At 42.0% G+C, this 288,358-nt stretch overlaps 4 protein-coding genes across 10 annotated transcripts in view; 2 read left to right on the forward strand and 2 right to left on the reverse strand.

Annotated features, from left to right (window-relative positions):
* Positions 1 to 19,726: 19,726 nt before the first annotated feature.
* On the reverse strand, positions 19,727 to 64,255 carry rbm5 (RNA binding motif protein 5). Of its 2 annotated transcripts, none has more exons than XM_063067691.1 (25): positions 64,130 to 64,255; positions 59,897 to 59,973; positions 59,220 to 59,403; positions 51,365 to 51,517; positions 50,262 to 50,334; positions 49,440 to 49,513; positions 45,519 to 45,605; positions 45,128 to 45,188; positions 44,076 to 44,141; positions 43,579 to 43,739; positions 40,720 to 40,817; positions 39,851 to 39,938; positions 39,114 to 39,200; positions 35,993 to 36,083; positions 33,997 to 34,085; positions 33,380 to 33,455; positions 33,143 to 33,234; positions 31,823 to 31,987; positions 23,884 to 24,033; positions 23,700 to 23,783; positions 21,978 to 22,172; positions 21,807 to 21,881; positions 21,620 to 21,717; positions 21,067 to 21,196; positions 19,727 to 20,268 (listed from the first exon to the last, which is right to left on the reverse strand). In XM_063067691.1, the coding sequence occupies exons 2-25, from the start codon at positions 59,911 to 59,913 to the stop codon at positions 20,143 to 20,145; spliced, it is 2,520 nt and encodes an 839-aa protein (XP_062923761.1). In that variant the 5' UTR covers positions 59,914 to 59,973; positions 64,130 to 64,255; the 3' UTR covers positions 19,727 to 20,142. The 2 variants fall into 2 exon arrangements, with proteins under 2 accessions (XP_062923761.1, XP_062923762.1); XM_063067692.1 differs by having other exon boundaries at positions 64,135 to 64,227.
* An 8,760-nt stretch (positions 64,256 to 73,015) lies between these two features.
* LOC134356675 (RNA-binding protein 5-like) lies at positions 73,016 to 122,923 on the reverse strand. 2 transcript variants are annotated; one of them, XM_063067694.1, is made up of 25 exons: positions 122,721 to 122,923; positions 111,730 to 111,807; positions 107,818 to 108,031; positions 106,143 to 106,298; positions 105,278 to 105,350; positions 101,026 to 101,099; positions 99,582 to 99,659; positions 95,178 to 95,238; positions 94,632 to 94,694; positions 93,191 to 93,351; positions 92,475 to 92,572; positions 91,792 to 91,879; positions 91,297 to 91,377; positions 90,227 to 90,317; positions 85,895 to 85,968; positions 85,695 to 85,773; positions 85,510 to 85,601; positions 82,386 to 82,553; positions 82,022 to 82,168; positions 79,903 to 79,989; positions 78,484 to 78,675; positions 77,780 to 77,854; positions 75,358 to 75,455; positions 74,220 to 74,349; positions 73,016 to 73,360 (listed from the first exon to the last, which is right to left on the reverse strand). In XM_063067694.1, exons 2-25 carry the CDS (start codon positions 111,753 to 111,755, stop codon positions 73,235 to 73,237), a joined length of 2,532 nt encoding a protein of 843 aa, XP_062923764.1. In that variant the 5' UTR covers positions 111,756 to 111,807; positions 122,721 to 122,923; the 3' UTR covers positions 73,016 to 73,234. The 2 variants fall into 2 exon arrangements, with proteins under 2 accessions (XP_062923764.1, XP_062923763.1); XM_063067693.1 differs by having other exon boundaries at positions 99,582 to 99,662; positions 122,721 to 122,922.
* On the forward strand, positions 118,994 to 221,513 carry mon1a (MON1 secretory trafficking family member A). Of its 5 annotated transcripts, none has more exons than XM_063067699.1 (7): positions 118,994 to 122,512; positions 144,106 to 144,306; positions 186,810 to 186,955; positions 188,726 to 189,178; positions 198,612 to 199,377; positions 210,172 to 210,319; positions 212,186 to 221,513. In XM_063067699.1, the coding sequence occupies exons 3-7, from the start codon at positions 186,829 to 186,831 to the stop codon at positions 212,324 to 212,326; spliced, it is 1,635 nt and encodes a 544-aa protein (XP_062923769.1). In that variant the 5' UTR covers positions 118,994 to 122,512; positions 144,106 to 144,306; positions 186,810 to 186,828; the 3' UTR covers positions 212,327 to 221,513. The 5 variants fall into 5 exon arrangements, with proteins under 5 accessions (XP_062923769.1, XP_062923768.1, XP_062923766.1 ...); XM_063067696.1 differs by lacking the exons at positions 118,994 to 122,512; positions 144,106 to 144,306 and adding exons at positions 149,019 to 149,294; positions 170,955 to 171,063; XM_063067697.1 differs by lacking the exons at positions 118,994 to 122,512; positions 144,106 to 144,306 and adding exons at positions 168,994 to 169,008; positions 170,955 to 171,063.
* A 36,483-nt stretch (positions 221,514 to 257,996) lies between these two features.
* Positions 257,997 to 288,358, forward strand: part of mst1rb (macrophage stimulating 1 receptor b) — a 289,557-nt gene continuing 259,195 nt past the window's right edge. The window contains exon 1 of the mRNA XM_063067700.1: positions 257,997 to 258,488. The gene's annotated coding sequence lies outside the window, so the exon portion shown is untranslated. The remainder of the gene's footprint in view (positions 258,489 to 288,358) is intronic.

Genomic DNA, 288,358 nt, shown 5'->3' on the forward strand with positions numbered 1-288,358 from the left:
AGATCGCTGGACAAAGATGAGCTCATTAAAGCATTCTCAGCACTCAAGCACAGGAGGGTGGTGAAGTTCTAGTGGTAAGTCTTTTAACACATTTTTAGCAGAAATAAAGTTTATAATTAAAATAATAAAATAAACCACGTATTTCACTCAAAATGTGTACAGGCGATTAGGCGGCGTTTCCACAAATCGTAATTTCTCTCTCCCGCTTGCATCCCCTCTCTCCCTCTCTCTCTTACTCTCCTCCAGTTCGCTCTCCAGGCCTTACGCGAGCTGACCGTGGTGCTGAAAGAGAGCAAGATGCAGTTTGTTGTAAACTTCCAGTAGTTAACTTTCAGACACTGTTCGTTGAATAAATAAAGTGTGAATTTTCATTAAATATGATATTGCTTTTGTTATTAATTTAATTAGAGGGAAATTGTTTAAGCTGTTCTTATGTCAGCTGATACCTAACACATAATGCCAAACCAACTTCCCCCAGGATCAATAAGGTATGACTATGACTATGACAATGACTATTCAATGCAGACTAGTTGCTGAAAAGGGCAAGGCTTCTCACTCCAAAGCAAAAAATGTCATTGTTTCAGTTTTTAATTAAGAGAATTGTTTGGATCATGTTGAGCTGTCTGTTCATTATGCTGAAAGTGCATATAATGCATCAACGTTTAAGTCCAAAATTATACCATTATTGATGCAAACCAAATTGAATATTCGTTTTTATTCTTTCTTTTTTTTGGGAAGCGGGAGTAGGGCCCCACATTAACTCTTGAAAATGGCCCCCAGATGCTTAAGGCCACCTATGAATCCACCAATTTAACCCTTAGCCGATTCATGGGAGAATTTAAAATAACCAGCTAACCCACTAATCAGTGCGTTTTTTAGACCTGCGGTTGAACTCCAAACTCCAACACTCTGAGCTGTAACAGCATCAAGCTGTAATATCCCAAAGATAAAGTGTAATGATAAAAGTTACATATTTTTAAAACTGCTGAGGCTGAGGCCTCCATCGGTCAGAGATCACCATGGATATTGCATCCCATCTGTCTAGATACGCAAGCCTGGGCAGTACGATATGGAAAGCAAGCTCCCCCTCTCCACACAACTGATGAACCCTAAGGAATGGCAGAGACTGATACATTTGGTACTGGCCGCATAGCAGGAGTTGCCAGTCAGCATTGAACTCAATGCAGGACTGCTTTAGAGACTCCAGCTCTGGATTTTTCCATCGGGCTTTACACCCAAAGCCTTCCCGTGATTGGGTACAGCCACAAGGCAGCAGGGGTTTGAGATCTGAGATTTCCTTCTCCTAGGTGAGCTGCCAACCACGGCTGATGAGCCCCGTCTGCCCAAAGCAATTGGTTTTAAGGCATCACTAACCCACCTTTGCCTTTTCTCCTGTTAGTAGAGACAGTTCCGACGGGCTTAGCCACTAAGCCACACATGAAGGCCGGGTGTTGGACGTCGTTGTCAGAGGTTACTTGAAGCATACACCATTGGGAGCATTTAATAGATAGTGGGAGCTTGTCCTCATTACCACCCCCAGCTATAACAACCATAGCAAACTTTGAAAATTATTCTCAGAGATATTCAAGAATATTTGTCCTGCTGAGAACATGTATTTTATGGGACAATTGGCTGATTCTGATCATACTGTCAGCTTTCTGATTTACCTTACATATTACCTTCCTGCCATCCACACCACACATTCTCAAACCCCACCTCAGAGAACTTCAACTGCAAGTCCCTGTTAGCCTTGGAAGCAGCGACAACCCAGCCACATCAACGGGTTTCTTAGATGTTGCAAATGCTATTATGTAGACTAGGCACAGCTACCTAAAGAACATCCTAGATATAAGCAACACACAAAATGCTTGAGGAACTCAGCAGGCCAGGTAGCATCTATGAGAAAGAGTATGGTTGACGTTTCAGGCCGAGACCCTTCAGCAAGATTGAGAAGGAAGAGGGCAAAGGTGACTGAATAAAAAGGTGGGGGGAGGGAAAAGAGGCTAGCTGGAAGGTGATAGGTGAAACCAGGTGGGTGAGGAAGTCAAGGGCTGTAGAAGGAAGAATTTGATAGAAGAAGGGAGTTGGCAAGAGGAGGCCATTGACTGACATGTTGAAATGGGAATGGGAGTTGGAAACCAAATGCCTGGCCACCGGGAAGTCCCACTTGTGGCAGATGGAGTAGAGGTGCTCGATGAAGCAGTCCCTACAATTTACGAGGGGTCTCACCAATGTAGAGGAGGCTGCATTGGGAGCATCAGACACAATAGATGACCCCAGCAGATTCGCAGGTGAAGTGAAGCTTCAACTGGAAGGACTGTTTGGGGCCCTGAATGGAGGTGAGGGAGGAGGTGAATGAGCAGGTGTAGCACTAAAGTGCCAGGAGGGAGATTAGCAGGGAGGGGTAGATGGACAAAGGAATAGCAAAGGCAGCAATCCTCGTGGAAAGTGGAAGGGTGGGTGGAAATAAAGAATATTTAGTGGTGGAATCTCTTTGGAAATGGCAGAAGTTGTGTAAGATAATGTGTTGGATGTGGAAGCTAATGGGGTGGTAGGTAACGACAAGAGGGACTCTATCACTATTACAGCAGTGAGAAGATAAGGTGAGCACGAATGTACAGGAAATAGAGAAGATGCAGGGAGGGCAGCTTCAATAGTAGAGAGAGAGAAACCCCATTCTTTGAAGGAGGAGGACTCCTCTAATATCCTGGAATGGAAAGCTGGATCCTGGGAATAGATGTGGCAGAGGCAAGGAAACTGAGAAAAGGGAATAGTATTTTTACGCGAGTTGAGTGGGATAGGGAAGAGTACACCTCTTCCCACCCTATCTCCTGTATAAGTACAATTCCTTTTTCTGAGAGAATGGGCACTTGTCCCTGCAAGTGTCCTGGGTGAGGCACCGCCGCTCCATCCGCAACAAGTGGGGCTTCCTGGTGGCCAGGCATTTTGGTTCCAATTCTTGTCATTTCTAATGAAGTTATGAGTTGAATTGAGAAAAGAACTTGTTTCCACAACCAAAAGAATTCTGGCTAGTATTTAACAACTCACTACCTCTTTTATTTCTCTTTTGAATTTGATACATACAAATTGTCACTATCAGAATGAAATGGAAGAGTTTTGTGGCAGTAGTTTCCCAAAATATTAGATGGCACTGCAGCTGCAGTCAGATCTTTGTGAAAATTACTGTAAGCACACTATATTAAGCTCACCAACCTTTGAAATCAAACACTGAATTTAAATGGAATGCCTGCTGTTTTGTGGGTGATGAAAGCTGCGGCTGATATCCACTGCCAGAGGTACAAATTTGCGCCACATCTTCATTAGTATCGTATCCATATCACAGATCTATACAATCTTCTCTATTATCATTCCATTTAATTATAAGTTCCAAAGGTTATTTTGCAATATTGACAATTTCCTTTCCAAAGATGCTACTTGACCCGATGATAATTGTAGCTTTATTTTTGAATTGCTTGTGTATCAAATGCTCCGCAATTCCCCAGCTGAAGGTCATTTAACTTCAAATTAAAATGGTCAGTCTATTGAAGTTCTACCTTTCAGCAGAAAACAGTTCCTTTTAGCCTTCTGCTGATTGACCTGAAATTACTGAAAAGTAAGACCACAGCAGCCATGGGGATGAGAATTAGTTGAACATGTGAATGAAAGGAGCCTTCGACCTGAGCTCACAGGGAAAAGGAATAAAGGATTCAAGTGCTGATTTGAAACACTTGCCACATCTGTCAAGTCATTAAGGTCTTGAGTTGCATTTCCAAGTCTGAAGTTGATATTAAGGGCTTCCTTTAATCAAGTTCAAGTTTCATGTTTAGTTATCATTCAGCCATACAGTACATTAATACAGCCAAACAAAGCAGTGTTCCTCCAGGGCTAATAACACATTACCAACAGCACATTGCACACTGCAAATAACACATACAGCAGGATTAGAATTTTAACAAATGTAGTCACAAAGAGAAAACAATATATAGCCTAAGTCCCTGTATGTCCTGGTCCAGCTTGTACTTCCCCTGAGCGAACACAGGAGAACAGCACCAAGTGGACACCGGAAGGCAACACTGACAAGAGTGGCCAGCCCACAACCCAGTACGAAATCCAGCAGTATACAGCCTTCCTTCTTTGACAGCTCATCCAATAACAATATGTTCCCACTCCAGTTCTGAGCGATTAGGAATTCTTCCACTGAAGTGGGTATTAGTCATAGTAGGCAGCCATCGATCCCAGGGTATCATGGGTTTGCACCTCTGCTGGACTGTGGGCAGGAAGATTTGAAGAACCGCCTGTTGCCCATGCAGCGGGATCCCCCTCTCCAAAGGAAGGGCAAATGCCAATACAGCTTGGCACCAGTGTCGTCGCAGAGATTGCCAGAGTGAAGTTGTAAACAACATCAAACTGCCTTAGGGACCCTGGCTCTGGATTTCTTCCTCAGGGTTTACTCTGGAAGCCTTTTCCATGGGTGGGAATGGCCGCAAGGCAGTGGAGGTTTAAAATCAGAGTTTTCCTTCTCCTAGGCAGGCTGCCGTCCAAGGCTGACAAGGCCCACTTGCCCGGAGCAACAGGGTTTGAGGGGCCAGTGGTCCGCCTTTGGCCCTTCTCTTGTCAGTAGAAACAGTTCCACCGGGCCTAGTAGCTAAGCCACACGTGAAGGCCAAGAGTTGGACTTTGTTGTCAGAGGCTGTTATTCACACGCCGTTTGGAGCACCTCATAGGTAGCGGGAGCTTATCCCCACTACCAACCCCGTCTATAACAACCTTACGAACCAAAGTGGGTATTGCACATTGCTTATCACATAGTCTTGGAACAGCAAAAGCTTGGTCCAATGGCAAATTTCCATTTGAGCAGCATAAAACACATCCTTTATAATTGCCTCCTGCAGCAGTTCTTCCACTCATGAATTCAAGTCTGAGGTACTTGCATGAACTCAAACATGAATAGTAAAGACAGCAATATGTGTTAATACTATTTTGTGACTGTACGTACTGGATTGTAACTATGCTGTTATGATATGATGATATGTACTGTGTTTTGCACCTTGGCCCCAGAGGAACACTGTTTTGTTTAACTATACACATGTGTAGTTGAATGCCAATAAACTTGAACATTTAAAATCATACATTTTAAATCCAAGTAATTATGGTGAGATTGAGGCTTTGAAGCTAATTCATTTTATACTGTCCAGATATTCAGTGGACATCCTTTCCACTTCACTTGTACATTCTATACCAGTTCTGCCTTGATCATTACACAATTCATATTCAATGCTTCAGAAAAGCATTAGGACAGCTAAGTCCACAGGACCAGACAGAATATATCTGAAGTTATTACAGGAAGCAAGAGAAGAGATTCACAAAGTCCTGACAAAGGGTTTCAGCTTGAAACATCAACTGTTTATTCATTTTCATAGATGCTGCCTGACCTGCTGAGTTTTATGTGTGTTGCTTTGGATTTCCAGCATCTAAAGAATCTCGTGCGTTTACAAAGGATTGCTGGGGTGTTGATGAAGATCTTTGTATTCTCTCTAGCCACAGTAGTACCAGAGAATTGGAAGATGGCAAATGTTCTGTTGTTCAAGAAAAGTAATAGGTGGTCATCCTGGGAGTTATATATAAGTGAATCGTCAGTGGTGGGGCACCTGTAGTAGGGATTCATAGGAAGAGGATTTACAAGCATTTGTAAAAGCATAATGTTGTTGAGGATAATCAGCATTGCTTTGTGAGTGGTGAGTCAAACCTCTAGAGTCTCACTGAGTTTTTCATAAAGATAGAGCAGTGGATGGTGTGTATATGGATTTAGTAAGGCTAAATTATATGGATATGGATTTACAAGGTTCAGTAGGCTCATCTAGAGAGCCAGGAAGCATGGAGCCAATGGAAACCTGGCTGCATGGATTCAAAATTGGCTTGTCACAGAAGTCAGAGGGTGTGGTTAGATGGAGCATATTCTCCCTGAAAGTCAGTGATTAGTGGTGCAGCACTGGGACCCTTGGTCTTTGTGGTGTTTGTGTGATTTAGTGCAGAGGTGGGTTAGTAAGTTTGCAGATGACGTGAAGCTTAGAGGTGTTGTGGATAGTGTAGAAATTTACCATCAGTTATAATGGGACATAGAGTTAGGCTGAGAAGTGGCAGATGGAGTAAATCTGAGACAGTGTGAAGTAATTCACTTTGGACGATTGAACTTGAAGATAGAGTACAAGGTTACGGGCAGGATTCTTAGCTGTGTGGCAGAACAAAGGGATTTGAGGATCCCTAGATCCCTTAAAGTTGGCACTCAGGTTGAAAGGATGGTGAAGGAGGAATACACTGTGATAGCCTTCATTAGTCATGCGACTGAGTTCAAGAGATGCAAAGCAATTTTGGATCTCTTTAAAACTCTGTTTAAACCACTCTTAGAATATTGTGTTCAGTTCTGGTCACTCAGTTATAGGAAGAATGTGGAAGTTTCAGAAAGGGTGCAGAGGTTTACCAGGATTACAAAACATGTCTTATCAAGAAAGGTTGAGTGAGCTAGGGATTTACTCTTAGGAGCAGTTGAGGATGAGGGGCAACTTGATAAAGGCTCATTGTGAAAGCAATAGTGGACAGCCCGCACCTTTTTCCCAGGCCACTGCCAGAGGGCATCCATTTAAGGTTAGTGGTGGAAACTTAAGGGGAGATGTCAAAGGTAGTTTTTTTTCTAAAATAAAAGTTGTGGATAGCAGAAACACACTGCCAGGGATGATGGTAGAGGCTAATTCAACAGGGACATTTAAGAGATTCTTAAATAGACACATCGATGAAAGAAAAATGGACATTCATGGGCTGTGCAGGAGGTGTTAAGACTGATCATGGAGTAGATTTATATGGGTGAGCACAATATTGTGTGTGAAAGGACTTATACTGAGCTTTACTGTTCTATTTTCTTTAAGAATGAACATAATTCAGTTTAGCTCTTCTTTCTGCAATACTTCAGATTGTACTAACTATGCACCATTATTCTGTACTTTGCATCATTCTGTTGTATTGAGCTCACTGTATTTTTACCATGTGAGCTTCAAATAATCAAGGAATATATTTGCAAATTGGTGCATTGGATAATAAATTATTCTGATCAAGAAAGCTCACTTGTTCCAACTAGGAACAGAAAAACAGATAATTGCAAACTCCAAAATGCTCGTGTGTGTTCCAGAAACACAGTTGTGTTACAATTCTGCATCAGCAGATCTTTCAGCCACATTGGCCATTTGGGGAACCACAGTAGTGTAGCAGTTAGCCCAGTGATATTACAGCTTGGGGCATTGGAGTTCGGAGTTCAATTCTAGTGTGCTCTATAATCATTTTGTATGTTTCTTTCCATGTGTGCAAGGGATTCCTTACACAGTACAAACACATACCATTGAGTAGGTTAATTAGTCTTTGTAATTGATCCATGATTAGGCTAGGATTAAATCAGCAGGTTGCAGGGCAATGCAGTTCAAAGGGCGAAAGGGCCTATTCCCCATTATATTTATAATAAAATAGAATCAGAGGTCACGTCCTATATTCTGCAAAGTGGACTGCAGCAAAGTAAGACACTTAACATCAATCTATACTTTGAGAAATGTGAATAATTCTTAAGTTTCTCCTTCCTTCTGTATTGCCACCAGAAAATTCACATCCTATAAACAAATCAGTAACAATACTTTTTTATACTACAGTGAAAAGCAAAACCAACGGAATTACAGAGGTGATATCAAGGAATCTCAAGACTAGATGCTGGAAATCTGCAGCAACATTCAGAAATGCTGGATATTACATACATGTTACGTTGTTATGTTTAGGTTGTGACTTTGCAAATATTTTCAAGTGCACTCTGCATGAAGCTCAGTGCAAGAACTGATTAACTTAGCAATTCTAATGCCTTTTTTTCACATTATATGCACCTTTTAAAACTGAAATCAACTTGCTTTCTCTTTCATCTCTTCTAACAAATTATATTAAAAGTCCAATGTTGTTTAACTCTCCTGACAATGATCAACTTTCAGATTTGTCAGATGCCCGTTCATTTACCCTCTTCAGTTCTCGGCATCCCTCACCCAACACAGCCCAAAACTGCTCAAGTTATATCAATGTTGAATTACGCAAATGCAAATTTTTCATATTTCCTTACAAAACAGGAACCACTGAGTCCAGCTCTCAAACATCCCATGAATCCCACCCCTTCATCCGTTTCACAGAAAATCTTTTTCGTACACATGCCCATACAACAACCCAAACTCAAATTACAGGAATTCTGCAGATGCTGGAAATTCAAGCAACACACATCAAAGTTGCTGGTGAACGCTTGCATGCTGCTTGGCCTGCTGCGTTCACCAGCAACTTTGATGTGTGTTGCCCAAACTCAAATTGTCCTTTTTAGCACCTAACAACTCAAGGGACAATTTATAGAAGCCATTTTATCTACCAAATTGTATAACTTGGTGATGTGGTAGGAAAATGGACCAGGTAAAATCCTTGCAATATGTAAACTTGAAATATCGTAGGAAATGTGGATAAACTCAGGGTATAGATCAACACCTGGAGTTATGATATTGTAGCCATTTGGTTGCAGGTGGAGCAGGACTGGCAGCTCAATATTCCAGGGTTCCATTGTTTTAGACTGATGGAGTGGGAGGCGGGGTGGAGTTACTAGTCAGAGAAAATGAAACAGTGCTCCATCAGGACAGACTGGAGAACTTGTCTAGTGAGAGATTAAGGGTGGAACAGAGAAATAAGGAAGGTTAATAAGACTATATTACAGACTACCCACCTGTCCTAGGGATTTAGAGAAACAAAATTGTAAAAAGATCACAGCCTGTTGCAAGAAAAGGTTATTGTAGTAGATGATTTTAACTTTCCACATATTGACTGGGAATCCCATACTGTAAAAGGACTAGTTGGGATAGAGTTTGTCAAATGTGTTCAGAAAAGTTTCCTTCATCAGTACATAGAAGGCCCAATGAGAGAGTGTGTGATACTTGATCTGCTATAAGGGGAAGAGACAGGACAGGTGACAGAACTTTGTGCAGGGAACGCTGCATCCAGTGAGCACAATGCCATTTGCTTCCAAGAAAATAGGCAAAAAGATAGGTTTGGTTTTCAGGTTGGGGTTCTAAATTGGAGAAAGGCCCATTTTAATGGTATCAGAAATTATCTGGCAAGTGTGGATTGGGACAGGCTGTTTTCAGGCAAAGGTGTACTTGGTAAATGGGAGACCTTCAAAAGTGAAAAATTGAGAGTATCATATATGTATGGCAGAATAAAAATCCTAGATTAGGTAAAAGGTACTTACAGAAGTCCAAAAAGTAGGGTGGTTTGGCATTGCCCAACTTTAGATTTTACTATTGGGCAATCAATGTTCAATATTTAAAATTTTGGACCTGGAACTGGATACAATTTCTCATCCACATTGGGTAAATCTTGAATGTAAATCTGTACAAAGGTTTTCATTGGGTTCTATTTTAGGGACCTCGCTTCCTTTTGCTCTTTCAAAATTGAATAAACAAATGAATAATCCAATAGTTAAATATACTCTTCGAATATGGTTTCAATATCGGAAATTTTTGGGGTTGAATCAATTTCTTTTAGTAAGACCTACTATATCTAATTTTTTTTTCAACCCTCTGTTACGGATCAAGCCTATCTGGTCTGGAAAGCCAAAGGTATAACACGATTTTGTGATCTATTTTTAGATAATTGTTTCATGTCTTTCATAGAAACATAGAAAATAGGTGCAGGAGTAGGCCATTCGGCCCTACGAGCCTGCACCGCCATTTATTATGATCATGGCTGATCATCCAACTCAGAACCCCACCCCAGCCTTCCCTCCATACCCCCTGACCCCCGTAGCCACAAGGGCCATATCTAACTTCCTCTTAAATATAGCCAATGAACTGGCCTCAACAGTTTCCTGTGGTAGAGAATTCCACAGATTCACCACTCTCTGTGTGAAGAAGTTTTTCCTAATCTCGGTCCTAAAAGGCTTCCCCTCTATCCTCAAACTGTGACCCCTCGTTCTGGACTTCCCCAACATCGGGAACAATCTTCCTGCATCTAGCCTGTCCAATCCCTTTAGGATCTTATACGTTTCAATCAGATCCCCCCTCAATCTTCTAAATTCCAACGAGTACAAGCCCAATTCATCCAGTCTTTCTTCAAATGAAAGTCCCGCCATCCCAGGAATCAATCTGGTGAACCTCCTTTGTACTCCCTCTATGGCAAAGATGTCTTTCCTCAGATTAGGGGACCAAAACTGCACACAATACTCCAGGTGTGGTCTCACCAAGGCCTTGTACAACTGCAGTAGTACCTCCCTGCTCCTGTACTCGAATCCTCTCGCTATAAATGCCAGCATACCATTCGCCTTTTTCACCGCCTGCTGTACCTGCATGCCCACTTTCAATGACTGGTGTATAATGACACCCAGGTCTCGTTGCACCTCCCCTTTTCCTAATCGGCCACCATTCAGATAATAATCTGTTTTCCTATTTTTGCCACCAAAGTGGATAACTTCACATTTATCCACATTAAATTGCATCTGCCATGAATTTGCCCACTCACCCAACCTATCCAAGTCACCCTGCATCCTCTTAGCATCCTCCTCACTGCTAACACTGCCACCCAGCTTCGTGTCATCCGCAAACTTGGAGATGCTGCATTTAATTCCCTCATCCAAGTCATTAATATATATTGTAAACAACTGGGGTCCCAGCACTGAGCCTTGCGGTACCCCACTAGTCACCGCCTGCCATTCTGAAAAGGTCCCGTTTATTCCCACTCTTAGCTTCCTGTCTGCTAACCAATTCTCCACCCACACCAATACCTTACCCCCAATACTGTGTGCTTTAAGTTTGCACACTAATCTCCTGTGTGGGACCTTGTCAAAAGCCTTTTGAAAATCCAAATATACCACATCCACTGGTTCTCCCCTATCCACTCTACTAGTTACATCCTCAAAAAATTCTATGAGATTCATCAGACATGATTTTCCTTTCAGAAATCCATGCTGACTTTGTCCGATCATTTCACCGCTTTCCAAATGTGCTGTTATCACATCCTTGATAACTGACTCCAGCAGTTTCCCCACCACCGACATTTGGCTAACCGGTCTATAATTCCCCGGTTTCTCTCTCCCTCCTTTTTTAAAAAGTGGGGTTACATTAGCCACCCTCCAATCCTCAGGAACTAGTCCAGAATCTAATGAGTTTTGAAAAATTATCACTAATGCATCCACTATTTCTTGGGCTACTTCTTTAAGCACTCTAGGATGCAGACCATCTGGCCCTGGGGATTTATCTGCCTTCAATCCCTTCAATTTACCTAACACTACTTCCCTACTAACATGTGTTTCGCTCAGTTCCTCCATCCCACTGGACCCTCTGTCCCTTACTATTTCTGGAAGATTATTTATGTCCTCCTTAGTGAAGACAGAACCAAAGTAATTATTCAATTGGTCTGCCATGTCCTTGCTCCCCATAATCAATTCACCTGTTTCTGTCTGCAGGGGACCTACATTTGTCTTTACCAGTCTTTTCCTTTTGACATATCTATAAAAGCTTTTACAGTCCGTTTTTATGTTCCCTGCCAGTTTTCTCTTATAATCTTTCTCCCCCTTCCTAATTAAGCCCTTTGTCCTCCTCTGCTGAACTCTGAATTTCTCCCAGTCCTCAGGTGAGCCACTTTCTCTGGCTAATTTGTATGCTTCTTCTTTGGAATTGATACTATCCCTAATTTCTCTTGTCAGCCACGGGTGCACTACCTTCCTTGATTTATTCTTTTGCCAAACTGGGATGAACAATTGTTGTAGTTCATCCATGCAACCTTTAAATGCTTGCCATTGCATATCCACCGTCAATCCTTTAAGTGTCATTTGCCAGTCTATCTTAGCTAATTCACGTCTCATACCTTCAAAGTTATCCCTCTTTAAGTTCAGAACCTTTGTTTCTGAATTAACTATGTCACTCTCCATCTTAATGAAGAATTCCACCATATTATGGTCACTCTTACCCAAGGGGCCTCTCACGACAAGATCACTAATTAACCCTTCCTCATTGCTCAAAACCCAGTCCAGAATAGCCTGCTCTCTAGTTGGTTCCTCGACATGTTGGTTCAAAAAACCATCCCGCATACATTCCAAGAAATCCTCTTCCTCAGCACCTTTACCGATTTGGTTCACCCAGTCTACATGTAGATTGAAGTCACCCATTATAACTGCTGTTCCTTTATTGCACACATTTCTAATTTCCTGTTTAATACCATCTCTGACCTCACCACTACTGTTAGGTGGCCTGTACACAACTCCCACCAGCGTCTTCTGCCCCTTGGTGTTACGCAGCTCTACCCATATCGATTCCACATCTTCCCGGCTTATGTCCTTCCTTTCTATTGTGTTAATCTCTTCTTTAACCAGCAACGCCACCCCACCTCCCCTTCCTTCATGTCTATCCCTCCTGAATATTGAATATCCCTGAATGTTGAGCTCCCATCCCTGGTCACCCTGGAGCCATGTCTCTGTGATCCCAACTATATCATAATCATTAATAACAATCTGCACTTTCAATTCATCCACCTTATTACGAATGCTCCTTGCATTGACACATAAAGCCTTCAGGCGCTCTTTTACAACTCTCTTAGCCCTTATACAATTATGTTGAAAAGTGGCCCTTTTTAATGCTTGCCCTGGATTTGTCGGCCTGCCACTTTTACTTTTCTCCTTCGTACTTTTTGCTTCTACCCTCACTTTACACCCCTCTGTCTCTCTGCACTGGTTCCCATCCCTCTGTTGTGAACTAACCTCCTCACGCCTAGCCTCTTTAATTTGATTCCCACCCCCCAACCAATCTAGTTTAAAGTCACCTCAGTAGCCCCCGCTAATCTCCCTGCCAGGATATTGGTCCCCCTAGGATTCAAGTGTAACCCGTCCTTTTTGTGCAGGTCACGCCTGCACCAAAAGAGGTCCCAATGATCCAAAAACTTGAATCCCTGCCCCCTGCTCCAATCCCTCAGCCACGCATTTATCCTCCACCTCATCGCATTCCTACTCTCACTGTCGCGTGGCACAGGCAATAATCCTGAGATTACTACCTTTGCGGTCCTTTTTCTCAACTCCCTTCCTAGCTCTCTATATTCTCCTTTCAGGACCTCATCCCTTTTCCTACCTATGTCATTGGTACCTATATGTACCACGACCTCTGGCTCCTCACCCTCCCACTTCAGGATATCTTGGACACGATCAGAAATATCCCGGACCCTGGCACCAGGGAGGCAAACTACCATCCGGGTCTCTGGACTGCGTCCACAGAATCGCCTATCTGACCCCCTTACTATCGAGTCCCCTATCACAACTGCCCTCCTCTTCCTTGCCCTACCCTTCTGAGCTACAGGGCCAGACTCTGTGTCGGAGGCACGGCCACTGTCGCTTCCCCCGGGTAAGCTGTCCCCGCCCAACAGTACTCAAACAGGAGTACCTGTTGTTAAGGGGCACAGCCACCGGGGTACTCCCCATCACCTGAATTTTCCCCTTCCCCCTCCTAACCGTGACCCACTTGTCTGCCTCCCGTGGCCCCGGCGTGACCACCTGCCTTCCACTCCTCCCTATCAGCTCCTCACTCTCCCTGACCAGACGAAGGTCATCGAGCTGCAGCTCCAGTTCCGTAACGCGGTCCCTTAGGAGCTGCATCTCGATGCACTTGGCGCAGATGTAGACGTCCGGGAGGCTTGGAGACTCCAGGGCCTCCCACATCCAACACCGAGAACAGCAAACTGCCCTCTCACTCATAATGCCCCTCTCCTCAAATAACAACAGAAAATGAATGTCAAACCTTCCTCGCCTCGCCCGCTTCCGCCTAAGCCCGGTGAGCCGAAGCCCTTAGGTCTTCACTCTGCTCCCAGCTCACTCCGCCGCCCGCAAACTACGCTGCCCGCTCTATGAGGCTTTGTTCCTTTTAAATCTGCCGCGCCGCACAGCCCGACGTCACACGCCTGCGCAGTCCCGCCTCTCTGAACGCCGTTGGAGAAAAAAAATAACGAAAATTTCAAAAATGTCTTTCTCGGCACTCCCACTCAGACTCTCAGACTCCTTCTTTGAATCAAACCCGAAGCAGGATGTCTGCCCTTTTAAATCTGCCGCGCTGCACTGCCCGACGTCACACGCCTGCGCAGTCCCGCCTCTCAGAAAGCCGTTGGAGAAAAATTTCGAACAATTATCTAATAAATATAATTTACCTAGATCTCACTTCTTTAGATATTTACAGATTAGAAACTTTTTAAATACTGTTCTTACCACCTTTCCGAATCTATATCCAATGGATATTATGGAAAAAAATTTAGATTTAAATCCCTCTCAAAAAGGTTTAATAGCAATTATTTATATTATGAATTTATGAAAATTAATCCAGATATATCTAATAAAATTAAAAACAATTGGGAAAGGGAACTTAACCTCATGTTACCTATAGAGAAATGGGAAAAAAAAATTTCAATTTGTTAATTCTTCCTCTATGTGTGCTAAACATGCATTGATACAGTTTAAAGTAGTACATGGGGCTCATATATCTAAGGATAAATTAGTTTGTTCTTATTCTAAAGTAAATCCTATATGTGACAGATGTCATTCTGAGACAGCTTCCTTAACTCATATGTTTTGGTCATGTTCTTTGTTGAAGAAATATTGGAAAGATATCTTTGATATTACTACAACTGTTTTGGATATTGATTTACAACCTCACCCTATTACTGCAATTTTTGGTTTACCAATAATAGAACAAACTCATTTGACCTCTTCATCTTGACAGATGATCGCATTCGTTAGAAGATCCATACTATTAAATTGAAAACAGATTAATCTTCCTACTATATTTCAATGGTTCTCTCAAACTATGTCATGTTTAAAATTAGAAAAAATTATTAGTCTCATTTATGTTCCTTCTATTAAATTCGAAGAGACTTGGAGGCCATTTATTCAATACTTTCATATGATGTAGTTTGAGCCTCTCCAAATCTATTCTGCTACTTTTAAATATGTGGAGAGAGGAGGGGAGTTAATGGCACCATTCGTTTTATCTGATGTAAGATAATAGCCCATTTCTTCTTTTTCTTTTTTTTTAGGTTAGTTGACTAGTTTGATTTAGATTAGGGGTTTTTTTTCTTATTGGGGCATTTTTTTTCTCTTTTCTTTTCCAGGATATTTTTGTACTTTTTTTTTCTACATACTACTATATTTGTACTCTGTAAGATTTTGGGAGGTTACTATTCATGTATTAACTCTGTTTATATCCTTGTATACTAATTATTAACAATGTAATCCCAATAGCTTTGTATCAATTTCTTGTAATGTTTGAGATTTTGATATTAATAAGAAGATTGAAAAAAGAGAGTACAAAGCTTTTACATGCCTGTCAGAATACAAGGTAAATATAACAAGTGTAGGGAGCCTTGGTTTCCAAGAGATATTGAGGCCTTGTTAAGAGGGAAAAAAGGTGCATAGCAGGTATAGGCAGGTTGGAACAAATCAGGTACTTATGAAGTATAAAAATGCAAGAGATCACTTAAGAAAGAAATGATGAGGGTTAAAAGAAGGCATGAAGTTTCTCTAGCAGACAAATTGAAGGAGAATCCCAAGGAATTCTACATAGATGTTAAGAGAAAAGGGATTGCAAAGGACAAAACTGGTCCTCTGGAAAACCAGAAGAGTAATCCATGTGTGGAACCAGAAAAGATGGGTGAGATCTTAATTTTTTGCATCTGTATTTACTCAGGAGACAAACACAGAGTCTATAGAAGTGAGGCAAAACAGCATTTTCATGGACCCTGTTCAGATCACAGAGGAGGTGTTTACTATCCTGGGGCAAAGGAGAATGGATAAAACTCCAGGGCCTGAAAAGGTGCTCCCTTGAACCCTGTGAGAGGCAAGTGCCGAAATTGCCAGGGCCCTAGCAGAGGTACTTAAAATTGGAGGAAAGTCAATGTTGTTCTGCTGTTAAAAAAGTCTTTAAACATAAACTAGGTTTATGGTTTATAGACACAAACACGAGGAAATCTGCAGATGCTGGAAATTCAAGCAACACACACAAAATGCTGGTGGAACGCAACAGGTCAGACAGCATCCATAGGAAGAAGCACAGTCGACGTTTCGGGCCAAGACCCTTCATCAGGACTAACTGAAAGAAGAGATAGTAAGAGATTTGAAAGGGGGAGCGGGAAATCTGAAATGCTAGGAGAAGACAGGAGGGGGAGGGATAGAGCTAAGAGCTGGAACGTTGATTGGCAAAAGGGATTCAAGGCTGGAGAAGGGAGAGGATCATGGGACAGGAGGCCTAGGGAGAAAGAAGGGGGAGGGGAATGCCAGAGGAAGATGGAGTTATTGTGAGAGGGACAGAGAGAGGAAAAAAAATTTTAAAATAAAAATAATAGATAAATAAGGGATGGGGTAAGAATGGGAGGAGGGGCATTAATGTAAGTTAGAGAAGTCAATGTTCATGCCATCAGGTTGGAGGCTACCCAGACGGAATATAAAGTGTTGATCCTCCAACCTGGGTGTGGCTTCATCTTGACAGTAGAGGAGGCCATGAAAAGACATATCAGAATGGGAATGGGACGTGGAATTAAAATATGTGGCCCTTCTCGCAATTCCTCTGTCTCCGCTGCATCTGCTCTCAGGATGAGGCCTTTCATTCAGGATGAAGGAGATGTCTTCTTTTTTAAAGAAAGGGGCTTCCCTTCCTCCACCATCAACTCTGCCCTCAAACGCATCTCCCCTATTTCATGCACATCTGCTCTCACCCATTCTCCTGCCACCCCACTAGGGATAGGGTTCCCCTTGTCCTCACTTACCACCCCACCAGCCTCTGGGTCCAACATATAATTCTCCATAACTTCCGCCACCTCCAACGGGATCCCACCACTAAGCACATCTTTCCCCCCTGCCCGCCCCCACTGCTTTCTGCAGGGATCGCTCCCTATGCGATTCCCGTGTCCATTCGTCCCCCCCATCCCTCCCCACTGATCTCCCTCCTGGCACTTACCCTTGTAAGCGGAACACATGCTACACCTGCCCTTACACTTCCTCCCTCACCACCATTCTGGGCCCCAGACAGTCCTTCCAGGTGAGGCAACACTTCACCTGTGAGTCAGCTGGTATGATATATTGCATTTGGTGCTCCTGGTGCGGCCTTCTATATATTGTTGAGACCCAACACAGACTGGGAGACTGTTTCACTGAACACCTACGCTCTGTCCACCAGAGAAAGCAGGATCTCCCAGTGGCCACACATTTTAATTTCACGTCCCATTCCCATTCTGAGATGTCTACCCATGGCCTCCTCTACTGTCAAGTTGAAGCCACACTCAGGTTGGAGGATCAACACCTTATATTCCGTCTGAGTAGCCTCCAACCTGATGGCATGAACATTGACTTCCTCTAACTTCTGTTAATGGCCTTCCACCCATTCTTACCCCATCTCTTCTTAAAAATTTTTTGTTTTTTCCTTTTTTTTCTCTCTCTCCCTCTCACAATAACTCATTGCCTGCTTTCCATTTTCCTCTGGCGCTCCCCTCCCCCTTTCTTTCTCCCTAGGCCTCCCATCCCATGATCTTCTCCCTTCTCCAGCCTTGTATCCCTTTTGCCAATCAACTTTCCAGCTCTTAGCTCTATCCCTCCCCCTCCCCCTTTCAAATCTCTTAGTATCTATCTCTTCTTGGTTCGTCCTGACAAAGGGTCTCGGCCCAAAACGTCGACTGTACTTCTTCCTATGGATGCTATCTGGCCCACTGTGTTCCACCAGCATTTTGTGTGTTTATGGTTTATAAGTCAGTGAGTCTGGCATCAGTTGTGGGAAGATTATTGGAGGGTATTCTGTATATATAAGTGTTTGGATATACATTGTCATGTGTGACACCAAGCAGAGGTACCGGACGGATGATGCTAATGAGAGAGAGAAGAAAAACAATGGAGAAACATTCAAAATGCTAATAAAAGAGAAGAGAGGGATTAAAGGGAAAGAAACACAATTCAGATATTGACAGACCAGTTGCTTTGAACCTTAACTGTTTGAAGTTTGATGAACAGGTGATACCCCAGCAGGGGGATAAAAGGAGCAGGTTTGCTAAGGCACGAGACACACGAGACCTATGAGACCCTGGAAAGAGCAGTGTGCCCCCACAAGTTGGTGGGAGTTTGGAGGACTGGTTTGCAGGAACCGACCAGAGGCTCACAGGGTGTAACGGTACGATCGGTGGGAACCTGGGGTGTGTGTCCACCCTTGCCTGGATGCCAGGTTCACCGCGGAAGAACGATCATACCTGGAACAGAGGGGTCACAGTCAGTGACTACAGTGGAATTAGAAGACATCAAAACGAGCGTTCCATTTCTGCTGGTTTGACAACCCAGTTACGGGGTACGTAACAACATGGACTAATTAAGGATAGTCAGCATGGCTTTGTGTGTGGTAGGTCACATTTAACCAATCTCGGTTTATCAAAGAAGTTACCTGGAAAATGAATGAAGGCAATACCACGGAAGTTACCTACATCAGCGGTCCCCAACCACCAGGCCGTGAGGAAACGATACGAGTCCACTGCACCTTTCCTCAGTCCCTGTTACGCACTGTTGAACTTGAACATAGGGTTGCCAACTGTCCTGTACTAGCCGGGACATCCCGTATATTGGGCTAAAATGGTTTGTCCTATATGGGACCGCCCTTGTCCTGTATTTCCCCCGCTAAGATAGAGCGTTCCTATGAAACCTTTCGTGCTGAAATGGCGTAAAGTGAAGAAGCAATTACCATTAATTTATATGGGAAAAACTTTTGAGTGTTCCCAGACCCAAAAAATAACCTAACAAATCGTACCAAATAACACATAAAACCAAAAATAAGTAACACTAACATATAGTAAAAGCAGGAATGGTATAAATACACAGCTTATATAAAGTAGAAATATTGTACGTACAGTACATTCAGGAAGATGAAGGCAAAACCAATTTGTCGAGAAAAACCCTGCTAGTATTTTTATAACTACTTATATACATGTACATTTCTAAGTGACCACTCTATGTATGTGTGTGTGTTTGAGTGTCTTCTAGTGGTTACAGTACTTTTTGGTGTGTGCCTGCGTGCGTGCGAGTCTGTGCGTGGTGATGTCTTTTTCATGGCTTTTTACAAGGCATGAAGCGAGGGAGAGACCATGTGGTGCGCCACTCCTCACACATTTTCGCAGTACTTTTCCCTTTATTTTACGTGGTCGAGTTGCGATCTCGACACTCAACCCGGCACGGATGGAAAGTGTACTTGGGAGTGGACCCCACTGGTTTCGAACCTGGGAATCTCCGCTCCCAGGTCCACCAGCCTGCCAATGGTCATAGTACTTTCTATCATCTAGGAAAGCTCTGAAAGGTTCTCTGGGTATTGCATTATTTAAATAGGGGCTACCCAATAGGTTAACTCGTATCTACAAATGTGAATGGAATGTTTCTTATCTGTGGGTATACAAAAAAGCTGACCACGTGGCATTGCCTCCGTTTGTTTCTTCCCTCCCTTCTGCTTATTATAGCCTGCTTCCAATTTTCTTTGTTCTATTAGTACTTAGTACAGCGATGGCAAAGCAACAAGTTTTGTGCCTCTTTCCTGACTTTCCGAAACGACGTTGGATTAAAACTTCAGAATCCAACACTTCTTTACTATCCCTTTACTCAAATACCCTGAGTTTCAAAATCAGTCCTGCAGTTTGAGACTCTTTATTGACTTCCAAATAAACAAATAACTTATTAGCACCGAGGAATTTATTTAAGGAACAAGAGAAAAGAAAGGAAGTAGAAAGAAACAATTATTCAAAATAATCAGGTTTACAGCTATCGCCAAATCTGTACAAAGGCCGCTGTGACTATATTACAGAATGTACAGCATGCTGGTTTAATATCAAAATCCACATGAAACAAATATTCTCCAAGTATGTCATGTCTACCAGCATTTTATAACCTCCAGTTTTACAAGGTCATAATTAAAAAGGCTAAATTGTTTTTTTTTTGTTAGAAGTCAAAAATATAACGAAAGCAGGAAGTGAAAAAGATGACACACAAATATGCTTCCTTGGCACAACAGAACAGTTATAATATTTACATATTAACACATAAAGAAAATGTTATTCCATTTCTGAGAATCGGGCAAACATGGCTTTTCGAACTGCATCTTTATAGGTATCGGCAGTGTTGACACCATAAGTGCTTCCGCGTGTCCCAAGTCCAGCTCCTTTCATTCGCAACTGTGCCTGTTCCAAGAAGATTCAAAGCTTTTTTTAATACCATGCAGTTCAAAATGAACAAAACCATATTCTCAAGTAGTTGGAATATGTTAAGCCACAAACAGTTAACTTTTAATTTTCAATAATATTCATGCTGCCATTGATTCTGTTTTCTGTCCCTGCCATTGGGATAATTGCTCTTCCATGCTGATTTGCTTATTGTGCAGCTGAACCTGGGATGGTTAACGTGACAGTGTTACAGCTTGGGACGATGGAGATCGGAGTTCAATTCCGACGTTATCTGTAAGGCATCTGTACGTCCTCCCCATGAATCTGTGGGTTTCCTCCAAGTACTCTGGTTTCCTCCCACAGTTCAACCTGTACCAGTTAGTAGGTTAATGCGCCACTGTAAACTGTCTGGTGATTAGGCTCGGGTTAAATCGGTGGGCTGCTGGCAGCGCAGCTCGAAGGACCTATTCCATGCTATATCTCTAAACTAAATAAGCAAATCTATTTTCCTCTGGCTGCATAGTATTCTAAATAAGTTTGCAAGTGTAACTTGGATAGAAATGATCTTGTAATCCCTTACATCTGTTCTCCACTTCCTTCTCTACAATCATATTCAATATTACCTGCCACCTGAGAATGCCCACCAGCTCCACAATAATCCTATTGAGGAGAAGTTAATGAATTCTGCTACCATTTTGAATTCTGAAATCAAAATGTGGTCTCCTAACAAACTCAACCAGTGCCCAAGTAACACAATCTCTTGCAAATGAAGTATCTACCTATGTATTTATATTCCTTAATAGTAAAAAAACAAACCTCAATTGGTGCAGTAATGCCTTGTTGGTTTCGCCCAAGTCCTGAACCTTCCTTCCAGCCCATAGCTTGCAACATCCGGCTTCCAATATTATCACTACCAATGCCATCCTTGGTTGGTTGTTCAAAATCACTGCTCAAAGAAAAGTAAGAATTTGTAATGGAAGAGAATTTTGTTATACCCTTCACACTGCCATTTATACAGAGAAAGCTTTTTCAAGTATAAAATACATTTAAATTTGACACACGGACAATTTAGGAAACAAGGTGCCAAGGTCAGTGATGTGCAAGAAATTGAAGATTCCTCGTTGCAGAGTAAGAATGATCAAAGACAACAGAGTAGTTGCACGCAGGTGATACACAAAACAAATACCCCCAGTAGTGAAGATACAGGCTTTATACACATTGCATCAAGTATCCATTTCAGATGACACAGCAGAGGCATGAAATGTATTGATACTGTTTATTGTGGATGGCTGGAGAAATCAATTAACAGATTATCAGTAAACTGGGAATGATACACACGAAGGAACCAAAAAGGAACAAAATCACTCACACAACTTGTGGTGCAAAGAACTTCTTTCTCTTGGGTTCTGGAGGCTCTGGAATCCCATATTTCTCTCTCCTCTCTGCTGCTCTGTCTCTGTACTTCATCTGTGAAGAGAGAAAATATAGAGATATACTAAATTACTCTGAAACACAAGCACTACAGACTTTACTCTACATGATATAAGTGATCATACCTCTCTCTCCGTTTTCTCTAAAGCTTCAAGTTCTAAATCAGTCATTTTTGCTCTTCTGTAAATCTCTAAATTTTGCTTTGTGGCAAAAGAAAACAAAGAAACATATAAATTAAGGGTTCTTTTAAAGTACTTCAAACCTACCTAAAAATGTGTGTTGTGAGATCTACGTACCTTGTGCAGTTCAGAGAGCTGCTGGTGTCTGATGAGTGTCTCTTTACTTGGAAACTGCCGTCTACACAAAAGGCAGGCTAATTTCTTCCAATCTGTTAGCTTCTCCTCTCCTTCCTCAGCCTTTTCCTGCTCTTCTTCAGTGTCACTTTCTCCACTGTAGGCTGCCACAAGCCCTTGCTGAGGACTTGCTTTACTCTGAATTAACGTACAAACAAAAGTCTATTCACACACCTCAAGTACAAAAGTAAATGCAAAATACAAAAGATCTTAGTAAATGCGAACACTTTTTAAACTGGTAATTCAGTGTACAAATAATTCCTGGCAGTTTTGCATCTGTTGTTTCTTTCTTTCTTTTCTTTTTAAATCTTTTTATTGAGTAAGTATACAAAAAAGGTAAGCCATATAAACATTAATACAATGTTAAAGTATAATAAAATTCCAAAAGATATCAATACCAAAAAAAATACTACAAACAATGTAATTTAAACATAAGAAACCAAGATAACATAATAGTATACTAAGTTTTATATATATCAATGGAAAAAAAAAGAAAAAAAAACCCCAAAAAAAAACCCACCGTGCAACTAACTAAAAGCAAGGCAAAGCAATGGGCTAACTTGAAACCAAACAGAGTTAAACTTAAAATCACGTCCTCAATCCCGACCTCCATTAAAAACAGTGAAAAAAAACAAGAAGGGTAAATATTACATTAAATGAAAATATCGAATAAAAGGTCCCCAAATCTGTTCAAATTTAATGTTGTTTCTTTTACAGTGGATACAAACATTCAGCAATAAAGACTAAAATCATATGTATCAGATTGGACTATAAACTGTTTAATAGTTATCTACAAAAGCACTAAGTATGCTATGTGACAAACACAGATGAAACAACCAAAAAAAAATTGCTCCCTCATATATCTGCATCCTCAAAAGTTACTTTGATACTCAAACAAGAGAAAGTCTGCAGATGCTGGAAATTCAAGCAACATACACAAAATGCTGGAGGAACTCAGCAGGCCAGGCAGCATCTATGGGAAAAAGTACAGTCAACTTTTCTAGCAGAAAGCCTTCGGCAGGACTGGAGAAAAAAAGCTGAGTAGTAGATTTGAAAGGTGGGGGGAGTGGAGAGAGAAACACAAGGCGATAAGTGAAACTTGGAGGGGGGGGATGAAGCAAAGAGCTAGGAAGTTGATTGATGAAAGAGTTGAAGGTTATGGAAGAAAGAAGAAATGGAGGTAGGAGTACCAGAGGGAGGCGATGGGCAGGCAAGAAGATAACATGAGAGAGGGACAAGGAGATGGGAAATGAATGGTGGTGGGGTGTGTGGAGGCGGAGGCATTACTGGAAGTTTGAGAAATCAATGTTCATGCCATCAAGTTGGAGGCTACCCAGACGGCATACAAGGTGTTATTCACTCAACCTAAGTGTGGCCTTATCCTGACAGTGAAGGAGATCATGGGTGGACACATTGGAATGGGAAATTAAATTAAAATGGGTGATCCATCAAATCTACTCAGCTTTTTTTCTCTCCAATCCTATCGAAGGGTTTTGGCCTGAAACGTCGACTGTACTTTTTTCTATAGATGCTGCCTGGCCTGCTGAGTTCCTCCAGCATTTTGTGTTACTTTGATACACAATTCATTTTAACTTGTTACAGTAATCTGTTCTAGAATGCAGTCACAAGTAGCAAACTACAATAATTCACACAAGCATAATTTACCTTTAGCAGGTAGTCATCATCGTCGGGAGCAGATCTCTTCAGGAGCTCGACTGTGGTTGGTGACCTCTCTGTTGACATACCCTGCTGTAAGAGTCACACAAAAATATTTAAAATGATATATATGCTCCTACGCAAGACCATCAGAACTGTAAGCTCACACTCTAAAAGTCAATGAAATTTTCACCTTTTTCTCAAACAAAGCAAAACCTGCATCTGCTGCTGCAGACTCCCTCTTCTCATCTTCTCTTTGTGCACCAATAGGCTGAAAGCTGGCTTTGTTATTTTCCTTCTGTTTGTTCATACTTTTGGCCCATCGCTCCATATCTTTGGCAATCTAAAAAGCCATCAAAGTGCCATTTATTTGGGAGTAACGTAAGCAACAACTTAATTTTAACCATATATATACTAACCAGAGTGTGATAGAAAAATGGATTGAACACACTTGTACATTTATTTTGACACTTCTGGAAATTTTCAAGCAACACACATCAAAGTTGCTGGTGAACGCAGCAGGCCAGGCAGCATCTCTAGGAAGAGGTACAGTCGACATTTCAGGCCGAGACCCTTCGTCAGGTCTAACTGAAGGAAGAGTTACTACGGCATCTCTAGGAAGAGGTACAGTCGATGTGTTGCTCCTGCTGCGTTCACCAGCAACTTTGATGTGTGTTGCTTGAATTTCCAGCATCTGCAGAATTCCTGTTGTTGTTTGGAAATTTTCAACCAATTTTTGCAATATTTCAAACTTCTCGAAACTTTTCTGCTCAAAGTTTCTCTTAATTTCACAGAAAGGCAATGGAAGTTTAAAGAAAACCAATGGTGAGCCTGTCAATGTGAAGTTGAAGTTCAGAAATGGGGAAGGACTGTGTCTATTGTACGACGTACCTGCTAAGCTACATCTAAAATACTGTGCACAATTACTTAAAAAGACATACTGGCATTAGAGGTCAGTTCCTCGATAAAAGTCTACTTCTGTCACAGGCAGGAAAAGAAAACAGTTTCATACATTTTGGAGATTGAAGAATGTAGATGATTAAACTGAAACAAACTCCAAAAGACATGCGGGCGCAGCTAATGGGGTTGATATTGACATGCAGGTGTGACTGACTGAATAATGTTACCATTAGAGAGATAATTTCAAGCATGGAAATGCCATAGGCCCTGTATCTGTGCTGTATTGCCCTTCGACACAACAATTCTATGCTAGCCATGGTGTCCACCCATCTAGATCCAATTTTCTGCATTTGTCCCATATTCCTCCAAACCCATTACATATACGTATCCAACTGCTTCTTAAATTACAGTATTGTACCCGCCTCGCCCAGTTTCTCTAGTAGCTTGCTTCATATGCTGACCACCTCTGTGTAAAAAAGTTGCCTGTTGGGTCCCTTTTAAATCTTTCCCCTCTCACCTTAAACCCCTAGTTTCGGGCACCCGTACTCTTGCAAAAAGACTGCAAACATCCACATTATCCATGCCTCTCAAGATTTCATAATCCTCTATAAAAGGATTTTCGAGGATCTCACCTGGTCCCTGAACTCCTCCATCCTGATCAAAAAGGCGCAACAACGCCTTTATTTCCTGCTGAGCATCAAGAAAGCTCACCTCTGTCCCAGGATACTGATGGACTTTTACCGCTGTACCATTGAGAGCATACTCACCAACTGCATCGCAGTGTGGTATGGCAATAGTCTCGTATCGGACCGCAAAGCACTCCAGCGTGCGGTGAAAACTGCCCAGCGGTTTATCAGCACCCAATTGCCCACCATTGAGAACACCTACCATAAACGCTGCCCGGGCAGGGCGAAAAGCATTATCAAGGATGCATCTCACCCTAACCATCGACTTTTTACTCTCCTCCCACCCGGTAGGCACTACAGGAGCCTCCACTCCCGCACCAGCAGGCACAGCAGTGACACTGCTGAACCTCTCATCACAGCGCTAAGCAGTATTGCATCCGTATTGTACTCTCAGTACTTCTATATTTGTGTGCTGTAGCACTTTTTTTATTCGCAGTTATTTTGTAAATAACACTATTCTTTGCATTCAAGATTCTTTGAATCTTGTCAGATGCTAAATGCATTTCATTGGCTTTGTATCTGTACTCAGCACAATGACAATAAAGGTGAATCTAATCTAATCTAATAAAGCCACCTGTCGTTCTCCTACACTGTAAGGAATAAAATTCTAATCTAGACAATCTCTCCCTACAACCTAGGGCCTTTAGGCCTGGCAATACCCCAGTAAATCCCTTCTGCACTCCCTCCAGTTTAACCATGTCTTTCTTATAACAAGGTGACCAAGACAGTACACAGTATCCAAGTGCTGCATCACCAGCTTAAACAGCTGCATATGCTAATTGCTATACATAATGCCCTAGATGATAAACGCCAGCTTGTTAAACCTTTTTTCACCATCCCATCTATCTGTGATGCCAGTTTCAACAAACTATGCACGTATACTCATGTGAAGGCATTTCTTAAGAGTGGCAAATCCCTGGAATTCTTTATCCAGCATGTTTGTGGAAGTTAGGCCATAAGCTTTGAACGACTAGAGAAGAGGACAGAAATTGATTATATGAACAGCAGGGTAGGGTTGGGGAGAAAAGAGTGGCTTACTTGCATTTATTAAGCATTTATGCCAGACAACCCCAATAGGCGGACCGCGGGCCAGGTCTGGACAGTGAGAACCAAATGTCTGGACTGCATTGACCCATTGGCACCTGTCATAACATGTAAATAAAGCACGCGCTGCTCTGATTTATTTTAACCTCATCCCACACCGTACAGTTGACCTACGCCCCCATAGAGCGCACTCTCTACGGTCCTCCACTAGACAGCAGCATGCACCAGCTACCTGCCTGACATCTAAGCGAATTGTTACCAGCAGTAAGTCACGGACCCAAGACCATGAACATGGCCTGTGTGAAAAAGCACAAAGTCGACCAGGGAAACTGTCAGTTCAAATCTGACTGGACTGATCAGTTGTATTTTACTGGACCATGCCAATACTAAACTGACATGCTTACTATGCATGCAGTCCGTAGCTGTCTGCAAATCAGAACATCTATAGCGGCACTTCAACACTATGCATGTTGCCAGTTTTAATGCCAACTACCCTGCAAAATCAGATCAACGCAAACAAAAAATTGCAAATATGTTAACATCATACAAACACTCCGTTTCTACTATCTGTAAGTCAACATCTGCACAAGACAGCGTAACAGCTGCATCATTGCATGTGTCATGGAATCTTGCCAAAGCTAAGAAGCCATTCGCTGATGCCGAGTTGTTTAAAACGTGTGCAATTGATATGGTTGGCGAAGTTTTACGTGATGATGAGAAAGCCAAGAAAACAGTTGTGGAGCTATTAAAGACGGTGCCATTGCAGAAAACTTCAGGGAACGATTTGAAAGCTCCCCTAAACTCTCAGGTGACATCCTCTTCTTCCTGAGACAGCTGTTCTCCGTTTTGGCTGACGGCCAGTGGAATGCAGAGGCCAAAAGACTGGTGCCTTCCATAAATGAGGCAACTCTTCAGAAGGAGGTCTTGGAAATGGGAACATCTGATTTGCTCAAAGCACAACACAAGGATGTTAAGGTGAGTGACTTTTGAATCAATGTGGTTCCCCAAGCTCAGTTCAAAAACACGAGAACTACTGCAATGCTCCTACTCATACTGTTCCCCTCCACGTACATATGTGAACCATTGCTTTCTTCAATAAACTCTATTAAGAACCAGGACAGAAACAAGACTTTCCAACGCAAATCTTGGCCAGTGCCTCAGGATTGCCACAACAAAATACAGGCCCACATCAGAAGGATTGCCTCATCCCGTCGCTGTCACTTCTCTCACTGATTGGTGAGTGAATCAAGCAACACATATCAAAGTTGCAGGTGAACGCAGCAGGCCAGGCAGCATCTCTAGGAAGAGGTACAGTCGACGTTTCAGGCCGAGACCCTTCGTCAGGACTAACTGAAGGAAGAGTTAGTAAGAGATTTGAAAGTGGGAGGGGGAGGGGGGAGATCCAAAATGATAGGAGAAGACAGGAGGGGGAGGGATGGAGCCAAGAGCTGGACAGGTGATTGACAAAGGGGATATGAGAGGATCATGGGACAGGAGGTCCAGGGAGAAAGACGGGCGGGGGGGAACCAGAGGATGGGCAAGGGGTATAGTCAGAGGGACAGAGGGAGAAAAAGGAGAGTGAGAGAAAGAATGTGTGTATAAAAATAAATAACAGATGGGGTACGAGGGCGAGGTAGGGCATTAGCGGAAGTTAGAGAAGTCAATGTTCACGCCATCAGGTTGGAGGCTACCCAGACGGAATATAAGGTGTTGTTCCTCCAACCTGAGTGTGGCTTCATCTTTACAGCAGTGGAGGCTGTGGATAGACATGTCAGAATGGGAATGGGATGTGGAGTTAAAATGTGTGGCTACTGGGAGATCCTGCTTTCTCTGGCGGACAGAGCGTAGGTGTTCAGCAAAGCAGTCTCCCAGTCTGCGTCGGGTCTCGCCAATATATAGAAGGCCACATCGGGAGCACCGGATGCAGTATATCACCCCAGGCAACTCACAGGTGAAGTGTCGCCTCACCTGGAAGGACTGTCTGGGGCCCTGAATGGTGGTGAGGGAGGAAGTGTAAGGGCATGTGTAGCACTTGTTCCGCTTACAAGGATAAGTGCCAGGAGGGAGATCAGTGGGGAGGGATGGGGGGGACAAATGGACAAAGGAGTCGTGTAGGGAGCGATCCCTGCGGAAAGCGGGGGTGGGGGGGAGGAAAAGATGTGCTTAGTGGTGGGATCCCATTGGAGGTGGCGGAAGTTACGGAGAATAATATGCTGGACCCGGAGGCTGGTGGGGTGGTAGGTGAGGACCAGGGGGTCCCTATTCCTAGTGGGGTGGCGGGAGGATGGAGTGAGAGCAGGTGTGCATGAAATGGGGGAGATGCGTTTGAGAGCAGAGTTGATAGTGGAGGAAGGAAAGCCCCTTTCTTTAAAAAAGGAGGACATCTCCCTCGTCCTGGAATGAAAAGCCTCATCCTGAGAGCAGATGTGGCGGAGACGGAGGAATTGCGAGAAGGGGATGGCAGTTTTGCAAGAGACAGGGTGAGAAGAGGAATAGTCTCCGTAATTATTCTCTGTAACTTCCGCCACCTCCAACGGGATCCCACCACTAAGCACATCTTTCCCTCCACCTCTGCTTTTCGCAGGGATCGCTCCCTACGCGACTCCCTTGTCCATTCGTCCCCCCCATCCCTCCCCACTGATCTTCCTCCTGGCACTTATCCTTGTAAACGGAACAAGTGCTACACATGCCCTTACACTTCCTCCCTTACCACCATTCAGGGCCCCAGACAGTCCTTCCAGGTGAGGCGACACTTCACCTGTGAGTCGGCTGGGGTGATATACTGTGTCCGGTGCTCCCGATGTGGCCTTCTATATATTGGTGAGACCCGACGCAGACTGGGAGACCGCTTTGCTGAACACCTACGCTCTGTCCGCCAGAGAAAGCAGGATCTCCCAGTGGCCACACATTTTAATTCCACATCCCATTCCCATTCTGACATGTCTATCCACGGCCACACTCAGGTTGGAGGAACAACACCTTATATTCCGTCTGGGTAGCCTCCAACCTGATGGCATGAACATTGACTTCTCTAACTTCCACTAGGCCCCACTTCCCCCTCGTACCCCATCTGTTACTCATTTTTATGCACACATTCTTTCTCTCACTCTCCTTTTTCTCCCTCTGTCCCTCTGAATATACCTCTTGCCCATCCTCTGGGTCACCCTCCCACCCCTGTCTTTCTTCCCGGACCTCCTGTCCCATGATCCTCTCGTATCCCCTTTTGCCTATCACCTGTCCAGCTCTCGGCTCTATCCCTCCCCCTCCTGTCTTCTCCTATCATTTTGCATCTCCCCCTCCCCCTCCAGCTTTCAAATCCCTTACTCACTTTTCCTTCAGTTAGTCCTGACGAAGGGTCTCGGCCTGAAACGTCGACTGCGCCTCTTCCTATAGATGCTGCTTGGCCTGCTGCGTTCACCAGCAACTTTGATGTGTGTCCCTCTGACTATATCCCTTGCCCCCCCCCCGTGTCTTTCTCCCCGGACCTCCTGTCCCATGATCCTCTCATATCCCCTTTGCCAATCACCTGCCCAGCTCTTGGCTCCATCCCTCCCCCTCCTGTCTTCTCCTATCATTTTGGATCTCCCCCTCCCCGTTTAAAATCTCTTACTAACTCTTCCTTCGGTTAGTCCTGACGAAGGGTGTCGGCCTGAAACGTCGACTGTACCTCTTCCTAGAGATGCTGCCTGGCCTGCTGCGTTCACCAGCAACTTTGATGTGTGTTGCTTGAATTTCCAGCATCTGCAGAATTCCTGTTGTTTGTGGTGAGTGAATCAATTTATTTCTGTCTATTTGCCAATCTTATTGTGGTATAATAATATTACAACAACAATACTGATAATTTCATTTATACCTACACTTCATACTTCAAATGCTACATAGCTTAATTAAAAAGAACAAATAAATTAAATGAGAGAACAGAAACAGTGGAAAAGGCAGTACTACTAAAACCCTTTGAGTGGAAGAGAAGTGGTGAAGACTACCATGTTTGTGTGTGTGTGTGTATTTTAAGTCCCAGATGAGTTTTTAATGTGACAGCTAACAGTTGTGATAGCTAGAGTCACAATTAAATGGTTGGTTTTGGACTTACTTTGTTTCAAGAGTGCATTTTTTTTCCTTGGCTTCGAGAATCCCAGGTCTAAATTATTACTACTACTACTAATAATAATAAAAATGGTAATAGCAGCAACAACATCTGGCCATAAAACAACTTACTAGCGCAATGAAAAAAAAACCCTGGACGTTTTGGCCCTTGGCTTGGCATGCTTGACATAATTTGGCCCTTGTGGAAAACTAATTGGGGAACCCTAATTTATGCCTTTATATTCATTCATAGGGATCATAATGCTCTCAGTTTGAGAGAAAAGAAACAAGGTTGTTGTAATATGTTGAAATCTCTGGCCAATTGAGAAATATTTATTCTGTTTGTTTCTGGTAGGAAGTTACATTCAGGAATTTGAGAGATTAATATACAAAGACATAGCCTTGAATAGCCTTTCCAATAAAAGAAAATATTGAATTTTACAGGGCAGAAGGAACTAGCATAATGATTAGCTGGCTGTTGGTATGATTATCCTCATAGGGACAATGGGTAACTTTGTTACTGTATGTCAGGTTTAGGAAGTTCCCTAATTGGTTTTGATGAATCAGAATCAGTTTAGTATCACTGTCATGTCATGAAATTTGTTGTTTTGTGGCAGCAGTACATTGCAATACATAATAATAAGTGTATATATAAAACAAATATATAAAAATAAGTAAGGTAAAAATAGCGAGGTAGTGTTCATTGGTTCACTGTCCAATCAGAAATCTGATGGTGGAGGGGAAGAAACTTCCTGAAATGTTGAGTGTGTCTTCAGACTCCTGTACCTCCTCCTTCATGGTAGCAATGACGGCATGGCCTAGGTGGTGGGGTTCCTTAATGATGGATGTCACCTTTCTGAGGCATCACCGTTTGAAGGTGTCCTCAATACTAGGGATTCTAGTGGCTGGGTTTACAACTTTCTGCAGGTTTTCCCAATCCGGTGCAGTGGCCCCTCCATAACAGATGGTGATACTGCCAATTAGAATCAAGAACCAACTTTCAAGTGAATAGGTGGTCAGCAAGGTCCAAGGCAGATAATATTAAAAACAGACCTGAGTACGTGTTGGTTTGTGTCGAACAAAAAGAAATCCCAAATGTATAGTTGCTCGGTCCAGTACAGACAGGGTAAAATAATTATTTTTTCCTCTTTCACAAGATGGAAAGCAGCAGAAATGGGAGTTTATTTTAAAACATACTGAAGACTGGAGAAATATACATTCTTTTTCACAAGGTTTCAATGCTACTGATATATATAGTACTCGTATATTCAGATACTGAGCATCACCAGAAATACCTTCCTCCCACTCCCAACTGCAGATAACATGAGCCCATTTATGCATGGGTAACAACACTGGGTAAAAATACTGATCTGTTTATAAAAATACTTTTTAAATTGTGGGTGGGCATATTTTTTTTACCTGCTGTGCTGTTTTGTTCTTTGGTTTCTCTTTCTTCTCTTTACCATCTTTGTTCGTTCCCCCAGCAGTAGTATTCTGCAGTGCACTAAATTCTGATGCAGGTAAGTACTTCTGTTTTTCTCCATCCCAATACAAATACTGTTGAGTTTGTGCATTGTAGTAGTACTAAAAAAAAGTTATAAAAAGGTCTTCAATACACTTTTGATTTTAAAGCTATTGAAAAGATAACAGTAAAAGGTGAATGAACATTGGGATACCACAGTAGCATAGCAGAAGGCCAAGAGCTGGACTTGATTGTCAGAGGGTATTTGAGTAGCATGCCATTTGGGATCATTTAATTGGTAGTGGAAGCTTGTCCCTACTGCCACTCTTAACCTTCACACGTGGCTTAGCTACTAAGCCCGGCGGAACAGTTTCTTCTGACAGGAGAAGGGGCAAAGGCAGGTTACTGGCAGCTTAAAGCCAGTCGTTTTGAGGAGATGGGGCTTGTCAGCTGCCATTGGCAGCTCGTCCAGAAGAAAACTTTGATCTCAAACTTTCGCTGTCTCACAGCTATACTCATTCATGGAGAAAGCTTCAGGAGTAAACAATAGGGAAAAATTCAGAGCTGGAGTCCCTAAGGCAGTCTACATTGAGTTTAACACTGGCAACTTCTGTGACACTGCTAGTGCCCAACTACCAGTCTCTGCCATTCCTTTGGGTTCATCAGATGTGTGGAGAGGCGGTGCTTTCTACATGGGTAACAGCTTACTCTCCATATTGTACTGCTCTGGCTTGCATAGCTAGACAGCTAGGACAGAACATCCAAGGTCAACCCTGAAAGATGGAGGCCTCATCAAATTGGTGGGTGGCTTGGAGGCACTGTATCTCTACTAAATGACAATCTAAACATTCTTCTAACCATAACTTGACTACTATACTTTGAGAAGCAGACGTGGTTCTAACCTCAACTCTGGAAGCAACGTAACACGTTGCTGCATTTCACTATAAACCAGTGGGGTGGTGTATTATTGGAAACTGGTTGTTCAGATGATGCCAGACTAATTATTAGAAAGAGATGAAGTGCTAAGCCATTAACCATAGCAATTAAACGCTAATGGAGGAATTAATATGGTCATTTATCTCACTAATATGTAGGACCTTGCTCTGTTAAAGTAGGATTCTGTGCTTACATCACTAAATGTTGCTACTATACTTTTGGGGTAATTTTTATGAACTGCTTTTGAATAACCTAATGGTTTGATAAGTATATACAGTATTAAATTATCTTTCTAATGAAACAGACATATTTGCAAAGCTAACAAATTTAAGTGCTTTTACCTGAGAGTTTGGATCATAGTAAAGTCCAGACTGCTGATCATAGTAAAAACCAGAAGATTCATCATACTGGTAATTGGAAACATCAGGTACAGCTATAAACAAGCATAATAAAATTATTTCAAAAGAACCATCATTCTTATTAAATTGTGAAAAACAAACAGCTGGCTGGATTTCAAAATATAACTTCCGAAAAGATTTGTAGAAGGTATGCATATTATGTAAAACTAAACCACTTACAGAATTTAGAGTCTGTAGGTGCAGTATTTGAAACTGTACTCTGTTGACTAGTCGAGCTTTGCTGCCCAGCATCTACCTGATATACGCAAAAACAAAATCACTTTTAATATGCACCCAATTTAAATATAGGTACAAAAGGCTTCAACAACCAACAATCACACAAATAGCCTCAGGCTCTAGGCATCCAAGCATATTGGGAGGTACCTGTGACCAGATCCATCACCCTTGAAAGCCAATAAATTATTTTAGTCATAAGGACCTAAAATGGTGAAAAGCTAACAATGCTTTTGAAAACCTAAACGTAAATTGCTTTATATACCTCTGCCAAAATCCAAGAATGGAATGACAAGATTACTGCTTTGTAACTATCCAAGAAAGCCATAAAATGTAGAAAATGCTAAAGGTTTATATTCATAGTAGTGGCTGTGGAGATAACTACTTTCCAGCAGCACATCAAGAATGAGTAGCTTTCTAAATACCAGAAAAACACCAAGTATGTAGTTGAAACAGCCAATGCTCTGAAGGTACTTAATGCTAATGCATAATTAAATCTGAAGATGGGACAAACAGAGGAGCGAAAAAAACTTGAAAGATCAATTACTGATAAGTAACCTTACCTGAGCATTTTGCAGGTAGGGTTGAGCATGACTTGAATATATCTGAACCTGTGATACAGGTGTATTTGCTGAAGTGCTGACAGGAGTACCTGCAAAAAAACAAAATTTTTGGTTTTGAACACACCAATTAATACAGGTGAAGCACCAGGTCTAAAAGATTGATATTTAAAACAACATATTTTAATATTTTAAAAAGACTATCATGACTTCACATTATGCCACTTTATAACTTAGATTCTTTATCCCACCAAACATTCCACCTGCTGTTCACTGAATGACCGTGTAAAGCAAGCATAAGACTGATACCTATTGGCAAGTCAAATCTTTGAAATTCCTACACAGGAGAACAATGATTCCAGATGGCAGCTCACCAGCATCTTGTTTTGTATGATCAGGGTCAGAAAGTAAAATTCTATCCTTTCCAGCAATAAGCATATTCCATAAATGGAAAAAATTGTTTTAACTGGAATTTTAACTATATAACCCAAGCAGGCAATTCTGAGTTAAGGAAGCACATCACAATCTACACTGAATTCAATCCAGTACATTGGCTAATATAAATGAAATTCCAACCATTTCCTATCTTGAGATTTTTTAATGCTCAGGAGAGTGGAACTGCAGTTTCTGCATTGCATAGTACTGAACTTCTAAAAATGATAAAACAAGCCATTGCCTGTTCTTTTTACATAACCTTTACAAAAATTAATTTAATCCTAAACTTGATTTAGGGAATAATTTAAACGTGTGATTCAAAATTAAAATTACTAAATTAAGAATCCAGTGATTAAAATATGTCAAAGTATAGCTGAGCTGAATACTCGAGTTCTCATCTAAAGGTTATCAGTTCAAAATTATCTATTCAGACAAAACCTCTATTTCCCCTACTGAGTATTTTTCTAAAGAACAAGTAGACAGTGTGAAATACAAGTGTAAACTTAAACAAAGGCTTCCTGAACTCCAGATGCTACTGCCGGTATCTATAACAGAAAAACAAATAAAATAAAATAAAACAAACACACACACACACACATCCTTGAATGTGTGGTGACCACAGAGTGCCATTGGAATGCACTTAAATGCTCCGTTAGCATCAGTCAGTGACCACCGCATTATGACCATTGAGGCTGTATACATTTGTCCATACTGAATTCACAAATCACTACCCAAGAACTGGAGACATGGAATAAAATTTGCTCTTGCAGAATTATGTCAGAAACAGTAAACACAATTTGCAAAAATAATTACAAAATTTGTCAATTGTTTTATTTTTAGTGGGTCATATATTTGGATATGATGTTACCACAATGACTGGATTGGTGATTCCTCTTTTGCCACACCCTTTCCAGACTGAGGACGTGAACATACGTCTCAGAGCAAATGCCACGCAGATGAATAGAGCAAATCACTGCACTGTTCTCGTTCTCAGACCAGAGAGGACACAGGACAGGAACTCAGCCGTGACTGCCATTAACATTGACATGGTGATGTCAAATCTTATTATCCCACAGCAGAGTGAGGAAAAATAAAGTTTCAAAATTTATTGCTATTTCATACATGCCTTGTCCATCCCTCCAGTCTAATAGTGAACTAACAGATAAAATTGGCTTAAAATGAGAGAAAAACATGTTGAAAGAATGGGAAATATCACCAATGGGAAAGGGGGGCTTGCATTACAAAAAATTGCAATGCAGATTATTTTCTAAGAAAGCACACCCTGAGTAACGCGGGACTCGACATAACGGAAGAACTAAGATAAAGTTTAAGTATTCTTGAGCCATCATTTAAGTAGACTGAATTGCTGTAGGTGAACAAAGATTGGCAAGCTGAAAGGTTTTAAGCTGATTTATACAAGAGAAAAAAATTGTGCATTTGTCAGGATTTAAAGTATTGACATGTGTAATTTCTTCTTCAGCTAAACCTGATTTAGTAAAGGAATAACATTGCACCAACCTCTCAATTCAGTCTTTCTTTCTGAAAGAGAACGCTGACACCCTACCTGTGAGAGTAGCTGCTGCCTGGTATGTGACTGGAGGCTGTTGACTGGGGTCCACAGAGCCTTGTTGAAAGTACTGGTATTCCTGCGAGTACTGTGCCGATTGCACATATTTCATGGTTAGTGTGGTGCACACAGAAGAACTAATTAAGACTGTACTTTAGAATATCCGTACATAAAATACATACAAGGCACCACCCTGGGTTTCCCAGTGAAGTAAAACTCAATGCTGTGGCAGAGACTGGAATTTGTAGTTTTATTTTCTCCTCTTCAGAGGTACGTTTGCCAACTGCCAATCCTTAGACAAGGCAAGTAGATAAAACCCATTTCCAAGTTTTTGTCAGTGCTGCTGGCAGCAAAGCCCACAACGGTAGACGTGATGCAACTTCCACTTTCATTTTCCATTCTTTTACTATTGCAAGGAATCACCTTGATTCTGCAACTGCTCCAACACCCCGGCACTGCTTTTCACTGCTCTCCCCACCTCAACTATTAGAAAAATATCAGAGTTGTTGACCTGTTGGTACCTTCAGAAAATTCATGCATCTGGTAAAACTGCATATATGACAAAGATCCTAAAATATCCAAGGTAACACACTGAGGACTTGAGCATTCACAAACTATTCAAGTACTGCATTTACAGATCAAGACTCTGGATCCTTAGAATAGTTAATCACACTGGTCTAATATTTGCAGACTTTCATTAGCTCTGGAGAACAAGCAATGTTTATGTTGCATCAATTTATGAAACAAGTGGTGCCTTTAATATGCACGTGGACTCACAGAATATGAATTTTAATTGCCATGCTGTGAAGTTGGACATTTCACAAGCTAGGTACATACAAGTCAAAAGCATTAAACTCTAAGGTGAGTTGATGTAGCCATATATTATGTTACAATTAAAACTTTGACTCATTTGGGAAAGCAACTAAGTTGGCACTGGGAAAGAATGAAAAAAATTGTGCTTGAACACCACAGTCCTGTTGGGTGGGAGCCCAAAAATCCTAGACATGTGGGGATCTGATTCATAGGCTGTACTTAAAGAGTATTGTCAACAACTTTGGGCTACATATCTCAGAATGGATGTGTTGTCATTGGAGAGAACACAGAGGAGTTTCACGAGGATGATTCCAGGAATGAAGAGGAGTGTTTGGCATCTTTGGGCCTAAACTCACTGGAATTTAGAACAATGCAGGGGGATCTCATTGAAACACACTGAATGTTGAAAGGATTAGATAGGGTGGATGTGGAGAGGATGTCTCCGATAGTGGGGTATCCAGAACTAGAGGGTACAGCCTCAAAATTGAGGGGCGACCTTTTAGAACACAGGTAAGAAGAAATTTTTTTAGCCAGACAGTAGTGAATCTGTGGAATGCTCTGCCACAGACTGTGGTGGAGGCCAAGTCTGCAGGAATAATTAAGGTGGAAGTTAATTTGTTTCCTGATTGGTCAGGGCATCAAAGCATATGGCAAAAAGACAGGTGTATCGGGTTGAGTGAGATCCGGGATCAGCCATAATGGAGTAGTAGAGCAGACTCGATGGGCTGAATGGCCTTATTCTGCTCCTATGTCTAATGATTTTATATTCTACAACTACTCAGCATAATCTGGAAGGCTAGGTATTAATAAAAACCCCAAAGGCACTTCCACATCACTATCCTCACTCTAAACAAAGAAAATGCGTTTTTTAAGAAAAATTTCTGTCAGGGATCGCTGCTGCAGAATTTATACATAAGGGCTCCAGTTCAAGAATGCCTTGTTCAAAAATATAATGGTGCTGTACAAATCATGGACATTATAATAGGAAATAGTGCAGTTGGGCATAGGCCTCTGGGCATATTGAAATATTATTGAGAAATTATATGAAAATAAATAACATAACAACCCATCTGGGATCATGTGTGATCAGGAAAGGAACTTGGAAACTTTTGCTAAAACATAATTAGCAGTACACCTTTTGGGTAATACAATATCACACGATCACTTCCCATTCTTGCTTTCATGACATGATAGGATAGTAACAGCCCTCAATCCCTACAACACTACCCTTCATATCCAACCAAAACACCTCCAGAAAGCTGTTCCAATGTTGCCATTGTAATAATGTTCATATTTTAGAGCATTGCTGGCTGATAAAGACCCCTGGGAGTAGGCAGTGATATGGAACATACAAAAAATCTTGGACATCTGTGCTATTTTACCAAAAGAATTGCACTCCCAAGTTTAGCAATGCTCTTGGTAAATAGTTGTATGTTGGAGACAACTCTTATAACATTTCTCCACCTAACACCTTAATCTGAAGCTTCACTTAAGTAAGAACATATGCTGTGAAGATGACAAGCTAAGTAAGTGGTGAGAACTGAAACTAGTCTCAGGATAATTATTACAGTTTGGGGAGTTCTAGAGTTTGGAGCTCAATTCTGGTGTCGTTCTGTAAGGAGTCTCGGTACCCCATGGAATGTGCGTGTCTTCTCCAAGTCCTCTGATTTTCTTCCACAGTCCAATGATGTACCAGGTAGGTTAAATGGTCATTGTAAATTGTCCTGTGATTAAGCTAGAGTTAAATCAGGGGTTGTTGGGTGTTGTGGCTTGAAGGACCGGGAGAACCTACTTCGCACTGTATTGCTAAAAAAAAAAATACTGTACAATAAGCTATTAGATTCTGCTTTACTTTTAAGAAAGTAAACACTTTTGTTGTCATAAATAGTGCATCCTTTCCAGATAACAACTTTAACAATATTGATTCATTAGAGGCAGGCAGCAGGAATGATTCCACAGCAAGAATTGATTATCCAATGCTATATGCAAAGTATTTTAAAAATGTGTTACTATTCATAAGGCTACTTAACAGGAAAATTAATTGCCAGGTCTACAACAAACTTTAAACATTTCACAGAAATAATCAACTTTACATGGATTCTATCACTATAGTTAATATATGCCATCACACATATCAACTTGATCCTCGAAAGAGCATTTAACATATTAACTTTCTGGCATTCGACTTCAGAGTGTACAAATTTAACACCTGACTTAATGCTGTAGTGATTGATATACTTGACTCTCAAAGCTGCTACAAAATTTCAAAATGTGCATTTATATTGTCCCTCGATTAATTACCAACCTGTGCATAATGCTGACCGTAGTTGTCTGGGCCAGACTGTGGGAGGTAGCTGTAATCCTGATTCACTGGATCAGAATTTTGTTGAGACTTTACAAAAAGGAAGCAGAAAAGATTTAAAATAACGAAAAAGTAAGAATTACCTACAGTACAAATGAACATTTACAGCCATGTTAAGCCACCATGCAATGATCAGTTCAATAGTAGAAAATTAAACCAAAATATATTATAAAAAGGTCAAAGGTTTTGGAATGCTTCCCTTCAATCCACAAACAGGATTCTGTAAAGAAATTCAAGCACCCTCTAGGGAAGAGAATTACTTAATGCCGTTTTAGACTGTACATTATCAGCAATAAATATACTAAAGTGCTCCAACTTTAGCCATCAGGATGAACAAAAATAGCTTAGTGTGATGTACTCCCTGACTTCCCTTTCAAGGGACAGCAAGTCTAAAGCTCACTTGGGTATGCAAAGTTCAATAACTAACCTCTTTCACTTAAAAATTTTTTTTAAAATTTCAGATACTTGGTCGGAACTTGAGTACTTTACATACTTTGTCATTATTACATAACAACATTAATATGAAAATTAATTTATTCTCAAATGAATTGTCACTTTCCGATTTCACTGTATTAATTTGTCCTTTTCATTGTTTCCCAGATTTTTAGTAATTAAACTGGAGAAAATCCCTAAAGAATTAAGTTTACAGAATATGTCTACATAAAATCATATGGTTTTACCTGACTTGATGACCACTGAGCTGCAGCAATAGCTGTACTTGCAACAGTCATAGCATTGATCCGATTTCCATCGCCAAGAAAGAGATCTCTGAATAGAAAAGCAAACTGACCATTAACAATTCAAATTAAACTACACTGTCATTAAATTTTAACCCAAATCAAATCCAAGTCCATAATTGACTGAACATGAACTAATTAGCCATCTTTTTGACAGCGTTTTATAATTTACATACAAAGTGTGCGAAATCAGAGTGACCAAGTGACCTTGGAATGGAACGGAAAGCTTCATCTGAATGACACAGTAACTGAGTTCAGCTAGATTGTTGGATGAGGCCAACATGCAATGTTCTGACAATAAAAATGAGAGAAAGGAAGAAAGACAAATTAAATCAAGTTCTGCTGCTGTGCCCTTGTCCCAACTGCTGGTTAAGGGTACACACAAATCTTAAAAATCAAATCTCAGACTGTAGCTCCACACAGCGGCAGGCTGAGAAACTGAGCTGGGAATTTCCTAGGATTTCAAATGTCAATGTACACCGAAGTCCTATATAGGAGAGCATGGAGTGACTATTAAGGAGGTAAGAAGGATCACAGCGACTGCTACCCTAAAACTTGGCAAATAGTTACAACCTAAGCTCTCAGTCAATGATTTCAGTTGGTGGCACAAAGATATGGAAACAAGATTGGATTTAAAAATTATTTCAAGCCTCCCCAGAATCCTCGATCCTCAAACAAAATGATCCAAAGCAGCACAGGCAGAAACCTGGGATCAGATTTCCCAACTCACAATCTCTAGCTGAAGCAATTGTGTGCTGCAATGGTGTCAATGCCAGTTAGAAAGCAAGTTTAGCTTTAGTTCAGTTACTTACTTCCTAGCACTCTTCGCAAAATCAACGCCAATAGTTTTGCCATCAACGCTCAGAGGTGGCTGCAAGGACTGCAAGATTTGAAGAAGCTGAGATGCCTCCTGTGAATGTTGTAAAGAAAGGAAGACAGTGAGTGTTCAACTTAATGCCGTTATAAATGCTTTCTCCTGATGTCCACTACAGCTCATTAAATGAAAACGTTGCTCATTTTAGTTTCAATAGTAGTAATATCCCTTAGCATGTATGCAGTACCCTTCCTGTATAAGTACCATTTTGGGCTAATTCTAGAACACTTTCATCAGTTAGCTTCAAACTGTTTTACAAATTAATTCTAGTCTAAATTTAATCAAAAAGATAAAAAAAAAGTAGTCAAAAACATTATTTGCTCAAAGAAATAGGTATATAAAATCATTCTGTTCATAACAGTTCCAGTCCATTTTCACACATGCAATGAAAGTGGTATCCATTTGCATAGCTTCTAGTAGCTATAAGTGCTTTACAGATCCATAAGACATAGGAGCAGAATTAGGCCATTCAACTTATCGAGTCCACTCTGCCATTTTATTATAGCTAATCTCGGATCCCATTCAGCTCCATACACCTGCCCTCTCACCATATCCTTCATACCCAGAATCACCATTGTGAATCTCCTCGGGACTCTCTCCAATTTCAGCACATCTGTTGGCAATACTCCAACTGCAGCATGACTAGTGTCTTTTAAAGCTTCAACATTACCTCCTTTTCTCTTATATTCTATTCCCCTTAGAATAAATGCCAACATTGTATTCGCCTTCTTTACCACAGACTCAATCTGTGAATTAACCTTCTGGGAGTCTTGCACGAGGATTCCTGAATCCTTTTGCATCTGATGTTTGAATTTTCTCACCATTTAGATAAGTCTGCACTATTGTTCTTTTTACCAAATTGCATTATCATACATTTCCCAACACTGTATTCCACCTGCCAAATTTTTGCCCATTCTTCTAATTTGTCCTACTGCAATCACATTGCTTCCTTAGCACTACCTACTCCTCCAACTATCTTCATGTCATCAGCAAATTTTGCACAAAGCCATCAATTCCACTATCTAACTCACTGACAAACAATGTGAAAAGTAGTGGTCCCCTGAAGAACATCACTAGCCACTGACAGCCAACCAGAAATGCACCCCCCCCATTCCTATTCACTGTCTCCTGTCAGCCATTTCTCTATCCATGCCAGTAAATTTCTTGTAACACAGTAAGATTTTATCTGTTAAGCAGCCTCACGTGAGGCACTTTGTCAAATGGTGAAAATCTAAGTAAATGACATCCACTGCCTCTCCTTTGTCTACCCTGTTTGTTACTTCCTCAAAGAAATCTAATAGGTTTATCAGGCAAGATTTTCATTTACAGAAATTATTCTGGTCCAGGTGACTTATCCACCTTAAGATCTTTTAGTTTGTCCTGCACTTCTTTGTTTGTAATAGCAACGACATTTACTCCTGCTCCCTGACATTCACCAATTCTGGCACACTAGTGTCTTCCACAGTAAAAACTGAAGCAAGGTACTTAAGATAATTTGCCATTTCTTGGTCCCCCATTACGACCTCACAGGCATCATTTTCTAGTGGTCCATTATAAATTCTAACCTCCTTTTTTTCTTTATAGAAAAAACTTGTAGTATCCTGCTTTCTTATTGACTAGTTAGCCCTCATATTTCATTTTTTTCTGTTCTAGCTTTTTTAGTTGCCTTTTGTTGGATTTTAAAAGCTTCCCAATCATCCAACTTTCCACTCGCTTTCGCTAACATATGCCCTTTCCTTGGCTTTTTGCAGTCCTTAGCTCATTTGTTAGCCATGGTGGCCTGGCCTTGCCATTTGAGAACTTCTTCTGTGGGACATAGTTATCCTGAGCCTTGTGAACTATTTCCAGAAACTTCAGCTACCTCTGTTTTGCCATCATCCCTGCTAGTATCCCCCTCCAGTCCACCTGGGTAAGCTGCTCTCTCGTGCCTCCGCAATTCCTTTTATTCCATTGCGACATGTGACTTGTGCTTCTCCCTCTCAAACTGCAGAATGAATTCAATCATATTATGATCACTGACTCCTAAGGGTTCCTTTATGTTAAGCTAATAAAATTTGGGCTATACACAACACCCAATCTAAGATAGCCTTTTCACTAGAAGGCTCAAGCACAAGGCATTCAACAAACTCCCTCTCTTGTGATCCAACACCAAGCTGCATATCACCTTGCATACTGAAGTCCCCCATTACAATTGTGACATTACCCTTATTACATGCCCTTTCCAGCTCCCTTTGCAATCTCAACCCCACAGCTTGGCTATCTGGACACCTATATATGATTCCCTTACAGTTTCTTAACTTCACCCACAAAGATTTGACATCGTCTGACCCTACGTCACCTCTTTCTAAAGATGTAATTCCATCTCTTACCAACCAAGTTCAGGAAACATTATGAACTGTGATTATTGCATGAAAATTACACATTCACTGGAAAGAAAAAAGCTTCTTCAGTTCCTGCTGTGCAAATGCCCAAAGCTGTTATTTAATATTAGAGACAGTTTGTAAATTTGCAACTGGTAAGCAAAATGGAAAATTGAGTACAGTGTAATTATTATATTACCTGACATTAGCATTAATTTCTCCATTTAAATACTCAGTTAAATAATAACATACAGAAAAATGTCTTCAAAGATAAATCGTCACTTTGTCCCAAACATTATCAATTATGTTTTAATAGTTTTCTTTGAGCCTATCTCCCGACTAGTGTAAAATTATACCAGGTTTAAAATGACCAAAAAAAATTCAGTACTAGATGTTCTTTATAACAAACATAACAATAAGTACTGACTAAAACTCACCACAATAGAAGCTAGCTGCACAAATGCAAAGCCCCTGTTTAATTGGGTCTGCTTGTCCTTAATCAGCCGGATATTGGAGAGAGCCAATGTAGCATATGGTGATAGAGCACTTAAGATGGACTCCACGGAGGTGTGGGAACCGATATTTCTTAAGATGACAGCTGTTTCAAAGGAAATGATGGTTTATGTAAATCTGATGGACATTTACACAACATAAAAAAAACAATTTCCAAAAAGACAATTTATCATGATGTTACTCAAGATTGTAAAACTTCCATTAATTGAGGGAAACAGATAGACTAGACTTTTCTCCCTCTAACTGGCTCTCAGTAATTCCAACATATCACCTTATCTCTTAACAATGTAACAGGAAAACTATTCTAAAAGCAAATTGCAAATTTTAAACTTCAGCATTTACCATAAAACTAATTGTTGTGCCTTTTGGAAATATTCTTTAACAAACCACAGACAGTGGACAGAAAACTACTTTAACTTACTATCACTGTAGTAATCAGGTGTCTGTTGAACTTCCAGAGATGAAGGCTGCTGATCCTGTTCAGACTCTGAGCAAAAGAAAAAAAAGGTATTTTACATTATTTAAAATTTGCACATAAATTTGTGAACTCAGTGTCAATCACTTATACCAGTGGGGTAAACTCTACATGGGCCAAATGCAACCTCTCAGGTAATCATTTTTTTTTTAACTACTACAAAAAAGGAAGTCTTCACATCGGAAATATGTTTGGATATAGCTGTCATTCATGTAAAGTAAGCTAAAGTCAACACTAATTGGACCAATATGTTCTTTGTCTACACTTCTTATGAATTGTCTAGGAAAAGGTCAGAATATCAAAAATGAACAAATACAAGGAATGGGAGAAAGGAGACAGTGGAGACATTAACTTTAAGATAATCAAAGTGCAGATGGGATACCACTAGAAATTGTGTGTCAAAGGCAGAAGACTTGACAAATCAAAAACACAAGAGATCCTGCAGATGCTGGAAATCCAGAGTTACACAAATACTGGAGGAACTCAGCATCTATAGAAAGTAGATGTTTCAGGCCAAGACCCTGAATGTGCTTCCAGAAATAACCTAAAGGGAAAAATCAACAACACAGAAGGCATGGGAGTCAGAAGCTTTGTTGTTGCTAAGTCGAGCATATGACTAAAAATTAGGTGTGCAAAGGATTTACAAATTTTATATTAAAACACAAGTTTTGAGTCCGACTCTTTGTGACCCCATGGGCCCCTGCACACCAAGCCTTCTTGTTGAAAACTGCCTATCTGAGATCCCCCAAGATCATACGCATTGTCTAAGTAATATTATCCATCCATTATTTTTGAAGCTGAGTCACAGCAAATTTCACTTCAAATATGAAATCAGAGGGACATTAACAGCATGCGAGAAAACTGGTTAATAACTGGAGATTCAGCCCTGTGCCATAACAAACGCATAATTGGACCACTCCAAAAAGCACCATCTCTTTAAATGAAATAAAATTAGAGCTTAACAACAGTGAAGAGGTCAACCTATAGTATATCCTTACCCGACTTTGAAGCACCGCACTTGAAACATTTTTCTCGCCTCTTGAAGTTATAAATGCCACACTGCAATTGAGTTTATAAAACGTAGTCAGTAAAATAAGAGAAGTTTATCTTAGTCAACATTTTATTATGATACTAAGTTGTCAAAGTACATAGTCTTTCACACTTTCCATTTACAATTATTTACTGGGGTTAAAAGAAAAGTTAAATAACAGTAGAAAGAACTTGACAATAATGATGGGTTTTATATAAAAAATAAATATTTGAAAAATAATTAAGACATAACTTGTAGATCTAATGATATATTCCAAATAAACACATTTTCAAATGTTGTTCATAAAATTCCCCACCACACTAAACCTTTTACACCCTTGTAGTGTGAATTCAGAATACCTTGCCACAAAGCCAATCTTCATAAGCCTTTGGACGTGGATTACTGTAATGCATGGTGACATACTTGTCCTGTATAGTCAGTTGTTTCTGTAAAAAATAAATCATCATTTAGTATTATTTCAAGACAAAATATCAATTATTCCCATGGCAGTGCACACGAGTAGGAAGGGAGCATATTCTCCCGAATTAGTGCATGAAAGTATGCATATTCATTTATAACGCATTGGGAACAGGGATATCAGGGGACTAGGTTACCTACGCTTAGTCCATCCTAGTCTTCAGTAAGATGGAAGCAGGCCAAGTCACAAATGGTCCAATAAGTAGTAGTCTTGAGTAAGACACACCCTAATGCGTTAATGCTTGCAGAGAAAAAATTTAAGGCTTCAAGATTGAAGAGATTTCTTTTAAGAAATGGTTTAGCAATAGGAAAATCCTCTTTCTCCATTTTTAGAATGTACTGATTTTAACTGAATCTGCTATTAGATCTGGTATCAGTAATGGATATAGAATTTTCTAACTTATGAAGTTGAACAAAGTCAGGAGGCATTATATGATGGAGATGGATTTCACTCAAATCTGCAACTAGTTTTTCTGGTCCAGATATTTCTTCCTTTATATTAGCAAGTTTTTTGTATTTATAAATCATGCACCCCCATGTTTTTGGAAATTTATCTGTACTTTGAAGCTTATATATGGACTACAATAAAAGTGGTATTTGCATGTTTTGTTCTTGGCAGTAAAACGGAAGGAAAACAAGCCCTAGATTTAGTAAAAGTTTGTTGCCTTTACTGAAAAGCTGATGTTACTGAACAGAAACACCACGAGCATATGACTAAAAATAAGATGTGCAAAGGATTTACAAATTTTATATTAAAACACAAGTTTTGAAATGTGAACTTAAGAGTATATAACATTGCATTTTCAGAATATGTCCTAGTTATTTTTGATCAGAGTCAGGAACAGCAAGTACTCTCAACAATTCTTAAAACTGGACTATCATAAGATAATGCATGTCAGGAACCTAGTGGATAAGATGTTTCTCCACAAGCCAACATACCATAGCAACTGAAAAGTCAACAATAAATGAGCTAATTAAATTTAATACCATCAAAAATCCTGTGCTATCCAATTTCCACTTAAACTTGTACACCTCTCTGTACTTTCAAAATCAGTGTCTGCAAAGCTCTTTAACAGTTTTGGTTAGTTGAACAACGTAACGTCACCTGAAAACAAGTCGTAATTTCTGAAACATTTCAAAGTGTCAAGGCAACAGCAAATTTCACGAATCAGATTATAAAATTCAAGTATAAACAAGGGATTTTAAAAAAATTCAGATCTATTATTTATCTCTGCCTCAAATGGCACCAATGAAACACTAATTTTATAAGAAACCCAAAAACTTTTTCAAATCATATACATGTAGAGCAAACACCCTCATCAATCCATCCTTGGACTTCAATTAGGTCAGGAAATTCCAACAAAAACTAAAATATTTGCAAGTTTGAGAGGCAAACACACATGGGGTAAACACGTTATCTTTTCACCTTCGATAAATGTTTCCTCACTGCAGATCTCAATCCTGAACAAAATGACTTCATTGGCTAAATTTAGTTAAACAAAATGAAGTTTTCTAAAACAGTAAATGTCACTTTCAAGCTTTGAATTTTTAATGATTATTCAGGATGATATTTAATTCTCCATTACTGTAGATGGCATAAGTTCCAGTGCAAGACAAAGTGCTTGCTGTCAATTCTTTACATAGCAGCTGCAAAATATGAATTAAAAGGCAGAAAGTAATCATTTGTGGCAAATTCAAGCTGAGCAAAGTGGATACAAGAATATTCTTGCAATCAGAGGGTGGGTGTCCACAAACACCATCCTCTTACGTTTCCTCAAAAATCCTTCGAAAGCCAATTCAGAGACATCTTCTTAATCATACTACAGGAAGGGAAGATTTTGGGGCTGCAAATGCAGGTCTGCATTCCACCAAGACTGCATGTTATTCTCTGAAAACCGACTAATCTTAGCCAACTACCAACATCCCTTCTGATAAACCGAACAATGTCAACAGACTTGTCCCACAAGAATAAGAGCACCTGAACAGCATGAATAACAATTACCTAAATTCCGACAACAAATTAAAACCCAACAATGGGATACAGCAGTACATCACCACCTGAAGTGTCACTGAAACAGACAACAGGCTACCTATAGACAAAGTTTTACAATGCACAGTTCATCACCTTTGCAGTGCTCCACGATAGTGCACCTGGAAGACACAAGGCGGTGACAAAGCGAAAGCCAAAACTATTTTCAGTGCATTGTTGTTTAAAATGCAGTATTTCTGCACTCCTCTCACTTGACATTGAAAGCGTACTTCTAAGCATCGTAATATATTTAAATCCAAAAACTAAAGTGCCAATTTTAAATTTCTAACAATGTTCCCTTTTGTGTCATTTCAAACAACTCTAAATTATGAGAAATCTACTGTTGCAAATGCACATCCATTTAGTGCCAGATTCAAAGAGGCAAAATGTACTTGATTACTAATGCTATTTGGAGACACTCATTCAAAAAGATAGCCTTATCTTAAAGCCAATACATAAATGTGAAAGGACAGCTCTAAAATAAGAACTACACATCCAACCAAGACAAAGGACAACCTCAGACAACAAATAAGATGTATTAATTTCTCACACACACACACAATGAGGACTGATTTTAAAGTAGGTAAGTGAGGCCAGAGAGTGAATCACTCAGTTGCCCCCAGCAGCGGTACAACGTGCACGTCAAATAAAACAAAACTGAGAAAGTCGTCAGGTAATTTCAGGTTTACCAACAAAGCTTGTTCCTGACACTCTGATGCTCACTGTAATTTTCTTGGTAATTGTACTGTTTAGGCTGTTCACGTGCATCTGAAAAGCAACTTGTATTTTAATAAAAAAACCTTTGACACATTTATTCTGCATAAAGCACAAATACACAGAACTGATAACAAGCACAAAATGTAGTAACTTAGAAATGAACAATCACTTCAGGTTTTAAAATAATTACTAAAGGGCTTAAGCTTCTATTGCCCATTACCAGGAAACTTTACCAATTTTGTTAGAAAATGTAATGGTATGTTAGTGATACTGACATTGGGATGAGAATTTGATTTTCCCTGTTTGGTCCTTAAAAATCCATGGGCAAAAGTACACTTACGCCTCACTATCCAGCAAATGACACCAGGCATCTTGGATCAAGTCATTTGATTTCCTGGCTCCTTGGTAGGGAATTTATGAATTTAAAATTATTGCTACTCTCACAAGAATCATACTTCTTTTACAATGCTCAACCCTCACTATATAGCAAAAAGTAATTGTTTATTTACATTGCTGGATTTAAGAAATCATAACATGAATAAGCCAATGGGCCCCACAAGCAACTTCCAAGATTAAACAGAATTATGACTCAGCATATCATCTGAGACATTTTCCAAAAGTAACCCCAATAAAATCCAAAAATCTTTGTCATTAAAAAAGTAACCTGTTCTCTGTTCACCCAAGAATATCACACTATATTAAGACATTATGCTTATTAAGAAAATGTCTTATTAAACTGAATTTTAAAATCCTCGAAGTGAATAAATAAGTTTTCTATCAACTGAAGGGAAATACATTTAATTACTACTCTATTCCCTTAACTTCTTTGATGCTCTTTGCCATTTGAAACATTGCAATAGCTGCTGTTTCTATTTATAAACGGGTTGTACTTGTTATCAATCCTTAGCATTTAGTATTTTATACAGAAGTCTCCAAAAAAAAATCATATGTTTTGGGGAAAGCAGTTGTGTCTCTTTACATCAGTTTTCAATACAGACAATTTGATCCTTCTTATTTTTTTCTCTCTCCAAGAAATCTAGACTTGTGATGAAGCAACCTGATTGGCTTCCATCCATCTTGTTGCGTCCTGCAAGTGATTAAACTCCACGAAGGCGAAACCACGGCTTTGACCTAGAGACAGCATTCAGATATAGACGGGATTGTGTTAGTCAATGGGTTTTAAAGCAGCCATTCTCAGATGAATCTCTCATGTCACCCTCCTGCTTCAAAGCGTCTCCATTTACAATTTTGTGAAGCAGTGACCGTGTGACCTTACTTTGTCCTTTTCTTTGCCATGACAAGGAACTGAACAGTGCAAAATGCCTAGAAGTAACAATACCTCTATAAAAATAACAAAAGTTGCAACAAAAGGGATTTTTCATACAGACTGTGACAAATTGGAAACAGATTTAATTTTCAGTACCCACCTGCAACCCTGTTTACAGTATTTTATTTTTATAAATTACATAACACCACCACTTTTGTGCATAACACATGAAGAAAATGCAGTGGAAGTTTGTTAAAATGTTAAAGGAAAAGAAAAAATAACAAATAAATTTTGAAATTATGTTTTGGCAAATGCAACTTTGCTTCCATCAGCTTTGAACTGATGAGACTATATTTTAATTCTGGGCTTTTATATTTAATCCATGACACTGAATATGAAAAAAAAAATACAGTGTCTGCTACTATCACTGCAGAGTCGAGGAGTTACATTTTGCTTTCAATTATATTAACAATCCTACTTTTCACATTCCTCAGCCATGGCAAATTCCTGTGTTCTAAGTCTGACTGTTCAGCTACTGGGTAAACCAAAGTGCACGTTCTTTGTTTCAGGGGAAGCAGGATGGACACCTGGTGCAGGAAACCCAAATCTCACCTGACATTTTGCTCCTCATTAGTCGCACATCTCTTGGCTGAACTCCATCATAAGGTTCTAAAGCAGCCCGGATCTAGACAAAAAAATTATGATTACAATTCTAAGTTGAATCCTAGTTACCAATTCAAAACTTCTTCAAAACGTAACAGTGTGGAACTGCGACTGTACAGAGAATGGAAGACACGGGAAGTGATGGCACCCCAACATACTGTACCAAATGCAGCAGAAAACGCAATGGGTTCTCGGGATCAATAAAAAATGCATTACGCAGTTCAAGACAAATAAATAACCAAATCTGTGACAAAAAATGTTTGTGTAAAGCAGCTTGAAACTCCAATTAGTCTTACTTTGTTCCATAATGCTCAGCAAATGTCAGGAAAGTAAAATATCAGACTGCAATAATGCTATCACCCCAATTCTCTTTCACACACCACTCCTCATTTATAACCAGATGCAAAATACTTCCCAGTATTGATAAAACTACAACCATCTAATATATATCATCACCTCACTAAATATCTTCCAGTATACAGTAACAAATACAAAGTATGCCATAAACCCTTTAGACCAAAGAATTCCAAATATAAATTTACGATGTTTAATACTCAAGAAATATGATCTGAAGAGCTTCATGAAGAAAATGAACAATACAGAATTAATCTTAACTAGCTAACAAAGCTGCACAATTGGTAGATAATCTGGGAAAGAATTTTTTTACGATGAACAGAAGTACAGTAAGGGAAAATAAAGTAGAGATCTCTTTATTGACACTGATTGTTGAAAAGACTTGCTGTGTGGATTTCAGGACATTCAGATTGGCCTACACTCAAAATTCAGTATCTGGCACTAATTACAAAGCTGTTTTCTGTTTCTGTGTACAATATAGACAATGCAGCTTGTTAAAAGAATTTCTAATGTACTTTTGATTTGAGCAAATTAGTTGTAAAAAAAAACTCAAAGCATTCACAACTTAAAACTTTGCAAATCCCATGCTTTTATCTACTTACCAAACTCCCTTTTTAAAAAATTCCTGCTCCTTTTTTTTAAGGCAAGAATCATAATCACAGCCACAACACAAGCATTAAGAGAATAAAAAGACTTACATCATCCTCTGTTATAGATAATGGAAGTCCTCGTAACATAATAGTTTTACTTTCTCTCTCATTATTTAGGTCATTCCGATCAGTATCCCTGTAGTCGCCATCAGAATGGTAACCACCATCAGATCTGTCACTACTTCTTCTTTCCTGATATCTCTAAGGGAAAAATTCATACTAGTTACTTTAAACGCAAACAACAGGAATTCTGCAGATGCTGGAAATTCAAGCAACACACATCAAAGTTGCTGGTGAACGCAGCAGGCCAAGCAGCATCTATAGGAAGAGGCGCAGTCAACGTTTGGGTCTCGGCCTGAAACGTCGACTGCGCCTCTTCCTATAGATGCTGCTTGGCCTGCTGCGTTCACCAGCAACTTTGATGTGTGATACTAGTTACTTGATAGCTCAAAAACCAAAGAAAACTTAAAAGTATGAAACATGGGCTACAAAACTGACGAAAATGTTCCATGGAGGAGATTCAGTTTTCAGGTTTGAACAGTTGACCCTGCTAAGCAAATCATAACTTCCAAATAAAGGAAAAAATGGATTATTATCCTTCAACCTATTTAAGCACTTAATGGGAGAGAAATTTCACATCCCTTTGATCCTAAAGGTTACAACAGTGCATGATCACTGAAGACAACATTTAAATTCAATAGGAAAAAGCAGACACAAGCCACTTGCTCACTTCATTGGCAAATTAATATTCTAGGCAAACCGTCAGGTGACTGAGTTTAATGGTAAATGTAAGCTGAAAGCAAGACAGTATGTTTAAGACAAAATAGGATGACCCACACTGAAACAATGGATAAATATGTATAAGCACCACAAAGTAAATAAATCGTCAAGCCTAGATGGTGCGCCCCAGGCTGTTAAAAGCAGCAAGTGTACAAACAGCGAAGGCTCTGGTTATTAAATTTCAAGAGTGGCAAATTGCTACACAGTATTATTACGAAGAACTAGATATAACAAGTACAGAGCTAAACAATGATGGCAAATCACGAGAAGATAAAGGAACAAATAATTCAGCATTTAGAAAACATAGGTAATTGTATCACAATAACATGAAATTTTTCATGGGATAGCTTTACCTGATTTGCTGAATGCTTTCAGTATTGTTCTGACAGCAACAGCATTCCCAAATGTATTTTAAGATTATTTGCCCTAACCCATACTGGGTGCCAGATCAACAATTTTACAATGCAGAGGAAGCGGAACTGACTTGGATATGTTGCCATATGGACAGGAAAAGGACTGCTGCCAAGAATAGAATCTGGAGTGGATAATGGTAATGTCAAGTGTCCTTGAGCAAGGCACTTAACCACACACTGCTCTAGTGTCTGTGCAAGGAGTGGTGCCCCACACAGACTTCCAATCTGCACCTTGTAAGGCATGAAAATGCCCGACGCAAGCCTCTCATGGTCTGAGTCGACGGTCTCCCCCGCCCCCAGTGGATAATGGTAATGGCAAGTAACTACAACGTTACTTGCCACATATTAGCCCCTGGCTTAATAACATCCAGGCATGCTATATGCAGGTGTTGATCACTAAAGGTGTAGCCTGAGATCATGCTGCTCATTTTTTAAAAATTTTATCATACTTTCCCAATGCTATTCTAGACCAAAGGAAAACAAGCTCACACAGCTCTAGAGCTCAGCACTTCGTTCCATGTTTATTCTATTAAGGCTACAAGAAGATTGGAACAGAATGCTCCTGATGAAACTGAAACAGGCACTGACAACTGACTACTGGCAAGTTCAATGGAATTTGGTACTATTGTCAACAATACCTTCCATTATTTTGCCAATGATTCAGGGGAAACTAAAAGCTAATCTTCAAAACCTGTACCTTCCCCCTCAGACGGTAGTAACAAAAAAAAGTTCTTAAATGATGGTTTCTGCCTTCCTGAGGCACAACCTTTTGAAGATGCCCTCAATGGTAAGAAGGACTGTGCCATGATGTAGTCTATAATCCTCCACAGTTCGTGCATTGCAGCTTTCAGACCAGATGGTGACACAACCTGTCAGAATACTCTCCACTGTATAGAAATTTGAGATTCTTTGGTGATATGCCAAATTGCCTCAAACTCCTAATGCAATAGAGCACCCTTCTTTGTGATTACGTCAATGTGTAGCCCCAATATAGATCCTAAAAGATGTTGATAACCAGGAACTTGAAGTTGCTCACCTTTTCCACGGCTGACCCCTCCATTAAGAATGGCATGTATTCTCCTGAACTTCCACTTCCTGAATTTCACAATCGAATCCCCTGATTTTCCTGACATTGAGTTATGACAACCATCATAGAACCATAGAACCATAGAAACTACAGCACAGAAACAGGCCCTTTGGCCCTTCTTGGCTGTGCCGAACCATTTTCTGCCTAGTCCCACTGACCTGCACACCGACCATATCCCTCCATACACCTCCCATCCATGTATCTGTCCAATTTATTCTTAAATGTTAAAAAAGAACCCGCATTTACCACCTCGTCTGGCAGCTCATTCCATACTCCCACCACTCTCTGTGTGAAGAAGCCCCCCCAATGTTCCCTTTAAACTTTCCCCCCCCTCACCCTTAACCCATGTCCTCTGGTTTTTTTTCTCCCCTTGCCTCAGTGGAAAAAGCCTGCTTGCATTCACTCTATCTATACCCATCATAATTTTATATACCTCTATCAAATTTCCCCTCATTCTTCTACGCTCCAGGGAATAAAGTCCTAACCTATTCAACCTTTCTCTGTAACTGAGTTTCTCAAGTCCCGGCAACATCCTTGTAAACCTTCTCTGCACTCTTTCAACCTTATTTATATCCTTCCTGTAATTTGGTGACCAAAACTGAGCACAATACTCCAGATTCTGCCTCACCAATGCCTTATACAACCTCATCATAACATTCCAGCTCGTATACTCAATACTGTGATTAATAAAGGCCAATGTACCAAAAGCTCTCTTTATGACCCTATCTACCTGTAACGACACTTTTAGGGAATTTTGTATCTGTATTCCCAGATCCCTCTGTTCCACTGCACTCCTCAGTGCCTTACCATTAACCCCGTATGTTCTACGTTGGTTTGTCCTTCCAACGTGCAATACCTCACACTTGTCAGTATTAAACTCCATCTGCCATTTTTCAGCCCATTTTTCCAGCTGGTCCAAGTCCCTCTGCAGGCTCTGAAAACCTTCCTCACTGTCTACTACACCTCCAATCTTTGTGTCATCAGCAAATTTGCTGATCCAATTTACCACATTATCATCCAGATCATTGATATAGATGAGAAATAACAATGGACCCAGCACTGATCCCTGTGGCACACCACGAGTCACAGGCCTCCAGTCAGAGAAGCAATTCTCTACCACCACTCTCTGGCTTCTTCCATCAAGCCAATGTCTAATCCAATTTACCACCTCTCCATGTATACCTAGCGACTGAATTTTCCTAACTAACCTCCCATGCGGGACCTTGTCAAAGGCCTTACTGAAGTCCATGTAGACAATATCCACTGCCTTCCCTTCATCCACTTTCCTGGTATCCTCCTCGAAAAACTCCAACAGATTGGTCAAACATGACCTACCACACACAAAGCCATGTTGACTCTCCCTAATAAGCCCCTGTCTATCCAAATGCTTGTAGATTCTGTCTCTTAGTACTCCCTCCAATAACTTACCTACCACTGATGTTAAACTCACCGGCCTATAATTTCCCGGATTACTTTTCGATCCTTTTTTAAACAACGGAACAACATGAGCCACTCTCCAATCCTCCGGCACTTCACCCGTAGACAGCGACATTTTAAATATTTCTGCCAGGGCCCCCGCAATTTCAACACTAGTCTCCTTCAAGGTCCGAGGGAACACTCTGTCAGGTCCTGGGGATTTATCCACTTTAATTTTCCTCAAGACAGCAAGCACCTCCTCCTTTTCAATCTGTACAGTTTCCATGGTCTCACTACTTGATTCCCTCAATTCCATAGATTTCATGCCAGCTTCCTTAGTAAATACAGACGCAAAAAACCTATTTAAGATCTCCCCCATTTCCTTTGGTTCCGCACAAAGCCGACCACTCTGATCTTCAAGAGGACCAATTTTATCCCTTACAATCCTTTTGGTCTTAATATACTTGTAAAAGCTCTTTGGATTATCCTTCACTTTGACTGCCAAGGCAACCTCATGTCTTCTTTTTGCCCTCCTGATTTCTTTCTTAAGTATTTTCTTGCACTTCTTATACTCCTCAAGCACCTGATTTACCCCCCGTTTCCTATACATTTCATACAACTCCCTCTTCTTCTTTATCAGAGTTGCAATATCCCTTGAGAACCAAGGTTCCTTATTCCTATTCAATTTGCCTTTAATCCTGACAGGAACATACAAACTCTGCACTCTCAAAATTTCCCCTTTGAAGGCTTCCCACCTACCAATCACACCTTTGCCAGAGAACAACCTGTCCCAATCCACGCTTTTTAGATCCTTTCTCATTTCTTCAAATTTGGCCTTCTTCCAGTTCAGAACCTCAACCCTAGGGCCAGATCTACCCTTGTCCATGATCAAATTGAAACTAATGGTGTTATGATCACTGGAACCAAAGTGCTCCCCTACACAGACTTCTGTCACTTGCCCTAATTTGTTTCCTAACAGGAGATCCAATATTGCATCCCCTCTAGTTGGTCCCTCTATATACTGATTTAGAAAACTTTCCTGAACACACTTTACAAACTCTAAACCATCTAGACCCCTAACAGTATGGGAGTCCCAATGTATGGAAAATTAAAATCCCCTACCACCACAACTTTATGTTTCCTGCAGTTGCCTGCTATCTCTCTGCAGATTTGCTCTTCCAAGTCTCGTTGACTATTGGGTGGTCTGCAATACAATCCCACTAATGTGGCCATACCTTTCCTGTTTCTCAGCTCCACCCATAAGGACTCAGTAGACAAGCCCTCTAATCTGTCCTGCCTGAGCACTGCTGTAATATTTTCCCTAACAAGCAATGCTACTCCCCCACCTTTCATTCCTCTGCCTCGATCACATCTGAAACATCGGAACCCTGGAATATTAAGCTGCCAGTCCGGCCCCTCCTGCAGCCAAGTTTCACTAATTGCTACAACATCATAATTCCACGTGTCAATCCACACCCTCAACTCATCCGCCTTCCCCGCAATACTCCTAGCATTGAAATATATACACCTCAGAAGATTTTTACCACCACTCACAACCTTTCTATCAGCGGATTTGCTTAACCTTTCAACATCATTTATTTTCACCCCAGCCACACTGTCAGCTCTGGCACTCTGGTTCCCATCCCCCTGCAAATCTAGTTTAAAGCCTCCCCAATAGCACTAACAAACCTCCCTGAAAGGATATTGGTCCCCCTGTGGTTCAAGTGTAACCCATCTCTCTTGTACAGGTCCCACCTGCCCCAGAAGAGGTCCCAATGATCCTGAAATCTGAAACCCTGCCCCCTACACCAGTTCCTCAGCCACTTGTTCCTCCTCCAGAGCATCCTATTCCTACCCTCACTGGCACCTAGCACAGGTAGCGATCCTGAGATTACCACCCTTGAGGTCCTGCTTTTCAACTTCTTACCAAGCTCTCTGTACTCACTGTCCAGGACCTCTTCACTCTTCCTTGCTATGTCATTGGTACCGATGTGCACCATGACATCTGGCTGGTCACCCTCCCACTTCAGAATGTCATGCAATCGATCAGAGACATCCTTGACCCTGGCACCTGGGAGGCAACAAACCATCCTGGATTCTCTGTCACGACCACAGAATCTTCTATCTGCACCTCTAACTATCGAGTCCCCTATCACTACCACTCTCCTCTTTCTCCCCCCTCCCTTCTGCACTGCAGAGCCAGACTCAGTGCCAGAGATCCGGCTACTGCAGCTAGCCCCAGGTAAGTCATCCCCCTCCCCAACAGTATCTAATGCGGTATACTTGTTGTTGAGGGGAATGGTCACAGGGGAACCCTGCTCTGCCTGCCCTTTCCTCTTCCCATGCCTGACAGTGACCCAATTTCCTGTCCTCTGCTCCTTTGGCGTAACTACCTCCCTGTAGCTATGATCTATAATCTCCTCATTCTCCTGAATGATCCGCAGGTCATCCAGCTCTGCTCCAGTTCCCTAACGCCGTTTGTCAAGAGCTGCAGCTGGATGCACTTCCTGCAGGTGTCGTTGTCAGGGACACAGGAGGGCTCCCTGACTTCCCACATCCTGCAAGAGGAGCATTCCAACATCCTGCCTGGCATTCTCTCTACGCTAGACAATCTGAACAAAAAACTTACCGGAACCTACCCTGGCCTCTGCCTGTTCGCGCCGAAGCCTGTTTGAGCCAAAGCCGCCCTACTCTGACTCAGTCCACTCCGACGATGGCCACTACAACGATGGCCGCTGTATATGGTGGTCTGCTTTTTAAACCTTGGCGCGCTACGTCACGCGCCTGCGCAGTGCAGACCATTCTCCCCGAGCAGTTTTTTAAAACTCACTCCTGTACATCACCTCATTGTATATGCAATTGTGCCAACAACAGCAATGTCACTGGCAAATTTATAAATGGCATTTGAGCTGTCCCTAGCTACCCAGTCATGTGTAAAGTAGAACAGAGGGCTAAGCCTACACAGTTAGGTGTGCTGGTGTCAACTGTCAGCAAGGAGATGTTACACACTGACTGTGGTCTCCAGATAAGGAAGTTAAGGATCCAGTTGTAGAGGTAGGTACACAGGCCCAGGTTTTGAAGGTTGTTGACTGACGTAATTGATAAACAACACTCTAGCATATGATTTGCTGTTGTCTAGGTGTGCCAAAGCTAAGTGGAGAGCTAGTGAGATTGTGTCTCTTGTAGACCAGTTGTGCTAGCAAGCAAAATTGCAAGCAGTCAGATCCTTGCCCAGGTAAGGAATTAGTTCTACCCATGATCAACCTCTCAAAGCATATCTTCAAAGCAGATGTGAGTGTACCGGGCGACAGCCGTTGAAACAGTCTACCCTGTACTTGGTATGATTGCTGCCCTTTTGAAACAAGTGGGAACCTCCGTCTACAGTAGAGGTTCCCAATCTGGAGTCCATGGCATCAAAAACACAAACAACCCGGTGGTCTACAACAATTAGAGGTAGAAGATGTCCACAAATATTCTTTTCAATTAGTCAGCATAGATTTGCTGATGATACATCCATTGTTGGTAGAATCTCAGATGGTGACGAGAGTATATAATAGAGTTTCCGTTTTTTGCACGATTTTTAATCTATTCAATATACAGATACCGTAATTGATACTTATTTATTTTTTGTCTTCTATATTATGTATTGCATTGAACTGCACATGCCAGTGATAATAAAACTGATTCTGATTTTCTATATCCTTCAGGACCTAACATTAATCTGATCTCTTATCAGCTAGATACTCTGTTCATTTGAGGGAAAGAGGCCAATATTGGCAGGAATGGGCCCTGCTTTAAAAACATTATGTACATGAAAATCAAAAGAAAATATGTGGCGTGTCATCAGCTAAATCAGAACACTTAGTTTGCTACCCAATTATATTATTTTATTGAGAGTACTTTCACAAAACATCCAGAAAAAAACTAGATGTTTAATTAATTCAAATCATTATGTTTCAAAATCAACCACATTTTATCAGAAGATATTTATTTATATTTCTGATTTTTGGCATTAGCAACAATTAACCTTGAGTTCACCAGTGCATTACATGATTCATTAATAAGGCATGGCTCAAAATGTTAAGTTTTCAAAAATCAAAAATACATTTGATGAATTTCAAAAGCACCACCAAGTCATTGATTTGACGATGGCTAACACCATCTTCAATATAGCCTGAAAATCAAAATCCACTAAAGTTATACTTACACCAATTTCAGAATTTTCTGAAGTCCAGTAGTCTTGATGTCGCCGCCTACGATCATCCCTGGAACTTCGGTGATCATAGTCCTGATCAGTGCCTCTTGAGCTCCGTTCTCTCCGATCCCTCAGATCAACTCTATCTTTAATCTGATCGGAACCATATCTGCCATTCCGTTCTGTTCTGCTTACTCTGCAAAAATAGAAAACACATTTGTGCATGACGAACCATTGCTAACTATGCTCTGATAACAGAAGAAATAGTAACAATGAAGCAATGGTACAATGTCTTTCATAAAAAGAACGAGTGAGTTATACACATAGGCCAACTAAATTAACTGAAGACAGTATAACTCATCTGAGCTAAACAAATCCAAGACGTTCCAAGGCTTATTTTCTACCTCTCGATTTATTTAATCCCAAACTGACAGAATGGACGTTTAGAGGGGTCAGTTTAGACAGCAAAGTTGACATTTGTGAAACAGAAAGAAACCTGAAAATCACCATAGCTCATCATGCTTATGCTCTTTTGGGAAAATAACAATTCCATGTAGTTACATAAAAGTCACACGGGTAAAATTCTGTAAATCCATGGAGATGTTCTTTGAATACTCTTAATAAACATTAGAATATTCAATACTACTGCAACGTTCTATTTGACACAAAAAGTACAAAATCTGACTCACCTTCTATTAGAACCCATGCTTCAAAAGGATTCACTTGTGAAGAAAATTTCAAAATGCTGACCTTTTATTTATAGCACCTGGTAAAAACAGACCAAGCATAAAAATATTGTGTTACAATAGAAACCATACTTTGATAACCACCTTCCTTCCTTTCTCTAATAATTTGAAAAGTTGTGCTTTTTTAATATCCCTAGGAAGTTTCTTTCTATTCTGATTTCATAGGTAAAACTATCCATATAGTTCTTTTACTAATCTATTTTAAAATTCCATCCATTTGGAAAAATCTATTCTAATTCATGCCAGTGTGCAAACTCCAACTTTTAATTTTATTCTTTTTTTTTGGCAATTAGAACTCCTAGTCTATTTGGAATATAATTTTTTTAATCTAATTTTTTTGAGTTTGCCCAAATATCCTTCCATTTTAAATTACCTTGGATATCCCATAATTCCATCAGCCAATTAAAATTGGCCTAGAATTAGAGGGAGGAATCTCATTCATGCAGCATTGCTCTTATTTTAATAGTGTAATCTATTCCAAGCTTCCAAGTTGAAAAAAACAGTATAATAAATTGAAAACAACTAGCTCAAAGCTTGTAGTGCTACATAATAACTTGGAAGCCAAATATGACCTTCATAACTACACACTAGACATTCCTGAAACAATTTTCTGTACAACTTAAATTTATTCCCCTCCAAAGTGGCAGTTTGATATACTCAGCCGCACAAAAAATGATCAAAAGGATTTGATTATGCCAGATTCTTCTGTGGTATTATACAAGCCAAAAGGAATTTATTCCTCTAACTTTGAAATAGGTGTATATTATTTTGTCTGCATAGACAGTTCATTTAGGGATACAACCTCATTTAAAAAAAAATCATTAAAATATGGGACCTTGTCACCACAACTGCTGTTGACCACAGGCATTACTCCCCCACCCCCCAGGATAAAAGTATTATAGAAAGCCTGAGTTTAGGAAAAGAGGAGATAAATGCACAAGGAATACTGAGAAAAAAATCAAATTGTTAGCGAGGTTTTATTTCAGGATAAGTATGATCAGCTGACACCCATAATCCTACACTCAAGAAACTTGTTTCCATAAGACAAAGAACTAGCATTAAAGAACTTGCATTTATAAAGTGCTTGCATCTCAGGATAATCTAAAATCCTTCATTTTTGGTAATAATTTTTAAAAATGCATGTGATAAATTCAGTCCTAGAAACAATAAGATGATTACTTTAATCAGTATAGGGAGAAACACTGATATGGGCAACTGATAAATTCTTACATTTTGCCGTAAGTCTTTTGTAATATTTCAAATTCACCAAAAAGTAGACAAAAAGCACCCAACTTAGCACTTAATTTGTAAGAGAGGAACACTGATAAAAACTTTCTGACTGAGAAGCAGGAGTTCTAAAAGAGATATCAAGAAATAATATTCCTCAAAACATTATATAATGTAGGAAAATTCAGCTCCATTCAACTATTAAAGTTCAAAATAAATTTATTATCAAAGTACATATATCACCATGTACAACCCTGAGATTCATTTGCTTGCAGGCATATTAATAAATGACCACACCAACAGTGCAGACAACTAGTGTGCAAAAGACAATAAAAGATACAAATATAACAAAAAATGTTAAAATACGTAATAAATATTAAGAACATGAGGCAAAAAGTCCTAGAAAGTGAGTCCATAGGTTGGAGGAACAGTACAGTGATGGGGCAATTGAAGTTATCTACTCTGGTTAAAGAGCGGTCAGAGGTCACTGTAATGCTTCTAATTGATCAACATTAATACTAAAAGAACTGTTAAGAGACAAAACTGTATAAAAAATACTCAAATCTTACTAATATAGCTGTAAATAAGAGACTGGTTTGTGAACATAACAAAAATTAAAATTCAGCTATGCAATCTGTTACAAATCCTTAGACCACACAAGTTGGACAAGAATCAGGTTGGCCCTAGACTACAATACCTATGATAGGTTCCACCAGGAAAGAGCCCAATTTAAAACAATGAATTCCTTAAATAAGAAACTATATTAAGAGTTTCTGTATTTATATTTTGCAAACTTGTGCATAAATTCAAATCATTCCACAGCCTTATTGTAACATTACCTTCTTACACAGTGACTCAAGATCAAAAGGATTCATTCATGCAACCGCTTAAATATCTTAATAGTCATAGTCATACTTTATTGATCCCAGGGGTTAAATAATTGCACTCATCCAAGTGTTTTTCCTGCAACTGCCAAATCACTGCAAAATCTACCATCCTCCAACCCTTCAAAAAATTTAAAGCCCAGGTAAAAGCACATTATTTGGTGTAAGATTTCATTTAATCTAATCCTCTAGAGGATGGATACAACTTGCTGCATCTGTGTTTAAAAAAACAGTTGCTCACTTCAGAGAGCTATGAAACATTGAATATACATTTTAATTGCCTAACAAATGTTTTAAAGTGAATATAAATCTGAAACTGATACAGCATTGCTTTATCAAGCACACAAAGATCAAGCAAATGCCACTGGACTGTGCCTAAACTGGTAGGGTTATCAATAAGAAAACTTTGGAGAAGTCCACAAAAGAACTCAAGGCTGATGTTCCAAAAAAAAGTACAGCACTAAAGAAGTTTTACAAAGAATAGCCAACCCTGGTATGGAGATACCACAAAGAAAAGAATTGTCCAATGCAGGTTTCCCAGCACCCAGCCCGCTACCACCACAGGATCAGCTCAATCCTCTCAGTTCCTGTAAAAGCACTGCACAGGAATGGAAAAAACTAAATTGTTGTACACAGCCAGCTCCATCATGGGCACGAACCTCCCCAGCATCCAGGACATCTTCAAAAGATGATGCCTCAAAAAGGCAGCACGCATCATTAAGGATCCCCCATCGGAACATGCCCTCTTCTCATTGCTACCATCTAGGAGGTGGCACAGGAGCCTGAGCTTCTTCACCTCCATCAACCAATTTCTGAATGGGCAATGAACCCATGAACACAACCTCGCCATTTGTCCTCTGTTTTTGCATTACTTAATTTTATATATTTATTGTAATTTATAGTTTTATTATGTATTGCAATATACTGCTGCAACAAAATTCACAACATATGCCAGTGATATTAAACCTGTTTCTGAGAAATTGTTTGATGCTTCAGATTCCAACATCTGTCTCCCTCTCATAAGGGAAGTTTTAAAGAAATTATTAGAAATAATTCAGTAGTCAGTGTCATACTAGATATCCATCAACTAACATTTCCTCCAAGAAAATTCAACAAAAAAGTAGTGATTACTACCCAGACCATCACGGGCAAGGCCTACCCCATTTCTGAGCACAACTACACAGAGCACCATCGCAGAAAAGCAGCATCCATCAGCAAGGACCCTACCACCCAGGCTATGCTCTCTTCTTGCTGCTGCCATCAGGAAGGTACAGGAGCCTCAGGATCCACACCACCAGGTTCAGGAACAGTTATTCCCTCAACCATCAGGCTCTTGAACCAGTGGTGATAAATTCACTCAACTTCACTCACCCCATCACTGAACTGTTCCCACAACCTATGGGCTCACTTTGAAGGGCTCTTCATCTCAAACTCTCGATATTTATCGCTTATTTTTTTCCCATTTGTATTTTCTCAGTTTGTTGTCTTTTGCAAACTGGTTGTCCACCCTGTTGGGTGCAGTCTTTTATTGATTCTATTACGGTAATTGGATTTACTGAATATGCCCGCAAGAAAATGAATCTCAGGTTTATATATGGTGACGAATATTTACTTTGATCATTAATTTACTTTGTAAATGTTCCCCGGGCGTGGTTCTTTGAGGTATTTTACTATGTATAAATTATATCTTATTACACCAGTGACTATACGTCAAAAAGTACTTTATTGGAATGCGGAAAGCTTCGAAGTGCCCCCGTGAAATAAATAAACAAACAATAAATATCGAGAACAGGGGTATGAAGAGCCCATAGTCTGTGGCCGACTAACTTGTTTACTTAAAGGCGATCAGAAAGGGACTATAAGGGGAAATTGCCGCAATAAGGCGAGCATCCAAGTATAAATATGTCGACTTGAAGGACGACAGCTGTAGCCGATGCCCATCCTTCTCCGGCTGCTGCCCTAATCTATTGCCCAACTCCCGACCCATTGGAAATAACACCAAATCCTTACCCACTCCCCTTTCTCCGTCAGTGGGATACCGGACCAGTTGCAATGGCGCACTTACCTTACCGTTAGGTGGGCAGATACCCTGCTGTCCGGCCCGTGCCTCTCCAACTGTCAGCAGCCTGCCGCCATTACAGATAGCGCGTACACACATACACAAGATGGCGCCGACCCCAACTGTACCCAGGGGGCAGCGCGCCGTCGTTTCCGATTGGCTCAAAGTACATTTTCTCCGTTTGCGTGCCGGGTTTTCCTTCTTTCTCCCAGTTCAGCGCAAAGATGGTGCTCAGGTTACACAGTGCTATTGTGGTAAAATCTCACCTAAAAGACGTCTTCACAGCATGAAAGTTGCTACATTTTAACCTTTGCCTTTGAATATTATGGTAAATATCACACAGAAGCTCAAAAATCCAAGCTGGGGTATTCCAAAATTTAGATTGATAATTATGTGAGGATATTTTACAATACAAAAGATGTTGTTTATTTGGACGTGTACAGACTTTACATTTCAGACTTACTATCCATATTCTTGCTTTTCATTTACCTGTATTGTAATAAACGATAGAATGAGTCACTGAGGAGTTATGAGAAAAAAACATTTCTAAATTTCCTATACAATCAAACATGTTTTCCCTTTTCTAAAATAATTTTATGATTACTAACTAATTCAGGGAAAAAGAAGAATCTTAATGGGCTGTAACCATGCAAGAATCTGGGAGAAATTCACTGGGCAGGAAGATTTTTTCCCAGTATTCTTCATTGCTTAAAGAATTCCTTAAAGCAAAAACAAAGTTTGAGAGATAGTGAATAGGATTACTACTGGATTAGATGAATGGAGAGCAGGGGAGACAAATATAAGATTTTGGCTAATGGAAATATGGGAATGTGAGGAAATATAGCTAATAGCTACCCCTGCTTGTATTTCTGAAATGGTGGTGAGTGGCTCTGGAGCGCCACAAGAAACTGTCCTGTCTGTGTTTCTGTTCACAATGCACACCTCAGACTTTCAGTACAAATCTGAATCTTGTCATTTGCAGAAATTTTCTAATGACTCTGGTGATTGGGTGTATCAGAATTGGGCGGGAGTCAGAGTAGAGAGGAGTAGTGGACAAGTTTGTGGAGTGGTTCACCTGCTCTTGAATGTGGCCAAAACCAGAGAGATGGTGATTGATTTTAGGAGGAAGAGGACTGTGACAAGTCCTGTGTACATTCTGGGAGAAGAAGAAGTGGTGGTGGAGGAGTACAAATACTTCAACAACAGACTTGACTGGAAAACCAACTCCAAGGCTGTTTACAAGGGGATGAGCAGACTCAATTTTCTAAGGAAGCTGAGATCCTTCAATGTGTGCAGCAAGATGTTGGGAGATCTTTTACCAGCCTGTTGTTGTGAATGCAGTCTTCTTTGTGGCTTTTATGTTGGGGGAGCAGCATCGGCGCTGGTGATACAAAAAGACCAAATAAACTCATCGAAAAGGCTGGATCTGTCTTTGGCTGCAACCCGGACTCTTTTGATTCAGTGGAGGCTAGTAAACTGTCCATCCTTTCCATGACCTACTGAATAAGCAGCAGAGCAGCCTTTCGAACAGGCTATTCACTTCTGTTGTCACAAGGATTGCTGCAGAAAATCTTTCCAGAAAATGCAATAAGCATATACAACAGTTCATCTCTGTGTGACAGGAGAACACACATCATTGTACAATTGCCTCTGTTTTATTATTTTGTACATTATTGTAAATTATTGTGTATATTATTCTGTACTTTATTATTAGTTAATAATATATTTATTATTGTGGCTAAGTGCGTTTTTAAATGTTGCTGCTGTAGTGAAACAATTTCCTGCTTGGGATCAATAAAGTACTTATTATTATTATTAGTCTCCTGTTTTGAACTTAAAATACTCTATTCTACAAATCTATCATTCCCTACATAAGGAGACAAACACTTTACAATGATATCAGAATCAGAATCAGGCTTATTATCACTGGTATGCGATGTGAAAATTGTTAACCTAGCAGCAGCAGTACAATGCAATACATAATATAGAAGGAAAAGAAATGGTATTTCAGGTATGGCCTCATCAAACATGTTTATTTTTATACTCCAACCTCCTGTAATATAACAAGCAAACTAATCATTCATACAAAAAGATGAATGGATTTCTATGCAATGAAACCATAGCCTTTCAGTAATATTTCAGAAGTTGTGATTCTTACAAACAAAAATCCTCTGCTATTCCACTTATATTCTAACTTTTCTTGCCTACTGATATAATATGTAAAAACCCTCTCTAGTCTCCTTGTTTTCTTTCAAACTAATTTTCTCCACTTGGCACTGTGTGGTCAGCAAACTTGAATACATTATAGTTGATCCCCATCTATAATCCACAGACCATAAAACATTCAAAGTTCAAAGTACATTCATTATCAAAGCATGTATATTATATACAACTTTGATACTCTTCTTCTTATAGGCAGCCATAAAACAAAGAAACCCAACAGAGCCTTCAAACACACGATGTACAAAAAAACAGAAGAACAAGATGACCAAAGAATGAAAAGCAAATAGCATTCAGAACTAAAATTCACATGAGTTCATAGCTCTGAAGCCATTCACAGCTGTTCCAAGTTAGTTGCAGGCTGCAGCCTCAGTTTAGCACAGAGATGAGTAAATCTTGCTGAGTAACATGCTGAACTTCAGCTCATCCCTCACCTCCGGCCCCAATACCCTGACTTTTTCAATCTGACCTTGGCTTGATCCTCACTCTTGGACTCAGGCCCTGCCACTTTGATATGCTCGTGGGCCTGGGCCCCACCACCTCAATTCAACCAGTACCCAACCTTTCCAATCTGGCTTGGTGTTTAAATTGGTTAAACATAGGCTTGATCCTTGCTCTTAGGCATAGGCCCCGCCAAATCAACTCTGCCTTGCCTCGGATCTGCCACTTCAATCAGTTCCATGTCCATCCCATTGGCTCGTTCCCCACTTTCAGGCCCATGCCCCACTGCCTCAATTCGGCCTATACACACCACACCTTCAGTTCACACCAAAAAAAATGCAGTCGTACAGGCGGTTCAAAAGCTCAGCTCCAAAAGGGAAATTGCAGGCTATTGATTGCAATGATTGTTTTACAGAATGTGTGATTAATAAAGTAATTAGTAGTTGTGTTTGCTGCCAGTAAGTTGTCGCTGTTAGCAGAAATAGGCCATCTTGACTTGATTTATGGTCCCTCCCAAACTCAATCTGCTGCCTTCTCCCTGTAACCTCAGACACTCTTTACCAAGAACCTGTCAATGTCCTCTTTAAATATATCCAATGACTTCACTCCACATTGTCCACGGCTCCAGAGGATGTCTATTGTGAGGCTGTGCCCTCAGGTCCTAGACTCCTTCACTATTAGAAATATTCTCTCCACACCCATTATATCTAGGTCGTTCAAGATTCGGTGGATTTCAATGAGATTCCCCCACCTCCACTCATTCTTCTAAATACCAGTGAGTAGAGGCCCAGAATCATCAAACTCACCTCATACTTCAACCCTTTCGTTCCCAGGATAATTCTTGTTAACCTCCAAATCATGAACATATTTGGCACATTGGTCATTCAGTACAATTCAGTGGGAAAATCTCTCACCAGCTCTAGGCACACCTTACCTTGCAAGCTACCTGGCACATCAAGTGTATTTCCAGGTATTTTTAAGCAAGAGTAATAATAAATCCCTTTGTAAGACAATGGAAACTTTACATGGGTCCTCTTCAGGCATTGAGTTCATAACTTTTACCCCTCTAAGTTTTTTCTTAATATCCCTCTAATTCTTACTACTTTGCTCAGTTCCTTTATTTTCAAATTCAAGTTTATTGTCGTCTGATTGTACATATATACAACCAAACAAAACGTTCCTCCGGGCCATGGTGCACCCACACAATATACATCACATAGTGCAGAAAACAAGGTACTGTATTATACTATGTTAATAAAATGTAAATTCAAATGCATGTATTGAAGTGCAGCACAGGTATACAGTAAAGAGCTCATTGTCCTAGTGAGAAGACCTCAGTGGTAGCAGGGTATTCACTGTCTCACAGCCTGAGGAGAGAAGTTGTTACCCATTCTAACAGTCTTAGTCCAATGCTTCTGTACCTCTTCCCTGAAGGTAGTAGGTTCTAAATTTTCCTCTAGCCTGCTCTGTTCAAAAGAAAATAAACTCCGTTTCACCACTCACCTAAACTTTTGCAGCCCTAAAAAAAATCTCTTCTGAAGTGCCATCAAACCTTTCTTGTTTTGTAGTGATAACAAATACGGTATATTAGTTGTAGCCTAAAAAGCATTTACGTATAAAAGTAAATGGCAGAACCCCAAGCACTTATCCCATGGAATTTTAAAACACATTTAACAAGATCTCACGCCAGGTTTCTATCCCAGAAAACAGTCCCTCTGCACTGTCAAGAGTTTCAATGATGAAGACATCATAATACACAATGATGTCATAAAGCATTTGTAACTTATTTTTCCGATAGAGTAAAAACTGACAGCTTGAAGGTTCCAGTGAAATATTTATTAAAATAATTATATCTTGAATTTTGGAAAGTTTTTGTGAAGTTTTGAGAAGTGTGAGAACCTAGACTTTTGTAGTGATCTAAAAAAAATTGCAGTTGACTATGACTTGAATGCACTTGCACAGTACACCAAGGGAATCCTGCAATGACTTTTAAGTGCTGCATTTCAAATACGCAATTGATCAATGGTAGGAAAACCATTAGAGTCAGTTTTGAGGGACTAAGGACAATATTGAAAGAATGAATTAATTAGAGATACAGCATGGAATAGACCCTTCTGACACTTCAGACTACACCGTCCAGACACCCCTGATTTAACCCTACCCTAATCACAGGACATTTTATAATGTCCAATAAACTTACTAACCAGTACTTTGTTGGACTGTGGGAGGAAACCAGAGCACCCAGAGAAAACCCACACATACCAATGGGAAGGACTTCTTACAAATGACGCTGGGATAGAACACCTTGATCTGTAATAGTATCATCCTAACTGCTACGCTACCATGGCACCAATTAATAAGAGAAGAATACATCTGACCCTGAACTTTGAAGAAGTAACAATGAGGTCAGTGTATATTATATCGAGATGTTTGACAAAGGAATACACACTGCTGGGAAAACATGGAGGGTCGTGAACAGAGGAACATTGGAGGATGTCTTCAAAAAGTCTTAAAAGCAGTGGAACAATCTGCCATACAGAATACAAGTGAGATTATGCCCTAACTATACGGTAGTTGTACTGCAGCTAGAGTACAGTTACATCTCTGTTCACTGAATTACAGGAACATGAAGGACATTATAGAAACTATACTAAGGAGGGTGCTGAAGGTATTCATCTGATGGGCGCTAAAGTAAATAGTGGTTAGTAGGAGTTTGGAGTTCAATTTTAGTGGCGTTCCATATGGAGTCTCTGTACAGCCTTGCCACGGAATGTGTGGGTTTTCCAAGAGTGCTCTGGTTTCCTCCTACAGTCCAGAAATAATGGGTAGGTTAATTGATCATTGTAACTTGTCCCATGATTAGGTTAGGTTAATCAGGGTTGTGGAGTAGCTGGGGCAGCACAACTTGAAGGGGCAGAAGGGCCTACTCTGTGCTTTTTTCAGTTAAATAAATAATGCCAGGAAATCTTGAGGCACGAGAATACTTCTAAAATCAACCACCAGATTATTACCGGCTCTCAGGCTTATTGGTGAAATCTCTTGCATTGGATGCCAAGGGTCACTATAATTGCCGTAGGTAGTTCCCTCCATGGAACCAATCATCTATGAGAATGCTTATTAGTAGATTATGATGTAGAAATAGAAACAGCAAAGAGTAGCATAATAGGACAACTCCAGTGACCTGGGCCAAATCCTGACCACTGTACAAGAGTAATTTGCACATTCTCCCTGTGACTGTTTCTTATGGTGGCTTGTTTCCTCCAACAAACAAGGAAATATGGATTGGTATATTATTTGGCCAGGTGAAACTGATGGAATCTGTGTTGAGTGAAACTTAACAGGGAAAATAAGATTGGATCAACAAACACAAAATGCTGGTGAAACTCAGGTCAGATAAGATTGGATCAGTGTAAATGGATACTTAACAGTTGATATTTTCATGTTGTCTCTCTTTATGGCAGATAAACATTGGCAGGTTATATAGTAACATTGTAACATTGAAATTGTAACATTGGGGTATATCAAACAGAAGAGATGTTGTTTAGAATGATATTGCAGTATCATGGGAGAAACCAATCTTTCCAGAGCAAACAGGAAACTCGACAAGGGTCTCTTAATGTTTGTGAGTTACAGTCCCACGGCTCAGTCTGCATTCAGTAAAGACCTCCATGATGTCTGGGTGGAGCTTCGCTTATTTTCCTTGGGTGTACCAGGCTCACTCCCCTCATCTCAAACTTCTGCAGGTTTGTAGGCTAATTGGCCACCATAAATAGAATCTTGTGTGCAGCTCAGTGGTGAGAATCTGGAGTGGACAGGATTGAGGGAAGAATAAAATAGAAATGGGTGTTTTCTGATTTTCATTTAGTAAGCCACCAGTAGGCCTTAAGGGCCTGCATCCATTGTGTAACTCGATGACCAAGTACAATTAGCGATAATGAAGTGGAGCATGATTTCTTGATAAGTATTTTTATTTAGAAGTACAGTGCAGAACTGGCCCTTCCAGCACAACGAGCCACACAACCCAGCAACCCACCTATTTAACACTAGCCTCCTCACAAGACAACTTACAATGACCAATTAACCTACTAAGCAGTGTGTCTTTGGAATGTGGGAGGAAACCGGAGCACCCAAAGGAATCCCATGTGGTCATGGGGAGAACATACAAACTCCTTACAGACAGTGCCCGAATTGAACTCCAAACTCCAGAATGCCAGCTGTAATAGCATTGTACTAACCACTATGCTACTGTAGCGTACTGAACATGCAACTGTTTTCTAGATAGAGGAACCAACTTGAAAAAAGCTATTTTACATTGTATTGTGCAATGTGTGACAAGAATACACATAGATTAAGATGTTAGCTGTCCTGTGTGATCAGCAGTTGGTCTGCCACCTGTCTTTAGGAGAGAGAGAGATAAGGAAAACAATGGAGCAGCATTTGGAGATGTGTAATGAAGGGACGGGGGAGAGAGAGTAACAGAAGGCGGGAGCTGTCAAGAGCGGCTCCCCCTTTGAACCCTGAACTGTTTGAAGTGATGGACAGGCGATACCCCAGCAGGGGGATAAAAAGGGACAGGTTCGCTAAGGCAGAACACACACGACACCCGAGGTAACGAGACCCTGGAAGCGGTGCGCCTCTCACAAGTCGGTGGGAAGCTTTTGGACGGCTGATCGCGAGATCAAGCCTTAGACGCTCAGGGTGGAAAGGCACGATCGGCGGGAACCTGGTGGGTGCCAGGTTCAGCGCAGAGAAATGGTCCTATCTGGAAACGGAGGGGTCACAGTCGGTGACCTCAGATGACATCACAAAGGACTCGCCCGAAAGCTGACTGCGAAGGTCTGTGTGTGGAAGCTGTTTTGAATATTCATTCGTTTTGCTCTCTCCTTCCTCCCCCCCACTGTCCATCACCACGGCAGCAATTACTGCGAAATGAACTAAATTGAACTGAACTTTGTGTCACTTTGAAACTGGTCATTTGCTCCTAGACAACGATAGAGCTTGATTGATCCTGTTATCTTAATTCTGTGCACATGTGTGTTTATCATTGCTGAACTGTTGCATTCATTATCCTTTTGATTAGAGTACTGTGTTGCTTGTTTCTTTAATAAAACTTTTAGTTCTAGTAATCCAGACTCCAACTGAGTGATCCATTTCTGCTGGTTTGGCAACCCAGTTACGGGGTACGTAACATATGGAAAACTTCAAATTAATATTATGAAGGAAGTTTTAGGGAATTGGGACAAGAACATGACAGAATTTTATAGGAGGCTCGAAAACATTTGATTCAGTCCTCAACTATTGTCACATCTACAAAGGGAAACAATAAAAACGAAAGCTCATGGTGAAAAAGCAGCTGTCTAAGCTTGACACAAGAAATTAAAGATTGTATTAAATCAAAGGAAGAGGACTATGAAGTTGTTGGAAATACTAATTGGTCCAAGGGTTAGGAGCATGGAAGACAAAAAAAATCCTGACACAGCAAAGCTATGGGACTGAAAGGAATTAGTTAAAACAAGTTGGTTGGACTGGACGTGGATAAATCTCAGACCAGCTTGTGATAGGGAAGGCTAATGGAATGTTAGACATTATTTCAAGGGGGTAAGAGCATTAAAAATAGGAAGGGCTTACTGCAACTATACAAAGTAACAGACTAGATCTCAAGCACTGAACAATTCTGGTCCCTTATTTAGTGATATTTTATTGGAGGCAATTCAAAGGTTCATATTCAAGTATCGATGAGTTGTCCTGCAAGTAAAAGTTAAACAAATTGTGACTATATTCAAAGTTTATAAAACATTTCTAGCAAACTACAAAAGATAAATGACAGAATGGGGGAGAGCCTAGAATAAAAAGGCATGGTCTCAGAATGAGGGATGCACATTTAAAACTGGAATAAAGCAAGAAATTCGTGAAAGTTGAGCATCTCTGGAATTCACTACCATGGAGTTGCAGGAGCAAAGTCGTAAACTAGAGTTTTCTCGTCAATAATGCAATCTAAGGTTATGGTGAATGTCATATGCTAGCCATGATCTTATTAAATGGCCATGGCTAAAAAGACTGATTCCTATATACATGACCTATAATATTCTTGTAGGGTTCAACAGGCAGGATCATGGAAGATGTTTTCTCTGGAGGAGGCTTTTCTGTAATCATATGCATCTGAAAACTTTTGGTACCTAATCTTGATTATGTAGATTATAATTTTAAACAAACAGACTTACAAAGAAATACACATTCTTTTCAAAATTTATTCTGAAAAAGAAAACAGTAGATACATTATTGTACACTTGATAGACAATACAAAATGTACATTGTACATTCAACATAAATAAGATTTAAACAAATCGTCAAAAATTACATTTCCTACAGACAAATTACACTGTTTACTCAAGTATATACCCGGTAGCAAAAATTAGGAAAAATATTTACATATTTACAATAATTCTTATGTTAGTCCAATTCATTAAACCTCGTAAACATTGCCTTTTTAACAGCATCTTTGTAGGAATCAGAAGTAGTAACACCATACGAACTTCCTCGTGCTCCCAAACCTGCACCCTTCATCCTTGTTTGAGCCTAAAATTAAAAATCATACAGTACTGAATCATGTTGTACTTATATCTGTTCAAGAGAGCACAAATAGCTTTTACACACTCTGTTTCTCCTCCAGAATAATCTCCAAAAGGTACAAATGCTAAATGAAGCAATAACCAATGTAACTCCCAGATTCAGAACACCGACTTAAGCAGAGCAGAAATTTTTGAATCTTGGTTTTTTCTACTTGAGGGCTGAGGATGCTGAATCACTGAATTAGTTTTATCATCGAGGGATATTGGAGACAGAAAAGCAAAATGGAGTTGAACCCAATATCCACCAGTGAATTAAGACCAATTTCACATTCAATATTGGTACTCCCACCAGATTTTATTCTTACATTTTTAGCTTCAGAAATACCAAGTGTAATAGATTTAACCAAGTATTCCCAAAAAGTACCAAATATGTAGAAAATCCTAGGACACAGCTCCAGCTCATCAAAGCTAAACCGTGATTAGGTCACAGATGTCTAAGAAATGCATGCTTTGAAGGAACTTCATGATATGGGAGGAGTACTTAAATATGGTACTTTCAGTTTCCCTTTTGCGAAGTAACAATTTTTAAAAGTTACTTCCCCATCAGTTAAGGCCAGAAATTATCTAGAATTTAGAAGAGGTTCCCAAACTGACTCTCTCTACTTGATTTAATCAAGATCTAGCTAAGATTAAAAGCAGTGTTCAATCAGGTGTCAATCTATTGTAGCTTTAACAGTTAAAATAGGATACTTTTTCAACGAGGAAGCAGATATTTTAGACATCAAGTGATAAAATTTAAATCCTTGTATTAATTGTGAAATGCATCAAGTGGCAGCACAGTTAGGAAAATGTATTGAACACCTTACCTGTATAGGCGCTGTAATGCCTTGACGATTTCTACCCAACCCTGAGCCTTCTTTCCAGCCCATAGCCTGCAGCATTCTACTCCCAATATTGTCACTGTTAATACCATTTTTTGTTGGCTGCTCAAAATCACTGTCACAAGAAAATATATATACATTTTAATCACAATATTTAGAAATGCCTAACACTTTTCTGGCATAACAGGGCAATCAGATATCAAATTCAATAATTTGTCCAAAATAAAACTAAACTGATGAAAGTTTATGATGGTAGTGTCCACTCTTAAGGATGTTCCGGGTCCAGAATAACCTTTCCTCCTGCATCTCTTATAATGTGATTTTAGAACAAAATTGATCTGTTTGCTGACAGTGTTACAATCCCACTATATACATCAAGAAGAAAACATTTCATTACAGCAGAAAATTAGCAATGGAACAAAAGGAGGTTCAATCTGTGGATCAAATTCAATCTTCTCACATCATAATCTGTGTTATTAATTTGATGGATCTAACCAGTCTTGCAGTTCTCCATAGTGATTTTCCAATCAGTATGAAACTTACTGAGGACTTGCTGTAACTTAGATTGATTTTTTAAAAAAAGAAAAGCTTCTGAAATTATTCTACATTTAGTTCCCAAGTATACAAGGAACAAAACTGAACTGACCACTCAACTCAAATGAGTATGAAAAAGATGACGACTAATCATTTATTTCACCACGATCGTCTACTTCATTATTTCTTGGTAAGAAATAATCTAAGACACAAGAGCATCCAAGGCTGTTTGGCGGAGTAGTTTTCACAGATTGATCATTTCAGTGAATTAATTTCTCAATTCCAAATGACCAACTTCTTATTTCAGAACTATGGCCCCAGCTTCTCTGTACAGAAGCTAGGATGATTCCAATATCCATTTTGCCACACCACACAAAAGAAAAATTATGTTCTAGGGAGCATAATTGAATTACTGTTTCACAGACTCAACTGAACAACTTAACTTTAACAGAGAGCGATCAATACATTATTAGTTAAAGATACTAAAGGAGCGAAGAAAGGGTATGCAATTAGTTATCAGACTAATGTTAAAAGTCTTTGAGGGATGGAATGGCCTTATCAAGTTCTTTTCATTATGTATTGCACTTACATTACTGCAGCATTATTAAATCTTTTCCTCTTAGGTTCTGGAGGCTCTGGGATTCCATATTTTTCTCTTCTTTCTGCTGCCCTGTCTCTGTACTTCATCTGTGTGATGGGGGGAGGGGGCAGAGGAAAGAGTGTAAAAACATTAAGATATTAAGATCATTAAAAGTCAATGAAATAATTCGATCTAATACTGGAGATTACAATTTATTAATATGCAGCCATATTAGATTTTACAATTTTTAAACAATATTTAAGCAAGCCACAGAGATACGAGTGAAAAGAAACACAAATTTGATCCAAATTGTAGGCTAAAAAGAACTTTATTAAAGGAGGAGCAAGATGTGGAGAGGTTTCGAGGGGAACCTCCACAACAGCTGAGTACAAGACCAACGCAAATAAAAAGCAGGCTATGAAGACCACAAATGGAAAAGGTGGAGATCCCAGAGAATTGCATGGCTGAAGAAAGTTACAGAAATATGACGGAAGTTACATAAATGTGGTCATGCACTTTGGTAGTAGAAATAAATGTGTGGACTATTTTCTTAACGGGGAGAAAATCCAGGGATGTGAGATGAAGAGGGACTTGGGAGTCCTTATGCAGAACACCCTGAAGGTGAACTTGCAGGTTGAGTCGGTGGTGAGGAAGGCAAATGCCATGTTAGCATTCATCTTAAATGGTCTAGAATACAAGCGCAGAGATGTGATGCTGAGGCTTTACAAGGCACCGGTGAGGCCTCACCTTGAGTATTGCAAACAGTTGTGGGTCCCTCATTTTAAAAAAGTGCTGCCATTGGATGTAAACAAGGATGATTCCAAGAATGACTGGACATGGCATCAAAGATTATGGGGAGAAGGCCGGGAAGTGAGGTTGAGGAGATAGAAGAAAAGGATCAGCCGTGATTGAATGGCGGAGCAGACTCGATGAGTCAGATGGCCTAACTGTGCTTCTTAAGGTTGAAACAGGATGGGGTAGTGCTATGAAAAGTTGAAGTGTTGCAAGATCAGAAGACAGGAACAAGAAAACAGGAGTTGACCACCTGGCCCTTCAGCATGAGCCACCATTGCTGACTAACCTGGAGCAGGCTGAGGGGCTAGATGGACTGAACTGCTCTTCAGCGTTACCTCTATTCCTCTTTCAAATATTTATCTTTCCCTTAAATATACCAAATTATCTGGTCTCCATGACCCTCATGCAGAGAATTCCAGAGGAAAAAAAATTATGCCCTTCTGTTTAAAAGTTTGTAACCACTTGTCAACATCCATCTTCCCAGCCCCATCAAGAACAAGGTAGTCCCTCATTCTTCTGAACTCCAAAGAATAGAGACCCAAACTATTTAGAATATTTTGACAGAACACACTCGCACCAGGAATTAGCCTACTGAATCACCTTTGGACTGCCCACAATGCCACTGTATCCCACTTTAGGCAAGGGGAGCAAAATTGTTCACAGCATTCCAGGTGTGGCCTCACGAACACTCCTATACAACACCATACTAACCAAAGCGCACAACCCCCTAAGCTACTATACGTGTGAATAATGAAGATAATAATAGATGAAGGCCAGGTAAATACTGTGGATGGAAAGTTAGCTAACGGGAGCATTGAAGTGTATGGTACGAATGACAGGTGTAGCAGCTAATGAACGTAGAACACTACAGCACAGTATGATGTGCTGACCTTTTAACCTATTCAGTCAAGATCAACTTAACCCTTCCCTCCAATATAGCCTTCCATTTTTCTTTCATCCATATACCCGAGTCTCAAATATACTACTGTATCTGCTTGTACCATCACCCCTACAGCTTATTCCATGCACCTTCTACTCTTTAAAAACACCTCTTACACCCTCTGCATTTTCTTCCAATCACCTTAAAATTATGCCCTCCTCTATCTGTCATTCATGCCCTGGGAAAAAGGTGTTGGCTGTCAGCTCTATGCCTCTATCACCTTATATCTCTACCAAGTCACCTCTCACCCTCCTTTGCTCCAAAGAGAAAAGCCCCAACTTTCTCAATGTCTCCTCATAAGACATGCTCCCTAATCCAGGCAACAATGAGATAAAGTATGAGTAGTGCTCTTACCATACTGACATAAGTAAAATGATACTAAATTGAGAATTCAGTTCAATGTTAAATTGAATATCAAGTCTGAACACTCTGAATTAGCACCTGACATCAACTAGGAGATCTAAGAGAGCGGTTTCAGTCATTTCATTATTTAATGAGATGAACTTTCTGTTCATTCAGAAAGAATGTCACAATCAGACAAATCAGAGGCAGTAAGATTCCTAGATAAGTTATACTGGAGTAGAAATGGGTATATACACGGAAGACACTGAATGATATTACTGACGGCCAAAAGATTGTTGAGGTAAAGAGAGGCCCTGAAGTAAATATACAACCATATTTCTAAAATTAGCTTACCTCTATTTCTGATTTTTCTAATGCTTCAAGCTCACGGTCGGACATTCTTGATCTTCTACGAATCTCCAAGTTTTGCTGCATTGAAAACAAATATGTTTACTGTGTCACTCCCCAAGCCCTTACACACCTTTCCCGCCAAGAAACTGAGGGCAGATTTTGAGATGCTACAAGCAGCATTCAACTGTATCACAAAATGAACTCGATTTACACTTATAGCTCAGCACACGCAAGTGATCAGTCACGTGATTATAAGAAGCATGCTAAGCCAAGAAGTTTTGCCATCAGCCAATACTGTGCCGTGAATTACTGTACATCATTGAAAATTCAATTATTTCTAAACATCAAAACATTCTCAAAAAATTTTCCTCTCAATGCTTGGTCTCAGTTTCATTTCAGTGCATCTTTTCAGATGTGTGTCAGAGTGGTGCATGTATTCTCATCATAGACCAAAGTCAAGTAACACGAGTGTGACTGACACAAAATGTGGTCCAATAAAAAAAATAGAATGATGGGATTTCAGTGAAAAGTACCACTGTATCCTCGTACTGAATATTGAATTGACACTATTTCTTACATTCTTCACATACACGAGTAAAAATCTTTACATTACATCGCCATCTAAATATGCAATGTACAATCATAGTAATTTATAATAAATAGAACAGTCAATGTAACATAGAATATATTAAATTTAATACAGTTACCCTGTGCAGGTCAGATAGCTGCTGATGGCGAGTAAGTGCTTCTTTATTAGGAAACTGTCTTCTGCACAGCAGGCAGGCCATTTTGTTCCAATCTGTCATTTTTTCTTCCAGATCTTGAGTTGTTTCTTGCTCCTCTTCATCACTCTCTCCACTATAAGAAGCCACAAGTCCCTGGAGTGGACTTGACTTTCTCTGCAAGGTAGATATCAAGGTTAAACAAACCCTTCGAGCTTCATCGTTTCACTCAATCCTCTATTTATTCACAGTTGATGTAAAAATTGTCAAAATAACCAAGGGTGACAATCATCGCACAAAGATGCTCTAGTCATGGAAATGAAAATACAAATGGCATTAAACAATTTTCATATCATGAAAAGTACCAACTATAAAGACTCATTATGAAGTCTGTTTCACTTCTGAGGGTACAGCGGGTACAGTTTCAGAATAAAGGGATGTCATTTAATTTTTAGATTCAAGGAACTTCTTTAGCCAGAGGGTGGTGAATCTGTGGAATACATTGCCAGAGTGTGCTGTGGAGCCCGAGTCATTGGGTGTTATTTAAGGCAGAGATCCACAGGGAGAAGGGAGAATGGGATTGAAAAAAAAGTTATGGGTGAATAGTGGAGCAGACTTGATGAACTAAATGACCTAAGAATTAATCAAACAGCAAGCTCATTCAGAGGCTACTGGTCAAAAGTGCTTCTCCATGCTGTATGACAAGAAATGTAAATATAATCAGCCTTCCATCCTGCTGTGGTATAACATTTCATTCATATTTTTAAGTTTTAGTTAGATACATCAGATCCCTATCTCCATATTGTTGAGTACACAGCTAACCTACAGATTACTTTTCCCTGCCAGCTGGGAGACGAGAATCAGTGGTACACATCAGAAAAATAGCAATGGGATGAAATAATTATAATAGTTACATGCAAGCCAGTTATAAAGCTAGCTGTTCTGTACAATGAGTTCACGCATACGAAGGCACTTTCCAGATCAAGAGGTCACATTTTATTGTTGAATAAAATTAGTGGAACTGATCCAATCAGAACTAACACTTCAAATTTGTTGACTATTTAGTTAAATTAAAGACACAGCGTGGAACAGGCCCTTTGAGTCATGTCACCCTAGCAACCCCTGATTCAAATAAATGCCTAATCACCAGAAAATTTACAATGACCAATTAACCAACCAACCAAATACATCCTTGGACTGTGGGAGGAAACTACAGCACCTGGAGAAAACCCACTTGGTCATGGGGAGGACATACAAACTCCTTAGAGACAATGTTGGAATTGAACGCTGAACTCCAACACCCTGCGCTATAATAGCGCAACACTATTCACCATGTTGCTGTGAAATTTGAGACAAATGGAAACAAAAAAATAATCAAAATTCAATCTCGAAAGATGTTCAAACCTTTAGTGGGCTTTCATCATCATCTCGTAGGTGCTCCGAAAGACCACTGAAAGGTTCCAATACCATTGGCTGTCGTTCCATCATCCCCTGTAACAAATGTATTCAACTTCCATTAAACATAAATTTGAATAATGCGAAGTATTTGAGAAGAAAAAAACTACGCCGGACATTGAGTAAAAATATCTGGATGTGCAAACTTGAAGATTTCAGGCATTCTGCAGCATGTCATGTAATGCCTACTTACTGAGCATCAGCTACTGGAAACCTCAATACACAATGAACTTAGCTCCACCCACACAGAAAAGAGATACGATTTCCCCTTGTCTTCAAAGTTCAAAGTAAATTTATTATCAAAATACCTCTATGTGAACATATACAACCTTGAGATTCATTTTCTTGTGGGAATTCAGTAAACACAAGAAACACAATAGAATCAATGAAACGCTACAAAGGACAAACAACCAGCGTGTAAAAGACAACAAACTGTGCAAATATGTCATGAGAAATAAAAAAATAATCCTAAACAAGTATTGAGAACTTGAAATGAAGAGAATTTAAGTAAATCCATAGGTTTTGGGAACAGTTCAGTGTTGGGGTGAGTGAATTTATCCACTCTGATTCAGGGGCCTGATGGTTGAGAGGTAATAACCTTGTAGAGTGAGCCCCGAGGATCCTGTACCTTTTTCCTGATGGCAACAGCAAGAAGAGAGCATGGCCCAGACGGTGGGAGTCCTTGGTGATGGATATTGATTTCTTGCTACAACCTCCGTGTAGATAAGCTCAATGGCGGGGAGGGCTTTCTCATGTTGGACTGGGCTGAATATAGCTAACCAGCAAACCTTGAAATTACGATCCCGTTAAAAATTTTTCCTCAGCATTTCAGTGGGACGGGTTCCTCTGCAGTATTCTGGCTTATTTTTCCCCTCCATCTCCACCAACACCCAATAACTCCCACTCTGTCTTCAGGACAAGGAACAACCACACACTGGGGACCTAAATACTTCTTCCACATGAAGCACACTTGACCTGTACCTCTTTTGGCAAGAGTAAGTGGGAGACCTGAGGTCTGGGAAGTGGCAGAAGACTGAAAAACACATTAGGGTGAAAATAATGTTTAAGGAAAACCTAGTATGGAGTAAAAAGACAAATAGTAGAAATTTCTATGGATACATAAATAAGAGTGTGGTAAAGTAAATATGGGCCCTCTAGTGAACAACACTAGTGAATTAATAACAAAAATGACTGATGAATCAAGTAACTTTAGCATTAGTCCTCACTGTACGATACAATGTTAATATCCTTGAGATAGCAGACAAACTAATTTCAAGTAACACACAGAACATACAATCCCAATTACAAAGAATAAGGTTTTGGAAAAATTCAAGAGGCTAAAAGTTGCACTAGTTGCAAGAAGCCAATGGACTGCACAACACAGTCTTAAAGGAAGCGGCTGCAGAGATTGGGCAACAGCAAATGACACCCTTATTCAAAAAAACTTGAAAGGCAAAAGACTTTACAACTCTATCTTAAACCCATGCCTCTCGCTTCTAGTTCCAACTCCCATTCCATAGAAAGATCATGCATGTTCACTCCATTTCTGCCACTTCTCAAAGTGTATAAAATCATGAGGCAGACATCTTATATTTAAAATACTCATTCTAAATGCTGCAAACTACAGAATAGCTTCTTTGCTTTTCCACCAATTTAAAAATTTTATCAGACTCAGCTTAACAATTAGGGTATATTCTCTAGTCTGTTTTCTAACATTATCCAGTTCAATTATGACAGCATTTACTTCCTGATTTTGACAGATCTTAACTCCAAAATGTTTCATTTTCCCCTCTTTTGTAAATGGGTTGCAGGGTACCATCTAATTCAATTTTTTTAAAAAATTCCGCACCTCGCTTAATTGTACTTGCATGCTCACAAAACCCCAAATACCTTTCAATATTTTATCTTCCGCCCATAATCATTTCATTAACCCTTAAACCCCTTAATCATTTAGCAAATATCCTATTTCAATATAAAATTAAATTGCATCAAGTGGTCCACAACTAATTCAGGTGCTATATAATACTCCACTGCAGTTACTACAACTGCTTGACTCTCATCCACATACCCGTTTCTCAAATAAAGCAAATCCCGCATCAGCAGCAGCAGACTCCCTCCTCTCTTCTTCTTTAGCAGCAATCATCTGCAAGTTACTTTTGACGTTATCTTTCTGCTTATTTAGACTTTTTGCCCATCGCTCCATGTCCTTGGCAATCTATGGTAAAAATAAAACATTCACATTCAGTTCCAGTGCACCCAATACTGAAGAGGAATCTAAAGCTTGTCACTAGTATTACATTCTCATGTACCTTCCTGAAGGTTCATAATATCTATTTACAGCAATTCAACTGCCGCTCTCAGCCTCAAGGCTCATAACCGGGATAGCGGAAGCCAAATCAGCTGTGTTTAGAAAATCATGCCAAAATTCTCACTTGTTGTGCTGTCCTGCTCTTTGGTTTCTCCTTCTTTTCCTTTCCTTCCTTACTTTTTGTTCCGCTTGATTTAACGTTTTGCTGTGCAGTTTGATCTGGAGCAGGTAAGTAAGTTTGTTTTTCTCCATCCCAATACATATACTGTTGAGTCTGTGCATTGTAGTAGTACTGAAACAAAATTTTGTAAAAGCATTGTTCATTTATAACACAACAAATAATGTAACATAATCATAAAGCCCCTCAAATCTTTGACATCTTTGACAATCAAATAAGCATAGCATATTGATGCAATTACAAAGAAGGCATATCAGAGACTTTTTTATTAGCAGTTTCAGGAGACTTGGTATGTCACTCCAAAATTACTTCCCCCCCCCACCCCCCACAGATGCACAGTGGGGAGAAGTCTAACAGGTTACATCACTGTCTAGTCTGGAGGGGCTACTGCACAGCATTCAGAAAAGCTGCAGAAAGTTGTAAACTCAGCCAGTCATGGGCAACAGCTTCCCCAGCCTCCAGGACACCTTCAAAAGGCGAAGTCTCAAAAAGGCAGCATTCATTATTAAAGACCCCCATCACCTAGAACCTGTCCTCTTTGCTACCATCAGGGAGCTCGTACAGGAGTCTGAAGACTCAATGTTTTAGGGAAAACCTTTTCCTCTCTGTCATCAGATTTCTGAATGGACACGAACCCATGAAATCCACATCAGTATTCTTTTTTTGCACTACCTATTCAATTTAATTTTCAATATGTACCCCTTGTTGCAATTTAGTTTTAATATGTATTGCAAAGCACTCCTGTCACAAAATAAATTTCACAACATATGCCAGTGATATTAAACCTGATTCTGATTCTAGCCATCTTCAATTCAGGTGTGGATCAAGAACATGGGATCCTCCAAAGGAGGAATGTGCCTTCACTATTATGCCTCAAAGTTTCCACACATCCAACCTGATATTATCTTATGCAAGGGAAACACAAGGTGATGATATCAGTGGAATTATCACATCCGCATTCCTAGCTTATATCTTAAATTTTCAGTCTCAGATTTAATCCACTGCATCCATCAAGTTTATTTCAGAGTGGTGCATGGTTTCTTTCATCACAGACCAAGGTTTTGATTTACATCAGAAGATATTCCTTTTAAAATGAATGTTTTTTTCCCCACAATATCGAACATCCATTAAAAAAGAGCAAGGCCTAACTCAAGACGCTCAATAAATGCACTGGTATTAAGTACATAAAATATTCAGAATTCTGTTTTCGCTGGAAAACATTTCAGTCCCTACTGCACAGCACAATTTGAAGTAGATATAGCACTTACCGTGACTACATATTGTTTATGCACGGAGAAAAACACTGGGGATGAGATTTCGGGGAAAATAATTTTAACTGGGTAATTGTGACAAGTTATTGAATTGACTTTATTTCTTACATCCTTCACGTATGGGTAAAAATCTTAACGTCTCCGTATAAATGTGCAATCATAGTAATTTATAATGAATAGAACAGTCAATGAAACATAGAAATACACTCAAATCAGCATGAGTTAAACAGTCTGACAGCCTGGTGAATGAAGCTGTCCCAGAGCCTGTTGGTCCTGGCTTTTATGCTGTGGTACTGTTTCCCAGATGGCAGCAGCTAGAATGGATTGTGGTTGGGGTGACTCAGGTCCCCAATGATCCTTTGGGCACTATTTTCACACCTGTCTTTGTAAATGTCCAGAATCATGGGAAGTTCACAACTACAAATGCGCTGGGCTATCTGCACCACTCTCTGCAGAATCCTGCGATTAAGGGAGGTACAGTTCCCATACCAGGCAGTGATGCAGCCAGTCAGGATGCTCTCAATTGTGCCCCTGTAGAAAGTTCTTAGGATTTGGGGGCCCATACCAAACTTCCTCAACTATCTGAGGTGAAAGAGGCGCTGTTGTGTACAGACCATGAGGTCCTCTGTGGATGCCAAGGAACTTAAAGCTGTTTACCCTCTCAACACCAGATCCATTGATATCAATAGGGGTTAGCCCGTCTCCATTCCTCCTGTAATCCACAACCAACTCCTTTGTTTTTGCGACTTGAGGGAGAGGTTGTTTTCTTGACACCACTGTGTCAGAGAGATGACTTATTCCCTGCAGGTCACCTCATTATTGTTTGAGAATAGGCCAATCAAAGTAGTATCGTCAGCAAATTTAATTAGCAGATTAGAGCTGTGGGTGGCGACAGTCGTGGGTATACAGGGAGTAAAGGAGGGGACAGTACACAACCCTGAGGGGCTCCTGTATTGAGAGTCGGGGGCAGGAGCGAGGGGCCCACCCTTACCACCTGTTAGCGATTTAGCAAGAAGTCCAGGATCCAGCTGCACAAGGCAGGGTCAAGGCAGAGGTCTTGGAGCTTCTTGTAGAGTTGGATGGAATTACGGTGTTGAATGCTGAACTGCAGTCTAAGGACAGCATTCTCACAGAAGTATTCTTCTTCTCCGGATATGTAAAGACGGTATGTAGTGCAGTGGCTGTTGCGTTGTCTATCGATCGGTTGTGTCGGTAGGCGAATTGTAGGGGGTCCAGTTTGGGTGGTAGCAAACTGTAGATGTAATCCTTGACCAGCCTCTCAAAGCATTTGCTTACTACTGAGGTTAGTACAACAGGACAGCAGTCATTCAGGCATGTTACCTTGGTCTTTTTTGGTACAGGGACTATGATGGATAATTTGAAGCAGGTGGGCCCTCTACACTGGGAGGTAAATTAAAAGCAGGTTATAGCAGCCAATAATCTGGAAAAGCTGCCAGCTGACACTAAAGACCCAAGAGTGCCAGCTTATTGGAGTTTTAATGCTCAATGTTCTAGTTTAAGCCAAAAACAAGCCAGTTGTTCAGGAATGCTGAAAACTTACAGGGTTACATCTAAAACAACATGCAGAGTATACAACCAGAGCTTTACTATATCTTGATGGAACAGTCAAGTACAACGCTTACAGATTTAAAAATTTTCCAAATTTGGAAACCTATCATTGATAACTTCACATTGATCACTGCAGCATTCAAATATTTAATGAAGTCACACAAATTATCAATTTGAGCAAATCAGAACACGCAAACATCTGAATGTTCATTGCTTTAATAAGTAGGTACCTGTGAATTAGGATCATAGTAGAATCCAGTTTGCGCGTCATAGTAATATCCAGATGACTCATCATATTGGTAAGTGGACACATCTGGTATAGCTGGAAAGGATAAACAAAGTGGCTATCAGTAACAACTAAATAAAGACTACTCAGACCAAAAAAAAAACAATAAAATCCGAGTAAAACACTCACGATAGCTTGAATCCTTTGAATCTGAAGAACCATTGGGTGCAGTGGTATCTGTTTGCTGGGACTGGCCTGCTTGCAAAGACTGAGGAAAAAATTATTTTAAAAATTGTTTTACCTTGTGTTTATAATTTCCACGACAACTTCAGGAGTTAAACAATTCAGTAACCTTCAACATTCCTGAACATTGAAAAGGTCTGACATACCTCAGATTGATTCTGTAACTGGTAGTTTTGACCATCTTGGGAAACTGTTGCAGGTTTAGAAATTGTAGGAGGGGCTGTTAAGGAGAACGGAGAAAAATAATGCACCAAGGTGGTGAGTGACGAGTTGTATTAACATTTACATAATCAAATTATTAATCTATGGTATAACTTGACATTTCTGGATTGAACACTGTCTGCCAGTTCTGCTGGATTTTTTATATGCAAGAAGTTTGATAATTGAATGAGCCAATCTCCAGTACTGATTAACTGAATACGGAATTATGAATCAGGAACTATTTTTGAGAAACCATCCAAGGCAATTAAGTCATGAACTAAACACAATTATAGATTGAAATGAGACCAAAGTGCTTTCAGGTACTACATTCTAATACTGGTGGCTGTCCATTGTATTGTGTTGTAAGTGAAAAAGCCATTGCACTGGGACAATGCCACTCTCAACCTCGGAAGGCTGACGTGGATATGATATCAATGACCTGGATAGGAAGGAGGAGGATGTCCTGCAAAGAGAATTTAGGGAGTTAGGTGCAAAGTTAAAGGACAGGAACTCCAAGGTTGCAATCTCAGGATTGCTACCCGTGCCACGTGCTAGTGAGGCTAGAAATAGGAAGATAATGCAGCTAAATACGTGGCTAAGGAGTTGGTGCAGGAGGGAGGGCTTCATGTTTCTGGATGATTGGGCTTTGTTCCAGGGAAGATGGAACCTGTTCCGATGGGACAGGTTGCACCTGAACTGGAGAGGGACGAACATCCTTGCGGAAAGGTTTGCTAGTGCTGCTCTGGTGGGGTTTAAACTAGATTTGCAGGGAGAGGGGAACCAAAGTGTTACAGCAGATAGTGAGGTGGAAGAGGATAAAGGTCATGCGAGAACTGCAAGTTTAGTGCATGGAGTAAAGCCAGATATAAAACAGAGGCTTTGAGGAAAGAAAAGCAGAATAAAGGGTGTAAAGGCAGTAAGGTAGCAGGGCTAAAGTGCGTGTAATTCAATGCAAGAAACATCAGGAACAAAGGTGATGAACTGAGAGCTTAAGATACATACATGGAAATATGATGTAGTGGCCATTACAGAGACTTGGCTGGCATCAGGGCAGGAATGGATTCTCAATATACCTCCATTTCAGTGCTTTAAAAGGGATAGAGGGGGGAAGGGGAGGAGGAGTGGCATTACTGGTCAAGGACACTATTACAGCTACAGAGAGGGTGGGTAATGTAGCAGGATCCACTTTTGAGTCAGTTTGCGTGGAAGTCTGGAACAGGAAGGGAGCAGTTACTCTATTGGGGGTATTCTATAGGCCCCCGGTAGCAGCAGAGATAACAAGGAGCAGATTGGGAGGCAGTTTTTGGAAAGGTGCAAAAATAACAGGGTTGTTATCATGGGCAACTTGAACTTCCCTAATATTGATTGGCACCTGATTAGCTCCAATGATTTAGACGGGGTAGAGTTTGTTAAGTGTGTCCAGGACGGATTCCTGTCATAATATGTTGAGAGACCGACTGGGGGGAATGCCATACTAGATCTAGTGTTAGGTAACGAGTTGGGTCAGGTCACAGATCTCTCAGTGGGTGAGCATCTGGGGGACAGTGACCACCACTCTCTGGCCATTAACATTATCATGGAGAAGGATAAAATCAGAGGGGACAGGAAAATTTTTAATTGGGGAAGGGCAAATTATGAGGTATAAGGCTAGAACTTGCAGGTGTGAATTGGGATGATGTTTTTGCACGGAAATGTACTATGGACATGTGGTCGATGTTTAGGGATCTCTTGCTAAATGTTAGAAATAAATTTGTCCTGGTGAGGAAGATAAAGAATGGTGGTGTGAAGGAACCATGGGTGACAGGTGAGGTGGAAAATCTAGTCAGATGGAAGAAGGCAGCATACATTGGGTTTAGGAAGGATCAGATGGGTCTATTGAGGAATATAGGGTAGCAAGAAAGGAGCTTAAGAAGGGGGCATGAGAAGGCCTTGATGAGTAGGGTAAAGAAAACCCCAAGGCATTCTTCAACTATGTGAAGAACAAAATGATGACAGGAGTGAAGGTAGGATCAATTAGAGAAAAAAGTGGGAAGATGTGCCTGGTGGCTGTGGAAGTGAGCAAGGTCCTCAATGAATACTTCTCTTTGGTATTCACCAATGAGAGGGAATGATGAAGGTGAGGACAATATCAGTGAGGTTGATGTTCTGGAGCATGTTGATATTAAGGGAGAGGTGGTGTTGGAGTTGTTAAAATACATTAGGATGGGTAAGTCCCCAGGGCCTGACGGAACATTCCCCAGGCTGCTCCATAAGGCAAGGGAAGAGATTGCTGAGCCTCTGGCTAGGATCTTCATGTCCTCGTTGTCCACGGGAATGGTACCAGAGGATTGGAGGGAGGCAAATGTTGTCCCCTTGTTCAAAAAAGTTAGTAGGGATAGCCCTGGTAATTATAGACCAGTGAGCCTTATGTCTGTGGTGGGAAAGCTGTTGGAAAAGATTCTTAGAAATAGAATCTATGGGCATTCAGAGAATCATGGTCTGTTCAGGGACAGTCAGCATGGCTTTGTGACAGGCAGATCGTGTCTAACAAGCCTGATAGAGTTCTTTGAGATGACCAGGCATATAGATGAGGGTAGTGCAGTGGATGTGATCTACATGGATTTTAGTAAGGCATTTGACAAAGTTCCACACGGTAGGCTTATTCAGAAAGTCAGAAGGCATGGGATCCAGGGAAGTTTGGCCAGGTGGATTCAGAAAGCAGAGGGTCATGGTGGAGGGAGTACATTCGGATTGGAGGGATGTGACTACAGGTGTTCCACAAGGATCGGTTCTGGGACCTCTACTTTCGTGACTTTTATTAAAGACCTGGATGTGGGGGTAAAAGGGTGGGTTGGCAAGTTTGCAGACACAAAGGTTGGTGGTGTTGTGGAGAGTGTAGAGGATTGTCGAAGATTGCAGAGAGACATTGATAGGATGCAGAATTGGGCTGAGAAGTGGCAGATGGAGTTCAACCCAGAGAAGTATGAGGTGGTACACCTTGGAACAACAAACTCCAAGGCAGAGTAGTATGGAGGAGCAGAGGGATCTGGGGGTACATGCCCATAGATCCTTGGAAGTTGCTTCACAAGTAGATAGGGTACTTAAGAAAGCTTATTGGGTGTTAGCTTTCAGAAGTCGAGGGATAGAGTTTAAGAGTCGCAGGGTAATGATGCAGTTCTATAAAACTCTAGTTAGGCCACACTTGGGAGTACTGTGTCCAGTTCTGGTCACCTCACTATAGGAAGGATGTGGAAGCATTGGAAAAGGTACAGAGGAGATTTACCAGGATGCTGCCTGGTTTAGACAGTATGCATTATGATCAGAGATTAAGGGAGCTAGGGCTTTACTCTTTGGAGAGAAGGAGGATGAGAGCAGACATGATAGAGGTATACAAGATATTAAGAGGAACAGACAGAGTGGACAGCCAGCGCCTCTTCCCCAGAGCACCACTGCTCAGTACAAGAGGACGTGGCTTTAAGGTAAGGAGTGGGAAGTTCAAAGGGGATATCAGAGGAAGGTTTTTTACTCAGAGAGTGGCTGGTGCGTGGAATGCACTGCCTAAGTCAGCGGTGGAGGCAGATAAACTAGTGAAATTTAACAGACTACTAGACAGGTATATGGAGGAATTTAAGGTGGGGGGCTATATGGGAAGCAGGGTTTAAGGATCGGCACAACATCGTGGGCCGAAGGACCTGCACTATTCTATGTTCTCTCTAAGTCCAGGTCCAGTGGTATGAACAAGAGACACAAACTGTGTCTTCCCTGGTTGCAGTGGATGACCACATCATCTGTACCTTATCGTGCCATTTGCTCTACAATACTATTACTACATTCTAATCAAATAGCAGTGATAAATCAGAAAATTTAGCTATCTTTATTTAAGATTAGGATCTCAGAGGACAGTAAATTAGAAGCAATAAAACTTGTAATGGTGTCATTGTGAGTTTAAAAACATTCCACCCTTTAAGGCCTCTGATGCGCAAAAGCAGGCAGGAAAAAAAATGGCTATTGTGGCCTTCAAGTACAATTCACATGAATACTATGTACTTGCTACCAGGTGGCAAGATTCAAATTGCTACCTATACCTAATCAATGAGCCTCATCTTCCAAGAAATTGGGACTTTAAGATTTCTTATGAAGGAAAGGTGAAAATTGCCAGACTACCTTGGTGCCATGCTGGTATAATCTCAAGTAAAAGTGCAAGCTTTGAACAAACAATCTGCAAAGTTACAGAGGCCACAGTGAAGTCAAACACAGTATTAACAAAATATACAATGAAATTAAAGTGGACAACCCACCCGAGATGACTGCAGGTGTCTGGTATGTTGTTACACCTTGTTGAGTGGAATCCAAGGAACCACTTTGGTGACCATAATCTTGTGAATACATCTGAAGCAGACATAATATAATTAGCATTTTGCTTGACTGGGTGTAAATGATCATCCCCATCACAATGCTGTAATACCTTGGCACCTTCACTTCGAAATAATAAGTACAGGCTGAAGAGTAGGCTGCGATTTACTGAAACCTCATCTCTCATGATAATCCTTGATTTGATCTTTTCAAAAGCCATTTACTATTTTGAAGGAAGTAATGGAATTATAGCCATCAGTAATAAGACAGTATTTATTCCCATTTTCCTTGGAGAATATTAAGGCAAGTTGCCTTGAATTGTTGCAGTGCAAGTGAAGGTGCTTCCAAAGCTTTCAAAAGTATCTTATTACAAAACGTAATTGGCTTATATTTTCAGAATATCGATAATAGTGGGAGAATTCGGAACCAGAAGGCACAGCCTCAGAATAGATGCACACCCTTTTTGTACAGAGATGAAGAAGAATTTCTTTAGCTAGAGGTGGTGAATCTGTTGAATTCATTGCCACGGTCATCTATGGAAGCCAAGTCATTCGGTATATCAAAAGCAGAAGTTGATAGGTTCTTCATTACTAAGGAAGCAGAATACAGCTGAGGGAACACGAATCAGCCATGATCAAATGGTCAATCAGACTTGATGGGCCAAGTAGACTAATTCTGCTCTCTTTATTAGTCATATAATGTAAAGTCAGAAGAATATCTACTTGGAATAAATTCACTTTGCAAAATTCACTCTACTACTCAATGATTAATGGTAATGTCAGAGTAGTCCTTAAAATTAATATGCGGCTCAAAGTAAAAGTGATAGTTCTTCAACTAAGCAAAATATTCCATAATTTGAGAGTTGCGTGGACGCAAACCTATTAAAGTACTTTTCCCAAAAAGATGCACTTTTTCTAAACTTCTGACCACTGATATATGTGCCCCATCAATATATTCTAATTTCTATATTAATCACAAAAAGCCCACAAGTACTTCACTATTTTCTTTAACATACTTGTTCATATTGACTGTAGCCATCCTGTCCTGGCTGGTAGTAGTTATAGTCAATGTTTCCATCTTCTGATCCTTGCTGGACCTACACAACAGGTTAAAAAAAAGATGGTAATAAAAATAGCAATCCCAATTTCAATCATTAAACTACCACTTATACAGGGTGCAAGCTCATTAAATAGCTTGGTGCAGCTGAGCAGCCAGGTGCCATTCAGAAGGTTACACCTGGAGAACCATATGGTCATGGTAGCAGAAGAGTCCTGCACATTTGGAATTGCAACCCTAATTGGGAGGATTCGTACTCAAGATAAAAATACGAAGTGCATCACCCTTGACAGCCTATAGATTTTGACTGATATACATTTACAACAAACTAAGGCAAATTCCATCCATATTTTGCAGGGTATTAATATGAATTACAAAAGGTGATAAAGAGTACTTATGAAGTTAAGAGATATAAATTACATAGACAAGAAAACCACATAAAAGGAACTATTACCTGGCTTGATGACCACTGGGCAGCAGCTATAGCTGTGATTGCAACAGCTGATGAACTGATCTTATTACCATCAGAAAGGATATGGTCCCTAAAATAAACAGTCAGTTATGGATTGATGAAGACATCAAAATTAGTACAGGAGCAACCAGTCTTTTTAAACTTAGAAGGGAAATTTGTGCCAGAATCCACACCCAATTTTTCAGCTGATACCAGATGTGCTTGCCCCTTTAACATTTCAAAACACTGTCAACACGATACCCTCAGAACAAGCAAAGTATACATTCAGTGACTGCTGCCAAAGTATTAACATAATTGACAGAAAGTAACACACTGGAATGCTATGTGACATCACTATATGATGCCATTATTACCATACTGTTCCAGCCAGGGACAGCCAGAGTTTATAGATTACAAGCCTTTAATTTGTTTTGATGTAATTTGCATGGAGATTTAAATATCAGGATATAAAACAACAGGGAAAAATAAAATGAGAAAAGTAGCATTTACCCATCTTCCATCAGTTCAAAGAGACACTGTTGGGAAGTTGTATCTTAGCTCATCACACATGTAATCAATGAGAAATTACACATTTTGGGATTGCAAAAAAGAAAGTCAAGTAGGAATCTACTATCAAAATAGTACAGCAGTACTTAGAACAATGTTCACATTTGGAAACAACCTACTTTTTTAAAGATTTGGCAAAATCAACATTAATAGTCCGACCGTCAATATTTAATGGAGGTTGTAGTGCAAGCAGTATCTGAATAAGATGAGAAGCTTCCTGTAAAAAGGAAAAAAATACAAATTTCAAGGATGCATTCTATAGCTGTCTTTTAAAAATATCTCCTAGCTCAGCAACGCAGAGTGTACAGCTTCCGAGAAACAACCTACAAGAACCTAGTAAGCTGAGAAAGCTGGTGGAATATAACACAATATACCTTGGGACATAATGGTTGCCCAACAAATATTACACTTGCTGCTATGCAAATTCCATTACTCTTGCAAAGGTTGAGCCAGAACATCAATGAAAAGGTGTCAATGTGCTTGCGTTCCATTAAAAAAATCCTATGATATCCATAAAAAAATTGTTCTTCTATTGAGCACACTCTCCACAAACTGATCTTAAACCCTTTCAGAGGACGTGTGCTTTCTAAAATGTCTCCACCCTACTATTAAGCCTGACTTCTTAATAAACATGCCAACATTCAGTCACAAATGAACTCCTTCCTTCAGAGATATAATGATTTGAATTCTTAACTTCTTGCTGGCTCTATATTAAACATGCATTAAGCAAAAAGTTGGTTACATTGCATTAACTGCTCAATCATCTTAGTTAAATTAACCCAGTGGCAATGTGATCACTTTATGATATTAGTCAGAGAGGGAAAACAAAACTTACAAAAGACGAATCCAGCTGAACAAAGGCGAACCCCCTGTTTAATTGGGTCTGTTTGTCCTTGATCAACCTTACATTTGCAGTGGAAAGTACAGCATATGGAGCCAATGCACTCAGGATAGATTCGATTGGCGTATGTGGGCCTATGTTTCTTAAAATAATGGCTGTTGACAATTAAAATAATATTAAGACCATAAGACATAGGAGATATTAGAACACATTCGCAACTTTAAAACCTTGGTCATTTGACCTTAGATTTAAATCTTGTTCTGTACACGTTTTAAATTGTTTATTGGAATATTGGCAATCAAATGAATTTGGGGCTAGACCAAGGGGAGGGGGAGGGCAGGGGTCAGAATCAGAACTACAGCCAGTTCACATGAACCATCAGTTCCATAAATAACCACTTCTAATGCAGAAACTTAAGTGTTAAAAATGATACTTCAGCGAGTATTTTGTTATGGTTGTTGAAATGTAACAGTTCTACCATCCAATAAATGACCAATGTGAGAAAACCTATATGCTGCTGCTAACATTATCTGACCTCTAACGAACAAAATTAAAACACCTCTAAAAATGGAATGACTGTACCAGACGTTTCCTCCTCTGGTTTCAAATACCAAAGTGTACAAGGACTTTTAGCTCCCTCCCACCCCCCTAAATGTTTCAGGATGCTAGGTGAATCACAGTTCACAGAATATTAGGACGCAGTATATTGACATTTTGGTTCAACAGCTACCTACGTTAATACAGTTCCCCCTGACAAAGAAAGACATCACTGAAATAACTGGCTTTAAAGCTGCAAGTGACTTTATTATTTTTGACAATCATTGCTTTAATTTTAGGAAAAGAAAAAACAGGGAATCAGCAACTAACTCAAAATTCCTGTAAATAAATCAAGAACATTTGAAACAATGTATATAATTTTACCTGCACACTGAAGCCAATTTGATATATATTCCTGGTTTTCTATTTATTTAGAGATACAGCATTTTACAAGCCTTTTGGACCCATGAGTCACACCACCCACCAACCCACTTGTTTAACACTAGCCTAATCATGGGACAATTTACAATAACCATTAACCAACTAACCAGAACATCACTGGATTGTGGGAGGAAACCGGAGCACCCAGAGAAAACCCATGTGCTCACTCACAGGAAGGACATACAAACTAGAGGTTTTTTAAAAGTTAGAATTGAACTCTTGAGCTCCAACACCCTGAGCTGTAATTGCATGTTAACTGCTACACTACTTATGGCAAATCAGTGATAGATACAAAGACAAAAGTTATAACCATTTATCACTTTACTGTACCAAGACTGGATCTTATGTCGCTAAGAACAGTACTTATTAGATATACCTTTTGGAGAAGGCAAGAAAAAGCCAACTAGAAATTAGTAATACAAGGTAACAAATTTGCTTTTATATAAAAAAAACTTACTGTCATTTGCATAGTCGGACATATATGGCTCTCCTTGCATACGAACTTGTTCTTCTTCAGTTTCTGGAAGAAATTGAAAATTATCACACAACCCATGGAATAAGATTCAGTGCAATGAACAAGGAGAGAGAGTGTAAGAACCACAGCAGATACTGATTATTTTCAGTTGAAGTACTAACATACTAAAAAAAACTGTCAAAATATGTATCTTTTCATTGAGATTAAACTATAAATATATAATTAGTGGTTATACAGGAAAATTACCAAATATTCACATTTCTGTGAATTTATCCATTTGTTCTCCATTTTCCCTAAACAGGATCATTAAGGGAACACTTACTCCTTTGCACTCATCAATTCAGACGACATTTTGAAGGGCAAGTCAAAGTGTTATTATCCCTTAAATTTTCTACTCAACTTTCTGAACAGTCTTGACAGAGGTTGTATTGAAAAAAAATCAAGTCACTTCAAATCTATCACTAGTTGAAACAACAATTTTTAAACCATAATACCAGCCAAGCATAGTAAACTCTCAGCACTACTTACCAGGCTTCTGAGCATCACACTTGAAGCATCTTTCACGTCGCTTGAAATTGGTTACTCCACACTAGTTAAACAAAAACAAAGACTAATATAGCAACACTATGTAAAAGATTTTTTAAAAATCTTGTCACTCTGAAATACAGGACAGGTTACAAACAAAACAATATACCTTTTTGGAATGGCATCTAGATTCAAAATATGCAAAACAGAAAAGATTCAAATACATCAACTCCTGCCTGAGGAGCAACATCAGGATAGCAAAGATGCACACATCAGGATGCTCTTTATCAACTACATTTCAGCATTCAATACTATCATCCCCTCAAAACTAACAACCTCCAAGACCTCCTTGTGCAAATGGATCCTCAATTTCCTCACTTGCAGACTCAAGTCACATCAGATTGGTAACATATCTGCATTCTCCATCAGCACAGATGCACTACAAGGATGTGTGCTTAGCTCCTTGCTCTACAGACTTTACACTTATGACTGTGTGGTTAAGCACAGGTCCAATGCCATATTTACTGTCATAGGCCGAATCAAAGGTGGTGATGAATCAGTATATAGGACTGAAAATCTGGCTAGCGCCACAACCACCTCTCTCTCAGTATCAGCAAAATCAAATAGCTGATTATTGACTACAGGAGGAGGAAACCAGAGGTCCACGAGCCAGTCCTCATCAAGGAATCAGAGATGGAGAGGGTAAGCAACTTTAAATTTGGCATTATCAATTTCAGAGGATCTGTCCTGGGCTGATCACACAAGCGTCATTAATAAGAAAGCAGCAGAGTGCTTCTACTTTATTATAAGTTTGTGAAGATTTGACATGTTATTTAAAACTTTGAGAAACTTCTATGGATACAGGGTGGAGATGTACTGATTGGTTGCATCACAGCCTAGCATGAAAACACCATTGGCCTTGAACAGAAATGCCTACAAAAAGTAGTGGATACAGCCCAATCAATCACAATAAAGCTCTCCCCACGATTCAGCAAATCTACAAGGAGCATTGTCACAGGAAAGCAGCATCCATCATCAAAGCCACATACCATCCAAGCCATGCTCTCCTCTTGCTGCTGCCATAAAGGAGGTATTGGAGTTCAGGTCCCATACCACCTAGTTCAGGAACAGTTATTACCACTCAATCATCAGGCTCTTAGAATAGAGTGGATAATGTTTGGTAATGTCACAGCTACACAAGACCTTGGTCAGATTAAACTTGGAGTACAGTGTTCAGTTCTGGTCACCTCACTGCAGGAAAGATGTGAATACTATAGAAAGTGCAGAGATTTATAAGGATGTTGCCTGGATTGGAGAGAGTGCCTTATGAGAATAGGTCGACTGAATTTGGCCTTTTCTCCTTGGAGCAACAGAGAATGAGAGGTGACCTGATAGAGTACAACAAGATGATGAGAGGCATTGCTAGCCAGGGGCTTTTTCCCAGGGATGAATGGCTAAGACTAGGAAGCATAGTTTTAAGCTGCTTAGAAATTGGGCCAGGGGCATGTTTTTCCACACAGAGAGTGGCAGGTGTGTGGAATTCACAACCAGTGACGGTGGTGGAGGTGGATACAAAAAAAGTCTTTAAGAGACCTGGATAGGTACATGGAGCTTAGAAAAATACAGGGTAACTCTAGGCAGTTTCTAGAGTAGGTTACAGGGCTGGCACAGCATTGCGGCCTAAGGGCCTGTAATGTGCTATAGAATTCTATGTTCTATAACTTCACTTATCCCTTCACTGAACTAGTCCCACAACCTATGGACTCACTTTCAAGACCTTTTGATCTATGTTTTTGACAGTTATTGCTGATTTATTATTTTTTCTTTTTGTATTTGCAGTATGATGCATTTTGCACTTTGGTCATTTACCCATTTTGTGTGTAGTTTTTGATTTGATTCCATTCTGTTTCTCTGTATTTATTGTGAACTGCCCGCAAGAAAAAGACATATGTAGTTTGATAATAAATTTACTTTGAACTTTGAAAAACTGAACTTCAAAAAGATGCACAACATAGTTGTTGAAATCTGAAAATCTGATTTGATTTCAGTATAAATCCCTTCCCTTTCTGGATGTAATCAAGTGTCGGACTATCCAAATGAATGCATGGCAAAGAAAATGCTAAATTATTGAAATCAATTTCCCTTAACCCAGGAAGGGAAAAGAAACACATTTGAAAAATTACAGGTATCTGCTGAGTTCTAAAACAATATGCATCTTCATAGCATAACAGGGTCTCTTGCTAGCATCACTAACACACTGACGCTGAGCAACTTTGCATAATAAACAGCAGCACTGCTTTCCCACAGGGAAATCATGGGACAGTATAAACATGCAGCATTACACAATCAACTATGGTTATTTGTCATGAGCTTTCACAACACAGTAACATAACAATCTTAGAATGGTTTATGTGGAAAGAGAAGCTCAAGAAAATAAAAGAAAACTACGTATAAATTCCTAGGCATCTTTGATGTTACATGAAATGAGCAAATTATATAATTCTTCTTCATGCTGTCCTGCAATTCATTTAAATAATTTTTCATTGCAAACTCATTTACTCCAGAGTCATATCCCTGATAGGCCACATCAATAAATCTACAGTACATCTCAGCCTTGAACTTTCCAACTGCCCCAGCATCTGCATCCATTTTTGACTGTGAACAAGATTTTCAGTACTCTCAAATGTCTGGTCGATTGTCTAAATACAGCATTCATTATAAGAATGGGTTATGATAGATGCAAATTAGCTTATTAAAAAAACTAAAACCTCAAACCAAACAGCCTTCAGCTTTCTAAATTTAAACAAATACAAAGTGATAAGGAAGAAAAAATTTGACCTTTTAAAAGACTACTCCATCAGCAGTGGAAAGGATGAGCGGTTTCATTTTCCTGGGTGTCAACATTTCTGAAGACCGATCCCAGGCCTAACATAGTGATGCAATTACAAAGGCGGCACGACAGCAGCTATATCCCATTAGGAGTTTGAGCAGCCTTGGTATGTCACCAAAGACACTTGCAAATATCTACAGGTGTACTGTGGAGAGCATTCTGACTGACTGCATCACTGTCTGGTATGGAGTGGCCACTGAACTCGTTGCGAGAAAGCTCCAGAGATTTATAAATTCAGCCAATCATCATGGGCACTAGTCTCTCCATTATCAAGAACACCTTCAAAAAGTTGAGCCTGTCAAAGTTGGTTTCTGTACCACCACCTGATGGTAGGAATGCCTCAAAAAGGCAGCATCCATCATTTAGGACTCCCATCACCCCTTAAGACACACACTCAACGTTTCAGGAACAACTTCTTCCCCTGTCAGATTCCTGAATGATTTCTGAATGGAGTGAACCCATGAACATTTGCTCACTGTTTTTTCCTTCTTTCTGAATAAATGTTTTTATATATACCTCTAACTGTAATTTTGTTTTTATTGTGTACTGCAGCTCCAAAACAAGAAATTCCATGGCATGCCAGTGATATTAAACTTGATTGAGTTATCATCCCTTTCTACAAGGAAAAACACTTTTCTACAAACCCTCACGAGGAAATCTGCAGATGCTGGAAATTCAAACAACACACACAAAAAATGCTGGTGGAACACAGCAGGCTAGGCAGCATCTATAGGAAGAGGTACAGTTGACGTTTTCGGGCCGAAACCCTTCGTCAGGACTAACTGAAAGAAGAGATAGTAAGAGATTTGAAAGTGGGAGGGGGTGATCCGAAATGATAGAGAAGACAGGAGGGGGAGGGATGGAACTAAGAGCTGGAAAGTTGATTGGCAAAAGGGATACAAGGCTGGAGAAGGGAGAGGATCATGGGACGGGAAGCCTAGGGAGAAAGAAAGGGGGAGGGAAGCCCATTCTCCATGTATCCCTTTTGCCAATCAACTTTCCAGCTCTTAGCTCCATCCCTCCCACTCCTGTCTTCTATCATTTCCGATCTCCCCCTCCCCCTCTCAAATCTATTATCTCTTCTTTCAGTTAGTCCTGACGAAGGGCCTCGGCCCAAAACGTCGACTGTACCTCTTCCTATAGATGCTGCCTGTCCTGCTGCGTTCACCAGCATTTTTTGTGTGTTTCGACAAACCCTTTATTTTCTTAAACCAAGGCCCACAGGAAGGAAAAATACAGCAATTTATCTTCGCCAATGACGCATACCGAAGTATTAGAAATCACCTCCGGATAATATTCTATTAAAGGCTTATAGAGACAACCATAGACCAAGGAATAAGAGCTAAAGACATTCTCAGAACTCTGCTGCAGAATACCCAAGATTTAACATATACTAATAGCTCCAAATGCACATCTCCAAAACAAAACCACACTGTAAAAACAATAGCAATTTGCACTTGCTCACCCATGAGACAAACATTCAATTGCATAAGATTGTGACAGCTAATATTTACTACCTTGTTGCAGCCCCAGTCCTCAAAAGGCTTTGTGCTGTAATGCATCGAGACGGTCTTTCCAAGGATTGTGAGATAACGCTGCTGGAAACAAAGGGCAAGTCAAAAGTCTACATAATGGAGTACAGTGGATTCCCTTTAGACTACATAGTCTGAGGATTCTCAAGAAATTTGATATGAAACAAATCTCCTGGAAATGAATGATTTAGTCTTCTAGATATTCATTGCATTACTTAAAGCTGTAAGTGGGTCACAACTCTTGCAAAATGCAAGATACAGACGATGTTTGCCCAAATCAAAATGCAAATCTACACAAACCTAGTCTGGCAATCAGTTGCTTCACAGGCACTGCAACATTACCTACTGCCTTCTATATGTCCTCAAATTATCTGCAAAAGGAGACTTCACCCTGAGAAAACTTCTTCATTTTACAATAGCTGGGAACACTCCCTCAAATCAAATATTGAATTATTCCAAACCATATTAAACATGTAGATTGTCATCTGCAAAATATCAGGACATTTCCACCAAATATCAGGTTGTTTACAACATGAAAGTTGAACAGGGCAATTGACTAGGTACCATACATGCTGCATTTGAGTCAAAATATAATTAGTTATGACTTAACTGTATGACGAGCACATGCCTTAAGCTCCAAATGACCTGCAGCCAGGAAACATTTACTCAGGTGCACTCACTAATTTTAAGGCAACTGAGTTTCTCCAAAGTAGCTTAATGGAAAGCATGCTTAGTATTAATTTATTTCTTGTAAATACATTTCTAACCTTGACTACTTATACAATATACTACCAACACTTCATCATCATAATGTACCATGTCACTGCAAACACTTAGCACTAACAAATTAGCAACTCTCCTTAAACTCAAGCCATTTTGAATAGACTATCAATTAAAATGGGTCTGATTTTCTCCCCCTCCGATGAAAAAAGGCAGAAACTGGAGGTCACTTTCATGAAAAGTAGACCCAACAAAACAAGCACAAACTACATATTATACTGAAATTTAAAACATCATTGCATTGGATATTCTGCATCACTTAAGACTTTTTTTTTGCAGGTGGAAGAAGGAAAGACCCAAAAAGCAGGCACTTATGATGTACAACGTTTGCACATGTAAAAGGACAAATAAATGGTGTGGTGTTGAATAATCCTTAAAATGTATTTGGGAAAATGTCACATGATACAGGCCATTACAGCGAGCAACTAATCAGAATTAGTTAACCTTTTACTGCAAGCAGTTAGGCCCATTGCTACAAAAGCTAATAAAAATAGAACCATCCATAAAATAGCTTGCGTCCATTCCATGAATGTAATTGGAGGATAATGGCATCTGAGGGAAAGGGTATCATTTGGTCCCTTTGGGTCTTTTCTGCAGCGTAAACACTTGATCATTCCCCTTCCAATAAAGCTAGACGTGATGAAGCAACCTGATTGGCTTCCATCCATCTTGTTGCGTCCTGCAAGTGATTAAACTCCACGAAGGCGAAACCACGGCTTTGACCTAGAGACAGCATTCAGATATAGACGGGATTGTGTTAGTCAGCGTGTTTAAAGCAGCTATTCATCATGTCGCCACGTGTTATGTAAAATGTCTATTTCTGTGGCTTCATATGTAGCCTTATTGGTTTTGTTTTGTCAGAAGAGAACAAATACATTTAAAGACATTTTCAAGGTACTTTACACATTCTTCTAGCATTTTAATAAAGTGTCCTTGTCAGTCTGTCCACTTGCAGCTTTGTAATGAAATGCTGCAACAATTTAAAACAAACTGGAAGTCCTAGGTACAGTCTACCTGAACTTAAATATTGTGAAACTTCACAATATAGCTAGCTTCCAACACCTAGTTGTTCTCCCCCCCACCACTAAATTAAAATCAGACCCCCCCCCCAATAATGTGCCATTTCATGGTTGTAACAATTACCACCGGGAAATATGCAACTACAGCCGCAATCTTTGCTGAAAATTGATAGCTTAGACCCCCTTAAATCCCTACAGCTTTGCATGATTGTTGAACGCAAGTACAACCCTATTAATTACCATGTTTTTTTAATAGTTTGACTGCAAAGACATTTGTCCTACACACGATTTCCCCAAATTTCTCTTACATCATCAAATTAAAAGCTTTTTATCAAGTCGACCAATAAACTCAAATATATGCTTGTGCAGTTAATCTCTAAAATCACTTTTTTTAAAAAGCCTGTAGTTGGTGACTTATCCACAAATCTTCCTTATACTCCTGCACTAATTTTCTCATGAAAATTCAGTCTGATGAGACAAAAGTAATGTTTGCAGTGCACACTATGAAACAAAATAAACCAATAGACAACGGTACAGCCGGTAGCTAGCCGAAGGCTAGTTCTAAACATTGAGTGATAGTGTTGCCAAATACGATTCTCACCACCCCTAAAAAAGCAGCTTCAACTAACATGTGACAAAACTCTTGCCATGTGCAAGCGTTCACGTAAATGCAGTGCTTAAAGGGTCAATAATCTTCCCACGGTCTAAAATACACAAACTATTAGGACCATTGCCTTTCGATATAAGGAGACAGAAGTTTGGCCTCTTAATTATACCATTCCATAAGTAAAATCATTTCAGCAAGTGCATCTCACCAGAATTGTGTAATAAGATGCATTTTAAATATCAGAAAGTGTATATAGGTAATACCCACATTACTGCTATTCAGGTCATGGAGATTTGCCCTAATGGAATCTGCAAATAACAACCCAAAAATTTAAGACAAAACAAAATTTGCTCTTAACAGATTTTATGATTATGAAACAAGCAAAATATGAAACAGTGTCAAATTTGAGTCTCTAAATTCTGTGGGGCAAAAAGATTGGTTTGAGGGTTAGACCCAAGTCCCTCTTTTGCTCTATTTTCTCAAAACACATGAAGATGTCTCAGACTTGGGAACAGCTTCTTTCCAACTGTGATAAGACTGCTGAACGGATCCTGACCCGGATCTGGGCCATACCCTCCAAATATCCGAACCTGCCTCTCATTTTTTTTTGCACTACCTTACTTTCCCTTTTCTATTTATGATTTATAATTTAATTGTTTAATATTTACTATCGATTCGTACTCCAGGGAGCGCAAAGTGCAGAATCAAATATCACTGTGATGATTGTACACTCTAGTATCAATTGTTTGGTGACAATGAAGTATGAAGACTGCACTTCATTTTCTTTGAAACACTGCATTGTGAGGAGCTGCGGTAGTCATGACTTGCTCAAAGTAATCTCTTGGCATCACACTGGATTTTCACACTCACTCACTACCCCCAATTAACTCCTTCGCCACTACCTTTCTCACACAAACCGTGATCCTTGAATCCCATCCCTTTCCTTTGTATCTTCACCTCCTAAACACTTTCCTAAATCATGAGCTTTACATGGTAGAAAATGTCTCATAGATGGAAGAGCTTGACAAGGCTTCACTTATATATGACTGTTCACCTCCTCAGACTGGAGAGGGTATGGCAAAGGAGAGAATTTGCTGTGGCTGCCAACAAAATTGAGACAGTGACATCATATCCAAATCATATTAACCCAGTGTTGAGTGACAAAAATGAAAGATTAACAAAATTTGTTGTTTCAATGCCCTCTGTCTACTGTTAGCCTGAGTTTTTAAAAAATGGGTACTCTGTCATTACCAACAGAATGGCTTAAAATGAGAGAGAAAACACCCAGTATGTCCACATTTCCACTTGTAACATGGGATTCAATAGTCTGTATTATGGAAAATTGTGAAAGGGACAGTTTTCTGGGAATTCAAACCTCTGATACAGGGGTCATTTGTAACAGCTGTGAAGCACTTAAGTAATTCCAGACTCTGGAAAATTACAGTTCATTACGGGGGCCATTATGGAATTATTTCATCTATTAATCTAATTCCTTACATGTGCAACAGCTCATTTGGTTCAACTCAATGTTTAAAAATTCATAATGTACAAAGCTCAGAATTGCTAATATTTTACCCACAATCTCAGATATTCAAATACCAAACGAAAAAGGGATTATCATGAAGTATAGCTTCTTAATTAGTAATATTCTGATTATGACCATACATCCCAATACTTCCAGATGCTTTGCAGGGATGATTTCCAAACATTCGATTTATTAGTTCTTCAGTGTGGATAAAAACCTGAAGTGGGTTTTTATTGTAAAATTTTATTTGTGTGATCAATCTAGAACGTAATATGTCCACGATTGTTTAACGAGCAGTTAAAATGGCACACATACCTCAATGATACTATAGGTACATCTAATTTCCCTGCTATAACACAAACTGACAAACATGCACAGCAAAGCCTTTTCAAATGTAGCTTTAATATTTTTGTCATGAATAGGGAAGGCAACTTCAACAAATGCTTAGAAACTTTTACTGGAGCTCTGATCAACATTGCTGCAGCTGATATTCCAAAAACAAAGTTGCACCATCAGCTTCAACCCCATCTCTTCACTTTTGCAAGGAAAACACTAGGTCACATCCACACTATAGTTGCATATAACTGAGATCGCAAAAATCAAATAAGGTGTACAAGCTAAAAATAGTTTCAAATATATATTCTACAAAATAATACAGAAGCAATTAACTGCTGAAGCACTAAAAGCTTATTGTCCTTGCCGAATAGATATAAGAATATGCCTTTTCTTACAATGCTATGCATCCCCTAAATCAAGTCAAAATTAGCCAATAGAAGATACTAGTTCAGTGCTAGCAGCTTTTAATAAGGTGTGCCGATAGTGAACGTGGCACAATTTTTTCTAAGATTCAAAGTGAAAATATTATTCATAAATCTTTGCCACATATCATGGGATTCGGAATACTAGAGTTCTCAAAGTGTGCTCACTACTTTCCATTTCCAAAGGCAAAAATTCTCATTGCCTAACTTAGGCCAGGATGCTAAATGTGCTGTGATTAATCACAAGACTAATATAATGTGACAATTAAAGGGTTACCAAGTCAACTTCATATCTGAAATTCCCATCATCTGCATACTTCAAGCACCTCCCCACATATGTATTGTGCATGAATTTTGCAACACAAGTTCCTCTACTGGCCTGCTCAAGGTTTGAAAGTTGTCTTAAAACCAGTTCAGGAAACTAGTGATAAACTCCTGATGTTAAACAGAGCATCACAAGTAAAGAACAGCCTATGCGACTGTAGAAAAGAAAATAATGGATTTGATACTTTATGGTAGCTTATTTTCTCTTTTAAAAACAATGTCAAATTGCTCTGAAAGTCAACAGTTGAAAGAGAAACAGAATTTAAGAACTTAAATGTTAACAATTTAAAAGGTTACGAAATTAGATTGAAGGGATTAAGTAATCAATAAAAAAAAAATCAAGAAACATAAGAGAAGTTTGCATGGAACAAACTAATGTTTTAACAGTGAATCGCTATCACAACCTTAATGCTAACGGGGAGAAAAATTCCAGTGTTTTTGCTGAGAATCACTACTTTCAAAAATACAAGTCATGAACAGCTGTTGTTCCAGTCAATAATAATAATAATAATAATAATAATGTCTTATGGTCTACCCATTACAGGTCAAAGGAACATTAACTTCATTTTATAGCACACTTTCCTCAGCCATGGCAAATAACCGTGGTCTTTCCTTCGCAAGAATAGGAAAAGAGTATTGTTCACTTGCAAGTCCTGCCTAAATCTCACCTGAAACTTTACATTTCATCACCCGTACATCTTTCGGCTGAAATTCATCACTATCCTGAAATATTTCAAGAATCTGAAAGAAATATTTTAAAAATTGTTGTTTTAATTTCTTGGAAATTTTAAGAATAATACACCAAAAAACATTCCTATTAAACAATTAATAAAATAATTATTTTGATACAGATGTCGGGAAGTCAAAAGATTTAATTTATTTACTCCGTCAGGTGGCAGAGAGTATATTCTGATTATCTGAAGCCAACACTGATTTCCATTCCCCGGTTGATGACCAAAGGCATTTTGCTGAAATACCCACTGAAACAAAACGGAGTTCATACTTACAATATCCAGATTTGATACACAATACATTATTTGGCAAGGAATTAACAGCTCGAGTGAGGAAGGGAAACAACTGTAGAGAAAATGTCTTGAATACAAAACATGTCTAAGCCTACATAAGTACTCAATACTTAGCAATTCTACTTTCCCAAGGAAAGTATTATGGTAAGCTTGGATCTCCCAAATTCCTGCATTTTTCAAGTTACTTTGATATGTCAATTACTAGGTTGCATTCTTACTTTCTGGTTGTTAATCATATTCTGGAAGGGCAAAGTCCAAAATGATAGTTCTTACAAACTATATCACTGCAGCCTCCCAATTCAGATTAGTTACTAGAGAGAAAGACTTCTTAAATTAGCACTCATCCATTGTTATACATTATTATACAAAGTTTCAACTAGTTATACAGCAATTTCAAATATTATTTCCAATCTCTCTCCATATGATCTCTAATAGAACACAGCCAAATAAATCCACTTTTAACATTCTTACAATCCTAATAAACCCTAAAGGTTCATAAAATACGCACATCTTCCCTGGTTGTTGATGGTAAAAGACCTCTTAGCATAATTGTTTTGTTCTCTCTCTCTTCAGATCCATCGTTTCTATAATCATGGTCTTTGTAGTCACCATCGCAGTATTGGTTTCCCTCAGGTCTTTCATATCTACCATCATCTTCATAATTCTGGAAGCAAAGACATTGTTATTCTTCTAAAATTCAGTTCTTATATCAAATTTCACTGTTTAGTTGTAATGCATACTGGTGGGCATTTTCCTTACAGAATGGAAAGCATTCAGCAGTTAATTCTTTCCTTGCAACTGCTTCAATACATCCCTATCAGCTCTACCATGTCTGTGGGTGGCACAGAGACGCCGTTCTGCCTCGGAACCCTAGAAATCAGATTCATCCTGACATCTGGTGCCAGCTGTGAGAATTCTGCATGATTGTGCTTTGACCACATGGGCTTTCCTGGGTGTGCTGGTTTCTCTCACATCCCAAAGATATGCTTGTTTGCAGATTGTCTCATTGGGTATGTGGTGGGGGTGGGGGTGGGGGAGGGACTTATCACAATTTAGAAACCTATGTTATGTAATCAGTTAAATTCCAGAGCTAGATTAATTTTATTTGTCTATGTATTTAGTGGATATGAAGAGTTAAGGTATGACAACAAGCTCAACTCAGTTAATTCAGCTCTGTTGATCACATGGTATAAAAATGTAACCTATCAGCATAGTTAAAATAAGTCTTGAGAATACATGATATACTTTCATTAGATTGCTACAATCTCTGAAATTGGGTTCAAAGAACACCAGTTCCAGACAGTAGGCTTAATCCCAACAGAGATGCCAGCAGCCAACTTTGATAACAAGGCAGTTTTCTACAAAGCACTGTACAGTTAAGCTCTAATAACCCATTATCCTACAACTGAGAAATCCAGATGATTTGGCACCTGGCTCAACTATGTTTCTAGTCCTCCCTTGAAACTCAAAAACCCCCTTTCCATCTTCTTCTTAAACTCAAGATCTTGTTTCCTGTGCGTCCCTTAAACCTACTGCTTATTTGTTTCCAGTGTTCCTTTTAAATTTATTTGGTTCACTAGAAATCTTATACTACTACGTGAAATTAAAAAATGAACAATTGTCAGTGACATTTGACATTACAGTTAACAGTACACAAAAACTACCATTCCAACACCAATGTTCTGAGGGTGATCGATTACCATAGTCTTACTGTACCATGTAATGTAGTGGCCAATAACAGGATCAGGATGGATGTAGCTGGAGTAAATATCTACATAATATTGCTCCATAGATTCCTTCAGTAAACACATATAAAGCTCAAAGTAAGTTTACGAAAGCACATATGTGTCACCATATACTCAAAACCCAATAGAATTAAGAACACACCAACTGATCATGCAACCAGTGTGCAAAAGACAACAAACTGTGCAAAAAAAAGCAATAAATATTGAGAACATAAGCTGAAGAGTCCTTGAAAGTGAGGCAATAATTCATGAAAATAGTTCATTGATGGGGCGAGTGAAGTTGCCAGAGCATGATCATCCTGAGAAAGGCTCCCTTACACCTTTAATTCTTCCATCTACCTGATCTTCACTTGACAAGAGCAGAAGAAAACCAAAGCATGTTAGTACAAAAAGCTAATGGGAATGACATCAATTATTCTGGCTGAAGAAGCGTCGTACCTCCGAATTTTCATAATTCCTGTAGTCTTGATGGCGATCACTGTTCCGATAATCACTGCGTCGTCTATCACGTTCATAGTCCCTGCTGTGATTTGGTGGAGCACGATAATCAACATCTTTATAATCATAGTCTCGTCTACCTCGTGACTCTCTATGCTCATCTCTGTTCCAGTCAGAACCATAACGTCCACTTCGCTCACTTCGACTCGTTTCCCTGAAAAAAAAATTTGCTGAAACTGATAGAATTACTGTTTCCCCAGCAACCAAACCATTCCCTCAAGGAAATCAACTTGCTAATATATCCTCCCAGCACTACAACATACTCATTTGGGGGAGGAAGCAGGTTCCTCCACCCCCATTAACTTAGAGGTTTCATCAATGACTCAACCATTAAAATTGTGTATTACTAAGCTAAACTGGCAAGGAAAGCCCCAGGTTCACATCAGTTATCTTGAGGAAGCAGAGACTTTGGTTGATTTGGAACTCAGATTCAATAATTTTCAATTTCCCTCCTGCAATATTAACACTGCTCAAAAAAAAATTTGCAAAACATCAGGTCACCCTCCACAAATGCAACTTTAAATACTGGCAAATTCGGCTATCTACTAAAGACCAGCATATTTTATATAAGTTATATTATAACAACTTGTATTTTAATTGCCATTAAGTTGAAGTTAATTTTTCCAAAGATGACAAGCTCTAACATCAGGCTCACTGATTTTGGGAAATTATTAACTCTGTTACTTTTGCTAATGTTGAATAGTGCACATTGAACGATACGGGATGTATTCTCTAAAGGACTGCAAAATTATTTAACTGCCACCTGTGCTATTTTCAGTTTGGAATATGTACTGACTACACAATGTCAAGAAATTAAATTTTAAAAGCAACTTGAATAAGCATTGAATTAAACATTGAAGCAAAATTGATGTCTTAAAATCTCAGAAAGAAAGTTTTCTTTGTTAAACTAACATTGTCCAGTAAGCACAAGGGGATATATAACCACAAAAGATTTTACTTTTCTTGATTCATGCTAACTGTTTTCAATAGGCGGGAGGAGATGATGGCGGTGCGACGCCGCGCGCGCAGCTTTCCAGTGAAATTATGTTGTATTTGTAAGTAGAATACCGTGCACAATTCTGATTTGATGGAGACAGATGCGAGAAGCAGAGGAACATCTGGAGAAACTTCTGAAACACCCAGTTCGCTGCCACTGCTACTGTACGATCGAGAATCTCCAGAGAGAAGGCCCCAAAATCCCTGGCTTTGACTGCTGCTGGCGACCGAGGCTGAGGTCGAAGCGTTCGGCAGAGATGGTGCTCCGTACTCGGTGTCGGAGGGCTGATCGGAAGCTCGAAGCTTTTGGATGACTCAGAGTCGGATTGTGGTCGGGCATGGCAGGGAGAGTTTTCTTCCTTCTCCCGTCTGCGTGTAATGTGGGACTTTCGAGAGACTTTGAACTTTTTTTTTACTGTGACCATGGCCTGTTCTTCATCAAGTTATGGTATTGTTGCACTGTTGTAACTATATGTTATAATTATATGGTTTTTGTTAGTTTTTCAGTCTTGGTCCGTCCTGTGTTTCTGTGATATCACACCAGAGGAATATTGTATCATTTATTCATGCATGCATTACTAAATACAATAAAAGAGGACTGCGTGTCCTCATAACCTAAATCTAAGTGCAAAGAGAACTTCTGAGAAACTTATGCTCTCTCAATGTATCAGGTGTGGAAACAGCCTCTATTATCTTGTTAAGCACAGATCAGGCAATGTGTACACTATTTAGTGTGACCTTTCTCAACCTTTTTACCCTGGAAGAATTCTTGAAATAATTTTCAGGCCTCAAAAAAGCTCTGCATAAAAATTATATCTACAGTTCATGGCACATCTGCCTGATTAGTAAGTTGCAGATGTAATAATCCAAAAATAATTATCAATGCTCCTTTGAGTAGAGAATGAATTTTTTAAGCTTACCTTTCTTGAATTTCTTTATTTCCCTTTCAGAAATTTTAAAATCTCACAAAGCAAGCATAATAAATTTCTCAATTGTGGGTCTAACCTGAGATAAGCACGAACGGATTTCACCTTAGACTGAAATGAGACGATTTCTATCCTTGTTCATGATGCTTCTTAATCAAGAAAAAGCTTTCTCTACACATTGAAGTCATAAACTGCAGCAAAAATCTTCATTGCTTTCCTATGAATGAAATCACAGCAATCCAGAACTTGTCCAGGGGCAGGTCAGTAAACCTCATCTTGAATGCATGATCAGAGTGCAGAAGTTCTTCTCCTCTCAAAATCAAGTAGTCAGGCTAAGCAGAAGAATCAGAGAAAGGGTCCCTCACCCAGTCATATGCTTGTGTTGAAAGGGAGGAAAAACAGTGTTCAATTTTGTTCTACAGTTCTTCCAAGGTGTTTTCAGTAAGACTCAAGACTTTCTGATGTCCTTCCTCACTCTCAAATCCAAGCAGCAGTGGAAATGTTTCAAAATTTCCTTTTGCACCATGATTTTTCCAAAATTTCAGTTTCCTTTTAAATATAAGAATCTTGTCAACTGAAGTCAAAACATTTTCTCCAGTGCCTTGCAGAGACTTGTTCAGCTGGTTCATATGGTGAAAAACATCTTGTTAAGGCTAGTTTCTGCAGCCATTCTTTATTGTCAAAGCACTCAACAAAATCTGGCCTACTATCTTCTTGAAGTTACTCCTGTATTTTCACCTTTCAGCTCAAACACCCTGTTGAGAACACTTTCTCTGCTAAGCCACCAGATTTCTGCATGTAGCAGGAGATTGGTGTGCTCTTTGTCCAGGTTTCTCACAGTTTTTAAAACATTCTCTAGTGAACTGGTCCTAAAGTTACTAAATAACTTGCTTCCTGAACCCTTTTACCGACTTTGACTTTATTTTCGAAAGCTTTAATCGGTTTGTATTGAGATTCTAGGTCATTTAAAACAATCATCACCATCACTTTTACAGGTCATATGGTTGTGATTTGTAGTTAAGTATCTTTTCAATTTTGCTGGAGCCATTGCTACATTTGTAAGTTGTTTGCCACAGACTAGGCACAATGGAATAAGACAACCTGGATCACCAATCCATGTAAAACCCATTGATAAGTAGCTTACATTGTAAAGATAGACTTTTTTTTGTGTCTGTTGTTGCACTAGTGCAGTGAAATGACTCAGAAGATTGTAATTCTTCATCACTAACCTCATCAGGATTGTCCATAGCCCTAGCCCTAGAATCCTCCTCTTCAAAAATTGCTACAGTGGACCACCTTTAGAATGAAAACATCCTTCCAATTTTCTACTGCACTGCTAGTTTGTTCACTCCCATAAGTCATTCGGCTGAATGGAAGGGGGAGTCAGGGGAGGTAATTCGGGAGGGAGAAGCTGACATTTCCTCGGAAAATGTACTTCATGCATATCAGCCTACCGCCCTGCCCTCTATGCAATACAATGCTCACCAATTATCAGCTTACCGTCTGCTCCTCCATGCAATACAGCACTCAATTATCAACAGCCTCCACTACCTTGCATCCAAAACTGAGAATGGACTCAACCAAATAAACATGGCCCTACTGTGCATTATCATACTGAGCTGAGATTGCTAACAGGGCTGCTCGGTCACTACCCACCACTGAAAGCACTAGCATTGTGTGTTACACGAAGTTCAAAAAACAATTTTTATATAAAAAAAATCACGATCTCTCACAGAACCCCCAACGACCTCTCATGGAACTCCGGTTGAGAAACCCTGCTTTAGGGGCATAGACTTGAAATGTTAACACTGCTTCTCTCTGAAGATGCAGCCTGATCATTTGAGTATTCCAGGCCATTACATGAAGTTCTGGTTTTGTTTCAGATTTCCAGCATCTGTAGTATTTGATGGTTCAAAAATTGAATTCTTACCGTTTATCATATTTATCATACCCCATTGTTACTGGTTTATTGTGAAGTCAAGTTTTCCCAAACTGCTTGATTGACAATCTGCAATTAAAATGAAAAGTATTCTGAATGAGACATTGACATTAAACTAGGTAAAATGATTTGTTATAACTTAGAGCAACCCATTCCCTCTCAATACAATGTCCAAAAAGCTATTTTCCAATGAACCTCCATACCTAAAGCCAAAATATTGACTCAAATGCTTTTAATCACCCTGCAACCTCTAAATATAAAATTTCAATGCCTCCACCTGGAGAGAACAGCATTGTTCAGACATGCCACAAACTGAAGCATGGGCTAAATTCCTCAAATGCAGCCCAATCCGGCTAAATCTTGTTAAATTGTCAGTAGACCTAGGATTATATTACTGCCAAAAGCAAATTTGTGAAACTACTAACTTAATTATTCTCCAATAAATTTTCTTCTTTTTTGCAGTAATACTTGTATTTTATAATAATGACCAGGACCCATTTGGGCCACTATAGCAGCTGCGACACATCATAACAGAAAAAAAGCTGATGTACACGTTTACTAATAGTGATAATTCATACAATCCCAAGGTGCTATTGTATACACAGTAAATAGAACAGCCCACACCTTCAAATTTCAAATCTGAAACAATTATCAACATTCCATACATATGAGGAGTTGGACTTTTGAGAGGACAAATCATGGCAAGATTTGTGTGAACGGTAGAACAAAAGGGACTTGGGAACAGATATCCATAATTCCTTGAAAGTGGCATTACAGTTAGATAAGGTCATAAGGAGAGTGCTTGGCACATGGCCTTCATAAACAGACATTAAATGCAAAAGTTAGGATGTTAGATTGAAGATATACAAGACATATCAGGCCAAATTTGGAGTATTATGTGCAGTTACGGTCACCTACCTGCAGAAATGGTATCAATAACCTTGAAAGAGTAAAGAGAAAAGTTACAAGGATGTTGCTGGGTCTTGAGGACCTAAGTTATAGGGAAAAGGTGAATAGTCGAGGAATTTACTCACAGGAGTGCAAGAGAATGAGAGGTGATCCTGTAAATGTATACAAAATCATGAGGGGTATAGACTGGGTGAAAGCTTGCAGGAATTTCCCCAAGGTAGAGTGAGACTAGGAAAAAGAGGTCATAGGTTTATGGAGAAAGGTAAAACATTTACGGGATATCTGAGAGGGAACTTCTTCGTTCAGAGGATATGCAAGTGTAGAACAAACTGCCAGAAGTGGCAGATAAAATTTCAATTATAACATTTAAGAGAAGTTTTAATAGATACATGCATGAGAGGGCTAGGTCTCGATGCAGGTAAATGTGACTAGGCTGGCAGAGATTAGATGGGTCAAAGAACCCTTTTCTGTGTTTTCTCTATGACACTACCTCAAGGGTAGATTTAAACCGAATGACTCAATTCAGGCACAGTAATGTCATCCTTATACCCAACATTCTTCCCCATTAGTGGCCTCGCTTATCAATTTACTTTCCATCCAAGTCATTGTGTGATACCAGCAAATATCAACCAGCATGCCTATTATACAAGTATCTACTGAAACACAGATGTCCTCTGCATTTGACAACTTCACAGAAGGGGAGAAAAATTCATAGTTTTCAAAAAAATCAAATGTTTTATTTGCAAAACAAATCAGGTTATAAGTGATATGTTGACCACATCATTTAATGGATCCTTTTTGATTTTACAATTGGCAACTTGGGCCAACTTCAGTGATTCCAAACAAATTCCAACCTGGTGAAATAATGAAGGCAGAGTGCGGAGTGAGTTCTGACCTTATCACTAGGTTCTGCAATGGTTCTGGAGGACAGGAAAATTGCAAACGTCACTCCATTCTAAGAAGGGAGGGAGGCAGAATTAAGGAGTTTATAGGCTAGTTAGCCTGACTTCAGTGGTTGGGAAGATGTTGGAGTCCATTATTAAGGATGAAGTTTCAGGGTACCTGGAGGCTTTATAATAAAGTAGGCCCAAATCAGCATAGTTTCCTTCAGTGGAAATCTTAACTGACAAATCCATTGGAATTTTTTGAGGAAATGACAGGCAGGATGGACAAAAGAGTCAGTGAGAAGTTGTGTACTTCTATGGCTTTGTGGCCAAGTTTGCAGACGACACAAAGGTAGGTGTAAGGGGCTGGTAGTGTTGAGGAAGGAGGGAGTCTGCACAAGGATTGGGAGAATGGGAAAAGTGGCACATGGAATATAATGTAGGGAAGTGTATGGTCATGCACTTTGAAAGAAGGAATAAAGGTACAATTTATTTTCTAAATGGGGAGAAAATTCAAAAATCAGAGGTGCAATGGAACTTGGTACTCCTTGTGCAGGTAGAGTCAGTGGTAAGGAAGGCAAATGCAATTCAAGAAGACTAGAATACCAAGAGCAGGAATCTGATGATTGGGCTTTAAAGGGCATGGGTCAGATTGCACCTGGAGTATTGTGAGCAGCTTGGGGCCCCTTATCTATAAAAAGATGTTCTCATATAAGAGGGTCCAGAGCAGATTCAAGAGAATGATTCTTAGAATGAAAGGGTTAATGTACGAGAACCTTTTGATGGCTCTGGGCCTGTATTCACTAGAATTTAGAATGGGGGGGGGGTGGATGTCAACGACGCCAATCAAATATTGAAAGGACTTGACAAAGTGGACATGGAGAGGATGTTTCTATAATGGGTGAGGCTAGGACCAGAGAGCACAGCTTTAGAAAACAGGGCCCATTAACAACAGAGATGAGAAGCAATTCCTTTAGCCATAGGGTGGTGCACTTGATGAATTCATTGCCATGGATGGCTGTGGAGGACAAGTCATTGAGTATATTTAAAGCATAAGTTTTGGTTAGTCAGAACATCAAAGGTTACAGAGAGAAGACAAGAGAATGAAGTTAAGAATAACAAATCAGCCACAATGAAATGGCAGAGCAGACTCGATGGGCCGAGTGACCTAATTCTGCTCCTATGTTATGGTATGGATTTTTGCAGGAATTTTAACTTTAAATCCATTCTTTACAATTCACAACTGGATAGAACTTGCACTTGTCACACTGTCAAGTTTTATGCTTAGAAAGTGAAAAGCAAGTATTAGCAGGGTGGGAATAATTAAACCACCACACAAATGATGTTTGCATTAATGGAAATTCTGCATTATGTATTCACTCATGATTTAAAACTTAGGCAATGAATTCATGCTATCCGATCACCAAGGACATACCTTTCATTACAGTGAAATTTCACAATTAAATTTTCATAAGTTAAATTATAAATGCAAAGGGAAGAAAATTTCTGTAAATACAAGCAGATACAGGACTATACAGGTGACCCTGTGCTATATGGGGATGTCCTCCCTCTTCAAAGAAAGGGGGTTCCCTTCTTCAACCATCATTGTCCTCACCCACATTTCTTCCATTTCGCACACACCTGTCCTCATCCCATCCTCCTGCTGGCACACTTGGGATAAGGTTCGCCTTGACCTCACATACCACCCCACTAGCTTTCCTGTAAAGTACTTCCACCATCCCCAATGGGATCCCACCATCAAGCACATCTTCCTCCCCCCCCTTCCGATTTCCACAGGGATCGCTCCCTACATGACACCCTTGTCCACTCGTCCCTCCCCACAGGTTTGGGCCCCATTTCTCAGTTAAGATGTGTTACTATTGGAGAGAATCTAGAGGAGGTTCACAAGGATGATTCTAGGAATAAAGGGGATAACATACAAGAAGGATTTGGCAGCTTTGGGCCTGTAATCACTGGAATTTAGAAGAATGCAGGCAGGTGTATCTCATTGAAACCTACCAAATGTTGAAAGTACTAGATAGGGTGGATGTGGAGAGGGTGTTTCTTATGGTGGGAGTATCCAGAACTAAGAGGGCACAGCCTCAAAATTGAGGGGGCAACCTTTTAGGACAGAGTTAAGGAGGAATTTTTTTTTAGTCGAGAGTAGCAAATCTGTGAAATGCTCTACCACAGACTGCTGTGGGTCCATGGTATATTTAAGGTTGATCAGAGCATCAAAGGATGTGGCAAGAAGGCAGGTGTATGGGGTTGAGTGGAATCCAGGATAAGCCATGATGGAATGGTGTAGTAGACTTGATGGGCTGAATGGCCTAATTTTGCTCCTTTGTCTTACGGTACCCGTCCATTTCAGTTCTACCTCCCATTCAAATATGCCAGTCAATGGCCTCCTCTACTGCTGTGATAGGGCCACACTCAGGTTAGCGCAACACCTTATATTGTCCGTCTCGGTAGCCTCCGACCTGATGGAGGATAATATGCATTTTCTTAAAGAAATTGGGCTAGACAGGGCAGTTAAGGCCAAATGTCAAATTAGCCATTCCCTTATTGAAGCAGAGAACGAAGCATTTGGCCTTTTCATCACCCTACTTGGATTACATTCCAGGATCAAACCAGTCTTCAAATTTAAAGAGAGGACAGCACAAAACCTATAATTACTGAATGTGACCAAAACACATATTGAAATAGTGAAAATCAAATATTATTTGTAGCTCTTCCCCAGGATGTGGACACCGGAGACATCAACACTAAATACCATGACATGTGGGTATGTTTGTAAATGGACCATAATGGTTAAGTATAGGGATTAGTTAAGACACAGCAATAACACTAACAGTGGCAATGTCAGTTTAAAGATGTGAAGGTTTGATAACCTCAACTGCAGACAGAAAATGAGAATGGTGTAAACAACACTCAACACGTCAGTGAGCAGTTGTGGAAAGAAAATAAATAGAGAATTCTGGTTTATTGAGACACACTGGGACCAGTATATTTTGGCCCAATTAAGCTGTTAAAGACAAATCTACCATTTAACTGTGTAATAAGTTATGTATTTAAATGAAATACAAGACAAATTAGAACACTATCACTTGTACTATAGAATTGTGCTAGTTCCTAATAGTTATCAATGGAAGAATCCACCCAGTGTTTTTCAGATTATTTGTAAATGAACAAACTCAGAGCAGACACCTACTGCAGATACTGGACCACCTGCTTTGACAATTGCATCCTCCAAATCTTTCCTTCCATTGTAACATTCAAGATGATTGATTTGATCTTCAAATTCTTCACAGTTCCTAACTTGTTGAAGTAGTGAACTTGTTTCATTTTCACTCCTGGCCATTTCTAGCATCTCCAAGTCTGAATGCTTAAAACCACAATCAGCAAAACAGTTCTGAATTGTCTTTCTACTTACTTTTCGCCAACTATCAGTAACAAAAATCATTGCTTTTAAATACTGACACATGCTATTTAAAAACTCTTCACAAAGTACGCTTTAGTGTCTAACGGTCACATTAAGACTGACGATAATTAGAAAATGTTTGGAAACAGTCTCCTGTTCCAACTAAACAGCACGATGTTCGAAATAAGCGATGGCCAATGAACTGGAATCCACTGTATCAGAAATGAACATTGATATACCTAGAAAAACAGTTTCTGTAAATTGTTGAATTCAATGTCAAATCCTGAGCACTGTCATGGAAGATGAGATGAAGTTCCTAGAATTCGAAACTGGGATTAAGAATAAAGTAACAGGCAACTAGAAACCTCCAGTCACCCTTGTTGATGAAGCAGAGGTGTCTGTAAAGAGGTCACTCCAATGTTGAGGGTATCATATTGCGACCGCCATATATTGTACACTAAAAAAAGATACAAGCGAATAGTTACATACGTCAAAGTTGCTGGTGAACGCAGCAGGCCAAGCAGCATCTATAGGAAGAGGTGCAGTCGACGTTTCAGGCCGAGACCCTTCGTCAGGACTAACTGAAGGAAAAGTGAGTAAGGGATTTGAAAGCTGGAGGGGGAGGGGGAGATGCAAAATGATAGGAGAAGACAGGAGAGGGAGGGATAGAGCCGAGAGCTGGACAGGTGATAGGCAAAAGGGGATACGAGAGGATCATGGGACAGGAGGTCCGGGAAGAAAGACAAGGGGGGGGGACCCAGAGGATGGGCAAGAGGTATATTCAGAGGGACAGGGGGAGAAAAAGGAGAGTGAGAGAAAGAATGTGTGCATAAAAATGAGTAACAGATGGGGTACGAGGGGGAGGTGGGGCCTTAGTGGAAGTTAGAGAAGTCAATGTTCATGCCATCAGGTTGGAGGCTACCCAGACGGAATATAAGGTGTTGTTCCTCCAACCTGAGTGTGGTTTCATCTTTACAGTAGAGGAGGCTGTGGATAGACATATCAGAATGGGAATGGGATGTGGAATTAAAATGTGTGGCCACTGGGAGATCCTGCTTTCTCTGGCGGACAGAGCGTAGATGTTCAGCAAAGCGGTCTCCCAGTCTGCGTCGGGTCTCACCAATATATAAAAGGCCACATCAGGAGCACCGGACGCAGTATATCACCCCAGTCGACTCACAGGTGAAGTGATGCCTCACCTGGAAGGACTGTTTGGGGCCCTGAATGGTGGTAAGGGAGGAAGTGTAAGGGCATGTGTAGCACTTGTTCCGCTTACACGGATAAGTGCCAGGAGGGAGATCAGTGGGGAGGGATGGGGGGGACGAATGGACAAGGGAGTTGTGTAGGAAGCGATCCCTGCGGAATGCAGGGAAAGGCGGGGAGGGAAATATGTGCTTAGTGGTGGGATCCCGTTGGAGGTGGCGGAAGTTACGGAGAATAATATGTTGGACCCGGAGGCTGGTGGGGTGGTAGGTGAGGACCAGGGGAACCCTACTCCTGGTGGGGTGGTGGGAGGATGGAGTGAGAGCAGATGTACGTGAAATGGGGGAGATGCGTTTAAGAGCAGAGTTGATAGTGGAGGAAGGGAAGCCCCTTTCTTTAAAAAATGAAGACATCTCCCTCGTCCTAGAATGAAAAGCCTCATCCTGAGAGCAGATGAGACGGAGGAATTGCGAGAAGGGGATGGCGTTTTTGCAAGAGACAGGGTGAGAAGAGGAATAGTCCAGATAGCTGTGAGAGTCAGTAGGCTTATAGTAGACATCGGTGGATAAGCTGTCTCCAGAGACAGAGACAGAAAGATCTAGAAAGGGGAGGGAGGTGTCGGAAATGGACCAGGTAAACTTGAGGGCAGGGTGAAAGTTGGAGGCAAAGTTAATAAAGTCAACGAGTTCTGCATGCGTGCAGGAAGCAGCGCCAATGCAGTCGTCGATGTAGCGAAGGAAAAGTGGGGGACAGATACCAGAATAGGCACGGAACATAGATTGTTCCACAAACCCAACAAAAAGGCAGGCATAGCTAGGACCCATACGGGTGCCCATAGCTACACCTTTAGTTTGGAGGAAATGGGAGGAGCAAAAGGAGAAATTATTAAGAGTAAGGACTAATTCCGCTAGACGGAGCAGAGTGGTGGTAGAGGGGAACTGATTAGGTCTGGAATCCAAAAAGAAGCGTAGAGCTTTGAGACCTTCCTGATGGGGGATGGAGTGAATAGTTACTTTGCTTGGAAGTTATGTTGAGTCTCTGGATGGTGGGAAGTAGTAAGGGGGCAGATTCAGGTCTGACAGCAGTGGGACAATCCCTTCAGAATGCTGGAAAGGGAGGAAAAAAATACCGTACCGTGTGCTGGCATCACAACTGATATAGTAGAAAGATTAAGATTCATTAAAGGTGGAGGCTGGTGGGGTGGAATGCAAAGGCAGGGGATAACCTATCCTTACTTTGAATGTGAGACAGATTGACATAGCCAGTAGAGCTGCTACCTTGCATTGTGATCTGCAACATTTCCTCTCCGGGAGGTTAAATGGTCACTGTGATTTGTCCCTGGTGGATAGCTCATAGTAGACTCCAAGAGTTGATTGGTGGTTGGGGGTGGAATCCGAACATATTGGGATATCAGTATGAATAGATGAATGATTGTAGAAGGGCATGATTCCATACTCAACAGGAACAGCCATGATCAAATATGTCTACCACAGTTTCTTCTCCATATTGAATTTAAGAATGTGATAAATTTTTAACAAAATAATCAGAAGTCAGAGAAATTGAAAGAATGGAATACAAAAATCTTACAGAAAGCAGGATAACAAGTGGTGTAGTCAAGATAGTTTATGAACTTGTAATAGAGAAATTATGAACTTATTAGCATGATAAAGATTTAATAACTTTTGAAATGCTTGAAATAATACCATAGGCATGCCCTATCAAGTGGAGATGAATTTAGCAAATTATTAAAGATTTTATTTGAAACTGGTACAGTCATACAGTTAACTGAACTGCTGCTTCACGATACCAGAAACCTGACTTCTGGCTGCTCTTTCTATGACCGGTTGGGTTTCCTCCACAAATCAACATTCCCAAGACTTGCAGGTATGTAGGTAGGTCAATTGCCCACTATAAATTGCCCCTCATGTGCACGAGGGGGGAAGGAAGACACTACGTGAGAATTTGTGAATAACAGAACTGGGATTAATGAAACTATAACATAGAACACAGAAACCCCTACAACACAATACAGGCCCTTCGGCCCACAAAGCTGCGCCGGACATGTCCTTACCTTAGAAGTTACCCATGTACCTATCCAGGAGTCTCTTAAAACACCCTATCATTTCCGCCTCCATCACTGCCAGCAGCCCATTCCACGCACTCACCACTCCCTGCGTAAAAAATGTACCCCTGACATCTCCTCTGTGGTTTACTTTTTATATAGTAAGCTGAAGGGTTTGTTTCAGTGCTATATAACCCTATTATGCAAAGTCAGTTATTAGGAAATTTAACAGTAAGTAGAAGACTTGATTGAACAATTGCTATATAAAAGTTTGGAATCACTATTCACCAATTTAAATGATTTTGATATTTCAATATGCAGTTGATTATAAGACCCTAAGACATAGAAGTAGGCCATTCGGCCCATTGAGTCTGCTCGCCATTCAATCATGGGCTGATCCAATTCTTCCGGTCATCCCCACTCCCCTGCCTTCTCCCCATACCCTTTGATGCCCTGGCTAATCAAGAACCTCTTAATCTCTGCCTTAAATGCACCCAATAACTTGGCCTCCACAGCCACCCATGGCAATAAATTCCACAGATTTACCACCTCCGACTAAAGTAATTTCTCCACATCTCTGTTCTAAATGGACATCCTTCAATTCTGAAGTCGTGCCCTCTTGTCCTGGACTCCCCTCCCATGGGAAATAACTTTGCCATATCTATTCTGGTCAGGCCTTTTAATATTTGGAATGTTTCTATGAGATCCCCCCTTATTCTCCTGAACTCCAGGGAATATAACCCAAGAGCTGCCAGACATTCCTCATACAGTAACCCTTTCATTCCTGGAACCATTATCAGAAGCAAAAAAAGCCCTGCATATTTTTTTTTGTGTACATTTCAGGATGTACCCAAGAACTTGACTGACAATGTAATACTTAAATCGTTGATATGTCGGTTGCCTGTGCCAACAGACCACAGCAAGTTCCTAATATTGTACATGTAAAAGCATATGGCGAATAAAGATGATCCTTGAAAAGGATACTGAAAACATACACAATCAGCTGTACCAATATAAAACCTGTAGAAAGTTTGTCTCAGTAACCATCAACTCTTCAGCATTCTTCAAAATAATAGTAAAGAGGGCTTCATGTTCATTTGAAAGTTGGACAGCTTTGTTTTCATGTCCCTTTGGAAGAATGGTACAGTCTGGAAATCTTATTTGCCACTCTTCTCAGAGCAAAAATGGATAATAGTAGGGAGCATAATTTTAAAGTGATTGGAGGAAAGTTTGGGGGTGGGGAATATCATAGGCAAGTTCTTTAGAGCGGTCGGTGCATGGAATGCTCTGCCAGGAATAACTGGAAAGGCAATTAGGGACACTTAAGAAACTCTTAGATAAGCATATGGATGATAGAAAAATGTAGGGCTATGTAGGAGGGAAAGGTTAGATTGATCTCAGAGACTTAAAAAATTGACACAACATCGTGAGTTGAATACACTATGCTATAATGTTCTATGCTATCATAAATTTCAGAGCTCAAGTGGTTATAAAGGAACTTGAACCCACAACTTTTTGAGCTCGCTGATATAAATAAGTCATAATTATCTACCAAAATAAATCTAAAATTTCAGATTGGATGAATAAATGGCAAAAAAGATCAATATTGTTCACTGTGCAGTGATTCTCAACTTGATCGGGGGAAATAAGAACACTGTTAAGGCAGAAAAATAACTAAGATAGATCTAATCAAATGTTTAAATGTAACCATATATTGAAAGCATTTCTAGATGCAAGAATAAAAAAAAGACAGAAAGACAATCAAAATAAATACGATTATCAGTCTTGCTCAAGCTAATCTTTGCCAAGAGCACAAAGTAAATAAGTACTGAATAAAATGTGGAAGAAAACAAGTTTAATCTGAATTTGCAGGATCCAACCACATCGAAAGAAAACAGTACTTCTTTCCGGAGAGCAGATTAAAACAAAAAGCATTTTAAACTACAGATTCGACATGACGCACTTGGAGGGAATATTTAAATGTAAAGTAAAACATGAGATAACAATTTAGGAAAATGTTTTAAGGTTGAACAGACAGAAACTGTACAATAGTATTGGCAGGTGGATGTGGTAAAAGAGATCTGGATTCAAACGTATTGGAGGGGAGGGTCGTGGATTGGAAATCTTTGAACCAATAGCTAGTTGTTATGCTGCAGCCTTAATGTTGTAACGATAGATAACCGTGGAGATATCTCAAATCTCCTTAAAACTTAGAACAAATAAAACATCGGTGAAGGACTTTTCATAAAATTTTTGACAACGAACATCTGGAGCTTTTAAGCTGCACATATACAGGTAAGAAAATAATTTAGAATATTAAAATAAACAACACTGCAGACCTATTTTTTAAAATATAGCCCATCTTTGATGTAGCTGTATTTGAAGTAAATAGTGTATTTGACTCCCTACGCCACCGCCGCGCCCGAGGCTGACGCTCTCTACCACGGCGGCCTTTAACTGACCACACGACTAAACTCACACTCCCACCTCGACAAACACTCACATTTTCCACCAAAATATCCTCAACGGGCGCCAGGAAAATGCGCTCTGCCGTCAAGTGCTCGCGCTGCGGCGTAGCAGTGGCTGAGATTTATCCAGTAAACTGGCCGAGAACCTCTCACGTCGGCTCCACTTCCCCCGCAGCCAACACCAACAAAATGGCGACGCTTCTTTTTCCCCCTCAGATTGGAACAGAAACGGTCGCGGGCTACGCTGGGTCCGCCCATCTGCTTCGGAGCGGCATTGGCGGAAATGCGTGTCACGTGACATTCAGGGTGCCAGACGGTTCGTCCATTGGCTTAACGCAGTGGTGGGAAAATGGGACGCTGGGAGAAAAAAGGTCTTTCCCCTATTCACCCGTTGAGTTTCATTGGAGCATTCACTCAATCAGAGAACGCTGCGCAGAATTCTGGGAGAGAGAAGGTCTCTCCCCATCTCCATCGGCTTCAACGCAGCATAGAGTTAGAGAATATTGTGTGGTATGCCGGGTGAGAGAAGGTCTGCATATTGGCATCAACCCAGAATTGGAAACTGAGATTAAAAGATTAAAATGTTGGAAACAGTGAGCAGATCAGGCACACGGAATGACTGTTCTTCCTAAAGATGCTGTCTGGCCTGCTGCGTTCCACCAATTCCTCAGAATTGGAAAAGAGAGTAAACAAAAAATAAAACAAAGGAAAAGAGAGTAAACAAATTAGCCTCAAATGGAAAATACCAGGGGAACTCGGCAGGTCAGGCTAGGCAGCATCTATGGAGAGAAACAAACAGTCGATGTTTTGGGCCGGGACCCTTCGTCAGGACTGGAAAGAAAGGGGTGGAAAAAACAGAAATGGGTGCAGCTGGAATAAGGAGGTGGAGGAGTGAAAGGAGTACAAACTGACAGGTGATAATTGAAGCCAGGTGTAGGGTAACAATGGAAAAAGTTGATAGAAAGATAGAGCAACAGACATATCTCCTGGGCAAGAACAGGAATGTCATGGGGATAAACTGTTGGGGCCATCTGCCAGATTACAACAACAAATTTTAAATAGAGTTAATCAGGTGCACAAATAGCAGAGGTTTAGAAGGTTAAATGGGACTAGTTTGGATGCACACATTGGTCAGTATGAGCCTGTTGGCATCAAGCTAACATTGGAGACTGAGATTAATAGGTATAGATACCGGAAACAGTGAGCAGATCAGGCAATATCTACAGAAGCAGGCACAGAGCTAATATGAGAAATTGGTTTTGATGAAAACATTGATGAGCAGGGATAGGAGAGCGCAATCTCTATAATACCATGCACTGTAGTTCTACTTTATAGTCTCATGTGATAACCTATCAAAATTGTTCTAGAAGTCCTAATGCACTGTCCAAACTGAATCCCATTTATCTATTCAATTAAATCGAACCTCAAAATCCAAGGATTAGTCAGATTTATTTTCCCCTTCATAAATTTGCTGTGGTTCTACCTACCCCTGTTATTATTTTCTATGTGCTTTGATACTTGTTCCTTCATAACAGCATTTTTTATTTTACTGATAACAGGCTAACTCAGCTTCTCAACCGGGGTTCCACATATTTCTGGGGTTCTGTGTGGGATCGTGATAAAAAGCATCGTTTTTTGAACTTCACACAACGTGCATTGCTAGTGCTTGCAGTGGTGGGCAGTGACCGAGCAGACCCATTAGCAATCTCAGCAGACGTCCCTCGGCCCAGTATGGCAGTGCACAGTAGGACTGTGTTTATTTGGTTGAGTCCATGCTCAGTTTTTGACGCAAGATAGAGGAGGCCATTGATAATTGGCAAGCGTTGTATTGCACGGAGGGGAGGACGGTAGGCTGATGTGGAGCATGAAGTGCATTTTCCGAGCATTGAATGGACTCGCCCATTTTTACATTTTATTAACTCCTGTGTTTTACGGGCATGTCTGGCAGTCCAATGTGGTGATTTTTGAGGTACAGTGTTCTGAGTCATTCCTCTGCACTAGTCCAAAAATGGACGCAAAAAAGTCCGTCTTCACAATGAAAGCTACTTATCAGTGGGTTTTACAGGGACTGGTGATCCAAGTTGACCTATTCCATTGTGCTGAGTCATTGGCAAACGATTTACCAATGCAGCGGGCAGAAGATGAAGCATAATCACAGCCAGTGGCATGAGTTACAGGTGTGGTGCAGTTAAAACAGAAAGCAACAAATACCAGAGTGGAAGTGTTATATTTGAATGCATGCAGCATAAGAAATAAAATGGACGATCTTGAAATTCAGCTACAGATTGGCAAGTATGACATTGTGGCCATCTCTGAAACTTGACTAAAGGATGGCTGCCATTGGGAGCTGTACATGCAAGGATATACAGTGTATTGGAAAGATAGGTTAGTAGGTAGAGGGGGTGGTGTGGCCCTTTGTATCGGAAATAATATTGAATCATTAGAAGGGGATGACATAGCATCAGAAGGTGTAGAGTCTCTATGGACTGAGTTAAGAAATGGCAAGGTTAGAAGGATGCAAGGGGTGAATGGGGTGTCTAGGGAGGGGTAGCTCCTCTGGTGGGGGGGCTTGCCGTGCTTTTTTCAGGGCAGCTTGTTCACCTTTGGTCCCCACCTGGCGCTCAGCTCTCACCTGTGGCTCCAAGTAGCCACTGCAAGGGGCGGTGTCCTCTTTAAACTCACCCAGCAGAAGGCAAAGGCAAACCGCTGCTGTAACCTGCCAAGTACACGATTTCCCAACATGTCAGAGCGGCATGGAGGGAAATTGTCCGCCAACCGGAAATTACAGATACCACCTACGATGATGATGAAAAGGACACAAATGCCATTTGTATAGAGGTCTCCAAACAGCAGCTGGGATGTGGATTACAAATTACAGCAGGAGATAAAAAAGGTATGTCAGAAAGGTATGTCATGATAATCGTTGGGGATTTTAACATGAAAGTAGATTGGGAAAAACTGGCCAGTGGTGGACCTTGAGAGAGAATTTGTAGAATGTCTACGGGATGGCTTTTTAGAGCAGCTTGCTGTTGAGCCCACTAGGGGATCGGCTGTGCTGCATTGGGTGTTGTTCAATGATCCAGAGGTGATAAGAGAGCTTAAAGTTAAAGAACCCTTAGGGAACAGTGATCACAAAATGATCGAGTTCACTTTGAATTTGAGAAGGAGAGACTAAATTCCAATGTGTCGGTATTTCAGTGGACTAAAGGAAATTACAATGGCATGAGAGGGGAACTGGCCAAAGTTGACTGGAAAGGGACACTAGCGGGAAGGACAGCAGAGCAACAATGACTGGAGTTTCTGCGAAAAATGAGGGAAGTGCAAGACAGATATATTCCAAATAAGAATAAATTTTTGAATGGAAGAAGGACACTACTATTGCTGTCAAGTTAAGTCACAGCCAAAGTAAAAGCAAAAAAGAGGGCATACAAGGAAGCCATAGCCAGTGGGAAGATAGAGAATTGGGAAGCTTTTAAAAACTTGCAGAAGGAAACTAAGAAGGTCATTAGGAAAGAAAAGGTGAATTATAAAAGGAAGCTGGCAACTAATAACAAAAAAGATACTAAAAGCTTTTTTAGGTATATAAAGGGTAAAAGAGAGTTGAGGGGAGATATAGGATCAATAGAAAACGACGCTGGAGATATTGTAATGAGAGATGCAGAGATGGCAGAGGAACTGAATGCGTATTTTGCATCAGTCTTCACAGTGGAAGACATCTTCAGTATACAGGACATTCAATAGTGTCGGGGAAGTGAAGTTTGTGCAGTGAAAATTACAACCGAGAAACTGTTTATGAAGCTTAATGGTCTGAGGGTGGATAAATCTCCCGGACCTGATGGAATGCACCCTCGAGTTCTGAAGGAAGTAGCTGGAGAGACTGTATAGACATTACCAATGATCTTTCAATAATCAATAGATTCTGGCATTGTACTGGATGACTGGAAAATTGCAAATGTTACTCCACTATTTAAGAAGTGTGGGAGGCAGCAGAAAGGACCTGTTAGCCAGACATCAGTAGTTGGCAAGTTGTTGGAATTGATTGTTAGGGATGAGAATATGGAGTACCTGGAGGCACATGACAAGATAGGCCAAAGCCAGCATGGTTTCCTGAAAGGAAAATCCCGCCTGACTAACCTACTGCAATTTTTTGAGGAAATTACAAGCGGGGTGGACAAAGGAGATGCAGTAGATGTGGTGTACTTGGATTTTCAGAAAGCTGCCGCACATGAGGCAGCTTAGCAAGGTAAGAGCCCATGGAATTACAGGGAAGTTACTACCAGGGGTGGAGCATTGGCTGATTGGCAGAAAACAGAGCGTGGGAATAAAGGGATCCTATTCTAGCAGGCTGCCAGTTACAAGTGGAGTTCCACAGGGGCTGGTGTTGGGACCGCTGCTTTTTAGGATGTATGTCAATGATTTGGACGACAGGATTAAGGGATTTGTGGCTAAATTTGCCGATGATGCAAAGATAGGTGGAGGAGCGGGTAGTGTTGAGGAAACAGAGAGCATGCTGATAGATAGTTTAAGGGAATGGGCAAAGTGGCAAATGAAATACAATGTTGGAAAGTGTATAGTCATGCACTTTGGTGGAAGAAATAAACAGGCAGACTATTATTTAGATGGGGAGAGAATTCAAAATGCAGAGGGGACTTGGGAGTCCTTGTGCATAATACTCTAAAGGTTAACCTCCAGGTTGAGTCGGTGGTGAAGAAGGCAAATGCAATGTTGGCATTCATTTCTAGAGGTATAGAATATAAGAGCAGGGATGTGATGTTGAGGCTCTATAAGGCACTCGTGAGACCACACTTGGAGTATTGTGTGCAGATTTGAGTTCCTTATTTTAGAAAGGATACACTGACATTGGAGAGGGTTCAGAGAAGATTCACGAGAATGGTTCCAGGAATGAAAGGGTTACCATATGAGGAACGTCTGGCAGCTCTTGGGCTGTATTCCCTGGAGCTCAGGAGAATGAGGGGGGATCTCATAGAAACATTCCGAATGTTAAAAGGCCTGAACAGATTAGATATGGCAAAGTTATTTCCCATGGGAGGGGAGTCTAGGACAAGAGGGCACGACTTCAAGATTGAAGGACGTCCATTAAGAACAGAGATGCGGAGAAATTAGTCACAGGGTGGTAAATCTGTGGAATTTATTGCCATGAGTGGCTGTGGGGGCCAAGTCATTGGGTGCATTTAAGGTAGAGATAGATAGGTTCTTGATTAGCCAGGGCACCAAAGGGTATGGGGAGAAGGCAGGGGAGTAGGGATGACTGGAAGAATTGGATCAGCCCATGATCAGAGTAGACCCGATGCGCTGAATGGCCTGCTTCTGCTCCTATGTCTTATGGTCTGATGGCTCCAGCAAAATTAAGAAGCCACAACTCCGTATCACAGCCATATGACACACAAAGGTGCTGATTATTTTAAATGTCTATTGGAATTTCAAAATAAAGAGTAAGGCTTTTGTTAATAAAGTCACAGTCAGTAAAAGGGTCCAGAAAGCAAGTTATTTAGTAGCAAAACTTATTACCCAAAGGAAAGTCAGACAGTTGGTGAGAACCTACTAATGTCAGCATGTAAAATTATAGTGGGAAAGATGCTAGGACAAGATGCAGTACAATAAATTTCTGACTCAATGATGATGTCAGCTTCTTTTCTTGTGAAGGTCAGGAGGAAGAAGAGTCCTTGGAGCACCGGCACAATGGTCAGTGACTGTAGAGGACAATTCTGTATCTGTAGACTCTGGAACAATAGGGACATGGGAATCATTGGGATGTGGGTGGTTGGGTAGTAGGATCCTTCCTGCTTCTCCTTTTCAGCAGTCGCTCTTCTGAATTTCTCAAAATTAGCATTCTCCATCCTTCTCTGTCACAAGCCAGCTGCTGATTAAGTTGATCTTTGTACCTCTGGATGATGCTACAAAAATTGTTAATTTTCTTAAAGACCAGTTCACTTGAGAATTTTTTAAAAACTCTGTGAAAACCTGGACAAAGAATACACCAGTCTCCTGGTACACACAGAAATCCAGTGGCTTAGCAGAGGAAGAGATCTCAACAGCGTGTTTAAACTGAAAGGTGACTTGCAAGCGTACTTTCAAAAAATAGTAGTCTAGATTTTGCTGAGTGCTTTGAAGATGAAGAATGGCTGCAGACATTTTTCACCATATGAACCAGTTGAACAAGCCTCTGCAAAGCCCTGGAGAAAATGTTTTGAATTCAAATGACAAGATTCTTGTATTTAAAAGGAAATGGAATTTTTGGAAAAATCATGTTTCCAAAAAAAAATCTTGAAATGTTTCTGCTGCTACTTGGGCTTGAGAATAACATCCTTGGAAAATCTCAAGTCTTATTGAAAACCACTCGAAATTCTGCAAAACAAATTTGAACAGTATTTTTCCTCCCTTTCAACACAACTGTATTACTGGATGAGGGACCCTTTCTCTGAACCTTCTGCTCAGCCTGAGACCTTGACTTTGAGAGAAGAGGAAGAACTCTGATCGTGCACTTACAATGAGATTTACTGACCTGCCCCTGCACAAATTCTGGATTTCTATGAAAGAAGAGTATCCTGCCATTCGTAGGAAAGCAATGAACATTTTGCTGCAGTTTTCAACTTCTTACGTGTGTGAGTAAGCTTTCTCTTGTTTAACAAGCATCAAGAGCATTGATAGAAATCATCTCATTTCAGTTTAGGGTGAAATCCGTGTGTGCTTATCTCAAGTTCGGCCCAGAACTGAGTATTTGTGCAGCAAAACAACAAGTACAGGTTTCACATGTTAGTTTCCTGATCAGATTACTTATTAAGAAAATGTTTTTTCAAGTCTTGTATATAATTGTGGCTGGGGTTATATTTTTATATTGGATTCTATTTTTGCTTTAGCTTATGGTTTTTAGTTACTTTACTATTCAATATTGTGAATAAATTTTCATGTTGTAGATAGCATTAAATAAAATCAATTTACACTCTTTATTTAAATTGAATCTACCAAGCCTACCTTTAGAAATATTAAAACCCATTTTGGCTTAAGCCAGTTATGTAACAGAAATTTATTATATTGTTTGCATTATGAGTTTTTAAAATTTATGGAAGAGAAAGAAAGATTAATTTCAAGAACGGTACGCTAAGCTTAACTACCTGTTTTTTTTTCAAGGAAGTTTGGCTAAAAACTCAGTCTCTACTCAAAAGAGCATTAACAGTTATTTTTGTATATGCAGGGTTCCCTGAGACCTCAAAATTATTTCAGGTCAAAAAGGTGATAAAGGCTGGGCTAACTGGTCTGTAGTTCTCTATTTTCCCTCTTCCACATTTCATATTTACTTCTTTCCAAGTTATCTGAATCTTACCCAATGATGATAAACAATGCATACAATATCCCAAAGGCATCTCTATTGTCAGGTCCTTAAGCTCTATCAACGTTCAGTCCAATTTTTTCAACTATACCATCCCAAGTTCTCCTCCTCCATTTTGGCAGTTATTCCTGTCTATTGCTGTGTTGTTACCTTTGATGTAGAAAGATTTGAGGCCTTTTTTATTGCTGTCCATCGAATAATCTCTTGACATGACTGAGCTTGGAGTAGAATGCCTGTTTTAGGAATCTCTTGTCAGATATGTAGCAATGTGGCCTGCTCAACAGAACCAATTGAGTGCATTTTGGACCTGGAGGCTGGCATGGGTGAGAATACTGATATTGGTTTGCTTCCCCAACCAGTGGATTTGGCGGACTGTGCAGAGACAGCATTGGTGATACCAATTTGACACTTTGACCTGACTTGTCCAAATTTTAGAAGCATTGAGGATAGCAAGTGTCACAGCTGCCTGGTACTCTGAGCTTTGCACTGGATTTGAATACGTGATGTTCCTTCATTTTTCTTCTCAGATGGCCAATGGCTGTGTTGGCTTTGCTCCTGAACTGTCTGGTCATTCTCATCAAACAGGTGTTTTTTGTTGGGGAAGCTAACTGTTCTGTCACAGCCTTGGTGAACTTCAACGCTATCCAGACATGACGAAGGTGCTGCAACTTCTGCAAGCTGGGGATTGACAGGATGTGAAGCACAGTATGAAGAGAGCTATCTCTGTGGATTCCTTGAGATCTTTGGTGTAATTTTACTGCAGCAATATTTCTGTATGAAATGTTGTTTTGGACCCATGGTGATGGAGATAATAGAGTAGCCATAGGTGCATGTGATAGCATGGGTGATGCAGACTTTCACCTGGGTGACGGTATAGTCTAACAATCTACCTCAATCAGCCATGTTGCCTCATGGTGTTGCACCTATCTCTCTGAAATAGGACGTAGGTTACAATAGGATTGTGTTCTAAGCATATAGTCAACTCCTTTCTTGTCAATCATGCTTAGATTGCATAATTTATTACCTTGGCTAACAAATCAATCCATCTGGCATATGTTTTTCCAAGTGAGTTGAAAGGGTGCATGTATTCTCGATTTTAGTAAACCTAAAGGAACTTGGACAGGCACCTGGATAGCGTGGTGAAGAAGGTGTTTTCATCACTCAGGATATTGAGTACAGAAGTTAGGAAATTATTCTGCAGTTAACATAAGATGTTTGTGAGGCTGAACTTGTATGCTATTCTGATCACCCTGTGAAAATAAAGGTTTTATTGAACCAGAAAGATTGCAGAAAAGATTAACTAGGATGTTGCTTGTGGCCGAGTTACAAGATGAGGTTACATTAATAGATTCTATTCCAGCCTAATCTCCTAGGCTGTCTGTAAAGCTGCAAGTTCTGAACAATGGAATGGGTGAATGTTGCTTCTATGTGACTTCTTTCAGCATGGGATAGTCATTATGCATGAGCTGCCAAGTGGGCTTGACAGAGGAAGGTCCTAGCCTTGTGCTATAGAGCAGGTGTCCCCAACCGTTTGTGTACCGCGGACCTGACCTGGGGGGGGGGGGGCGGTGTTAATCACGACTGGAATATAGGTGATAAGTCAACCATAAGTCACTTATAAGTGGCTAATACACTCAATTTCATTTCTAAAAGGGTTGTTCTAACGAATTTAGTATTAAACAGACAGCGCATATTTTCCTCGCATGAATATAGTGATAAGTCAATTATAAGTCACTTATAAGTCAATAGCATCATAACATTTTAAGTAACATTTGGATATTAAACACACAGCACATATTTTCCCCATATGAACATATAAAATCATTGCAACACACCAATATCGTTGAATCAGTGGGAGCCCTGGGCTTGTTTCCCTGCAACAAGACGGTCCCATCGAGGAGTGATGGGAGACAGCGATACTCGAAGGGGGTTCCTTATGTCCAGTCTATTCCGCAATTTAGTTTTCGTTGCATTCATTGCAGAAAACTCTGCTTCGCAGAAATATGATGTTGGAAATGGAAGCAACGTTTTCAGTGCTTTCGTGGCTATCTCAAGATATTCTGCCTTGACTTTGGTCCAGATTGCGGGCAGGGGGGTTATGTCAAACATACTTTTCAGCCCACCATCATTTGCAAGTTTGAGGAGTTGATCTTCTTCCGGCACTGACATGGATGATTCACCGGGGACATTCACAAATGGGTCACGGACCCACTCCTTTGCACGTCTTGGGTCATTTGTGATTGGGAAGTAACGCTCAAATTCTGTCGACAGCGAAGATAGGTGATCACGCACCAGCTGTGAGAAGGATGGTGCAGCCTCAGTCTCTCCCAAAATCCCAGCTAATGTTGGGAACATGTCATATATGCCCCTGTCCACTCACCGTCCCCACGGTTCCAGTTTGGCTTTGAAAGCAGACACTTTATCTGCCAACTTGCAGACAGTTGTCATTCTCCCCTGAAGTGACAAATTGAGTTCATTGAGCAGGTTGAAGATGTCACACAGATAAGTGAGTTTTGCTATCCACACCTCATCATTGAAGCGTGCTGCCAGTGGTGACTTTTTACCTGAAAGAAATCTCTGTGGCTGCTCTTTTAACTCAAAAACCCTGGCCAGGGCTCTCCCCCTTGATAGCCATCTGACTTCAGTGTGTAAGAGAAGGCGTTTGTGCCTTGTGCCTTGTCTGTGGCCCGGTGGTTGGGGACCACTGCTATAGAGATCCGATGGAACTGAAGAGCAGGTTCTGTTACATGAATGTTGACACAGATATTCAGTGGAGATGTCTATTCAGGGGTGGTGAACCTATGGCATGTGCAAAAGGTTTGTTGGCATGTGGCATGCAGTGCCATCATTAGATTCTTTAAAACCTACTCATAATAAAAAGGTACATAATAATTATCTTCACTGCCAAATGAAGCAGCACATGATTTGTTTACAACCCAAGAGCAGTGAGAAATTTTCATGGGAAACATCTAATTGCAGCTTGGAACCAACTAGACAGTAGCGAGAACACGTGAAGTTGGATGATATTGTTTGAGATCCTCATAGAACTGGAGTACACATCAGAATTTGGATAGTAAATGGTTGGGCCAAATTGCAATGGTTTTGTTCTACTTATATTTTTTCTTCCATTGTTTGCGGGTGTTGGTGAACACCGGATATTCAGTGATAATAATGGTAAATGCTGTATGTCGTTTAGCACCATCATGACTATTCATATGGAGTCATTGTTTTCAATGCAGAACTTGGTCAAGTCTATTTATAGTAGATTTACTGATGAAACTTGTGCCATGTGCATAGCTCTCAAAACAATCAAATACAAGTTGGAAATTAGCTTGACGCTATTACAGCTGGGGGGCATCAGAGTTTGCAGTTCAATCCCGGCATCCTCTGTAAGGAGTCTGTATGTCATCCCCATGAACACGTGGGATTCCTCCGGGTGCTCCAGTCTCTTCTCACAGTCCAAAGACGGTTAATAGGTTGATTGGTCATTGTAAATCATCCTGTGATTTGGTGGTTGTTGAGGGCTGCTGGGCTGCACAGCTCGAAAGGCCAGAGGACCTCACATTATCTCCAGATAAGTAAAAATAAAAATAAAATAAAACTTGTCATCATTAGTGCAGCAACAAGTCTCACTGAAAGTAGTGCGTTAATTTTCCTTTCCTTAATGCTTCATGAATATGCACCAAACCTTACAATTTCACATTTCCATTTCTTATGTCACATATGAAATAAAATAACAGTACTACTATTCAGCAATGATTTTTCAATTGTCTTTTTAAAAGATTGATGTAAGTAATTATTGAACAGGAATTCTAAAATGCTTTATTTCAATTCGTTTCTGTTATACTTTGATTCATAGTAAACCATTGAACACATGTAAATAAACAATAGGATTTATTGTTACCACGTATACACTCACACATATCTTTACATGGGCTGGGGCACAGATGTTCTTGCCCATTGCGTCCTTAGTAGCTCTCCTTTAACTGTTCTCAGTCTCCCTCAACATAAATTTTCTCCTCTTCGATGGCCGGCCAGCCTGTTTTCACAAGAGAGAGACAGTGGAGACCTCAGATGCTGGTATCTGAAGCAGCATGTATTCTGCTGGAGAAAGTCAGTGGGTCAAGCAACACTGGTGGGAGGAAAGGAATTGTTGGATTGAGACTCTGCATCAGGACTGAGAGTGGAGAGGCGAGATGGCCAGCTTAGAGAGGAAAAGGGGTGTGGCAATAAAAGATTCCAAAGTGACTGGTGACTATTCCAGAGTCCTCACTCCAAATTTTGCATAGAAAGCCTCTACCTACTGCAATATGAAAATATATTTTAAGTGATTTTGTTTTTGAGGAGTAATAATATTGGTCTTAACAGAGATAATTCCCATGATTATTTTGATTTTTTTCAAAATAGTGCTGGGAGTTTCCACATCCTCCTTGAAAGTAAACTGGGAAAACGGGCCTTTGTTTAACATCTCACCTATAAGGGGGCAGGAGTGACAAATCAGCACTCCACAATTTGTATTGTACAAGAATGTGAGCCTAGGTGTTTGTCCTAATTACTTCAGAGTGGGACTTGGTCCAAGAATATTCTGGTGGTCTGCTTTGTTGTACTCTGTTTTTCGTCAATGTGCTCAAGGACTTTCAAGTGGACAGCTAATTTGGAGGTGATGTTCTTGTCTGCAAAAAACAGTGATTTTGAGGGATAGCAGAAAGGTGATGGTGAGAAATAGTACCCGTAAAGCAGGGATGTGTCTAACAGGAATGTATCTGGAAGGTTGATTGGTTGGCAGTTTAGCATGGATGGTTAAAGTGTGAAGTTGGTCATTGTTTTATTTTACTAGGATGAAACAAAGTTAATATAGAATCTTGCTTGTTATATTTAATATACATAAAGTTGGAGGTTGAGTTCTATCCATTAGGAAGTACGTTTCTTTCCAAACTGTTGAGTGCATGTTTGTCTTACAGAGATTCCTCAAATTGGACTCTACCAAACATTAAAAAGGTGCACAAGGTAAGTTCCCTAAGACAAGATTGCCCCTGCTGGCTTAGAAGAAAACACCTACAGTATGTATGTCAAATTATATATTGTCGTATGAATTAGATGCATTACTAATCGTCACCCCCCTCCTTCATCTTATTTCAACATTATTTATCAAACTCTGAAATTCACTGCAAGTTTTCCCTCTGTGGACTACTAAAATTGAATTTTTGATTTAATTGTGTTCTCTCTTATAAAATGTACTTGTTTTCTTCTAATGGTACTTATATGATGGTAATTACCTATATGCTGCTGCAAGCAAGTTTTGGATTGCACTTGTGCATACATGTGTGTATAAAAATGAACTCAATTTTGGCTTTAACTATTGTGGATCATCTGACATCCACGTGATCATCTGCTGTCCTTTGTCTGGTTTTCGTTATACTCACATATTAAATATATTTACATGGATCACTGCAACAAGAGGTAGCATCAAGAGGTAGTGCTGGGACCCCAGTTGTTTACAATATATATTAATGACTTGGATGAGGGAATTAAATGCAGCATCTCCAAGTTTGCGGATGACACGAAGCTGGGTGGCAGTGTTAGCTGTGAGGAGGATGCTGAGAGGACGCAGGGTGACTTGGATAGGTTGGGTGAATGGACAAATTCATGGCAGATGCAATTTAATGTGGATAAATGTGAAGTTATCCACCTTGGTGGCAAAAACAGGAAAACAGATTATTATCTGAATGGTGGCCGATTAGGAAAAGGGGAGGTGCAATGAGACCTGGGTGTCATTATACACCAGTCATTGAAAGTGGGCATGCAGGTACAGCAGGCGGTGAAAAAGGCAAATGGTATGCTGGCATTTATAGCAACAGGATTCGAGTACAGGAGCAGGGAGGTACTACTGCAGTTGTACAAGGCCTTGGTGAGACCACACCTGGAGTATTGTGTGCAGTTTTGGTCCCCTAATCTGAGGAAAGACATCCTTGCCATAGAGGGAGTACAAAGAAGGTTCACCAGATTGATTCCTGGGATGGCAGGACTCTCATATGATGAAAGACTGGATGAACTAGACTTACACTGGTTGGAATTTAGAAGATTGAGGGGGGATCTGATTGAAACGTATAAAATCCTAAAGGGATTGGACAGGCTAGATGCAGGAAGATTGTTCCCGATGTTGGGGAAGTCCAGAACGAGGGGTCACAGTTTGAGGATAAAGGGGAAGCCTTTTAGGACCGAGATTAGGAAAAACTTCTTCACACAGACAGTGGTGAATCTGTGGAATTCTCTGCCACAGGAAACAGTTGAGGCCAGTTCATTGGCTCTATTTAAGAAGGAGTTAGATATGGCCCTTGTGGCTAAAGGGATCAGCGGGTATGGAGGGAAGGCTGGTACAGTGTTCTGAGTTGGATGATCAGCCATGATCATACTGAATGGCGGTGCAGGCTCGAAGGGCTGAATGGCCTACTCCTGCCCCTATTTTCTATGTTTCTATGTTTCTATCCATTATCAAACACCACATCATCCAGGCCAAGCCTCCTTCTCACTACTACTATCAGGCAGGAGGAAGAAAAGCATTCGTCCCACTCTACCAGGTACAGGAACATTTATTTCCTTACGGTCACCGGTGCTCTGACTGATGATAAGATATACGACCTGCAGTCTCACTTTCAAGGACTCTTTACAACTCATGTTCTCGGTATTATTTTTGTTTATTTACACAGTTTGTCTTTTGCATATTGCTTGTTTGTCAATCTTTGTTTTATATATAGTTTTTTTGGTAAATTCTATTGGATTTTTTTCCAGTGAATGCTTGCAAGAAAGTGAATATCATAACATATGGTACCATATACTGTATGTACTTTGATAATAAATTTTCTTTGAACTTTGAAGCATGATGTAGAGATGATTCATCGTACATTTCTTCATCAGCATGAGAAGACAAAGTTCCCACATTATTACCCAACTTTTCAAACAGTGGTGTACTTAAATGCTCACAAGTTTGAATACCATCTTTAAACTTGTAAGGAAACCATTTGACACGTTGATTTCACTTCACAGAGTAAGGATATCAGAGGTTTCTGATCTGTGTAAATGCTGAAGTGATGTCCATAAATGTACACATATAAACGCAAGGTGGATTTTATTGTTTCTACTAGACATAAACCCTTTTCAGAATCATCTTCCAATCAATAGGCCACCATAGTGCTGATACCATATGGTGTAACACCAGATTAGATTACCTCTCTGTTTAGTGCAGTAGCAATACTTTGGAATGCACAAAAGCTTTTTCTTGAGCTTGATTCCATATCCACCTTATATCCTTTGTAGGAATTGGTGCAAGGGAGCTAAGAGCAATGCTAGATTTGCAAGAATTAATTATAATAATTCAGCTTCAGCTTCTTTGCCAAGGAAGTCCTCTGAACAGGTAGATGCTGCCAAGATTCCCATAACCAGGATATCATTCAGTCATACAGAGACCATGTGAATGCTCTGCAGCAATATCTCCATAGTCTTCTGAAAGCCAGTCACTCCTGATGAAGAGTCTCGGTGCAAATCTTTAATTGTTTATTCATTTCCATAGATGCTGTCTAACCTGCTGAGTTACTCCAGCATTTTGGGCATGTTGAAATACAAGTAAAGGGGAGGTGCTTACATGTGAACAAGCTCTTGTGTGTAATCTTGTAGAATGCTCCAAATGATATTGATTGATGAACGTGGCTCATGACTAACTTAGTGAATTGTTGCCCTTCAGCCAAAACTGCAAATGTTTTTGTAGTAGGGTACTAATTCACGGAAGAGACTGAAGCTCAAATGTACATTTGTCATTTGCTTTTGTATTAATAATTAGTGGTTCAATTTTTATTAAGTTGGCCCCTCTTCATTAAGCATTTTAAATTTTACCTCTATATCAGCAAATTTTTTTGCTTCCTTCACTTAGTGACAATGCCAGAAATTTCTGAAATTTTGAATGCCTTCATTTAACCTCATATTTTTATTTTGTTTGCTCAACTTCATTACATGTTTATTCATAAAGGCTGGCCTCCTCCTATATCACAGACCTTCTAACCCCATCTACTTCCAGGTCCCTTAGGTTGGTGATCTAAATTTAAGTTCAGGGGTGACCGCGCCTTTGCTGTTGTAACCCCTAGACTGTGGAACAGCATTCCCCTCCCTATCAGATCTGCCCCCTCCATTGACCCTTTTAAGTCCAGGATCAAAACTTATCTTTATTCACTAGCGTTTGAATCTTCCTGATGTGGCTGATTTTTGGCTTGTGCTTAGGCTCATGTGTTGTTTATTTTGTGCCTATAAGCTGTGTGCCTTGTTGTCTATATCTGTGTTTCTTGTATTTGTGATTTTAGCTACCTGTTGTGGTTTGTATAGCACTTTGGTAAAGATGGGTTGTTTTTGAATGTGCTTTATAAATAAATTTGACTTGACTTGACTTGGTAATATGGCTCAAAATGTCCTGGATGAAGGGTAGCAACCTGAAATGTTGACTGTCCATTTCCCTCCATGGATGTTACCTGACCAAATAATTTCTACCAGTAGTTTTTGCTCCAGATTCCAGCATCTGCATTCTCTGTGTCTTTGGTGGAAATATATTTCTGTTCATGGTGGCAATAGTTTCTAGTTACTTTCTAAAAATTATGTTCAATTTGTTTTGAAACATGTTTTCTCACTTGTAGGCACAGTTACATGGAACATCTAGCATTACTTGCAAATCCTGTATGTGCTTGTTGTTTCCACTGCTTGGGTAATTTTTACTGTGTTCTTACAGTAGAATTCATCTCTGGTAACAAGTACCTGTTGAATCCAGTCATCACTGATTCTGCACAACTAGTATCTAGTACCTGAAAGAGTTTGTTGCTTTAACTACAGTTTATGATAGATTCGGGTAGATGGAGCTCGTCAGCCTGGGAAGGCAGATTTAATCTGATTTAGACTTAAACTCTGAGTTGAAACCTCCGCTGCCTTGCGGCCATGCCCACTTATGGGAAAGGCTTCGGGAGTAAACCCTGAGGACAAATCTGGAGCTGGAGTCCCTAAGATAGTCCGACGTTGCTTTCAACCTTGCTCTGGCAACTCCTGTGACATCACTGGTGCCAAGCTGTATTGGCCCTTGCCCTTCCCTTGGACAACATCGGTGGCGTGGAGAAGGGAGACTTGCTGCATGGGCAACTGCCAGTCTTCCATACAACCTTACCTAGGTTTACGCCCTGGAGAGACTAAAGCAAGACTTTCCAGGCGGAGATCCATGGTCTCGCAAGACTAACGGATGCCATCCATGATAGGTTAATCCATTTTCATTCTTATCAACTGTTTTGTTTGATTTTCTTAACAGTGAATCAAGCTTAAATCTTTGCATATCTTAGGGTTAAAGCGATTCTTTTGAAAATTAAAATAAATGATGCCCACAAAGCAGGAGAAGGCTATAAGAAGATAGCAAAGTGTTCTCAGGTAGCCCTTTCCTCAGTTCGTAATGTAATTAAGAAATGGCAGTTAACAGGAGCGGTGGAGGTCAAGTTGAGGTCTGGAAGACCAAGAAAACTTTCTGAGAGAACTGCTCGTAGGATTGCTAGAAAGGCAAATCAAAACCTCCGTTTGACTGCAAAAGACCTTCAGGAAGATTTAGCAGACTCTTGTGTGGTTGGTGCATTGTTCTACTGTGCAGTGACACCTGCACCAATATGACCTTCATGGAAGAGTCACCAGAAGAAAACCTTTCCTGCATCCTAACCACAAAATTCAGCGTCAGAAGTTTGCAAAGGAACATCTAAACAAGCCTGATGCATTTTGGAAACAAGTCTCGTGGACTGATGAAGTTAAAATAGAATTTTTTGGCCGCAATGAGCAAAGGTATGTTTGGAGAAAACAGGGTGCAGAATTTCATAAAAAGAACACCTCTCCAACTGTTAAGCACGGGGGTGATCAATCATGCTTTGGGCTTGTGTTGCAGCCAGTGGCACTGGGAACATTTCACTGGTAGAGGGAAGAATGAATTCAATTAAATACCAGCAAATTCTGGAAGCAAACATCACACTGCCTATAAAAAAGCTGAAAATGAAAAGAGGATGGCTTCTACAACAGGATAATGATCCTAAACACACCTTAAAATCCACAATGGACTATCTCAAGAGGTGCAAGCTGAAGGTTTTGCTATGGCCCTCACAGTCCCAACCTAAACATCATCGAAAATCTGTGGATAGACCTCAAAAGAGCAGTGATGGCCCAAGAATCTCACAGAACTAGAAGCCTTTTGCAAGGAAGAATGGGTGAAAATCCCCCAAACAAGAATTGAAAGACTCTTAGCTGCCTACAAAAAGCGGTTATAAGCTGTGATACTTGCCAAAGGGGGTGTTGCTAAGTACTGACCATGCAGGGTGCCCAAACTTTTGCTTCGGGCCCTTTTCCTTTTTTGTTATTTTGAAACTGTAAAAGATGGAAATAAAAAAGTAACCTTGCTTAAAATATTAAAGAAATGTGTCATCTTTAACTTTATGCCTTTTGGAAATCAGTCATCTTTTACTCGCTTAGCTATTCACAGTAACAGAAATTTTGACCAGGGGTGCCCAATCTTCTTCATGCCACTGTACATTAATTTATCTACATGAATTATATACTTTACTGCATTACAAGGGACATGCAGTTCTTAAGACATATTTATTTAGTGATACAGTGCAGAATAGGCCCTTCAAGCCGCGCTGCCCAACACCATGACTAACCTAATCCAACCTAATCACAGGCCAACTTACAATGACCAATTAACCTAACCGTTTTTGGACTGTGGGAGGAAACCAGAGTACCCAGAGAAAATCTATGCATTACAATGGGGAAGATGTACAGAGATTCCTTACAGAGGACGCTGAGATTGAACGCTAAATTCTGATGCTCCGAGCTTGAATAGTGTTGCGCTACTCACTACGCTACCGTGGTGCTCATGAATTGGTGTATGCCTGATGTGCCATTTAATACTCGGAACCAGTGACCTTCCATTTCAATGGGTATGTGTTGATCATTAGTTGACAAGAAGCATTTTATCTTGAATGAAACAATCTTCAAGCCAGGTTCATTAATACTTTAATCATCTTCCACTTTAATGCTTTCATATAGGATATTATTTGTTTGAATGCCCAACATTTAATAACATCTCTTATGTGAAATATTTAGTCAAATGCCAAGCATGTTCAGAAATGGAATTACCAGATTGCAAATGTATTTATGTAAATATGGAAGGACTCTGATTAAGAATGAGAGTGTTGAAAGCCCAATAGCACAGAGTACAAGACATATATGTTCTAGTAAGGAGGAAGGACCAAGGTAATTCCAAGGTAAGGGAAACTTGGAAGTTGAGAGAGGTGGTGAATTTAGTCAAGAAGAAATCAAATAGTCCTTGAGGATGATAAAGAAGCCAGCAAAGAATTTAAGAAGAGAATTAGGAAAGCTTGAAGGGGCTGTGAAAAGAGCAGAATCAGAATTATTATTACTGTCTAATATGATGTGTAATTAGTTTTTGTGTGTGACAGCAGTGCAGTGCAAAGACACGAACATGACTATAAATCACAAAATAAGTAGTGCAAAAATAGGAATAATGAAGGGAAAGAAGCTGTTCTTGAATGTGTGTGCATCTTTAGTATTCCATACCTCCTCACTGATGGTGGTAAGAAGAAGAGGCAAGTCCTGGATGGTGAGGGTCCTTAATGATGGATGCCACCTTCTTCAGGCACTGCCTCTTGAAAATGCCCTCAATGATGGGAAGAGTTATGCCCATAACAGAGCTGGAGCTCACTGTATCGTGGTACATGTGACAATAAACCAATACAAGTACCAAGTTGTCAGGTATTATATGACAAAGGTCCACTTCTGGAACTGTTTGGTACATTAAAGCATGTAAATAGATTTAATGGGAAGGTCTTCATTTGGAATAAATTACAGAACAGATTGAAGACGTGGACTCTTGACTGCTCATGGACGGTTTGTCCCCTCCCATCAGGGAGGAGGTTAATACCATCCATATCAGGATCACCAGACTCAGAAACAGTGACTTTCCCCAAGCAATGAGGCTGATCAATACCTCCACCCACTAATCCACCCGTCCACACCCCAACCACCACTATTTTATTATTTCCTGTCCATCACCTTGTCTGCAGACACTCCTGTGCCTAGCGTCACTTTATATGTATTCATAGATACAATCAAAGTGAATGTGAACTATCTTATGTATTTATCTTTATTGTTTTTTTTTAAGTTCAAAGTAAATTTATTATCAAAGTACACATATGTCACCATATACAACCCTGAGATTCATTTTCTTGTGGGCAGACTCAATAAATCCAATAACCATAATAGAATCAATGAAACAACACACCAACTGGGCGTATAATCAGTCGGCAAAAGACAGCAAATTGTGCAAATTCAAAAAGAAAGAAGAAATTATAGTAATACATACTAACATATTTTTAAGCATAATATCTTAGTCCGAAACTGACCTGGAGGATTTACAAAGAAAAATAAGAACTGAAATTACAAATTCCAGAAAGCATTATGTACATTCGAATGTGCTTTGATTAACACTACCTAGGAGAGAAGGGGGAAGAGGAAAAAAGGCATTAAAAATCTATACAATAGTCAGTTAAAATTTCTTAGGATATACTTTTATCAATGAAAACAGCAATCAGTATTCCAAGCTAAGGTATCCAATTCTGATGAGAAGTATACACCACTAAACTTAAATGAGAGCACAACCCAGAAAAATTAAGACATTGAGGAAAAAGTTAACCAATGGAAAAGCACGACCCTCCATAGAAGACATCTCCATGATCTCAGCAACCTAGATGTCGATAAGGAAAGTATTGGACACCCTGGCTTGGAGTTGGAGACCTCTTCCCAGAAACAGAAGGGTTCCTTATGGCAATACAGTGGGGAGGGGGGAGGGAGGGGAGGGATTGTTGACTCAGGCCTAAGAGGCCAGCGTCGGGCATTTTCATGCCTTACAAGGCACAGAATGAAAGACTGTGTGGCGTGCCACTCCTTACACAGACATACAGCAATGTGTAGTTAAGTGCCTTGCTCAAGGATGCTCAGGCTAAGGCTCGAACTGGCGACCTTCAGATCACGAGACGAACGCCTTAACCACTTGGCCACATGCCCACACCGTACCAGTAATACAGTACCAGGTGGTGAACACAAAAAAATCAAAAATAAATAATAAAAGACCAACAAATTCAAGATGATAACTGTAGAAAATGCTGAGAAAAAAAAACAGAAACAATCCAGCTCATTATAGGATCCTGTAGCAGTTTAGCACAATCTGATTACATACACAGGCACTATCAAGTGGCAAACATCATTCATCAAAATCTTGCTTTAAAATACAAATTCATAAAAGAAATCACACTGTACTATAAATACAAGCCTGATCCAGTTTTAGAGTCAGAATACCAGAAATTATATTATGACCGATCAATTATTACAGGTAGAACAATCTATAATAACCATAAGTATATACTAACACCGGATAAATGAGCAAGACTAACTTTTTAAAATAGGCTATAGCCATTCCAAGCACACATAATATACAGAAATATGCTGAATTAAAAGAGGAAATTGAAAGACTTTGGAACATGAACAGGGTATACATGGTCCTGATAGTAATATCTACAACTGGTATCATTCCAAAGTCACTACACAATAGCATTAAACAATTAGGACCACACAGTAATATCTGTGTACATCTTCAGAACACCACAATACTAAACACCACTAGAATAGTTCAAAAGTTCGTAGCAATTGAAAAATAAGCGTGCTTGGCTATGCCCAAACCTCAGGTTTTACCAGCTTGAGCTGAGAAGAAATAAATAATTATAATAGATACAGTCGGCCCTCCTTCTCCCCAGGGGATTGGTTCTAGGACCCCCCACGGATACCCAAAAACGTGGATGCTCAAGTCCATTATATAAAATGGCGTAGTATTTGCATATAACCTACGCATATCCTCCCGTATACTTTAAATCATCTCTAGATAACTTATAACACCTAATACAATGTAAATGCCATGTAAATAGTTGTTATACTGTATTGTTTAGGAAAAACTGACAAGAAAAAATGCTAAAACGACGAGTGCTGGAGAGAGAACTTCCAGGTTTTCCCGATCTGTGGCTGGTTGAATCCACGCATGCGGAACCCGCGGATAAGGAGGGCCGACTGTAAATAATAAATATCAAGAACATGAGATGAAGAGACCCTGAAAGTGGGTCCACAGGTTGTGGGAACAGTTCAGTGACGGGGTAAGTGAAGTTATCCCCCTTGGTTGAGGGGTAATAATTCTTCCTGAACCTGGTAGTGTGGATCCTGAGGCTCCTGTACCTCCTAATGGCAGCATCGAGAAGGGAGCATGCCACGGGTCGTGGGGGTTCCCGATGATGGATGCTGCTTTCCTGTGACAGTGCTCCATGTGCACAATAGTGGGAAGAACTTTACCTGTGATGGACTGAGCTGTATCCACTACTGTTTGTAGGATTTTCTGTTAAAGGGAATTGGTGTTTCCATACCAGGGCATGATGCAACCAGTCAATATACTTTCCATCCAACATCTGTAGGATTTTGTTAAAGTTTTAGATGTCATGCTGAATCTTCACAAACTCCTAAGGAAGCAGAACTGCTGTTGTGCTTTCTTTCTAAATGCTATTTTGAGGCTATAAGGCTAGAACTTGCGGGTGTGAATTGGGATGATGTTTTTGCAGGGTAATGTACTATGGACCTGTGGTCGATGTTTAGAGATCTCTTGCGGGATTTAAGGGATAAATTTATCCCGGTGAGGAAGATAAAGAATGGTAGGGTGAAGGAACCATGGGTGACAAGTGAGGTGGAAAATCTAGTCAGGTGGAAGAAGGCAGCATACATGAGGTTTAGGAAGCAAGGATCAGATGGGTCTATTGAGGAATATAGGGAAGCAAGAAAGGAGCTTAAGAAGGAGCTGAGAAGAGCAAGAAGGGGGCATGAGAAGGCCTTGGTGAGTAGGGTAAAGGAAAACACCAAGGCATTCTTCAATTATGTGAAGAAAAAAAGGATGACAGGAGTGAAGGGAGGACCGATTAGAGATAAAGGTGGGAAGATGTGCCTGGAGGCTGTGGAAGTGAGCGAGGTCCTCAATGAATACTTCTCTTCGGTATTCACCAATGAGAGGGAACTTGATGATGCTGAGGACAATATGAGTGAGGTTGATGTTCTGGAGCATGTTGATATTAAGGGAAAGGAGGTGTTGGAGTTGTTAAAATACATTAGGACAGCTAAGTTTCCGGGGCCTGACGGAATATTCCCCAGGCTGCTCCACGAGGCGAGAGAAGAGATTGCTGAGCCTCTGGCTAGGATCTTTATGTCCTCGTTGTCCACGGGAATGGTACCGGAGGATTGGAGGGAGGCGAATGTTGTTCCCTTGTTCAAAAAAGGTAGTAGAGATAGTCCGGGTAATTATAGACCAGTGAGCCTTACGTCTGTGGTGGGAAAGCTGTTGGAAAAGATTCTTAGAGATAGGATCTCTGGGCATTTAGAGAATCAAGGTCTGATCAGGGACAGTCAGCATGGCTTTGTGAAGGGCAGATTGTGTCTAACAAGCCTGATAGAGTTCTTTGAGGAGGTTACCAGGCATATAGATGAGGGTAGTGCAGTGGATGTGATCTATATGGATTTTAGTAAGGCATTGAAGGCAGATAAATCCCCAGGGCCAGATGGTCTGCATCCCAGAGTGCTTAAGGAAGTGGCCCAAGAAATAGTGGATGCATTAGTGATAATTTTTCAAAACTCGTTAGATTCTGGACTAGTTCCTGAGGATTGGAGGGTGGCTAATGTAACCCCACTTTTTAAAAAAGGAGGGAGAGAGAAACCGGGGAATTATAGGCCGGTTAGCCTAACGTCGGTGGTGGGGAAACTGCTGGAGTCAGTTATCAAGGATGTGATAACAGCACATTTGGAAAGCGGTGAAATGATTGGACAAAGTCAGCATGGATTTGTGAAAGGAAAATCATGTCTGACGAATCTCATAGAATTTTTTGAGGATGTAACTAGTAGAGTGGATAGGGGAGAACCAGTGGATGTGGTATATTTGGATTTTCAAAAGGCTTTTGACAAGGTCCCACACAGGAGATTAGTGTGCAAACTTAAAGCACACGGTATTGGGGGTAAGGTATTGGTGTGGGTGGAGAATTGGTTAGCAGACAGGAAGCAAAGAGTGGGAATAAACGGGACCTTTTCAGAATGGCAGGCGGTGACTAGTGGGGTACCGCAAGGCTCAGTGCTGGGACCCCAGTTGTTTACAATATATATTAATGACTTGGATGAGGGAATTAAATGCAGCATCTCCAAGTTTGCGGATGACACGAAGCTGGGTGGCAGTGTTAGCAGTGAGGAGGATGCTAAGAGGATGCAGGGTGACTTGGATAGGTTGGGTGAGTGGGCAAACTCATGGCAGATGCAATTTAATGTGGATAAATGTGAAGTTATCCACTTTGGTGGCAAAAATAGGAAAACAGATTATTATCTGAATGGTGGCCGATTAGGAAAAGGGGAGGTGCAACGAGACCTGGGTGTCATTATACACCAGTCATTGAAAGTGGGCATGCAGGTACAGCAGGCGGTGAAAAAGGCGAACGGTATGCTGGCATTTATAGCGAGAGGATTCGAGTACAGGAGCAGGGAGGTACTACTGCAGTTGTACAAGGCCTTGGTGAGACCACACCTGGAGTATTGTGTGCAGTTTTGGTCCCCTAATCTGAGGAAAGACATCTTTGCCATAGAGGGAGTACAAAGAAGGTTCACCAGATTGATTCCTGGGATGGCAGGTCTTTCATATGAAGAAAGACTGGATGAACTGGGCTTGTACTCGTTGGAATTTAGAAGATTGAGGGGGGATCTGATTGAAACGTATAAGATCCTAAAGGGATTGGACAGGCTAGATGCGGGAAGATTGTTCCCGATGTTGGGGAGGTCTAGAACGAGGGGTCACAGTTTGAGGATAGAGGGGAAGCCTTTTAGGACCGAGGTTAGGAAAAACTTCTTCACACAGAGAGTGGTGAATCTGTGGAATTCTCTGCCACAGCAAACTGTTGAGGCCAGTTCATTAGCTATGTTTAAAAGGAAGTTAGATATGGCCCTTGTGGCTACAGGGGTCAGGGGGTATGGAGGGAAGGCTGGGTTCTGAGTTGGATGATCAGCCATGATCATAATAAATGGCGGTGCAGGCTCGAAGGGCCGAATGGCCTACTCCTGCACCTATTTTCTATGTTTCTATGTTTCTATTTGACAAGGTTCCACACGGTAGGCTTATTCAGAAATTAGAAGGCATGGGATCCAGGGAAGTTTGGCCGGGTGGATTCAGAATTGGCTTGCCTGCAGAAGGCAGAGGGTGGTGGTGGAGGGAGTACATTCAGATTGGAGGATTGTGACTAGTGGTGTCCCACAAGGATCTGTTCTGGGACCTCTACTTTTCGTGATTTTTATTAACGACCTGGATGTGGGGGTAGAAGGGTGGGTTGTCAAGTTTGCAGATGACACAAAGGTTGGTGGTGTTGTAGACAGTGTAGAGGATTGTCAAAGTTTGCAGAGAGACATTGATAGGATGCAGAAGTGGGCTGAGAAGTGGCAGATGGAGTTCAACCCGGAGAAGTGTGAGGTGGTACACTTTGGAAGGACAAACTCCAAGGCAGAGTACCAAGTAAATGGCAGGATACTTGGTAGTGTGGAGGAGCAGAGGGATCTCGGGGTACATGTCCACAGATCCCTGAAAGTTGCCTCACAGGTGGATAGGGTAGTTAAGAAAGCTTGTGGGGTGTTAGCTTTCATAAGTCAAGGGATAGAGTTTAAGAGTCGCGATGTAATGATGCAGCTCTATAAAACTCTGGTTAGGCCACACTTGGAGTACTGTGTCCAGTTCTGGTCACCTCACTATAGGAAGGATGTGGAAGCATTGGAAAGGGTACAGAGGAGATTTACCAGGATGCTGCCCGGTTTAGAAAGTATGCATTATGATCAGAGATTAAGGGAGCTAGGGCTTTACTCTTCGGAGAGAAGGAGGGTGAGAGGAGACATGATAGAGGTGTACAAGATAATAAGAGGAATAGATAGAGTGGATAGCCAGCGCCTCTTCCCCAGAGCACCACTGCTCAATACAAGAGGACATGGCTTTAAGGTAAGGGGTGGGAAGTTCAAGGGGGATATTAGAGGAAGGTTTTTTACTCAGAGAGTGGTTGGTACGTGGAATGCACTGCCTGAGTCAGTGGTGGAGGCAGATACACTAGTGAAGTTTAAGAGACTACTAGACAGGTATATGGAGGAATCTAAGATGGGGGCTTATATGGGAGGCAGGGTTTGAGGGTCGGCACAACATTGTGGGCCGAAGGGCCTGTACTGTATTGTACTATTCTATGTTCTATTTTGTGCTGAGCACAGGATTATTATTGTATTCTTATTGTGTGTTTTTGTGTTACATCAGATCCAGAGTAACAATTATTTAATTCTTCTTATACTTTTGAACTGTAATTGACATTAAACAATCTTGAATTATTTCTCAGAGACGCAGAAACGTGGGCTTCCTATTACACTGACGGGGCCATGTGGAATTTAGAACAGAACCAATTAAGATTAAAGCTCATTTGCACCTCAGTTCTCTTTGCCATTTTCATTTTGTATCCCCGTTCAACCAAGGACGTATTTCGTTCAGGGCTTTTGGAGAAACGAAAAACACACGAAATGCTGGAAGAACTCAGCAGTCAGGCAGCAGCAATGGAGAGGAGTGAACAGTGAACGTTTCCCACCCAGACCCTTGAAGAAGGGATCTCCCAAATTCTAATTACCCTTTCTATGAAGAAGTGCCGCACGATTTTTCACTTTTTTTTCAGCATAGGTCAAGTTGAAGAGATAAGCCTACAGAGGATCCGGAATCTGGTCAGGCGAGAACGCCCTTTGATATACAGTACTGAGGGAATGGCGTGCGTTACGAACTACAAGTCCCAGCTAACCGCTGCGGAAGGCGGAGAAAGAGAGGTTCTTCCTTGCTGCGATGTTGCTGCTGACCTTTATGATGCAAAGAGGAAGTTTCCGAGAGGCTTGAAACGTCCCTCTGGACTCGGGAGGAACGGGGGATGAGCACGCTGTGCAATAAACAGCCCCGGCAGAGAAGCGAGTAAGCAAGGGAAATAGTGGCAGAGAAAATAACAGCAACGCTCAGCTCCTCTGCCCTTCCTCCCAGAATCTACCGTACACAGGCCTGAAAATTCAGCAGGTTAGTGTAGGAAACCGGCCGTATTGCATAATGAAATGTTCTCGTCTGTGATTAATAATTAATAGTCGATTCGTTTGGGAGGGAGAGGGGAACTTCATTGTAAAATATTATTTATTCTTCTCTGTCCTTAGTCCATTCGATACTGAAGCAATACTCACCAACACAATTGATAAAAACATCACGTAATAATTATTTGTATGCGTGTGTGAAGCCGTGAAGACCTGTTGTGATTTGCATATGTACTGTATAAAGGAGAGAAGAAAAGGGAAATAATGAGTTAGGGGGAGGAAAAGCGGAGAGAGCGAGTGATTGTTCATCTGTTCGCCGTCAGCACCTTGTATCCGGGTGGCCATTGACAGTTTGAGGATGGAGGGAGAACTGGGGTTAGGATAACCCTGAAATAAAGTTACGCATGGATGATTCAGCTCTAAACTAAGATTTTCTTTCACTGACTTCCTTTCTGTGAAGGAAGTGCCTTAAATGAAGTTGGTAGGAGAGCTGAAGTTGGGATTCGGCAATTGGAAAGGCTCCAACTTTCGAGGGAAAAAAGCTGAGCTGCTGGAACTCAGCAGGTCAAGCAGCGTCTGTAGGGAGAAATGGGCAGATAAAAGGTCCTGACCCATTTCTCTCTGCTGACCCATTGAGTTCTTCCATCTGAAGCTGAGCTCAGTTCTTACTGTAGTAACCCCCAACTACTACTACTAATACTACTTCGTACTACTAATACTACGTACGAGGCCTAGGGAGCCGGCAACGGACACGATGACGGACTCTCCACTTCTCACTCTCCCTCATCAGTGTGTTCAGTTCAGATCAAACTTTGATACAGTATTCAAAGTAAATGTATTATCAAAGTACATATACAGTACACCATATACAGCCCTGAGATTCATTTTAATGTGAGCAATCACAGTAAACACAAGAAATACAGTAGAATCACTGAATGTCTGTGCCCAATAGGATGGATAAATAACCAATTTGCAAAAAAAAAAGAAAAAAGTAATGATAACTAATAATTAATAAGAAATATCAAGAACATGAGATGAAGAGTCCTTGAAAGTGAGTCTATAGGTTGTGTGGAACAGCTCAATGATGGGTGAGTGAAGTTATCCCCTCTGGTTTAGGAGCCTGATGAGCGAGGGGGTAGCAATTGCTCCTGACCCTGATGGTGTATGTTCTGAGGCTCTCCTGTACCTTTTTTCCTGATGGCAGCAGTGAGAAGAGAGCATGGCCTGGATAGTGGGAGTCCTTGATGAGGGATGCTGCTTTCCTGTGAAAGCGCACTATATGTTTGTGGTCAATGGTGTGGAGGACTTTAGCTGTGATAGACTAGGCTGTATCCACCACTCTCTGTAAGCTTTTCCATTGAGAGATAGAATTTTGTCCTTGCCTCGATGTAGGAACTCCTATTTCCCTGTTATATGAGCTGCCCAACACTTCTATTGATTGATTGAAATACAGTGCGGAATAGGCCCTTTGAGTCATGCCATTCAGCAATCCCCCAAGTTAACCCTAGCCTAATCAAAAGACCATTTGCAATGATCAATTTACCTGCCAACAGGTGGACTGTGGGAGGAAACCTATGCAGTCAGAGGGAGAAAGGACAAACTCCATATGAGCGGCAGTGGGAATTGAACCCTGGTCACTTGTACTGTAAATGTTGTGCCACTGTGCCGCCCCAATCACATTCCAACTAAGACAGTTAGGCAGTAGAGGTGGTATACTGCCTAGAGGTGGTAAAACCATACAATGCAGAAGTATTCCAGTTGATGTGGCACACTCATGCCTTTTCTTTTCATTTGACCTTAACTCCCCAGATCTTCCAGCTCTTGTCTGCAGTTCTACAAATCTTTCCTCTTCAAAGTTAAGGTTGCAATTGATCTGCTTCCACTGCTTTTTTTTCCTAACTGTGTTCTAATCGCACCAATCTGCTGTGCTTTATTTGGGGGAAAAAAACTCCCCTTCTTGCCCATTCCAGTTTTTTCTGCCAGTGAACACAGGATTAAATTGGTTAAGGATTAATTTTCTTTTATCAAAAAGAAAGGTCTGTGCGACAGGAAAGGAAAGTTGGATCCATGTTAATTTAAGGAGGAACTGACCTTTTATATGATCACTGTGTCTATTCATTTCATGCTTTACATACTCCCTACCCAGGGCTGGACTTTAGGCGGGTCTAGGCTGGGCTGCAGCCCAGGGGCCCGAGCTGCAGAGGGTCCCAAAATAGATAGCTATCATCATGGCAGACAAAAAAAAATACAAGAGTGGAGCACAGAAAAGAAAAAAAGAAACAAGAAAAAGAGGACCATGAGAAAGAAGCATTAAAAAAGACTTTGAAATTGACAGAATTTTTTTAAACCTGTTGGTCGATGATGCAGCAGTACCATCACTCTTGCCACAGTCTGAGACCGGTGGACAAATGGAGACTTGTTCAACAGCTAGTGCTAGCACCAGCTTTTGCACAGGACCACTGTCCTTGCCACAGTCAGCAGCTAACGTTAAGAGGCAGAGAGCATGACTTTGGGATTCCTGACCACAGAGGCCTCCGAACAACCAAGTCGGGCCGCCATTAATGTTAATGCTACCGCTACTGAGGATCCTTACACTGATCCTGCTCACTGGGGAAAGGAAACGTTAGGTAATTCAGTCCGAGCATACTGGGCTAAGAAAGGGCTGGAGTCCTGCCAGAATAAGGATGTGGATATCAAAGCTTCGGAACGAGTATACAAACAGCAGAGACGTTTTTTCTCCAAATTTCACTTCAAATGCAAGCTCGTAAATGGTGAGTACATATCAAGGCAATGACTCTTATACTCCCCTTCCACTGGCATTGCATTCTTCAGCACTTTGAAAGTGCAAGTGTTGCATTGCAAGCTGTAAATCTAGACCTGTATAATGTTGTGGACTTGGTGAGATCACTACGGGGATACATAGCAAGCTTGCGTGATCAATTTGATACTTTTGAGACCCAGGCTAAAACTATGTCTCCCAACAGTCTCACAAGTGTACAAAGAAGACACCCAATGAAAAAGAAAACATAGAGCCTTTCTGGGTGAATCCACAACACCTGATGTTGGCTTGTCAGCCAGAGAAAATTTAGCTACTGTTGTTTTTGGTCGTGATGGATAGATTACTTGCAGAAATTGATTGTGGATTTGCATCATATAATGACCTTAGCAACACATTTGGCATCCTAAACAATATCCCTTCTCTTTAGGGTTGCCAGTTGTTCTGTATTCGCCGGGACATCCCGTATATTGGGCTAAATTGGTTTGTCCCATACAGGACCGCCCTTGTCCCATATTTCCCCCGCTAAGGTAGAGTGTTCCTATGAAACCTTTCTTGTGGAAATGGCGTAAAGCGAAGAAGCAATTACCATTAATTTATATGGGAAAAAATTTTGAGCGTTCCCAGACCCAAAAAATTACCTACCAAATCATACCAAATAACACATAAAACCTAAAATAACTCTAACATATAGGAATGATATGATAAATACACAGCGTATATAAAATAGAAATAATGTATGTAGAATGTAGTCGGGAAGATTAAGCCAAAACCGATTTGTGGAGGGGAAGAAAATCGGCACATACGCACATGCGCACGTCACACATGCGCACACAGGTGCCCGCACAAGGCTTCATAGTCATGGTAGCCTTTCACAAGTGTCCCATATTTGACTGCTACTTTTGTCCCTTATTTGGGAGTAAGAAAGTTGGCAACCCGACTTTTCTCTCTGTACAAGATCTGCGCAAGAGAGCATCTGATCTCCAAAGCAAATATTCAGCTGACCTGGAGTTAGACTTTGTGGAGGAGATTGTCCATTTCAGGGAATTTGTAAGTGGCAAAGATATTTCATCCACAACAGAGGTTTTATGCTTCCTCAGAGGAAAAAAAAAACTTGCAGGTCATCTTCCCAAATGTAAGTATTGCTTTGAGGCTTTACCTGACTCTCCCTGTCACAAGTGCAAGTGGTGAACGATCTTTCGCCAAGCTCAAGCTGGTGAAGAATAAGCTCAGGTCCACAATGGGACAGGACAGGCTGAATCATCTTACTGTGATGTCGCTTGAAAGTGGTCTTGTTCGGAAACTGGATTTTAGAGATCTGATCAAGGACTTTGCTGCGAAGAAATCCAGAAGAACTAGGCTTTAATTTTGAAAAACTAGCATTTGACTTTGTAAATACCTAGGCTTGTGTGTCAGTGCTGTTCCTGCTTTTGTGGCGATAGGCTAATAGTTGACTGTTTACAAACTTAGTAAGTAATAAGTGGTCTTTACTCTGCAAGCCACACAGCACAGTAATAGGTTAGTATGTGCTAGATCTCGTTAGATTCTGGACTAGTTCCTGAGGATTGGAGGGTGGCTAATGTAACCCCACTTTTTAAAAAAGGAGGGAGAGAGAAACCGGGGAATTATAGACCGGTTAGCCTAACGTCGGTGGTGGGGAAACTGCTGGAGTCAGTTATCAAGGATGTGATAACAGCACATTTGGAAAGCGGTGAAATGATCGGACAAAGTCAGCATGGATTTGTGAAAGGAAAATCATGTCTGACGAATCTCATAGAATTTTTTGAGGATGTAACTAGTAGAGTGGATAGGGGAGAACCAGTGGATGTGGTATATTTGGATTTTCAAAAGGCTTTTGACAAGGTCCCACACAGGAGATTAGTGTGCAAACTTAAAGCACACGGTATTGGGGGTAAGGTATTGGTGTGGGTGGAGAATTGGTTAGCAGACAGGAAGCAAAGAGTGGGAATAAACGGGACCTTTTCAGAATGGCAGGCGGTGACTAGTGGGGTACCGCAAGGCTCAGTGCTGGGACCCCAGTTGTTTACAATATATATTAATGACTTGGATGAGGGAATTAAATGCAGTATCTCCAAGTTTGCGGATGACACGAAGCTGGGTGGCAGTGTTAGCTGTGAGGAGGATGCTGAGAGGATGCAGGGTGACTTGGATAGGTTGGGTGAGTGGGCAAATTCATGGCAGATGCAATTTAATGTGGATAAATGTGAAGTTATCCACTTTGGTGGCAAAAATAGGAAAACAGATTATTATCTGAATGGTGGCCGATTAGGAAAAGGGGAGGTGCAACGAGACCTGGGTGTCATTATACACCAGTCATTGAAAGTGGGCATGCAGGTACAGCAGGCGGTGAAAAAGGCGAATGGTATGCTGGCATTTATAGCGAGAGGATTCGAGTACAGGAGCAGGGAGGTACTACTGCAGTTGTACAAGGCCTTGGTGAGATCACACCTGGAGTATTGTGTGCAGTTTTGGTCCCCTAATCTGAGGAAAGACATCTTTGCCATAGAGGGAGTACAAAGAAGGTTCACCAGATTGATTCCTGGGATGGCAGGACTTTCATATGAAGAAAGACTGGATGAACTGGGCTTGTACTCATTGGAATTTAGAAGATTGAGGGGGGATCTGATTGAAACGTATAAGATCCTAAAGGGATTGGACAGGCTAGATGCAGGAAGATTGTTCCCGATGTTGGGGAAGTCCAGAACGAGGGGTCACAGTTTGAGGATAGAGGGGAAGCCTTTTAGGACCGAGATTAGGAAAAACTTCTTCACACAGAGAGTGGTGAATCTGTGGAATTCTCTGCCACAGGAAACTGTTGAGGCCAGTTCATTGGCTATATTTAAGAAGGAGTTAGATATGGCCCTTGTGGCTACGGGGGTCAGGGGGTATGGAGGGAAGGCTGGGGTGGGGTTCTGAGTTGGATGATCAGCCATGATCATAATAAATGGCGGTGCAGGCTCGAAGGGCCGAATGGCCTACTCCTGCACCTATTTTTCTATGTGTTCTATGTTTCTATCTCATCTTTCAAGAAGATTGTTGAAGTATTGTCAAGTTTCCCAGTTTGCCATAGTGCCATCTCTCTTCGCCTTTTTGTCTCTCATTTCCATTTTACTTTCTCAGAACCCACGGTTGAGAAAAATACCCAGATAAAAATGCTTTGGCATTGTTTGAGAAATAAGGCCTATGGTATGTGCAGCAATAGCTAAATAAAGATTTAAGATTGGGTACATCATTCTTCGTCTCCGGCCAAATTTAAGAAATCTCATTGGGTGGATGCTGTGTGATGTGGTCCCTGTTACAAATCAGTACCATGCAATAACAAACAGTACACAATATGCGATTAAATGATTGAGTTTTATAATTCTTAATTTGACTATATGTTTAGTAAAGAAACAAAAAAAGAAAAAGGGCCCATTCTCATGAAACGCTCTAATGCGCAACGTTGGAGCTCACTGATAAGGCCGTTTGTCCACCATCAACCTCCTCCGATCATCGCTGACCTTCGGACTCTCGCTTCAAGTCCACTCTGTCCGAAGTCTACCAACTCTCTCCATTCACGTCTTTTCTCCTCATCTCTCCCAGGCAAAAGACCATGAGTTCCCGGCTCCCAGACACACAAAAGAGAACAACATCCTGCTCATTGGCTATCATGTCCCGTTATCTCTAGTCATAACCCAAACATTGCTGCTACAGAGAAACCATTACGTCAGCAGTGGAACATTACAGAGAAGCCATTACATTAGCAGTGAAACCTTACAGTGTATTACACTAATCTGTGTTTTTATGATTATGTATTACACTGTACTGCTGCAGCAAAATAACCAATGTCACAACATAGGCCAGTGATATTAAACCTGATTCTGATTCAATTTGTTGTCTTGCACATTGATTGTTCATCTCTGTGTGCAGTTTTTCATTAATTCTATTGTGTTTCTTTGTAACAAATGTGAATGCCTGCAGGAAAGTGAATCTCAGGGTTGTATATGGTGGCATATATGTACTTTTATAATAAATTGACTTTGAACTTTAATTGCAGGAGATCAGTAGCAATGATAAAGATATGAAAATAAAATAACCCATGAAGCAATTCCCCAAAATATTACTCATACGAGCAATAATTACTTTTTGCAACAACCAGACTAGGGTATTGCTTATTATTGAACGAGAGGACAAAGTCTCAGGAAGTTATGTGGCTGTATCTGAGACGAAGCCAAAGTTTCTTCAGTATTTGACTTCCAGTTTCTGAGAGTCACTGAGCACAGGAAATGGGCCCTTTGTCTCACCACACCCTGTGCCAGTGCTCTTCCCCCACCCGCAGCAAACCACCACCTATTCCATTTTCACTTCACACTTGCCAAGTAACCTATCAGCCACATTTCTTTGCTATCTGGAAGGAACTTGTTGCTGCCACAGGAAGAACATGCAAGCCTCATGTAGATAGTATCCATGATTAAAATTGAATCAATGCACAAAGTTCAAAGTTTGAGGGTATTCATAGTAAATACAAAATATACAATGGAATCAATGAATGATGACACACAACTGGAATGATAAACAGCCAATGTGCAAAAGACAACTATCTGCAAATATAAAAAGAAGAAAAAAAAATCAATAAATAATATTGAGAACATGAGTTGTAGAGTCCTTGCAAATAAGTCAATAGGTAGTGGTTGGTATTCTGCATGGAGGTCGGTGACCAGTGGTGTTCTGCAGGGATCTGTTCTAGGACCCTTCCTCTTTGTGATTTTTATAAATGTCCTGGATGAAGAAGTAGAAGGATGTGTTAGTAAGTTTGCTGATGACACGAAGGTTGGGGGTGTTGTGGATAGTCTGGAAGGTTGTCAGAGGTTACAGTGGGACATCGGTAGGATGCAGAATTTGGCTGAGAAGTGGTAGATGGAGTTCAACCCGGTTAAGTATGAGGTGGTTCACTTTGCTAGGCCAAATTTGAAGGCAGAATATAGTATTAAAGATAAGACTCTTGCCAGTGTGGAGGATCAGAGAGACCTTAGGGTCCGTGTCCATAGGACGCTCAAAGCTGCTTCACAGGTTGACAGTATTGTTAAGGCGAATGGTATGTTGGCCTTCATCAACTGTGGGATTGAGGTCAAGAGCTGTGAGGTAATGTTACAGCTACTCAAGACCTTGGTTAGAACCCACTTGGAGTATTGCGTTCAGTTCTGGTCACCTCACTACAGGAAAGATGTGAATACTATAGAAAGAGTGCAGAGAGTGGCGGATACATGGAATGAACTGCCAGCGATGGTGGTGGAAGCGAATACAGTAGGGTCTTTTAAGAGCTTCTTAGAGTTTAGAAAAATAGAGAGCTATGCAGAAGGGTAATTCTAGGCAGTTTCCAGCGTAGGTTACGTGGTCGGCACAACATGTGGTCCGAAGGACCTGTAATGTGCTGTAGGTTTCCGTGTTCTGTGGAATCAGTCTGGTGTTGGGGTGAGTGAAGTTATCTCTTCTGGTTCAAGAGCTGATGGTTGAGGGATATTAACTGTTCCTGAACCTGGTGGTGTGGGTCCTGAGGCTCCTTGATCAAGACCCTCCATGAGAACTCAGAGTGTAGTCCCCTCTCAGTCCTGATGCAGGGTCTTGATCTGATTCATCAACAGTTCCTTTCACCCACAGGTGCTGGTTGAGCTGCTGAGTCATTCCAGAACGATTTTGCTGATCCTCCTCTAATTGTTCCCCTTGACTTCACGTCTGTGAAAATAAAATAAAACACATGCAAATGATGGAAATCTAGAATCAGAACTAGTTTTACCATCACTGACGTATATAGTAAAATTTTTGCAGCAGCAGTATAGACCAAAATGTAAAAACTGCTGTAACTTAGAAAATCAATAGTGCATAAGAGAAATAGTGTGGTAGTGTTCAGATGTTCATGGTCTGTTCTGATGGTAGAGGGAAAGAAGCTATTCCTAACATGTTGAGCGTGGGGCTCCAAGAGGGCACGTCCTAATGGTGCAGATCCGAATTGATGTACACCGCCTTTTTGAGTCACCACATTTTTCACATTTCCGTAATGTATCCATGAGGGAGCTGCCTGAATCTACAACTCTCTACAACCTGTTTGGTTTGGAGCCTCCATACCAGGCACAGAAACATAGAAAACCTACAGCACAATAGAGGTCCTTCGGCCCACAAAGCTGTGCTGAACATGTCCTTACTTTGGAAATTACCCAGGGTTACCTCTATTTTTCTGAGCTCTATGTACCTGTCCAGGAGTCTCTTAAAAAAACCCTATCCGCCTCCATCACTGTCACTGGCAGCCCATTCCACGCACTCATCACTCTCTGTGTAAAAAATCTTACCCCTAACATCCCCTCTGTACCTACTTCCAAGCACCTTAAAGTGTGCGCTCTCCTGCTAGCCATTCCAGCCCTGGAAAAAAGCCCCTGACTATCCACATGATCAATGCCTCCTGTTATCTTATACACCTCTATCTGGTCACCTCTCATCACTCCAAGGAAAAAAGGCCAAGTTCAGTCAACCTATTCTCATAAGGCATGCTCTCCAATCCAGGCAACATCCTTGTAAATCTCCTGTGCACCCTTTATATGGTTTCCACATCCTTCCTATAGTGAGGCAACCAGACCTGAGCACAGTACTCCAAGTGGGGTCTGATCAGAGTCCTATATAGCTGCAACATTACCTCTCAGCTCCTAAACTCAATCCCACGATTGATGAAGGCCAATACACTGTATGCTTTCTTAACCACAGAGTCAACCTGTGCAGCAGCTTTGAGTGTCCTATGGACTGGGACCCTAAGATCCCTCTGATCCTCCACACTGCCAAGAGTCTTACCATTAATACTATATTCTGCCATCATATTTGACTTACCAAAATGAACCACCTCACACTTATCTGTGTTGAACTCCATCTGCCACTTCTCAGCCCAGTTTTGCACCCTATTAATATCCTGCTGTAACCTCTGACAGCCCTCCACACTATCCACAACACCCCCAACTTTGTGTCATCAGCAAATTTACTAACCTATCCCTCCACCTCTTAATCCAGGTCATTTATAAAAATCACGAAGAGCAGGGAACCCAGAATAGATCCCTGAGGCACACCACTGGCGACTGACCTCCATGCAGAATATGACCTGTCTACAACCACTCTTTGCCTTCTGTGGGCAAGCCAGTCCTGGATCCACAAAGCAATATCTCCTTGGATCCCATGCCTCCTTACTTTCTCAATAAGCCTTGTATGGGGTACCTTATCAAATGCCTTGCTGAAATCCATATACACTACATCTACTGCTCTACACTTCATCACTGTGTTTAGTCACATCCTCAAAAAATTCAATCAGGCTTGTAAGGCACGACCTGCCTTTGACAAAGCCATGCTGACTATTCCTAATCATATTATGCCTCTCCAAATGTTCATATATCCTGTTGCAGCCATAAAGAAGTAAGTGCAGGAGTCTCAGGACCACACCACCAGGTTCAGGAACAGTTATTACCCCTCAACCATCAGGCTCTTGAACCAGAGGGGATAACTTCACTCAACTTCACTCACCCAGCACTGAACTGTTCCCACAACCTCTGGATTTGCTTTCAAGGACTCTTCATCTCATGTTCTCGATTTTTTTTATTATTTATCAGATTATTATTATTATTAGAGTCTTGTCATCTTCAGAAGTTTTCGGATGACTCTGCCATAGTTGGATGCATCAGCAAGGGAGATGAGGCTGAGTACAGGGCTACGGTACGAAACTTTGTCACATGGTGTGAACAGAATTATCTGCAGCTTAATGTGAAAAAGACTAAGGAGCTGGTGGTAGACCTGAGGAGAGCTAAGGTACCGGTGACCCCTGTTTCCATCCTGGGGGTCAGTGTGGACATGCTGGAGGATTACAAATACCTGGGGATATGAATTGACAATAAACTGGACTGGTCAAAGAACACTGAGGCTGTCTACAAGAAGGGTCAGAGCCGTCTCTATTTCCTGAGGAGCTGAGGTCCTTTAACATCTGCTGGATGATGCTGAGGATGTTCTACGAGTCTGTGATGGCCAGTGCTATCATGTTTGCTGTTGTGTGCTGGGGCAGCAGGCTGAGGGTAACAGACACCAGCAGAATCAACAAACTCATTCGTAAGGCCAGTGATGTTGTGGGGATGGAACTGGACTCTCTGACGGTGGTGTCTGAAAAGAGGATGCTGTCTAAGTTGCATGCCATCTTGGTCAATGTCTCCCATCCACTACATAATTTACTGGTTGGGCACAGGAGTACATTCAGCCAGAGACTCATTCCACCGAGATGCAACACAGAGTGTCATAGGAAGTCTTTCCTGCCTGTGGCCATCAAACTTTACAACTCCTCCCTTGGAGGGTCAGACACCCTGAGCCAATAGGCTGGTCCTGGATTTATTTCATAATTTACATATTACTATTTAAATATTTATGGTTTTATTACTATTTAATTATTTATGGTGCAACTGTAATGAAAACCAATTTCCCCCGGGATCAATAAAGTATGACTATGACTATGACTATGACTATTATTTATTTTTTCTCAGCTCAAGCTGGTAAAACCTGAAGTACGGGCACACTCATTTGTCAATTGCAAGGAACTTTCGGATTATTCTAGTATTGTTTAGTATTGTGGCTTTCGGAAGATTTACATAGGTATTACTGTGTAGCCCTAATTGTTTAATGCTATTGTGTTGTGCCTTTGGGATGATACTAGTTGTAGATATTACTATTGGGACAGTGTATACCTTAGTCATGTTCCAGTCTTTCAATTTTCCGTTTTAATTCAGCATATTTCTGATGTTTTTCCCTTCTTGATTTCTGTAAGTTATGTGTGTTTGGAATGGCTATATCTATTAAGTAAGTTGTTCTTGCTTGTTTATCCTGTATTATTATATCCTGGTGGTTATATTGGGTTGTCCTATCTGTAATAACTGATTGGCTGTAATATAATTTTTAGTATTCTGACTGTAAAACTGGATCAGGCTTGTATTTAGAGTAAGATGTGATTTATTTTATGAGTTTGTATTTTAAAGCAAGATTTTCATGTATGATGTTTGCCATTTGATGGTGTTTATTATTATTATTATCTTTCTTTCTCTTTGTATTCGTGCAGTTTGTTGTTTTTTGTGTTTGCAAATTGGTCGTTTGTCCGTCCTGTTGGATGCAGGCTTTCATTGATTCTCTTGTGTTTCTTGTATTTTCTGTGAATGTTTGCAAGAAAATGAATCTCAGGGTTGTATATGATCTCATATATGTACTTTGATAATAAATTTACCTCGAACTTTAGATTTCTGATTTCTCTGTTGGGAGCTAGTATTGACCTGATGGGTTGAATTTCCTTTTGTCCAAGCAGGGTACATTGTATAACATTGCTGATTCGACTGAAATTGAAAACTTGCCTCCTCTCCATCAACTAAGATCAATTTTTTAATCATCTGCAAATGTCCTTTATACATATTCTACTTTATTATCATGTACTAGCAAAAATAAGGAGCTTATTTCTGAGTTCTGGGTGTTCCCTGGTAACACCCTTCATATCACTAGCATATGTTGTGAATTGTTGTTTTGTGGCAATAGTATAGTGCAAAAAACAAAAAACAATGAATTAAAATTAGTATACTGTTGGCTGTGTGAGTCTAGGGGAAACACCCTCCGGTCCCGCCAAACTCGTGAGACTGTGACGGCTTTCTCACCCCAATCCCCGGTTTGTGTGGATGCTGTGCAATTTGCTGCCCTGTTACAAATTAGTGCCAGGAAATAACAGACAGTACACTGCATAGGATTAAAGGAATTGTATTTATGAATCTTAACTAAAGGGTTTGTAAAGAAAATCAAAAAGAAAAGGGCCCATTTTAATTAAGCAGTCAAATGTGCACAAGTTGGAGTTCATGTTCAATACCTCTGTCACTCATGCGCTGGGCCCTCAGCATGAAAATACACACAGCAAAAAGAAGAGGGGACAGTGGGCAGCCTTGGCGAGTGCCACGTGTTAATGGGAAATAGTCAGATCGAAACTAATTTGTCTGTATACACGCTAAAGGCGAGTGGTATAATAGCTTAACCCAAGCTATAAATATTCTGCCAAATCCAAATTTCTCCAAAACACTATATAAGTATACCCATTCCACTCTATCAAATGCCTTCTCCGCGTTCAAGGTGATAACAACCTCTGGACTTGGAGAATCACTCGGTGAATAAACCACATCAGCCAGTCGACGGATATTAAAAAAAGAATAGCGATTTTTAATAAAACCTGTTTGATCATCTGAAATTATCTTGGGAAGGGGACGTTCTAAACGACATGCAAGCACTTTAGCCAAAATTTTCACATCTACATTCAAAGTGAGATGGGGCGATATGATCCACATTGAGTTGGGTCCTTGTACTTTTTAAGAAGTAGTGAAATAGCTGCCTGTGAAAGAGAAGGGGGTAAGGAGCCATTCTCCAAAGATTCCTGAAACACTTCTAGAAGGACCGGTGTGAGCTTATCCTTAAATTTCTTATAAAATTCTATTGGATAACCATCAGGACCTGGGGACTTACCACTCTGCATAGCCATAATGGCATTATTAATCTCTTCCTGCCCAACAGCCCGATCTAGGTTCTCCACTTCCTCTGGTTCAAGAGTTGGTATTTCCAAATTATCTAAAAAACGTTCCATATTTGTTTTATCTGAGGGGAACTCTGAGGCATACAGAGAGGAATAAAAAGTTGCAAAGATGTTATTAATCTCTTTTGGATTGCTTGTCAAGTTCTGGTGCATGTCTCTTACCTGGGGAATAAGTCATGATGCAGCTTGACGTTTCAACTGATGAGCCATAAGCCGGCTCGCCTTGTCATCATATTCATAATAGAGGCCACGTGTCTTAAGAATTAATTGTTCTGATAGGTTTGTAGATAGAAGATTAAACTTCGCTTGCAAATCAACCCGGCTTTTATATAATTCCGCAATGGGTGCCTCAGAGTATTTTCTGTCCAGGTCCCAAATAGATTGCAATAACACTTGCATTTCCTTCCTACGCTCTTTATTGGCATGTGAAGTATAAGATATTATTTGACCCCTCAAGTAAGCTTTTAAAGTTTCCCAAAGGCAAGAGTACGATACCGACTCAGTTTTGTTAGTCTCGAAGAAGGTGTCAATGTTAGCCGATATATAACTACAAAATTTCTCATTAGAAAGCAAAAGGGGGTTAAGTCTCCACAGAGGCCGTTCTCTAACGTTTAAAGGAAAACATAGGTCCAGTTTCATGGGCGAGTGATCAGATATAACTATAGCAGTGTATTCAATTTGTCTAATCATAGGTATTTCGGAATTATCTATAAAGAAATAGTCTAGCCTGGAATAGGAGTGGTGAACATGAGAGAAGAAAGAGAATTGCCTGACTGATGGATTCAAAAATCTCCAAGGATCCATATAACCATTTTGTTGCATAAACATCGAGAAGGCCTTTGCCATACCGGAAAATGTTCCCCTAGGGCAAGACCTATCAAGCAGTGGGTCAATAGCACAGTTCAAATCTCCGGAAAAGATTAGCTTATGTGTATTCAGGTTAGGTATTAATGACAAAACCTTATTTGCAAATTGGACATCGTCCCAATTAGGAGCATAAACCTTTACCAAAATAACAGGTATCTGAAAGAGAGAGCCAGAGGCTATAATAAAGCGACCATTAGGGTCACTGATTACATCAGATGGTGTGAACTGCATTCTTTTGGTGATTAATATTGCCACCCCACTGGACCTACTATTAAATCTGGAATGAAATACCTGACTAATCCATGCTTTACGAAGTCTATTATGGTCCTCCACTCCTAAATGTGTCTCTTGTAGAAATAGTATATCTGCTTTTAATTGTTTCAGATGAGCGAAAACTTTAGCTCTTTTAACCGGACCATTGAGCCCCTTTACATTCCAAGAAATAAACCTCACAGGGTGGCCTCCATCGGCAGTACTCACGCTAACCATATCAAAAAGCACACAGGGCCCACAATCCAAAACAGTGCGAGGGCATAAGTTGCACACAATAATGCACAATGAAAAGAAAGTCTGATCAATCCGTAACACACAAAAGAATAAACTGCCATGGTAATCCCCCAAAACACTCCCTCCACCCCTTTACGCAGACAACAAAAAAAACCAATTAACCCCCGAAACCTGGATCTACCTCCCCAATTGAGGATGATTGCAGGCAGTACCCAACAAAAAACTTCCAAGGCATTCCCCATACAGCCCAACTTTCAATCTAATCTAGGGTGGCTCCCCTCCTTAAAATTTATCCTATCACTTATACTACCTTTAATATAACATATAGGCTAAAAAGGACACAGGTCAAGCTAAGCATTAAAAACAAAAAAAAAACACACTGGGCAACTTAAACACCCGAGATATAAATCCCAAATATTTACATTTTGCTGGTTGAAAGTTTTTGTTAATCAGTTTCGGCAGCATAGCAGTTCGACCCGATCGCGTTCCACAAAGTAAACTGGAAAAATGAACAAAGAAGTGGATTGTGAAAATTAACAGTTTGCCTCGGCATGAAACCCTTTCCTTGCTGCATGAATAACCTTTTTAAAAAAAAAGTCATTGCTCTTCTCGTTCTTCTTCTCCCCAGCGCGAATGGTAAAACTCTTCAGCCGCCTCTGGTGTATCGAAATAATGCTTTTTACCTTCATGTATGACCCGGAGCTGGGCAGGATACAACAGGCCAAACCTGACCCCCTTGCCGTAAAGCAGGGATTTCACCTCCTTGAAAGCTGCTCGTTTTTTACCCAGCTCCGCACTAAAATCTTCATTAAAAAAACACGCGGTGTCCGCGGAAATACAGCTCCTGCTTCCGTCGATTGATGATGCGTTGCTTATCTTGAAAGGAGTGAAAGCAAACCAGGAACATTCTTGGTCTCGTTTGCTTGGCTCCAGAGACGCCGGATGGTTTACGTCTGACTCAGTGAGCACACAAGAGGACTCGGGGAAAAAATCTGTCCCCAGCACTTCGTCAAAAAACTCGGTCATAAATTTAACAGGGTCCGAACCTTCCAAATTTTCAGGAATGCCGACCACTCTCAAATTGGATCTCCGTGATCGATTTTCAAGGTCGTCTAGCTTTCCCTTCAGAAATGCGTTTTCGCTCTGCAACGCTGCAATGGCGGCTTCGGCGCTCACCAGTTGGTCACTGTAATCATTCAGGCCGTCTTCAACCCCACAAATGCGTTCGTCGTGTGTCTCGTAAGCAGACATAATTTGTTCCATGGTAGCAGTCACTGGTGATAAAGCATCTTCAAGTTCTCTTTTTAGGGCAGAATGCACTGCTTGCGTCATGTCAGTAATAAGTACTAAACGAAGCCTCTCCAAGTCATCGGGTAGCGCAGGTCCGGGTCCAGCTCCAGCAGCATGCAACGGCGCCATTACTGTAACATCCGCCTTCTTGCTTGAGGCTTCGCTATCTTTTTCCCCAGTTTTACTTTGAAGGTACATTCTACTTGCCATTTCAATGTCCAGCTATGTCCCGCATTGTTCACAATGGTAAATATCCAGTTATCTCGAGCATACGGCAAAGATAAACAGGTAGATTTTCAATAAAAATCGGGAGCCACACTCACACGCACCAACTCACTCCATACTCGACCCCGGAAGCCCTCCCACCTTATCTTTGTAACATTTGCTGTTCAGACTAATCAAGAACCTATCAACCTTCACTTTAAATATACTCAATGACTTGGCCTCCACAGCTGTTGGTAGTATTAAAATAGAGGGAAAATAGTGAGGTAGTGTTCATGGGTTCATTGTCCATTCAGAAAGCTGGTGATAGAGGGGAAAGGCCATTCTTGAAATGTTGAGTGTGTCTCTTCAGGCTCCTAAATGGTACCAATGAGAAGAGGGCATCTGCAGAGTGAAGGGGGTGCTTGATGGATACCACTTTAGGTGTTATTCTTGTTAATACCTCAACACACACTAAATTCACCTACTTAAATATTGCACAGTCAACAGAGGGAGGTAATAAGATGAGAGAGGGCAATGGGGAATGGTGAAGGGGGAAGGGGCGCATTACCAGAGTTCAAGAAATCAATGTTCATGCTATCAGGCTGGAGACTACTCAGACAGAATATAAGGTGAAGTTCTTCCAGTCTGAATGTGACTTCATCGCAACTGTAGAGGAGGCCATAGACTGACATAGATTTCTTGAACTTCCGGTAATGTACCACCGCCCCCCCCCGCAACATTCCCCGTTTCCATTTCCCTCCCTCTGGTGCTCCTCCCCCTTTTCTTTCCTCCATGGCCTTCTACCCTTTCCTATCAGATTCCCCTGCTCTAGCCTTGTATTTCTTTCACCAATCAACTTCCCAGCTCTTTACTTCCCCCTCCCCTCCCAGTTTCACCTATCTCTTTGTGTTTCTTCCTCCCTTTCTCTCACCTTTTTGCTCTGACTTCTCATGTTTTTCCCCCCAGTCTTTGCCGGAAATGTGGACATAGTCTTTTCAATAGAGGCTGCCTGGCCTGCTGAGGTCCTCCAGCATGTTGTGTGTATTGCTTGGATTTCCAGCAGCTGCAGATTTTCTCTTGTTTGTGATACAGTGAAATGTGTTGTTGCCCTCACATCAAATCAGTGAGGGTTGGGCTGGGCTGAGCAGTCCAGAAATGTGGCTGTGCTTCTGGCACCAACATAGTATGCATACAGCTTACTAACCTTATCCTGTACGTCTTTAGAATGTGGGAGGAAACCCATGCAGTCATGGGGAAAATATACAAACTCCTGACAGTGGCAGGAAATGAACCATGATCGGCGACCACTGGTGCTATAAAGTGATACTCAAACCATTACGTTATTGTGTGTGTCCCCTGCTACCCTTTTGGGCTGTACAGCTCACTGTGCCAAAATACAGTGCTGCTCCCAGCTGGTTCATGTCGGTGGTAGTATCTAAATGAATGTAGTACAAGTGACTTTTCGTCACCTAACGTCAATATTTATTTATTATTCACTATAAAACTTACTGTAATAATTGATTAATTTCTCTGTTAGTAATCAAAACTGCTCACTTGCCACATCCACAGAGCAAAGGGTGGGTCCTCTATTTCCCTGCATTATGTACCTCCTCAGCAGTGAGTGACGCTGACTGTTGCTTATTTGTGAGTAGTGTGAGGGATATTTCATCAGTTATATCAGATAAAGACTGAGTTCTTGGAGACAATCATATCTGTTTGAACCAGAGGGCATGCATTTAAGGTGAGAGGGGTAATTTCAAAGGAGATGTGAGGAGGAGGCTTTTTTATACATTGAGTAATGGGTGCCTGGAATGCGTGGCGTGGGGGTGATGGTAGAGGCAGAAACATTAGGGCTCTTTAAGAAATGTTAAGACAGGCACATGAATGTGAGCGGAATCAGAATCAGGTTTATTATCACTGGCATGTGTCGTGAAATTTGTTAACTTAGCAGCAGCAGTTCAATGCAATACTTAATACAGAAGAAGAAAAATAATAATAAGTAAGTAAATCAATTGCAGTATATGTATATTGAATAGATTAAAAATCGTGCAAAAAACAGAAATAATATATATTTAAAAAGTGAGGTCGTGTTCAAGGGTTCAATGTCCATTTAGGAATCGGGTGGTTAGGGGGAAGAAGCTGTTCCTGAATTGCTGGGTGTGTGACTTCAGGCTTCTGTACCTCCTGCCTGACGGTAGCAATGAGAAAGAGGCATGCCCTGGGTGCTGGAGGTCCTCAATAATGGACGCTGCCTTTCTGAGACACCACTCCTTGAAGGTGTTTTGGGTACTTTGTAGGCTAGTACCCAAGACAGAGCCGACTAAATTTACTACCCTCTGCAGCTTCTTTCGATCCTGTGCAGTAGCTCCCCCACCCATACCAGACAGTGATGCAGCCTGTCAGAATGCTGTCCACGGTACATCTGCAGAAATTTCTGAGTGTATTTGTTGACATACCAAATCTCTTCAAACTCCCAATGACTCCTAATTAATACACATACAAATAGAATTTACATCCTGGGAATGGAGGAAAAATTGATTGCATCTTGCATTTGCAAGCTCTACATTTCCCAAGTGGTTCTGCATTGATCAGGTTGTGATCAATTCGCACTGCTGAGAATTCAGCTTTTCCAAGTGCTCCACTTGCTGTTGGATTCTGCTCATCAACAGAAACCCCTCACATTCTGGCTGGTATCGAGTTTCCAGATCTCAGACGGACAGATGGAGTTCAATCCAGAAAAGTGTTAAGTGATTCACTTTGGAAGGTCCAGCTTGATGGCAGAATACAGGGTTTATGGCAGGATTCTTAGCGGTGTGGAGAAACAGAAGGATCTTGGAGTTGATAGGGTGGTTAAGAAAGCATATGGTGTGTTTGCCTTTGTTAGTTGAAGAATTGAGTTCAGGAGTCACAGGGTAATGTTGCAGTTCCATAAAACCCTGGTTAGACTGCACTTGGAGTATCTCTTACATCACCACCTCCTCGGAAGAAGCGCCTAAGATGAGGGAGAAGGGCCAGTGGCGTCCTGGTGAGGCTGAGACGGTGTGCTAATCGAACCCGCTGGGTTCTCACTGTTCCAGGCAGACAGGTGTAAAAACCTCTCTGGGAAGAGTAAAGGAGGAAGGGTATACTTCATGGTCAACAATGCTTTGTGTGACCCCCCCCCCCCGCCACCCCCAAGAATGTGTGTGCCTTCAAATCCTTTTGTTCCCCAGACCTGGAATACCTGGTGCTGCTGTGCAGACTCTACTGGCTGCCTAGGGGAGCTCACGGCTGTTATCATCACAGCGGTGTACAGTCCATCGCAGGCTGATACCGACCCGGCTCTCAAGGAACCGTACAAGACCATCAACACGCTGGAGACTATACACCTTCATTGTCGCTGGTGACTTTAATCGAACATCACTGACACAAGTCTCTCCAAAGTTTTGTCAGCACATGCAGGTGAGCACTCGTGGAGATAACACACTTGACCACTGCTACACTCCCTTCCGTAATGCTTACAAAGCTCTCCTTCACCCAGCTTTTGGAAAATCAGATCACTCTTCGATCCTGCTTTTGCCGACATACAGGCAGAAGCTGAAACAAGAGGCAGCCATAAAACCGTCCACTGTTGGGCCGACCAATCAGTCTCCATGCTGCAAGACTGCTTCAGTGATGTCGACTGGAATGTCTTCCATGATGAGGATGTCTGAGTTCACGGCTGGAGTCACGTGCTTCATCCGGAAGTGCATCGACGACGTTGCCCCCCAGAAACTGGTCAGGGTCTTTCCGAACCAGAAACCCTGGATCAGTAGTTCCATGTGAGCAGCACTTAACCGTGCTAACTCTGCCAGCAGTCAGCAGGAGCTCAAGAGAAGCAGCTATGATCTCTACAAAGCTATTATGGCAGCGAAACAACAATACAGGGACAAGATTGAGTCGAGATTCACAATGAATCACACACGTGACTTGTGAGAGCTGCGTGCCACCGCAGACTTCAAAGCCAAACGTAGTGGTGCCACCAACATCGCAGCCACTCTCCCAGATGAGCGCAATCACTTTTACGCTTAGTTCGATATTGCTAACTCTGAGCCTCCAAGGAAAGCCACCGTTACAATCTGCAACCTGGTCACCTCTAAAGCTGAGGTATGCAGATGTTTCCAACGAGTGGATAGTGGCAAGGCTGCTGGAACAGATGGCATCCCAGGGCGGGTACTTAGGATGTGCGCAACACAACTGAGAGGAATGTTTACAGCCGCTGCTCTACATACCATCCTTACACATCTGGAGAAGAAGGATGCTTATGTGAGAATGCTGTTCTTGGACTACAGTTCATTCAACACCATAATTCCATCCAGACTCGACAGGAAGCTCAGAGACTTCAGCCTTCACTCTGCCTTGTGCAGCTGGATCCTGGTCTCCGGCAGGTGGTAAGAGTGAGCTCCCTCACCTCTGCCCCTCTGACTCTCAACACAGGAGCCCTTCAGGGCTGTGTACTGTCTCCTCCTTTACTCCCTGTATACCCATGACTACGTCGCCACCCACAGCTCTAATCTGTTAATTAAGTTTGTCCACGACACTGATTGGCCTAATCTCAAACAATAATGAGGTGGCCTACAGGGAAGAAGTCATCTCTCTGACACAGTGGTGTCAAGAAAACAACCTCTCCCTCCATGTCGCAAAAACAAAGGAGCTGGTTGGGGATTACAGGAGGAATGGATACGGGCTAACCTCTGTTGGCATTAATGGATCTGGGGTTGAGAGGGTAAACAGCTTTTAAGTTCCTCGGCACATCACTGAGGACCTCGTGGTCTGTACACACCAGCTATATGGTGAAAAAGGCACAACAGCACCTCTTTCACCTCAGACAGTTTGAGGACGTTTGGTATGGGTCCCCAATTCCTAAGAACTTTCTACAGGGGCACAATTGAGAACATCCTGGCCGGCTGCAGTGGCCTGGTATGGGAACTGTACCTCCCTTAATTCTGGATTCTGTAGAGAGTGGTGCGGACATCCCAGCACATCTGTAGTTGTGAACTTCCCATGATTCAGGACATTTACAAAGACAGGTGTGAAAAAAAGGATCATTGGTGACCCGAGTCACCTCAACCACAATCTATTCTAGCTGCTACCATCCGGGAAACGGTACCACAGCATAAAAACCAGGATCAACTGGCTCCAGGACAGCTTCTTCCACCAGGCCATCAGACTGATTAACTCACGCTGATTTAAGTGTTTTTCCATGTTGCATTGACTGTTCTATTTATTATAAATTACTGTGATTGCGCTTTGCACATTTAGACGGAGATGTAACATAAAGATTTTTACTCATGTATGTGAAGGATATAAGAAATAAAATCAATTCAATTCAATTCTGATTGTGTTCATTTTTGGTCATCTCATTATAGGAAAGATCTGGAGGCTTTAGAGAGGGTGCAGAGGAGATTTGCCAACATGTCCTATAAGGATAGGTTGAGCAAGCTATGACATTTCTCCGTGGAGTGAAGAGGATGAGAGGTAACTTACTAGTCGTGTACAAGATGATAAGAGACATATATAGAGTAGACAGCCAGTGCCTTTTTCCCAGGGTGGAAATGGTTGGTACAAGAAGATATACTGTTAAGGTGATAGAAAGATGTGTAGGGGGCTGGCAGAGGTAGTTTTTTTATGCAGAGGGTGGTAAATCCATGGAATGCACTTGGGTGGTGGTAGAGGAGGATACATTAGGGATATTTAAGAGACTCCTAGATAGGCACACGAATGAAAGAAAACGGAGGGCTATATGGCAGGAAAGGTTTGGATTTGAGCTTGGAGAAGGTTAAAAGGTTGGCACAAAATTGTGGGCTGAAGGGCCTGTACTATGCTGTAATATTCTGTGTTCAATTGTTTTACATCTGGGAGTAGGAAACAATAAGGCATTTAGTGTTTCTTGTTATGTTTTGTAACTCCAAAACATGAAAGTAATTCAACAGAAACAAAGAGTCGGGAATGTGAGTCTAACTTCATTTTTACTTTAAGCAAGGCACGCACGTATGACACAATGGCGTGATGACGTATGCCATTTTCATAATGAATTATTTAAACAACAAAGAATGCTTAATCAATATATTTACAATGTTACTGAAATATTCAATACACAACTCCTCTGGAGGTCACAATCAAGAGAAAGGTCGAATTTGACCTTCAGCTCTCTGGGGCAACAGAAACAAGTATGCGAGAACACCACACCCTCTAATATAGTGACAAGTTCTGCTGTAAAGTTCTTGTTGCAATACTTATTTAATTTATTTTACCTTGTATACAGTATGTTTACTGTAATTTATAGTTTTTATGTATTGCACTGTATTACCTTCACAAAACAAATTTCACGGCTTATGTCAGTGATATTAAACCTGATTCTGATACAAATGGCATTTAATACTAATCAAGCTTTCTGCTACAGATATTTCAAAAATACAAAATCCAGATCAAAGGTAATTCAGATACCTTAAGTTGAGCTACCGTTTGACAGTTTCACTTTGTAACTGCAGAGTGATTCATTCAGAAAACAAAGTTTAAGCAGATGTATTTTCTAAGGGGTTGTGAAATACTTAAATGTATCCCAAAGAAAGTGTCCTGTCCAACTAATAGACTCAATGTCACCTATGGTAGAATAGCCACAAACCAGCATTTTAGATTCATTGAGATCTTAACACATTGCATCCTGATGGCATGAACGTTGACTTCTCAAACTTCCGCTAATGCCCCACCTCCCCCTCACACCCCATCCGTTATTTATTTATTTATATTCATACATTCTTTTTCTCCCTCTGTCCCTCTCACTATACCCCTTGTCCATCCATTCTTTCTCCCTAGGCCTCCTGTCCCATGATCCTCTCATATCCCTTTTGCCAATCAACTGTTCAGTTCTTGGCTCCATCCCTCCCCCTCCTGTCTTCTCCTATCATTTCGGATCTCCCCCTCCCCCTCCCACTTTCAAATCTCTTACTAGCTCTTCTTTCAGTTAGTCCTGACGAAGGGTCAAGGCCCGAAACGTCGACTGTACCTCTTCCTAGAGATGCTGCCTGGCCTGCTGTGTTCACCAGCAACTTTTATGTGTGTTGCTTGAAACTCCAGCATCTGTAGATTTCCTCATGTTGACATTGCATCCCAATATAGTTAAGGGAATAATCTCATGGAATCACAGAAAATCTACAAGGCAGAGTGAGACTATTCAGCCCATTGTTTGTGCTGCTGAAAAAGAGCTGGCAAGCTTAATTCCACCCTTAAAAACCATGGTTCTCAAAGTACACATCCAAGTACTATTTAAGTGTAATGAATGTTTGTGTCCTGCTTTCATACAGCGAGTTCCACATCCTTATTTATTTTATTTAGCAATGCAGCGCAGAATAGCCCTTTGACTTTGCCATCTCAGCAAACTCAACTCTAGCTCATCGCAGGACAATTTTCAATGACCAATTAACCTACTAACTAGTGTGTCTTTGGACTGTGGGTGGAACCTGAACACCCAGAAGAAACCCAGGCATTCCACATGGAGAATGTACAGACTACTTACAGGTGGTGTCGGGATTGAATTCCAACACCCCAAGCTGTAATAGTGTTGCACGAACTACTGCGATAAATGAGAAGGGTTTCTGCATCTCATTTCTAATCCCTCTACTAATGGTTTTAAATCTATGCCTCTATTAACTGATTGCTCTGCTAAGGAAAATTTCTATTTGCTCTAGCTAATATGTCTTGTAATTTTATGCATGGTAATTAAGTATCCCCTTGGGCATTCATACACAAAATGAATGGAGGAACTCAGCAAGTCAGGCACTATCTATGGAGGGAATAAACAGACAACGTTTAAGGGCCAGGACCCTTCATTGGGACTGGGCTTCTTAGTTACAAAACCCTTTTGTTTTGTAGTTCTAAAGGAAACGAGCCCAAATTACCCCATACAGATTTCCATTCACGGCAATATATTTGTAAATCTTCTTTCCATTCTCTTCTGTGCAATCATATCTTTACTCTAAAGATACCAAAACTCTGTCCAGTCCTCAGAGAGAGACACAAGTAGAGTTCAGTTTAATTCTAGTACAATTTATCTGGTCTCTAATTCCATGTCTTGGGAAATAAAAGACAACTTTGTATGCATTTTAATCACCTAATTGACCTGTTCTGATACTCTAAAACAGGGGTCAGCAACCCTTTTGCCTCTGTGGGCCGGATTGCGTATTAATGAGCGGACGGTGGACCAGATAAATGCCATAAAAAACTTGAAGTATGGGAATTATCCATTTAAATGCATCTAGTTACGTTTGGCCTCAAATTAATGAATAACGCATGCTAGAAAATCATTTGTGCTTAAAGTTGCCTACCCCTGCTCTAAAGCATCTTTACACATGCACTCCAAGGCTTCTGTGTTCCCCAATCCTGCACTGTATACTCCTATTTACTGTGTACTTCCTTGCCTTGTTGCATTACCTCACATGGCATTTCTGGGTTGAATTCCATTTGGTATACATCTGCCCGATGGTCCAGAGGTATGAATTGCAGGCAGAGTAGGTTAATCAGCTCCTCAAGCCTCCTCTATCAATTAATAAGATCCCTGAGCTATTCCTGGTAACTATTAACACAAGAGATTCTGCAGACACTGGAAATCCAGAGCAACACACAAAATGATAGAGGAACTCAACGGGTCAGGCACCATCTATGGAAAGTAATAAACAGATGACATTTTGGTCAGAACATAGAACATAGGATAGTACTGTACAGTACAGGCCCTTTGGTCCACAATGTTGTGCTGACCCTTAAACCCTGCCTCCCATATACCTCCCCCCTTAAATCCCTCCATATACCTGTCTAGTAGTCTCTTAAATTTCACTAGTGTATCTGCCTCCACCACTGACTCAGGCAGTGCATTCCACGCACCAGCCACTCTCTGAGTAAAAAAACCTTCCTCTAATATCCCCCTTGAACTTCCCACTCTTACCCTTACCTAAAATGTCCTCTTGTATTGAGCAGCGATGTCCTGAGGAAGAGGTGCTGGCTGTCCATTCTATCTATTCCTCTTAATATCTTGTATACCTCCATCATGTCTCCTCTCATCCTCCTTCTCTCCAGAGACTAAAGCCCTAGCTCCCTTAATCTCTGATCATAATCCATACTCTCTAAACCAGGCAGCAGCCTGGTAAATCTCCTCTGTACCCTTTCCAATGCTTCCACATCCTTCCTATAGTGAGGCGACCAGAACTGGACACAGTACTCCAAGTGTGGCCTAACCAGAGTTTTATAGAGCTGCATCATTACATCGCGACTCTTAAACTCTATCCCTCGACTTATGAAAGCTAACACCCCATAAGCTTTCTTAACTACCCTATCCACCTGTGAGGCAACTTTCAGGGATCTGTGGACATGTACCCTGAGATCCCTCTGCTCCTCCACACTACCAAGTATCCTGCCATTTACTTTGTACTCTGCCTTGGAGTTTGTCCTTCCAAAGTGTACCACCTCACACTTCTCCGGGTTGAACTCCATCTGCCGCTTCTCAGCCCACTTCTGCATCCTATCAATGTCTGTCTGCAATCTTCGACAATCCTCTACGCTATCCACAACACCACCAACCTTTGTGTCGTGTGCAAACTTGCCAACCCACCCTTCTACCCCCACATTCAGGTCGTTAATAAAAATCATGAAAAGTAGAGGTCCCAGAACCGATCCTTGTGGGACACCACAAGTCACGACCCTCTAATCCGAATGTACTCCCTCCACCACGATCCTCTGCTTTCTGCAGGCAAGCCAATTCTGAATCCACCTGGCCAAACTTCCCTGGATCCCATGCCTTCTGACCTTATGAATAAGCCTACCGTGTGTAACCTTGTCAACTGCCTTACTAAAATCCATATAGATCACATCCACTGCACTACCCTCATCTATATGCCTGGTCACCTCCTCAAAGAACTCTATCAGGCTTGTGACACATGATCTGCCCTTCACAAAGCCATGCTGAGAAGTATTCACTGAGGACCTCGCTCACTTCCACAGCCTCCAGGCACATCTTCCCACCTTTATCTCTAATTGGTCCTGCCTTCACTTCTGTCATCCTTTTGTTCTTCACATAGTTGGAGAATGCCTTGGGGTTTTCCTTTACCCTACTCACCGAGACCTTCTCATGCCCCCTTCTTGCTCTCCTCAGCCCCTTCTTAAGCTCCTTTCTTGCTACTCTATATTCCTCAATAGACCCATTTGATCTTTGCTTCCTAAACCTCATGTATGCTGCCTTTTTCCACCCGACTAGATTTTCCACCTCATTCGTCACCCATGGTTCCTTCACCCTACCATTCTTTATCTTCCTCACCGGGACAAATTTATCCCTAACATCCTGCAAGAGATCCCTAAACATCGACCACATGTCCATAGTACATTTCCCTGCAAAACCATCATCCCAATTCACACCCGCAAGTTCTAGCCTTAGCCTCATAATTTGCCCTTCCCCCATTAAAAATTTTCCTTTCCTCTCTGATTCTATCCTTTTCCATGATAATGCTAAAAGCCAGGGAGTGGTGGTCACTGTCCCCCAGATGCTCACCCACTGAGAGATCTGTGACCTGACCCGGTTCATTACCTAGTACTAGATCTAGTATGGTATTCCCCCTAGTCGGCCTGTCCACATACTGTGACAGGAATCCATCCTGGACACACTTAACAAACTCTGCCCCGTCTAAACCATTGGAACCGGATAGGAAGGGGGTAGAAGCCAGAATAAGAAGGTTGGGGGGGGGGGCGGGTGGTGGAGGGAGGAGAAGTAGTACCAGCTGGCAAGTCAGGGGTGAGACTAGATGAGGAAGAATGTGTGTGGGAGGAGCAGGGGAGCGATGAAGTGAGAAGTTGTGAGATGAAGGATTGAAGAGGTATCTGATAGGAGAGGAGAATGGACCATAGGAGAAAGGGAAGGAGGAGGATCACCAGAGGGAGGTGATAAGCAGGTGAGGATAAGAAAATGGGTACTCTTACAGTTTATCAGGTCAATCATTATCTATTCCTTCGGCCACTGAACCACCTAAACAGGATCCACTTTACCACTTCCCTTGGAACCTGCAGTTCTTAACTTTTTAAAGATAAAGATTTGTTTAATTTGTCACATATACATTAAAATATACAACTAAATGCATCGTCTTGCATCAATGACCAAACTAGAATGAGGCAAGTGTAACCATGCTTCCAGCACCAACATATATGCACAGCTCACTAACCCTAACCGTATGCCTTTGGAATGTGGGAGAAAACCTGAGAAAATCCACTTTGTCGCAGGGATAATGTACATATAGGCAGTGGCGGGAATAGAAATCTGATCGCTGGTTCTGTAAAGTGATTGCACTAACTGCCAAGTTATGGTGTTCTTCAAACACATTCCTCACAAGGCCTTATTACTGAAGAATTGATTGAGTTTGTCTATTAATGTAGATCTTTAACCTCAATTAAAACTATAATCTAAAGCCAGAAATGTTATTTATTGGGACTTTGTATCTCAGATTGTCCCAAAACATTTTCTCAACATTTAAGTAGATTTTGTCAGGATCATCAGTATTTACGTCTGAATATTTACACAGTAGCCGGAGGCTTTTTCCCAGGGCTGAAATGGCTAACACGAGAGGGCATAGTTTTAAGGTCCTTGGAAATAATTACCGAAGGGATGTCAGGGGTAAGTTTTTCCACACAGAGAGTGGAATGCACTGCTGGCAGCGGCGGTGAAAGCAGATACAGTAGGATCTTCTAAGAGCCTCTCAGGAAGGTGCATGGAGCTTAGAAAAATAGAGGACTATGCACGGGGGAAATTCCAGGTAGTTTCTAGAGTAGGTTACATGGTCGGCACAACAGTGAGAACAGCGAGAAGAGTTTAAAAGTGTGAAGAGTTTAAAAGGAGTCGGTTATTTCTTGAGCGGTTTGATTGGGGTACAACTGCGCAAGCGTGTGGACGTCAGCCAGTGAGAACAGCTAAAAGAGTTTAAAAGGAGACTGCTTTATAGAGCGGGCGTCTGAGGAGCGGGCAACAGAGTAGAGGGAGACAGAAAGGGAAGGTTTTGGCTCAATGGGGCTTAGGCGTTAACGGGTCGAGGCGAGGTAGGTTAACTGTGTAGTTTATAGACAGGAGAAATGTGTGTGAGGCTGGTGTTCTGTGCTCAGTGTCAGATGTGGGAAGTCTGGGAGACTCCCAGCCTCCCGGCTGGCCATATTTGTGCCCGGTGCATCAAGCTGCAGCTCCTTAGGGACCACGTTAGGGAACTGGAGATGCAGCTCGATGACCTTCATCTGGTCAGGGAGAGTGAGGAGGTGAAAGAGAGTTGCTATAGGCATGTAGTCACACCAGGGCCTCGGGAGACAGATAAGTGGGTAACAGTCAGGAGAGGGAAGGGCAGGAGTCAGAGACTAGAGAGTACCCCTGTGGCTGTACCCCTCCTGCATGAGTACTGTTTGCAGGGGGGTACTGCTTACCTGGGGGAAGCAACAGTGGTCGCGCCTCTGGTACAGAGTCTGGCCCTGTGGCTCAGAAGCCACACAGGAAAGGAAGAGGATAGCAGCAGTGATAGGGGACTCTATAAAGAGAGTCAGACAGGTGATTCTGTGGACACAGGAAAGAAGAACGGATGGTAGTTTGCCTCCCATGTGCCAGGGTCTAGGATGTTTCTGATCGCGTCCATGATACCCTGAAGTGGGAAGGAGAACAGCCAGAGGTCGTGGTACATATTGGTACCAATGACATAGGCAGGAAAAGGGAGGAGGTCCTGAAAGTAGACAGCAGGGAGTTAGGAAGGAAGTTGAGAAGCAGGACCACAAAGGTAGTCATCTCAGGATTACTGCCTGAGCCACGGGACAGTGAGTATAGGAATAGAATGAGGTGGAGGATAAATGCATGACTGAAGGATTGGAGCGAGGGAAGGGATACAGATTTCTGGATCATTGGGACCTCTTTTGGGGCAGGAGTGACTTGTACAAAAAGAACGGGTTGCATTTGAATCCCGGGGGTCCAATATCCTGGCGGGGAGGTTTGCTAAGGCTATTGGGGAGAGTTGAAACTAGAATTGCTGGGGGGTGGGAATCAAACTGAAGAGATGGAGGAAGTGCCTACACTGAAGAAGTTTAAAAATAAATTCACTGCTGCTAAGCCTCTTCCGGTGATGCCTACAATGAAGAAGTTTAAAAATGATATGTCTATCCACGGCCTCCTGTACTGTCAAGATGAAGCCACACTCAGGTTGGAGGAACAACACCTTATATTCTGTCTGGGTAGCCTCCAACCTGATGGCATGAATGTTGTCTTTTCAAACTTCCACTAATGCCCCACCTCCCCCTCGTACCCCATCTGTTATTTATTTATTTATATACACACATTCTTTTTCTCTCCCTCCCTTTCTCCCTCTGTCCCTCTCACTATACCCCTTGCCCATCCTCTGGGCTTCCCCCCACTTCCCCTTTTCTTTCTCCCTAGGCCTCCTGTCCCATGATCCTCTCATATCCCTTTTTCCAATCAACTGTCCCACTCTTGACTCCATCCCTCCCCCTCCTGTCTTCTCCTATCATTTTGGATCTCCCCCTTCCCCTCCCACTTTCAAATCTCTTACTAGCTCTTCTTTCAGTTAGTCCTGACGAAGGGTCTCGGCCCGAAACGTCAACTGTACCTCTTCCTAGAGATGCTGCCTGGCCTGCTGTGTTCACCAGCAACTTTTATGTGTGTTGTTAGATGGAGGAAGAGGTGGTTGGCTCACAAATGGAGAAAGCTTGGAGACAGTGCGAGAGGGAGGATAGGCAGGTGATAGAGAAGGGACGCCCTAAGATTGATGGGTTGAGATGTGTCTATTTTAATGCAAGGAGTATTATGAACAAAGTGGATGAGCTTGGAGCTTGGAGCGTGGATCAGTACTTGGTGTTGTCGTCATTACAGAGACTTGGATGGCTCAGGGGCAGGAATAGTTACTTTGAGTGCCAGGCTGTAGATGTTTCAGAAAGGACAGGGAGGGAGGCAAAAGAGATGGGGGCATGGCACTTTTGATCAGAGATAGTGTCATGGCTGCAGAAAAGGAGGAAGGCATGGAGGGATTGTCTATGGAGTCTCTTTGGGTGGAAGTTAGGAACAGGAAGGGGTCAATAACTCTACTGGGTGTTTTTTTATAGACCACCCAATCGTAACAGGGCAGATAGGGAGACAGATTCTGGAAAGGTGTAATAATAGCAGGCTTGTCGTGGTGGGAGATTTTAATTTTCCAAGTAGTGATTGGCATGTCTCTAGAGTGAGGGGTTTGGATGGGGTGGAGTTTGTTGTGTATGTTCAAGAAGGTTTCTTGACACAAAATGTAGATAAGCTTACAAGAGGAGAGGCTGTACTTGATTTGGTATTGGGAAATGAACCTGGTCGGGTGTCAGATCTCTCATTGGGAGAGCATTTTGGAGATAGTGATCACAATTCTATCTCCTTTACCATAGCATTGGAGAGGGATAGGAACAGACATGTTAGGAAAGCTTTTAATTGGAGTAAGGGGAAATATGAGGCGATCAGGCAGGAACTTGAAGCATAAATTGGGAACAAATATTCTCAGGGAAATGTAAAGCAGAAATCTGGCAAATGTTCAGGGGATATTTGCGTGGAGCTCTGCATAGGTACGTTCCAATGAGACAGGGAAAGGATAGTAGAGTACAGGAACCATGGTGTACAAAGGCTGTTGTAAATCTAGTCAAGAACAAAAGAAGAGCTTATGAAAGGTTCAAAAAACTAGGTAATGATAGAGATCTAGGAGATTATAAGGCTAGAAGGAAGGAACTTAAGAAAGAAATTAGGAGAGCCAGAAGAGGACATGAGAAGGCTTTGGCAGACAGGATTAAGGAAACCCCCAAGGCATTCTACAAGTATGTGAAGAGCAAGAGGATAAGACGTGAGAAAATAGGACCAATCAAGTGTGACAGTGGAAAAGTGTGTATGGAACCGGAGGAGATAGCTGAGGTATCTTAATGAACACCTTGCTTCAGTATTCACTATGGAAAAGGAACTTGGGATTACTTATAGCAGACTGAAAAGCTTGAGCATGTAGATATTAAGAAAGAGGATGTGCTGGAGCTTTTGGAAAGCATCAAGTTGGATAAGTCACTGGGACCGGACAAGATATACCCCAGACTACTGTAGGAGGCGAGTGAGGAGATTGCTGAGCCTCTGGCGATGATCTTTGCATCATGAATGGGGATGGAAGAAGTTCTGGAGGATTGGAGGGTTGCGGATGTTGTTCCATTATTCAAGAAAGGGAGTAGAGATAGCCCAGGAAATTATAGACCAGTGCGTCTCACTTCAGTGGTTGGTAAGTTGACGGAGAAGATCCTGAGAGGCAGGATTTATGAACATTTGGAGAGGCATAATATGATTAGGAACAGTGAGCGTGACTTTGTGAAAGGCAGGTCGTGCCTTATGAGCCTGATTGAATTTTTTGAGGATGTGACTAAACACATTGATGAAGGAAGAGCAGTAGATGTAGTGTATAGTGTAAGGCGTTTGATAAGGTACCCCATGCAAGGCTTATTGAGAAAGTAAGGAGGCATGGGATCCAAGGGTATATTGCTCTGTGGATCCAGAATTGGCTTGCCCACAGAAGGTCTGCATGGAGGCTGGTGACCAGTGGTGTGCCTCAGGAATCTATTCTGGGACCCCTGCTCTTCGTGATTTTTATAAATGACCTGGATGAAGAAGTGGAGTAAATTTGCTGATGACACAAAGGTTGGGGGCATTGTGGATAGTGTGGAGGGCTGTCAGAAGTTACAACGGGACATTGATAGGATGCTAAACTGGGCTGAGAAGTGGCAGATGGAGTTCATCCCAGATAAGTGTGAGGTGGCTCGGTTTGGTCGGTCAAATATGATGGCAGAATATAGTATTAATGGTATATTCTTGGCAGTGTGGAGGATCAGAGGGATCTTGGGGTCTGAGTCCATAGGACACTCAAAGCTGCTGCTCACGTTGACTCTGTGGTTGAGAAAGCATACGGTGCATTGGCCTTCATCAATCGTGGGATTGAGTTTAAGTGCCGAGAGGTAATATTACAGTTATATAGGACCTTGGTCAGACCCCACTTGGAGTACTGCGCTCAGTTCTAGTGGCCTCACTATGGGGAGGATGTGGAAACGATTGAAAGGGTGCAGAGGATATTTACAAGGATGTTGCCTAGATTGGATAACATGCCTTATGAGAATAGGTTGAGTGAATTCGGCCTTTTTTCCTTGGAGCGTTGGAGGACGAGGGGTGACCTGATAGAGCTTTATAAGATGATGAGAGGATTAATTGTGTGGATAGTCAGAGCCTTTTTCCCAGGGCTGGAATGGCTAGCACGAGTGGGCACAGTTTTTATGTGCTTGGAAGTAGGTACAGAGGAGATGTCAGGGGTAAGTTTTTTATGCAGAGAGTGGTGAGTGCATGGAATGGGCTGCCGCGATGGTGGAGGCGGATACGATAGGGTCTTTTAAGATACTGCTGGACAGGTGCATGGAGCTCAGAAAATTAGAGGGCTATGGGTAACCCTAGGTAATTTCTAAGTTGTGGATATGTTTGGCACAGTCTGTGGGCCGAAGGGCCTGTATTGTACTGTTGGTTTTATGTGTTTCTGTGTTTCTAATGTAAGGGGGTTTCCTTTTTTTATGTCACTGCGTAGTCTAATTAAAATGGCTTCTTTGTTATGTTATAATTGAAAGGGCTTCTTTGTTATGTTAACTGCTGAGAAAGTCCTCCCGCTAGCAGTTTGTTTTGGATTATCTATTGATAAGAGGACGAACGAACCAATTGGGATAGTTATTATGCTTTGGTGTGTCCGTAAGATATTGTATCCGCGGGGTTTTGGGGCAGAAGGCAGGAGAGAGAGAGACAGAGGATGGACCAGGTGCTGTGAGTCTGCTAACGGGGTCAGACCCCGAGCGGGGCATTCGGCAAGGAGAGGAGACGGAGACGGACTCGTGTGGAGCGTCTGGTCGACCACCATTGTTGGTCCCAGGGGGCTGGTCGAGGTGGTCCGGAGGGTCGCAGGGTGAAGAAGAAGGGTCCTGAGCTCCAACTGTTTGTGCACAAAGAGATTGAACTTTGATAAGTGTGGCGCCTTTTATTTTCCTTTTATATTTTATTCTCTATTAATTATATAGCTAATATCTATAAACTGTAAATCATTTAATCGTATATGGTGTATTGTCTGTTATTTGGGCGGGGTGGGGTACATCACACAGCATCCACACAAACTGATTACCCAGTTTGGCAGGGCCAAGGCTGTGTCCCTAGATGACAGCGAGCCGAGCGACCCTGAGGCTGGCCAGGGGGGCTACACTAACATTGTGAGCGAAAGGGCCTGTAATGTGCTATAAATTTCTATGTTCCATGTTCATTGCAAGAAACTACACTCAGTGGCAACTTTGTTAGTGCCTCCCCTCTGCCACTACTGCTCCCCCTCTCCCATGTAATGTATAGACAGGCCTAGGCCCTGTAGCCTCAACAGATGTTGTATAACTTGAAGAAGTAAAGTCAAGCTTACTATTTAAAATACCCATTTTAATAGACGTCAAGATTGAGGACGCTGTTTTCACATTTACTGTAATCATGTTCTGCACAACCACACACATCAATCACACAGCTTTTTACCTTTACACATAGTTGTTACATGACCAAAGTCTGGCACTGTAAATATCTCACGTAGACTTGAACCATGTATCTCATTAACCTAAATTAATCCTATCCAGCATAATTTTTTCCATCAAATTTAATTAACACCAATAAGCTATCTGTTCTAACTCCACCACGAAGCCCTTTTGAAAGTTTAGCATCCACACCTTTTCTCGCTTTCCTCCAGATATATCTGGACTCCAGAGATTACAACCCAAAACCACTGTCAGTCAACATAATTTCTTTGCGTTACTTTCCTCCCATTCACAGCTTTTAACCCCAAAGCTTTCTCACATTGCTTACATATATTTACAAAAGCTCAAAGTGCTGCATCTCTTAAGGGTTTTGTGCTCATAACATCAATTGGATTGATATCAGAAACAGGTCCACATTCAAAACTCAGCAATACCTTAAACTCTTCCGTCCTTCTTTCCTTTAAATCCTGTCTACTGCCTTCATTACTGGACGATAAGCCAGTGCAGTTCTCAATTAGATGCTTATTGTTCCGTTTCCCAGAAACCTGCCATTTGCCTTTCTTCATACAACTCCTACCACCCAGTGCCACTTCCTATTTGCCATCTTCATCTTTTCCATTGCTTCCTGCCGTCTCTACCCCACTTCCTGCCTGAAAGAAAACTCCCAACAGAACCCCAATCAGCTTTACCACATCCTCCTTAGATTCAGAGCTCAGTCTTCTAGCCAGCGATTAGATCGGTATAGGGAATAAAGGAAGTTCAGTATCCAGGCGAACTGAACCCCTTCTACTTTTGACTCTTAATGATGGTTGACAGTCCATTTTAAAGGTGAATTACCACCGTCAGCTGGACTGAAGTGTGGTGTGGAGAACTGGGAAATAAAACGCTTACCACTACTTTTTCAAATAAAAGCTAAATTACCGTAAAAAACCCTATAAATTGTAAGTAGTGAGAAACAATACTGTGAATTAAATTAATGTCACTCCCATAACTTTATAAAGTTTTGAAATAAAAACTGTCAACCTTAAAGATTGTAATGAAGCTTGTATTTGGTATCTTTCAACCTCATATGCTTCACACTGTAATGGTATGTATTCAACTGTTTCATAACGATGACAAAACCTACACAACCCTGAATGATGTTTTCTAACAAGATATAAGGAATAATCAAGTATAGTAAGCCTATTTCCAAGTCAAGTCAACTGAACCTCTTGACCATGTTTGCACGCTTTTATGCGTTGAGTTGCTGTTAAATGATTGGCTGATTAGACATTTGCATAAATGAGTAGGTGTATCTAATAAAGAGAGTATATAATCTCAGGTATAATAGTGTAATACAGAAGAAATTAAACTGGATCCTTGGGAGCCAGTTATGGTAATGGATCTCAAGCGAGTGAGTTTGTTGAATGCTTATGAGATGACTTTTTAGAGCAGTTTGTCTTTGAGCCTACTAGGGTCTCAGCTATACTGTGTAATGGACTGGAGGTGATTAGGGAGCTTGCGGTAAAATAACCCTTTGGAGACAGTAATCACAATATGATTGAGTTCAACTTGAAATTTGCAAGGGAGAAAGTAAAGTTTGATATAGCACTATTTCATTGAAGTAAAGGAAATTACAGTGGTATGAGAGAGTAAATTGGAAGGAGATGCTGGCAGGGATGTCAGCAGAGCAGCAATGGTGTGAGTTTCTGGAAAAAATGAGGAAGGTGCAGGACATGTGTATTCCATAAATGAAGAAATACTAAATGACAAAATAGTATAACCGTGGCTGACAAGGGAAGTCAAAGCTAATGTAAAAGCAAAAGAGAGGGCATACAAAAAAGCAAAAATTAGTGGGAAGATAGAGGATTGGGAAGCTTTTTAAAAACCTACAGAGTAAATAAAATAATTAGGAGTGAAAAGATGAAATATGAAAGCAAACTATATCAAGGTGGATGGCAAAAGCTTTTTCAAGTACAGTACGTAAAATAAAAGAGATGAGAGTGGATCTAGGACCGCAAGAAAATGAGGGTGGAGATAAAATGGGGCACAAGGAGATGGCAGATGAACTAGATGAGCATTTTGCATTAATCTTCACTATGGAAGATACTAGCTGTATGCCAGATGTTGAAAAGTGTGAAGGAAGAGATTAAGTGCAGTTACTATTGGAGAAGGTGCTCAAAAAGCTGAAAGACCTGAAGGTATGTAAGTCACATGGGCCTGCTGAGCTGCACCGGAGGGTTCTGAAAGAGGTAGTGATAGAGATTGTAGAGTCATTAGTAATGATCTTTCAAATATCATTGGACTCTATCATGGTGCCAGAGGGTTGGAAAATGGCAAAAGTCACTCCACTCTTTATGAAATGAGGATGGCAGCAGAAAGGAAATTGTAGACCAGTTAACCAGAGCTCAGTGGTTGGGATGATGTTGGAGTCAATTGTTCAGGATGAGGTTATGAAGTACTTGGTGACATAGGACAAAATCAGCATGGTCTCCTTAAAGGAAAATTTTACCAGACGATCCTGTTGGAATTCTTTGAGGAGATTACAAGTAGGATAGATAAAGAGGATGCTGTTAATGCCAATGAGTAGTGGTGTTCCACAGGGGTCGTTGTTGGGACCGCTTTTTATGTTGTATCTCAGTGATTTAGATGGTGGAATAGATGGCTTTGTTGCCAAGTTTGCAGATGATACAAATACAGGTCGGCTGCAGAAGGATTGAGATGAGGAGAATGGGCAAGAAAGTGGCAAGTGAAATACAATGTTGGAAATACATTGTCATGCACTTAGTAGAAATAAATGTGCAGACTATTTTCTAAACGAAGAAAATCCAAAATTCTGAGATGCAAAGGGGCTTGGGTCCTTGTGCAGAACACCCTAAAAGTTAACTTGCAGGTAGAGTTGGTGGTGAGGAAGGCAAATGCATTGTTAGCATTCATTTCAAGAAGTCTAGAATACAACAGTAGGGATGTGATGCTGAGGCATTATAATACACCTTGAGTATTGTGAACAGTTTTAGATTCCTTCTCTGAGAAAAGATGTACTGGCATTGGAGAGGGTTCAGAGGAGGTTCTCAAGGATGATTCCAGGAATGAAAGGGGTATCATATGGGAATGTGGATCTGCACTCATTGGAATTTAGAAATGAGGGGGAATCTCATTGAAACCTTTCAAATGTTGAAGGGCCTACACAGAGTAGATGTGGAAAGGATATTTCCCATGGTGGGAGAGTCTAGGACAAGAGGGCACAGCCTCAGGATAGTGGGGCATCCATTTAAAACAGAGATGCGGAGAAATTTCTTCAGCCAGAGGATAGTGAATTTGTGGAATATGTTACCACATGCAGCTGTGGAGGTGGGGTCATTGGGTGTACTTAGGGCAGAGCTTAATAGGTTCTTGATTGGACATGGTATCAAAGGTTATGGGGAGAAGGGAAAGCAATGGGGCTGAGGAGGGCAAATAAAAGGATCAGCCATGATTGAATGGTGGTGCAGACTCGATGGGCCAAATGGCCTAATTCTGCTCCTGTGGCTTCTGTGTCTTATGTGATGTGCTCACCTTCTCGCTCAGGAGACCTTACCTCTCTAGGCATTATTATTTAATTTAAATAGATTCTGCTCATTCCAGTCAATTCTCTCTTTGCTTGCTTACAGTCAGCTCGGGAGTAAGACCATGGAGTCTGATGTTCACAATAGGAAAGTACCCTGGGAAGTCAATGGCTCCCTTGTTCCAGTTGAGCTGCAGCGTGGTAGCAGGTCAGAAAGTCCCACTCCAGGTCTGGTGGAAGGCACAGAGCCAGGTAAGTAATCCTTATCTACAGCTGAAGGAAAAAAAAATTCTCTGACTTCTTCTCTTACAATGCTTAAATGGGTAGATGTTTCCTTTTATTCATATATGATAGTTGTTCGCTGTATCTGATGATGACAGGAAACCTGTGTGTGAGAGTACTTAAAGTGGAAAAGTTGTTGCACTGGGGCATTTCCACTCTCAACCTCAGAAGTCCAGGTCTAGTGGTACGAGTGGACGTTACAAGCTGGGGTCTTCCTTGGTTGCAGTGGATGACCATGACGTCTTCTATTCCTTGTCATGCCTGGAGCATTGCAGAACTGCCTTCCTGGTCATTGGATCTTAACTGTAGATATCATCTGCCCACACTGCCAGAGCTGACTTCACGTGCTCGGACAGGCATGACTTTATCTCGCCAGGGTGTAAGCCCCACTGGCTACCCTCACCTGGTTTAGCCTGCCTGTCAAAGTGGTATATCGGGGTGCAGCTGCTGATACGTGCAAGCAGCTACTTAGAATCACAGGTGAGAGCTGAGTGTCTGGTGGGGATCAAAGGTGATTAAGCTGCTCCAGATCATACACAACAAGCCCTTTCACTCTTTCACTGCCTACTCCTCCCTAGACACTCCATACGTCCTTTTATTCAGATATACAGCTTGGTAACTGCCCCAATGAGCGTTTACACTGCCTAATTACATCCATGTGATCAAGAAACCTTCTAATCCATCCATCTTAGGGACTATGAAAGGAAACCGGAGTACCAAGAGGAAACTCACACAACCACGCAATACAAATTCCTTACAGACAGTGGTGGGGGAAAAAAATCATCTGTTAAAATTCAACTTTCCAAGTATGAGAGATTTAAAGGTAACTTATTTTATGCCTGCCAGTGCTCCACCTCTGCAAAAGTTAACAGAATACTCTGTAGTTAAACCACGGATCATGCTGAATCATACTTGCCTGCAGCTGCTGGCGGGAATCTTGTAAACCTTTGTGCATTGAGGCATGGGGTTTGGAAAATACCAAAACTCAGATGTTGATGTATTTTCTGCTGTGCACGTGACCGCAGCGAGTTGTGGACAGAGCTCAGCACATCACAGAATCACCCCACCCTCTATAGATTCTGTCTCCACTTCTTACTGCATCAGTAAAGCAGCGAACATAATCAAAGGCACCACCTACATTTTCTTTTTTTCCCTCCCCATCGAGCAGAAGGTATGAAAACACATCCCATCAGGCTCAAGGACAGCTTCCACCCTGCTAGTATGTCTATTAACTCGTTCTCTAGTACAATAAGATGGACTCTTGGCCTCACAATCTACCTTGTTATGCACCTTATTATTTACCTGCACTGCCACTAAACCTAGCAGAGGAAAACAGATTGGTGAGGGAGGCTGTGGATGCATTTTGAATAGAGATGGTGGGGGTCTTCGGTGATGGATATTGCTTTCTTGTGCCAGCGCTCCTTGTAAATATGCTCACTGATGGGGAGGGCTTTCCTTGTGATGGACTGGGCTGAATTCACTACATTTTGTAGGCTTCAATGCATTATTATGAAAGAATTTCTTGTTCCAACTGCCTATTGTTCCATGCAAATCATGTGAGCATCATCAGATTATTATCTGTTATCTCAGAATGACTCTATTGTAGGTTAAAAATCTTTGAACACTCTAAAAGACAACTGAAGCTCACTCACACAGACATTGTTCATGCTTAGCACTTATCATCTGTGAGGAGATGGGTAGGAGAACGAATATAAATAAACTGCTTATTCCTTTATCTAGGTGCAGGACAAGAGAGTGCAATGTTTGTCCACACAAGATCCTACGAAGACCTAACTGTGGATGATGAAGTGAAGACGTGCCTGGACAGTGTGGACGAGGAAGGCACTGAACAATCGCAAATTGAAGAGATCAGTAAAGATTTTAATGAGCTGAGCACCCAGCTGACTGGCATGGCGATGGATGTGAACAGGGAGATGAGAGACAGTGATGCAGATGGTGAGATGCTGTCTGAGTGCCCACGTAGAGAACCGGTGCTGAGTGACAAGGAGGAGGACATCACAGCCGACTCGTGGAAGCAGCATCGCAAGCACATATTTGTCTTCAGTGAGGCTGGGAAGCCAATATATTCTCGTTATGGGACAGAGGAATCCCTTTCCTCCATGACAGCGGTGATGGTAGCACTTGTGGCTTTTATTGAGGCAAGCAAAAATGTGATCAAGTCCATCCATGCAGGTCTGTTTGATTTTATTTTTTTTTGTCAGACCATGAGACCATAGAGTCAAAGTTCAAAGTAAATTTATTATTAAAGAACATATATGTCACCATATATAACCCTAGGATTCATTTTCTTGCAGGCATATGATTGAATCCAATAACTGTATTAGAATCAATGAACTAATAGGGTGGACAACCGGTGTGCAAAAGACAACAAACTCTGCAAATACCAGAAAAAAAAAGAAATAACAATAATAATAAATAAATAAGCAATAAATATCAAGAACATGAGAAGAAGAGTCCTTGAAAGTTTGTCCACAGGTTGTGGGAAGATTTCAGTGATGGGGCAAGTGCAGTTGAGTGAATTTATCCTCTCTGGTTCAAGAACCCGAAGGTTGAGGGGTAATAAGGGTTCCTGAACCTGGTGGTGTGGGTTCTGAGGTTCCTGTACTTTCTACCTGTTGATAGCAGCGAGAAGAGAGCAAGTTAATTATTAACAGCCAATAGAACCTATGCATTAAAGACCAGTAATACGTTAGAATTAGTAGGTCAAATAACTTCTGTCCTCTCCTGTGCGAAGGGTAGCTATGCTCTTCAAAGTTCGAAGTAATTTTATATCAAACTACATATATACAACCCTGTGATTAAATTTTCTTGCTGGTATTCACAGGCATTGCTAGGCCCTGTACATAAGTGTAATTATGAGGAAAGCATGGCAGTGCCTCTTTTTCCCTTAGGAGTTTATGAAGACTCAACATGACATCTAAAACTTTGGCAAACTTCTATAGGTGTGAAGTACTTCCTGGGATGGAAGTAGCACTGCTTTTGAAAGAAAAATCCTACAAAAAGTAGTGGATTCGTCTCAGCCCATCATGGGTAAAGCCCTGCTCACTACTGAGCACATCTACAAGGAGCACTGTCACGGGAAAGCAGTATCCATCATCAGAGTCCCCACCATCGAAGTCATGCTCTCTTCTCACTGCTGCCATCAGGAAGAAGATGCAGGAACCTCAGAACACACACCACCAGGTTTAGGAATAGTTACCACCCCTCAACCATCAGGCTCTTGGGGATAACTTCACTTGCCCCATCACTGAAGCTTTCCTACAACCTATGGACTCACTTTCAAGGACTCTTAATCTCATGTTCTCAATATGTATTGCTTATTTATTTATTATTATATTTTTCTGTTGTATTTGCAGTGTGTTTTCTTTATCACATTGGTTGTTTGTCTGCTCTGTTGTGTGTGGTCTTTCATTGATTCAATTATGGTTCTTGAATTTACTGAGTATGCCCACAAGAAAAGGTATCTCAGGGTTGTATATAGTGACATATATATACTTTGATAATAAATTTACTTTGAGCTTTGAACATTAAATAAGCAATAAGTATCGAGAACATGAGATGAAGAGACCTTAGGTTGTGACTTCAAAGTTTGTGGGAACAGTTCAGTGTTGGGACAAGTGAAGTTGAGTGAGGTTATTCCCTCTGGTTCAAGAGCCTGATAGTTGAGGGGTAATAACTGTTCCTGAACCTTGTGGTCTGGATCCTGAGGCTCCTGTACCTTCTACCTGTTGACAGTAGCGAGAAGAGAGCAAGACCTTTCTTGCGTGAGTTGACTGCGCCATATCTGTAAACTAAACTTGCCTGGACATTACCTTAACTTTTGCCTTGCAGTAACTTCCACGCAGATGCACTCGTATCCATCCATTTGGATAAGGGGGATAACTGAGGGAATTTGTTAAATTTTATTAACTTGTGGGATATGGCTGTTGCACTTATTATGGGTATGGGGAGCCTCTGATCATTGTTACATCTTTAGCATTTCTTTATTTTAGTTTAGTTATTTATTTTATTTAGAGATGCATGCAGAATAGCTCTTTGAGTTTCACTCGCCGGCAACCCCTGACAACCCTGATTTAACCATGACCTAATCACAGGGCTATTTACAATGACCAGCTAATTTACCCGGTACATCTTTGGACTGTGGAAGGATACTGGAGCACCCAGAGAAAACCCACACATTCCACGGGGAGGACTTACAGAGGACGCCAGGATTGAACTCCAAACTCTGACACTCCAAGCTGTAATAGTGTCATGCTCACAGTTATGTTACCATAGCACCCACAGTATTTGTTTGTTTGAATTTAAACTGCATAGTTGCTATGGTATGATTTGAACTTGAAAGGCAGAAGAGTAAAATAGAAAAAATAATTTTTTTCAAAGTAGAGTCACAGATTTGTGCAAAATTTAAATGGGTCGTTGTCCCATTTGCCTGTGGCCTAGATAGAGTGGACATGGAGAGAATTTTCCTAAAGTAGGCAGGTCAAGGACCAGAGGGTACAGCCTCAGAATAGAGGGACATTCCTTCAGAACAGAGAAGAGGAGGAATTTATTTTACGAGAGTGTACTGTGGAATTCATTGCCACGGATAGACATCAAGGCCAGGTCATTGGGTATGTTTAAATCTGAGGTTGATAGGTTCTTGATTCGTAAGGACGTTAAAGGATATGGGGAGAAGGCAGGAAAATGGGGTGGAGAGGAGTATTAAATCAGGCATGATGGAATGGCAGAGCAAACGTGCTTGTCTGAGTGGCTTAATGCTGCTCCTATGTCTTGTGGTCTTATGCTGAACGTCATGCTTATATATAATGACTTAACTTGTCTACATTAATTTTATATCTCTGTACACCCTGCTCATTGAAGTACCTACAGAGATGTCATTTGATTTTATTACAGTTCCTGCCGCCTCCTGGAATGACCTCCAAAAATGTCAGCAACTCTTTATGTGAAAATGATACCACTCAGATATTCTTTACATTTCCATACCCCCCACCCCCATCTTAAACTGATACCCTCATGTTTTAGACTCCCCTCCAAAGCGAAACGGACATTGTTAACCTGCCCTGGCTGTGCCTCAAGTAATTTTGTACACTTGTATCATAAGACCATAAGACAAAGGAGCAGAGTTAGGCTATTCAGCCTACTGAGTTTGCTCTGCCAGCCCATCATGGCTGATCCTGGATCCCACTCAACCCCGTACACTCTTCTCACCATGTCCTTCGACACCCTGACCAAACTTCCATCTCAAATATACCTGCAGTCTTGCACTCGAGCTCAGTTTGTGGAAGAGCATTCCACACATTCACTACTCTCTGGCTAAAAAACTTCCTCCTTTACCTCTGTTCTAAAAGGTCGCTCCTCAATTTTGAGGCTGTGCCCTCTAGTTCTGGATACCTTCACCATAGGAAACATCCTCTCCACATTCACGCGAACAAGAGGAAATCTGCAGATGCTGTAAATTCAAGCATCACACAAAATGCTGGTGAACGCAACAGGCCAGGCAGCATCCATAGGAAGAAGTACAGTCGACGTTTCGGGCCGATGTCCTTCGTCAGGACTAACTGAAAGAAGAGATAGTAAGAGATTTGAGAGGGGGAGGGCGAGATCCGAAATGATAGGAGAAGACAGGAGTGGGAGGGATGGAGCTAAGAGCTGGAAAGTTGATTGGCAAAAGGGATACAAGGCTGGAGAAGGGAGAGAATCATGGGACAGGAGGCCTAGGGAGAAAGAAAGGGGGGACGGGAGCGCCAAAGGAAGATGGAAAGCAGGCGAAGAGTTATAGTGAGAGGGACAGAGGGAGAAAAGAGAGAGAGAGAAAGAAAGGGGAAAAAATAAAAATATAAAAAATGAATAAATAAGGCTTGGGGTAAGAACGGGAGGAGGTGCATTAACAGAAGTTAGAGAAGTAAGTCAGAGTTCATGCCATCAGGTTGGAGGCTACCCAGACGGAATATAAGGTGTTGTTCCTGCAACCTGAGTGTGGCTTCATCTTGACAGTAGAGGAGGCCATGGACTGACATATCAGAATGGGAATGGGATGTAGAATTAAAATGTGTGGCCACTGGGAGATCCTGCTTTCTCTGGTAGACAGAGCGTAGGTGTTCAGCGAAACAGTCTCCCAGTCTGCGTCGGGTCTCACCAATATATAGAAGGCTGCATCGGGAGCACCGGACGCAGTATATCACCCCAGTCGACTCACAGGTGAAGTGTCACCTCACCTGGAAGGACTGTCTGGGGTCCTGAATGGTGGTGAGGGAGGAAGTGTAAGGGCATGTGTAGCATTTGTTCCACTTACAAGCTTAAATGCTGGGAGGGAGATCGGTGGGAAGGGATGGGGGGTACAAATGGACAAGGGAATCGCGTAGGGAGCGATCCCTGCAGGAAGTTGGGGGGGGAGGGAAGGATGTGCTTGGTGGTGGGATCCCGTTGGACTGCATTGGTGCTGCTTCCTGCACGCATGCTAAGCTCACTGACTTCATTAACTTTGCCTCCAACTTTCACCCTGCCCTCAAACTTACCTGGTCCATTTTCGACACCTCCCTCCCCTTTCTCGATCTTTCTGTCTCTGTCTCTGTCTCTGGAGACAGCTTATCTACTGATGTCTACTATAAGCCTACGGACTCTCACAGCTACCTGGACTATTCTTCTTCCCACCCTGTCTCTTGCAAAAATGCCATCCCCTTCTCGCAATTCCTCCGTCTCCGCCACATCTGCTCTCAGGATGAGGCCTTTCATTCCAGGACGAGGGAGATGTCCTCCCTTTTTAAAGAAAGGGGCTTCCCTTCCTCCACCATCAACTCTGCTCTTAAACGCATCTCCCCCATTTCATGCACATCTGCTCTCACTCCATCCTCCCGCCACCCCACTAGGGATAGGGTTCCCCTTGTCCTCACCTACCACCCCGCCAGCCTCTGGGTCCAACATATAATTCTCTGTAACTTCCGCCACCGTCCCTCCCAGCACTTATCCTTGTAAGCGGAACGAATGCTACACATGCCCTTACACTTCCTCCCTCACCACCATTCAGGGCCCCAGACAGTCCTTCCAGGTGAGGTGACACTTCACCTGTGAGTCGGCTGGTGTGATACACTGCGTCTGGTGCTCCCGGTGTGGCCTTCTATATATTGGTGAGACCAGAAGCAGACTGGGAGACCATTTCACTGAATACCTATGCTCTGCCTGCCTGAGAAAGCAGGATCTCCCAGTGGCCACACATTTTAATTCCACGTCCCATTCCCATTGTGATATGTCTATCCATGGCCTCTACTGTAAAGATGAAGCCACACTCAGATTGGGGGAACAACACCTTATATTCCATCTGGTTAGCCTCCAACCTAATGGCAGGAACATTGACTTACTTCTCTAACTTCCGTTAATGTCCCTCCTCCCATTCTTACCCCATCCCTTATTTATTTATTATTTATTATTTTTTTCCTTTTTTTTCCTCTCTCTGTCCCTCTCATAATAACTCTTTGCCTGCTCTCCATCTTCCTTTGGCGCTCCTGTCCCCTTTTCTTTCTCCCTAGGCCTCCCGTCCCATGATCCTCTCCTTTCTCCAGCCTTGTATCCCTTTTGCCAATCAACTTTCCAGCGCTTAGCTCTATCCCTCCCCTGCCTGTCTTCTTCTAACATTTCGGATCTCCCCCTGCCCCTCCCACTTTCAAATCTCTTACTATCTCTTCTTTCAGTTAGTCCTGACGAAGGGTCTTGGCCCGAAACGTCGACTGTACCTCTTCTTATAGATGCTGTCTGGCCTGCTGCGTCCAACCAGCATTTTGTGTGTGTTGCTCTCCACATTCACCTTATTTAATCCTTTCAACATTCGGTAGGTTTCAGTGAGATCCCTCCGCATTCTTCTAAAATCCAGAGAGGACAGGCCCAAAGTTGCCAAATGCTCCTCATATGTTAATCCCTTCATTCCCAGAATCATCCTTGTGCACCTGCTCTGCACCCTCTGCAATGACAGCAAATCCTTCCTGAGGTCTGCAGCCCAACACTGTTGACAATACTCCAAGTGCAGCCAGACTAGTGTCTTATAAAGCTTCAGCATTATCTCCTTGTTTATATTTCATTCCCCTTGAAATAAATGCCAAGATTGCATGTGGCTTCTTTGCCACAGAATCAACCAGTAAATTAACCGTTTGGGGTTTTGCACAAGGATCCCTAAGTTCCTCTGCATCTCTGATGTTTGAACCTTCTCCCATTCAGATAATAGTCCACACCAAAATGCATTATTATAACTTACCCAGCACTGTATTCCATCTGCCACTTTTTTCCCCATTCTTTCAATTTGTCTAAGTCTTGCTGCAATCACATTGCTTCCTTCGCACTACCCATCTCTCCACCTATCTTTGTATCATCTGCACTCTTTGCCACAAAGCCATCAATTCCATTATCCAAATCATTGATAAACAATCTGAAAAGCGGCGGTCCCAATACTGATCCCTGAGGAACATCACTAGTCACTGGCAGCCAACCAGAAAAGGTCCCCTTTATTCCCACTCGCTGCCTCTTGCCTGTCGCCATTCCTCTATCCATGCCAGTATCTTTCCTGTAATGCCATAGAAATTTATCTTTTAAGCAGCCTCATGAGTGGCACCTTATCAAGTGCCTTTGGAAAATCTAAGTAAGTGACATCCAGTACCTCTCCTTTGTCCACCCTGCTTGTTACTTCCTCGAAGAACTCCAACAGATTTTTCAGGCAAGATTTCCCTTTACAGAAACTATGCTGACTTTAACTTATTTTATCATTAGTCTCCAAGTACCCTGAAACCTCATTCTTAATAATAGACTTCAACACTTTCCCAACCACTGAGGTTAGGCTAACTAGTCTACGATTTCTTTTCTTTTGCCTTCCTCCCTTCTTAAAGAATGGAGTGACATTTGCAGTCTTCCAATCACAAAAAAGAAAATCTGCAGATGCTGGAAATCCAAGCAACACACACAAAATGCTGGAGGAACTCAGCAGGCCAGGCAGCATCTATGAGAAAGAGTACAGTCGATGTTTTGGGCCGAGACCGTTCGGCAGGCTGGAGGAAAAAATGCTGAGAAGTAGATTTGGGGAGCAAGAAACACAAGGTGATAAGTGAAACCTGAAGGGGGAGAGATGAGGTAAAGAGCTGGGATGTTGATTGGTGAAGGAGATGCAGGGCTGGAGAAGGGGAGTCTGATAGAAGAGGACAGAAGGCCATGGAAGAAGGAAAAGGGAGGAGAAGCACCAGAGGGAGGCAAGAATATAAGGTGAGAGAGGGAAAAGGCGGTGGGAAATGGTGAAGGGGGCGGGTGAACATAACTGGAAGTTCGAGAAATCGATATTCATGCCATCAGTTTGGAGGGTACCCAGGTGGAAAATAAGGTGTTGTTCCTCTAACCTAAGTGTGCAGGAGGACATGGATAGACATATCAAAATGGGAATGGTAAGTGGAATTAAAATGGGTGGCCACTGGGAGATCCCACTTTTTCTGATGGACGGAGCGAAGGTCCCAGTCTATGACGGGTCTCACCGATTTACAGGAGATCACACCAGGAGCACCAGATACCGTATATGACCCCAACAGACTCACGGGTGAAGCGTCTGGTGCTCCTCCCCCTTTTCTTTCTTCCATGGCCCTTCTCCAGGCTTGCATCTCCTTCACCAATCATCTTCCCAGCTCTTTACTTAGAAACATAGAAAACCTACAGCACAATACAGGCCCTTCGGCCCACAAAGTTGTGCTGAACATGTCCCTACCTTAGAAATTACTAGGCTTGCCCATTGCCCTCTATTTTTCTAAGCTCCGTGTATCTATCCACAAGTCTCTGAAAAGACCCTATCGTATCCGCACTTCATTCCTTCCCCTTCAGGTTATTCCCCCAACTGTACACAAAACTGTGTACTTGTTGTTGAGGGGTCAGCCACAGGGATGCTCTCTACTATGTGACGTTCTCCTTTTTCTCTCCTGACAGTCACCCATTGATCTGTCTCCTGTAGCTCTCTGTAGCTCCTGTCTTATCACCTCTTCACTTTCCCAAACAAGCCGAAGATTATCAAGCTGCACCTCCAGTTCCCTAACATGGTCTCTAAGAAGCTGCATCTTGATTCACCTGGCACAAATGTGGCCATTAGGGAGGCTGGGATTTAGGATTTCTTGGAAATCCTACGTCTGACACCCAGAAAAGAACACTGGCCCTGTAGATATACCCCCTTTTCTCTCAAGAGTTATATAAGAAAAAAGAAATAAGGAATGAACTTAATTACTTACCTTCCCATGTCATTATCATGTCATCTCTCAGCCGCTTTTGATTCAGGGAAACAGATCTAGCCTACCAATTTCTCCCGATCACTTGCAGTCTCCATTCCATGACGCCTGTGTGCTCCCAGTCATCCACAAACAGTTTCTATCATTGTCACTGGGGCCATGTAACAACACTCTATACTAAAGGAGCTCAGCATAATTTCAACTACCCTATCAGACCTCCTGATGAAAAGACCTTTCTTTATTCTAAACTTGGCTTTAACTGAAGTGTCTCATTTCCTTATACAACCCCAGGAAGTTTTTTTTAAAGAAAGAGGGAAAAAATAGCTTTATTTGTCACAGTGTAGATCGAAACATCAAAACATATAGCGAAATGTTTCATTTGTGTCAATGACCAATACAGTCCGAGGATGTGCTGAGGGCAAGTGTCTAGTCCCAACTTAGCATGCCCACAGATTACTAACCGGAACTCTTCCAACGTGGGAGGAAACCGGAGGAAACCCGTGTGGTCATGCGTGCACTAACTCCTTCTGGACAGTGGTGTGAATTGAACCCTGATTGTTGGCTCTGTAAAACATTGTGCTAACTGCTTTGCTACGCTACCGTGCCACCTCAAGTTTTTAGCACTCCTTTTGTAAATAAAGTGCCAAGAGATAGGCATGGTCCTTTAACAATGTTTGAGCCTTTCACTGGATTTGCCTGTGTGTCCCGTCTACTTTATAGTTCAGTGTTCGCTATAAACTCGGTATTGGGCAAAGATGGGAAAACCAGAGAGGAAGTAACATGGGGTGTGCAGCCTTAAGTTTCTAACTGATAGCAGGACTAGCATCACTGTTGGACACATGTCAGGAAAGATACAGCTCGTAGAACCGCTGTCCCACAGACTCTGAGACTTGCTTTCAGTCCCAGCAATGGGTGCTGTCTGTGGAGAGTTTGCAGATTCTTCCTGTGACCACGTAGGCTTCCTTCAGGTGCTCTGGCTTCGTTCCAAATCCCAAAGATATGGAGGACTGGTAGTTCAATTGGCCACTATAAGTTCTCCCTGATGTATAGCTGAGTGTAGAATCTGGGATTGTTGATGAGAATATGTGGAGAATATTTTTAAACAAGGGATTAACATAGGATTAGTGTTTTGGGGTGGTTGGTAGTCATTGCAGACTTGGTTGACTCTAGGGTCTCTTTCCGTTCTAGGAGTCGTATCTCTCTATGGCAATTAATTCTTAATTATGGGCAGTCAGTATACAGCAGAGATAAAGGTGTGCTAAAGTGAGCAGTCTTTTTCTCCATCTGAAATAGTTAAATGAAAGCCCTGGATTGATAACTCATCTGCCTTTCTCAGAATGTATTGACTAAATTTTCCCTTTCTTTGACAGAGAATTACATGGTAGTTTTTATCCGCCGAAGTCCTCTGGTCCTCGTGGCAGTCACACACACCCGCCAGTCAGAGCAGGAAGTGGCCAAAGAACTTCTGTATGTATATTACCAAATTGTTAGTCTTCTAACCTTAACACAGCTCAATCGAATCTTCGAGCAGAAGAAGAACTATGATCTCCGGCGTCTGCTCTCAGGGTCAGAGAGGATAACAGATAATCTCCTCAATCTAATGGACAAGGACCCCAGCTTCCTAATGGGTGCTGTGCGATGCTTACCACTGACTTCTTCCTTGAGGGATGTGATTAGTAGCAGCCTCCAGCAAGCCAAAGACAAAAGTCTCGTCTTTTCCATTCTAGTCGCCCAGAACCAACTGGTATCATTGGTGAGGAAAAAGGACCAGTTTCTACATCCCATTGATCTCCATCTTCTCTTCAACCTCATCAGTGCGTCTACCTCCTTCCGAGATGGAGAGGTCTGGACGCCGATATGCCTACCCAAGTTCAACTCCAATGGTTTCTTTCATGCTCATATCTCTTACCTTGACCAGGCCAGCAGCCTGTGTTTGGTCCTCATCTCCACAGACAGGGAGCACTTCTTCCCCATCTCAAACTGCAAAAGCAAGTTCCTGGAACGGCTGAAGAAGCGGAATACTTTTCAGCTGCTGTTGGAAGAGTTGCGGACCCCATCTTACAGCATTTCACAAGTAGGGATTCCAGATCTGAGGCACTTCATCTACAAATCAAGAAGCTCAGGTTTGTTCACGAGGTAAGAATGCTCAGTGCTTCCGAACCATTTGCTGGGTTGTTCAAGTTATAAAAGATAAAGAATTACTTGAATCCATGCGGCATGTTTTCTGGCTTCAAATGCTTTAGATCCAGGAGTGCTTGTCCAGAGATCCTCAAAAGCTGACTTACAAGTTGGTAGGGTGGATAAGAAGATCTTCTTCATTAGCTGGGGAATTGAGTTCAAGCCATGAGGTAATGTAACTGTAGATAATACTTAGAATATTGTGTTTAGTTCTAGTCCTCTCATTATAGGAAAGTTGTGGAAGCTTTAGGGAGGGTGCAGAGGAGATTTGCCAGGATGCTGCCTGGATTATGAGGATAAGTTTTGTGAGCTAGGAGTTTTCTCATTAGAGCGAAGGAGGTGACTTGACAGAGGTGTACAAGATGATAAGAGGCACAGATCGAATGGATAGCCAAAGACTTTTTTCCCAGGTGGCAAAGGATATTATGAGAGGGCATAATTATACGGTGATTGGAAGAAAGCATAGAGATGTCAGAAGTAAGTTTTTTTTAAACACAATGGTGGGTGCTTGGAATGCAAAGCCGGAGGTGTTGGTAGGGGAAGATACATTAGGGACATCAGAAAGACTCTTAGATTGTGGACATGCATTTAAGAGGAGGGTGAATGTGGAAGAGAAATATACAGGGCAAGTTATTTTTTACACTGAGTTCTGTGTCTGGAAGGGGTTCCTGGAGTAGTAGTGAAAGCAAATATGATCGCAGTGTTTAATAGACTTTGAGATAGACACATACAGTACATAAAAACAGGGACTGAAAGGATACAGATCATGTGCAGGCAGGAGAAAGTTTAATCTGGCATTATGTTCAGTACAGACATTGTGGGCTGAAGGGCCTGTCCTGTGCTGTAGTGTTCTGTACTCTGAGGCAAGGCACACAGGATCCTTTGATCCATGTTAGTTCATCTGAATTTCTGCCCGGATTTAGTGCCAGCTGTTCATTTTTAGCCCTCAAACCTTCAGTTCAAAGTAAATTCATGTATGTACATGTCACCATATGCTATCCTGAGATTCATTTTTTGTAGGTACTTACAGGAAAAATAAAAGAATATAATAGACTTATGAAAAACTATACATAAACAAAGGCTGACAAACAACCAATGTGCAAAAGAAAACAAACTGCAAAAAAAGTAATACTGAGATCATGAGTTGTAAAGAGTCCTTGAAAGTGATTCTACAGGTCATAGAACCAGTTCAGAGTAGTGGTGCTTAAAGTTATTAAACAAGCAGTTTGATTGGGCAATCGAAAATTGCTAAGCTCAAACAAATAAAAAGAGGGGTAGCTCAAGCAGAGCGGCCAGTGAGTGAGTGGTCCAGTGACGGAGTGGAGCTTTGAGGCTTTGGCTTGAGAGGCTTCGGCAAGAAGAGGCGAAGGACGAGCTTGCTCCCAGAGAGGTAAGGTTGGGTAAGTTTCTTTAATTAATTTAATTAACTTAGGAGTTGGTAATGGAGGAAGTAGATGGGGCAGTCCAGTGCTCCGATTGTAGGATGTGGGAAGTCAGGGCAGCACAATTGTTTCTGATGACTACATCTGCAAAAGGTGCATCCAGCTGCAGCTCCTGTCAAACCGAGTTAGGGAACTGGAGCTGGATGAACTTTGGGTTATTCAGGAGGCAGAGGCAGTAATAGATCGGAGTTTCAGGGAGACAGTCACCCCTAAAAGTCAGGAGACAGGTAACTGGGTGACTGTCAGGAGAGGGAAGGGGAATAGACAGAATGAGCAGAGAACCCCTGTGGCCGTTCTCATCAACAATAAGTATACTGTTTTGGATACTGTTGATGGGGACAACCTACCAGGGACAAGTTGCAGTGGTCGCGTCTCTGGCACTGAGACTGGACCCTCAGCTCAGAAAGGAAGGAGGGAAAAGAGGAGAGCAGCAGTAATAGGAGATTCGATAGTTAGGGGCCAGATAAGAGGTTCTGGAGGAGAGATCGAGAATCCCGGATTCTGTTGCCTCCCTGGTGCCAGGATCTGTGATATCTCAGATGGAGTTCTCGGTACTCTCAGGAGAGAGGGTGAGCAGCCAGATGTTGTGGTCCACGTGGGGACCAATGACATAGATAGGAGTAAGGATGAGGTCCTGAAGAAGGAATATAGGGAGTTGGGAAAGAAGTTAAAAAGCAGGACCTCAAGGGTGTCTTGGGACTGCTGCCTGTGCCACGAGACAGAGAGGGTAGGAACAGGAAGTCATGGCAGATGAATGTGTGGCTGAAGAGTTGGTGCAGGGGGCAGGGATTCAGATTTCTGGATCATTGGGATCCCTACTGGGAAAGGTCTGACCTGTACAAAAAGTACGGGTCACTGAACTGGAAAGGAACCAATATCTTGGTGGGCAGGTTTGCTAGAGCTGTTTGGGAGGGTTTAAACTAGTTTGGCAGCGGGGTGGGAATCAGAATGTGAGCGCAGAGATTAGGGTAGAAGGACAAGGGCATGATACTATGTGCTCTGAGTTGCTGAGGAAGGACAGGCAGGGGACAAAACATAAATGTAACCAGTTAGAGGGGTTGAAATGTTTCTATTTCAACGTGAGGAGTATTAGGAATAAATGGGATGAACTTAGAGCATGGATCAGTACGTGGAACTACGAGGTTGTGGCCGTTACTGAAACTTGGTTGGAGGAAGGGCAGGATTGTGTGATGCAGGTACCAGGGTTTAAGTGTTTTAAAAGGAATAGGATGGGAGGTAGGAAACGGGGGGGGGGGGCGGGGAAGTAGCATTACTGGTCGGGGATAGTATCACGGCTATAGAAAGGGAGGACACTGCAGAGGGAGTGTCCACTGAGTCGGTGTGGGTGGAAGTCAGAAACAGGAAGGGATCAATCACTGTGCTGGGAGTAGTCTAGGCCCCCAAATAGCCCTCGGGACACCGAGGAGCAGATAAGCAGGCAGATTTTAGAATGGTGCAGGAAATACAGGGTTGTAGTTATAGGTGATTTCAACTTCCCTCATACTGACTGGCACATCCTGACTGCAAGGGGGATAGATGGGGCTGAATTTGTCAGGTGTGTTCAAGAAGGATTCCTGACACAGTATGTGGACCGGCCAACGAGAGGAGAGGCCATACTGGATCTAGTTCTGGGTAATGAACCTGGTCAGGTGGCAGACCTCTTGTTGGGGGAGCATTTTGGTGAGAGTGACCACAACTCCCTTAGCTTTAACATAGGTATGGAAAAAGATAAAAACAGACAAAATGGGAAAGCTTAACTGGGGAAGGCCTAACTATGAAGGGATGAGACAAGAACTAGCAAGAGTAAATTGGAAACAGATGTTCAAGGGTGAAAGACCATAAGACAAAGGAGCAGAAGTAGGCCATTCAGCCCATCGAGTCTGCTCCGCCATTTTATCATGAGCTGATCCATTTTATCCTATTTAGTCCCACTGCCCCGCCTTCTCACCATAACCTTTCATGCCCTGGCTACTCAGATACCTATCAATCTCTGCCTTAAATACACCCAATGACTTGGCCTCCACCGCTGCCCGTGGCAACGAATTCCATAGATTCACCACCCTCTGACTAAAAAATTTTTTTCGCATTTCTGTTCTGAAAGGGCGCCCTTCAATCCTGAAGTCATGCCCTCTCGTACTAGACTCCCCCATCATGGGAAACAACTTTGCCACATCCACTCTGTCCATGCCTTTTAACATTCGAAATGTTTCTGAGGTCTCCCCTCATTCTTCTAAACTCCAAGGAATACAGTCCAAGAGTGGACAAACGTTCCTCATATGTTAACCCTCTCATTCCCGGAATTATTCTAGTGAATCTTCTCTGTACCCTCTCCAAAGTCAGCACATCCTTTCTTAAATAAGGAGACCAAAACTGCCCACAGTACTCCAAGTGAGGTCTCACCAGTGCCTTATAGAGCCTCAACATCACATCCCTGCTCCTATACTCTATTCCTCTAGAAATGAATGCCAACATTGCATTCGCCTTCTTCACTACTGACTCAACCTGGAGGTTAACTTCAAGGGAGTCCTGTACGAGGACTCCCAAGTCCCGTTGCATCTCAGAACTTTGACTTCTTTCCCCATTTAAATAATAGTCTGCCCGTTTATTTTTTCTGCCAAAGTGCATAACCATACACTTTCCAACCTTGTACTTCATTTGTCACTTCTCTGCCCATTCTTCCAATCTATCCAAGTCTCTCTGCAGACTCTCCGTTTCCTCAGCACTACTGGCCCCTCCACCTATCTTCGTATCGTCAGCAAACTTAGCCACAAAGCCATCTATTCCATAATCCAAATCGTTGATGTACAATGTAAAAAGAAGCGGCCCCAACACTGATCCCTGTGGAACACCACTGGTAACCGGCAGCCAACCAGAATAGGATCCCTTTATTCCCACTCTCTGGTTCCTGCCAATCAGCCAACGCTCTATCCACGTATGTAACTTTCCTGTAATTCCATGGGCTCTTATCTTGTTAAGCAGCCTCATGTGTGGCACCTTGTCAAAGGCCTTCTGAAAATCCAAATATACAACATCCACTGCATCTCCCTTGCCTAGCCTACTGGTAATTTCCTCAAAAAATTGTAATAGGTTTGTCAGGCAGGATTTTCCTTTAAGGAATCCATGCTGAGTTCTGCCTATCTTGTCATATGCCTCCAGGTACTCTGTAACCTCATCCTTGACAATCGACTCCAACAACTTCCCAACCACCGACGTCAAGCTAACAGGTCTATAATTTCCTTTTTGCTTCCTTGCCCCCTTCTTAAATAGCGGAGTGACATTTGCAATCTTCCAGTCTTCCGGAACCATGCCAGAATCTATCGACTTTTGAAAGATCATCGCTAATGCCTCCGCAATCTCCACAGCTACTTCCTTCAGAACACGAGGGTGCATTCCATCTGGTCCAGGAGATTTATCGACCTTTAGCCTATTCAGCTTCCTGAGTACTTTCTCTGTCGTAATTGTGACTGCGCACACTTCTCTTCCCTGCCACCCTTGAGTGTCCGGTATCCTGCTGTCTTCCTCAGTGAAGACTGATGCAAAGTACTCGTTCAGTTCCTCTGCCATCTCCTCATCTCCCATTACAATTTCTCCAGTATCATTTTTTATCGGTCCTATATCTACTCTCACCTGTCTTTTACTCTTTATATACTTGAAAAAGCTTTTAGTATCCTCTTTGATATTATTTGCTAGTTTCCTTTCATAGTTAATCTTTTCTCTGTTAATGACCTTCTTGGTTTCCTTTTGTAAGGTTTTAAAGACTTCCCAATCCTCTGTCTTCCCACTAATTTTTGCTTCTTTGTATGCCCTCTCCTTAGCTTTAACTTTGGCTTTGACTTCTCTTGTCAACCAAAGCACAGAAGTAATGTGGAGGAAGTTTAGGGATCACTTATGCTGGGTTCAGGATAGGTTTGTCCCACTGAGACCAGGAAAAATGGTAGGAATAGGGAACCATGGCTGACGAAACACGAGGCAACTCGTCAAGAGGAAGAAGGAAGTGTATGTTAGATTTAAGAAGCAGGAAGCAGGAGGGGCACATGAGAAATATAGGGTAGCCAGGAAGGAGCTTAAGAAAGGACTTAGGAGAGCTCGAAGGGGGCATGAGAAGGCCTTGGCATGTAGGATTAAGGAGAACCCCAAGGCGTTCTATGCGTATGTGAAGAACAGAAGGATGACAAGAATGAAGGTGGGGCTGCTAAAGGATAAAAAAGGCAACGTGTGCCTGGAGGCAGAGGAGGTTGGGGAGGTCCTAAATGAATACTTTGCTTCAGTGTTCACAAGTGAAAAGGACCTTGATCAGGGTGAGGTCGAAATAGAACAGGCCTGTGTGCTGGACAGTGTGGAGATTAAGGAAGAAGAAGTGTTGGATCTTCTTAAAAACATCAAGATTGGTAAGTCTCTAGGGCTGGACGTGATATACCCCAGGTTGCTGTGGGAAGTGAGAGAAGAGATCACTGGAGCAGTAGCTATGATCTTTGAATCCTCTTTGGCTGCAGGGGAGGTGCTGGAGGATTGGACAATGGCAAGTGTAGTTCCCTTGTTTAAAAAAGGTAATGGGGAGAATTCTGGGAACTATAGACCGATGAGTCTTACATCGGTGGTCTGCAAACTATTGGAAAAGATTCTTAAGAATAGGATCTACGAGCACCTGGAGAAGTACAGTCTACTCAAGAATAGTCAACATGGCTTTGTGAAGGGAAGGTCGTGCCTCACGAGCCTAATTGAGTTTTTTGAAGAGGTAACAAAAGAAATTGATGAGGGTAGGGTGGTAGATGTGGTCTACATGGATTTTAGCAAGGCATTTGACAAGGTCCCCCACGAGAGATTCATCCAGAAAGTCATGAGGCATGGGATCAGTAGAACTCTGGCTGTTTGGATAAAAAATTGGCTTAAAGGAAGAAGCAGAGGGTAGTAGTGGAAGTAGAGTATTCTGCCTGGAGGTCAGTGACTAGTGGAGTGCTGCAAGGATCTGTCCTGGGACCCCTACTCTTTGTGATTTTTATAAATGACCTGGATGAAGAGGCGGAAGGATGGGTGAGTAAGTTTGTGGATGACACGAAGATTGGAGGAGTTGTGGATGGAGCTGTAGGTTGTCGAAGGTTACAAGAGGATATAGACAGGATGCAGACTTGGGCAGAAAAGTGGCAGATGGAGTTCAATCCAGATAAGTGTGAGGTGATGCATTTTGGAAGGACAAACCAGAAGGCTGAGTACAGGGTTAGTGGTCAGTTACTTAAGTGTGTGGATGAACAGAGGGACCTTGGGGTTGAAATCCATACCTCCCTCAAGGTTGCTGCACAGATTGATAGGATAATTAAGAAGGCCTATGGGATACTGGGTTTCATTAATAGGGGGATTGAATTCAAGAGTAGAGAGGTCATGTTGCAACTCTACAAATCTCTGGTGAGACCACACTTAAACTATTGTGTTCAGTTCTGGTCACCTCATTATAAGAAGGATGTGGAAGCTATGGAGAGGGTGCAGAGGAGATTTACCAGGATGTTGCCTGGATTGGAAAACAAGTCTTATGAGGCAAGTTTAGCAGAGCTGGGACTTTTCTCTCTGGAGTGTAGAAGGATGAGAGGGGACTTGATAGAGGTCTACAAGATTATGAGAGGCATAGATAGGGTGGATAGCCAGTACCTGTTTCCCAGGGCATGAACAGCAAACACCAGAGGGTATATGTACAAAGTTAACGGAGGGAAGTTTAGGGGAGACATCAGGGGTAAGTTTTTTTACACAGAGGGTTGTGGGTGCCTGGAATGACTTGCCAGGGATGGTGGTGGAGGCTAAAACATTAGGGGTATTTAAGAGCTCTTGGACAGGCACATGGATGAAAGAAAAATAGAGGGGTACAGGGTAGTGTCGGTTTAGTATGTTTTTTTTAAGGAATATATGGGTCGGCACAACATCGAGGGCCAAAGGGCCTGTACTGTGCTGTAGTATTCTAGTGTCTAGTGTCTAGAGCCTGATGGTTGTAGGGTGTAATGGTCTTGAACCTTGTGATGTGAGCCCTGTGGCTTCAATACCTCTTTCCTGATGGTAATGGCGAGAAGAGGGCTTGGCTTGGATGGTGGGTTCTTTGATGATGGATGCTGCTTTCTTGAGGCAGCTCTCCACATAAGTATGCTCAGTGGTGGGGAGGACTTTGCTGTGATGGACTGAGCTGTATCCTTTTCCATTACTGAGCACTGGTACTTGCATACCAGGCTATCATGCAACCATTTAGGATACTCTCCACTGTTCATCTAAAGAAGTTTGTCAAAGTTTTTGGTGACATGCTGATTCTATGCAAACTTCTATGAAAGTAGACATCCTGTCATCCCATCTTGGTGATGTCACATTAGTGCTGGTCCCATGACAGTTCTCTGATAGGTTAAAGTCTAGGAATTTAAAGCTACTAACCCCCTCCAACTCGCTTTCCCTAATGAAGACTGGGTCATGGATATTTGGCTTCTTCCTCCTTAAGTCAATAATCAGCTGTTTAGTTTTGCTGATATTGAATGAGAGGTGGGTGTTATGGCATCACTCAACCAGATTTTCAATCTCCCTTCTTTATGTTGATTCATCACCACCTTTAATTTAGCCAACATCCTTGCTGACGATTTGGAGGGAGATTGAAAATCTGGTTGAATGGTGCCACAACAACAACCTTTCACTCAATGTCAGCAAAACTAAAGAGCTGATTAGAGCTCATAGAGCTGTTACGTCATAGCTCCAATGAACCAGGTTCAATCCCGGCTTTCGGAGCTGTCTGTGTGGGGATTGCACATTTTCCCTGGAAATGCATGGATGAATAAACTTGGATTTGTATAGAATTAATGCTAATGGGTGCTTGATACTTTTTTTATGGACTTGTTGAGCCTTAAGACCTGTTTCTGTGCTGAACCATTCACCTTTCAATGTCACCTTTCTGGGAGAATAACCTCTGATCAGCATGCATCATATGGTCCTGACATAGTTTCAGTACATAAGGTGAAAAAGTCCAGAACTGTAAAGAGATTACATGTCAAAATCTGTCATTGGTTGCTCCACTGATTCAACATAACAATGCAGTTGGAGGGCAGATTACAAAACCACACCAGAAGCATTACAAAGCAATTGACGTTGAATTACAGTGCATTCTGGTTAATTGGACCATTGGTTCACCGGAGTAGCTGCTTATTTGGGAAAACTTAATTGGGACTGGAGATTGTTGCTGAACAGTTTCTATTTCGCACCAGATACGTTCATATCATGTGGCTGTGCTTAAAACAAATAGTTTTTAAGTAGCTTCACTTATGTGTGTGTGTGTGTTCATGTTCAAAAGCAGTGATTTTTGTCACTGATAGTTGGTAAGAAATAATCAGAAAGACAATTCAGAACCGTTTTGCTCACTGCAGTTTCAAGCATTCGGGCTTGGAGATGCCATAAGCAGCTAGAAGTGGAAACAAAATAATTTATCTACTTCAACAAGTTTGGAACTATGAAGAATTTGCAGGTATCAACAATCATCTTGATTGTTACAGTGAAATGAAGATTTGGAGGATGTCATCATCAAAAACAGGCAGTCTGTTATCTGTGTTAGGTGTCTGAATTGACTTTGTTCATTTAGTCAATCAAAAGAACATGGTAGCATACACTGGTTGGTTGTTCCGTCAGTAAATATTAGGAACTAATACACAGTATTATAGTACTGTAGTAGAGTTGGTTGCTTTCTAATTTATTCTATATCTCATTTAAATACATAATTTGTATAATTTGTAAACAGTAGTTTGTCCTTTTTATACCTTTTAACTATTTCCATAAAACTTTGGCTAATTAGAGCAGCTGCTTAATTGGACCAAAATGTACTGGTCTCAATGTGTCCCAATGAAATGGAATCCTCTGCACTTGTTTGGTGGAGTTACTTTGGCACAGATAGAAGCCATTCTGCCCTTTAACAAGCAGTCCTTTCCGTGGTCTCCCCTTGCAGCTTGCAAATTACTCTCATATATCTATGCAGTTCCCTCTTTAGAATACTGATTGACCTGTCTCCATCACTCCTCCCTGCCTTGCATTTTAATCAACACATACAAAATGCTGGAGAAATCCAGCAATTGGGGCAGCTTCTGTGGAGGGGAATAAACTGTTGATGTTGTAGGCTGAGACCCTTCCTTAAGTGTTTCTGAATTTTAAAACTATGTTCCCTTGTCCCTTGTGAGGAAAACATCCTCTTTTAAGGCCGCAGCTATTTTGTACACCAATTGAATCTCATTTCTACTATACAAATGCAAAATAGTATAAATACTGGAATTTTTAAATTTTAAAAGTACAGCCCTTTTGGCCCAGTGCTGCCCAATTACACCCATGTGACCAATTGACCTATTAACCCATACGTCTTGGAATGTGGGAGGAAACTGAAGCACCCGGGGGAAACCCACGTGGTCACATGGAGAACATGCAAACTCCTTCCAGACGGTGACGGGAATTCAGCCTGGGTCGCCGGCACCGTGATAGCATTATGCTAACTGCTTTGGTACCGTGCCACCCCCCGCCCCCACTTCAGATGGAAAATCTGAAATAAAAGCAGTATAGGTGGAAAATACTGAGCAATTTATCAACTTGAAACATAGTCTGTCTTTATCCTCTACAGATGCTGAGTGTTTCCGGCATTTTCTAAACCCATTCTTAATTCTTTTTACTCCAAAGTCAAAGTCGAGTTTAATGTCATCTATGCACAGGCGCAATGAAAAACTTCCTAGCAGCAGGATTGCAGGCACATAGCATCATATTGGCAGTTTTCACAAGAGAAACCTAAATTAAACATAAATTGTACATAATTCTTACAAGAATAAACACAAGTACAACAAAAAGTCCATTTTAATATAAACAACACACAAAATACTAGAGGATCTCAGCAGGCCGGGCAGAATCTATGGAAAAAAGTAAAATCGACGTTTTGGGCTGAGAACATCGACTGTACTTTTTTCCATAGATGCTGCCTGGCTTGCTGAGTTCCTCCAGCATTTTAGTGTATGTTGCTTGGATTTCCAGCATCTGCAGATTTTCTTTTGCTTGCATTTTAATATAAAGTGATCTAGTGGTGGAAGTGTTGCTGAACCCCTGCAGCCATTCTATGTAATGAAGAAGGGGAGAAAATCTTATAAAGATTAAGCAACCATTCCACATTAATGCACAATGCAGAATGGTCCAGTGAAGACATACTGAAATTTGCCAGGTGGTTATTTGAAAGAATTTTTCTGCAATTCCACACAAAGCAAAAGAAGCACCTGATGTTAAACTGTTCTGACAATTTTCCATTTGGTATGAAGTGTCTTGTTTTCTCTTGTAGTCCTGCAGTAGAAGCTCCATACACAAGTGTGCAGCAGCACGAGAGACTCCTGGAACTGTATCAGTATCTGTACAGCCGCATTCACAATTCCGCGAGGCCTCTGAAGTACATCTATTATGCAGGAGAACGGGAGAACCTTCTGGCATGGGTAAGGAATGAGGCTGGGGTGCTCCAGGGCAGCACTGAACTCTTGTACAGGAGTGGGCGACTTGTGAAGTATCAGTGCTCTGAGTCTCCTTCCCATCTTGAATAAAACCATCCTTCTTTCACCATAGAGTCATAGAGCACTACAGCCCAGAAACAGGCCCTTTGGCCCATCTAGTCTGTGCCAGCCTATTCGTCTGCCTGGTCTCATCTACCTGCACCCTGATCATAGTGCTCCATACCCCTTTCATGCATGTACCTATCAAAACTCCTATCAAATGGTACAATTGAACTCACATCAACCACTTCTGCTGGCAGCTAATTTGAATTAGAATATAGAGCAGTATACCAAAGTACAGGCCTATGACCCATCACATTGTGCTGATCCTTTAAGGTTAATCTAATCCTTCGCTTCTTCCATTTTTAGTTCATCCATGTGTCTATCTAAGAGTATCTTAAATGTCCTTAATGTATTTGCCTCTAACACCACCCTTGGCAGTGCATTCCACGCACTCACCACTCTCCGTGTAAAATCTGTCTCTGACAAACTCCTTGTACGTTCCTCCAAGCACCTTAGAGTTATGCTCCCCTATATTAGCCATGTTCCACCAGGTACCTGTTGGAATCTTCTGATGTTTGCTAGATGATCTAAATAGTAATTAAATAAAAGGCTTGGCCTTGGATGAAATGGTTGTTACAGGAGAAATTCACAGGATATCATTGCTGTCTGATCCAGGTTAGAGACCAGTGAATGGAAGGCCAGATCTATTAACCGTTCTCATATTTCCAGATCTCTGGCATTACCAACACCATTTTTAGGATCTAGCATTACCAGACATGTTGGAGACTTAATGGCATTTCCATCAACAGTACAGCAATTTTTGTTTCATTTCTTCTACAAACAGATTTAAGACTCTATGACCACAAGACATAGGAGCAGAATTAGGCCATCTTGACTGATTTATTATTCCTCACAAACCCATTCTCCTGCTTTCTCCCATAATCTTTGACGTCCTTACTAATGAAGAACCTGTCAACCTCTACTTTAAATATACTCAACGATTTGGCTTCCACAGCTATCTGTGCCAAAGAATTCCACAGATTCACTACCCTCTGATTAAAGGAATAGATCTTCATCTCTCTTGGTGTGGGTTCAATTTGGGTAATTTATGGATGGGGGAGGTATGGATGGCTGTGGTCCAGGTGCAGGTCAATGAAACTAGGCAATGCAATATTTCAGCATGGACTAGATGGCTAAAGGGCCTGGTTCCATATTGTAGTGCTCTATAACTCCACTGTGATCTGAGCTTGTTTTGTGGAAGAGTTAGGCAGAGGCTTTCCAACATACATTGCACATCGATCTGGAAAGCTCATTGTCACCTTTCGAATGTATCATGAAAAGATTTAAGTTAAAGAGCTCAGAGTTGAGTTTTTTTGTCAGATGCACGAGTCCATGAATACAAAGATGCAATGAAAAACCTACTTGCAGCATAATCACAGACACAACATTGACAAGAAAAACATTGATTAAGCACAAAGTAAACAATCTTTACAAGAAAAAGGATTATTACAACAAAAGGAAAAAGTCCATTGTAATGCAAGGTGGTCACAGTGTTGCTGTACAGAGAGATTAGGGTTGTGCAGGTTGGTCTAAGAACCAATTGGTTAAAGGGAAGTAGCTATTCTAGAACCTGGTGGTGTGGGACCTGAGGCTTCTGCACCTCCTGCCCAATGGAGAAGATGACTGGCCTTTATGTGGTATGTTCAGAAACTCCAGACATATGGAACCTTGGCTCAATAGAACTAGAAATAATAAAATGGACAGAAATTTGTTTATTTCCTCCCAACCTGTGTTTTGCTCACTGTGCAGGTCACCAACGGATTTGAACTCTACATGTGTTTTACCCCAATGGGAACCAAAGCAGCGGCAGTAAATGCTATTACCAAACTGATGAAGTGGATCAGGAAGGAAGAAGACAAGCTTTTCATTCTGAACCCAATAACCTATTGACATAGCCCTTGACCATCTCCTTCATTACCTCCAGAGAAGACAAAGATGGACTAACCACTGAGATTGTGTGGCAAGTAATTGAAGCTTGCATATCATCAAGATGGTCATTACACCTAGGGTGAGAAACGACATGTTGACCAGTTGTAGAAACACTATTTCCATGTTTAAAGCTTTGCACCAACAACTTTGCTCCTTGACATGTCACAAGTCTATGTCTTATGCAGTGTTGAATTCTGGAGGTATATATGTATTATAGGAGCAATAAATAAACTTACAGGATCCAATGCACTGTTCAATTAAGCGAGGCGTTCTTGAGAGTACTCCTCACCAATCATGAAATATCTTGCAGTGAAGGTTATTTATTATCATGAATCGGAGTCCCCAGTTATTTTTTTAACAAAATGTACAAAATATTGCTCGTGCATTAAGCATGACCTTTCTTGCCTCTGACTAGAAGGGTGTGGGTTCAACTCCTTTAGAGTCCTGAGCACGAAACTCAAGACTGATACACCAATTGAGCACCAAGGCAGTGATGTGACCTCTCAGATATTGAAGATCTCAAGGTCCATGAGGGGAGTGTGAGAGTTGTGCCCAGTGTATCCCACACTCATAATGGCAGGACGCCAGTATTAAGGATTCTAGGGAAAACGCATGCAGATGGAACTGAGTCTATGGCCAGATTAGCCATCATCTTATTGAATGGTGCAACAGGCTCAATAGGCCACATGGCTGACTCATGCTCTTCTGTTCTTATGACCAATGATCTATTCACATTGATGTCCATGTTGGCTGCTATGTTTCCTACAGCCCTTGGTAGCGTAGTGGTTAGCACAATGCTATTACAGCTCAGGGCATCGGAGTTCGGAGTTCAATTCTGGCATCCTCTGTAAACAAATCTGTATGTTCCTTCCCATTTGTGTGTGTATTTTCCTTTGGTGCTGCAGTTTCCTCCCACAGTCGAAATGTTTATCAGTTGGAAGGTTAATTGGTCATTGTAAATTGTCCAGTGATTAGGCCAGGGTTAAATCAGTGGATTGCTGGGTGGTGCGGCCCAGTGGGCTGGAAGAGCCTATTCCACACTGTACCTCTAAATAAACTAAAAAATAAATAAGTAAATTAGCAGTGACGACTTATAATAGTATTTCAAAGCATTTTGTGGAGTCCATAGATTGTCACTTATGCTGTTGAAAGTGCATCTTTCTTTCTTGGAGAAGAGGTCATGTAATCTGGCATGAGTTTTGGAATCCTTTTGATTCATAATTTTCACGGGCTAATGGAGAGACAAAGCTCTGGTGTATGACATTGTTTCCAGGCTGTTGCCCACATATAAGTCAAATTTGCAAACAATAAAATGAGATGGCTGCTGGATTCTAACTCAGAAATCAGGAACTGGGGTAGGTCATTCAGACCTGTGAACCGGTGCTGTCCAAGTGCAGGGGTTTGACCTTTTAAGAGAAGGGTCTTACTGTGAAGATTCATTTGATAGACAAGTTGTGGGTTATGCTGACAGGTCATCCCTTGGGAATGAATAGATTTCAATTTTATAGACATCTGTAAGTCAAATGTGTGCTTAAGTGCACAAAAATTTCAGTATGATCATTCTCCACATTATTACAATAAATGGCATCTAAAGCACACAAGGCTGGTAAGGAAGAGCAGTTACCAACAGTGAAGAGGGAGAGAAAGAATTAGTGCTGCTCTTTACAGGTACATCACATACATGTATATCGGAGTTTGAAATGTAAGAATATTATGGGAGTTTATTTTTATGTTAAGCATATGTAACCTGGGAACAACTGGTATACAGGAACCTGGGGTAGACACTCCATCGATGTTCTGGTAGCTCATAAATAGATCACTGAAATGATTGGAGTGCCCCAGTTTGAATTAGTGGAAAAGCAGACAATCTGAGCTGGGTTTGTGAATGTTTCAGGGCACCATGGTAGTGTAGTGGTTAGCGTGACACTATTAGAGCTCAGGGTGTCAGAGTTCAATCCCAGCGTTTGTATATTCTATCCTATGAACCACGTGGGTTTCCGGTCTGGGTGCTCCAGTTTCCTCCCATGTTAAAAAGTTAGTAGCTTAACTGGTTTTTGTAAATTGTCCTGTGATTAGGCTAGGGTTAAATTGGTGGGTTGCTGGGCTTGTTCCACACTATCTGTAAATGAATGAATGAATAAATAAGTAAATAAATATTCCCACCTTTGATCTGTACAATAAATTACTTGGGTAATGTGACCCAGGCCCAACTGTTTTCCATTCCCATAACTCCATTAACATGGTAAAGTGCTCTGAGGCACTGACTGGAAGGTTGCCAAGATTTGACAGGTGAGGAACAATGAAGAAGTTGATTTTAAGGAACACCTTAAAGGAAGTGAGGGAAATGGGCAAAGTTCGGGAGGGAACTACAGAATTACTTTGACTACTGCCCATAGTAATGCTTTTAAAACTGTGTTTTATAAAAGATCTGAAGTTAAAAACAGATGTCTTACTAGAGGAGTTGTATTAATAAGCTTGGAAGATATCTTGTCCAATGCTGTTTCCACTGAAGGACAGGATTGCATTTAGTTTTGTACCACGCCTGCTGAAGATGGGCCAATGGCGATTTTTTTTCCCCCTTTGCTTTTCCTGAGATAATTCCTACAAGCTGTTTCTAATTGGCCCTCTCCACCTCATGGAAGCACGTCCTTTGTTTATTTAGACACAGTATAAAAGCTCGTCAAAGATCTTGGGTGCTATCTAAGTTCTATTTTAACTTCTCTCCTGAGGGACCATTGGTGGTAAAGTAAGCTTATGCGTTGAACTGGCTCCATGGCTGTGGTTACAGCCACTGGGCTCCTGGACCGGCTGCAGAACTGACTGGCTCCGCGGCTGTAGACTCACTTTCAGGGACTCTGCAGTTCATGTTTTGTGTGTTACTTGTTTTCTTTTTTATTCTTTTCATTATTTGTTTTTTTTCACACTTTGGGTGTTTGATGGACCTTGTTCTGTGGTGTTTTCTCTCGTGGATTCTATTGTGTTTCTTTGTTTTGTGGCTGCCTGAAGAAAGTGAATCTTAAGATTGTATATAGTATACTTTGATAATGAATGTACTTCATTTGGAGGCAGGGAGTATGGACATTAAGGTAGCCTGATTAGAAACTACAGTTCATCAGCTTTACACACATTTAGAATATGCACAGATAATGCATGTGACAGATTAGGGGAGAAAAAAAAACACACAGGAAAGGAGAGAGACAAAGTGTGTGCAAGGAGAGAGGGAGTGCTGAGGTCACAGCATCATGGGATTCAAGGCCACTTCTACACACTCTCCCCCAGAGGTCTATTTTTTTTGCCCTTCCAAGGATTTAATGCAGTTCCTTTTTGAATGCACTTCCATGATCTACCAGCTCAGTAGTGCATTGCAAACTCTAACTATTTGCATAGTAAAAAGTTATTCATCTCGCCACTCTTCTCCCTGCAGTCTAACCATTAGGGATGAGGTGAGGAATGAATTTTCCTTTCCAGAGAGAACTTGAACAGCCATGGTCATAAAGCACAGAAAAAGGCCGTTCAAGCCATCACGCATATGATGACTGTCATGCATCTGTACTCATCCCATTAACGAGCACTTGGTTCATAGCCTTTTACGTCTTGATGTTTCAAATGCTAATCCAGAACATGAGATTCTGCAGATGCTGGAAATCCAGAGCAACACAAAGAAAATGGTGGTGAAACTTAGCAGCTCATACAGCATCTATGGAAATTAATAAACAATCAATGGTTTGTGCTGAGACCTTTCATCAGGACTGGAAAGGAAGAGGAAAGACTCCAGAATAAGAAGGCTTGGGGGGATGGGGGGAGGGAAAGGAGATCAAGCTGGAAGGTGTTGGCAGAAACCAGACGGGTGGGACATTTAAAGGACTGCAGAAGCAGGAATCTGATAGGAGAGGAGAGTAGACTATGTGTGAAAGGGAAGGAGGTGATAGGCAAGGGAGGTGAGGGGAAGAGATATGAGGCCAGAATGGGAAATAGAAGAAGAGGGAAGGGGGAGGGAAAAATACTGGCTGTTCGAGGCATCAAGTTGGAAGCTACCTAAACGGAATATGAGGAGTTGCTCTTCCATCCTGACAGTGACCTCATCCAGGCTAATCCAGATGTTCCACCACCTTCTCGGGCAGTGTATTTTTCCAAATTCAAATCACTGTCAAGAGGGGAGAAAAAATCCCCAGATTTAAAATCCCCACTTTAAACTTGTTCATCACCTTAAATATATGCACTTTGTTTTTTGAAATCCTTGTTTCTCATTATCCTCCCTATCTATGCCTCTTGTAATTTGGTACAGCCCTGTCAGGTTTCCCATCGGCCTCCTCCACTTCACAGAAAACACACTCAGGCTATCCTATCTCAACTCAAGAACAGAAAGGTGCCATTCCAGCCAGCATCCTGGTAAATTTCAGGATTTAGTCCAGTAATAGCCTTGAACACTTTAGAGTCCTGACCAGACATTGGGAAGACCTGCCCTACTCTCCACATATTTTCTTACTCTTCAGTATTTCAGCATTACAGCCTACACAAGGTGACCATTGTCAGCAGCACCAACAGTCAGTGAACAGTGGTGGCCCAAGTCCACAACTTCAGTTGTCTTTCATTTGTCTGCACTCTACTGAGTTCTCAAGTTCAAATTTGTTGTCAATTAACTGTATACTGTACACCACCAAACAAGGCATCATTCCTCCAGACCAAGGTGCACAACACAGTACATATAACTCACACACATAACATGTAAAGTAATATTAACACAAATAGATTAACAAGTAACAAGGTTCATTTACGATACAAATTAAAAAGTAAACAGAATAACATTACTGATACGTGAAGAGACCTGGGTGGTGGCAGGGTGTTCAGTAGTCTTACGGCCTGGAGGAAGAAGCTGTTTCCCATCCTTGTCTAAATGCGATGGTACCTTTTGCCTAATGATGGGGGTCAAAGAGATTGATGGAAGAAAGGGAGCGAACATTGACAATACTAATGCAGCAAGTTGTTTTGGGTATGTGGTGCGATAATCTGAATGGAAGGCAAGATGTTGTAAACATAATAAGCAATGGGCCAATGCTGGGGCACCCTGTTAACAGCTGGAAGGAATTGGCAAGGCAGATTAATCGCCCAACACCAAGTCATCTGAGAAACCATGAGAAACAAAAACTTCTCTGCTTTCCAGTCATTACTCTGGTGCCTTCTCACTTTGATAGCCATTGCTCTCAATGTCTTTTATTCATTTTTGATACAAACATTGCTGAATATATTGTCTAGTCATTAAGAATCAACCACATTGGTGTATGTGGAGTCGCAGCCTGTTGGGCACCTCCCAGTCTCCACCCCAGCTAACAGGAGCCCCCTGCCTCTCATTTGCAACCCATCACCTGCAGCCTATTTGAGCCCAGCTTTCATCTACAGTCCCTATTCACTCATTCAAACCAGCCAGCCTGAAATAGTTGTGCCTCGTCGTCAGTTACCTTGTTGTGTTAAGTATCTGTTCTCTCTTGTTTTATAACCTCTCGTGGTTTATTATTAAAGTGATTGCCCACCAAGTAATTATCTCCACTGCTCTGTGTTTGGATCTAGTCTCCTCTACGTTTCCTGACACAGACAGGTCAGTGTGGGTAGACGTAGATAGGTATTACTGAGGTTTGCATTGCTGAGCAAAGGTATTCATTTTGTGCCTCATACCCATTCATGCAGTACTCTGGCTGCAAGTCCAGTAACTTAACTACAATGCTGCCGTGTTCCCAAGGAGGAACAGCTCAGGAAGCAGCAGCAGAGCTTCTGGGCAGTGAAAATAGTCCAGGAATTCTTCATTGTTTGCTGACATGTAGAAGTCTTTGTCCTTTTGTATTCGTATTTGATCTTGCCACGCAGCGTTTGAGAGGGGAAGGAGGTGGTTGGAGTAGAAGATGGGGAGGGTGTGGTTAGTTGATGACATATATTTCCAGTGCTACAAAACCCATGATGTATTTTAAAATGTAGAGATTTGAAGATTGTATCAGGTTGCTGGCTGATAAAACTCCAACTGGTTAGCTACTATGATGGAAAGACAGCAGGTATCAAGTGAAGGATGGGGATAAGGAGTGAAGATCTGTGATTCCACATGGAAATTACCTGGTCCTAAGTATTGTGATAAAGAACTAGCCCATTACTCTTGCCAGTGTCTTGGTTCATTCTTTGTTTTTCTCCCCCCTGCAGAATAGCTATGAATGGAATTCAATGTAAGAGTGGTGGAAACAATCAATGCTTTCAAATGGAAATGAGAACGGGATAGGCACTTGTGAGAGAAAATTTTACAGAACTCTTAGGGGAGTTACTCTTGTAGGATATAGTAGTTACTGAGCTTCCAGCAAAATGTCACTGATATCACCAGAACCATCTTGATCCAAACCTGCTATATTTGTGTCTAAGTAATTCTGAGATTCTTTGCCCACCAATCGTGCTGCATTGGAAGTGGAAGCAAGTACATGTCCATTTAAACCAAAGGCAAGCGTTAATGTAAAACTTGAGTTTAAGGAGCCTTTTAGTATTGGGGATGGCTGCTCAAGGGGGAGAAAGGTGCAGGAAGTGTCAGATGGAGAGACAGTGTTCAAAAACTGACAATGTAACTTAGGAAAAGATTTTTTTCCTCCTGTAATCTTAAACCAACAAGCATTGCTGGAAACTGGGGTTTCCAAACTTTGCAGTTGGATTTAGTTCACAAGTTTAGGTTAATGAATTGCCAGTGTCAGACTTCGTACATGAATTGTATCTGGTCTTTGGTTCACGGGTTGCTGGGCTGTGTCCTCTGTCATTATAACTGGTCACTGTCACTCCATTGACACTGAGGTGGACAGAATGCTGTGTCAAACTACTGCCAGAGCACAGCAGTGGCATGTGGGTTTTCTCAAGGGAAATATGGGACAGTTTTCAAATAAAAATAGACACAGGAGACTGCAGATGCTGGACTCTGGAATCAACAAACAATCTACTGAAAGAACTCCAAACACAAAATGCTGGTGGGGAATCAGAAGGTTAGACAACACCAATGGAAATGAATAAAAAGTCAATGTTTTGGGCCGAGATCCTTCATCAGGACTGGAATGGTAGGGATAAGAAGGTGGGAGGGAGGAGGGGAAGGAGGACAAGGTAAAGCCAGGTGGGTGGAGGAGGGAGAATGGGGTAAGAAGCTGGCAGGTGATAGGAAGAAAAGGCAAAGGGCTGGAGAAGAAGGAATCTGATAAGAGAGGAGAGTAGACCATGGGAGGAGGGGCACCAGAGGGAGGTGATAGGCAGGTGACGAGAAGAGGTAAGCGGTCAAAGTGGGAAAATGAAGAAGCAGGGAGAGGCAAACATTACCGGAAGCTGGAGAAATCAATATTCATGCCAGCATTTTATGTTTGTTGCTCTATATTTCCAGCACCAGCAGGATTTGCTGCTCCACTGGAGGAACTTAGGTCGAGCAGCATATAACCATATAACAATTACAGCTCGGAAACAGGCCATCTTGGCCCTCCGTGCTGAACTCTTACTCTTACCTAGTCCCACCGACCATCTGTGGAGGGAAAGGAATTGTCGATATTTTTGGCTCAAGTCCTGTATTGGTGCTCGTTCTCCAGATGCAGGACTTCAACCTGACACATCCACAGATGCTGCTCGACCTGTTGAGACCCTCTCACAGTTGTTCCAGTTGAAAATAAAATAACCTGACGATGGTCAGTGATCTTTTCATGTCCCCATCAATCGTAGCCACAGGAAATTTGTACGGCATTGAAGCCACGGTTTACCAAGGATGCACCAGTTCTGATAAATGAGAAATTTAAGGGGGAATCTGTGTTCTCCCTACCCTCACATGAATTTCCATACCCTCACAGGGATTTAGTCTTCTATGCCATGGTAGTGTAGCAGTTAGTGTGATGCTATCACAGTTCGGGATACGTATTGGAGTTCAATTCCAATGTCATCTGTAAGGAGTCCACATTTTCCCTGTAACCAAGTATGTTTTTTCCAGGTGCTCTGGTTTTCTCCCACAGTCCAAAGGCATACTGGTCATTCGGTTAACTGTTCATTGTAAATTGTCCTGTGATTAGGCTTGGGTAAATCAGGGGTGCAGCTCAAAGGGTTGGAAGGGCCTGTTGTGTGCTCAGACAAAATAAATTATAAATAAGTAGTTAATGAGTCTTGGGATTCTTCTGCTTCTTAACTGTATAATGAGTTCTTATCATTCATGTATTCTTGACTCGAGAGAAAATATTGCTTAAGCTTTGGGATGATGGTGCTGAGTGCCAGGGATTGTTGTGCAAAATTATAAAAGAGCCTACAGAGCAATTCCAAAAGCAAGAATTTTTCCAGCTAAATGCAACAAGTAGTAGATAGATGATATCTGAAGTACATTTGATTGCCAGGGAATAATACAATCACCCAAACACACTAGCAGAGTTGCAAAGTGCAGGCATGGACACAGAGACAGTTCCCAACACTAGGTAGTGGCAAACGGCCAGACCTACCTAGCAAAGGCGTGGACACAGAGACAGTTCCAACTCAACGATAGACAGTTCCTTATCTTGACACAGCGAGGTTCCGGTCTCGCTCCACTGGTGGAACTTGACAAGGTTACGGGCAAGGCTGCGGACACAGGTTGCAGTACAAGCTGAGTGCAGTCAGCAGGCTTCATGGCTTTCTACCACTCGAGAACAGTACCTGACATTTACAGTGGCAGTGTCCTGGCAGCTTCATTTAAAACTCAAAAACTTGAAGATTTAACACTGAAAGTAAAGATTTATTTTTTGTTGTTAACTGACAAATGATTTAATTTTCCATTACAAATGTTTGAGGACTCAATTGATCCAAAACTGACCCAGATAGGATGTGGTTTTGTGGAAGAAAATGGGACCAGAACCTAATTTACTCATGGGCTATTTAAAATACACATTGTTATTGTATAATTTTCTTTGCCTTCTAAGTAATACAAAGGTATACAATAATGAATGGAATCCCACTCTGAGTTTGTCTGCTAGAGTCAGTGTGATAGTGCTCCCTCCAGTGGCAAATAAATTTAGGAGAAAACTTGTTCAAAATCACTAATGAAACAATATGAAAATAAATATAGCATTTTCTTTGAACTTTGATAATTATTGCTTTTCAGTGGAAAATGTGAAAACAATTGTAATTTAAATAAAATATTGATAAGAAATTTTTTATTGTAAATTCTTTCACAAATCGGTAGCACAGCAGCACAATATTATTACAGCTCAGCATCTTTGGTAAGAAGTCTATATGCTCTGCCCATGGAAATTGTGGGGTTTTCCTGGGTGTTCTGGTTTCTTCCCACAGTCCAAAGGTGTACTGGTTGATAGGTTAATTGGCCATTGTAAATTGCCCTGGTATTAGGCTAGGTTTCAGTTGGGGATGGCTGGGTAGTACAGCTCTAAGGGCCAGAAGAGCCCATTTTGCGCTGTATCTCTAAATAAATAAAAGTGGTAGCATAGCAGTTAGTGCGACAGTATTACAGCTCGGGGCATTGGAGTTTGGAATTCAAATCCACCCTCCTCTGTAAGGAGTCTGTACATCCTTCCTGTGGCATGCGTGGGTTTTCTCCGGGTGCTCTGGTTTCTTCCCACTGTTCAAAGACATACCGGTTGATAGGTTAATTGTGATTGTAAATTGTGCCGTGGTTAGGCTAGGATATAATCGAGGGTTGCTGGGCGACGACAGGAATGCAGAACACAGAGCCTTGGTCTTGGGGAGGACAGGAATACAGAGCCTTGGTCTAGAGCATGGGAAAACAGAGCCTTGGATTTGAGAGACAGGAACACAGAGCCAGGACCCCTCCTTGGGAACAGGACTTAGGCTGGGACTCGTACACAGAACACAGAGCCAGGACCCCTCCTTGGGAACAGGACTTGGGGCCGGGGCTGTACACAGAATGCTGAACACGATGAGATGGTTCTCAACACTAGGTAGCAGCAAACGGCTGGACCTACCTAGTACAGGCATGGACACAGAGACAGTTCCCAACACTAGGTAGTGGCAAACAGCCAGACCTACCTAGCAAAGGCATGGACAGAGACAGTTCCAACTCAACAATAGACAGTTCTTTATCTTGGCACAGCGAGGTTCCGGTCTCGCTCCACTGGTGGAACTTGACAAGGTTGCGGTCAAGGCTGCAGACACAGGTTGCAGGCAAAGGCTTCAGAATGAAGGGGAAGGGAAGAGAACAGTCCAGCCTCAGGGTAACGGCAAAGACAGCCTGGCTTACCCAACGGAGGCAAGGACAGGAAGGGACAGATCCAACCACAGGGTAACGGCAAAGCTGGCCTGACTTACCCCACAGAGGCGAGGATGGGATACTGACGAGACAAACCAGCAACCACATTCGAACCCAGGGCCACTTATATTCCCAGCCCCAAGATGAGCATCAGGTGCCTATGATTAAGCCCAACCTAATCAAGGGACAGCCAGAAGACCCGGAGTCCTGAGTCAATGGACTAGACCGTGAGCCGGAACGCGGACTGTACGGACCGGACCATGACAATTCCACAGATTCATTACTCTCTGGCTTAAAAAAAAACCTTACCTTTGTTTTAAAAGGTCAACCCTCAATTTTGAAGCTGTGCCCCCTAGTACTGGATTCTCCTACCATAGGAAACATCCTCTCCACATGCACCTTATCTAGTCCTTTCAACATTTGGTAGATCTCTGAGATCCCTCACTTTTTCTAAATTCCAGTGAGGTCAAACGCTTCACATACGTTAACCTCTTCATTCCCAGCATAATCATCGTGAACCTCCTCTGGACACTCTCCAATGACAACTAAAAAAGTTATAAGAAGGGAAAAGAGGAAATATGAGGCAAACGAGCCAATAATATAAAGGAGGATACTAAAAGTTTTTTTCAGTTACAGAAAGGGTAAAAGAGAGGTGAGAGTTGATATTGGACCACTGGAAGATGATGCTGGTGAGGTAGTAAGGTGGCACAAAGAAATGGCGGATGAACTTAATGGATACTTTGCATCTGTCTTCACTGTGGAAGAAACTAGCAGTGTGCCAGGGGTCTGTGAGTGTCAGTGAGCAGCAGTGAGTGCTATTGTTGTTACAAAGGAACAACTGCTAGATAAACTCGAAGGTCCTAAGGTGCATAAGCCACCTGGAGCAGATGAACTACATGCCAGAGTCCTGAGGGCGGTTGCTGAAGAGATGACGGATACATTGATTATGATCTTTCAAGAATCACTTGATTCTGGCATGGTCCCAGAGGACTGGAAGATTGCAAATGTCGTTCCACTCTTTAAGAAGAGAGAAAGCCAAAAGAAAGGAAATTATTGGCCTATAATTTCCTTTCTTTTCCCTTCCTTCTGCTTTATATTATTGGCTAGTTTACCGTCATATTTGATCTTTTCCCTGATGGTTTTTTCAGTTGCCTTTTGTTGGATTTTAAAAGTTTCCCAATCATCTAACTTCCAACTCACTTTTGCTACCTTATACGCCTTTTCCTTAGCTTTTATGCAGTACTTATATTCCCTTGTCAGCCATGGTTGCCTATACCTGCCATTTGAGAGCAACTTCTGTGGGTCATATCGATCCTGTTCCTTGTGAAGTATTCCCAAAAACTAAAGCTGCCTCTGCTCTGTCATCATCCCTGCCAGTATCCTCCTCCAGTCTACCTGGGCAAGCTCCTCTTTCATGCCTCTGTAATTCCCATTATTCCATTGTGATACTGATACATGTGACTTGTGCTTCTCCCTCTCAAACTGCAGAATGAATTCAATCATATTATGTTCAATGCCTCTTAAGGGTTCCTTTACGTTAAGCTCCCTAAAAAGATCTGGGTTATTATACAACACCCAATCTTAGATAGCCTGTCCCCAAGTAGGCTCAAGCATGCTGATCTAAAATCCCTTCTCGTAGGCATTCAATAAATTCATTCTCTTGTGATCCAACACCAAACTGATTTTCTGACTCCCTTTGCATATTGAAGACCCCCATTACAATTGTGGCATTGCCCTTATTAAATACCTTTTCCAGCTCCCTTTGCAATCTCAACCCCACATCGTGGTTACTATTTGGAGGCCTATATATGATTCCCATATGTTTTTTTTACTCTTGAAATTTCTTAACTCCACCCCAAAAGATTCAACTTTCTCTGACCCTTTGTCACCTCTTTCTAAAGATGTAATTCCATCTCTTACCAATAGAGCCACACCACCAACTATGCCTTCCTGCCTGGCCTTTTGATATGAAGATAACCCTTTATTGTGAAGCTCCCAATTATGGCCTCCTTTCAAAAAACAAATAGATTCTGCCCGGCCTGTTGTGTTCCACCAGCATTTTGTGTGTGTTGCTTGAATTTCCAGCATCTGCAGATTTTCTCGTGTTTGCGTTTTTAAATTCACTACTGCGAAGCCTCTTCCAGTGATGGCTACGCTGAAGAAGTTTAAATCTTCTCTTCAACGGGAGTTTAGTGAAACCCTCTCTCACTGCTCCCCATCTATAATTTCTTCAGCCCTTCAACTTTTCGACTATATGCTCACCCAGACTCGCTATTACAGCCATATATCCTTCCTTGGAACGTGTCTCCGCTGGCAACTTACTCCAGTTGGCTTCAGGATTCGTTTTCGAGCCTCTCAATTTGGACCTTCTAAAGGATCCCAGGTACTCACATTTAATTGACCCTGCCTCCTGTTGTTTCTTCCGTTGAGCTCTGAGGGCGACACTCTCTGCCATGAGGAGGTACTTGCCATCCCTATCCCAGTCCCTTCCACTCCTCCGGGACACTGTCTTCGCCGTTGTAATGGACCTGCCCATTATTTCATCCTCCGTCAGATCCATGCCTGCAATCACCGTTTCTTTGACTTTGTCATGTTAGGCAAGGATCACAAGATCTTCCATCTGCAGACCCCAGAGCCCGCTGGCTCCGATGCTGGCAGGCATGAACTTCAGATCATGGCCCCCGCCGTCGATCTCAGCGGCTCTACCAACCCAGGGCATATTCAAAACCCGGAATCCAGCACCATCAATGTCGGTTCCAACGACCATGGACACCTTCAAAGCGATTGCGCAACATCCAACTGCGACTCCAGCCTTGAACTCCAGGCCGGGTCTTCACGTGCTGCTATTGTGACTCCCGTCTCCCCTTCCCCCACCACCACTCTGCAACCCCATCTCTCACACATCCCACTGTCAACTCCTGGACCCTCAGAGGCTCCATCTTCCTCTCACCCTAACCCTCCCCTCTCCACTGACACCCCCAGTCTACCCCCTCCCCCCTCTGATCCCAGCTCTCAAGACTCCAGCCTTGAACTCCAGGCTGGGTCTTTACGTGCTGTTATTGTGACTCCAGTCTCCCCTTCCCCCACCACCACTCTGCAACCCTGTCTCCCTCACATCCCATCATCTGCTCCTGGGCCCTCAGAGGCTCCTTCTTCCTCTCATCCCAACCCTCCCCTCTCTACTGACACCACCAGCCTCCCTCCCACTCCCCCCTCTGATCCCAGCTCTCATCCGTGCCGGGTCTTTACCATCCCCTCCGACCTTCAACACTCTGAGGCAGAGCACTCTGTCCTTAGTAAGGGCCTCATCTTTATCCCCCTTCGCCTAAACCTCAGTGAGTTTTGCATTCGCCATGATGCTGAACTCTTCTTCCGCCGGCTCCGTCTCCGAGCCTACTTCTTCGGCAAGGACTCTCCCACCCCCACCGATGACCCCTTCTCCCGTCTTCAACCTTCCTCCTCTTCATGTACACCCCGCTCTGGTCTTCTGCCTGCTCTGGATCTCTTTATTGCTAACTGTTGACGGGACATCAACTGTCTCGACCTCGCCACACCTTGTTCCAATTCCAACCTCACTCCTTTCGAACGCTCTGCTCTCCACGCCCTCTGCACTAATCCTAACCTTACTATAAAACCCGCTGATAAGGGGAGCGCTGTTGTTGTCTGGCGTACTGACCTCTGCCTTGCCGAGGCACAGTGACAGCTCGCTGATACCTCCTCTTATTTACCCCTCGATCGTGACCCCACTAAGGAGCACCAGGCCATTGTCTCCCACACCATCACCAACCTCATCAGCTCTGGGGATCTCCCATCCACTGCCACCAACCTTATAGTTCCCACACCCTGCACTTCCCGTTTCTACCTCCTACCCAAGATCCACAAACCTGCCTGTCTAGGTAGACCCATTGTCTCAGCTTGCTCCTGCCCCACTGATCTCATTTCTGCATACCTTGACACTGTTTTATCCCCCCTTGCTCAACCCCTTCCCACCTATGTTCATGACACTTCTCACGCTCTGAATTTTTTCAATGATTTTAAGTTCCCTGGCCCCTACTACCTTATTTTCACCATGGATAAACAGTCCCTATATACTTCCATCCTCCATCAGGAAGGTCTCAAAGCTCTCCGCTTCTTTTTGGATTCCAGACCTAATCAGTTCCCCTCTGCCACCACTCTCCTCTGTCTAGCGGAATTGGTCCTTACTCTTAATAATTTCTCCTTTGGCTCCTCTCACTTCCTCCAAACTAAAGTTGTAGCTATGGGCACCCGTATGGGTCCCAACTATGCCTGCCTTTTTGTTGGCTTTGTGGAACAGTCCATGTTCCAAGCCAATACTGGTATCTGTTCCCCACTTTTCCTTCGTTACATCGACGACTGCATTGGTGCTGCTTCCTGCACGCATGCAGAACTCGTTGACTTTATTAACTTTGCCTCCAACTTCCACCCTGCCCTCAAATTTACCTGGTCCATTTCCGACACCTCCCTCCCCTTTCTTGATCTTTCTGTCTCTATCTCTGGAGACAACTTATCTACTGATGTCTACTATAAGCCTACGGACTCTCACAGCTACCTGGACTATTCCTCTTCCCACCCTGTCTCTTGCAAAAATGCTATCCCCTTCTCACAATTCCTCCGTCTCCACCGCATCTGCTCTCAGGATGAGGCTTTTCATTCTAGGACGAAGGAGATGTCTTCCTTTTTTAAAGAAAGGGGCTTCCCTTCCTCCACCATCAACTCTGCTCTCAAATGCTTCTCTCCCATTTCATGCACATCTGCTCTCACTCCATCCTCCCGCCACCCCACTAGGGATAGGGTTCCCCTTGTCCTCACCTACCACCCCACCAGCCTCGGGGTCTAACATATAATTCTCCGTAACTTCCGCCACCTCCAACGGGATCCTACCACTAAGCACATCTTTCCGTTTCCCCTCCCTTCCTGCTTTCCACAGGGATCACTCCCTACGCGACTCCCTTGTCCATTCGTCCCCCCATCCCTTCCCATCGATCTCCCTCTCAGCACTTATCCTTGTAAGCGGAATAAGTGCTCCACATGCCCTTACACTTCCTCCCTCACCACCATTCAGGGCCCCAGACACTTCACCTATGAGTCGGCTGGTGTGGTATACTGCATCCGGTGCTCCCGGTGTGGCCTTTTATATATTGGCGAGACCCGACGCAGACTGGGAGACCGTTTCACTGAACACCTTTGCTCTGTCCGCCAGAGAAAGCAGGATTTCCCAGTGGCCACACATTTTAATTCCACATCCCATTCCCATTCTGATATGTCAATCCATGGGCTCCTCTACTGTAAAGATGAAGCCACACTCAGGTTGGAGGAACAACACCTTATATTCCGTCTGGGTAGCCTCCAACCTGATAGCATGAACATTGATTTCTCTCATTTCCATTAATGCCCATCCTCCCCTTCCTACCCCATCCCTTATTTATTTTTATTTCCCCCAATTTTTTTTCTTCTCTCTCTGTCCCTCTCACAATCACTCCTTGCCTGCTCCCCATCTTCCTCTGGCGCTCCTCTCCCCCTTTCTTTCTCCCTTGGCCTCCCGTCCCATGATCCTCTCCCTTCTCCAACTCTGTATCCCTTTTGCCAATAAACTTTCCAGCTCTTAGCTTCTTCCCTCCCCCTCCTGTCTTCTCCTATTGTTTCAGATCTCCCCCTCCCACTTTCAAATCTCTTACTATCTCTTCTTTCAGTTAGTCCTGACGAAGGGTCTTGGCCCGAAACGTCGACTGTACTTCTTCCTATAGATGCTGCCTGGCCTGCTGCATTCCACCAGCATTTTGTGTGTTTTACCTTCAGTTCCTGCATTCTTCACCTTTTGACCTTTCCTTCTGAGGTAAACATAGAAACATAGAAAATAGGTGCAGGAGTAGGCCATTCGGCCCTTCGAGCCTGCACCGCTATTCAGTATGATCATGGCTGATCATCCAACTCAGAACCCTGTACCGGCCTTCTCTCCATATCCCCTGATCCCTTTAGCCACAAGGGCTATATAGGTACAATTTAACTCTTTGCTCTGTCTGCATTTGTAGTCATTTATTGGCTTGTCCTTCAATCATCTACTTGTAAACCTGCTGGCTCATCCTCAGCTCCATCATACTGGTTCCCATCCCCCTGCTGTATTAGTTTAAACCACTCCCAACAGCTCTAGTTAACCTGACCGCAAGAATATTGGTCCCCCGCAGGTTCAAGTGCAACCCATCCCTTTCGCTCAGCTCACATATGCCCCAGAAGAGGTCCCAATGATCCAGAAATCTGCATCCCTGCCCCCTGCTGACCAAGGTTTGATCTGAGCTAATTCATTTGCCTGTGTCTAGTTCACATCCTTCAAGCCCTTTCTTAGCTATTGGTGGCATGCTAATCACAGGACCATTTGCCCAGCAATTGATACTACTGCACAGAGCATCAGGGTTCAATTCCGAATCATCTGTAAGGGATCTGTGTGTCCTCCTCATGGAATATGTGGGTTTCCTCTCACAGTCCAAAGATGCACCAGTTAGTAGGTTAATTGCTGGGCAAGTTGTCCTGTGATTAGACTAGAGTTAAATCAGGGTTGCTGCAGCTGTGACTCAAAGTGCTGGAGGGGCCTGTCCCATGCTGTATCTCAATAAATGAATATCTGCCCAAATGCTTCTTAAACATTGTAATTGTACCTGTCTCTGCCACATCCTTTGCTACTCGTTCTACATACCCACCACCCTGTGTGTGGGGAAAAATGTTACCCCTTGTGTCCTTTTAAAATTATTCTCACTTTAAATGTATTCCCTTTTTTTAGACTTAACTACCTTAACTGTCTTAGTCCTTACCCTTGGGAAAATTGAAGGTGACAATCCTCTCCCCCATGCCTCGATTTACTACCCTCAAGTCCATAAGTTCTGAGAGCAGTTCAGTTTTGGGGTGAATGAAGTTATCCCCTTGGTTCGAGAGCCTAATGGTTGAGGGGTAATACCTATTCCTGAACCTTGTGGTGTGGGTCCTGAGGCTCCTGTACCTTCTTCCTGATGGCAGCAGCGAGAAGAGCCAATTCCAATTCCAAGATGCTGGCAGCACCGAACAGGTCAGGAAACATCTGTGCAGGGTGAAATGGAATCCCTGCAAAGTGATCACAAATGAAGACAGAAGATACTGGGAACACTCACAGATTTTAGCAACACATTAATCCTGTTTCTCTCTGTCACTGCCTGGCCTGTCGATTATTTGCAATGTTTTCCATTTTATTTCAGTCTTAGTGCAGTTGAGACTCTAAATCACGGTAACATAGCAGTCAGCGTGATGCTATCACAGCTCGGGGCATCGGAATTCAGAGTTAAATCCGGCATCATCTGTGAGGAGTTTGTACATCCTCCCTGTGGAATATGTGGGTTTTCCCTGGAACTTCTGGTTTCCTCCCACAGTCCAAAGACACGCCGGTTAGTAGGTTAATTGGTCACTGTAAATTGTCCTGTGATTAGGCAGGGTAAATTGGAAGATGCTGGGTGGCGCAGCTTGGAGGACCTATTCCGTAACGTATCTCTAAATAACAAAATAAGTAGAAACTCCAGTTTAGCAAGATTGCACCAGCAATCTCCTCCAACAAAATGGCAGCAAGCGAGTGTGAGTTCCCACCATACTGATTTAGGTAAAAAGGCTATTTCTGCAAAAAGTCTTCAGCTCCTGGTTTCCTTCATCATTGTGACTGGAATCCTGGGAGCACAGACACTGCAGAGGATCAAGGAAACCCCAGATGCATCTTGTTGGGATCAATAACAAGGATAGCTTGAGAGTGAATTGTCTGCTCACTATAAATTCTCAGCTATCTCACACCAAGTTCTGTTCACACAGTATTGTGATACTTGCTAACTGATGCTGGTTCCTGGTTATTAAAGTCCACTTTTCAGTTTTGCTCTTCTTGCTTCTCCCTTCCTCAGTCCTTGCCTTGAGGCCCATAAACCTCTGAGATCACCATGATCATCTAATTATCCCAGATTTATTTGCTCCATCATCTATGGTCATCCCTTCCACCCTAAGCTCTGGAAATTCTTTATCTCTCATCCTATAGCTTGCTGCTTAAAACCTACCTTTCTGACTAAGCTTTTCATCAACAGCTCAGTAGCCTCGTTGTTTTGTCCAGTGTTGTATTTTGTCAATCACACTTGAGTGAAATCCTTTCAGGCATCTCCCTGCAATAAAACTATGTTGTAAATCAAAATTATGGCAAGACATTTTAAGAACTGATTTTTGAAGTTGAAATTGTTTCATCAAATTTCTTGTCTACTTTGCTGAATATTGGGTCATTCATAGATATGGCTATTTTCCGTAGCGCATGCTCAACTTTTAGAAATGTCAAAGGAAAGCAATATTGTGGACATGAGAGTCTGCAGATGCTGGAAATCTTGAGCAACACACACACAAAATGCTGGAGGAACTCAGCAGATCAGGTATCATCGATAAAGGGGAACAAGCAGTTGACATTTTGAACCGAGACCCTTTTTCAAGACTGGAAAGGAATGGGACCATAGCCCAAATTAAATATGTGGAAGGAGCACAAGCCAGTAGGTGACAGAAAAGACTAAGTGAGGGGGAAGGTGGGTGAAGTAAAAAGCTGTGCGGAAGAGTAAAGCAGTATGAAGAAGGAATCTGACAGGAGAGGAGAGTGAAGCTTGGGAGAAAGGGAAGGGGAAGGGGCACCGGGGGAGATGATGGGTAGGGCAGGAGAAGAGAAGGGTCCCCCAATCTGTGTCGTTTCACCAATGTAGAAGGGGCCACACCGGGACCATTAAATACAGTAGATGACCCCAAAAGACTCACAGGTAAGGTGTCACTTCACCTGGAAGGACTGTTTAGAGTTGTAAATGGTGGCAAGGGAAGAAGTATAGAGGCAGATGTAACACTTCTGCTTGTAGGAGGGAGATTAATGGGGAGACACGAGTGGTCAAGGGAGTCACATAGAGCAGGGAAAGATGTGCTAGGTGGTAGAATCCCACTGAAGATGGCTGAGGTTGCAGGGAATGATGTTGTTCGTGTCCCTCGACTGATGTTGCATGACCTCCAGCATCTTGTTTGTTGCTCCGTATTCCATCATTTGCAGCCTCTAGTGACTTCAATAGCCAACTTGCTTTCACAACAGTACAGTGCAGTCTATCACAGCATGCACTTAGTCAATGACCTTATGGCACCTGCCAATGGATCTGTACATCAGAGGTCATCAAGGAACAACATCTCATGACACATGTGGTATAGTGTAGACAAGGTGAAAACTCTCTTGTCACTGCTGCCATTAGGAAGAAAGTACGAGAGCTTCAGTCCTAGACCACCAGGTTCAGCAGCAGCTATGACCCCCTCAGCCATCAGTCTCTTGAACCAGAGGGGATATCTTCTCTTGCCCCATCACTGAACTATTCTCTCAATCATAGAATACAACCTACAGCACAATACAGGCCCTTCGGCCCACAAGACTGTGCCGAACATGTACTTACTTTAGAAATTACCTAGAGTTACCCGTAGCCGTCAATTTTTCTAAGCTCCATGTACCTATCCAGGAGTCTCTTAACAGACCCTATCGTATCCATCTCCACCACCATTGCTGGCAGCCCATTCCATGCACTCACCACTCTCTGCGTAAAAAAAAACTTACCCCTGACATCTCCTCTGTACCTACTTCCAAGCACCTTAAAACTGTGCCCTCTCGTGTTAGCCATTTCAGCCCTGGGGAAAAGCCTCTGACTATCCACACGATCAATGCCTCTCATCATTTCATACACCTCTATCAGGTCACCCCTCATCCTTCACCACCAAGGAAATAAGGCTGAGTTCACTCAATCTATTCTCATAAGGCATGCTCCCCAATCCAGGAAACATCCTTGTATATCTCCTCTGCACTTTTTTCATAGCTTCCACATCCTTCTTGTAGTGAGGTGACTAGAACTGAGCACAGCACTCCCAAGTGGGGTCTGACCAGGGTTCTATATAGCTGTAATATTACCTCTCAGCTCCTAAACTCAATCTCATGGTTGATGAAGGCCAATGCACCGTATGCCTTCTCAACCACTGAATCAACCTGCGCAGCAGCTTTGGGTGTCCTATGGACTTGGACCCCAAGATCCCTCTGATCCTCCACACTGCCAAGAGCCTTACCATTAATATTATATTCTCCATCATATTTGACCTACCAAAATGAACCACCTCACACTTATCTGGGTTGAACTCATCTGCCACTTCTCAGCCCAGTTTTGCATCCTATTGTTGTCCTGATGTAACCTCTGGCAGCCCTCCACATTATCCACAACACCCCCAACTTCTGTGTCATCAGCAAATTTACTAACCCATCCCCCCACTTCTTCATCCAAGTCATTTATAAAAATGACGAAGAGAAGGTGGTCCCAGAACAGAACCCTGAGGCACACCACTGGTCACTGACCTCCAAGCAGAATATGACCCGTCTACAACCACTCTTTGCCTTCTGTGGGCAAGTCAGTTCTGGATCCACAAAGCAATGTCCCCTTGGATCCCATGCCTCCTTACTTTCTCAATAAGCCTTGCATGGGGCACCTCATCATTGACTCACTCTCAAGGACTCTTCATCTCGTTTTCAATATTTATTGCTTATTTATTTATTTATTTATTTATTATAATTTTAACATTTTATCTTTTTGTATTTGCACAGTTTGTTGTCTTTTCAACATTGGTTGTTTGTCTTGCTGGGTGTGGTTTTTCATTGATTCTATTGTGTTTCTTGTATTTACAATGAATGCCCACAAGAAAATGTATCTCAGGGTTGTATAGAGGTGATTTGTATATTGTATTTGGTAATAAATTTACTTTGAACTGCATGACCACAATGCCTCGAGTGGCAATCAGGTGAAAAGTTGATATTTCCTACCATGAAAAGCCATTCTGCTAGGCCAAAAATTGAGATTAAACACAGGTGCATAGGGATAGTTTGACATGAACTTATGAGTCACAAAATGACAATCACATCTTCAGATTATACAACAGCTTATTACAGATAAATCTGCATCTGGGATGACTCACACTTCCAGTGCAGGGTAAACAACACAGAAATTCAGACATTGATCATGATCTTTTCCCACATATGTGTAATCAATCTTTGAGAGATCATTATACACCTTACTTTGGTGAACTGCACCATGAAATAATACAGAGCAGTACAAAATTCATCAGGTAGACATCTATAAAGGTTAAGGTTGGGGGAGTAATTTAGTGAGGACCATTGCGGCTGCATTTCAGCAGAACCCGAGGAGGGGGATGGATGAGTGTAAGGAGGGATGGACGTTATTGTTACATGTACCAGAATGCACTGAAAAGCTTGTCTTGCACACTGTTGATACAGGTCAAATCAGTACACAGAGCATTGAGGTAGAACATCGCAAAACCATAACAATGTAGAATAAAGTGTTACAGCTACAGAGAAAGTGCAGTGCAGGTAAACAATAAAGTGCAAGATCATGATGTGCTAGATTGTAAGGCCATCATACCGTACCATTCAGCAGTCTGATGACGATGGGATAGGAACAGTCCTTGAGTCTGTTGATACGTACTTTCAGGCTCTTGTGTCTCCCGCCCAATGGGAGAGGGAAGAAGAGACAATGCCCAGAGTGAGTGGTACATCTTTGAGTAAGTTGGCTTGAGTTTGCGCTCTCACCCCATAAAGAAGGATTAGCTTTACCTGTCACATGTACATCAAAACATCGGAACATACAGTAAAGTATGTCATTCGCATCAGTGATAAATGCTGTTTCTCTCTGCATAGAAGTAGACTGACCTGCTAAGTATTTCCAACAGGTTTTGATTTTACTTTAGATTTCCAGCATCTGCAGCTTTTTATTTGCTTTTTATAAACCAGGATCGAGCACAGATTCTACCTTGCTGTTATCAGACTATTGAACAGACATTTTATGTGTTAAGATGAACTGTAGACTTCAAAATCTATCATGAAGGAGGTACAGAGGCGTCAGAACCAGGACTGCCAGACTACGTAATGTCTTCTTCTCTCAGGCTGTGAATCTTAATGAATACCCTGCCTCCTACTGAGGTCTCCTCACTAGGACAGTGAGCTGTTCATTGTTAACCTGTGCTGCATGCTACATGCATTTTGAATTACAGTTTATTAACTTGTTTGTCGTAATATTTTGTTTTGTATGCAGTGTGTGATATACGGAGGAACATTGTTTCATTTGGTTGTATATGTGTACAATCGGACAACATTAAACTTGAAATTGAACTTGAAGAAGTCTGGTTGTGGCCTTAAACTTCACTGTCTAGCTGCACTGCACTTTCTCTATAACAGCAACTCTCTATTCAGCTTTCTATTATTGCTCTTCAATTATACTACCTTGTACTGTGTGATGAAGTGATCTATAAGGATGGCGCACAAAACAAAGTTTTAACTGTAGTTTGTGACAATAATAAACCAATTTATCAGTTATATTGGAGTGAATGTACAGTGTCATGTACCCTGTGATGGGAATTAAGAACCAGCAGAGATGGAAAACACTTTGGAGTCCAGTATTGCTATAAACTAATAATATTTAATAGTAACTATGCAATACAGTAATATAAATGTAGATAAATCAAACAGGTTAGCAGTGATTATATATATATATATAAGTAAGTATATCAGTAAGTGTGGAAATATATGTATGAAAAACCAAGCTTCCTTAAGTCTAGGGGTAAAAAGATACAGTCTTACGATGATGAGTAAAGTTCAGTTCAGTTCAGTTCGTGATATTGAGTTGAGTAGTGATGGAGAGAGAGGGAGAGATTTGAGTCTTCAGGTGAGCTGACACCGTCCATCTTCTCGTTGTCCTTTGAAATCCTTTCAAAGTCACCAACTGTGACTTTAACAAAGGGGACCGGTTTTCATTGGTGGAGCTATCACCCAGGCGAGGGTGGACACATGGACAACTCCCCCACCAGTCAACCCTTTTCCTCCTTCCTTCCACTGCAAGAGCAATCGATCCTCCAAAACCCACTTTTTCTGTGGGCACAACAATGCTCATTCAGTGTCCAGAACATGTGTCAGAGGTCTGTATCATCTGACCTCCTATTTATCTCACTGTACTGAGCATCAACTGTCATTCAAATAATCCCTGCTTCCTTTGTCTGTGTAAGAAATGCAAGCAGGCAGACAGTCCTTGAAGTAATATCAACAACCTGCCTTCGGTCTCCATAGCAACTTTCGAGCTGCTCGGTGCTGTCTCCAACTTCAAACTCAGTAGAAATCCAAAGTTACTTCCAGTGCCTTAAAGTGACAGTCCAACGGTTAATCTTCGTCTCTCTCTCTCTCTCTCTCTTTTACAAACAAGCCCTCGGTGGTAAATAACTCTCTCTCTCTCTCTCTCTCCTTTTTCCAAACAACAGTTCATAGGGGTAATTCAGGATCCCCTCACAACAGTGTATATGTATTTATTTAGTATATTTTATTCCAAAATTAAACTTTATAATAAATAATACAAAAGAATAAATGCAGTGCAATACTCTTTACAGTTTAGTGTCATTTGGTTAATATATTCAGTGGTGTTAACACAGCTTTTTATTTACACATAACCTTTCCCATTTAGTCATTACCCCTGGTGGAACACAACCTTTTGTTGTTTAGCACCTTCCCCACCAGACCCTTTGGATCTAATCAAAGGTACTTTTGTTTTTCTTAAATTGCAAGTCACTGCTGGAATTAAGAACATCAAGGATTATCCCATCAGTGAGTTGCTTGACAGTGATGGAGCTGGAATTATTGCGTACCACTGTGCTGTTGCCTGTACTTGCTGTTTACCATTGTGCCAGGAAGATGCATGATGCAAGTGATTGTCTTGGATGTTTTTATTGTGATCGCAAGGCCCTTTTGGACATTGGTAATGTAGAATACTGCAAGTCCGATTCACTGGTTCATTGGCAAGACTGACAACACGGGTGCTGGATTACCTTATTTGTGGCAAAGAATAGGCCTAGGCCACCTGTTGCAGTTGCCCAGGGGAGGAAGTGTCAAGGTGGTCCCGTTTTCCAGTGTTTGCTCAGTGTGGCCCTGTAGTGTTCACTTGCTGGTGCACCCCAGTGCCTGCTCAGTGCTGCCCTCTGGTGTTTGCTTGGTGCTACGCTGCAGTGTTGACTTGGTGCTGCTCTCCCTGTTGGCTCAGTGCTGCCCTCTAGTGTTCATACAGTGCAACCCACCAGTGTTCACTCGATGCTGTTCACCAGTGTTTGCTCAATGGAAGAACAAGCTGGACCAGGACAACTTAACATCAGTCTAGATTTGTCACACAGGGATTTGGTCTATATATTATTTTTTTTCTCTGTGACTGTGTATTTTTTTCTGAAACTGTAACTATATAGAATGTGCTATTTGTGTTATATGCTATATGCATTGTGCTGTGTCCTGATGGTAATGTGTTTTGCATGTTAACCCCAGAGGAATTCTATTTTGTTTGGCTACACTCATGTGTGGTTGAATGATAATTAAACTTGAACTTGAAATGGTTGAAACTGAATGTGTAACAGTGGAAGAATCCTAAGCTTTGGTCTGCAGAGTTGGGACAGACAACTGGGACATGACATTGCATCCTCTTGGTAAGAGGTAGATAGATCACAAAAGACAACATTGAGACAAAGGACCAACACACATCAAAGTTGCTGGTGAACGCAGCAGGCCAAGCAGCATCTATAGGAAGAGGTGCAGTCGACGTTTCAGGCCGAGACCCTTCGTCAGGACTAACTGAAGGAAGAGCGAGTAAGGGATTTGAAAGCTGGAGGGGGAGGGGGAGATGCAAAATGATAGGAGAAGACAGGAGGGGGAGGGATAGAGCCGAGAGCTGGACAGGTGATAGGCAAAAGGGGATACGAGAGGATCATGGGACAGGAGGTCCGGGAAGAAAGACAAGGTGGGGGGGGACCCAGAGGATGGGCAAGAGGTATATTCAGAGGGACAGAGGGAGAAAAAGGAGAATGAGAGAAAGAATGTGTGCATAAAAATAAGTAACAGATGGGGTACGAGGGGGAGGTGGGTCCTTAGCGGAAGTTAGAGAAGTCGATGTTCATGCCATCAGGTTGGAGGCTACCCAGATGGAATATAAGGTGTTGTTCCTCCAACCTGAGTGTGGCTTCATCTTTACAGTAGAGGAGGCCGTGGATAGACATGTCAGAATGGGAATGGGATGTGGAATTAAAATGTGTGGCCACTGGGAGATCCTGCTTTCTCTGGCGGACAGAGCGTAGATGTTCAGCAAAGCGGTCTCCCAGTCTGCGTCGGGTCTCGCCAATATATAAAAGGCCACATCGGGAGCACCGGACGCAGTATATCACCCCAGTCGACTCACAGGTGAAGTGTTGCCTCACCTGGAAGGACTGTTTGGGGCCCTGAATGGTGGTAAGGGAGGAAGTGTAAGGGCATGTGTAGCACTTGTTCCGCTTACACGGATAAGTGCCAGGAGGGAGATCAGTGGGGAGGGATGGGGGGGACGAATGGACAAGGGAGTTGCGTAGGGAGCGATCCCTGCGGAATGCAGAGGAGGGGGAGGGAAAGATGTGCTTAGTGGTGGGATCCCGTTGGAGGTGGCAGAAGTTACGGAGAATAATATGTTGGACCCGGAGGCTGGTGGGGTGGTAGGTGAGGACCAGGGGAACCCTATTCCTAGTGGGGTGGTGGGAGGATGGAGTGAGACTCTGACTCTGCTCTTAAACGCATCTCCCCCATTTCACGTACACCTGCTCTCACTCCATCCTCCCGCCACCCCACTAGGAATAGGGTTCCCCTGGTCCTCACCTACCACCCCATCAGCCTCCGGGTCCAACATATTATTCTCCGTAACTTCCGCCACCTCCAACGGGATCCCACCACTAAGCACATCTTTCCCTCCCCCTCCTCTGCATTCCGCAGGGATCGCTCCCTACGCAACTCCCTTGTCCATTTGTCCCCCCCATCCCTCCCCACCGATCTCCCTCCTGGCACTTATCCGTGTAAGCGGAACAAGTGCTACACATGCCCTTACACTTCCTCCCTTACCACCATTCAGGGCCCCAAACAGTCCTTCCAGGTGAGGCAACACTTCACCTGTGAGTGCGAACGGTATGCTGGCATTTATAGCGAGAGGATTCGAGTACAGGAGCAGGGAGGTATTACTGCAGTTGTACAAGGCCTTGGTGAGACCACACCTGGAGTATTGTGTGCAGTTTTGGTCCCCTAATCTGAGGAAAGACATCTTTGCCATAGAGGGAGTACAAAGAAGGTTCACCAGATTGATTCCTGGGATGGCAGGTCTTTCATATGAAGAAAGACTGGATGAACTGGGCTTGTACTCGTTGGAATTTAGAAGATTGAGGGGGGATCTGATTGAAACGTATAAGATCCTAAAGGGATTGGACAGGCTAGATGCAGGAAGATTGTTCCCGATGTTGGGGAGGTCTAGAACGAGGGGTCACAGTTTGAGGATAGAGGGGAAGCCTTTTAGGACCGAGGTTAGGAAAAACTTCTTCACACAGAGAGTGGTGAATCTGTGGAATTCTCTGCCACAGCAAACTGTTGAGGCCAGTTCATTAGCTATGTTTAAAAGGAAGTTAGATATGGCCCTTGTGGCTACAGGGGTCAGGGGGTATGGAGGGAAGGCTGGGTTCTGAGTTGGATGATCAGCCATGATCATAATAAATGGCGGTGCAGGCTCGAAGGGCCGAATGGCCTACTCCTGCACCTATTTTCTATGTTTCTATGTTTCTATGACTGGGGTGATATATTGCGTCCGGTGCTCCCGATGTGGCCTTTTATATATTGGCGAGACCCGACGCAGACTGGGAGACCGCTTTGCTGAACATCTACGCTCTGTCCGCCAGAGAAAGCAGGATCTCCCAGTGGCCACACATTTTAATTCCACATCCCATTCCCATTCTGACATGTCTATCCACGGCCTCCTCTACTGTAAAGATGAAGCCACACTCAGGTTGGAGGAACAACACCTTATATTCCATCTGGGTAGCCTCCAACCTGATGGCATGAACATCTAACTTCCGCTAAGGCCCCACCTCCCCCTCGTACCCCATCTGTTACTTATTTTTATGCACACATTCTTTCTCTCACTCTCCTTTTTCTCCCTCTGTCCCTCTGAACATACCTCTTGCCCATCCTTTGGGTACCCCCCCCTTGTCTTTCTTCCCGGACCTCCTGTCCCATGATCCTCTCGTATCCCCTTTTGCCTATCACCTGTCCAGCTCTCGGCTCTATCCCTCCCCCTCCTGTCTTCTCCTATCATTTTGCATCTCCCCCTCCCCCTCCAGCTTTCAAATCCCTTACTCGCTCTTCCTTCAGTTAGTCCTGACGAAGGGTCTCGGCCTGAAACGTCGACTGCGCCTCTTCCTATAGATGCTGCTTGGCCTGCTGCGTTCACCAGCAACTTTGATGTGTGTTGCTTGAATTTCCAGCATCTGCAGAATTCCTGTTGTTTGCGTTTAAATTGAGACAAAGGGCTGAGTTAATGGCTACTTACCACCATATCTCGAGAGACACACTGAAGCTATGAACAGGGAACAGGGAACACTGAAGAGATGAGGATAACAATGGAGGAATGTGCTTTGAAAGTATGGCTCATGTTCCCAGTAATGTTGATGTTGGGGGTATGGGCCACAGACAACAATTCGCCAGGGTCCTCTGTCCTGGCCCAGTCTTTCAAGTTATCCCAAGTGTATCCCATCTTCTCTTTCCTCTCCCAGGGATGAGGTCTTTGGAGCTTCTGTTGGCATTTTTTTAGCTCTGGGTTTTTACAAGATGTGGTTGCCAACTCAATGCCCAACCCTCCTCTTTTTGTAGCCAAGATTGGGAACATCCATAGCAGAATTGTTCCCAATATTGTACATTTTTAAAATTTGCACAGTTTGTCTTCTGTATATTGGTTGTTGTTGTTTGCTGCTTGTCAATCTTCATTTATGTTTGATTTTTCATAGAAACTATTGTATTTCTTTATTTTTCCTCTAAATGACTGCAAGAAAATGAATGTTATGATAGTATGTGGAAACATTTACATGCTTAGCTAATACATATGCATACATAATGAACTTACTCTGAACTTTGAACTTTGAATGTTTGGCAAAGAGGTGTGAGGTGTGTCAGACGGCTGAGAACAGCCATGCACAGGAAGCTGACAGTGTCTAATCAGACAAGGAATTAGGAGCACAGAATATTTAAAAATTAAAATACTTGGTACCATTGTAATGTGGTCATGTCTAGACAGCCCTCTGCTTCAAACTTCTGCATTGTAAAAAATGGTCATGGTCACATTTGGTGGGCTGTCAAAGATCATTAATGCAAGAGATTCTTCAGATGCTGGAAATCTTGAGCAACAGGGTTCAGCCTGAAATGTTGACTGTTTACTCCTTTTCATAAATGCGGCATATTTTATCATTGAAGCTGATGTATTAAAACACTATCGATTTTAATTCTTAAGGACTCTCTTTCTCATTTTCCCTATATATATTGTACTTTTCCAACATATTGATACAATTACGAAGAAGGCATGACATTTCATTAGGAATTTAAGGAAAAACTTCTCAAATCACCAAACCCACCAAAAACATTTGCAAATTTCCATAGATATACTGTCTGGTATAGAGGAGCCACTGTACAGGATTGGAAAAAGATGGAGCAAGTTGTAAACTCAGTCAATTCCATCATGGGCATTAGTGTTCTCAGTATCCAGGACACCTTCAAAGGTGATAGCCTGAAAAGGCAGCATTCATCATTAAGGACCCCCATCATGCAGGACATACCCTCTTTGCATTGCTATTGTCAAGGAAGAGGTACAGGAGCCAAAGACGCGCACGCACCGTTTCAGGAACAGTTTCTTCCCTTCCACCATCAGATTTCTAGACCTCATGCTGTGGTGCTGTTTGTTGTAGCCGCCCAGAGAGGTGATGCCAGGGGTGGTGTGATGCAGGGTCCATGCTGGCATCAGTGTTGGCTCATTGGAAGATTACATTTGTCTGTAGACTGCAGGAGGATCATTCTTGTCATCAGCATCATGGACTCGGCTGGGGATTTGGGCTATATTATGTATTTTTGTGTGACTGTAAGTTTACTGCTATCTTATATGTGCCATATGTACCTTGTACTGTGAATAAAGGCAACATAACAGAATTAGAATCAGGTTTATTATCACTGACATTTGTTGTGAAATTGAACAAGTTGAACAGCATCTATGGAAGGAAATAAATAGTCAATATTCGGGAAAAGATCCTTCATCGGGACCTGATGATGAGTCTCGGCTTGAAATGTTGACTGTTTATTTCTTTCCATTGACATTGTATGAGTTGCTGAGTTCCTCCAGCATTTTGTGTGTGTTGCTTGGGTTTCCAGCATCTGCAGAATCTTTTGTGTTTAAGCCATGAAATGTATTCTTTTTCTGGCTGTAGTATAGGGCAATATATAACATTTACTACAAGTTACAACAATAAAAATAAAATAAATAAATAAAGCGAAAAAGGAATGGTGAGGTTGTGTTGATGGGTTCTTGCACCATTCATAATTCTGATGGCAGAGAGGTAGAAGCTGTTCCTAAAACATTGAGTGTGGGTCTTCAGGCTCCTGTATCTCCTCCCTGATGGTAGCAATGAGAAGAGGACATGTTCTGGATGGTGAGGGTCCTAACAGATGGATGTTACCTTCTTGATGCACTGGCTTTGGAAGATGTTCTTGATGGGGCTGGCTGTGAATGAACTGGCTGAGTTTAAGTCTCTCTGCAGCCTCTTTTGATCCAGTACATTGACTTGCCAGCCAAGTCAGTACCCCTGAAGCAGAGGGATCTAAGGGGAGGCTTGCCAGAGGCATTCAGGATCATAACTGGTTAGGAAAGTGAATGGAGAGAAGTAGTTTCCATCAACAGAAGATTCAGTGATCTGAGATACTGAATGTAGAGGTGTTGGGTACTGTGCCTTTGTATGGAATTGGATTCCCTGAAATGCCTGTGTAAGACACCATCTCCCTTCTGTAAGGTCCTTGGATAGACCATCCACTGCTCCAACTAATCCATGCAGTCTGGCTAGCCTAGACAGACTGGGCTGAAATGCCTGTTTCTATGCTGGGCATGGCCCTAGCAAGTGTCATCACCTGGGCATCTCCCTGATTTGCCACATCTCACAGAAGAAGCATGCCACTCTGCTGTCTGCTGTCTGCTGTCTGCCATTACTGACTCTCCAGTTATGGCCTAAAAAGGAAGAAAAAAGAAGGAAAAACCTTACTTTAACCGACATTATGACTCAGCTTCCTTACTGCACTGTAGTTTAATTTCACAGGTGTGCAGAAGAGTGCATCCTAACAATCTGTATCACTGTTTGCTACGAAATCTGCACTGCGGCAGACAGGACAGCTCTGTCTCAGGTAGCGAAAACTGCCCAATGCATCACAGGTGCCAGCCTACCCATGATCAAGGACATTCAGTACGTACAGAAAGGTGCTGGAAAGGGGCCAGTAACATCATGAAGGATCCCACCCACCCTGCTCGTGGACTGTTTGCCCCACTTCCATCAGGGAGGAGGCTACGTGGCAACCACACCAGGACCACCAGACTCAAACACTGCTTACTTTCCCCAAGCAGTGAGGCTGATCAACACCTCTGCCCACTAACTCCACCACCACTTTATTATTTCCCATCCGTCACTTTATGTACAATGTACTTATATTTATTGTGTGTTTTATTATTATTATTTTAATTGCATTCTTCATCTCTTGTGGTTTTTCTTGGTGCTGCATTGGATCCAGAATAACAATTATTTCATTCTCCTTACACTTGTGTACAGGAAATGACATTAAACAATCCTGAATCTTGAAACAAAAGCCCTACTGAAAATGGCCACTGCACTGCAGCTGACAGCCCTCCAGTTATCAGAAACTGAAGCACACTGCCTGTGTAGATGGTGGAAGAGGATACTCTCACAACAGTTAAAACTAGCACTAAACTAGCATGGAACACTATGGGTCATAAGAGGCTTCAGAGCTTTGTAGACTCAGGCATCTCCATCATAAGCACAAACCTCCTCACTACTGAGGACATCTTCAAAAGGCATAACCCCAAGGATGCAGTATCCATCCTTAAGGACCCTCACCATCTGGGACATGTTTCCTTCTCATTATTCCCATCAGGGAGGAAGCACAGGAGTCTGAAGTCCCACACTCAATGTTTCAGGAATAGCTCCTCCTTCCTCTGCTATCAGATTTCTGAATGGTCCATGAATACTACCTCACTATATCTCTTCTGCTCTATCTGTCTATCGATTGAAACATCACAATTTGTCATACCTGCACCGTACTGCTGCCACAAAACATGGTTTCAAAAACTCAAGTTTAAAAATTTAACTGCTGTGGAGGATTTTTCACTCTTGTTGGATCAGACTTTCCTGACGAGAGAGGTCACTGCTTGGCAGGTGAGACTTGTGGCTGTGAAAACAATCTCAGGTTCTGGGGTGGCTGCAGGAGTTGTGTCTGAGATGTTAGAGTTGGTGTGCAACGTAAATGTTGGAGTTGGTACTGACCCTCCCAGTGTTTGCTTGGCAGAAGGCAGACCATATTGTGTTTGACTGCAGGTTTCTGCAACATTCATGGACTTTTTTCTGTGGCTGTATTTTATTAATTTCTTATATGTGCTTGCTATCTTATATGTGTCTTGTGCTGTGTGTGACGGTTGGTACTGTGTTTAGTACATTGACCCTGGAGTAATGCTGTTTTATTTGGCTGTATTCATGAGTATTCCTATATGGTTGAATGAGACTTCAACTTGAACTTGAAGGATGTGATGCTGAAGCTTTATAAGGCACTGGTGAGGCCTCACTTGGAGTACTGTGAGCAGCTTTGGGCCCCCTTCTGACATTGGAGGGAGTTCAGAGGAGGTCCACGTGAATGATTCCAGGAATGAAAGAGCTGCTTGATGGCTTTGGGCCTGTACTCACTGGAATGCAGAAGATTAATGGGAGGGTCACATTGAAAGCTATTGAATGTTGAAAGGTCTAGATAGAGTGAATATGGAAAGGATGTTTCCTATAGTGGGGGATTCTAGGACCAGAGAGCACAGCCTCAGAACAGAGAATATCCAAGTATATCTAAGGAAGAATTTCTTTAGCCAGAGGGGAGGTCATTGTGTGTATTTAAGGCAGAGGTTGATAGGTTCTTGATTCGTCAGGGTATGAAAGTTACAGGGAGAAGGCAGGAGAATGGGGTCAAGAGGGAAAATGGATCAGTCATGATGAAACGGTGGAGCAGACTTGATGGGCCAAATGGCCCAATTCTGCTCCTATCTCTTATAGACTTATGGATTCAATTCCACAATTCCAAAATTTGCCTCTGAGATTGAGTCAAGTTAGGAAAAGGGGAAGCACGGTGAGATCTAGGTGTTCTTGTACATCAGTCACTGAAAGCAAGCATGCAAGTACAGCAGGCAGTGAAGAAAGCTAATGTCATGCTGGCCTTCATAACAAGGGGAATTGAGTATAAGAGCAAAGAGGTCTTTCTGCAGCTGTATAGGGCCCTGGTGAGACCACACCTGGAGTAATGTGTGCAGTTTTGGTCTCCAAATTTGAGGAAGGACATTCTTGCTATTGAGGGAGTGCAGCGTAGGTTCACAAGGTTAATTCCCGGGATGGCGGGACTGTCATATGTCGAAAGATTGGAGCGACTAGGCTTGTATACTCTGGAATTTAGAAGGCTGAGAGGGGATCTTATTGAAACATATGAGATTATTAAGGGATTGGACACGCTGGAGGCAGGAAGCATGTTCCCGCTGATGGGTGAGTCCAAAACCAGAGGCCACAGTTTAAGAATAAGGGGTAGGCCATTTAGGACGGAGTTGAGGAAAAACTTTTTCACCCAGAGAGTGGTGGATATATGGAATGCTCTGACCCAGAAGGCTGTGGAGGCCAAGTCTCTGGATGCTTTCAAAAAAGAGATGGATAGAGCTCTTAAAGATAGCGGAATCAAATGTTATGGGGTTAAGGCAGGAACTGGATACTGATTGTGGATGATCAGCCATGATCACAGTGAATGGCGGTGCTGGCTCGAAGGGCCGAATGACCTACTCCTGCACCGATTGTCTATTGTCTATTTTCTCTGAGTAAACTGTTGAGTGGGCTGTCAGGAACTCAAGGGGGATGGTGCCAAACCTGCTTCTCCACCTATTTTGTATCACCTGCAAACTTTGCAACAAAGCCATCAATTCGGTCATCCAAGTCATTGACATATGTTCCTTTTCACTGACTACAGCTCTGCCTTTAATACCATCATTCCACGTAAACTGATTCCTAAGCTCCGGAACCTGGGCCTTAGCACTCAGATCTGCAGCTGGATCTTCAACTTCCTCACAGACCGGACCCAGGCTGTAAAAATAGGGGACAAGTTCTCCCCTACAATCATTCTGAGCACTGGTGCCCCACAAGGCTGTGTACTCAGCCCCCTGCTGTAGTCACTGTACACCCATGATCGTGTAGCCAGGTTTCCATCAAACTCAGTATGTAAGTTTGCTGATGACACAATTGTAGGCCATATCTCAGGTAATGATGAGTTTGAGTACAGAGAGGAAATTAAGAACCTGGTGGCATGGTGTGAAGACAATAATCTATCCCTCAACGTCAGCAAAAGGAATTGGTTGTTGACTTCAGAAGGAGTAGCGGACCGCATGACCCAGTTTACATCGGTGGTGCGCAAGTGGAACAGGTCAAAAGCTTTAAGTTCCTCGGGGTCAATATCACAAATGACCTGACTTGGTCCAACCAAGCAGAGTTCACTGCCAAGAAGGCCCACCAGCGTCTTTACTTCCTGAGAAAACTAAACAAATTTGGCCTGTCCCCTAAAATCCTCACTAATTTTTATAGATGCACCATAGAAAGCATTCTTCTAGGGTGCATCACAACCTGGTATGGAAGTTGTCCTGTCCAAGACCGAAAGAAGCTGCAGAAGATCGTGAACACGGCGCAGCACATCACACAAACCAATCTTCTGTCTATGGACTCACTTTACACCGCACGCTGTTGGAGCAGTGCGGCCAGGATAATCAAGGACACGACCCACCCAGCCAACAGACTTTTCGTCCCTCTTCCCTCCGGGAGAAGGTTCAGGAGCTTGAAGACTTGTACGGCCAGATCTGGGAACAGCTTCTTTCCAACTGTGATAAGACTGCTGAACGGATCCTGACCCGGATCTGGGCTGTACCCTCCAAATATCCAGACCTGCCTCTTGGTTTTTTTGCACTACCTTACTTCCCATTTTCTATTTTCTATTTATGATTTATAATTTAAATTTTTAATATTTACTCATTTTAACTATTTTAATATTTATAATATTTAATATTTGTAATCCAGGGAGTGTGAAGCGCAGAATCAAATATCGCCGTGATGATTGTATGTTCTAGTACCAATTGTTTGGCGACAATAAAGTATATAAAGTAGAAAGTATAAAGAAGCGTCCCAATACAGACCCCTGTGGAATACTGGGAGCCAACCAGAAAAGGCTGCCTTTATTCCCATTTTTTGCATCTTGCCAATCAGCTACAGCTTTATCCATTCTAGTATCTTTCCAGTAATACCATGGCTCTTAACTTGTCAATCAACCTCATGTGTAGCACTTTGTCAAAGGGCTTCTGAAAGTCCAAGTACACAACATCCACCGATTCTGCTTTGTTATCCTGGTTGGCATTTCTTCAAAGAATTCCAGCAGATTTTTTAGGCAAGATTTTCCCTTGAGAAAACCATGCTGACTACAGCTTATTTTAACATGTGCCTCCAAGTACCCAGAAATTACATCCTCAACAATTGGCTCCAACATCTTTCTAACCACTGAGGTTAGACTAATTGGTGTACAATTTCCTTTCTTCTGCCTCTCTCCCTTCTTGAAGATTGGAGTGACATCTGTAATTTTCCTGTCTTCTGGAACCATTCCAAAATCTAGTGATTCTTGAAATATTATTACTACTGCTTTCATAATCTCTTCAGCCACCTCTTTCAGAACCCTAGATGTACACCATCTGTTCCAGGTGACTTATCTAGATCTTATTAGGGAGCTTAACGTAAAGGGACCCTTAGGAGGCAGTGATCATAATATGATTAAATTCATACTGCAATTTGAGACGGTGATGCATAACTCACACGTATCAGTATCGGAATAGAATAAAGGGAGTTACAAAGGCATGAGAGAGGAACTTGCCCAGGTGGATTGGAGGAGGATACTGGCACGGATGCTGGCAGAGCAGAGACGGCTGAAGTTTCTGGGAATCATTCACGAGGTGCAGGATTGTCCCACAGAGGAAGAAGTTCTCAAATGGCAGGAGAAGGCAGCTGTGGCTGACAAAGGAAGTTATGGACTTCAGTAAAGCCAAGTAAAGGGCACGTAGTAGCAAAAGTGAGTGGGAAGTTGGATGATTGGGCAGCTTTTAAAATCCAACAAAAGGCAACTAAGAAAGTTATAAGAATGAAAAAGATGAAATATAAGGGCAAACTAGCCAATAATATAAAGCAGGATACTAAAATTTTTTTCAGTTATATAAAGAGTGAAAGGGAGGTTAGAGTTGATGTTGGACCACTAGAAAATGATGCTGGTGAGGTAGTAATGGGGGACAAAGAAATGGCAGCTGAACTTAATGGGAACTTTGCATCTGACTTCACTGTCTAGCAGTGTGCCAGAAGTCCGTGAGTGTTATTGCTATTACAAAGCAAAAAATGCTGGGCCAACTCAAAATCCTAAGGTGGATAAATCACCTGGACCAGATGGACTACATCCCACAGAACTGAGAGAGGTTGCTGACGGATGCATTGATCATGATCTTTCAAAAATCACTTGATTCTGGCATGGTCCTGGAGGTCTGGAAAATTGCAAGTGTCACTCCGCTCTTTAAGAAGGGAGGAAGGCAAAGGAAGGAAATTATATGCCACTTAGCCTAACCTCAGTGGTTGGGAAAGTGTTGAAGTCTATTATTAAGGATGAAGTTTCGGGGTACCTGGAGACTAACGATAGAATACCGGTAAGTTAAAATCAGCTTGGTTTCTGTGAAGGGAAATTTTGCCTGACAAATCTGTTAGAGTTCTTTGAGGAAGCACAAAGGAAAGGCAGTGGATGTCACTTACTTGGATTTTCAAAAGTTGTTTGATAAGGTGCCACACAAAAGGCTGCTTAACAAGATAAAATCCTATGGTGTTACAGGAAAGATACTGGCGTGGATAGAGAAATGGCTGACAGGCAGGAGGCAGTGAGTGGTGTTACGTACCCCGTAACTGGGTTGCCAAACCAGCAGAAATGGATCACTCAGTTGGAGTCTGGAGTACTAGAACTAAGAAAGTTTTATTAAAGAAACAAGCAACACAGTAATCGAAAGGATAATAAATGCAACAATTCAACAATGATAACCACACATGTGCACAGAATTAAGATAACAGCATCAATCAAGCTCTATCGTTGTCTAGGGGTAAATGACCAATTTCAAAATGACTCAAAGTTCAGTTCGCAGTAATCGTTGCCATGGCGATGGACAAGGTGGGGGAAGAGAGACAGAGAGAACAACTCATCATTCAGCACAGCTTCACTCACAGACCAGCGAGATTGCTCACGAGCAACTTTTGGGCGGGTCCTTGGTGATGTCACCTGAGGTCACCGACTGTGACCCCTCCTCCAGATGCGGTCGATCCTCTGCAGTGAACCCGGCACCCAGGCAAGGGCGGACACACACCGGGTTCCCGCTGATCGTACCTTTCCACCCTTGTCGTTGTCTGGTACTTCTCACCCACTCGTGAGAAGCGTACCGCTTCCAGGGTCTCGTTACCTCGGGTGGCGTGTGTCCCTGTCTTAGCGAACCTGTCCCTTTTTATCCCCCTGCTGGGGTATCGCCTGTCCATCACTTCAAACAGTTCAGGGTTCAAAGGGGGGAGCCGCTCCAGACAGCTCTCCCTCCCACATCCCTTCATTACACATCTCCAGACGCTGCTCCATTGTTCCTTATCTCTCCTTCCCCTGAGGGCAGGTGGCAGACCAACTGCTGATGCCACTGATGCTAGCCCAGGCCAGCAAACATCTTAATTTTATGTGTATTCTCGTAACACTTCCCCCCTTTAAGGATTTTTACCGGGAGGTAAAAATTACAAACATGACTACATTATCTGATACATACACAATATACATCTTTAACAGTTATTTAGCTAATACAGAGAATTTGAAGCTGTCAACACCTTGACAGACAGTCATCACATTTTCTGTTCCTTTTACACGTGTTATTAATAATCCCTTAGACCAGGCTCCAACTCAGCAAACTTCATAGTGGCCAAAAACACTGATGAATTGCGACCAATGTAACCTCTCATTTGGTTTTGTCCCGGACCACAATAACAAGGGTCGTCCCATTCCGACTCAATTTTCTCTCGCAAGGGCTAAGTAGGAGGGGGACGGGTATTGACCGCAGAGTTATTGCAAAACTTCCTACAGTACCCCACCATCTCCAAAAGCCTTCTGAGGGCCCTCTTGTCTGTCGGGGTTGGGAGGTCAGCGATAGCCTGCACTGTAGCTTGCATCACTGCCAGCTGCCTCTGTGTCACCACAATTCCCAGGTAAGTGACATTCGTGTGGCCGAATTCATTTTTTCCAAGGTTCACTATCAAGCTGGCTTCAGACAGCCGTGTTAAATTGCCAATACACACCTCTGTGTTCATCAGCCCTTTAGTCACTGAATTACTCGAAAAATATGGGTGTTGTTTACTTGGCCGCCCCATTGTAACCACAATCACCCAACGTCCCAGTTCTTTGCATTTCCTCGGGACAATCAAACACATGGGTGCGAGTCGTTTAATTACTCCTTCGGGGATTAAGGGAGAGACCTTATCAGTAGACCTGGCCAAAACAATAGCCTTCTCCCATCTGACCGATCCCATCCTAATCTTTTCAAAATGGTTTTTTTCTCTTAGCAGGGGGCCCCTAGCTTCATTGATTTCCACGCTAACACCGACTAGGTTTGTTAGCATATCAAAAGCCGGTGACCGTCTCAGTTCGCGTCGGTCATGATCAATAACATTTTTCCCCCTGGGCAGCCGGTAACTCTCTTTCATGATTCCACCAACTGTTTCCTCCAGCACCGCAAAATGTCCACCGGGGGGTACCTCGTGGGCCATGTTAAAAACCTCATCCCCATAACTCTTTTTCACCACCCCCCACTCCTCATCTGCGGATGCTGTACTTGATTTCCCTTTCTTCCTTAGCACCTCCTTATCCGCACAATAGCTTGTCAAGGCTGTGTCAGAGAGAGCGGTCTCGGCAAAAACCATCAGCCCCTCGTCTCGCTCCTGCGTCTGCACAAATTCTTTCCTGGCTACTGCTACGTCCGTCCCAGCTCCCTCACTACCTCTTATCTCACTACACCCTGTCTCATACAAGGTTGGCAGAAATGTTTCAGCCAAATTCACCATCGCGGGCGGGGCCTCCATGCTGGCAGGCTGACCCGTCAATCTCACGACTGGGAACACGATTCCTCCGGCGATGTCATTACCGAGCAAGACTTCCACGTCTTTCATCGGTAATTCGGACCTCACCCCGATCGTGACTAGTCCAGAGACCAGGTTGCTCTGTAAATGTATCTGGTGCAAAGGGACTGACTCTGTCCCTTCCCCAACACCTTTGACCTCTACCTCCCCAGTCTGGGTCTCTGAGCTAAACTCTAATACACTCTTCAGTATTAGTGACTGACACGCTCCCGTGTCTCTCCAGATCCGCACTGGAACTGGTTTTAACCTCTTTTTCACTGACACCAGTCCGGCCGAGATAAACCTCTCGCGCCCTTCCTGGACTTTTTCAGACCTGTCCTTCCCTAGCGGTTCGCTTAACAGCTCGATACAGCCATTCAAAATTTCCGCTTTTCCTTTCCCCGTCTCCTTCCTTGGGGCAAAGCACCTGGACGCAAAGTGTCCGACTTTCCCACAATTATAACAGACGACCCCAGGAAACTTCCTACCAGACTGCTCCCGGTCTACCTTATCCTTTTCACTAGTCCCCGGCTTACTTTCTGACTTTTCCGGCGGACTCTCCCCGCCGTCCTGACTACCCTTCTGGTAGCCTTTACTCGGGGCAACCTTCATTTTATGCGTCAACGCATACTCATCCGCTAACTTAGCAGTTGCGGCTAACGTGGCTGCCTCTTTCTCATCGAGGTAGGGTCTCATACCCTCAGGGACACAACCTTTAAACTGCTCAATCAGAATCAGCTGCAGCAGTCTGTCGTAATCCCCCTCTACCCCCTTCGAGGCGCACCAACGCTCACAATATGTTTGCATCCCGCGAGCAAACTCCAAATACGTGCGGTCCCACCGCTTCCTCGCATTCCGGAACCTCTGCCGGTATGCCTCCGGGACCAACTCATAAATCCTGAGGATGGCCTCCTTCACCACCTCATACTTCTGGGCATCTTCCGCGGATAAAGCGGAGTAAGCTTGTTGGGCTTTCCCTTTCAGTACACTCTGAAGTAAAACAACCCACTTATCCCTTGGCCAGTCCTGACTTATGGCCACTTTTTCGAAATGGAGAAAGTACCGATCCACATCGGTATCGTCAAATGGGGGAACCAGCCTAACCTCCTGGGTCGCCCGGAACCCTCCACCTTGGTTCGGCACGAGCCCCTGCTCGGCCCTTATCTTTAACTTCTCCAGCTCAAATTCCCTTTCCCTCTGTTTCTCCTCTCTCTCCAACTGTCTTTCTCTCTCTTGCCTTTCTACCTCTTTCTCTCTCTCTCGCCTTTCTAACTCTTTCTCTCTCTCCCGCCTTTCTAACTCTCTCTCTTTCTCCTGCCTTTCTAACTGCTTCTCTTCGTGTTCTAACTGCCGTACCCGGAACTCGTGTTCGAGTCTCAGTTTTTCAAGCTGTACCTGTACCGCGTCTCCAGCAGGTTTTTCAATAGACACCACCCCCAGCTCACCTTGGGGAAACACACCTTTAGATATTGCTCTACAATAGCTCTGTGTATCTCCTCTCTCCTCATTGTCGACTTCACTTTAGCAAGATTCACCCGTTTGGCCACAGCTATCAATTCCGATTTCCTGGCATCCTCTAATGCCTCCAAGGTCGGCGCCTTTATAAATTCCTCAACCTCCATTTCTGCTGTTTGTCTTTTCTTTCTTTCGGGAATTTTAACCCAATCAATTTACTCCGTCCCAAATTTAGCGTTCAAAATCGCGGACGAGAACCCCACTTATGTTACGTACCCCGTAACTGGGTTGCCAAACCAGCAGAAATGGATCACTCAGTTGGAGTCTGGAGTACTAGAACTAAGAAAGTTTTATTAAAGAAACAAGCAACACAGTAATCGAAAGGATAATAAATGCAACAATTCAACAATGATAACCACACATGTGCACAGAATTAAGATAACAGCATCAATCAAGCTCTATCGTTGTCTAGGGGTAAATGACCAATTTCAAAATGACTCAAAGTTCAGTTCGCAGTAATCGTTGCCATGGCGATGGACAAGGTGGGGGAAGAGAGACAGAGAGAACAACTCATCATTCAGAACGGCTTCACTCACAGACCAGCGAGATTGCTCACGAGCAACTTTTGGGCGGGTCCTTGGTGATGTCACCTGAGGTCACCGACTGTGACCCCTCCTCCAGATGCGGTCGATCCTCTGCAGTGAACCCGGCACCCAAGCAAGGTCGGACACACACCGGGTTCCCGCTGATCGTACCTTTCCACCCTGGTCGTTGTCTGATACTTCTCACCCACTCGTGAGAAGCGTACCGCTTCCAGGGTCTCGTTACCTCGGGTGGCGTGTGTCCCTGTCTTAGCGAACCTGTCCCTTTTTATCCCCCTGCTGGGGTATCGCCTGTCCATCACTTCAAACAGTTCAGGGTTCAAAGGGGGGGAACCGCTCCAGACAGCTCTTCCTCCCACATCCCTTCATTACACATCTCCAGACGCTGCTCCATTGTTCCTTATCTCTCCTTCCCCTGAGGGCAGGTGGCAGACCAACTGCTGATGCCACTGATGCTAGCCCAGGCCAGCAAACATCTTAATTTTATGTGTATTCTCGTAACAGTGGGAATACAAGGGGCCCTCGCTGGTTGTCTGCCGGTGACGACTGGTGTTCCTCGGGGACGGCTGCTTTTCACATTGTTTGTCAGTGATTTAGATATTGGAATTGATGGCTTTGTGGCAATTTTTGCAGATGATACAAAGATAGGTGAAGGGGTTGTTCATCCATCGTCGTCGTCGATGAGAACCTCAGCACCGGATGGTGTCGAGACTAGCGCGTGGTTTGGATTTAAGTGAGGGAGAGTTGCACAGTGTCAGCCTCACTCTCTCTTCCCAATTCCCATCTGGATCCAGTGGCAAGACAGAGTCGAGACGGCTGGAGATGGGACTAGGCGCAGTGGATGACCAGGACGTCTTCTGTGTCTTGTCCTGCTCTACACGTTCCACGACGCTTGCACAGACCGCCTTCTTGACCGTTGGACCTTCCATTGGTCTCGTCCGCTCAATCCGCCAGAGTCTGTCTTCACATGCTGGGATAGACAAAGGGGTAGGTAGTGCTGAGGAAGCAATGCAATTGCAGCAGGACTTAAACAAATTGGAAGAATGGGCAAAAAAAGTAGCAGATGGAATACAGTGTTAGGAAATGTGTGATAATGCATTTTGGTAAAAGGAACAATAATGCGGACTAAATGGGGACAAGTTTCAACCGTCAGAGGTGCAGAGGGACTTGAGAGTCCTTATGCAAGACTCCCAGAAGGATATTTTGCAGGTTGAATCTGTGGTAAAGAATCAAATGCAACATTGGCATTTATTTCAAGGGGAATAGAATATAAAAGCAAGGAGATAATCCTGAGCCTTTATGAGACACTAGTCAGGCCACATTTGGAGTATTGTCAACAGCTTTGGGCCCCATATCTCAGAAAGTTTGTGTTGTCATTGGAGAGAGATCAGAGGAGGTTCATGAGGATGAATCCAGGAATGAAGGGGTTAACATATAAGGAGCATTTGGCGGCTTTGGGCCTGTACTCACTGGAATTAAAAAAAATGTGGGGGGATCTCATAGAAACCTACCAAATGTTGAAAGGACTAGATAAGGTGGATGTGGAGAGGATGTTTTCCATGGTGGGGTATCCAGAACTAGAGCACACAGCCTCAAATTTGAGGGGTGATCTTTTAGAGCAGAAGTAAGGAGGAATTTTTTTAGCCAGAGAGTAGTGAATCTGTGGAATGCTCTGCCACAGACTGTGGTGGAGGCCAAGTCCATGCGTACATTTAAAGCAAAAGTTGATTGTTTCCTGATAGGTCAGGGCATCAAAGGATATGGCGAGAAGGCACATGTATGGGGTTGAGTGGGATCCGGGATCAACCATGATGAAATGGTGGAACAGGTGCGATGGGCTGAATGGCCTAATTTTGCTCCTACGTCTTATGGTCTATCTACCTTCAGACCATTCAGTTTCTCAAGATATAATAATAAAAAATAAATAAATAATTAGACAATAGATATTGAGAACATGAAATGAAGCGTCCTTGAAAATGAGTCCATAGGTTTTGGGAACAGTCAGTGATGTGGCAAGTGAAGTCGAGTGAAGTTATCCGCTCTGGTTCCAGAGCCTGATGGTTGTGGGGTAATAACTGTTCCTGAACCCAGTGGCGTGAATCCTGAGGCTTCTGCACCTTTCCCCTGATGGCAGCAGTGGGAAGAGAGCACGGCCTGGGTGGTTGGGAGTCTCTGATGATGGATGCAGCTTTCTTGCAACAAGGCTCTGTGTAGATGTAAAAATGCAAACACGAGGAAATCTGCAGACGCTGGAATTTCAAGCAACACATATAAAAATTGCTGGTGAACACAGCAGGCCAGGCAGCATCGTAGGAAGAGGTACGGTCGACATTTCCGGCCGAGATGCTTCGTCAGGACTAACTGAAAGAAGAGCTAGTAAGACATTTGGAAGTGGGAGGGGGAGGGGGTGGGGGAGATCCGAAATGATAGGAGAAGACAGGAGGGGGAGGGATGGAGCCAAGAGCTGGACTGGTGACTGGCAAAAGGGATATGAGAGGATCATGGGACAGGAGGCCTAGGGAGAAAGAAAAGGGGGAGGGGGGAAGCCCAGAGGATGGGCAAGGGGTATAGTGAGAGGGACAGAGGGGGAAAAGGAGAGAGAGAAAAAGAATGTGTATATAAATAAATAAATAGCGGATGGGGTACGAGCCTCCCCCTCCTGTCTTCTCCTATCATTTTGGATCTCCCTTTCCCCCTCCCACTTTCAAATCTCTTACTAGATCTTCTTTCAGTTAGTCCTGACGAAGGGTCTCGGCCCGAAACGTCGACTGTACCTCTTCCTAGAAATGCTGCCTGGCCTGCTGCGTTCACCAGCAACTTTGATGTGTGTTGTCTGTGTAGATGTGCCCAGTGGCAGGGAGGGCTTTTCCCATGATGGACTAGACCATATCCACTACTTGTAGGATCTGGTTCGGAGGGGCTGAGGCGTGCAACAAGAACTGGCAGGAGTGGACTGCCAAGGTGAAACAGAAACTGGGACTGTGGGGAGGGTGATCCCTGTCAATAACGGGCAAGAACCTGGTCATCAGGTGTGAGGTGCTCTCAGGGCTGCTGTACTTGGCGCAGGTCTGGCCCGTCCCCCGCTCCTACAGCTCGGAAATCACCCGAGCAGTCTTCAGATTCGTCTGGGGATCCAAGATGGAGCAGGTGAGACGGACCGTCATGCACAAGTCCCTGGACAACGGGGGCAAGAACGTCCCCAATGTCGCCCTCACCCTGATGGCCAGCTTGTATGTGGCTGCGTCAGGTTGTGTGTAGAACCCAGATATGTGGGCACCAAGTACCACTATGTGCCCAGGTTCTACCTGTCGGCCTGGCTACGAAGGATGGGTCTGGCCCCACTCCCGCGCAACGCCCCAGTCAGCTGGTCGTTGACGCCATACCTGTCCTTCGTAGAAAAGTTCTCCCAGGAGAACGCCTTTGACCACAGGGCCATCAGGCAGTGGTTGGCACGTAATGTCCTGCAGGCACTGCAGGAGAAGGACGTGCTGGACACAGTGGGGTGGTTCCCTGAGCAGACCGTCCAGTTGATCTGGCAAAATGCCTCATTGCCAGATCTCACCAACAGGCACCAAGACCTTGCCTGGCTGGCGGTGAGAGGGGACCTCCCAGTCAGAGCCCTCCTGTACGCCCGGAATGTCGTCTCCGCACTCCACTGCCCACGGGAGGACTGCAGTGAGGAGGAGTCTGTGACCCACCTCTTTACACACTGTCAGTTTGCAAAGAGGGTGTGGAGGAGGATGGATGGGCTAGTGTCACGTTTCATCCCCAGCAGCTGCGTAACAGAGGACTCTCTGATCTACGGGCTGTTCCCGGGGACACACACGGAGACCAACGTCCGGTGCTGCTGGCAGACCATCAAGTCAGTGAAAAACGCTGTTTTGTCGGCCCGAAACTTGATGATCTACCAGCACATGGAGATGTCTGTGGGAGAATGCTGCCGACTGGCACATTCTCGGTTGCAGGAGTACGTGCTGAGGGACGCACTGAAACTCGGTGCAGCCACCGCAAGGGCCCGGTGGGGAAGGACCACGGTATAGGTTTCTCCACCAGCGGGAATGGGAGGGGTCGGGTGGTGGGGAGAATACCTCTCAACAATGATGTGGTAAGAACAACTGGAGTGCCACGTAGGTGGCCATAAGTATGGATATGTACAGACTATGATGGAAACGTATGTAAAGGATGGAAAGTTATTGAATGGTGTATTGTTTATAATTATATTTTTGGATAAAGTATATTTTGAAATTAAGAACAATTCCATTCAAGGGCATTGCTGTTCCTAACCAGGCTGTGATGGATGCACTCTCCACCATCTATAGAAGTTTGTCTAAGTTTTAAATGTCAAGCGAACCAGTCAATATACTCACAATTAATGTTATGGAAAGAAAGCAATTTAGTCTTTCTTACTTGGTGGCTTTGCTCGCTGTTGCTCAATTGGCTGCTGTTATTCGTTCATTGCAAGAGTTACCGTTTCCTTATTATGTGCAGACGGTTCACAAAATTACACACTTTGAGTCAGAAGGCGCCGAGTTCAGAGCCCACCCTAGTCACTAGTATGTAGTCTGACGCTCTCCATTGTAGTATCGAGGGTGTGGCGAGACTCTTCAATGAGGAATTCAGTTAGTCAGCTGGGCTGTGGAGATCTGTGAAAAAAATCCCTGAAAATATTTCAAGTAAAACTGGGAATGTTCTCCCGTTTCCTGTCGATATTTATCTCTTAAACAAGAATCACTGACTTATCTGACGTGAAAGTTTCAATGTTTTGCAGCAGCAGTAAAGACACAAGATTACTGTGAATTACAAAAATAGAGTAAAAAAAAAGTAAGGATGCAGTGTTCCTAGATTGTTCTGATTGAAGAGGGAAAGAAGCTGTTCTAAACATGATCTGATTATGCCGTCTCGCTCTGTACACCTTACACTTGCGGTAATGAATGCATTTCAGAGCTAAGTGCTCGTTGCTTTAAAACGATTTGAAAGACGTTTACGCATCGCAAATGTTTGTTTTAATCCAGCCTTGCGAGTTGTCGGAACGCGGGGGTGGAAACGTGGACGCTATGCAGAGTGTTGTCAGCAGAGGGCAATTGCGGGTTAAAGTGGCGCAAGAGCCGCAAACTGCCTGGGTGAGTAAGCTGTGGAGTGAGTGAGACGGTGTGAGGGAAACGTTTGGTACGAACAGCCTTTTCCCGACGCTCCAGCTTCTTCCCGGATTGTAGGCTCAGGTGAAGGGGCGCCTCAGTGTAACAAGTCCACAGCGTCGCCGGTGAACTGCCAGACCTCGGCGCCCAAGGGTGGGACGGCACCTTCCATAAACAACTGCAGCAGAAACCACACCAGTCGCAAGCTCACCGGGAGACAGCATTACCTGAGCCAGGTAAGGAAGGCTCCGCTCCTGTACCCTCTTCAGCTCTCTTCTCCTCCGCCTGGAGGCCCCCAAACTTCTTTAGAAACTTCTGATCAAAAGGTTCAACATTAAGACACACACACACACATTCTTCAGGCCGTGAGGTAACTGAACCTTCAGATAACTTAAAGACAGGAAGGATTTTGTTCGCGAGCGTCTATTTAAGAAGTCTCAATAAGTGCGGTAAAAGTGTCTTATCCTAAAAGGACCTCAGTTACACGAAGTTCTAATTCATAATTATTCTGAATGGCATTGTACTGCTGCCACGAAAGTTTACGACAAATGACAGTGATATTTAACCTGATTCAGATTCTGGCATTGAGGGGGTTAAATGAGGAAAATGAATACTTGTATCGTTTGAAATTTTAACAGCACCTCGTAATTACCTGCTTACATAAAATCAGCGTTTTTTTTGGATCATACAACAGGAAGACTTGCCTATGAATCGGAACAGTAAATTCCCAAGAGATTATTCAGAAAGAGATTCTACAGGGTCTCACCGACTGTTTATTCTGCTCCGTAAATGCTGCCTGACCTGCTGAGTTCCTCCGCATTTTGTGCTAATCAAGATTTTTAGCTTTTCCAGAATCTCTTCTGTAAATCATTTAAGAATAGCTTAGGTTCCTTTAAATTTCAAAAAATAGTTTATCATACTAAAACAAAATATAGCAAAGGGTATATATAGTGTGAAACCTTTTACAGACATGATCAATATATTCTGCAGTGCTAACCTGTTTTGAAAACCCATAACGCCATTACCAATTAGAATCACTATCGCTGATGTATGTCATGAAATTGGTATTGCTAAGGTATCAGTACAGTACAAAACATAAAATATATTACAAATTGCAATAAAAATAGTGAGGTGCAATAAAAACCCAGCACTTCCAAGTGCAGTGGCAGAAGGAGCCTTAGGCTGGGATCTTTTCCCACAAAACCTTTGTTTAGCCGTACAGATTTCAGTACTGTACCCCCTTCAGCATATTCTCCCAGAGCCTGGAATTTGCCAGTAGGCAGCAGTGTTCCCTCATAGGGATCTCCACCCTCGTTCTGGACAACCCAAGTTTCAGGCAGACCCAAAGATATTGAAAAGGTGTGTGTACGGAGCCTGCAGTTAACAGGTAACACTGAGTTCCACAACATCCCTCCCAGAATAGCATTCAGTCAAAGTGCAAATTAAATTTATTATCTAAGTACATATCCTGCCTTGAGGTTTATTTACTTACAGGCTTTTACAGGAAAAATAAAAACATACAATGGAATCTACAAAAAAAAACACATAGAAGACTAAAAACTGATGTGCAAAAGAAGACAAATTGTGCATATGAAAAACTGGGTGCCCAGGAGCTCCTCCTAACATGAAAATGAAAATCAAAGAAACTGTAGATGCTGGTGATAGAAACAGAACATGCCTGAAATTCTTATCAAGTCAGTTGCATCCATTGGAAGAGAAACATTTAATGTTTCAGGTTGAGGAGCTTTGGTCAGAGCTGGGAAGGAGGGAACAGAAACTTGTGAAGCTGCAGGAAGGGTGTGGGAGAGGGAATGTCCCTGATAGGGTAAAACCAGGGCGATGATTAGAATAAAGAGTAACCAGGGTTATCTGGTGAATAAGTAACTGGGAGCGGGTAGAGAGATGGAAGAGAGGTTGTAGGAGTTGTGAAATGCAGAAGGAGTTCTCTGGGAAGTTAGACTGTGCATATCCTTCACTGCTAGAGAGGGAAAATTGATCAAGCTGAGCCAATATTACAGATGGATGACTGGCACAGGGAAAGAAAGCAAGTTACTTGAAGTTGTAGAATATGATATTGAATCCAGAAGACTGCAAATTGCCCAGATGGTAGGTATACGAAGGATGGAATTTTAAAGGGGATCAGAAGGGAAAGGGCTTTGTAAAGCATTCATATCTGGAGACTTGCTGTTAGAGGTGATAGTGGTGTCAGAATTGCTTTGAATACAAGACATTTAGGCAACTCACTTAAGTATGCAAGGCATGGCAGTGAAAGGACCAAATGCAGATAAATGAGATAAGAATAAACGGACAAGAAACTCAACATCAAATGTAGACTTGATGAAGGGTCTTTGCCTGAAACGACAAATTCTATTCCTCTCCATTGAATGCTGCCTGACATGCTGAGTTCCTCCAGCATTTTGTATGTTGCTCAATATTTTCAGGATTTGCAGAATCTGTTGTGTTGATGATTATTATGAAGGTTTGGGGGTGGGGGCAGTGTAAGGGGAATATTAAAGGAGGGGGAGATGAGTGGAGAGGTTGGGCAATGAAAATCCAGGATGATGAAAATTTGGTTCAGTCCAGAAGGAGCTCTGATGTCTGGGTACTGAAGGACTGGAGGTGATTTAGAGTCATAGAGAAGTACAGCACAGAAATTGGCCCTTTGGCTCATCTACTCTGTGAAACCATTTAAACTGCCTGCTCCCATCAATCTGCACTGGCATCACAGCCCTCCATATCCCTACCATCCATGTATGTATCCAAACTTCTCTTAAACGTTGATTTGAGCTCGCATGGACCACTTGTGCAGGCAGCTCGTTCCTCACTGTCATGACCCTGTGAGTGAAGAAGTTTCACCTCATCTTCCCCTTAAACTTTTCACCTTTCACCTTCCAGCCACGATAGCTGCTTATAGTCCCACCCAAACACTGGAAAAAAGCCTGCTTATATTTACCCTATCTATAACCCTCATAATTTTGTATACCTTTATCAAATCTCCTCTCAATCTTTTATGTTCTAAAGAATACAGTCCTAAGTTATTCAATCTTTCCTTATAACTCAGGTTATACGTGGTATAATGAGTCAGGTCACTCGTCTGAGTGCTACTGGTACCATGTAACCCAGTACTACCTGTCGCATGGCCGGGTGGTCGGCGACTAAACCGGCTCCCCCACCAGGCTTGCCTGGTGAGGAGGGTGGCTAGACACCCTGCAGGACGAAAAACAAGACCTGTCAAAGGGCAGATGAACCCTCTTGTAGGGTCAACGGTCATCTAGCAAACATGTGCCCTGAAACGTGGAAAGGGCATCCCTCGCATCGAAGCTTGGTCTGGGCATTCACTGCAACAGAACCTCCCCCAGCCGTCTTGGACCCCATCATGCCGCTGGATCTGGGAGGGGATGTCGAGAGGGTGGGTCTGGACCTGTGCAACCCCCTACTCACCTAAGATCCATTCACGCACACGCTGTTCCTTTCTGAGGAGTGGGGTACCAACCCCACTAACTGACTGAAAGGAGCCATTATCATCCTATGGGATGGATAGCCAGAGAGAGATAACTCAGGTCCTCCGGACCCCACAGCATCCTTGTAAATTTTCCCTGCACTCTTTCAGCCTTGTTTATATTCTTCCTGTAGATAGGTGACCAGAACTGCACACAATACTCCAAATTGGGTCTCACTAATGTCTTATACAACATAACATCTCATCTTCTGTACTCAGTACATTGATTTATGAAGGCCAATGTGCCAAAAGCTTTCTTTATGATCCTATCTACCTATGACACCACATTCAACAAATTATGTACCTGCATTCTCAGATCCCTTTATTCTACCCCACTCCTCAATGTTCACTGAGTAAGACCTACCATGGTTGGTCCTACTGAAGTGCAAAACTTCGCACCTCTCTGCATTAACTTCCATCTGCCATTTTTCATCCCATTTTTCCAGCTGACACAGGTCGCTGTACAAACCATGATAGAATTCCTTGCCGTCCACTACACCCCTAATCTTGATGTCATCTGCAAATTTGCTGATCCAGTTTTCCACATTGTCATTCATATCATTGATATAGATAACAAACAACAAAGGACCCAGCGCTGATCCTTGCTGCATTCCCTAGTCACGGACCTCCAGTCAGAGTGGTAATCCTCTACTACCACTCTCTGGCTTCTCCCACAAAGCTGATGACTAATCCAATTTACTACCTCATCCTGAATGCCGAGTGACTGAGTCTTCTTGACCAGCTCTCATGTGGAACCTTGTCAAATTATTTGCTAAGGTCCATGTAGATAACATTCATTGCCTTACCTTAATCAACTTTCCTTTTAACTTCTTTGAAAAACTCTATAAGATTTAGACATGAGCTACCATGCACAAAGCCTTAATCAATCCTTAATCAGTCCATGTCTATCCAAATATTTACGTATCTGGTCCCTTAGAATATTTTCCAATAATTTTCCCAGAACTGATGTCAGACTCCCTGGCTTATAATTTCCTGGATTCTGTTTAGAGCCTTTTTTAAATAGCCAAACAACATTGGCTATCCTCCAATCCACTGGTACCTCTCTTATCACTATGGATGTTTAAAATATCCCTCTAGGGCCCTGGCAATTTTTGCACTTGCCTCCCTTAAGGTCTGAGTGAACACCTTGTCAGGTCCTGGGGACTTATCCACCCTGTAGCAAACACTTCCTCCTCTGTAATCTGCACAGGGTCCATGAAGTTGATGTTAATATGTGGAAAGTTAAAATCATCTGTTATAACAACCTCAAACACCAGGAAATCTGCAGATGCTGGAAATTCAAGCAACACACACAAAATGCTGGTGGAACGCAGCAGGCCAGAGAACATCTATAGGAAGTAGCACAGTCGATGTTTCGGGTCGAGACTCTTCGTCCTGATGAAGGATCTCGGCCCGAAATGTTGACTGTGCTTCTTCCTGTGGGTGCTGTCTGGCCTGCTGCGTTCCACCAGCATTTTGTGTGTGTTACTATAGCAACCTTATGTTTCTTGCAACAGTCTGCAATCTCTTCACAAATTTGTTCCACTAAATCCCTCGCACTGTTGAGTGGTCTGTAATGTAGCCCCATTAATGTGGTCATACCTGTCTTATTTCTCAGTTCCACCTGTAACACCTTACCAGTCGAATTATCCAGCTTGTCCTGACGGAGCACTGCCGTGACATATTCCCTGACTAGTAATGCCACCCCTCCTCCTTTAATCCCTTTTAATCATGTTTAAAATAATGGATCCTGGGAATTTTGAGCTGCCAGTCCTGCCCTCCTGCAAACCAAATCTTACTAATGGCTACAATATCATAATTCCAGGTGTTGATCCCTGAGTTCATCTGCCTTTCCTACGTTACTCGTTGGATTGAAATCTACACAACTCAGGACACTGGTCGCACCATGCTCACCCTTTTGATTCCTGACCTTGTCTGATGTCTTAACAACATCACCTTGCAACTCTAGTTTAAATCCCACCGTGCAGAATTAGCAAACCTTCCTGCTAGGATTTTAGCTCCTTTCCAGCTTGGGTGCAAACTGTCCCTTCTGTATAGGACCCAACTTCCCTGGAAGAGAGCCCAGTGATCCAAAATTCTTATGCCCTGTCTCCTACACCAACTACTTATTCACCTATTAAACTATAGAATCTTCCTAGTTCTGGATTCAGTAGCATTTGGCATGAGCAGCAATCCTGAGATCACAACCCTGGAGGTCCTGCCCTTTAACTTGGCACCTAACTCCCTGAACTCCCTATGCAGAACTTCGTCACTTGTCCTACCCATGTCATTAGTACCTACATGGACCATGACTTCAGACTGTTCACCCTTCCACCTAAGAATGCTGAGGACTCAATCTGAGATTTCCTGGGCTCTGGCACCTGGGAGGTAACATGCCATCCGGGAATCTCATTCTAGCCCACAGAACCTCCTGTCCATTCGTCTAGCCAGCGAATCCCCTATCACTACAGCGTGCCTCTTCTCCCCACTTCCCTTCTGAGTCACACAGGCAGACACAGTGCCAGAGACCTAACCATCGTGACTTTCCTCTATTAGGTCAACACCCCCGCTCCTCAGTAGTATCAAAAGTGACGTTGAGGGGGATGGCCACAGGAGTACTCTGCACTGGCTGTTTAACCTCTTTCCCTTTCGTGTCCTGTACCTTGGGTGTAACTACCTGTCTATATATCCTGTCTGTCATCCCTTCAGCCTCACAAATGACCTAGTGTTCATCCAGCTCCAGCTACTCCTTAATGTAGATTGTTAGAAGCTGCAAGAGGATGCACTTCTCACAGTTGTAGTTGTCAAGGACACTGGAGATCTCCCTGCCTTCTCACATCCCACTGGAGGAGCATTTCACTATCCTGCCTGGCACCTCTAATGCCCCAGCTCAGCAGATATAAAGGAGGGAAGGAAAAATAAATTGAACCTAGAGCTTTTCTTTTCTTTTCTTTGTCTTCTTTGACTGAAGTCTCGAAGAGCTAAAGCCTCAAGATCACTCAAGATGACTCCGTTCACTCCGATGATGGCCACTGTGCTTGCCCCTGCCTTCCTTTAATCTGCTGTTGCTAATCAATCCCAGTGTGGATTGGCTGCTGGTCAGAACTCAGTTATGCTGCTACCTCTTTCTACTCAGGCTGTGGACCTTCCTCTCAAACTTCCATTGTCCGGGTTGGTCACTGGTCAGAGCTTGAGGAAATGGGGAGGGTACTTGGATAGGGGAGTGAGAATTTTAAAGCAGTTGTTGATTGATAGCAAGCAGTGTAAAAGCCAGAGGTGAGGGGAGAGGGCTGAAGAGGGCTTGGTGCGAGTTAGGAGATGGATAGCCAAGTATAGGATGTGTTGTAGGTGAATGTCCAGGAGTACTGAGTCAGAGGCCGAGACCAGGACAGCTCCTTTAACACACCATACCTTCTTTTGCACATGGGGTGTTTGTCACTTTGTTTATGTATAGCTTTTCATAAATTCTATTGCATTTCTTTATTTTCCTGCAAATGGCTGCAAGAAAATGAATCTTAGGGTAGTATATGGTGACGTATACATACTTTGATAATAAAGTTACTTCTAACTTTGCTATCTGGAAACTTCAAAATAAATCCATTGTTTGAAAAACAGGACCTTTCCCTTCAGATCTATAAAATTCCATCCTCTAACTGTAACCTCTTGTTTTGATACCCTTGTCAAGGGAAAATGACTCTATCAAAGTTCCATCACGTCTGATTTATTATCCCTATCAACTCCATTTTCCTGCCTTCTCCCTTTGACACCCTGACTAATCAAGATTCTATCAACCTCATTTCATTATACAGAGGTGCAGCGCATCAATAAATATCCATCTGTCATGTAATCCTTTGGTCGCCTTTACTCCAGGGAAAATATACCTAGCCTATCTAATCTCACTTACAAACTGAAGTCATCCAATTCAGGCAACGTTCTGGTAAATTCACTCTGCATTGTTTTCAGTGCAACCATATCCTTCCTGTGCTGTGGTAACCACAGCTGCACAGAATACTCCATGTATGTTCTCACTGGGGAACCGCTGCGTTGACTACCTCTGCTCCATCTGCCGCAGAAGGTGGGCTTTCCCAGTGTCTACCCATTTCAATTCTACTTCTTATTCCTGTTCTGACACGGCTTTTTTCACTGCCACGATAAGGTTGGAGGAGCAACACCTTGTATTCTGTCTGAGTACCCTCCAACCTTATGGCATGAACATTGATTTTTCTAACTTCTGATAAGTTCTCTTCCCTCCCCCTTCCCTCTTTCCCCATTCCCCATTCTGGTTTTCTTCTTACCTATTCTCTTCTCAATTGCCTACCACCAGGCAGATTGTAAATCCAATTAGGCAGCTTGTTTTGGACCGCATATGCTTGAACCTCTGGGCCAGCTTACAATGTGGAACCTTGTCAGATGCCTTACTGAAATTCAAATTGAAAACTGCTACCACCCTGCTTTCATCATTTTTCTTACTTCCCTCTTTAATGAGAGAGGTGAAACTAGAACTAGAGGTCACAGGTTTAGGGAGTGAGGAGAAATATTTAAGATAAATCTGAAGGGAATTTCTTCTCTCAGATAGTGGTGCGAGTGTGGAGTGAGCTGCCAATGGATGTAATAGATGTGGGTTTAATTGTAACATTTAAGGGAAGTTTGAATAGGTATGTTGCTGAGACCAAAGGATATTAGATTAGATTAGATTCAACTTTATTGTCATTGTGCCGAGTACAGATACAAAGCCAATGAAATGCAATTTGCATCTGACCAGAAATGCAAAGAAGTGTTATTTACAAAATAACTGCAAATAAAAAGTACGTGCTACAGCACACAAATATAAAAGTACTGAGACAGTACAAGAGGGGTGTAATACTGCTTAGCGCTGTGATGTCAGGTTCACATCACAGGAGATAGGAGCAAAATTAGGACACTCAGCCCTTCGAAGCTGTTCTGCCATTCCATCATGGCTGACTTCTTCTGCCTTCTCCTCACAGTCCGATCACATGACATTGACCTTCCCAATCTGTAGTAGGGTGGAATTTCTGTTCATCCAGTATGACACAGTAGATTAAAGATTATTTATTTAGAGATATTGTGTGGAACAGGCTCCTCCAGCCAACCGAGCAACGCCACCCAGCAATCCACTAACCTAATTACAGGACAATTTACAATGACCAATTAACTTATTAACTGGTAGGTCTTTGGACTGTTAGAGAAAACCAGTGGACAAATGTCACTCCACTCTTTAAGAGGGAGGAAGGCAAAAGAAAGGAAATGATAGGCCAGTGAGCTTAACCTCAGTGGTTGGGAAAGTATTGGAGTCCATTATTAAGGAAGAGGTCTCAGGGCACTTGGAGACTAATAATAAAATAAGTCAGCATGGTTCCTGTAAAGCGAAATCTTGCCTGACAAATCCGTTAAGAGTTCTTCGAGGAAGTAACAAGCAAAATAGACAAAGGAGAGGTAGTGGATGTTATTTACTTGGATTTTCAGAAGGTATTTGATAAAGTGCCACACATGAGACTGCTTAACAAGAAAAAAATCTTATGGCGTTATAAGAAAGATACTGGCATGATAGCGGAATGGCTGTCAGGTAGGAGGCAGCGAGTGGGAATAAAGGGGACCTTTTCTGATTGAGTGCCGGTGACTAGTGGTGTTTCTCAGGGGTCAGTATTGGGACCACTACTTTTCACATTGTTTGTCAATGATTTGGATAATGCAATTGATGGCTTTGTGGCAAGGTTTGCACATGATATGAAGATAGGTGGAGGGGTAGGTAGTGCTGAGGAAGCAATGCGATTGCAGCAGGACTTAGACAAATTGGAAGAATGGGCAAAAAAGTGGCAGATGGAATACAGTGTTAGGAAATGTATTACAGGTGCAACTTCCTTTAGCCGAAATTCTGAAATCCAAAAAGCTCTGAAAACCGAAGTTTTCTCGCCAACAGCTGACGTCACTCAGGTGTGACGTGGCAGCACTAGCAGAGGCCGCCAGACGTCAGTTGTGGCTCAGCGCTCGCACTGGTTACATGTGCATTTGCTGTTCGTTGATATTTTGTGTTCACTGTTGACTTTGTGTTTAATCACTGTGAAAATGTCAAAAAGAGCTGCAGGTACCCCTATGGGTAACAATGAGAAGAAGAGAAGGAATCTTCTCTATCAATAATGCAGAAAGTGGAGTTATTGCAGAAGCTTGATTGTGGTGTGTCTGTGCGGCATCTTACTGAAGAAAATAGTGCCGGAACTACCATTGTATATGATTTAAATAAACAGAAAGACAAGTTACTGAAGTTTTATAATGACAGTGACGTTCTACATTTATTCCAATAAGTCATTTACCATGTGTTTGATTCAGTTCATTTGAAGCTGTATATTATTATGTTTTATTGAATGTTTTTGTTGGAAATAAAATTTTTTCCTGTTACTATTCCCTAAACAATACAGTATAACAACTATTCACATAGCATTTACATTGTATTAGGTATTATAATTAATCTAGATTTAAAGTATACGGGAGGATGTGCGTAGGTTTGGTGCGCAGTCGGGTCCTAAAGTCCACCGCACTGAAACAGGTTAATAAGGGACTTGAACATATGTGTTTTTTGGTATCGGGGGTGGGAGGGTGGGGTCTGAAATCTTAAAAATTCTGAATTCCAAAATGCAACTGGCCCCAAGGATTTCGGGTAAGGGAACGTGGACCTGCATTAAGCATTTTGATAAAAGGAACAATAGTGCAGACTATTATCTAAATGGGAAGAAGGTTCAAACATTGGAGGTGCAGAAGGACTGAGGAGTCCTCGTACAAGACTCCCAGAAGGTAAATTTACAGGTTGAGTCTGTGGTAAGGAAGGCAAATGCAATGTTGGCATTTATTTCAAAGGGAATAGAATATAAAAGCAAGGAGATAATCTTGAGGCTTTAAAAGACACTAGTCAAGCTGCACTTGGAGTATTGTCAACAGTTTTAGGCACCATATCTCAGAAAGGACTTGTGCTCATTGGAGAGAGTCCAGAGGAGGTTCAGGAGGATGATCCTGGGAATGAAAGGGTTAACAGATGAGGAGTATTTGGCAGCTTTGGGCCTGTATTCACTGGAATTTAGAAGAATGGGAGGGATCTCATTGAAACCTACCGAATATTGAAAGGCAAACAACAGGAATTCTGCAGATGCTGGAAATTCAAGCAACATACATCAAAGTTGCTGGTGAACGCAGCAGGCCAAGCAGCATCTATAGGAAGAGGTGCAGTCGACGTTTCAGGCCGAGACCCTTCGTCAGGACTAACTGAAGGAAGAGTTAGTAAGAGATTTGAAAGTGGGAGGGGGAGGGGGAGATCCAAAATGATAGGAGAAGACAGGAGGGGGAGGGATGGAGCCAAGAGCTGGACAGTTGATTGGCAAAAGGGATATGAGAGGATCATGGGACAGGAGGCCCAGGGAGAAAGAAAAGTGGGAGGGGGGGAAAAGCCCAGAGGATGGGCAAGGGGTATAGTGAGAGGGACAGAGGGAGAAAAAGGAGAGAGAAAAAGAATATGTGTATATAAATAAATAACGGATGGGGTACAACGGGGAGGTGGGGCATTAGCTGAAGTTCGAGAAGTCAATGTTCATGTCATCAGGTTGGAGGCTACCCAGACGGAATATGAGATGTTGTTCCTCCAACCTGAGTGTAGCTTCATCTTTACAGTAGAGGAGGCTGTGGATAGACATATCAGAATGGGAATGGGATGTGGAATTAAAATGTGTGGCCACTGGGAGATCCTGCTTTCTCTGGCGGACAAAGTGTGGGTGTTCAGCAAAATGATGTCCCAGTCTGCGTCCGGTCTCGCCAATATATAGAAGGCCACATAAGGGCACCGGACGCAGGAAGTTACGGAGAATAATATGTTGGACCTGGAAGCTGGTGGGGTGGTAGGTGAGGACAAGGGGAACCCTATTCCTACTGGGGGTGGCTGAAGGATGGAGTGAGAGCAGATGTGCGAAAATGGGAGAGATGCGTTTGAGAGCAGAGTTGATGGTGGAGGAAGGGAAGCCCATTTCTTTAAAAAAGGAGGACATCTCCCTCATCCTGGAATGAAACGCCTCATCCTGAGAGCAGATGTGGCGGAGGTGGAGGAATTGCGAGAAGGGGATGGCATTTTTGCAAGAGACAGGGTGAGAAGAGGAATAGTCCAGATAGCTGTGAGAGTCAGTAGGCTTATAGTAGACATCAGTAGATAAGCAGTCTCCAGAGACAGAGACAGAAAGATCTAGAAAGGGAAGGGAGGTGTCGGAAATGGACCAGGTAAACTTGAGGGCAGGGTGAAAGTTGGAGGCAAAGTTAATAAAGTCAACGAGCTCAGTATGCGTGCAGGAAGCAGCACCAATGCAGTCGTCGATGTAGCGAAGTAAGAGTGGGGGACAGATACCAGAATAGGTTTGGAACATGGATTGTTCCACAAAGCCAACAAAAAGGCAGGCATAGCCAGGACCCATACGGGTGCCCATAGCTACACCTTTAGTTTGGAGGAAGTGGGAGGAGCCAAAGGAGAAATTATTAAGAGAAAGGACTAATTCCGCTAAACGGAGCAGAGTGGTGGTAGAGGGGAACTGGTTAGGTCTGGAATCCAAAAAGAAGCGGAGAGCTTTGAGACCTTCCTGATGGGGGATGGAAGTATATAGGGACTGGACATCCATGGTGAAAATAAAGCAGTGGGGTCCAGGGAACTTAAAATCATCGAAAAGGTTCAGAGTGTGAGAAGTGTCACGAACATAGGTAGGAAGGGATTAAACAAGAGGGGATAAAACCGTGTCGTGTCGCTGGGGTGATATATTGCATCCGGTGCTCCCGATGTGGCCTTCTACATATTGGTGAGACCCGACACAGACTGGGAGATCGTTTTGCTGAACACCTATGCTCTGTCCGCCAGAGAAAGCAAGATCTCCCAGTGGCCACACATTTTAATTCCACGTCCCATTCCCATTCTGATATGTATATCCACGGCGTCCTCTACTGTAAAGATGAAGCCACACTCAGGTTGGAGGAACAACACCTTATATTCCGTCTGGGTAGCCTCCAACCTGATGGCATGAACATTGACTTCTCTAACTTCCGCTAATGTCCCACCTCCCCCTCGTACCTCATCGGTTATTTATTTATATACACACACATTCTTTTTCTCTCTCTCCTTTTTCTCCCTCTGTCCCTCTCACTATACCCCTTGCCCATCCTCCAGGTTTTTCCCCCCCTCCCACTTGTCTTTCTCCCCGGACCTCCTGTCCCATGATCCTCTCATATCCCTTTTGCCAATCACCTGTCCAGCTCTTGGCTCCATCCCTCCCCCTCCTGTCTTCTCCTATCATTTCGGATCTCCCCCTCCCCCTCCCCCTCCCCCTCCCCCTTTCAAATCTCTTACTAGCTCTTCTTTCAGTTAGTCCTGACGAAGGGTCTTGGCCCAAAACGTTGACTGTACCTCTTCATAGAGATGCTGCCTGGCCTGCTGCGTTCACCAGCAACTTTGATGTGTGTTGCTTGAATTTCCAGCATCTGCAGATTTTGTTGTGTTCGCGATTGAAAGGACTAGATAAGGTGGGTGTGGTGAGGATGTTTTCTATGATGGGGGTATCCAGAACTAGAGGGCACAGCCTAAAATTGAGGGGTGACATTTTAGAACAGAAGTAAGGAGGATTTTTTTTTTTAGCCAGAGAGTAGTGAATCTGTGAAATGCTCTGCCACAGACTGTGGTGGAGGCCAAGTCTGTGTTATATTTAAGATGGAAGTTGATCATTTCCTGATCGGTCAGGGCATCAAAGGATACAGTGAGAAGGCAGGTGTATGGGATTGGGTGGTATGCACAATCAGCTATGATGGAATGGTGGAGCAGACTTGATGGGCTGAACAGTCTAATTCTCCTCCTATGTCTATGGAACTGAAGGAAATCTACATGCACCCTTTGAAGAACATACAGAGGAAATGAACTTTAGACTCCAATGCCCTGAGCAGCAATAGGTTTGCGCTAACCGCTGTGCTCCTGTGACGATCCCTGCAGTAGCATAGTGGTTAAAGATTGGCTTTATTTGTCACATATACATCAAAACAGAGTGAAATGTGTTGTTTGTATCAACGACCAGCATCTGAGGATGTGCTGGGGAACCACCTGTATGTGCCATCGTGCTTCTGGTGCCAACACGGCATATGCCTGCAGTTTACTGACACTAACCGATACATCTTTCAGAATATGAGAGGAAACACACACGGTGTTGGGGAGAGTGTACAGACAACAACGGGAATTGAACCCCTATCAGTGAAAGCTGATGCTGTAAAGCAATGCACTAATCACTGCACTACCATGCCACACAGAACTGTATTCTACAGCAGGACACATCTGTGAACTGGCCAGGAGAGGAGAGGTTCCTAATGAGTGTGTATCCAGGAACTGACATTGCCCCTGAATGAACTAAGAGTTATATAGCACAGAAACAGGCCCCTCGGCCTAACTCATCTCTTCTGACTAAGATGTCTATCTGATTTGCCTGTGTTTGGCCCATGACTCTAAACCTCTTCTATCCATGTACCTGTCTAAACACCTTTTAAATATTGTAATTGAGCACACCTCTACAACTTCCTGTGGCAGCTCATTCCATGTAGCCACCAGCCACTGAAATAGTCCTCCCTTGGTTCCCTGGTTAAATCTTACCTCTCTCATTATAAATTGCTGGGGAACAGTGTGTGGGTAGGAAACTGACTCAATGGCCACTTTGAGGTAAAGAAGAACCCGATGTGGTCTTCTGCTGCTGTAGCCCATCCACTTCAAAGTTCAACATGTTGAATGTTCAGAGATGACTTTCTTCACATTGTTGTCACACATGGTTATGAGTTATTGTTGTCTTCCTGTCAGCTTGAACCAGTCTGGCCATTCTCCTCTGACCTCACTCATTAACAGTGTTTTTGCCCTCAGAACTGCAGCTCACTGGATTTAGATTTTTTTTTCCCACACCATTCTCTGTAAACTCTAGAGACCGCTGTGCGTGAAAATCCCAGGCAATCAGCAGTTTGAGATACTCACACCACTCTGCCTGGCACCAAAAAATCATTACATAGTCAAAGTCACTTTGATCACATTTCTTCCCCATTCTAATCTTTGGTCTGAAGAACAACTGAAACTCCTTCTTCTATTTCTGGCTGTTTAGACACATCTCGGCATATTACAGCCCTCCGCAGGATGTATAATTAATTATAGAACTTCAAGGAACTCAATTTCTCGAATACAACCTAGTCTCACATATAAACTGAATAATAAACTCCACAATCAGATGTTGACTCTCTTGATGGCCAAACAAAGATTTAATAGAAAACCAAAATAAATTTAAGCCAGATAGCTTCTTGAACAACATGCTTCTTTCAATTCTGTATCGATTACAGCTCAGCAAAACATGCTGGACTGTCTGGACTACCACAGTCACATTATCCAGTAGAATGTTTTCCTATTATCTTTAAATAATTTAGCCCACAATGCCCCAACCCAAGTCTTGTAAATTTCACCATATCTCTACGACTTAAAAGGTAACAGTCTGAGACCTTTTTTTACTAGTGGATGACTAGAAAAATAATGCCTGCCCCTTAATTCATTTTTCCAATCCTCCTGCCACTTCTTCTCTATACATTTTTTAATCCTACTTTTCAATTCTGCTCTGCCTAGGGGAATTCTAATTTCTACTTGCCTGCTCTGTAAGGAAGACTTTGCAATGTCATCCACAATTTCATTTCCCTCCAACCCAGCATGCCCAGGTGTCTATGAAAATCTAACTGCACAACCCATCTTCCCTACTGTAAACAGCACCAAGATAATCTCAATAACTATGTCAAGATGAGCTTTTGATTTACTCCCTTTTATAGATTCTAAGGCAGCAGCAGAATCCGAACAGATGATAACCCGATGTGGTCGAGAGTCTTCTATCCACCATAAGGCCCAGAGGATTGCTAATAATTGTTGCAAAGACAGAAACACCATCTGAAACCCGATGACCAATCTTAACTCCAAGTTGAGACACATACATCCCAAATCCTGTCCTACTGCTCTCTGGATCCACTGAGCCATCAGTAAAAATCTTCAGATAAGATCCCCATTTATTATTTAAATATTCATTTGTGATCAACGCTGATGAAATTGCACTGCTTCCTTCAAGCTGAAAAAGGAGGAATAGGTCTACTTCTGGTTCTGGAAAGAGCCAAAAAGGGACGGGTGGCAAGCAAATTTGGCCAACTATGTCTTCCTCAGTCAGTTTCAATTTCACAGCCCAGTTATTAACCAAATCTAAAAATGGATATCTTTTAATTTTACTTTGGCGCTCTGACTTGCCCTGCAAAAGACACTTTGGTGGACAGCTGTGATTGAATCCATTTAGTTTTGCCCAATACTGCAGGCCCAACTGAATTCGTCTTAAATGTAGAGGCACTTCTCCCATCTCCTCACATAATGCTGGAACTGATGTTGTTCTAAAAGCTCCACAACAGAGCCTAAGTGCTTTGGACTGCTCAGTGTCTAGTTTTCCAAGCACTGCCGTAGCAGCGGAACCATAAGCAATACAACCATAATCTATAACTGATCTAATCATAGCTAGATATATTAAGTACATAGTTTCCTGCCCTGCTCCCCAGTCACATCCAACAATACTTCTCATAACATTTAAAACTTTCTCACACTTTCCAATTGTTTTATCTATATGAACCCTCCAAGCAAGTCTTTCATCAAACCAGACACCTAAAAACTTGAATACCTTGACTCTTCCTAGTGGAGAATCATATAGACACAATTCACAATCAGGAATCTTTCTTCTAAAGCCAAAAAATCATGTATTTGGACTTGGAAGCAGAAATCCTGAAACCCCATTTATTAACCCAGTTTTCAACTGATCTTAAAGCCTTTTGTACCTGCCTTAATATATACTTGATGTTTCTTCCTCTTTTCCAGATTGCACCATCATCTGCAAACAATGATTTGCCAAATCCTGTCCCTACCTGATCAAGGATATCAGTTATCATGACATTAAAAAGAACTGGATGAATGACACTTCCTTGAGGGGTACCATTACCTATTTTAACTGACTTGGAGCTTGTTCCGCCTGTTCTTACTTGAATTGTCCTTTCCTTAAGGAAATCTTTGATCCAACTAAACATTCTACCTCTAATTCTTGCATCATAGAGTTTAATTAATAAGCCATCCTTCCATAGCGAGTCATGCACTCTTTCAATATCTAGAAATACACTTACCATTACTTCTCCATTTTGAAATGCTTTTTTAATATCATGATCTAAAAGGGCAACAGATTCCGTTGTTGATCTTCCAGTTCTAAAACCATTTTGATAGGCAGCAAAATATCCTTCATTTTCCAAAAAATAAACAAGTCTGTTGGTGACTATTCGTTCCATAATTTTACAAAGCACTGACGTTAAAGCTATAGGCCGATACGAACCAGGACTAGACGCGTCCTTACCTGGCTTTAAAACTGGAACTACCACCGCATGCTTCCATTCTACTGGTAATTTTCCTTCTTTCCACACTGAATTAAACAATGCTAGAATTTCTATTAATAGAGTCATCTAAATGCTTAAGCAATTCATCACACTGTCCATCCCTACCAGGAGAAGTGTTTGAACCTGATTGGACAGCTTCCTGCAATTCCTGAAGGGAGAAAAACAAATTTATGGAGATATTATCATCCAAACTCCTGTCCAATTTCCAACTTTCCTTTAACATAATTTCCTTTCTCAAATCACCCAACTCTCCAGAACTGCGTAACGCTTGGAACACCTCTACAAACATATCAGCCTTTTCCTTATTGGTTACAGCTTCAATATCTCCTTCCAGCAAAGATGGGATAGATGGTTTCCTATATATCCCTGACATCCTGTGAAAGATCGTCCATAGCTGCTTTATAGGTGTCTCAGGGCCCAGGGTTCCACAGAATCTTCTCCTACTATCCCTCTTTGCATTTTTAATTACTGTCCTTGCTACTGCTCTTTCCTTTTTATAAAAGGCATCCATTAGTCTTGCGAGACCATGGATCTGCGCCTGGAAAGTCTTCACTCTCCAGAGCGCAGGCCTGGGCAAGGTTGTATGGAAGACCAGCAGTTGCCCATGCTGCAAGTTTCCCCCCTCCATGACACCAATGTTGTCCAAGGGAAGGGCATTAGGACCCATCCAGCTTGGCACCAGTGTCGTCGCAGAGCAATGTGTGATTAAGTGCCTTGCTCAAGGCCACAACATGTTGCCTCAGCTGGGGCTCGAACTCACGACCTTCAGGTCGCTAGTCCAATGCCTTAACCACTTGGCCACGTGCCCACTTCCTTTTTATACTCCATAACATTATCTAACACTGGGTACTTTCTTAATTTCCTGTAAGCTCTATTTCTGTTTCTTACTGCTATATCACAATTTTTATTCCACCACGGAACTAATGCTCGAGCCTCAAGTACATTCCATAGTGGAATAGTCAACTGAGCAACTTTAGGAATTATAGAACAGAGGGATTCATTCCAATCATCTATGGAGCCCTTGCTATTAATCTCTTCTATTATATCCACAGCTTTCTTCTGGTACTCATCCCAATGGGCCAAAGAAAAATTATACCTAGCAGACCTCTCCTCAACTTCTACTATCAAATTTCTACCAAATCAACATTATATAGGATAGTGATCACTTCCTAGTGTGTATCTGTCCATAACATCCCATTCCCCAACCCTAGCTAAGTTTGAGGAAGTGATAGATAAGTCTAAGTGACTACAAGTATTCTTTACAATATTAAATCTTGTAAGCCTTCTGTCATTTAGCAGTACCATGTTGTATTTATCTAGAAACTCCTCTATTACCGCTCCATTACGATCTTTACTTTCACTATCCCATATAGGATTATGGGCATTGAAATCTCCAACCCAGATTACTGGGCATCTTACCTTATTCATAATTTCATCCAAATCTGATATCATCATATTACCTGGATTATAAAAGTTAATCAAAGTTATTTGACCACGAGAGCTCCAAACCTCCACAGCCACAATTTCAAGGTTAGATTTAAAATCAAGTCTTCTAAACTGGAGTCCTGTTTTTATGAAAGTTGCACACCCTCCACCAGATTTACCTGTTCTGTCAGCTCTCAAACTATCATATCCAGGGATCACAAAATCTAAATGAGGCTTTAACCACATCTCCTGTATACAGATCAAATCAGGCTTGTCTTTAAAAGTTCCAACAAATCTTTTTAATTCTTGACCATTTGCAGATAAACTTCTTGCATTCCATTGTAATATTAAAAACATCCAAATACTAATTATTGGCCTCTTCATCCACATAAAGCTCCTCCGTACTCTCTGATCCCGACAACTGGGAAGTATTCAGTGACTGTTTGTCTGTCATATACTCATGTAATTTTTCCAGTGAAATCTGTTTTATATCAAGGAATCTCTCTGCAGCTCCAACAACTACTTTTATCATATCCAACCTCTTGGCTGTAGTTTTAGCCCCAACCAGTATATCAACAACAAATACCAAAAAAGACTCTTTAGTCATCTTCAACATGCCTGAAGGAACCATAGATGGAGAACTCAGAATGTGCTGACTCCCCACCGTTCCAATCTTTTCTTTACTTATCCTTTGCTCTCTATCAACTTCCTTTACTGCTTCAGCATGATATTTTTTGTTGGATACTAACATCCTGAGTCTGCTTTGCCTTATTAAAATACTCACATCCTCTGAACGCTGCTATATGGTCCCCTCCACAGTTACTGCATTTAGGCACCGCTGCCTTACATGCTTTAATATCATGATCCTCTCCACATTTCATACATCTTCTTTTACCTCGACATGAACCAGCAACATGTCCAAATCTCTGGCAATTATAACAGCATAAGGGAGGCCTAATGTATTCTCTAACTTGATAAGACATGCACCCAAGATAGACTCTAGTTGGAAGAACATCACCTGCAAAAACCAGAAGAACAGGAGAATCCCAATTACCACCTTCTCTTGATTTTAATTGTTTGGCTTCAATCACTCGACCACCTTTAATATCATCCAAAATTTCCTTTTAAATTATGCCAGACCAAATACCATACAGTACCCCCTTAACTCCCTTCCTTTCTTTCAGAGTAATACACTTCACTTTCAGAACCAATTTTCCCACCATTTTAGCACTGCTATATTGGTCAATATCTTTGCAACAAATTTTCAGCAATCCATTAGACAAAATCTTGGCCTGGAATCCTTTACCTATTTGGTTCTCTAATGCTACTGCCACTTTCAAAGGATTAAGTGCTCTAAATCCTCCTTCTCCTTCCTTCTTATCTTTAATTTTATACAGAACTATAAATTCCCCCAATTCACCCATTTTCCTCAATTTGTTGTCCCCCATTACTTCAGGTCTTTTACTTGATGCACCCCTTTTTTGGCTACCCTTACTTCTGGAGTATTCCACAGTCTCCCACCCTCCCCCTTCAATCTCAACCCCCTTCCTCCCTTTTGCAGCTATAGGCTACAAACTAACCCTTTGCAAACTACTAGGCTCCTCCACACCAAAGTCCCCACCCACTCAATCAACAGCCCCAACTGCTAGTCTCGTCTCGTCTCGTCTCGTCTCAGCAACCCAACCCAACCCGCACCGCACCGCACCGCACCGCACCGCACCGCACCGCACCGCACCGCACCGCACCAACTACTATCAATCAATTTCCCTTGCTTATTGGTCAACTGAACCTCCTGACCAACTCTGCATGCTATTATGCTTTGAGTTGCTACCACATGATTGGCTGATTAGATATTTGCATTAATGAGCAGGTGTAACTAATAAAGTGGTCACAGTGTAAATTGGAGATTATCCACACTAATGGTACTGCCTGTCCCTTTAAGACCACATATGTTATTTTAGCTGTTAATGATCTGTGGCTTTAAAGACTCAGGTCATTACCATGGATATGAGACTCCCTGTACTACCTCTTTTCCCTATAATTTATATGTTTTTGCCAAATCAATAGCATATCTATTGGCTTACCATGAGTAATGTCCTGAGTGACCTAGTATCTTCCTAGTTTTGCATTAGATGGTCAATCCAGCAGGTGACCTCTTTGAGAATTGAGTTGCCTTTTTTTTTACTGCTTTTGTTGTACTCCAGCTGAAAGTTAATACTAACCACCAGTTGGTCATTACTTACACCTCTCACGGTTGAGGGTAAGCCTGTGGGGAATTAATTCTTAGCAGAAATATCCTGTGTTCAAAACAAGATTGCAATCAAGGTTACAAGACATGGTATTTGGTAAGACAAAGAATTAAGGAAATAACTTGCACAATTCCCAAACTAATTTTGCAGGAAGCAGCTGAGGGACTTTGTTGCAATGTCTTTTCTTTATTTTATTGACTAATGTTTGTACCAGCCACATTTATTTCTGCACTGCATATGTAATTCAAATGTCTTGCGAGGATTTTGCTCTTTTGTCTGACTGTAGTTACTGAGGTAATTATAGATTTTTAAACCTGGCATCAATGGTTGGTCAGGGTTTGTGTGGTTCATGCTGCTTATTCCCTCCTGGTGAATTCTGGTTTTGATTTTGTTGGGATCTAGGAATATCAATCAGAGGTCAGCCTCTGTGCAATACAGTGAATTCCTAAAAGCAGGATTCAGAGACTCATTGTTTTCTAGTTCAACTATTTGTTCTGAAATTGTGCCTGGTCTTTTTCCTCTAATATATTTTTTCTGCTGACTCATTCCTGCCTTTCTGCTTGGAGTGCTCATTCCTTGTTAATGTATTATGTTATCAAAAATGTTCGATCAGATTGGTGTTATCTCCTGGGCTTTGTCATGAAGAACAGAAGGGCAGGGCACTTAAACAGCATGATGAGGGGAGGCTAGCTTTGTTACAAGCAGTGCATGCCTGACTAATGCATTATCATTTCTTTTTGACGCAAGGGCAAGTCAAGTAATAGAGTTTGTGATTGTTACCTGTGTGACCTGCGAAATGCAATCAATAAGGTCGGAGTTAAAAAGCTTCTGGCAAAATTAAGAGAAGGGATCAGAAGTGGTATTTTCTAACTACTGCTCATTTGAAGATTCCTTATTTTCGCACCATTCTCTGTAAATTCTAGAGACTTGTGCATGAAAATCTCAGGAAATCAGCAGTTTCTGAGATGCTCAAACCACCCTGTCTGGCACCAACAACCATTCCATGGTCAAAGTCACTTAGATCACATTTATTTCCCATCTGATGTTTGGTCTGAACAGCAACTGAATCTCCTGACTGTGTCCGCATGCTTTTGTGCATTGAGTTGCTGTCCCATGATGGGCTGATCAGATATTTGCATTAATGAGCAGGGTACCTAATAAAGTGGCCACTGAATGTATAATAAACTTGAAAAACGTAAATGGCCTAAGGTAAGGCTTTTGATTAGTTAGGGGGCTTAAGGGTGATGGGGAGAAGGTGTGATAAGGTTGAGAGAAAATGACTTAACAGCAGCTGTAAGATTGGGGTTCTGTTCCTGCTGCTGTCTGCAAGGAGTTTTATGTTCTCCCCATGACAATGTGGGTTTCCTACAGGTGCTCCAGTTTCCCCCCCCATATTCCAAAGATGTATGGTTGGGGTTAATGAATTGTAGGCATGCTATGTTGGTGTTCGAAGTGTGGAGACACTTGTACAATCCTTGCTGATTGGATTTGATGCAGACGACACATTTTGCTGTAAGTTTAAATGTACATGGAACAAAAATAAAGCTAACTTTAAAATTCTTAAATCTTTAAAGCAACTGTAATTAGTGGAACAGATTTATGGACTAAATAGCCTCATTCTGCTCTGATATGCTACGGTCTTAAGTTAACATAAATTAAGCATGATTTGCACAACAAAATAAAGAAAACATAACTGCATTAGTGCAAGTTGATAGCGAGAAAAAACAGAAATATAGTCCAAAGTTGTGTTAGTGACCTTACAGAGAACAAGGATAAGGAATTTGAAGGGTGTAACCAATAATGTCCCTGGGGCCTAACATTTTTTGTAAATGATGTTAATGACCCGGATGGAGGACTGATGTTTCATTGGTTCAGGTTTTGCCTTGATACAATTAGCATAGTAAAGAGCGTGGGTGAAATGGTAAGTAGCAAAGGAGGAGGAACAAGTAATAGTATGTGGCACATAGTTTAACACGAACATGTGGATAGGCCAATCTGAGAATGGAAACTGCAGGTGCTGGGATTTTAGAAGCTACAGACCAAACCCAAAAGCTGAAGCAATAAATTATTTAAGAATCCTGAAATACCCAAAACAATTATAAATTGGGCACCATGTAAGTGTACCGGTTAGCACAGTGCCATGACAGAGTTTGAAGTTCACTTCTAACGTCATCTGTATGTCCTCCCCGTGGAATGCATGGGTTTTCTCTGAGTATCTGGGTTTCCTCCCAAAGTCCAAAAACAGTAGTTTAATTGGTCATTGTAAATTGTCCTGTGATTAGGCTAGGGTTAAGTAAGGGTTGCTGGGTAGCGAGGCTTGAAGGGCAGGAAGGTCCTATTCTGAACTGTATCTCAATAAATTAAAAAAACAAAAAGAAAAGGTGAATGGAATTTTGATCGCTTATCTTAAGGGGTTTGGAGGAAGAAATTAGGTTTCCTGACCAGGATTATCATATGACTTGAGCTTCAGCTCAGGAGGAGGATGTGTTGGAGGGAATGCTGTATAGATTCACCAGAGATGTGATACCCTTGAGGGTTAGCGTTACAATATAGAACATAGAAATCTACAGCACATTACAGGCTGTGCTGACCATATAATTTACTCTAGCGACTGCCTAGAATTTCCCTAGTGTATAGCCCTCCATTTTTCTAAGCTCTATGTAACTATCTAAGAGGCTGTTCTAAGACTGCTGCTTCTGGCTGTGCACTCCACACACCCACCACTCTCTGTGTGAAAGTTAGAGAGTACAAGAGCCAAACTTCCTAATCTCTCATTTAACAAAGTTTAAAGTTACCTCCATCACTGTCAACTAGAAAACAGCAAATTATTTATTTTCTATTACCATAAATGTTTTTGTAATGACCCCTGCATTTAAGTCCAAATCAGGCTACAGGAATTGATCACTAATGTCTGTCAAATCCTAATCACCTGCCAAAACCACAAAACCACCTGCCAACAAATACCCTTAGCTCCCTGATATGAAGCTAATTTGGGATCTAATTTGCCACTTTCTCTTGGACCAGCTGCCATTTATGATGCCTCATCAAAAAATATACAAACTATATCAAAGATTTTGTCCTCAGAAACTTTTCATGTAACCTCATCAAGAAACTCAATCTAGTTAATCAAGCATAGTCTTTCTTTAACAAACCTGAGCTGAAATATCTTGAATAGTGTGTCCCTTTTTAAGACAGTTCTTGAATTCCTCAAAATTGATTCCCAAAAATTGCCCACCTCTGAAATGAAACTAACTGGCCTGATAATTATCTCCTTATTTGCTTCCTTTTGAGATATAACATAGAACACAGAACAGCAGTACAGGACAGGAACAAGCCCTTCAGCCCACCATGACTATGCTGACCACGATCCAGTCAGCCTGCACATGGTCCACATCCCCTCTATCTTCAGCCTGTTCATGTGTCTGTCTGTAATACAACTTCAGCAGTCCTCTAATTCTCTTGTGCCATTCTTAGCAAGGGACTATTGAAAAATTATGGTCAGAACCTTTGCATTTCAACCCTTTTTCTAACAGTGGGGGATATATACATGGAAAATAGCTGCAGGAGTAGGCCATTCGGCCCTTTGAGCCTGCACCGCCATCCAGTATGATCATGGCTGATCATCCAACTCAGAACCCTGTACCTGCCTTCCCTCCATACCCCTTGATCCCTTTAGCCGCAAGGGCCATGTCTAACTCCCTCTTAAATATAACCAATGAACTGGCCTCAACTGTTTCCTGATTTATTCCAGAACTATTTAATTCCAGTCTGGTGTCTTATTAACTTCCAAGGATATTTCCACTCCTGTTATTTTTCTTCCACTTAGATTTCACACACTTCCTCACTGACTACAAATTTGGCAGTATCCATTAAAAACCTTGCCCACATCCTTTGCTTCCACAACCAGGTTACCTGTTTCATCTACAACAGACCCTACTATTTCCTTAACTATCCTCTTGCTCTTTATGTGCTTCAAAAACATCATTTTATTTTATTTGGCAATACATTTTCATGTTCTCTTTGTTTTCCTAATTTTCCTTTCTGGCTCACTCTTGCACTTCTCATAGTCTTCCAGCTTTCTGCACTATTAAGCTCTCAGAGTCTGACATAAGCTTCTGATTTTTCCCTGTCACTTCACCACTCAGGGGCACTACATCTGTCAACTCAATTCTTTATCCTTGTAAGAACATATACTGAATACCCGAGGCCAGCTTGCCTTAAAGCAGCTTTTGCCAAATTATTTTCCAACCTGGTAATATTTACCTTACCCCAATTTAAAATACTTGTTGCTACTTCCTTTTCCAGCATGATATAATCTAACAGAGTTGTGTTTACTATCACAAATCATCCCATCGATTCTCCTTCCATTTGCTCAAGTTCTTTTCCAAAACTAAATCAAAATTTACTCACTGCCCGCTCCCCTTCTTGTTGGATGTTCAACATATGGACTAGCAAAACATTCTGAATGTGAGTAGGAATTTTGTGCTCTCTATAATATGATTAGGAATAGTCAGCATGACTTTGTGAAAAGCTGGTTGTGCCTTACAAGCCTGATTGAATTTTTTTGAGGATGTGACTAAACACATTGATGATGGTAGAGCAGTAGATGTAGTGTGTATGGGTTTCAGCAAGGCATTTGATAAGGTGCCCCATGCAAGGCTTATTGAGAAAGTAAGGAGGCATGGGATCCAAGGGGACATTGCTTTGTGGATCCAGAACTGGCTTGCCCACGGAAGGCAAAGAGTGGTTGTAGACAGGTCATATTCTGCATGGAGGTCGGTCACCAGTGATGACCTTCAGGAATCTGTTCTGGGTCCCCTGCTCTTCGTGATTTTTATAAATGACCCAGATGAGGAAGTGGAAGGATGGGTTAGTAAGTTTGCTGATGACACAAAAGTTGGAGGTGTTGTGGATAGTGTGGAGGGCTGCCAAAGGTTAGAGCAGGACATTGATAGGATGCAAAACTGGGCTGAGAAGTGGTAGATGGCGTTCAACCCAGATAAGTGTGAGGTGGTTCATTTTGGTAGGTCAGATATGATGGCAGAATATAATATTAATGGTAAGACTCTTGGCAGTCTGGAGGATCAAAGGGATCTTGGGGTCCGAGTCCATAGGACACTCAAAGCTGCTGCGCAGGTTGACTGTGGTTAAGAAAGCATACGGTGCATGGGCGTTTATCAATCGTGGGATTGAGTTTAGGAGCTGAGAGGTAATGTTGCAGCTATATAGGACCCTGGTCAGACCCCACTTAGAGTACTGTGCTCAGTTCTGGTTGCCTCACCATAGGAAGGATGTAGAAACCATAGAAAGGGTGCAGAGGAGAGTTCCAAGGATGTTGCCTGGATTGGGGAGCATGCCTTATGAGAATAGGTTGAGAGAATTCTGCCTTTTCTCCTTGGAGCGATGGAGGATGAGAGGTGACCTGATAGATGTGTAGAAGGTAATGAGAAGCATTGATCGTGTGGATAGTCAGAAGCTTTCTCCCCAGGGCTGAAATGGCTAACACAAGAGGGCATAGTTTTAAGGTGCTTAGAAGCAGGTACAGAGGAGATATCAGGGGTAAGTTTTTTTACGCAGAGAGTGGTGAGTGCGTGGAATGGGCTGCCAGTGACGGTGGTGGAGGCGGATACTATAGGGTCTTTTAAGAGACTCCTGGACAGGTATGTGGGGCTCATAGAAATAGAGGGCAATGGGTAACCCGAGGTAATTTCTCAGGTAAGGACATGTTCAGCACAGCTTTGTGGGCTGAAGGGCCTGTATTGTGCTGTAGATTTTCTATGTTTAAAAGTTACACTGATGGTATCCCAGTTATTTTTATATTATGATAATTAAAAACTCCAATTATTGCTTCTGGTGTTTTCATATTTGTCAAACTAACCAGAGATGATAGAAATCTGAAATACAAATACAAAATGCTTGAATACTCAGCAAGTCAGCCAGCATCTGGGAAGAGATACAAGGTCAATGTTTCAGTTCAAAGAACCTTTGTCATAATTGGGAAAGAGGAAACAAGTTAGCTTTAAAATGCATGGTGCATGGGGAACGAATGAATAGGACAAAAATTATAAGGCTCATCATTATCATGATCATGTGCCATGTCATATGATGTAGTCAATCATGGTCTTTGACCGTGATTGTTCTTGGAGAATTTTTTTTTTTAACAGATGTTTTTTGGCATTATTGCCTTCTGGGCAGTGTCTTTACAAGACAGGTGACTGTAACCATTATCGATACTCTTCTGAGATTGTCTGCCCAGTGTCATTGGACACATAACCAGGATTTGTGATATGCACCAGCGACTCATACGACCATCTGCCACCTGCTCCCATGGCTTTAAGTGACTCTGATCATGGGGCTAAGCAGGTGCTACACTTTACCCAAAGGTGATCTACAGACTAGCGGAAGGAAGGAGTGTTTTACACTTCCTTTAGTGGAGACTTATCTCCAGCCCGCCACCCTATAAGGATAGGTAGCATAAAAGTGGATTCTGTTACATTTAATACAGTACCAGTAGTTGAGGTTTAAAACATTCTAAAATAATTTTTATCCTGCGTATAAGGAAACCATTCAGGTTGGTGTCCGTGACAATTCCTTTATAGAATCTTGTACTTAGAAACTGTTTCTCATGTGCCTCTTGTATCATTCTGGCTCTCACATTAAATCTGTGCTGCTTCATCCTTGAGACTTCTGGCACGGGAAACACAGTCTATCTCTTTGCTTCTCGAAAGCTGCCATGACCATGTCCACCCTGAGCAGATCTCCTCTCAAACTTCCCTGCCCTTGGTGAAAACAATCTGAATTTCTTTAGTCTAATCTTATAGCTGAAATTTTTTATGTGTGGAAGCAAAACAGAGAAGTGGTTACAGTTGTCGGAAACAATGATTACACCATACTTGGAGTACTGTGTACAGTTCTGTTTGCCACACTACGGGGAGGATGTGATCACAATAGAGACAGCAGAAGAGATTCATCAGGGACTTGCCTGGTGTAGGGGGTGGGAGAGAAAAGCAGAGATTAGGTGTGGAGTGTCAGTGTAAAGTGATAGTGAAAGGGGTGGTGAGGGACTGTGGAGAGGAGTGTGTCAGTGTAGGTTTGAGGTGTGGAGTGTCAGTGTAAAGTGATAGTGAAAGGGGTGGTGAGGGACTGTGGAGAGGGTGTGTCAGTGTAGGTATGAGGTGTGAAGTGCAAGTATAAAGCAGTGTTTCCCAACCCTTTTAAGTGCAATGTCCTCAAAAGCACTTTCGTAGTTGCTAAAGCTCCCCTAAAGCTCCTTCATACTTGCCATTGCCCTCTTGGGCACAGTATACTCTCTAGCGCTCCCAAAGTGTAGAAACATTGCTACCATATGCTAACATGAAAAAATTTAGATTTTGATTTGTCTTGAAATCTAGCTTAGACAGTACATGTGCTCTGTACAGCAGTTTTGATATTAATGTGATTCTTGAGCCTCAAGAACCATGCGTAACAATGTCCAAGTAGTTTCTGTTTTTTGTGAGTATGTGGTCCACTGCACTGAAGCCTCTTTCAACAAGGTAGGAGGATGGAAATGCAACAAAGAGCAGTTTGGTTCTTCTCCAAAGGCCAGGAAACTTTTTATGACAGTGTAGCTACATACCACAAAAGCCAATATTTTTTGAAAAACATTCTTCTTCATCATTGTGAATTTTGATAATTTCTTCTTGTTCTTCCACCTTGCAAAGAAATGGGTTAATTACTCAGTCCAGAATTACCAGATTGTTCAAATCCTTGAATCAATTCTGAAAATACTTCAGTGATTGCAGGTATAAGCAGTTCTCTTGTAAATCACCATTTGTGAAAAAGAATGTGGTACTTACTATGGAGGGAAACGGAGAACATTCTTCTCCCAATATTTTGCTTATATATTTCCAGTTTTCTGATAGAAGTGGACACTGCACTTTTTGCCTGGATTAAATTGAAATTCTTACCCTGCAGTTTCATATTTTGAATATTAATTTTGTCATACAGGTCAGCTGGGTATGCCACACCTCCGCGTAGATGTTCAATCTTGTTTCCTAAGCTCTTGTTGACTTTGAGCAAAAATTCAACAAGTGTCAAAAATCTCAAAGAAATGTTTTAAACTACAACCTTTCGAAAGCCAATGCACTTCTTTGTGAAGAAGCAAGTGTTCAAACTGTTCATTATTATTTTGGCATAACTGGCAAAATATTCTTTTTAATGGATGAGTTTTAATTTTGTTGATGGCAGATATTACAAGAGTCATACTTGGGGGGAAAAAAAAGTTGCTGGCTGAGGTTATTGACTGCAAGATGTTGATAATGAATTACACAATGGGTTGCAAACAGAATTCATAAATGCCATCAAACCAGCACAGTGACCTGATATATATGGTGCTCCATCTGTTACACAAGAAATCATGTTCCTATTTGGAATACTTTTATCCTCGATATAAATTTTGAGCTTATGGTAGATTGATTCTCCATTGATATTTGTTTTTAACTTTTTACAAAAGAGAATCTCTTCAAAAACATTTCTATTTTTGATAAACCGTACATATGCCATTAACAATGCCTCGTTGTCTCGCAAAATTGACTCATCCAGTTGTATCCCAAATTCAGTTTTTTTTTGTAGCTCTGTGCATAGTTGATATTCAACGTCTTCAATCATTTTGTCAATATGACAAGCTACAGAGTTATTACTCAGAGGAATTGATTTTAAAATACTGGTATCCATTTAAGAACAGTGGTGAGCTCTTCTGATCAGCAGGCATTATTTATTTTTCACCAATTGTATGAGATTTTCCCCTGTTTGCTATCATTTTGGAAATGTTATAAGAAGCAGAGTCTACTATCAAGGTCATTTTAGCTTTCTTGGTAAATGACTCAAGTGTGCAGCACTTTTCAAATGCTTCTCTCATCTCTGGAACTGAGTAATACCATAAGTAGCCTTTTCAGGGTGTCTTTTATGGAAGTATTATTGCAAACTTGATGCTTTCATAGATTCATTAGACAGCACAGAATTGCAAATAAGAATGCACGGGGCATTGCTGATCTGATGGGAATGGAATAAAAACATACTCCAGGTGTGTAAAATTGCATTGATACACTTTCTGTAGTTTGTGTTTCTTAGCAGGATTAGAATTCAAGGCTTCACCACCTTCAGGCTCATAGAGATTGCACCATACATTATCCATCGTTAATTGGGCTAAATTAAAGTAAATAATTAACACAAACTGGGTATGCCTATCGGACGTTGATGAAGGTAGCAAGATGGAGCGATGTAGTGTGGTTGGGGGTGGTGAGGGACTGGGGAGAGGAGTGTGTCAGTGTAGGTTTGAGGTGTGGAGTGTCAGTGTAAAATGACAGTGAATGGGGGGATGAAGGAGGTGGTGAGGGACTGTGGAGAGGTGTGGATGTAGTGTTGCTGAGTGTGTGGAGGGGCCAATGATTGGAGG

Source organism: Mobula hypostoma, chromosome 15 (assembly GCF_963921235.1).
Source record: "Mobula hypostoma chromosome 15, sMobHyp1.1, whole genome shotgun sequence".
NCBI lineage: Eukaryota > Metazoa > Chordata > Chondrichthyes > Myliobatiformes > Myliobatidae > Mobula > Mobula hypostoma.

Coding starts and splice junctions, on each gene's coding strand:
- rbm5 (XM_063067691.1), bottom strand. Junction 39,939..40,719: donor TTTGCGAAGAGTGCTAGGAA/GTAAGTAACTGA, acceptor TTTTCTATTCAG/AGATCTCTTTCTTGGCGATG. Junction 34,086..35,992: donor GGCAGCAGCTACTCTCACAG/GTAGGGTGTCAG, acceptor GTTTTTTTGCAG/GTACTCCTGTCAGCACTTCA.
- mon1a (XM_063067699.1), top strand. CDS start 186,829: ATGGAGTCTGATGTTCACAATAGGAAAGTACCCTGGGAAGTCAATGGC. Junction 186,956..188,725: donor GGTGGAAGGCACAGAGCCAG/GTAAGTAATCCT, acceptor TCCTTTATCTAG/GTGCAGGACAAGAGAGTGCA. Junction 189,179..198,611: donor GATCAAGTCCATCCATGCAG/GTCTGTTTGATT, acceptor TTTCTTTGACAG/AGAATTACATGGTAGTTTTT.
- LOC134356675 (XM_063067693.1), bottom strand. CDS start 111,755: ATGGGGTATGATAAATATGATAAACG. Junction 108,032..111,729: donor TATGATAAATATGATAAACG/GTAAGAATTCAA, acceptor TTTTTTTTTCAG/GGAAACGAGTCGAAGTGAGC. Junction 99,663..101,025: donor GATGGATGGAAGCCAATCAG/GTTGCTTCATCA, acceptor CTTTGTTTCCAG/CAGCGTTATCTCACAATCCT.